The 288,358-nt window shown below is 42.2% G+C and overlaps 1 protein-coding gene and 3 long non-coding RNA genes across 4 annotated transcripts; 2 read left to right on the top strand and 2 right to left on the bottom strand.

Annotated features, from left to right (window-relative positions):
- Positions 1–129,929: 129,929 nt before the first annotated feature.
- LOC309348956 lies at positions 129,930–275,143 on the top strand. Its single transcript, XR_014159595.1, has 3 exons — positions 129,930–130,024; positions 240,973–241,023; positions 274,840–275,143. It is a non-coding gene; the product is annotated as an uncharacterized lncRNA (long non-coding RNA).
- Positions 139,184–175,903, bottom strand: LOC309337505. The gene is made up of 3 exons (XR_014154370.1): positions 175,704–175,903; positions 175,458–175,624; positions 139,184–139,240 (listed from the first exon to the last, which is right to left on the bottom strand). It is a non-coding gene; the product is annotated as an uncharacterized lncRNA (long non-coding RNA).
- LOC309331382 lies at positions 202,056–204,973 on the bottom strand. The gene is made up of 2 exons (XR_014151835.1): positions 204,907–204,973; positions 202,056–202,275 (listed from the first exon to the last, which is right to left on the bottom strand). It is a non-coding gene; the product is annotated as an uncharacterized lncRNA (long non-coding RNA).
- On the top strand, positions 261,070–262,289 carry LOC309337458 (putative CENPB DNA-binding domain-containing protein 1). Its single transcript, XM_081854110.1, has 2 exons — positions 261,070–261,777; positions 261,853–262,289. Exons 1-2 carry the CDS (start codon positions 261,295–261,297, stop codon positions 262,144–262,146), a joined length of 777 nt encoding a protein of 258 aa, XP_081710236.1. The 5' UTR covers positions 261,070–261,294; the 3' UTR covers positions 262,147–262,289.
- Positions 275,144–288,358: the final 13,215 nt, after the last annotated feature.

Below are 288,358 nucleotides of genomic sequence, written 5' to 3'. Positions count from 1 at the left end.
TTGGTGTCACATAATGACTTGAAATCTAACAGGCATTTACATGTGTCCCTTGAAGTGCAACCTGAAGAGCTGTTGGGGACTTTTCTATAGCTCATATGGCTGATGCTGTATTTTTATTTTTTTTATTTTTGCAAAATTGATGCCTTTTCTGAAATGTTAAAAATGACTAATCATAGTCATAGCAACACTATAATGGCACTAAATAAAATTCACTTTTTAGTAAGCTCTGTACTGCAAAAAAAAAAAAAACCCCATGGTGATGCTTTTGCAGCGGAAAGAACAAAATCTTTGCTTTATTTACCAATAAAAATGACTCTGTTTTCAATTAACAGAATGCTGTAAGTTCTTTAACAAGCCTAAACACATTTCCCCTCAAAATACAGAACGTATGAAATCCACAGCCCTGACCCTTTTCTTGAATCAGAAAATGCCTGGATCTCAGAAAAGTGAATAATTGAGTATACCTGTGGTCCGGGTATACTCTATGTCTAATCAGTCGTCTGTATTGCCTGGTAGTGTCAAGGGCCATTCATCTGGTTCCCCTGAGATCTGTGGAAGCAAGAAGGAGGGGCAGAGCTGGGACAAAGATATATAACCGTGTTGACCACTGAAGTACATGGTTAACGGCTTAATTATCTGGGTTCAGCTATCAGTCAGCAGCCAACTGGCACCATTTAGACATTCTTTATAATTTGCTACAGAAATGGCATAATGATAAGGCCCGTGTTGCTGGAATTAGAATCTACATTAAGCCTGCTTTAATTTTTCTAATTATATTTCTAATAGATTAAATATGTGCACTGATAAAATGGTTAGCTACCTGAATTTTAAATGGCAGCTGATGCGTTTTATTTGGGAAAGCTTGAAAATTGCTGTGCTTGGAGCTGGGCTTCCTCTGAACCAATCCTTAGCAACTGTGTATTCAGATGATTACTCTGAGCTATCGAGCTAGAAACTCTGTGAAGGAGTTGGTGTGATATTTATTTATTTATTTACTTACTTACTTACTTACTTACTTACTTACTTACTTGGAATCTTCCTCAGAAATCTCTTGCTGGCTTTTGTTTTTTACTCAAAGCTAAACAACAATCCAACCAAAGCTAAGCACTTTTAACTCCATTTTTGGGGGGGGGGGGAGGGGGGAAGAGATAGTAGAACTGAAATTTGCTCCTAAGGTTGGGATTCTGATACCAATTTATCTGGGAGTAAGCCCAGTAGGGCTTACTTTTGAGCAAGAAAGTGGAGGACTGCAGGCTTCGGTGCGGTAGTGCCGCTTCCCACGTTTGTTAACGTTATAATAACAATTATTTGGAACGTCTCCTCATTTTTATTTGGCGTGTTTATTCCTTTTATTATTGAGATAGTTTACTTCAGTATTAATAGTGCTTTAGCAATATAACTAAAAGTCTCTGCCAATGAGCAGCTTTTTAAAAGCTGATTAAAATACATGCATAAAAGCTTTTTGAGCGACATAGCTATGCATCACCTCACAGTCTATGAAGAAGTCTGCATTCTTCTACCAGTTGTTCAGTTCAGCATGCTTTTAGTTCAAGGGGCATCAGCCATACTGGGCCAGTGTGGATATTTGAAATGTCGAGAAAGTGTTGTGGCCTGTAGTCCCAAATGCCAGAATTTGGCAGAGTCAGAACCAAAAGTGAGTAGGGCCAGAGTCACTCCTTTTCTTTTGCTAGCCCACCTTTCTGTTTCTCTCTCTTTCCACCGCTGCTCTCTCTCTCTCTCTAAGGAAAAGAGGGACATTTTGGGATCAAATCAGAAACTGGGATGGCTTCTGTATATCTGGGACTGTGTCGCTGGAAAATAGGAACACTTGGAAGGGTCTTCAGGGACTGAATGGTTTTTTCTTTTTGTTTTAATGTAAAGCATAGATAGGCTTCTCCTGAAGGATGAAAATGGCTTGGCAGGAGCACCTGAATTAATGTGAGGGATTTCCTTCCCCTCCCCTGGTGAATTGTTAGAAACTGCATGCAAATTCCAACGAGAGTGTGGATGTGAAGCTGAAGTTTAGATTAAAAACAAAACAAAACAAAACAAAAGCATGATTTCCCATTCCTGTGCATCGTTGGCTCATTGCCCATTTCTGGTTCCAAAGGGAATATATATCGTATGTAAAGCTTTTTGGCTGAAGTGCAGGTGGAGGTGTGGCCTTTGCTCCCTCCAGTCCACTTTGCTCAGATCCTTAACAATACGCTGCGGACACTTTAGTCACACTCTGCAGTCCTTTGGAAATGCTGTCACTGGCCTGCTTGTTAGGCTGGCCTATCGCTGCACTTCCGTGACAAACACTTTTATAATGCTTCATTATAATAGGCATCTCAAAGACAAGTGAGACGTGTGAAGAGAACAAGAAAATGGAATCAGTCTTTAATTACAAAATAGTCTACCTCTAAAATAGGAAAGGGAAAAAAAAAACCTTAAATAATTCAGTTTGATTTGGTCTAATTAGCCTGATTTCCTAGTATTTAGCCCTAATTATGTGATACATAAGCCCTAATTATGTGGTACGTATACAGTGCGCTCTCTAAAGTTAAAGATCAGAACGGATACTGACTTAAACGATAAAATATGTTAAATTATTAATTATAATTAATCTTACAAAATAGGCATAATTAGATTAAGCACTTTGGATATTGTACTTAACAGTGTCACACTTCCACCCTCCCCCCCCCTGCAAGCATCAAAGAGAGAAGTAGAAATACCAAAGGGAGAGGTGGGAGGTGGGGGGCAGAGGGAGACTATTGCTAGATGCTTCAGTTTCACCAACCAGGGCTTACCCAGGGCTTCAGTGTTGTCAAAGCATCTCTTCCCTCCAGTGACAAAAGGCATGTTTTCTTTAACTCATTAAATCCTGCGCTGCAAGGCAGAATGAGGTGATGCCTTTTTAAAACAGCCTTCTCTACTGTATAGTCTCTCGACTCTGTTATAGTGTACAACACAACAGAGACATGCGAATGCCCCCACCCCTTTTTAGATTAAGCATACCAATACGATAACTTGTTTACACGTTTCGGCTTAGAAGGCACCCACCTGCCCTCAGTGGTGGAGCTGTTTTGTTTACGTTTTTTAAAGATTAGATCTCCTGCCATCCTGAGACAGTGGAGCATCTTGAAATCAATGGAATCGAAATATATGGTCCTGTGCTCCAGTCCCACGTAATTCAAAGAGCTGCACATGATTTTCCCTTGCCTGTGGCGTAAATAAAAAGTCCTGTGTTTAGGAAATTCTGAATTTACCCAGGACAGATAATTTTTGCTTAATACTACTTTAGTCATTTTGTATGGGCCATTTTTAACAAATTTCAAATCCGTTTGTTTATTTTGGAATAATATTTTGTGTAAGCATTCACCAGGATGAATGAAATGTGTCAGCAACCCACAAAAAGGAGCTTATCGGGCTATGGGGAATTTTACAAGGCATGTGGACAGTTAGCAGACCGAGGGGGTGCAGGATTACCAGTGGTTGCTATCTGGTGATTATCCACAGCCTGCAAATTGTGTCGATGGAAATGGTCAGGTGTGTGCCTGTCGCATGTAACACTGTATGGGTTTTCCCCACCACTTCGAGATGCCCATGCTCATGTGTACCACTGACCTTTGGTATTAGGGATTTTCATAATTACTGAATCTTTACTTTGTTCTCAGATGTGAAGAGAAAGGTGCTTAGAATCATGCAAACTGTTGAAAGGCATGTTCATGGTTTTCTTCCAAGTTTCTTCAGAATTTGGAGCACCTAGGAAACCTGGTTTCTGCTCCATTTCTAGACTGACTATCTATCATCTATCTATCTATCTCTCTCTCTCTCTCTCTCTCTCTCTCTCTCTCTCTATCTATCTATCTATCTATCATCTCTCTCTCTCTCTCTCTCTCTCTCTCTCATCTATCTATCTATCTATCTATCTATCTATCTATCTATCTATCATCTATCTATCTATCTATCATCTCTCTCTCTCTCTCTCTCTCTCTCTCTCTCTCTCTCTCTCTCTCTCTCTATCTATCTATCTATCTATAATCTACCTACCTACCTACCTACCTATCTCTATCATCTATATCTATCATCTATCTATCAATCATTTTGCTATCTTGCTAGCTAACAAGCTAACTAGCTATCTATTTTCATTTTTAAAAACCCCTCAAAGTGGTTTACAAAAGATAAAACAGCAAAATCAAGAAGAATTCACATACAATAATTAAAAGAGATTAAAAGAGAGATTGCTAAAAGAGATTAAAATTAAAGTACTGGTTTTTCTCTTTAAAGCCCTGTGCTTCTGGGGACCTGGGTATCTGAAGGAGTGCCTACTCTGGTTTTTTTTTCTTTTTCTGGAGGTACTCAAGGTTATGCAACACCGGCACCTTTTTTTCTAGAAGAAAAGCACTGGCCTGTTCCTTGTGCAAAGGATGTTGCCATCTGAAGAGAGGTGGGTAGGATCATGCCTTTATGGTTGCATGAAATTTTTCAAATGCCTTCTGCTGAATAGCTATAGTGCTCAGTGTACATGGTCTCTGTTCGTGGAGGGGTGTAAGACTGTGTATGAACCCCTCCAACCCCAGACCTTCATGCGCTGAGTGGAGAGGTGTGAAGGGGCATTTGAAGTATATTTGACTGCTTTCTCCTCACAGTCAGAAGCCCTGCCCAGTTGACTGAAAGCCTACTCAGCCAGGCACACTTAAATTCCTCCTTGCAAACTTCACCCACCTGTCGTCCCCCCCCCCCCAGGTAGAATTTAAGGGTGGCAGCAGAGGGTTTCAGTTGTTTGAACTAGATCTCACCTCAGCCTTAGCCCACCTGGAAAGTGGTCAAAACTGGTGGAAGTTGTTGTTCAGAAACATCTGGAGGGTCAAATTTTTATTTGCAAGGTCACCCCCCCTCCAGAAAGGTTCCTCCCAGGACAAGGGCAGAGAGAGGGAGGAGGGAGACAGGATGCTGTGCCTAAGTTAAGGGAGAGTGCATAGTTAACCGTTTTTGCCTGAAACTAAAGGGTTTTGCAGTGTTGTGCCCTCAGTATTTCTGTAGCTTAGCAAGAAAGAACTCAGGCCAGGTTGCAAACATAACAAACAAATCCCTAAGCATTGTTCTGTATACTAAGGAAACAGAAATACCAAGGATTAAACACACAGAGGAAACTCTGGCAATACTTATTTGTAATATTTATAAATCACTTTTTTAAAAAACAAAACACCTCCACTTTATATAATTAAAGATACTTGTGGGGGTTTTTTTTAGTGCCAAACTGAAAGATTGTTGTGCTGTTCTATATTCCGTGTAATCACTTCAAAGACAGAAAATGCATTCCATTGTCCGTGCTACATTTTCTCTCTTTGTAGTGATTATGCGCTTGAATAATGGAAGAGACACCTTAAATGATAATGTCTTCAAATATTATGTAAACCAATGGGATTTGCCATACCAGATTAGACTGCTAGTCCATCTAATCCCATGTTCTGCCTCCAGCAGTAGCCACTAACTGATACTACAGACTAGGGCTTTTCCTTTTCAGCTACTTTTAGCACTGTAACACTGCTTCATAAAGCAATATTTGAAGATTATTACCTTGGGGTTGGATACATAACGGTGTGTGAGAGAATGTATATCTGTATCTATATACACCTTTACAGAAGTATGTATTAAGATATATAACGGTTTAGTCATGCTGGCCACATGACCCAGAAAGCTGTCTGTGGACAAACGCCAGCTTCCTCGGACTGAAGCGAGATAAGCACTGCACCCGATAGTCACCTTTGGCTGGACTTAACCATCCAGGGGTCCTTTACCTATATCACATATAGCATATTGCATAATATAGAGCACATATGCACAGTGTGTGTATACGTACATGCAATACATGCAATTATCTCTCTCTCTGTGTGTGTAGATCTGTCTATAGTATTATGAGAAGTCTATAGTAGATCTGTCTATAGTATTATGAGAAGCAGGGCTTTGTTACTGCCGGAACTCACTGGAGCTCAGTTCCGGCACCTCTCAGGTGGGCGCCATTGCCATTATAAGAGAACAAGGGAGGTGTTGATGGTGAATTCTGGCCCTTCTTTTTCTCAAAAAATAGCACTGATGAGAAACCATATAACACACATTTGCAAATATGTGAACACACCTCACAAAGTAGCATATACTCTTCCTGCTCCCCTTCTATTATTTATGTATTTAAAGGATTTTTATCTCACTTTTTTGACCAAAAGGTTTTTCCAGAGTTACTTACGGATGTCACTGATGTGACAGTCCCTGCCCTCAGGCTTACAACCTAAAGACATGACACATAAGGAAAAGGGACTGGGAGGGGGAAGGAAAAAAGAAAGCTTAGGCACAGTTTCTTATTTTCCTTTTTACCCTGACATAATGATCAATAGAGCCTGTGCTATCAAGCCATTTTTTGGCTTCCTATTAAATAAAGCTGACTAAGTTAGTCAAAAGGTACCATGTTACTTTTGTTACACTTATATTACACTGGGTTTCTTAAATTACTTGGAACAGGAAAGAATACTTTCCCAGTTTTCTAATTGATATAAAAGCTTGTATAAGTTTATTTGTGTATGTTGTTTCCAGGCAAGAATAAAATGTTTTTGGATCTCCCAGTATTAACTGATAAGTAGTGAAGAGTAAATCTCAAAGTATTTGCAAGTTCACCTCCATTCTACTTACATCAACTGTCTTACTCTAAATAACATGACAACCCAAGCCCAGTTTGCAAACCAGAGGATCTCCAGCCATCCAGAAATTATCTACTGAAATCAGAAAGTGCTGTCTTCAATGTGGAAAATTAGCAGCCAATATTTTACAGGATTATCTGCTTGTGCAGGCCTAAAAACTGCAAAGTGATTCATCATTTATTATTTCTAGAGCACTTAACATGTACTTAACATGTACATGATGAAAGGCAATTATTCTTAGGGCTTTCTAATTCCAAAACATTTCTGTGCAAATAGATGAATAGTCCCTGGCTTTACAAGATGCAAAATTCTGGATGTTTTCTAGGCATAAAATGGCTCCTAATCAGGGTGTTCAAAAATTGAGTGCCACTGCACCTAAGCGAGAAAACTACTATTCATACCAGTGTTGTGCAGTGACTTCTTTCCTTAAGGGAACAGTTTGTGCCAGAGGACCAGCTTGCAAGGGTGGCGGGGCAAGGGGAGAGATTGCACACATGTTGTCTTGATGCATGTGCATCATGTCTCCCTCCTTAAGCTGGGCAGAAGCTTCCTGGGCTTTGGGAAGGAGACACCAGGCTTTAATACTCTGATTTACCAGGAACATGTAAGGGACTAGCCCCGTCCCCCTAGTCCACTAGAAAAATTTCACTGCACACCACTGCCTTCTGCATTATTGGGTGTGCATGTTGTGCGCTTTGTTGCCTGTATTTATTTATTTAACACAATATATGTGTTGTGTTTGACTACGTCAGGGATGGGAAACGTGTGGCCCTCCAGTTCTTGTTTGACTACAACTCCCATCAGCCCCAGCCAGCATGGCCCAATGGTCAGTGATGATGGGAATTGTGTTTCAAAAACATATGGAGGTACACAGGTTCCCCATTCCTGAATCAGCAGGTGAAATCAGCAAGGGAGCCACATCTATTGATTTCAGGGAGTCCACTCTGAAACTGCCTTGGTTGGATACTCCCCTGGATGCTTAACAAAGTCCAGCTAAGCATATCTTCTTTGTTCGGGGAATGCACAACCAAAAGGACTTCAGTAAATGCACAAAGGACTTTGAAAATCATCTTTTAAAAAAATCTACATTGCACTGCTAAAAAATAAATAAATTTCTCCCTCTGTCTGACTAATGTTGGTTTGATGATTATCTTGATATTAACTGCTTTACTTGAGTAAGCAAAGAAGAAGTAAAATACCAGTCAGACCAGCTGTTAATTCACAGAGTGTTGTACTATGGTTATTAAAAACACCCAAAAGATATACCTTTGTGGTTCAGTCTTTTGAATTGGAATCAGAATATTAATTTAGGCCCGAAGCATGATTAAACATTGAAAGGCCCCTTAAGAATTTTCACCAAATTTTCTTGGATTTCTCTTTATTGGGTCTTCCCGGACTCTGTTTAGCACTATAATTGCTTTGTTCCATTGTTGATAGGTTAAACCACAATGTGATTTTCTCCATGTCATAATATTAAGAGGACGGCTCAATGTTCCATTCATGATGTGCAGCTGAGATGTGGGGGAACATAAAGGAAAAAATTCTTTTTCTATAGCTTGGAGAAAAATAGGGATTTTTATACTCTGTTTAGTTTGATAGCATTATTCTTCATCTGTATGCCTGCAACAAAATGAACTTAGAACCAAAATTAGGTTATACCAATTAATGTAATTATAATATCTAGCATATCACGAGATGTTCACTATACACCAGAAATATGCACAAATCATGTTAAAAGCTTAGTCGCTGAATAGCTGAAGGATGCTGTTTAGGAGTCCTGCATAAGAAAGTTGTTTGTAGGTGTGAGATCCGGGAATACAAATTTAGGTTGTTGGGTAGGATGCTGAAAGCCAGAACCTCCAAGGTAGCTTTCTTTGAGATGATATTGGTTCTACCCACAGGGCCAGCTAGACAGGCACAGATTTCTAGTATCAATGAATGAGACAATGGTGTCATCAGGAAGGGTTTTGAATTTATTCAGCACAGGGGAACAATCTGGGGCAAGCTGGGTCTGTATAAAAGGAAGGGGCTCCACTTGAACCAGGATGGAACAAGACTGCTTAGAATAAAAAAGATGGCAGAGCAGCTTTTAAATTGATTGACGGGGGAAGGCTGACAGGAATTGAGGAGGCTCTGGTTCAGGGTGAATGTCTTCCCAGGATGACAATGATAAAAATGATGAATGCCTCTTGCCACAGTGGATGCCGCGCTCTGCATTTACTGCTGGAGTGGAGGTGGCATTGCCAAAGTAGAACCTAGCATTTCTGATTTCCTAGAGAGAGGCAGGGACTCACTAAACCAGGAATAGCCAATGTCAGGCATAGGCAAACTTGGCCCTCCAGATGTTTTGGGACTACAGTCCCCATCATCCCTGACCACTGGTCCTGTTAAATAGGGATGATGGGAGTTGTAGTCCCAAAACAGCTGGATGGCAGAGTTTGCCTATACCTGGCCAATGTGGTGCTCTCCAGAAGTGACTGGGCTACAGCTCCCATCAGCTCCAGCCATTATGGCCCATGGTCTGGGATAATCTGAGCTGTAGTTCAGCAATATTTAGAGGACTACAAGTTAGCCATTGATGGACAATGTGTGTCACCCTCAGTTGGTGCTCTTGTTTTTGCAGCAAGACTAAGACACTACACCACTGGAACATAGTGGGTACGGTTTTAAGCTGTCTCTTTTATTGCTGTTATTTTAATGGTTTTTTTGTGATGAGAGAATTGCGATTGTAGTTGTGCTATAGTTTATGAAGGTTATTAGCCATCCTGGCTGGGCTCCCTTGGAAGAAATGGTAGGGTGCAAGAAAAATAAATAAATATTTTTGCCTGGAACAGTTTTTTTTAAAAAAAACCTGAAATCTAGATAATAGTGAAAATCAGAATGATCTTTATGTCCAACTTCTGTTACTTTCCAAATATCTTGACAGTGCCACCATGCAACCCTAAATGCCAGTTCTGCCTTTACTGTCAGCAGCTTTCAGACTATTATTATCATTATTATTATTTGTATACCGCCGTATACCGGTGGATTTCAGGGTTGTTCACAATATAAAATTGCAATACTGTTGACAGAGTGGAAATCTTGTGGTGTGGTGTGTATCTGGGTCTGCCAATGGCTATTGTGACCTTAGACTGTCAGAGGAATTTGCTGCTAATTTAACGGCATTCTTTAATTTGAATTTTAATTGGTATAGACTGTAATTCCATAATGATCACACAAGCTCACACTTCATACCTTCTGTTCTATTATCGCTCATTTCATTAAAGACCAAGAGAGTGACAGAGAAGATAGTAAAAGGCCCTGCATATACAGTATATAAAAAAAATCTAAATGCAACAATATTGTTATACAGTATTTTAATGCATGGGTGCCATTATTTATTTAACTAGCCACATTAATTATCAAACACTTGATCCCGTGGAGCGCTTGCAATTATGTGCCGAAGCGAAGATGGTCCTCGAAGATAGAGGAAATGGAGAGCGCCAAATCTTCTTGGAAACCAACAACTTGAGGACTTTTGCCAACTGCAAAATTAACGTTGAACGTTGTGAATATGTTATTAATACAAATGATTCGGGAGGCTCACTATTTTCTCCTTCCCTATGTTATCATTTCCCCATATGTGAACTGGAAAATTGTTGTGAATGTGTCGGAGCAGATAAATACGCCGAGCCCGGGTATCTTCTTGAGATTATTTGCAAAATGCGCAGATTTTCATCTCTAGGATCTAATTGACTCGCAACAGTATGCGGCATCAGTATGATTATTTGGCGAGTTATCTGTATGAGGCTTCCTGCAAAGAAGACAGGAGGCTATAGATTGATGGTGATGTCCCTGCCACTTCAATTATGACCCAATGGCTTACTTAGGATGTATCTGCACTTTCATATTCTTATTTGAACGGGCGCCAGCACAGCATGGCAGTGGTCAAATAAGACAGAGAAACTCCAAGCAGGGCCTACTCAGCAGGGGAAAGTCCTACAAGCCCAGTGGCACAGGTCTCCTGCTGGTAAAGGTGTCAGGGTGAGGTTCACTCAGAGCACCTGAGCTGTCACTCAGAAACCTTTCCAAAGGTGGCAACACTTAGTTGTGGTGCAAACCGAAGCAGAGCCATTCCATTATCATCACTATTATTTTTAAGGATAAGAGTTTTAAATTAATTAAGAGAGAGAGAGAGAGAGAGAGAGAGAAATCTGGGACACATGATCTTTAAGTTGCTCTCATGTTGTGCTTCCGATCCAGAGATACCACACTGAGATGGGCTTTTAAGCAGCAGCTCAATAGGGATGTGCTTAAAATGTGGCCAGAGTTAAGCAGAAGCCTAGGAGCTTTGCTGAAGACATTGATCCAATCAATATCTGTAAACCAAACGCCGTGTCTGCTGCGCTGACTGCCCATTTCTTGGTTCTCTGAGTTGCTGTGCTCTGTGTACAGCAAAATGTTTGATCACTTTAAAGGTACAACGATGCAATAGCGAACAAGATTATATTTAAATATATCTGTATCCAATGCACACATCAAAATTTTCTTGCTAAAATGGAGAGAAGGGGATGAAAAAGTCCTCTTAGTCAAGCGCCCTTCTGTCTGTGTTACTTGGGGTCCAAGCCTCTGGCCTGCTTGTCATATGACTCCAAACCATGGTTTATTAAACTATGGTTTATTAAATCATAGCTTAGCATTATGTGTGAACCTTGCCCAGCAACTTAACTATGGTTAGTTTACTGCCAACAAACCACAATCTAAAGTCATGGTTTGTTGTTGACTTGCAAACCTTGGTTTGCATTAACTGTGGCTTGGTGTTATGTGCTAATGCAGTACCTGCATCTAAAGCTAGCCCTCTGAAGACAGATTCATTGATTGAGCCCTTGAATCGAGGGCCAGCTCTACCATTGGGCAGAGTGAGGTGTCTGCCTCAAGTGGCAGATGCAGAGCAGAAAGCAATGGCTAGGTGCACATAATTGAGTGCCACTTGTTCTTTGACTTTTAAATTACACTGCTGCCCTGGGTAAGATGGAGGTTTCTGTCCCATTGATAGTATTAAAGTTAGATTCAGCAGCCAGTCTAGTCAGCTCCTGAACATGAAACGGGGTGGATACCATTTTGTATTTTACCTCAGGCCGAAAAATGTCTATGATCAGCCCTGCCTGAATCCCTGATCACACTCTATTATTTATCAACACGGCCACTGGAATCTCCCAAATAATTACACCACAGCAGACTTCCCTGTCCGGACAGTTCCTTACATTGTGCCATAGCTCACTTTCTTAATCTGGCTTCCGAGGTTGAAGCCCAATAAACTAAGAATTCAAATGCATAAATATTTACCCACTCGACATTAGTTATACAGGTAGGAACACTAAATACAGATTCCTTTATGCCAAAGTGATAAGATTCTTGTAAGTGTTGAATAATGTACCTTATTACTATAGATATCTCCTTTTGGAGAAAACAAATTAAATCAGATTTTAGATATATATTTATTTAGACTAATTGCAGTCTGGGAAATAAAGTTTATCCTTTGCCTTCTTCACACTGTTCAAATTGCTTTTTGTATCTCTGGTATAAACACAGATTTAAGAAATTCGTGAGTGGAATTTACTAGGTATGCTCTGGACTCAAGAGCAACATATAGTTGACACTTATTCCGTGTTACCCATGGGCTCCAGTTTTGATTGGAGACTTTGTAGATTTTATTTCTGTCAGCACTCATGTCACAGGTAAAGTTTATCTTTCTTCCTGCATTCTTCATCTGCATTTGAAATACAAATGAATTCAGTTATTGGGTAGGAGTTCTAGCAGGTGGGACTGGTCAAAGTTGTCTTCAGAAGTGTGAGGGTGTTTAAATCAGTGCAAAGCACTGGCATGATTCTCCACTGGAAGAAGACTTACTAGGTTGCCATGCTGCTCACTTAAGAGAAAAATCTCCAATGGGCACTGGGAAGACAATGGAGGCAGTGCCAGTTTTGTACACCTTTTTGCAAGAAACCTCCCTTAATATAACACATTTTATATGCTATTTTCACTAATATGTGCACTTTAATACATGCTTTCTCCTAATATATGTGCTTTTGTACACATTTTGGGGGGGTGGGGGTGGGAAACCGTATTGCATAATTCAGAGAAGTTTGAATTTCAAATGATAGCTGTGTTTCATTCACCTGCAAATTAGATGATTTCTTGTTAAAATGCAATCAGATTTATCCCCCACCTCGATGTGCCTTCCCAGCACTTAGCAAGAGCCCTCTGGCTCAGGGCTTCAACCTCACACCAACACGGAACACCTTGTAGTGCCTGTGCATGCAGAAACCATTGTAGTATAGTTGGGTAGTCTCATTTCCCTTCCAGACTGATAGGCACGGACTTCCAAAATTCAGTATTTAGGGACATGACAACAGGCTCGAGCCCTGAACCATAGCTTAGTCGATAGAGCACGAGTCTCTTAACCTCAGGGTTGTGGATAAGGCTAACCAGAGTTCTGCTTGAAATCTGGAGCCAGGCTTGTCGTGCAGATAGCCTGACACGGTAACATCCCGGAAGAAAAGTAGATGGGGGAAAGCGTGATTTTGAACAACTGAATGGTGGGAGCTGAAATAGTTAAGCAGGCCCTCTCTGTTGCTGCTCTGCAATTTCAAAGCACAGCCTCCCAAGGCTGATTTTCACTTAAAGCAAAAAAACCCTTAAGGAGAAAGAGAATTTTGGCATCTAGTTTGGCCCCAGTTAATCAACCCGGGTTTGCTGTTGACTTGCGCCATCTCTCAATGGTCCTTAGTGTTGATGACCTGATCCAGTTCTTTTGCTGTTGTTGTTGTTGTTTGGTCATTTAGTTGTGTCCGACTCTTCGTGACCCCATGGACCAGAGCACGCCAGGCATTCCTGTCTTCCACTGCCTCCCGCAGTTTGGTCAAACTCATGCTGGTAGCTTTGAGAAAACTGTCCAACCATCTCGTCCTCTGTCGTCCCCTTCTCCTTGTGTCCTCCATCTTTCCCAGCATCAGGGTCTTTTCCAGGGAGTCTTCTCTTCTCATGAGGTGGCCAAAGTATTGGAGCCTCAGCTTCATGATCTGTCCTTCCAGTGAGCACTCAGTGAGCACTTTTGCTGTTAGCATGTGCTAAAAGAATATCCCATAGCCTCTTTCATGTTTTAAAGACTTTTAAAACTCCCAGAGCTCTTTGGGTGCCAGTTGTCCTGGCTTTGAATTTTACAGTAAAAGTGTATTCTGATCGTAAATTCTCAAGAAGGTTAAACATAAATTAGTCATAAAGCTGGCGAAACTGGAAGGTTGTGAGATGATCTCAAATTTCCCAACGGTTTTTTTTTTTTAAAAAATCCTTTCCGTGTTTGTTTAATTAAAGAAGGTAGAGGGTGGGGGTAGGGGGGAAGGAAAAGAGCTAATTTCTTTTAGAAAAATGTGCCTCTTACTTATAACCTCAAACTTTCATGTGCAGAGCACTATGGAACGCTGCAGATCTGAGCTCCATTTAAGACAACAAAGTGGTATTTGATAGTCTGGCTCTTCTGTAGAACAGCTCTCCTTCCTGTCTTTGATGTGAGGATGGTTTATTTAATCAATTATTAATCAAAGTTATGGCATTCTTCTTATATATTTAGGTAAAACTAAAAGATGCTAGCTTCTCCTTGCTTTCTTGTTTAAATAAATGTTTAATCAGATTTTAGAAATACTGGTTTTTGATTTTATATATATATATATATATATATATATATATATATATATATATCGGCATAAGAATTTCAGAACTCCCCCCTCTCTCAATATTTTTTTTAAAGTTTGGAATGTGTATGCTTTAGAATAAAAATGTTCCATTAATTGTACGATGAGGTGCTGAATTGAGCTTTTTCTTTTCTTTTTTAAAACTTTATCGAAAACTGTAATGAAAATAGAAGACCGGTTGTTTTATTAGTAACTCCTTTGCACAGGTGTTTGGGTTTGGAGGCAGCCACTTGAATGGCAACACTGTAGAACAGATTGATCTTTCGTGCAGGGAGATTTTTGATTAGTTGGTAACATTTGCCAATTTAATCCTGGGTGGTGGGGGTGTGGCATGACTGCAAGAAAAAAACCTCAACTGCAGCTAATTAGTAGCAATGAACTGTGGGTAAGGACAGTCCATTTTAACGTGAGAAGAAATTTTACAGTAACCACCATTTGAGGGGGGGGGAGTGTATAGAAGGAAATGCTCCCTAGCTGACCCTTGTGGCAATCTCTGTTTCATGTTGCAATAATCCTGTAAATTACTATGCTTTCTTATACAGTAACTTGGAGTTAATTAGTAATTTAACATGCCTCTACACTACTAAATGTCTTCCTTGCATTATATTATGTTGTTTCATGGTCCTACCTTAACACTAATGGGGTTTTGTTATATTTCCTCAAAACACTAACAGTAAAACAAAAGTGAGCGGGAAAATTAATTAGTTTCCCTTTTACCTTTGATTTACCTGTTATTAACAATTAAAGTGGTGGCGCGCTTCTCCCCCCCCCACCTGCCTGCCCCGAGTGCCGTACGAGGCTACGGAGGAGATTTCAAAGCTATAAATGATGTGGGTGGGTGCAGCTGTGATTCAGAGAAAGGGGCAGAAAGATGACTGGAGAGGCAGCCTCTGGAATCGATGCTGCAACCATGAGATTGGACACACAAATACCGTACCAAGCTGAATTGATGGGGGACAGCCAAGCCTGCTTTCACAATGCTGCAGTTTTGTTTACTTTCAAAACTTTCAAGTGCCTTCTCATCTATGCCCAGTTTCCTAAAGAAGGGATGGAAGGTACTACGAACGTTGTGATATTGTGTCGGACTGGTAGTGCAATCAATTCTGTTCTGCCTACCTGGACAGGAAGAGGTCTCTATCAAACATCTGCATGAGCTTCTTCAGCAGGAGAGGTCTGGGAATAGACTGGGGACTTTCTGCATATGTATTGAAGCTGGACTATTTTTCAGGTGGACTCTGATCTTTTGCAGCTAGAATAAACATTAATACACACACACACACACACACACACACACACACACAGTGGTACCTCAGGTTAAGTACTTAATTCGTTCCAGTGGTCCGTTCTTAACCTGAAACTGTACTTAACCTGAAGCATCACTTTAGCTAATGGGATCTCCTGCTGCCGCTGCACTGCCGGAACACAATTTCTGTTCTCATTCTGAAGCAAAGTTCTTAACCTGAAGCACTATTTCTGGGTTAGCCGAGTCTGTAACCTGAAGCGTATGTAACCTGAGGTACCAATATATATATATGGTTGAGGAATCAATTGGAAGACAGGTTCTAGGCTAATCCAAAATAAATAAAGCATTGGCAATTCCCTCACCAATAATCTTCTCCTTGCCAGTGATAGATTTTATTTTTGCAATGTCAAAGTTAAGGTTGACTCAAATGGTTCTATCATACAATGGGCTTTTGCCATTGTAAGAATCTTTCTTTCTTTCTTTCTTTCTTTCTTTCTTTCTTTCTTTCTCTCTCTCTCTCTCTCTCTCTCTCTCTCTCTCTCTCTCTCTCTCTGCTTATTTCTTCTTCTTTTTATATAAAAGAAACATAGCACTTTAATTCTCTGCCCTAAAAGATCAGTTGTATACAATGGAGCAGGCTTCATAAAAAAAACGAGAGAAAAAATGGAGCCTTTCCCAGGAAAGGACGTATTCGAAGCGGCCCTGTGAATCCAACACAAAACATTTCCCGAAGATTTTGTCTCTGGGGGCTTCGGCTAAAAGAAGTGTTGCTACCATTTAAAACCCCTATTCTTTGCAGCGGGATTTGAACATTCCATAAAAAATTCATCCTTGCTTTAAGAGATTTCTGCCTCTCTGTCCTCTCTATTGTTAGACAAATTGAAGTGTGCACTCTGAAGGAGTGTGGCAGTGAACTGAGAATTTATTTACTCATTCGATTCTAATATTGAGAGAATCTACTCTCTCCGCTCAAAGGGTAGAGCAACAATACAAGTGACACCGGGTCATCCGGCACTTCATAGCTACCTGTGAGATAGAATTGTTCTCGTGGCAGATAGGAAGTGACTGAAACCTCTTTTTCTCATCAATGTCTATTATGATTGATGGCTCTATGGTCACATTGAATATGCCCTTTTTAAATAATTCACAATGTCATCATCATAGTACTAGTTTATAACTAGCCTGTTATTTTTACCTTTGTTCATTCACTATCAGAAGGTTTGATAAATTAAATACTGTGGGCTTTTAGTGGTATTATAACACACTGAAGCGTAGGCCTTTTTTTTTTTTTAAGGAGATCCCCCCCTTCCTTTTAAACAAAATTCTAACTGAGTGCAGCAGTTCCCTCTCAAGAACTTAAAAGCAACAACACACCAGTAGTTTGCAATAAAATAATTTGCTGAAGAAGCATTTCCCAAATGGAAGGGTTTCCTTGTTGAACTACGATAAATATAAAGGAAATGCAATATGCGGGATTTTTCTAGATTATGAAACATTTAGCTGTCACGTGTTGTAAATGTAACAAGTGTCTGCTGGTGGTGAGAAGTAATACTTTCCTTCCTAATGCCAACTGCATGTTTTAATTATTCACATCTGTGGAATCTTTAAATTCCCTGTGGAGCAGGAGGACAGTTATTTAGATCTAAGCCATTTTTAACAATGAGCTATGCCAAAATATTTAACCAAGAGAAATGGATAACTATTTATTTTAATTAATTGCATAAGAAGCATATGAGGTGACATCTTATCTCTTTAATTTCATTTGATTGCAAAAATGATGCCAATTACTTGATGGGGAGGGGGGAGAGAATCCTGCTAAACTGTTGCTTTGTGTCACCCATACATGTAGCTGCAGTATCAATGGAACACATTGCACTGCTAGCACCTCTTAAAAAAACACAACCCAACCAGATCTACACTGTATTTTATTATCTTCTGAACCAGCTCTCCTGGACTCTTGACTCTTAATTTTTACTTTTGTTTTGTAAGCTGCTCAATTTTATTTGTGATATATAGCTGACTTGTTCCCTTTCGTTTAGTTTTTAGGACATTTTATGGATGTTGTTTGTATTTCTGTTGTTTTTCTGTATACTGCTTAGAGGGGTTTGCTACATTAAGTGGTATTAAAGATTTTTAAATGAATGAATGAAAAATTCTCCACATTATTATTATTTTATGTATTGATTGATTTACTGCAATATATAACAGATTTCAGTTTCACCTTCACAAATTCACCTGGATTTACTGGATTTCTATCCCACCTTTTCCTCTAAGGAGCTCAAGGTGCATGGTTCTCCACTTCTCCTCAATTCATGAGTTTCATGGCCAAGTGGGGATTTGAACCCTGGTTTCCCAGGTCCTAGTCTGACACTCTCACCACTACACCATACTGGCTCTCAGTTTTCTATGTGATCGTATAGTTTGGCAGGCAAGCATATGTCATGGAAGTAGCTTATGCCATGGGAAACAGTGGCAGCTGAGGCACTGAGTTTAGAGGACTAGACTGGAGACCTGTGTAACCTGTTTTTTTTGGGGGGGGGCACAAGTGTCACTGTCCCCATTTGTTGGTTAACCTGTTGTGACAGTAACAAACAGGCAGATGAGGCTCCCTCTCAGGGCTGCATCTTGGGTTTCTTACAATAAGAGTGTACTACTTGCTTTTATCACATTGTTGTTTTGGTTTTTCTCTACAGCTCTACACATGTCTTACCTACAGCCAGGTATGGAAGGGCTATCTGCTACTCCTGAGACATTCTACCAAAAATGAATGTCCTGGGCATTTACTGATCTGCATGACGTGGGTGGCACTGTGGTCTAAATCACAGACCCTAGGGCTTGCCAATCAGAAGGTTGGCGGTTCGAATCCCCGCGATGAGCTCTGGTTGCTCGGTCCCTGCTCTTGCCAACCTAGCAATTCAAAAGCACGTCAAAGTGCAAGTAGATAAATAGGTACCGCTCCGGTGGGAAGGTAAACTGCATTTCTGTGCGCTGCTCTGGTTCGCCAGAAGCGGCTTAGTCATGCTGGCCACATGACCCAGAAGCTGTCTGCGGACAAACGCCGGCTCCCTTGGCCTATAGAGCGATATGAGCACGCAACCCCAGAGTCGTCTGCAACTGAACCTAACGGTCAGAGGTACCTTTACCTTTATGATGTCATCACCCAAACATCCTTCTGTGTTTTCCCCATTTTTCTTTCAGGGCTCAGAATCCCCTTTCCCCCTCTTTTCTCCTTTAAGCAATGGAACAGTTGTGCCATCTCCCGAGTGTCAATCAACCATAGCACAGTTGGTCCGCATTAGCCACTCTGTTCACTTTGTATCTCTTTGGTCTGTCCCTCCTCTCTAGGAATGGACGTTCTCATATGACCCTCCACTCCACTCATTTTACCCTCTAAATGGCATTCATTGCCTATGAGGCATTCTCCCTCCTGCCCAAAATGGGTGCTATGGGGGCCCTTGATCAGAATTGGGACCAATGACAAGGGGGCTGTTAACTCTCCTCCTCCAGTCTAGCCTGGTCCCATGCACACATCCCAACTTCAGATGTGCATACATTTTGCTATTTTGCTTACTTTGTAATAGGAAGGCTCTGGATAAAAATGGGCAAACTTCATCAGCTCAGTTTGGAGAAGTGTCACCAGATGCGAACATTTTTGGAGGATTTTCAGAAAAATCCAAACTTATGCAGGAACTCCTTTCTATTCCAACCCAAAAGGAAGAACAACTCTTGGGACCATACTGCTTACCTTGCATTTGAAGGTAGCATTGCAAGCCGCAGGTGTTTGTATTTCTGAGCCCAGAAATGTGGGATGTCACGGCATATTGAAACATGCCCACTAGGCCCACTGAACCATGCCTGCTTGGGACAGCATTTGTAGAGGGCCAGGGTTTTTCTGCTACAAATATTTCCGCTTAGGAATGAGCTGGGGAAATGAAGTACCCTACAGCAAGCCAGTAACCTAGTGTTTCAAGGCTGGTGCCAGGCGAAACTGACTGGAGGGTGACTGGCAACAAACACTCTATTAGGCCAAGATTCACTGAGAACTACGTTGGAAAGGCAATTCACTTCAAATACAGTGGTACCTCGGGTTACATACGCTTCAGGTTACATACGCTGCAGGTTACAGACTCTGCTACCCCAGAAATAGTACCTTGGGTTAAGAACTTTGCTTCAGGATGAGAACAGAAATTGTGCTCCAGCGGCGTGGCAGCAGCAGGAGGCCCCATTAGCTAAAGTGGTACCTCAGGTTATGAACAGTTTCAGGTTAAGAACGGACCTCCAGAACGAATTAAGTTCTTAACCTGCGGTACCACTGTATTGGCATTAGGAATGGATGAATATGTCAGTTTGGGTTTCTCATTTTTTCCATCTTAAATTCAGTCTTTCACATTTCCACATCAATTTCTCTCTCTCTCTCTCTATGTGCATTTTTAAAAAATATCCTCACGAAAATTCGCCAGCATTTTAGTGCAAATTTCTCCCAATAAAGCTGTGCATCTAAATGTGAATGGATGAAACATATTGCTTTGGCTGCAGCCTTAGTAAAACTATTCAGTCTTTATGAAAAGAAAAATCCCATTATGTAATGAACTGTAAGCACTGTGAGGCCATTTAAATGCTAATTACCTGTGAGTGTTTATGTTCAGCCGCTTCTGCACCATATGTAGATTGCAGCAAGCAAGGCTCAGTTCTATATTCCATAGGATAGGATGTGTGACACAGAGAGTTTTTATAGGATGTGGCTGGCTGCCCATATACTTCCTTGCAGCCCAATGTACCTGCATAGACAGAAGGTGCTATGTGAAGAATTATTACATGCAAGTTGTGATTTAGCTAGTAACCTGGGCCACTTCCTAACCTTTGTTCACCTGTACCAGCATATACTAGAAATACTTAAGGCAGCTCATACAGTATGTTCTGCTCATGCCCATTGCAGACATCTCTTTAAAATGTCTTTATAAGGCTCATCACTGTTTTGGAACCGTTCCCTATTCATAAGCATAGCAGGGCATTATTTGGCTCTAGCTGCTGTACTGGGGATGGAATTACATTACTGATGAGTCATCTCTTCTCAATTCAGAACTGGGCTTAGTTAATAGGAGCTGTTTTCCAAAACAATTTGAAATTGATCTGTTTCCTAGGCTAAATTCAGAGACTTCATTCTGCTTGATAGGACACCAGTGTGTGCGTGCGTGCGCGCGCACGCACACACATTCAAATTACCCTTCTCTCCCATGGCCACCCATGAACCCTGAGCTCTGTTCTGCTGTTTCCTTCTTCTGTATGTGGAAGCAGCTGTGATGATCTAGGTCTCTGCTTCTCCCTGGTTCTAAGAATGCTGAAACAGCAGTGTGCCAGGTGAAAGGGACTCTGGGAAACACGTTGCTTGTACATCAGGAGCTCAGGGTTCCCTGTGCTTGGAACACTGCTGAGCATGCTCACAATAATATCCCAGGTGGCAAGAGCAAATACTGACCATCCTGCTGACTGAACTCAGCTGCCCTGAATGCAGTCTATTCCCAGCGCTCTTTGCTAATCTGTACATGCCTAGAAGATGGGTTTACATTCTGAACCAGTAAATAGTGATTGATTGGGCAGTGGAGTATGAGTAGAGAGAAATTACATATCCCAAATGAAGTAACTACAAACCCACTGATGAAGCAGGGTGAGGCGCCTACCTTGCCTCTGCCACTGCCCCGCCGTCTCCGCTGGAAGTGGAGAAGTAGGGCTGGCAGTTGTTTCTGGTGAGATCTTGCGAGATCTCACAGAACACACGAGATTTTGCGAGACTTCACTGAAATCTTGGCGGCAACCGCTGCTGGTACTTTGTGGGTGCCACTGCTGCACAGTGGTGTGGCGGCACAAGGGAGTGGGGTGGCAGAGGGGCAGTGCCAAACTGACTCTGAGGGGTTGCAAAAAAATCCCCAGAGAAGCGTGCAAGGGGTGGAAGGGGAGATTGTTTCATCCAGCAAGCAGAAATGTTTGCACTTATGGAGCAAATCATCCTAGCGCTACTTTGAATCCTACCCTTTATTTACAGGCAACAACCATTTGGGGGATGTCCAATTGGGGGCGTAAAGTGCCATAACGGGCTAACACGTGCTCCACACTGGGTTAAGAGCGGTAGATTCGTAATCTGGTGAACTGGGTTCGCTTCGCCGCTCCTCCACATGCAGCTGCTTGGTGACCTTGGGCTAGTTACACTTCTTTGAAGTCTCTCAGCCCCACTCACCTCACAGAGTGTTTGTTGTGGGGGACGAAGGGAAAGGAGAATGTTAGCCGCTTTGAGACTCCTTCGGGTAGTGATAAAGCAGGGTATCAAATCCAAACTCTTCTTTTTCTTCTTCTTCTTCTTCCACCGATGCGCTGGGTTATGTTCCTGGATTTATTATTACATTTATATCCTATCTTTTTCTCCAAGGAGCCCAGGGTTGTGTACATGGTTCTTTCCCTCTCCATTTATCCTCATAAAAACGCTGTGTGGTAGGCAGGTTAGATTGACAGGCTGTGATGGGCCCTAGTGAGTTTCATGGCAGAGTGAGGATTTGAGCCTGCCTGGGTCTCCCAGGTTGTGTTCCAGCACCCAGACCACTATGCCGTATGCTGTAGTCTGGAGATCTCCAAGAACACACCTGTGTGCTCAGCAGGTGTGTTTCAGCTACTCATTTGCCTTTGGTCATCTGTTCCCTTGGCCTTCCAGAAAGTCACTTGTGTGATAGCATATTGCATGGCATGATTGGCTGAAGACATGGCGGCTGACTTTGTGTCATTTCACACAACAGTATTTTGAGTCTTTCCTGTTTGTTTGTTTGTTTTTGCTGTGCCATGTTGTTGATTTCTGTTAGAGCAAAAACATCAGGTACGTTGTGTCTCTAAGAAACACAGACATTCCCCATCCAGGCATTTTAAATATATATGAATCAAATGCATCAGGCCAGTTTGTGGTGTCTGAATGGAAGTCTTTAGTTTATGAAAATTATAATTATTTAGATTTAAAAATTTTTTTTTGGTCCGCAGTCAGCTTGAAACGTTGCAAAAACTCTGCAGGTGCACACTGGTATAACAAAACCATTGAACAGATGGTGGAAGGTACCAGGCCAACTCAAGGGATTAAATGCAAGGCTTTTGAAATTTAAAATTAAAGCTGGGTGATCTTGGGGAAGAAAACGTGCTTGCCAAACATGCCTGCTCAAAGGAGGGGGGGGGGGAGTTCTTCAAGTTCTCAAGACAAGCTGACTTTGATTCAAGTAAGGCCCCAACGCCTATGCATTTAAGGTACTTGACAGAGCTGGAAACAAATGGAATGAAGCAAAAATAAGATATATCAAATGATTTGGTTTGTCCTTATCTTCAGTAACATTTAATGCTTCATTTTTTGCATGGCTTGGACAGTCATAGTGCCTTAAGTGTCTATACAACGTTTCCTTGGTTCTTGAACTTAATCCGTTCCGGGAGTCCGTTCGACTTCCGAAATGGCTCAAAAACCAAGACGCGGCTTCTGATTGGCTGCAGGAGCTTCCTGCACTCAATCAGAAGCTGTGGAAGCCATGTTGGACATTCAGCTTCTGCAAAACGTTCGCAAACCGGAACACTCACTTCTGGGTTTGTGGCGTTTGGGAGTCAATTTGTTTAGGAGCCAAGCCGTTTGAGTACCAAGGTACCACTGTACTAGTAGAATAATTCAAGGATTTGCTATTCAATAGCATTCCTGACCTGCTAGCTATGGGACAGCCACTGTGGCACTCTCCAGATGTTGTGGTGTTGAACTCTCATCAGGCCCAGCTTGTATTGCCAATGGTCTGAGAGATATTGGACTGAATTGTAGTCCACAATAGGGAGGGGGGCATACGTTGGCTACTGCTGTGTAGTTGTTCACAGGCCCTTTCATGGATACAGATTCCAGATGCTGAAAACTCAGGTGCTAAAAACTTAGTTTAGCCTTAGTCATTTGTATCAGTGATCTGTAAGTGACCCAGAGTGAGAAAACTCACCTAGGGCAGTTTGGTTATCTATATGGGACAACATATGTGTGATATGAAACTCCTAGTTATCTCCTTCTAGATAAATTTGCAGCCAGATACTTACCATTCCAGCTTACTCCCAGTACCTATTCCACATACCTAATCCATGAGTTAAGCAGGCTCGCCTGGCACCTTCATTGTACACCTTTAGATGCCAGGTGAAAATGTTCCTCTTCAACTAGACCTTTGGCTGATTAAGACCCTATATCCTTTTAAATGTGTTTGTGGGAAGGGGAGGGGTGTTATTGGTTTGGTTTGTTCTTGCCAGTGTGGTGTAGTGGGTAAGAACAGTGGACTCATAATCTAGTGAACCGGGTTCGCTTCCCCGCTCCTCCACATGCAGCTGCTGGGTGACCTTGGGCTAATCTCTCAGCCTCACTCACCTCACAGAGTGTTTGTTGTGGGGAAGGAAGGGAAAAGGAGATTGTTAGCCGCTTTGAGACTCCTTAAGGGGAGTGAAAGCCCGGATATCAAGTCTAAACTCCTCCCCTTCCTCCCTCTCCCTCCCCCTCCCCCTCCTCCGCCTCCTCCTCTTCTTCTTCTTCTGTATTCTTCTTTTTCTGTATTTTGTGTTTTTATCTTGTATTTTTAATAAATATAATAAATAACAACAGCAACCCAATGCATACATACTTTCTTGGGAGCAAGTCCCACTGAACTTAATAGGACTTACTTTTCGGTAGGCGTGAAGTGGTGCTTCACTTCTTTTGTCAATAAATATTCACATTTGTCCAGAATTCTAATTACCTGAATCTTTTGGACATCCAGTCCATTTAAGTAAATGGCACTGAGTTGCAGGGTGCCCCGCATCCCCCCCCAAAAAGTGTGATTTCTTGGTACTTCTCTTCTTGCCTTAAATGAATATTCAGTTTCTGATTTAATTCTTGATTTCTCAATTGGAGCTGCTGCGCAAATCTCCGTTCTTTGAGATGCATCCATTCTCTCATTCGGAAACAGAATGGTTTTCTCTCTCGGTCTTTCTTTCCAAACAGTAAAGGAAATTAGTTTTGGAATAACCATCATAACCCAGGGACTTTCTGTTCTAAATGTCACCTTTATGTCAGGAGCATTGTGGCCTGCTCATAGAGCTATTTCAATTTCTCTCCGAAGCTGGGCATTGTTTTCTGCAGTCCCCCCCTTCTATATTATTTTTATGGTCATTCTTAATTGGGAGCCTGATGGGAGCATTTAAGCTTACAATGAAGAAAAAAAAAAGCCTACTGGGTAGAAAGCAGCAATCTCAGAAGCTTTGATGGCCTTGTTGGCCAGAATTTGTAACTCCGGTGACCTGTTTGCTTACAGCTCTATTTGAAATAGAAATGGCTGGTAATATTGTGCTGTGTTTGCTAGAGCCCTTGTTAATACATTAGATAACCTATTAATCAGAACTTTATAGTCCTATGCAAAATGTGCCTGGAGGACAATTTAATCACTTATTACAGCTGGTTTATATATTTACTTTCCCTTCCCCCCCTTCCCATCATAAGCAGCATGTTCTTTAACAAAAAAATAAAATAAAAATGAAGTTGTAGGGGGAAATGTAGGTTGAACATGGCAAATTCATTGTTCCACTGAAGGCTGAGACCTTCAGCTAGTTCAGAATGCAGGTGTTGCCCGGGAAAAAATACAACCTCGGCTATTGTTAATAGGTTTGGAAATAAATGAGTGAGGCTGCCATCCACAGAAACCTTTAGTAAAAGAAAACATAATTTGATTATTGCTTGAGGGTGGGGGAAAGGGGGAAAAAAGGCACTATAACTGAATGACTGCCTTTCATTTTGCTTTCTTACACCTGCCGGATGATTTTTTTGAGGGGAGCCAAGTCATTGCTTAAAGACTTCAATTAGCAATATCAGTTATGGAGGGAAACTTCAGCGAATGTCTGCCTTCCTCCATCCAAAGCTGAAACCTTTCAATGCAAGACAGCTGATTTGGGATGCTTTAGTTGGCAGCCACAGGCTGGCAAGCTGAACAGATATAAATTAACAAGAAAAGGTTAAATCAGAGTAAACTGAGTTTGCATCAACATCTACAGGCTAAAGCAAATTCTGAACCGAGGCCTTCGCTTTGCCCTTTCTTTTTGCTTCTGGAAAATCCAGCTATGTGCTGCTGGGGCAAACCCTCAGTAGTTTTATAGATTCTTCTCTCCCTTCCAGATCTTTTTCTCTCAAATATTAGATGCCACCCTAACATAATTGGGGATTTCCAATCCTGTTGTTGTATCAATAGAATTCGATCTTCAATTCTCAAATTGGCTGTCATGGCTTTTCTTCTCTTGTGTACGACTGGAGCAGGAGTTTTCAATTCCATGGTGTTTCTAACCCATTCACAAGGAGGTATCTGTCATGTGAGCAAGTTTGGCAGAGTCATGGACAAGCTCAATCCATTCAGCATTTCCTGGGATGATGCCCATATCGGTACCACATTCAACTCAAGGGCTGGTAGCAGCATAGATCCCTCACATGGCCTGTATAGAATGATAGTTACTCCCTTAGGGGAACCATCTCCTTCCCACAGGAAAAGAAAAAAAACATATTTATGCTACTATTCCATGAAGATGAAGTTAAAGACTGGGCAAACTGGGGGAGCATTTACTTGTAACATTTATGGGTGCAGTACTCAAACCCAGTCTTGGTGGGACATCGTGAACTATCTGAAGATAATATATAAGACATTTCCAGACTCTTCTCTTGCTCTGGGTATCCCTCTCAATATCCTTGTGGCATCTTATTCCTTTTATAAACTGACAGAGGACTTTACACCTACAAAGGTCTTTAAGCAGTTTACAAATAGAAAAACCCAAATACAGAAGCATTAGAATATAAACATTCAATATTAAAATGCACAGTACAACAATCCCATTAAATATAAAATGCTCTGCCTTCATCTCCCTCTATCCCTGTAGTTACACTGTGGCTGAAGATCCCCATTTCCCCCTCAGTCTTTGCTCCCTGATCCCTCTCAATTCCTTTACCCTTCATCACACTTTTGTCTCTCTTACATTGTGGTCATACTTATCCCCTCCCCCCCAGTCTATTACAGTGGTACCTCGGGTTAAGAACTTAATTCGTTCTGGAGGTCCGTTCTTAACCTGAAACTGTTCTTAACCTGAGGTACCACTTTAGCTAATGGGACCTCCCACTGCCGTGCGATTTCTGTTCTCATCCTGAAGTAAAGTTCTTAACCCAAGGTACTATTTCTGGGTTAGTGGAGTCTGTAACCTGAAGTGTCTGTAACCTGAGGTACCACTGTACTATTAGCAGTAGTAGTAGTCATCATAATATTTCTATGTGCACAAATATAGCAGTGTAATTTAAAATGTTGTTTTTGTCTCTAGGCATTCTGATATACTTTTGTTTTACGCATTTGGGTCCACAAAGTTATAAATGCTAACCACCACAAGATAATGGAAGCTTCCTAAAAATCTCTATAGGACAAAGAACTGCAAGGCATTGTGGATTTATATTTTACCTTGCTAACCTGAAAACCTAGAGTTTTTACTTTCAACACCACAATTATTATTTTTGCTTCTTCTTTTTTTCTCTGGGATTGTTAGGGTTAATGGAAGAAAGGTTATTTCCTCATTTCTCCCATATTTGACATTACTGTATATATTATGTACACAGTGCATAAGACCTACAGCATATGAGACTATCTCATCGCATATAACAGAGAAATTGTGTTTACCATCTCGATGGGAATTTCTGATGGAAAACCGACAATATTTGCAAAATCCAAATCTCATAAATTTTGCTATGATTTGTGTATTGGTGTAATTTGCATTGCTGTGATGGAGTGTACTTGTGAAATCTCCAAGAAGTCAGAAACCTCGATAAGGTGTCAAAGTGCCATATCACAGAACTAAAGAAGTTCAGGTCTGGCAAAATGTTTTTAATTTGTTTTTATTAATCTTTAATATATTCCCAGCTCCACAGTGGTTAATGCTGAATGTTTTTTCTTCTTCCAAGGGCGTTCTGTTTGCTGTAATGTTTTATCCCATTTCAAAGATAATATTGCATGTAATCCTATGAAACGATACAGTCACTAATTTGAAAATTGCTAGGGAGTTAGTGTTTAAGACCGTAATTACTTACTACTGTTAATACCTTGCTTTCGACTTTAGTTCATCCGATTCTTACAATAGCTTTGCAAGAGGAGTGAGAGTGGAGATAATAAGAGCCTTTTAGTGTAATGCAGCAGAATATTAATATCTGGGTCTTACTTGTGTGGTTTTTTTTTTTTTTTTTAAAGATTTACAAAGTCTGAGACTGTGAAACTAAATTATGGACTAACACGCAAAGAGGCCTAATTTGCCGGGAAGAATACTCACATGCAAGGAACCTGTTCTTTAAAGCTCTAGAGGAATACAGTACATTTATCAGCTTTGAGTGGGTATCATTGTGTTTATAACAGAGTGGAGGCACCATGCAATTTTGCTCTTGAAATTGGTTTATATAGATGACTGGTTGCTGTGAAGTGTATGTCAGAGTTCCATGCAGCTGTTATAAAGTAGTACAATTGTCATCGCTTCTTACATGGTTGTTGAGAAGAGCCTGAGAGCCCAGCTCAGTCAGCTGTTGAATAGATAACCCAACACAGTTAACGTGGCATACATTGTAAAGAATTACATGCCTGCTACAATGAGCTTTGGGCTTTTGGTCTAGATAATAATCCTGGTGGGTGTACCACGTGTAGTGGCTGTCTGATCACTCAGATACGACTGATGAAACATAAAGAAAAATGTCAGTCGACTCAAAGAAAAATGCTGCGGCAAGTTTGTTTAAGGTTCATGGTAAACGGCGGTGGGTTTTTAAATTTAACCCTGAGTCTACTGAAGGCTGAGCTGTCAGGCTCAATGCATAGCTGGAAGTAAGCTGGGGATGGAATCCCCTCGCAGATTACATTGGCAGTTTTGTCAGCGGTGACAAAAAGCATTGGCCATCTCTTCTGATCACAGTGGCCTTGTCGCCTCCTCTCACCGCAAACCGAGGCCTCGTGTCAGGTTACGTTTGCAATGCGTGAACCTAACAGCCCTACGAGGGATAAGTGTTTGTGACTTCTTAAGTGCCAATGGCACCTCTCATTTCACCAGATGGCAACACACTGGAATAATCAGAGTGGCGATATGGACTGAATTCGAGAAGCAGTAATTAACAGACTTGTCACAGCTTAATAAATGGCACCATGCGGTGATCCACTCAAAGAGGCCGCAAGAACTTGAAAGTTTAGCGCGCAAGAATAAAAACATATTTTGAAGTTATTTTCCACTGGAGCCTTTTATCACAAATATTTTTAACCTAGTTCCCTGTGCTTAAGGATGTAAGATGACTATGTTGCATGTGGAACTGCTTCTTTTCCTCTGCAGTTCATCTTCTGGCAAAAATGAAGATTCATCTGCTATGGAGAAATTACATTGTTGTTACGTTATTCCACCACGTTCATTTCAATGCAAAAGAAACACAGTGAATATGAGGGGAAATTGCTTATTGTTTGTGGACTGAAAGCAGCGGTAAGAGTGAATATCGATTGCATTCGCTGGATTGATTTCAGTTCCAGGCATGGGATGAATAAGCAAACATCCTCAACTTCTGCTCTTGTTTCTGTTTTTACTGGAATTCTCCTGCATCCCTACTTGCAACAAGAGCTGAGCTTAAACAATAAGTGTGTGAAAGTATATATTAGTTTCTTACAGTTTTTGGTTGTGTTTGGACCATTCTTTTCATTCTTACCTCCATTCCTGCTGACATCAGTTCATCAGCTGACAGCTGTCAGATCATAACAGATAACTGTGAAGTGTGTTCGGATGCATAATGACTGGACGTGCACACCCCATCCTTTTCCTGCAATAGACTGGGAACAGTAGTAGGTTGAGTCCAGATTATCAGTGTTCTGCATACCAGAAATTTAGGTTTGCACAGTTAAAGTGGATCATAAGGCTCTGACACTTTAGTACAGCAAATCTACTTCTCCACTGAAAAATGGACCACTTGCCGTTAGAAAAGTGACAGGGAATTGAGCAGCACGAGGTGAAAGGATAATAAACAGGAAGATATTTAAACACCATGCAAACAACTCAAAAGATAGGCAAGAGAAATGTTCATTATTGTGTAACCTCCCTGAAAACAAATCAGAACAAATGCTGGACATGGTTTAAACTCTGTGTAAGCAAATAAGGATGAATGTTCAATTAACAGGTCATCTGGAGCAGAGGCCATAGTAGAGCAACAGAGTAGGCAACTCTTGAGCTTCTGAGGGTGTGCTTGATATTCTTGGAAGGTCAACATCTTGCACCTTATGTTGCAGTGAGCTCTCTAGCCATGTCCTGTGGCACAGCTGTTTTTGGAAGGGGTGGGGAAGCGGTCATCCCAAGTTCATGGCATCAGAGGTGTTACTGGGAATGAAATACAAATGCAATAACACCCACTCTTCTATATTGTAACCTACAGGGCAGCCTCGGGGAACATCTAACTAATTTAAACGATTCTCCATCCCCAACGGCTAGCTTTTATTCATTATTTTTAGACTGTGCTTTTAATATTGTCACATCACAGCCACTAATAGATCCCCAAAGTATATGTATGCTGTGGGAAGCAGTGTCTACTTGAATTTAGGCTGCAGATCGCATCTCTAATGCCAGGCTTAGCTCAGCTAATGTAAGTGGAGGTCTTTTTATATCATATTTCAAGCTGTTAATGAATATTGGGGAAATGAGGCTTTGCAGTTATGTGGACTCACACTCTGAAGGCTTTAATTTTGAAAAGAATGGAATGGTTCATAGGACTAGTAGTTTGGAGCTGAACTTTGGAGGACAGTTTGTCTGAAAGGCCACGAGGTCAAATCTATTCAATGCAACTTCTGTCATGCAGTTGTAGTCCAACACCATATGAAAGTACACGTAGAACCTATTTTCTACAAGGGATGGATGGATAGATGAACAAATCTGTTAATTTCATTTCTGCTTCATTTCTCATTTTTCCAGTCTTCAGTTTGCCCCATTTCTGCTTCAGTTTGCATTAAAAATTTAAAAAACACACGAAAACCACATTTTCATGCACATTTGTTCCAGTATACACATATTTGCAAGCTTTCCCTTTAACAAAGTACATTTCTGTGCATTGTTTTCACTGAAATATACATTTTCCCGAACCCTTTTCCACAACATATGCATTTTTATATGTAGTTTTCCGTTGGAGAACTGCATCACAGCCTTTGGAGAAATTTGTATTTTGAAGGATAGTTGCATTTTGCTTCACATTTTCATTCAGGCAGTGCTCATTAGGTGGGTTTGCATTAAAATACCAACCTACTGCTGTACATTGCTTTATAAAATTCAATTGATTTTCCCAAAAAAAACCACCCTTAATTTTAAGCTAAAGATAGACAACTCACATTTTTTCCAGTCAGTGTCACTTTCTTATGAATTCACCCATAAATTTCTTCCATCCTGTTTCCACATTACTTATTATCATTTTTAATACAAGAGATCCATGCAACAATTCACATTTTAAATGCACATTTGAATTTGTGTTTTCATATGTTTTCTGTGAGAACTCACATCTTTGGGTGGTAGTGGGATATGGCATTTGCTTTTGACTGAGGGCCCACCTAGATGCAAAAAGCCTAAGAAAGAATGGGGAGCGTAACTCTTTCTCTTCTTGCCAATTGAGAATTCCTTTGAAATGCAAATAGCAGCTTATACATACCCTCCAACATTTCCCTGATGAAAATAGAAATGTCCTATTTAACGACAACACCAACAACACCCTGCCCATCTGACTGGGTTGTCCCAGCCACTCTGGGCAGCTTGCAACATATATAAAAACATAATAAAACATTACACATTAAACAACTTCCCTATACATGGCTGCCTTCAGATGTTTTCTAAAGGTTGTATAGTTACTTATCTCCTTGGCTTGGGGGTTTCATAACTCCATACCCTCCAACATTTCTCCAATGAAAATAGGAATGTCCTAAGGAAAAGCGGGACATTCTGGGATCAACTCGGAAACCAGGACAGCTCCTGTAAATCAGGGACTGTCTCTGGAAAACAGGGACACTTTGAAGGTCTGCTTTTAAGAAGGGATGCTTGTCAGGAGCATGTCAGGGAGAGTAAGAGATAAAATTCCTGCTCCCTGGGATTCTGAATCTGTCCAGGCTCCCTGCTCAGCTGCTATTTTACACAACTGTGCTTGTATCCATGCCATTACCATCCTGTCTCATCTGATCCTGAGTCTTGTGGGCAGAGCTGGTTAACAAAACTATATCTGGAGAACGAGGCGTCGAAACAATGAACGCTGCAAAGGCAAGGTATTGTTTTAAGGGAATAAATCCACTAAGATGCCATATTTGTGTCTTTAATGCAAGAGATGTTTCTATACAACTTCAGATCCCAGCAAGAGTGGGAAAATGCTAAACACTGGTGATAGTTATGAGGCATCCTTTTAGCCGTGTATGGATTTTACAGTTCGCTGGGCAAATGTGCGGCATTATTTATCAGCCTTTTAACATATGGAGGATACTAGATAAATTTTAGCTGCTATGAAAATAATAATCCCTCACATCTGTGCAGTATGCTGCCTTCAAATAGGTTGTTGCCTTCAAATATGGATAGCAAGCAATCCTTTGGTAGATTCAGTCTGTTTCTCAGGGATCAGTTAGACAATTCAGTGCTCAGCTTTTGGAACCCACAAGATTAGGCCTCATGGTCCCATCTCTACTCTTGCTCATCAGTTTTCCCAGGTACCTAATGACTGTCCCTGAATTCCCCACCCCACACTTTCTACTACTTAGCTCTACTCATTTCTAAAAGACCAGGTTTTGGATTCTGCTGCTGTTGGTCATATAAACCTAAATTAAAATTTTCAGGTAGATAGCCTCTTCTTTGGTGAACACCTTGGACCTCCCTTCCCAGAAATGTGATACCAACAGGAATTTAGTTAAGGTTTGGATGCCCATTCCAAAGGATTTCATTTTCTCATGCTTTGAACTGATCAGTGATTTTATTTATTTATTATTTCTTTACGGCTGCTTTCAAGTTTCATAGAAGCTGTTCATATTATATGCTATCTTCTACTGATTACCGTATTGTCTGTATTCATTTTTTAAACAATAGTGTGGTGGTGGTGGTGGTGGTGGTGGTGGTGGTGGTGATAATAATAATAATTATTATTATTTGTCATCTGCTTTGGATGTATTCTCAAACTTAAGAGCAGGATACAACCTAAATAAATAAGTAAATAATATACAGCCACCAGTTGTCTAGCAGTAGAAAGAAAAACGACAATTATAATGATATGAAACTTTATCCATGTTAGCATCTGGAATTCTTCATTTCCCGTGAATATAAATGGAAAGAATCCCATTGATTTCAAAAAGCATAATCTGATCAGGCTGTTCATCGCCTTGGCAATTTCTCTAATTCATTTCTTTTGTAGGTACAGATTCCAGGCGGCAAAGCCAATTTGTTTCTGCAGTAATCCCATTAGATACAGAACTGATCAGCACAACTGTTTGCACTCTGCATCTGTACTGGAATTGTTTTTAAAATGCTTTAAAGATACTTTTATTGCTTTGTTACATGTTGTTTCCTGCTCTGGGCTGCCCTGGGAGGAAAGGCGGGATACAAACAAACAAACAAACATTTAAACACTTTACAGTCAGCGAGACACTGTGGATCATACCAAGCACTGAGCGGCTATTGTTCCTCATCTTATTTATTTTGTATTTATACTTATAGCCACTCTTCACCAATCCCCAGGTTGTGGTTGTTTTTACAAAAATATCACAAGTAAAACAAGCACATTTGCATTAATATAAAATGAAAGCACAAGCCAACCAACATAAAGTGTCCCTATTTTCCAGGGACACTCCCAGATTTACAGAAACCATCCCGGTGTCTGATTTGAACCTGGAATGTCCCGCTTTTCCTTAGGACACCCCTGTTTTCATCGGAGAAACGGAGGGTATGAAACAACAAAACAGCAGCGCAGAACCCCAGAGCACAGCAGTGCAGGAGGAAGCAAGCCATCCACTCAGCCAAAGGCCTGGATAAAGGGGTGTGGCTTGATCACTCATAGAACAACACAGAGTGATGGTGCAGGGAGGGAGGGAGGTAGTTCTACAACTGTAGGGTCACCACAGAGAAGGCCCTGTCGTGCATCTCCAGCCCCTGAACCACAGAGGGCGGTGGCACTGCCCAACAGGAACTCCCCTACACCTGGGCAGGTTATTGGTGAAGGAAGTGCTCCTTCAGCCCCAAGTTATTTAGTGCTTTATATGCCATTGTCAACACTGTTGTAACATGACTCCGGCCAGAAAGGCGTTCAAAATAATTGATTGGATCCAGACTGTTAATAGAAGGAACTTAGTTCAATTGGACTAACTTGTCCAATTAATTTCAATCTTACACGAGTTCCATTCACTTTATCTGACTCCAACCAAATGCATTTTATTGCGTTAGTGGTGATTTAATACTCTGTTATTCTGGTTCATTTTTCTTGGTAACATTTAGTTGTTGTTGTTGGAGCCACAAAATTTCCCTCAAAATAGTTGTCTTCCCCCTCCTTCCCACCTTTAAGATTCTGAAACTGTGGTGCATCTTCCTAATAATACCATTAATATATCAAGAGTAAATAAAATGTTTCGCGGTAGGCACATTAATTATCGCCTCCATCTACTGGTCTTTAAAACAGAGAAATAATTAAATGCACTTTTTAATAAGATATGGTTCTGGGAAAGCTGGATCATTTATGAATTGCTAGAGGTGCACCGAGCCGCCTTTTACCTAGAGAGACAGAATTTATGCCAAACACCCCGCTGATTGTTCAGGAGGTAAAGAACCAATAGCTGCATGTACAGAGGTTTAATTTAAAGTGTGTTTCTCACTAGGCTGCTCACAACACTTAATTAAACTCTGCTGTTTTGGCAATGACAAATGCTATAGTGCACAAGGAACCAGAGCTGCAGTGACTGAGAAGCTATTGTAATTTCTTTCATGTGCACTGGCAGCCGGTCTCAGGTCAGGAAAGAAAAGAAAAGAAAGGAAGAAAGGAAGAAAGAAGATTTATTTGAGGCGCTTGATGGAAGTTGCCACTTTTAAGCATCTGCTTTGTGAGTGTCGCAGAATGCTTCCTGGCTTGGGGCAATAAGCAGGGCTTTTCCTCAGCCTGAACTTGCCAGAACTCAGTCCGGCGCCTCTCAGTTGGGCTCCATTGCCATTCTAAGAGAACAAGGTGAGTTCTGGCACCTTTTTTTCTGGAAAAGTAACACTGGATATGAGGAATGCAGGTGGCGCTGTGGGTTAAACCACAGAGCCTAGGACTTGCCGATCAGAAGGTCGGCAGTTCGAATCCCTGCGATGGGGTGAGCTCCCGTTGCTCGTTCCCTGCTTCTGCCAACCTAGCAGTTCGAAAGCATGTCAAAGTGCAAGTAGATAAATAGGTATCACTTCAGCGGGAAGGTAAACAGCGTTTCCGTGCACTGCTCTGGTTCGCCAGAAGCAGCTTAGTCATGCTGGCCACATGACCTGTACGCCGGCTCCCTCGGCCAATAAAGCGAGATGAGCGCCGCAACCCCAGAATCAGTCACGACTGGACCTAATGGTCAGGGCTCCCTTTACCTTTACCTAACACTGGATATGAGGACATATGAAGCTCTCTGCTGGACCAGACCAAGGGCTACCTAGTACAGTGACCAGTGAGATGCCTATGGGAAGCTGGCAAGCAGGGCATGAGTACAACAGCACTTACCACTGTGTGATTCCCACAAACTAGCATTCAAAGGCATAGTGTCCCTGACAGGAGAGGCTGAACATAGTCCTTGTGGCTAGTAGCCACTGACAGCATTATTCACTATGAATTTGTCTAATCCCTTTTACATCCACCCAAGCTGGTGGCCATCACAACTACTCATGGGGGCAAATTCCATAGTTTAACCATGTGCTGTGAGAAGAAGCACCTCTTTTTTCCTCTGTTCTCAATCTAAAATCCAGGTTCACTGGATATAAGCAGGGACTGTTTGTGGCCACTGCACTCTCCACCCATGGGAAAGTGAGCAGTCAGATTCTCTTGCCTTTGCTTTGGAGGGAGATAGGTGTTTCCTTGATATTGGTTGCTGCTGTTTATTTTTAAGCAGTAAAGGTCTGGCTCTGTGATAAAGTCAGTGCCCCTTCCACATACAGCTATTCTTTTTCTAGCTCATATCTATCTACAGTGGAACCTCGGTTTTCGAGTGTCTCAGAAGCCGAACGTTTCGGTTTTCAAACGCCGAAAACCTGGAAGTAATTGCTTCCGTTTTCGAACGTGCCTCGGAAGTCGAACGGCTTCCAAGGCGTATTTCTCAATTTTCTCAGTTGAAATTGCTGACTGCCCATTGCGCCTCGGCTGTCGAACATTTCGGTCTTCTGGAACGGATTACGTTTGACAACCAAGGTTCCACTTTATTAGTAACTGGTCAAATGCTTGTTCTGCCCTGGCATAAAATTTATCCTTTGGTTCTGCAGCATCTACTCTTTTGAACTCCCTGTGAATGGCATGACTTGACCAGTACCCACCAACATGGAAGGGGCCCACCCGTCAGATCTGGAGCTGGCCTTAGCCAAAGAGAACAATAACATCCAGAACTCTTTTGGCTTCTCTAAGAAGTTGCTCAGTCAATGCCATGTCAGACCACTGGTCCATCTTGCTCTGTATTGCCCATAGCAACTTGGCAGCGGCTCTTCAGAGTGTCACATGAAAGTCTTTCCCTGCCTTAGCAGGAGATGCCAGGGATCGAACCCAGAAAATTCTGGGTGCAAAGCTAAAATGGCACCACTGAACACCCCCACCCCCGAACCTGGCAGTTTCCTTATAGTCTCTTTTTGAGTTTTCAGCTGGCACAAGCTGAACTTTAGTCCACTGAAACTAATGGAGTTTTCAGAGTAGGCTTTCAATTCTTCCCGTACATCCCTAGGATAATTTAATGCACTAACCATAAAGGTGGTATCTGATGAAGTTTAGGGGATACTTTGCTGCTTTTTACACCGACGTACAGGCAGTCAAAGGGATTGTAATAGTGAGAGCTCAGGAATGGTGGTTGTGTTGTTGTTGTTTTTAATAAAATAAACCAGACCATTTTCTTTAGAATCACAATTAAAATGGCCAGCGTGCTGTCCTGTAAGAGTAAAAGAAAACACTGTGGAAAGATAGGATATTAAGGATGCTTGTGTTTCTCTATCAGTAAATAATACATCAAGGTGAAAGAGGAAGAGAGGCGAAGAAGAATTCTTCTATCAGTTTCATTCCAGTTGCTCATGTAGAGAGAGAGAAAGAAGATTTTGGCCACCCTGTTCTGGTCTTCAGAAAAAGCTACCTATGGGGCTAAAGTTAAGCAGGGCTGGGGCCTAAGATGATAATCCCTTTTATTTATATGGGGATTGGTAAAGAGACTGCTCAGATGAAATAGTGGTATTGATTTCCTGCGTTCTTCATGTGACGCTCCTGCTGGGCGCCTGCTATCAAGCATTTGAGCAGGGCAGAAAAGCTCATTTCTCAAATGTTGGTGTAAATCCCTTTAGAACTTCTCCAAAAGACTGTTGATCTTTCTGTAAACAGCACACCAGTTTGGGATGTTTTCTTCCCCAAGTCCAGCAGACATTGCACTTAATCTAATTTACAGTTTCCTTAACTAATTAGTTGAATCCCATTATTTCTTTATTGCACGTGCTGGCACAGATGAATTACCATAGGTTCTGCCCACCCCCCACTCCTTCCAGGGAGTTGCATAGAGGATGGGTGTGCTGTGTTGTGATGTGATGTGATGTAGGAAGGCAAAGCTTTCTATATTTTGCCTGCCTCCTTTTTGGCTGCATAGAGACTTTTGAAACTCATTGCACCTACTAACGGCATCCTTTGATCAGTTTTAAGAGCCCCTCTTGCCTCCTGGGTCTCTATCTATTTATCCCTAGTGCAACTCCATTCATAAAAGCACATTGGAATGCCCTCATTTATGTTGGCTCTATCTAAGACATCTTTCTGGCTGCAGAAACTGATAAGAATCCAGCTTATCTGCTGGGATTGTGCATGTGCAGCCTCTACAGAAGGTTCTTCTGTGGTTGGAGCTGCATGAGGTCTACATACAGAAACATCTCATGCATAGCAATCCCAGTTACACCTACAACTGCTTCCCTATGTGTGTGCAAAAGCCCCAATGTATATCACACCTCCTCAGATGCTGCTTTTAACCAAAGAAGATGCCACATCTAATTTGGCCTTATACCATACAGTGCAATAGATGAATTACAGGTCTGTATGTAGATGTGCAATGAAATTACAGTGGTACCTCGGGTTAAGAACTTAATTCGTTCTGGAGGTCCGTTCTTAACCTGAAACTGTTCTTAACCTGAGGTACCACTTTTGCTAATGGGGCTTCCTGCTGCTGCTGTGCCGCCACCGCTGCCGCATGATTTCTGTTCTCATCCTGAAGCAAAGTTCTTAACCCAAGATACTATTTCTGGGTTAGTGGAGTCTGTAACCTGAAGCGTCTGTAACCCGAGGTACCACTGTAGACAAGTTTTAAGCTTTGCCCATCCTGCAGTTCTTAAAAGCAAATTAAGCGGTTGCAGGGGTTTTCTTTCTTAAACTATCTGGCTATATTCTCTTTCAAGCGGCTTCGTTCATTTCTTCCTATTCTGCATTAAAGTGCAATTATGATTTTTTTTTATTAAAAAAGCAGCCCAAACTTGTTTATGAGAAGGATGCTCAAGAACAAGGAGACATGCCAACATTTAGTCCAGTCTTTCACCACCCTTTTTGCATAGCATCCTGTATTTTTCCTTCTCATTGTTTCACTTCCTAGTCCTTCCGCTGAGCATTCTGGGAAGTGGAGTCCTTCCTGCGAAACTACAGAGAAGTCCATACCTATTTGCTTATCCAAGGGGGAGTAGGCAATGTCCAGCTTTCAGAATCCAGTGTGAATCCAACTGGTGGCTAGACTGGAAGAGGTGGTTGATGGGCAGCTTAATCCTAAGCATTTAGGAAATGCTCCCAAATAAATGTGCATAGGACAAAGGCAGCTTCAGCTTCTTTGTCTTTGAAGACTGCAATGGTTGTACTCTGTTGCGTGTATACACACACACACACACACACACAGAGGGGGGAGCCCTCCTTTCTCTCCCCTCCTCCGAGATCTTCTTTCTCTGCTAGCAACCAGCTGACTGATTCTGAAGCCAATTGGCTGTCAACGGGGCTGCACATCTTCCTATTTCCGAGAAGCACATAAACGACAGGAAAGCCAGTTTTTAAACCCCTGATGCTCAGTCATGTGTATGTTCAACGTCTCATTGAAACGCTTGCTGCTTATCTACAGTGATTACGAGGAACATTTTTTGGAACGATTAAAATAAAACTTTCATATAGTGCCTTTTGCTGGCTATATATCTGTATAGATGGAGGGGGAAAGAGAGAGAGAAAGAAAGAAAGAAAAAGTGAGTGAGTGAGTGTAATTCAGCCAGGGCCTATTTACCCTACACATTTCTTTTAAAACTCCAACAATAAAACCAGCCCATTTTAAACGGTAGATTAAAAAAAGCAGTGAAATTGATGAATGCCTTTTGGCAAGTACAGTTGAGCTGACATGGGGTTTTATACATTACTGACACTGTCAGTGATTTCTGTGATTGTGGCTACAGCTGGGGTATTATTATTGCCACGTTACAGTGCTACTGTTGGGAGGCTATTGCATAGTCACAGTGGGAAGTGTTAGTGGCATTTCATGTTCGTGACCTGTAGTAATTGTACTGTTTTATAGCAGGACTTTGGGAAATCCACGGCGAGGAAGGCAACAGAACCCAGCCAGCTGGTTTCAAGTTAGTTGGTGTGTGAGGGTGTGATCTGCCAAGTACCGGTTGTCATTTGCTGGCTGGCGCCAACAGTTGAGTCAGGTGGGAAGATGAAATCGCAACTGCCCTGTTAAAAAAGTGTGCCCTTGCCTGGGCATCCCTTGTTTACAGTTTGTGTTTGATCTGGATACCTGCAGACGCATGATAATAATGTTAGCTGTCCAGCCGACACTCCTGCTTTTCCTTGGTATTTACTGAATTACTTCCTTCTTCAGCCGAATGTTGCATAGGTTGCATGGCATGACTTGTACTTCTTCCAGTTGGTACTAAGCAGAGAAAGATGAGCAAGAACAACAGAGTTCCAGATTATTGAAATACTAACAAATAAAATGCAGGAGAAAGTGTTTTTGTTGGGTTGTGGTGTTCTGTTTTTTAGTATTGTGTAGTGATTGTATTATTGTACAGTGGTATCTTGGTTCAAGAACAGCTTAGTTTATGAACAACTTGGATTAAAAACGCTGCCAACCCGGAAGTATGTGTTTTGGTTTGTGAACTTTGTCTTGGAATAAGAACATGTTTCACTTTCTGTTGAGTGTGTAAATTGAGTCCCTTGCTGCTATGGGAAAGCACACCTTGGTTTAAGAACTCTTTGGTTTAAGAATGGACTTCCGGAACGGATTAAGTTCATAAACCAAGGTACCACTGTATATTGTTGCACTGATGCGTGCTGTTGCTGTGAGGAACAGAAATATGCTGACCCTGGATAGCATGTGATTTAGACTGAATAGGTCATACTAGAATTAAAACAAAAACAGAAATATTCTATTTCGATTCACAAGTGCTCTGTGTGCATATAGGTGTTCCCCGACATGATTTCTTGGTTGTAAAAGTGGCTAGGAATTTAGAGCCAATTCCGAAGCCACCTTCTTCACATAATGAGCAATTGTGTGCATGTTCTTCTTTTGAAAATGAACAAGGGACTCCTTACCTTGATAGGTGGAGTGAAAAGGGCTAGGCGTTCGCCCCCACTGCAGGCCAGATCTCGGTCCTAACTATGCAATGCCTATTTGCATTGGGAGAATTGTTCCAGTGGCTGTATAAGGATTTATTCTGCCAACGTCAGAAGCAGTAGCAGCGAAGCGATGGGAGAATTATCTAAACTGGGACTAAGACATGTAGTGGGATAACAGCCCATAATCTTAATTCAAGCAAAAAGATGATAGAACTGAATTTCCTGATAAATGATGAGTCAGTAGTTCCACACTACATTTACCATTTCTGTTTACTTTCTTCTATATTGGCTACTTTAAGGTCAATTGTAGATTGTCTTGTTGACCTTCAGCCATTCTGCAACAAAGAAACTTCAAAGGAAATTTCTGGCATGGAACTCTCAGTTTGCACTTGCCTTTTTACTCAAATCAAGATTGTGGGCTGCTAGCTCACTGCGGTATTCGGTTTTATGGTAATTTTTATTGTTTTATAGTCTGATTTTCTGTGGATTGTTTTTATGTACACCACTTAGAAATGTGAATAATTAAGTGGTAAATAAATGTTTAAAATACAATAATAAAAAGTGTTAATTAGCTCAACAGTGCCAAGATATTTGTGTTACCACCAAGACTGCCTTGTTAATCGTCACTGTGTTTTTATAAAATTATCATTGTCAGTCCATTTAATTACGTTTTAACCTTACTCTTCGTGTGTGTGTGTGTGTGTGTGTGTGTGTGTGTGTAATGGAAGAGAGTCCAGGCTGCAAATTCTTGTTCAGCATTTGTTGTCATTTCACACCTCTCTCTCTCTCTCTCTCTCTCTCTCTCTCTCTCTCTGTGTGTGTGTGTGTGTATGTGTGTTTATTGTGCATATGTATGGCAGTTTAGGATTGTCTCCTGGATCCTTGCCCATCCTGGCTTATAAAAGCTAGCCGGGAAGGACTGGGCGATGGGCTTCGTGGGGTGGTGAATGCTTCCCTCCGTGAGGGAGCCTTCCCAGACCCGCTGAAAGAGGCGGTTATTAAACCGCTTCTTAAAAAACCATCTTTAGATGCGGCCACGATGGCCAACTATCGCCCAGTCTCAAATCTTCCATTCTTGGGCAAGGTGATTGAGCGAGTGGTTGCCGAACAACTCCAGGCACGCCTGGAAGAAGCGGACCATTTGGATCCCTTCCAGTCGGGATTCAGGCCTCATCATGGGACTGAAACTGCCTTGGTCGCACTGGTTGATGATCTCCGGCGGGCTAGGGACAAAGGTGACAGCTGTTTCCTAGTTCTGCTAGGTCTCTCAGTGGCGTTTGATACCATCAACCATAACATCCTTCTGGACTGTCTTGAGGGGCTGGGAGCTGGGGGCACTGTCATACAGTGGTTCCGCTCCTTCCTCCTGGGCCGTGTTCAGAAAGTGGTGGTGGGGGATGAGTGTTCAGACCCCTGGGCTCTCACTTGTGGGGTGCCTCAGGGTTCTGTCCTCTCCCCCATGCTTTTCAACATTTACATGCAGCCGCTGGGAGAGATCATCAGGAGGTTTGGGCTGGGTGTTCATCAGTATGCGGATGATACCCAGCTCTACCTCTCTTTTAATTCAGAACCAGTGAAGGCGGTGAAGGTCCTGTGTGAGTGTCTGGAGGCGGTTGGAGGATGGATGGCGGCTAACAGATTGAATCCTGACAAGACAGGTTGAATCCTGACAAGACAGAAGTACGGTTTTGGGGGACAGGAGGCGGGCAGGTGTGGAGGATTCCCTGGTCCTGAATGGGGTAACTGTGCCCCTGAAGGACCAGGTGCGCAGCCTGAGAGTCATTTTGGACTCACAGCTGTCCATGGAGGCACAGGTCAAATCTGTGTCCAGGGCAGCTGTTTACCAGCTCCATCTGGTACGTAGGCTGAGACCCTATCTGCCTGCGGACTGTCTCGCCAGAGTGGTGCATGCTCTGGTTATCTCCCGCTTGGACTACTGCAATGCGCTCTACGTGGGGCTACCTTTGAAGGTGACTCAGAAACTACAACTAATCCAGAATGTGGCAGCTAGACTGGTGACTGGGGGCGGCCGCCGAGACCATATAACACCGGTCTTGAAAGACCTACATTGGCTCCCAGTACGTTTCCGAGTACAATTCAAAGTGTTGGTGCTGACCTTTAAAGCCCTAAACGGCCTCGGTCCAGTATACCTGAAGGAGCGTCTCCACCCCCATCATTCTGCCCGGACGCTGAGGTCCAGCGCTGAGGGCCTTCTGGCGGTTCCCTCATTGCGAGAAGCAAAGCTACAGGGAACCAGGCAGAGGGCCTTCTCAGTAGTGGCGCCCGCCCTGTGGAACGCCCTTCCAGCAGATGTCAAAGCAATAAACAACTACCTGACATTCAGAAGACATCTTAAGGCAGCCCTGTTCAGGGAAGTTTTTAACGTGTGATATTTTACTGTATTTTTGGTTTCTATGGAAGCCGCCCAGAGTGGCTGGGGAGGCCCAGCCAGATGGGCGGGGTATAAATAATAAATTATTATTATTATTATTATTATTATTATTATTATTATTATTATTATACTTCTTGCATCCAATGCAGTGAATTCTTCTCCACAAAACAATATGCCACAATTAATTTAGTAGTCTTTAAAGTTGCACAAAACTGTTGTTTTCATTTCACATGCATACAGATGGGATCTGAGCTGAATATTGGGATCATGGCAAGTAGCTCAACAAAAAGGTGCACATAGTGTGCGGCAGTGGTGAAAAAGATGAATTTCATGGTGGAGGTAACTGGGCAAGGGATCAAAAACAAAACTGCCCGTATTGTAATGCCTTTCTGCAAATATTTCACTGGGGGAGGCGTCTGGTGGTGGAGAGGATGCTGCCACAGACATGGCCTTGCAGCAGTGGTGAGGTGCTATGTGGTTGTGGCTGTATTGGAGGGCACTGAGGTGTTGGGACTGCCAGCTGAGCTTCACCAGAGCACCGCCCTCAACCTTTTCTGCCATGGTATGTGGCAGCAGTGCCGCCCCTGGGAGGCCTGGTTTTTGACTCCGCCTGTCCTTGTTGCCTGTTTCTGTTGTTTCTAGTCTCTGCATCTCAAACAGGATGCTGTAGAGCTGAAAAGGGGCACTGAAAATGGTCAGGGGTCTGGAGTAACACCCCTCTGGTTGCAGCTCCTGAGACTTTCCAGTTTAGGAAGAAGGCAGATACCTGGAGGACGAGGTTTGCGTGTCAAGACCCCGAGGTCTCTCCCTTATGTTGAATAATAACACATGGACACAGTATATTAGGCTAATGGGCAAATTTGGGCCACAACTTTATTGGTTACAGAATGTGAGCGGTATTGGCTTAGGCATTGGAATGGAACCGACTAAATCTGACTCCTGCCCGCCATGCAGTCCAGGAAAGGTCAACCACCAATAGGGGGAGCCCTGTTGATGTACGTCAACTAAGAGCTCCCTCAGGGTCCCTGATGGGAACAAGAAGGCCGGAATAAGAGGGAGATCCCCTGCCACACGGCTGCTTAAATGTGCTAAGCCACGCCCCCTGGTCAACCGGATTGGCTGGCCGGGGGCTGTGACGCAACTGGGGACTCCCTGATGATGCGAGGGCTTGGCCCAGCCGCCACTGTGTGCGGGAGGCCACATGGCCTTCCCACAAGACTGCCCCACAAGGAAGTGGAGCAGCCTTATAGAATTATGCTAAGTTGCTAAGGAGAAGTTTTCCTCCCTGCCTCATAATTCTAGATCCCAGGATCATCCTCATGCTGCTGAAGAATTGGAGGCAGAGAAAAGGAAGCACTTCTTTTTACAAGACATAGTTGAACTTTGCTACCACAAGGAGCATTGATGGCCACCAACTCAGATTCTTAAAATGGAGATTAAATTCAGGGAGGATAAGTCCATCCATGGCTACTAGTTATGATGGTCATATGCTCCAAGTTCAGAGGCACCATGCCTCTGAATTCTAGTCGCTGGAATCATGAGCAGAAGAGGGCTGTTGCCGTCATGTTCTGCTGGTAGACTTCCCAAAGTGGGAAACGGGATGCTAGACTACATGGGCCTTTGGATGTGATCCAGCAGAGCTTGTGTTTTGCTTGCTGCAGACTGATGTGTTTGCATACCATATCATTCACTGGCTGTGTACAGTTAGAGTTGATGGTGATGATTTAACAATATAAGTATATTAAATATAAATATATAAACAATATAAATCACGATGGTAATATTTATGAAAAAAATTACTAAACCAGCATCCTATTTTTTGTTCCACTTCCCAGATGCAGAAAGGTAGTAAGACCATTTTCAGCTACAAACCTACTCTTTCCTTATCACTGATAATCAATCTGACAAGACATTTAATCTGAAATAACCATACTGTGTTTTGCAAAAAGAAAACATTTCTGGGAGAGTGAGACTTAAGAAAAAATAATTTTGCAAGGCTTTTGAAGCACTCGCTCTTCTAGTTTTTAAAGCTTCGTAAATGGATTTTAAAGGATAATCTTGGGGTTTTTTTATGGCTAAACACTCTTTTCCATATTAAGAGCAATACCCAGAAAGCAATGTTATGTTTCCCCTCCCCAGTAGGTATTGCTTTTGATGAGAAAATAAGTCTAGATCTATTTACATATTGGCAAAACTAAAACCACCTGATCCGGAGGAATATAGTAGTGCTCTGGAAAATGTGAATGATAATAATAAATAGAGCCTCCTGAGCAATATTTTGAAGGTGCTCCCCAGTATAGCCAAAGAAGTTAATAAAGTAGTCAAAAATCATTCTGCCACTTTTTCCCCCCAAAGAGGATCCTACTTAATGCTCCATTTAATTTGCTCAAATGTCAAGACACATCAAACAGGGGAAATTTATTGTATTAGTCACTGAAAGAGATATAGTTGGGGCATCATGATATCTAAAGATGATTAATAAAAATAGCTATTGATTTTGCAAAGACAATAAATCCAGCTGATTACCTTATTCCATAGAGGGACACTCTTAGTTCATTTTGTATTCTGAAAATATTTCTATGCGTTTTGTTGTTAGGATTTCAGAAAACTGAGAACTGCAAAGTAGGAAGATGACAATTTAGCCCCCAGTACAAGCTACTTTTACACCGTTAGTTTGTTCGTAGTTTTACTCCAGTGAAAAAGTGAATTGACTTCACAGTATTTCATGAGACTAAACCCTTCATAAGCTTTGAAAATCTGCTCCCCTCCAAATGTTTAAAAATATAAAGCTTGGTGTCTATCAGCATTCGTTAAAAATTGTTTCACAGTTCTTGGCATTATTTTTGGCATTAAGTCACTTCCATTTTGTCTGAAAGCTTAAGAATGACCTAGAGACAAGGAAAGCCTCTCAAATAATCAGCATCCAAAGTGCCTTTCAATAGGTTTCCCTTTTTGGAGAGGCAGGAGTAATCCTTTTCTTTCATGTGTAGGCAACAGAGTTGGGCAAATATCTCAGCACACTTGTCTGATTCACTGAAAGGTCCGTAACACCTGGAATTCCAATTGGAGTCTGAAGCACAAAGGTCTGCAAAGTTGTCACGCCTAAGTATTCCAAATTAAAGATGGTGGATCAATTGAAAAACTGTGCAGTCAATACAGTACTTGCCTGGTTTCAGGCAGGTTGATATTCTGGGCAGAGAAGCAGGTTTTCGCATACAGATTCCCTTGGATCTCAACATGTGGTACACATAATATAATAATAACAACATGACTTCCTTTGAATAATAAGGACCACAACGCAATGCACTGAAGGTATGCTGCATCAGTCACTGCAGACCACAGCCATGATAATCACTTTGGAGGGGAGGAGGTTTCTATGAGGCCTCCGTATACAGTGGCACCTCTGGTTATGAACTTAATTCGTTCTGGTGGTCCGTTCTTAAGCTGAAATGTCGCAACCCCAGAGTCGTCCACGGCTGGACCTAATGGTCAGGGGTCCCTTTACCTTTACTAGACAGTGATACAAAACTAGGGTCAATATAATTGTTGTTTATAGTGTGTCCCTTATGCTGCCTGGTAATTCCTTGTACTAACCAGGGCTTTCTGAAGATATTAGCCATATTCAAGGGTTCAGGGAGGGCATGAGAGCAGACACAGTACTCAGCATCGCATAACACACTGCATGTTCAGCAGAAAGGTTCAAAGGGAGATTCGAATTGCAGTCAAGGTTGGAAGGACTGCAGTGGAGCCAGGGCATTCTTAGATGCTGCTTGCCTATTTGAAATTAATGATGTAATCATTTTCTATTAGTGGTGCATGTCTCTCTCTCTCTCTCTCTCTCTCTCTCTCTCTCTCTCTCTCTTTCCTAAAGTTCCTTTGGTTTGGGCATCTGGAGATATATTCATAAAACATACGCTATTGCCATGTTCTGGCTTCTTTATTTCAATTGTGTCAGGGGAATGTCTAGCCCTCAGGCTCAGATTATAGAATGTCTCTTGTGACATGATCATGCCAATATAAGAACAGCGATAATGTTCCATTGCAATTTCATGAATTGTATGTATAGCCTCAGGCTATACATACAAGAAATGTATCTAAAAGAAATTTCTCTGAGACAATGCACACACACACACACACACACACACACACACGGTTAGAAAGGGGATGGGAAAAAACAGGATTTGTAGAGCTAATGCAAGTAATTCCAAGAAGGGAGGTATTCTTGTCCTTCCTATTTCCGTGGCAGATTCGCCCCTCCCCACAGAAGTGATTCTCTCTATTCCGCTTTCCCCAATCTACAGTATATAAAACTCCCTTAAGGTGTCTTTTAAATGCAAATGCATGAAATATTGTGCAATAACATTGTTGTTGGTCTTTATTTCCTTTATTACAATTTAAGGCTGGAAATATCTAGCATTCGGTTCTGCAGTAGGCCTGAGGTGGATGTTTTTAGATCCCACCTTATTTTTATGGTTCAAAGTTGTTTTAAATTGTTTTTAATGCCCTGGGACATTACGGGGGAAGGGTGGGCAATAGATAAATAGATAATTGTAACCAGTACCTAATTACCATACACATATGCAATTTTTCCAGCATTTTGCATTCATCTTATTTCCTTCATGTACATGATTTAAGGGGAATGTAAATTGAGTGGTAAGTGTGCATAACAACCAGCCATTGTGCACATTCCCCAGGCCTCATGCAGAATGTGTACATAGCCCATCAATAATGACGGAAGTGTGCCTATTTCCAGCCTAAAGAGATAATCCCTGTTGGGGAATATTTAGCTCCATTTTGTACATTCTTTGGCCATTGTGCATAATTCCCAGCAGGCTTTCGGGAATGTGCATATCTCACCTGAATTTTGTGCATTCTCTGGTCATTATGCATGATTTGGTCAGTATGCATAGTATCCAACCCCCCCCCATTAGTGGAGAAGAAGTGTACATGCAATCTGCACTCCCAAACACCCCTTCAGAAGCTTGCAGCCTGCAGCATAATCTTACATGGCCCACAACATAACCTCCCACTGATCCGCAGAAGGAAGGGATGGGGCTCCGGAAAAGGATTAACTTCTGCAGTTCAGTCACCTTTCCACCACTCTCAGCTGAAGGTCCCCCCAGAAATGGTAGTTGATGTTAGAATTCCTGCTCCATGATTGCAGTCATGGGATGTTTGTCTATCACATGACGGTATATGTTTTAACTCCACAGAGTGGGAAGTGACAGAGACAGGATGTTTGTATTACCATGTTCCGTGAAGTGGGACTATTGTCCTTTGTTCTTTCTCTTTGCTGTCTGATGCTAGAGAGAGAGGGAGCCATGCTGCAGTGCTCCGTGTGTGTTTATATGTAAATAAAGTAGATTAGCCAAAATGCTGAGTTGCTGAGGTCTTTTACGCAAGCTGCAAAGACTCTGCGGATCCCTAAGTGTGCCGGTGTCAGTTGGCATTGGTCACTGTGCTGTTCAGGCTGAAGGAAGCTTTTGAAGCTCCCGAACGAAAGACCAGGAGGGAGAGAACATGCCAGTTGGGCATGTGTCTCTGCCAGGGTCTTACTCGAGAGTACTCTGACAGTTGAGTGGGACTAGAGGTACTTCAGTCTCTCCCTTTTCTCTGCTGGGTAACCCTCAGATGGTTAACTCACCCCTCCCCAACGATTCTAATGATGATTAGCCCCTCCATACTGCTATTTAGCTTCCCTCCAAAATTAAGGAAGAGGAAGTGAAATTTTAAAACTTCCATTTTTCCTGTGATCCACCTTGTGCCGGTCAGCTGACTCAAATACAACTCTTAGCGTCCTTCACCGGTGGCCTTGCCAGCTAGTGCTGATAGGAGTTGGAATGCAACAATATTTGAAAGGTCATAGGCTTCCCATCTCTGACTTACAGTAGCTTTTTTTTACTCTGTAGATGACACACCCACCCACCCACCCCCCCCACCTTCATTCACACAACTTGCATTCTTTTAATTTCACTTCTTTGCATTTCCAGCTTCTTCCAGAATAAGCTTCAGCACCTAATTATATCACTGTCTGTACAATCTCTTCCTTCAACATATTTATTAGTTGTTCCAAGGCAGCAGTTTTCTAAGGTTTGCTTTTCCATTTCTCCCAGATCTGGAGCAGTTCTCAGATCATCTTGGATTTTATACCCACCCCCTTTTAATGGTACTTGAGCTGAAAAAGAAATCATCCCTCTTGGCCACAGCCTTCTTATTTCAATAAGAGATTAAGATCTCGTTAAAATCACAGAGAGTATTAGTCACTGAAAGACAAGCTCATTTAATGAGATTATTGCATGTCACCAACTATTATTATTATTATTATTATTATTATTATTATTATTATTAAATTTCTACACTGCCCTTCAACAGAGGATCACAATATAAAAACACAATAATACATAGCAACAAACAAAAACAATACAGTACCCCCTCCCCAGTTTAAAAGGCCACAGATTGTTTAATTAGCCAAAGGTCTGGGAGAAGATGACTGTTTTAGCCTTCTGTCTATCAACCATTTGAACTGATTGTGGAACATACACATATACACATACAAACATGGCAGGTCAAGTGGGTTTAACCTTGGGAACTGTAGTTTTCTTAGGGAGAAAAAGCACTTTTATCTGAGGGAAATTGTGCTGTGAAATCAAAACCAAAATGGCCACCATTCTCTCGTGATAAAATAAATGGGAGACTTGCAGGGTATGAGCCACTGTATGATAGCATAAGATAAAATTTGCCATGTTGGTGCAGTAGGAGAAAGAGTCCCCACCTATTCTATGGCTCTCCTCAGAAGAAAACAGCAAGGAAAATGCAGCTCCAATTATGATTGCACATGGTTATTCCTTAGAGTGAAATTTCTGAAAAGAGAAATTAAAAGGGTATTCATCAAAAACCATTTGAATAGTGAATAAATGCAAGGAGATTTAAGTCTGCTTGTGGTTACACAACAAGCAGAAAGGAAAGCTAAATTCATGGAATGAATTATCCACTCAGCTGTACAAACATGCGCATTTCCTTCAAGGCATGTGGGCACCGAGGAAATAATGTCATATCACTTTTAGAAATGTTTCTGGAATGGTTTGCTGGATGATCAAACTCATACCCAAAAGCTTCAGATTATCTAAGAGCTCTTCTTCATTGGTTCCATACAGATTAGAGTCATGAGTATGCAATGCCTGCTCCTAAGGGCCTCGGAATGTGAGAAAGGCAAAGGGGCAGGGCAGGCAACAGGGAGGGAAGAGAGAAGGCTGTTGGAGCAGGGATGAGAGATGGAAATATCTGGGAGGAGAGACAAGAGGGAGCAGCTGAGGAGACAGGCCTGAGGAGGAAGAGAAGGGAGGAAAGAGGGCCGATCAGAGAGCAGCACACTCTGGTAGACCAAAACACTCATGGTGGAGGGACCAGTGGTGGAATCTGCCATTCAGCTGGCAGCAGAACTGGCATTCAGGTTTTTTTAGTGTCCTCTTTTTCTAATCTTAAATTCAGTTCTCCACATTTAGGGTTCTTAAGGAAAAAAAATCCTCGAAAAATTTTCAGCCTTTTTAGCCCGAATTAGTCCTAATAAACACATTTTGCATATTTGTTGTTGTTTAGTTATTTAGTCGTGTCCGACTCTTTGTGACCCCATGGACAAGAGCACACCAGGCACTCCTGACTTCCACTGCCTCCCGCAGTTTGGTCAAACTCATGTTTGTATCTTCGAGAACACTGTCCAACCATCTCGTCCTCTGACTTCCCTTTCTCCTTCTGCCCTCAATCTTTCCCAACATCAGGGTCTTTTCCAGGGAGTCTTCTCTTCTCATGAGGTGGCCAAAGTACTGGAGTCTCAGCTTCACAATGTGTCCTTCCAGTGAGCACTCAGGGCTGATTTCCTTCAGAATGGATAGGTTTGATCTTCTTGCATTCCATGGGACTCTCAAGAGTCTCCTCCAGCACCGTAATTCAGAAGCATCAATTCTTCGGCGATCATTTGATTTTTGATTTTGATCTTTGATCTTGCATATAGTTTTGACTAACATACACACTATTGTTTCATTTCCATGAATATATGCATTTTAACGCATATTTCCTCATAAAAGATGCATTCTTGTATCTGTTGCTCTTTGAATCTCTTGGTATATACGCTGGCTTAATGTATGAATATCTTATAGAATGAATGTATATTCACTGACTGTAAAAAAGGGGGAAAATGGCACATGGTCTTTTCCATTTGGCTCCATCTTGACTTTATTCAAACTGCATGTTCACTTCCTGCTTTAAAATGTTTTCCTGTTCTTTCACATTCACAGAAATAATTAAACTCACTAATTGGGCACATGAAACTAACCACAATTACCTTGAATTTCTGCTTAACCCTCAAGAAAGAAGGGCATTTTCGCTGGCCAGGTTTAATTCAAATCCACCAAACCTCCTTTGGGGAAGGTTGTCAGGCGGGGTAGAAGGAGAAAGAACTTGCCCATGTGAAGACCACCTGGTGGAAACCCTCACACACATGGTTCTTAATTGTAAACTATATGCTGTTCTCCATCAGCAATTTCTAGATCAACTCTACATCCCCAAATGGAAACCAGAGTTGGAGGTCATACGTTTTCTATTACTGGGGAATGATCAGGAGCTCACCAAGTTAGTGGCTAAATATCTCGTCGAAATACACTGCAGATGCCTAATCTTCCTGGAGACCTAGAGATGTGACGACAGACTGCTTTGCCTCCTTTCTTTTAGCAAATGTTTTGTGCCACTGGGGAAGTGGTAATTCTGTATTGATCTGTTTTGGATGTTTGGATGTGATGCCAATAAAAGGTTTGATGATGATGATGAGGTTCATTTTATTGGCTCTAGTCCAGTCCATTAGTGAGGTAAGACAATAGTCCAACACATCCACTTCCACACTTGTGGACGTAAAGGAGAAGCAGAGTTGTGTGTCATTGGCATGTTACTGACAGCGTGCTCCAAAACTCTTCCCTCTGTGTGTGCTTGCATCTGTCATGGCCCTGGAGTCAGAATACTCTTCTTCAGGGGAAGAGGTCATGGATTCTGAATCAGAAGGTGAATGGCAGGCCGGCCAAGCGCCAGAAGCACTCTTTTGCTTGCTTTTCTGAACAGTCTCCTCTGAAGAGACTTGACCTAGTAAAAGGCTGCCGCCCTTGAATGGAAGTAGGGAGAAGGGATGGAGGAGAGGCTCTCGTAGCCGACAGACTTGACCCCTGAACTTGCACAGCGATCGGAACTTGTTGCTCTCAGTCAGATGATGCAGCTGCCTGGATTTCACAATGTGGCTTCTGTGCACGAAATATGTATATCGGTGTACAGTTTCTATGCACAAAATGTGTACACAAGAACACATATTTTGTTATTTAGAATGCATACAAATGCATGCAAAATGTGTACTTATGGAAAATGTGCTGGAAAGTATGTGTTTTGCATGGAAAGGTACATCTAAAATGAACATTTTAAATGTCGACAAACTGGGGTGGAATAGACTTACAATGGAGTTCCAGTGAAACTGAAAGGGGGTGGAATTAGATGGCTCGGTCCCTCCCTAATGGAGAGTATGGCTTACAATCCAGGAGTTAGAAGTAGTTGCTACTGAGTGAATATACACAAATAAGGAACCCCATAGTGCTTCTTTTGCTAGCTGTCATGGATCGTTCACAAATCGTAGGAATTAACATAGGAAACTGCCTCATGCCAAGTCAGACTGTTGAGCCATGTAGCTCAGTATTGTCTGCTTTGACTGTCAGTGGCTGTCCAGTGGCTGTCTGTCTTGGAGTTGCCAAGAATTGGACCTGGGGCATTCTGCATGCAAAGCAGCTGTTTTGGCACTGAGATGTGAATCTCCCTTCTCCTTCCCAGCTAAGAATCTCCAGTTAAGATCAAAGTACTTCTGAGCTGGCTTACCTGGGTGAATAGGCTCAACTTGTTCCCTCCCAATCATCTCTGGAAATAGGGATAAGATGGGATATATTGCATGAACTGATGTCTACGAATGTATTTTTAATATTTTCCTATTCACAGAAATTGTACTGGAAGTCTACTTGTACAATACTGAGTCAATATAATAGAGCAAACAAGGAGAAGTGAAGAGACCAGCTGCACCCCTCCCAATGTACACATCGTCAACTGTCACCTAGTGGCAGCCACTAGATGGGCGGGGAATAATAATAATAATAATAATAATAATAATAATAATAATAATAACAACAACAACAATAATTTAATGAGGCTACATGAATTCTTTTCATCCCAGCTGATTATTATAAGAGCTGTAATTGTATTAACTAGTCCCTGAGCTTGCTTCTCTCTTCTTCCCTCCCCATCCCTCTTTCCTTGTGTGTGATATGTTTTAGATTATAAGATTCAGAACAGGGACATTTTTACTACTGATTTTTGTAAGCTACTCCAGAAGCCTATTCAGCCAAAAAGCAGGATCAAAATGCTTTAAATACGTACATATAATCCATTTCTGCAACCAATCATTCCACTCAGGGATAACTGGAAGAGATGGTGCTATACACCGGGGGGGGGGGGGCGGGGGGGCGGGGAAAGTATTTTAGCATTTAGGTGTTGAAAAGTCCACTCTGTTCTCAGTTTGGTTCTTCATTCATGAGCCTATGCAGCAATGTTGTTGATGATGTCATGATACTATGTCTGATGTGATAAAGTCACAGACGCTTTTCAAACAATCAGATATCCCACATCCAGTGTGATGAAATGTCAGTGTGGCAAATGAGGTCAAGGATAGTGAGGGCAAAGAGGAAGTTAAATGGTACCAAGAAGAAAGAGGAGCCCGAGCAACTGATGGTTCTGGGACTGTATTGAAACAATGCAAAGTTTCAGCAAGCTATTTGTTGCTATTGTGGTGAAACTGAAATTGGAGAATATTTGGTACAGCCTTTCTCTGAGGGAAAGATAAGTGTATAAAAAGGTCCTGATCTTGACAGGGATGATTGACTTGGAAGTGTGAAAAATCAGGAAAAAACACCCCATCCTGAATTCAAGGAATGTTATCCCACAATAATTGAGCATGCAAACAGCCTGAAGTCTACCCGCTATTGTGTTTGTGTACATGAGAAAAAGAGAGAGAGATGAGAAGGGTGGAGTGCAGGCAGGGAGTAAAGTGGAAGGTTAGAAATAGTGAGCTATTATCCCATAAAGCAGATAATGTTTCCTGAATCTTTATTACTTTGAGTGGGTGCTGAACCATGGAAGCTTCTGAGGCAGGCACCCAGGGAGACCTAATTTGGTGGTTGACAGAGACATTAGTGAACATGTTTCTTTAGAAAGGTGCTCTTATCTTAGACCTTGCATATGTACTATGGGTTTCTGCAATCCCCGTGATAAGTGGTGCTTCCTGTTTCATTGAATAGCGCAATAAATAGTCACATAAAACCCATATCATTTGGTGGCCTGTAAGTAAATGCCCAAGGCTGTCTTATGCCTGGTTTCTTACACTTCTTACACTTTTTTCTTCTTCTTATACACTGTCTATCAAATTGATGGATGCCCAGTGTACATTTTAACCTCTGAATGTGGTCACTTGCGCATCCTCAATGTGTTCCATTCTTCTCCCCTACCACACACCAACATTAATGCATCCTTACTAACCCAAATCCCTGTTCCCCTTTGTAGGACCAAACATATTATGAACTGCAATCTCGCTGCCACCAGGAACCATTCATTTTATGGGAGACTGAAGAAAAGAAAGCCGTGTTTGACTAACTTTAAAAGTAAAAGTGTTAATTATTCAGTGGCAGTACCTTAATGTTGCTGTTTAGGCAGATACCATATTTATCTTAAAGTACCCCAGAGCAAAAAGAACCCGGGAAGAAGACAGGTACCTCTGGAACCATATTTATCATGTAAATAGCTCAGAAAAGGATACTGCCAGTTACATCTTTTAAATACAAAAATGCATGCATTTCACTATTTTGTAAATGCCAGAGAGATGCAGCATCCGTTAGAGTTAACAGTGCGGCACTTTTGTGTTCAGTAGCATGAATCATTAATCATGAGACAGGCCATATTCTTGTACTGCTTCTGCTTTCATTACTTGGCCTAATTAAACAGTTCTCTGAACTGGAATCTCAGATTCCTCTGTTACAGATTATCATTAATTATGGTGAAAGTGCTCAGAGATGTTGGACTCAATTATATTCTGCTCAACCTTGGCACGGTGTGATTCATTGCACAGCCTGCTTTGCAGATGTACTCTTTTCTTATCTTGCAGTCCCACTTTTGTAAATTGGGCTCCGCCAGCCAACAAACTAAGAGTTATGTGCTGCGTTTTCATTAAAAACATGTTGGAGAAGCACAGACCAATTAAGGATTCTGTATTTTATATGGAGTGATGAAGTGAACACTGGATTCTGGGAGAATTAGCTTTGCAAAGTAAAAAAAAAAAAAAAAAAAGGCTCCAAAATACTATGGATGTTTCGCTAAATGTGTGCATGCCCCTTCTAGGAAATTTGGTCTTCACGGTTCTGGAAGTTGGTTTGGTCATCTCTTGCACATGTGCTTAATCAAACTTTTTGCAAGAGGATTTTCCTTTCCTGTTTGTTAAAATACATATAGTGGCATCAAGGATTTAATTGTTTGTGTGAGAATGGCAGCACACACCCAAACCTCTTCCCAGACTGTCCAAGTGTCTGGATTTTCCAGGGACAGTCCCAGAATTACAGAAGCTGTCCCAGTTTCTTATTTGATCCTAGAATGTCCTGCTTTTCCTTCACTGGAAAAATATTGGAGGGGATGGAATAGGATGTCCATATTTTCTTTGGAGAAATGATAGAGGGTCTCTCTCTCTCTCTGTCTCTCTCTCTCTCTGTCTCTCTGTCTCTCTTTCTCTCACACACACACAAAACACAACTCACTGGGAAAGACTGGGCCTGAAGCTCTCAGACTGGAAGGGGAGGAGTACTGTTTAACAGAAACTTGGTTTTGACTATTAGTCTATGTAGGTACAATGAGATGATTATTGGACACAACCACTCATACAAGGCTCTCGTGTGGAAGTGAAACTGTTTACCTCTGTATACACATCTGGCCTGATCCCATTGAGTTCTTCTGGCTTGAAGAGGTTGTTCACAACAGATTCCATGCAAAGTTAAGGAAAGTTGAATTAATGCCATTCAAGGTCCAGTGGTTTTCAGAATACCTTCAGGACATAGTTTTCTTATATGTCCACCAAGCAGTTCTTGAGTCTGGCTGACCACTGTGAGAACAAAATGTTGGACTAGGTGGGCCTTTGGTCTGATCCAGCAGGTCTCTTCTTGCGTTCTTATGAGTCATTTCATCAGTGCTGAAACTGCGCACAAACTAAGTACAGTGGTATCTCGGGTTAAGAACTAAATTCATTCTGTAGGTCCGTTCTTAACCTGAAACTGTTCTTAACCTGAAGCACCACTTTAGCTAATTGTGTCTTCTGCTGCCGCTGCGCCACCACTGCATTATTTCTGTTCTCATCTTGAAGCAAAGTTCTTAACCCGAGGTAATATTTCTGGGTTAGCGGAGTCTGTAACCTGAAGCTTATGTAACCCGAGGTACCACTGTACACTGCAAGTAAAATTCAAGTTTTATGGGATGGGTTTTTTAAAAAATAAAGGAAACAGGAAAACAGGCTCAGAAAGGGCATCATTGCTCTGACATGACAAAATATACTTAATAGTTACACAGTTCTATGTCATATTGTGTTTATAAATGTGTGCAGAAATTACTGTAACATATCGAAATTTCATTAGGCCAGGTGTCCATAAGTTGTCAAACAGCTTTTGTGGTAGGTGAGGTCTGGTTCAGGTTGACCACACCAGGCTTACTGCAACTTAAGTATGGAATTGAATAGTATGCTATTACAACCATTTCATCTGTGAAAGAGTATCAGCTTGCCAGACAGAACGATTCCCCGCTCTCTTCCTCCTGTTTGTGTTCTGGGGTTCTCTCAAATGACCACCACTCTGGAGGCAATTTCAGGGAAAGCGAGCGAAGTACAGTGAGAGGACGGGGGGCGGGAAGGCCATTGTGCACAAGGGTAAACTGTTGCACTAGGGCTTCCGCTGAGGGAGTTATTTAAGTGAATCCCTCCCAATATGTTTTGTATAGACTATTAGATTTTAGTTGCTTCCTGTCCTATGTACAAGCAATAGAAAATAATTTTCATTTTTGTTGTCTTTTCTGTTAGAATAATACACTTCTTCTCCCCCCCCCCTTTTTTTCTTGGGCAGTGCTATGGGGCCTCTTATATTTGTCATAGCTGAGGGCCTCAGCAACCCCAACCCTGCACTTCATCACTACCCTGGCATGTCAGAGCATTGACACTGTGTGTTTGTTTTAGATGGGTGTCATGTTCAGGGCTGGTAGAAGACATTTTGTTGCTTGAGGCAAAAGACAAGTTGGTGTGCTTCCCCTCCCGCATTCACATGTGAATAAGATGACTGGACTGCTGATCTTATTTCACATCCTTCAGTGCACCTGAGGTTGCAGCAGGCTGGTTTAGGGGGTGTACAACAAGCCTGCGGCACCCCAGAGGGGAGCAGCTAGGAAACCGAGACGGATAGATGAGGGTACTGCTGACCCCTCAGCATCTGCTGCCTTAGGTGATTGCCTCATTCCACCTAATGGTAGAATTGGCCCCAGAGGTGCTAGGTTGCCCCCCCATTTTTGGGGGGGAGGAGATGCTCGTTGCACATGTGTGACAATGCAGGAGCCCGAGGGCTCTGGAGGAGCTGGCCACTGGACCTGTGCCACGCATGTAATGTTTGAGGAGGCCTGGCCCCCTTTAAAATAAATATGGGGGGGGGCCTGAGGTGCCTTTGGCCCCATGGAATTGGCACACATGTCAGGCCCTGATGACTTTAATAACTATCACACATTTGCATATAGTCCATATTCTTTCTTTTAGTTATAAGCATCGGCCCCTTCATTTTTTGAAAAAGGTAAAAGGTTTGTACTGTAAAAGTCTTTCACCAAGGAAAAAGAAGCCAATCTGCCATTTTGCAGTGCTTGTTTACTCGGAAGTATGTTTGCTTGTGTTCCCTGGAGCTCACTTCCTGGTATGTGTGTTTTGTTCTGGGTTTGTACACATACAGATTTCACCAGCGATGCCAATGAAAGCCTCCCCCCCCAACAAAAGTTACCTTGCTTTCAAACTGTTCTTCAATAATTGAGATTAAGGGGCACAGCATTCAAGACTGTAGGGTCAAACACAGAGACGAAATAAATATTCAGGAAAAATGTCAAGTTCTACAAATTTCAAAAATCTGCATGACATACATTTTAATGAAGGGTTTTAAAAAAAGAAACTGCAGGTAGTAAATTACATGATATTTATGACCTACACATTCATTTCTTGGAGGCCATTCACAGAAGCAGATTGGTGTTTTAAAATCACATATCTGTGGGTTTGTGCATGGGGACCAGCTAGTATCTAATGTAGGCAAGTGAAATGGTGCCTTGATAGTGGCCTCTTTGGATCTCACAGAGCTCCTGGTAATGATCAAAAGCAATTAAATTGATACTTGGGTCAATCAGAACTGGCTACATGGACAAGGATAAGGTAGAACTGTAACCAGCAGCTTTGTGGGGCCTGAAGTCATTGTTAGAATGTAAATATAGGTAATCAGCTTGTATTTCTCCTTAGTTAGCCATTGGGTAGAACATAGCCTTATGTTTCCTTATAACTCCAGGAATAAAAGGGCTAAAATGGAAAGGTGGTCAAGAATTAAGTAGTGTCCAGACCAAGGGAAGTAGTAGTATTGCTCTGTTCTGCCTTGGGCAGACCACACCTGGTAGACTGTCTCAAGTGCTGGGTACCACAGTTTCAGAAGGATATTGACAAGTCTGAACATGTGTGGAGGAGGGCAACCAAGATGATCAAAGGTATGGAAACCAAACCTTGCGAGGAACAGTTAAGGTAGTTGGGTATGCTTAGCCTGAATAAGAAATAAGAGGAGGCTGAGAGGAGTTAGGATCTTCAAATATCCAAAGGGGTGTCACATGGAGGATGGAGCAAGCTGGTTTTACCTGCTCTGGAGGCTAGGACCCGAATCAATGGCTTCAAGTTACAAGAAAGGAGATTCTGACTAAACATCAATGAGAACTTTCTGATGATAAGAGCTGTCTGACAGTGGAATGGGCTCCCTTGGAAGTTGGTAGACTCTCCTTCCTTGGAGGTTTTTAAGCAGAGATTGGATGGCCATCTCTCCTGGATGCTTGAGTTGAGATTCCTGCATTGCATAGGATTGGGCAAGATGAGCCCTGGGGTCGCTTCCAACTCTACAAGTCTATGATTCTAAGAATGGAGTCCAGAAGGCAGTCTGGAATGTCCCCAAAGAAAGTGTAAGTCTCAAGGCCATGACCGAAAAGACCCTGCTGTTTTCAACAACAACAGTTTAACTCTTCCTAGCTAACAAAATTCTTGGAGAAATGTGTGAAGGGGGGCTTATATAGGGATAGGTAGTCTCTAAAATATGCAGGTCTTTATACATGTAGGTCTTTAAAACCCAGAGGATCTGCATTGCAGGCTGCCCAATGACAAAAGAAAACAGTTGCAGCTGCACATGAGTGCTGGGGATTTTCCTCGAACTAGAAAATTCTAGTTATAGATAGGTAGCCGTGTTGGTCTTCCATAGTCAAAACAAAATAAAAAAATTCCTTCCAGTAGCACCTTAAAGACCAACTAAGTTAGTTCTAGGTATGAGCTTTCGTGTGCATGCACACTTCTTCAGATACACTGAAGCAAGACTGGAAAGAGAAGCTGCTGAATTGCAACTTATTACCAAACTTAAAACCATGGAGAGACCTGGTCTTAACAAAGACATTGGATTCTTATCTCATTATACATGACAGAGCCATTTTTCACCTTCTCACCCCTTGCTTTTTCCTGTAAGACCTATTGCAGTCGTTAAGAGTCGTCAACAGGCTCATCACAGCTATCTGCCAATCACCCATTCCCACCACCCTTCGGAGTAATACCCCTCCCCACCTTCCCACTATATAGAAGGGGCTGGTGACTTCTGTTTCAGTGTATCTGAAGAAGTGTGCATGCACACGAAAGCTCATACCTAGAACTAACTTAGTTGGTCTTTAAGGTGCTACTGGAAGGAATTTTTTTATTTTGTTTAGAAAATTCTAGTGTGATGAGTGTGGTTTGTTCAAGCATGGGATGTTAATTTGTGTTTATATGTGCAATATGTGTTTTACTGCGGGCACCACCTAGATGCAGCCAAGTTGCTTTCATATAAGTATCCCATGATACTTGAGAGCATGACGCTCTGTCTCTTTTTTACGTAATGCTGTGCTTGTTTCTCCTGCGACTTGGTTATATAATCCTCAGGGACTCTGTTAGATGTTGCCGTCTGTGACGCCCTCAATGTGTATTCTTCCTACAACTTCCCTGTTGACCCACCTCTGCAGTGCATACCACACATCCATTAGCGCATGGGAATGTTACCACTTCACTGATGCACAACACTCCATACAAAAGCGTGATGAAGTCCTTTGTGTGCATTGAATATTAATGCCTTTAATGTAGCCAGCCTTATTTCCAATGCAAAGCATGCATTATTATAATTTTTTGCTTATCATTTTTCTCGTATTAATGTGTTATTTTGGCAATATCCTTAAATAAATTGAATGTTTATATATGTATATGCCACACAAAATACCTGCAATTTTGTGCATGTGCTTGTGTGTCAGAAGCAGAGCTGAATTAGAGCAATACTCCCAAAAGTTTGAAATGTAAGCCTTTTGGCTTAACAGTTTGCCAGCTTTCATATCCTGCAGTAGTTGCAGATTTTAATATATATGAAAATCAGTAGTCTTGTATCTCTGCATATGTGCCTTTTGTAATATAATTTTGACAGATGGCAAGCTGGATAAATCTAGCTCGTCACTATAGAAAATTCTTGGCTTGGCTTTCACTCTACCAAAACTTGTTTTAAAAGGGTCTTTACCTTCTTTTTTTTACTTTTTACTTTGGTTAAGCCTGTTATAATTTTTTTGCCTGCTTCTTTATTATTATTATTATTATTTTCCACCTTAATGTATTTGAGCCCCTGATGCATTTTTATACCGGAGTTATGCATTAAACAAAACAGAGGGAGGGAGGGAGAGAGAGAGAGAGGCTTGTGCCTCTGCATAATACCTTTGACTATACTATTCTACATCTCCCCTTATTAAAAATAAATATGTTACCCAAGCCCTGTTTGCTCCATCTAAAATTCTGAGAACAATATCTTACTATTGGGTGTTGGAAGCAGGTCCCTTCCCTTCCCTGCTCCAGATAGACTGCTCATTGAAAATGTAATACACTGCTGCCATGTCACAGGTCAGCTGGCAAATGGCAATCTGAATTTTAAAAGGAATATGAATAAAATTCTGTTTTATTTTGAAAATGAACTTTGTGCCCTCCATCATGAATCCAATATATGTCTTAATCTTCTCTGCTCTTGAAGCCTGCGGCTCCTGGCGGAGTCCTTTGACTCCTGAACCTAATAAGGAAATAGGTTGTTTTCTCATCCTAGTCTCATTTTTAGAAGGGCTGAAACAAACAGTCCCTATTTCAAATGTAATTGACAAAGCATAAAAACATGTGTGTTATATAATTTTTGGGTTCACGACGGAGCTCAGGGCTTGAGATATTTTATTTTAAAATTTGATTAAGATGTTATACCTCTGGAAATAACGCTGTCAGGATTCGGAATCCAAATTTGCCAACTGTTCAGTTTCATGTTTACCTTGGAACTGTACATGGCAAGCAGATAAGGAGATGAAACAGATAATAGTACACCTCAATTGGGACCAGTTTCATTTAACCTGAATATTATTCATAGCAGGATATGGACAGCTTTGTCATTCTGCAGAAGAAATAAAACTGGCCAAATCCTATATCGTTTGTAAATTCAGTGCATCCTATATTATCCTATGTTTGGTTTATCCTATATTATCTGTAAATTATAAATAGCATATTCTCCAATTTATTTAAAATGGTTTCATCTTGATTTTCTGGACGTTTGAGGAGAAATGTTCAGGCAATTGTTGGTTTTTAATGATACATTTTAGGTTTAGGTTTTGTGGATTTCTTGCAATTTGGGCAGGTGATTTTATTCTTCCCAAATCAGGAATTTTTGTCTTGATTGGTGTAATATTACAGATGGTAATGAGGAATGCCTGTACTTGTAATGCCACTGATTTTCATATTGAGGAAAATACTATTAGCTATGCATTTGATCATTTGACTTCATTTTCTATTGGCACAATACAGCCACAATTAAGCACTTTTAAGTCATATTGATTTCCTGCCCTGCTTATGAGCTTCCCATAGTCATCTGGTTGCCCACTGTCAGTAGCAGAATGCTGGGCTAGATGGACCTTTGACCAGATCCAGTGGAGCTGTTCTTCTATTCTCATGATTTCAATGGAAGAGAGTTTAAGCAAATACCAACAATCCCTTTGAAAACAATGCGTCTTAACAGTGCTCATTTTGAGTTGCATTGTGCCCTAGGGCTTCTGCAATAGACGTAGAAACACCTGGGTGAATGCTTCTTCTTGAAGGCCTATGCTACGTATGTCTTTTCAGAAAATATTGTTGAGTGCAATGGGACATACTCCCATGTAACTATGTTTGCAACTTTCATTTTCTTGAGGAACATTTGTAGCTGATGGTTGGGTGTGTACTAAATTACTTTATTGGCCCTACATTGGTTAAAGTATTGCAATTCTTCTCTAGGGTCAATTGCTTTTATTCAAAGGATAATTCTGAGATAATATACAAAATTACATTAGTTATTCTTGGAATGGTCAAGCCAGTTGCATCTGAAGGAGCATTGCAAGACTTTAAACATATTGGACCAATAGACTGCCCTCAATGCATCTTTAAGACGCCTTCACCTTTCATTCTTTCCTTCCTTTTCTGAAGACTTAAAAATCTCAAGGCAGGTGTTGCTTAAAAATTTGTCCTGGTCCAATCATGTTCACTTGGGGGAAGAAGTATGAAGCTGATTTCACCCAAAGTGAGTTTGTGTGTGATCTACACTCACCAATTAGACTGATAGTGGTTGAGAACCGAGATTGAAATAAGCCCAAGTCAGATGTACTTGAAGCCTAAGGTTCATCTATAAGTATAAGCCCTGTGAAAACCAACTATAGGGATTTCATTTCACAAAACATACTTGTTTGCAATCAGAATTCATGGACATGATGCAGTAAGAAATTAGAAACATGTTCCCCACACAGCGTTGAGTGACTTGAACCTCAAAGAGTTGGCAGATGGTTCACAGTTGGCCTCCATATGCTTCAGAGGCCCATCTCTCATGATTGGTTTGACAAGCCTCCAGACCACATAGGAAACTTCAGATGAGGCTGCCCCAAGTTCTTCTTCATAGGTGCAATTACGTGCTCTCCAACACTTCAGTTAGCTCAGTCAGGGAAACTTTTGGGCAGCAGGATGGGTGATACACCAGCAGCATCCCTTTGTGGCTCAAGCCCTCTAGTCCTCCTCCAACGTTTATAGGTTTCCTAGTGGTAAGGACCCTTGACGCTGTGCTGGTGCGGCACTGAATACCCAGCTGAGCAAAGATGGGTCAGATACAGTCAGGTCTCAGTTATACACGCCAACTCACCCAACTCAACCACAAATATGTCCTGTATGAGTGTGGATTCATGATGGGCTGACCTGGCATTCCAACAACAACACTACCAGACTGTTGGGGGCAACAGATTGGCCCCCAGCCATGTCAAAACAGGTGTGTGGTTCAGAAAGGGGCAGAGCACAAACACCTGTGGTTCCTTTCCTAATCACCCCCCCCCCATGTCATTCCCGATCCCTAGTCACTGGAATGGCCAGATCTGGTGAGCTCCCTTCATTCTGTCTCCTTTCTGAACACATTCTCCCTTCTTGCTCATACATAGCACTCTAAAAAAATAAGTAGAGATTTCATAATTATGCTTTTTCGTGTATGTGTGGTGTGTGTGTGTGTGTAAATGATAATTCTCTAGAATACATATTATTTTAAATATATAAATATTGTAAATATTATTTTTTAAAAACATCCTTCTTCCATCTATTAGGATGGAAGAAGGATGTTGGACATGGTGATAATGCCCACAAAAGCAGCAGAGAATGAAATTCGGAGACCTTTGGAGTTAGAGGCTTCTTGCAATTGGTCTGGCTATCCCTCCTTCCCTGCCTCTCTTTCCAGGGCTGTTCCTTAGGGAGCTCTGTTACCATTGGCATAATTGCCCTGCAGCTGCTCCATATTTGTCACAGAGGGTACAGACTGGGAGCGAAAGCTGTTGTGTTTTTCAGAGTCCTCTGTGTTTCTAATTAACTGGCCCAAAAGGAGCAATCGTAGTCCAAGACGACAGCAATGAAGGTTTGTGCGTGGGGATTTTTTTTTCTCCCCCCCCCCTTCAGAGTTCCCAAACTATTTCCCCATAAATGTTAAGCAAACATGGTAAGAGCTGAAACTGTGAAGTTAAAAATGGAAAGTATATCCATGGGCAGAACAATGAAAGACAAAGCATGCCGAAGGGTGGGGTGGGCGGTTGCCGCGGAAAATAAAAGCGAGACCTAATAACGGCAGCTTCCATTAATAAGGAACTGAAGAGAATAAGTATGTTTATTAAAAGTGGGGAATTTGGAGAACAGCGATGAGATATTTCTGCCAAACACTTATCGGTAATGATTATTTGATTTTAAAAAGAAGTCTAGTGTGATAGTGGCACCTAAATATAGACAATGAGAGCGCGATGAATTAATGAAGCGAAGAAATAATGATTTAAATCATGCTGCAATTAAGATAAGGTGTGAATGTGGAGTTTAAAACTTGAACTCCTTCTTGTTCTGTAGGCAAGTCTGAGGTTTGCATGCTTGTGCCCATTCAGACCAGGGTTTAATGCTTATATTCAACTATGCCATGCTCAGAGCAGACCTGTTGAAAGCAGTGGTCACGTCCACTGATCTCACAGAGTCTACAGAGTTTCTACAAGTGTTTGAGTATATAGCTGGTCTGGATCAAGAGATTGCTTGATCTCCTGAGAGCAGAATGTGGAGAACTCATTGCACCACACAGTGCACAACCTGCCATTTCACACACATTTTGAACTGTTGGTGACCAAATGGAGGACAATCCTCTTTTCCTAGCATGCCTTTAATCTAAAGAACCACCACCCTCTTGGCTTTTAAATTGGTGGGTGATTGCAGAGTCAAGGAATACAGCATTGAGAAGGTGGGATAGAGTCTTCAGCAATGTGTAGCGGGGGTCAAGCAGTGATCCTTGGTATGAGCATTAGAGTGCTACAAACATGTCCCTATTTTTGTCTATTAAATGTTGGAAGACATGGCTATCACTAATAGAGGATACTTTTATTCAAGCACGCAAATATTCATGAGCATGTGTTTTTCCTACGTCTTACATTGTGCATCAGCTGATGAATTGGTTAGGCTGAAGACAGAACTACAAAAAGCACCAGGCAGCCATTGAAAACAGCAGCTCCCTCTCCATTCTCAGATACTTGTAGTTTCCTTTCCTGATCCTTACATGCTAGCTTGGAGCTAGCTTGAATGAGGGGGTAATTCAATTCTCTTTGCATTTGTATGTGAAACTGCCCAGTTTGCACTTTCGGAAACAATACCCAAACTGAAACTCAGCCATTCATTTAAATTTGCACTTCTGATTTTTCAGTGCACTTCTCCAGCCTTGTAATTAAATGTGTACAAAACTGCATATACTAAAGTGTGAATAAAAATGCACATATTAGGAAACAGCGTGCCAAATGCATTATATAAAGGGAGATCGCTTTGCAAAAATGTGTCCATATGACAAAGTTGCATACAAACTTGTGTATATGAAGAGAAATTTGCACCGCAGTACAGTGCGACGGGATTTTTCACGAGGACTTGTTTCTCACAAACTCACAAGCTGATGTGGAAATATGGAGAACTGAACTTAATAGGAAATTAGAAACTGGGAGCAACTGAAATTGACGGATTCATGCCCCTCATCCCCTCAGCTGAGAGTTATCACAGCTTCCCATACCTCTCTGGGCAGTGTTGGGTCCCCAAGTCTGGATGAAAAATAGAGGAACGCACTTGCTTCTTGTGTGACTTGCATACCTCTTCAGCTGAAGATCCCCCTTTGTTGCAAATGTAAAGCCCGATGGCACAGAAATTCAGTGTTTGCAACAAAGGCAAGGGAAGGAAAGAAGGAAGGTATATGGAGACATTCCTGGACTAAAGCTGAGATGGAGGCAATGGAGGCAGTAGCCATTAGGCAACTGGGAGGCCGAGTGAGTTGCTAAGAAAGCCATGCCTTACAACTTGGAGTGGAAGGCGGAGGAGAGGGAAGCAGCTCCAGTGTGTCTGGGAGGGCAATTTTTATTTGTCTTGCTGCTTCTGCTGAAGGAAACAATTAACATTTTGCTTTTTATGATATTGGTTGGCTGAGTAAAACAGCATGGGCAGAAGGGAAGTTTGAAGGGTATTGTATAGTTGAGGAATTGTGCCTAGAAACAGTATGACGTTACACCTTCGGGATTTTAATATATTAGGAACAGGGCCATAAAAGTGGGTTTGAGGCCCTGCTGGCTTATTCCTTGTATTTTTCCTTGAAATCTTTTACCACCTCTAGATGAGCAAAAGTAAAGAAGTTTTTGTTCTTTGTTTCAGAGTCTAATGAATTCCAGTGTCTCAACACATATAAACATATGAAATTCACCCTGGTTTATATCAGTATGGATTCGCAGCAGCTAGAGGATGCCATGTGAGCCTTCTTCCCAACACACCGTCATGGCATTTGTAGTGGAAGAACAGTAGCTTGGTGGTAAAGCACTTGCTTTGCAAACAGAAAGTTCTAGATTCAATCCTCAGCATCTCCAGGTAAAGACTGTAAGCTATACAAAGTTCCTCCAAACCTTTGGCTGTTTAATTTTTTTAAATAATACTGGCAGCTGTCATAAGACCTTTGCCATGACACTGTTCTGTCAAAGTTTTGGGGGGGTGGCTTTTCAAGTCTGCCCAAACCATTTAAAATAGTGCTATTATATTTTATGGATGGCTCTTATTAGTACAGTGGTACCTCTAGTTACGAACTTAATTTGTTCTGGAGGTCCGTTCTTAACCTGAGGTACCACTTTAGCTAATGAGGCCTCCTGTTGCCACCGTGCCGCCAGCGCACGATTTCTGTTCACATCCTGAGGTAAAGTTCTTAACCTGAGGTACTACTTCCGGGTTAGCAGAGGTGTTTGTAACCTGAGGTACCACTGTACCCCACTGTGAAGCCAAGAGCTTTTTTTTCTTAACCGCAAGCCTCTCCCATTTATTTTCCGAAAATTAAAAAAAAAATCTTTATTTTTACCGACTGTGGGTCCTTGGCTCTGATTCTATGATGCCCAATGATTTTTGTGATCCCACAAGACTTTGCACAACTCAGAGAAGTCTGACTTTTGAAGGATGGCTGAGTAGCAGCTCTCATATTGTTTCAGAATGTGTGAATGTGTGAATTTGGGAGATTTGCCTTTGATTGCGAACTGAATAGGCTGCCTTCTCCTTCCCCCCTGTTTAGCAGGAAACATAGCACCTTGGTTTAGGCCAGGGGTACCAGCTCTCCAGTGGGCTGAGTCCTTTTCAGACCCCTCAGTATTTTGGAGGTAGGGGCCACCCCGCAATGTCCCATAAGCATGGAGTCCTGCGCTACTTGACTCCAGTGGTTGGCTCTTCCTCCTGCTGCTGCTGTGGAGGGGAAGGAGGGTAGCAGCAGCCTCCTGCCAGTGGCGACCAGCCATTGAAGCTGTGTGGCTGCTGCGTTTGCCCCCAGCTCCTCCTGACGTCCTGACGTCACACATATGTGATGTCACACGTGCAACGTTGCCTCCCCCCAACTGCACTCACAAGCTGGTGCCTCTGGCTTAGTCTAACCTTCTTCATTTTGTTGCAACTCTCTTTTGCAGTAAGAAAGAGCCTTGCCCCAGAGGCAGAGCTTAGATCCTTCAAAGACTGGCATTGAGAGTGGGGTGGGCAGCAGGGCGGATGCACTGGTCTGTGGCATAAAATTTACTTAGCATTTGCAGGTGCTAATTTATATGTATAGATGCAAATTCAGGCCACCTTTAAGAGGGAAAGCTTCTCTATAAGCAGAGTAATTTATATTATTTTTTATTTTTACAAAAGGGTGCAAAAGGCCTCAGGTCTCAGGCTCCCCTGCCCCCACTGCCACTGCCTTAGAACCCACAAAGCCTGTTGTGCAAAGATTGTCATATTCCAGACCTATTGCCAAACTTCACGATCAGTAATTAAGACTTCATCTGCCTCCTTACTGGGGATAAACATTTGTTGCTAAATACTGAGTCTTCTGGGAAACTGTTCTCTTAAGACAAAAGCTAACTGCTTGAACAATCTGCTCTAGGAGTTTGCCTCTGATCTGAGGAAAGCAGTAAATATTTAATCTGTTTAAATAATCTGTATCTGCCATTGCAATAACACTATAAACTGGTTTATTGTCTTTTGGGGGGGTTGTTGTTTATTCCCACCATTTACTATCAAATTTAGATAGCGGAGGTGAAGCAGAGGAAGGAAGTATGGGACTTGCCAAAAAGCAAATTCTGCATTCTTAGGTGGAAGATTAGGCTGTACACTACTCTTATCAATAAGTGGTAAACATCTGAGGTTTCCTTTCCAGCAATAACTGGAATAACAAATCCAGAAATAACCTCACAAAACTACAGTTCCCAGACCTTAAACTTCAGCTCCCACAATTGGCACACACACACACATCATAAATGTATAGTGTGTATGCACTCTGAAACTGGGCCAGACTTGCTACTTTTAGCTGACCTTTTAAGTCCTCCACTTCCAAAAATTCCCTCCCTTGCCCTCTGCAATTTTAATCCCTGCCTTCCCTCCCCAACCGCCTTCTCACTCCATTTCTTTTCAGAATAAAAAACACTCTCCTTGTGATTCAAGAAAGGTTTTAGGATAACTAATTAAGAACCATGCAATTGCATTAATAAAATATCCAGTAAAATCAAATCACTATTTAGTCTGGCTTCATCAAATGTTTGCCTGTTTTGGTTTCTGGGCTGAGAAGTGTGTGTGTGTGTATGAGTGTGTGTGAGAGTGTGTTTTGGGAGGAAACAAAATAGTTTCTCTCATACCTGTAAATGTTCAAATATTCCCAATCCTGTTGGTTATTATTAATTTCTGTTTACGCTGCTGCACTAGAACCTTATTTCTTAGTTAGGCTTTCTTTTTACCTTCCTAGAGTGATGCTGGTCCATCAGGGACCATGTAGTGAATATACAGTGGTGCCTCGCATGACGAAAAGAATCCGTTCCACGATTCTCTTCGTCTAGCGGTTTTTTTGTCTTGCGAAGCAACCCTATTAGCGGCTTAGCAGATTAGCGCTATTAGCGGCTTAGCAGCTATTAGCGGCTTAGCAGCTAAGCGGCTATTAGCGGCTTAGCGGCTTAGAAAAAGGGAGAAAAAAGCAAAAAAAATCGCAAGACTCGCAAGACGTTTTCGTCTTGCAAAGCAAGCCCATAGGGAAATTCGTCTTGCGAAGCACCTCGAAAAACGGAAAACCCTTTCGTCTAGCAAGATGTAGCCAATCAGATTGACCATGTGATGACATCACAGAGGGGAGATGAAGCGTGTGTGCGCGCAACTTATCTTGCATCAGTTGCGTGGGTGATCCTAGCCCATCAGATCACCAGTTGCCCTCATCCTACATGGACAAACACATTCAGCCACCTATTGACGCAACTCCCTGTCCCAAATTGCTGAAAACAGTTGTGCTTTCTGATGTTGCCAAAATAAATAAATTAATAAAAGCGTATGAAGAGGAGCGCTGGGCCAGTCTCAGCTCTACCATTTATCCCTTTGCAAATGAAAGTAAACAAATTATGCTCTCAAATTACCTTGGTAAAGCATTATTGTTGTAGTTAAGTAACCGTTCCCAACTTAAAACACAGCTGTGGCTGCGTGGCAAGCTATAAACAGGCAAAAGCTGCATTTCATGATTCTGCTATTTATCTTTTTAAACCACTCCCCCGCCCACCTTTGTCCATACGCTAAAGTTTGACTGACACTAATTTCCCGAACAAGATACCCTAGAAACTGCAGTTTATCTCATAAAATCATAACAGACAGGGTTTGTGATGTCCCCTCTGCAAGATTCTTTATTCTGTCAGTTTATAGCATTTGAAATGACGGAAGGAGATGCGTTCCTTTCATATGCCAGCCAGGAGAACAGAACCTGTCACCAACAGTGTAATGTGCTGTGTATTATCACTCTGACTGATCCAGAGGCCCAGAGACTGTCATCTTTTTAGACTGTACAAGTCAACACAAATAAAACTGAGGAGGCAAATGATAATGTCTGAGATAGATCCAGGCTCATTCTGGCCATTACTTTTTATTCAAACCTTGGAGATGACATGATGTGAAAAATGAGCCTGTGTCTAGTTCAGTGCCCATTAGTGTGTGAGCACATTATCTTCCACTTTTCACATTGAATCTCTCTGTACACACTGTGGCAGTTAGAGCCATGCTGCCCGTCACTGTGAGAGAGGGTTTCTTTTCCTTTTTTTAGTGCCTCCCACTTTCCCCTTCACATATGGCAAATATTGCCCCTAAAAATGATATATAGGATGGGTAACAGTTAAATACTTTTTTAAAAAGAAAGTGTGGCTTTTCATGCCAAATTTCCTTATTATTTCTTGTTTTTTAGACACCTCTATAGCACTTTCCCCCCAATCATCATAAATGTGTTTTTTCTTTTTGTCATAGGCTACACATACTAAATGCTGAACGCCAACCAACATGACACCCCCAAAATGCCTTTTGAATGTAGTTTCACTTTTGTTTCTGGAAATTAGAGGATATGCTTTCCTGTATCTAAATTAAAAATAAGCATTGTTACGTATACTCTGTGTGTCTACGTACACGCATGCACACACACACACACATGTGCATGTGCACACAGAGCTTTCCCCCTATTAATAATTAGTTTTAAAATAGGATAATGGTTCTTACTGTCAGATGATGGGAGGCTTGTACTCTGCAGAATCATAAAGCAAGCATCTTTGTTGCCTACTGATGTGGAGAAATCAATTAATTTCTCATCTCATTCCTTAAGTGTCATATTACTTTGGCCTGGGATAGCAAATGTCACTGTAAAATTTTGCTTTTCAGCAACTCTATCGAAGGCAAAAAGTGACAGACCTCCCTCCCAGTGCATAGTTTGCTGCCTTTAAAAACAACAGGAGGGGGAGAAGGCATGAGGAGTTTTTTAAGCACAGTTGCTAACAATATCAATACACAAGTATTTTTCCTATTACTCTCCGGTATAACCTTTAATTACCCTCACCACCCCCAAAATATCCCTCAATTACCTTGCAGGCAGAATTATATGCATATTTTAAAAGTTCTCCCAGGGATATAACACTAAGCGTTGGGTTGTTATGGTTCACTGGTTTAAATTACAGTGTATTTAATTAAAACAACGTAAAAAGCTGTCAGCATTCCATCTAATTTGATAGACTTTGATTAGTTGGTTTTTAGAAAAATAACATTGCAGTGTACTTAGTTTTGCCATTAGGTTGTTGTCCTATAGCACCGGATGAGAGATTTGTTCCCAGCATTGAAAGTGTAAACAAGAGGGATTTCTGACTAAAAAGCATTCTGGTGAATGCATTTTATTTATTTATATATTGTTTATCAAATTTCTATACCACCCTCCATCTTCAGGTCACAGGGCGATTTACAATATAAAAACACAAAAATACATACCAAGTAACAAACAAAAACAAGAATGACCGCTCCCTGCTTAAAAACGGGGGGCGCCCTTTGTGTGGACGCGCGCAGCCCCTAGATCTGGAGCGGCCCCATCAGCATAGGCTTGGCTTTGCCTTCCCTCAGGTGGGATACCTGGAGGTCTCTGCCTACCTCAGTCAGTTGTCCAATCCCACTTGGGGGAAGCGTTGGCAAGGAGACCAGGCCAGGTAGGGGAGGGATTACCTGCCCACACAATAGAGGGAGGATCTTACCTGGGAATCCTCACTTGGCTCCAGAGCTTCTCCCACCCTACCCACCCTCAGTTAATGTCTTATTTTACAGGTTAATTTTTCTTCACGGGTTTTGCAGGTTAACTTTTCTTCACAGGTATGCGGGCGCTGCTACGTTTCCCTGCATTGGCAGGTTTCGCCTTTCCCGTAGCAAAACGTCACAACTTTGGCGGTATCAGGCCTTGGGCGGAATCCTTTAGTCCATCTTCCTCTTTGCGGCGGCGATACCAGGGTTCCCCGTTAAAGGGGTTTCTGAAGGGAGGCTTTGACCGTACGCCGAAAGGTCGTTATTGCTCTCCCCTGCGGCGGCGGCGTAACGGGGGCGGCTATCTCTGCTTGAACATATGTTCTCCAAAGCCGGCCCACCCCCCACCCCCCGGATAACCCTGATGCTCCCTAGGTCCCCGGCTGGGGACTGGGGAGGGAGAACGCCCAATGCCTGAGCCAAGGTCTACCCACATTTGAAATTTAATAAAGTTGTGGCCAATTTAATCCCATAGCACGTTGTCTTGAGTCGTTATTCCGCATAATGGGAGGGACCGCTTGGGATCTGGGGACTCCGCCTGTCTACGCAATGCCCCCCCCCAATAGTATGAAAGGCCACAGATGGTTTAATTAGCCAAAGGTCTCGGAGAAGAGGAATGCTTTCCCTTGAAACCCAAAGGTATGTAATGAGGGTACCAGGTGAGCCTCCATGAGAAGAGCATTCTACAAGTGAGGAGCCACCTCAGAAAAGCCCGTTCTTGTACTACCGCCCTCCGGACCTCTCACAGAGGAGGCAGTCAGATGGTGACTGCAGGGTCTAGGTGGGTTCATATGGAGAGAGGTGGTCCTTGAGGAATTGCGGTCCTGAGCCATTTAAGGCTTTATAGGTCAAAACCTTTCTTGTAACTTGAAGCCATTGGTGTGAGTCCTACCCCCCAGAGCAGGAGAAAACAAGAAACCAGAAGACAGATTTGGGCACGGTGGTAGACTGGGACAGTCTTTATCCCAGACTGTACCTGTATTGGTTTTGTAAATATATATATATAACTGGTTTTAAGTGTTTGTATATAGTGTGTTTTTAAAATTACACATGGAATTGTTTTTATACATGGATTTTTTTGCATATCAAATTGTTTTTATGCTTGGAATTAATTTTCGTGGTTTTGCAAGCAAAATGGCAGCTGCAGTGAGCAATTCTACCAGTGGGCTGGGACTGATAGCAGAGGCTTTGAGCTGTTGAAAGGAATTAAAAGTCCTAATGGGCTTCTGCTGTCAGGATGGAAGTGAGGATGGGAGTGGTCACTTCAATTCTTCTACGCTTTCTGGGTTTTAGTTTTACTTTGAACTTTGGAAATAGTTTCCCTCCCATTGTTTGCAATAGCATGGAATCCATGTGCCCCAGCACTGGGGTTGGGCTACATTTTCCCTTGTTTTGGGGACTAGGAAGGCACTGGATCCTTCAAATTAATGCTTCCTCCAGATCTGGTCTCGATATGCTCCCTTTGTGCCTCTATCAATATCAGATATCCAACATCGGTGATGCAAGAGACAGAGATTTCTGTGCTGGTGAAGAAGTGTTGTCTAAGGTCAGATCTTCTGCTTTGAGGTTGGACCTCTCCCTCTGCCCTTGGAGGGGGGTATCCAAAGCCTTTTAATGGCTCTTGGGAGACCCTCTCAGAGTCCATAGAAGAGCAGAGCCCATTTGATGAAAATATATCTCTGTTACAGATGTATTCTTTGAAACAGTATTTTTTGACCGGTGTTGTACATCATTCGCAATAATAACATTCTTTTTCTTGAAGAATATTATGCTTCTGTGGAGGTCTGTATGATGAAACCCACTGACTGCAAGGTGAGAGAGAGCTTTTCCACTCCCCCCCCCCTCTCTGCACTCCACTCTGAAGTATACAGGAACATCTACCACAGATGCGCTAGTGAATCTTAATTAGGCATATGCAGATAGTTTGAAATCTATTCAAGATGGATTATCTGAATGAATGCTAGTAAATTATCTTTTTTATTATCCTTTTAGTGTCTGCTGGGGAGATTCAGTAGGGTACCAACCACATCAGATCATTTCCCTGCAGTGGATTAAAGCAGAAAAGCAGCAAAATGATAAGGGAATACAAGAGACACTACCAAGTATTACTATATTCTTACAGAGTGCAGTCATTGTGTTCTATCGGTCAGGATCAAAGGGCTCAAACTCTGATAATACCAGTGCAGCCTCAATATCCTTAGATGATCCTGATTGGTCTAGGCTGGTTGCAATATGATTTACTGGAATGCTCCAGTTGGATTATATTCTACCTGTATACTCAAAAGTTATTTCCACCCTTTATATAAGGACCTATAAAACAGGGCTTAGCTGAACTACAACCCGAAGAGAGAGAAGAAAGAATGAAAGAAATAGTGGGTGGATGGATGGATGGATCTTTTAGCTGTGGCCTTGCCTATTGCTGGTGTGTAGCCTTTGACCTCTTTCCCCTAAGGGAATGTAGCCCTTGACCCTGAAAAGATTGCCCACACTAAAAGAGAGGAAACAGATTCCCCTTCCTTCCTTTAACCCATTCATTTCTCATTCATATATTCCAGAAAAAAGGGAAGAGACATAGGATTTTGTCAGGATGTGCATGTGTGTGTGCCATTGTGCCAGAGTGGACATCACTATATATGTCTGACAAAGTGTTGTGTGCATGCATGTGCATATGTGGCTGTATATGTAAACAGTACAAATGTCCATGTGCATATATTTCCAAGGTGAGCTTGGGAATAGAAAGGAGGACAGGAAAATGGCAGGATGGTGGAGGTAGTCATTGCAACTTTTGTTGGGTACTTAAAATCTTTAAGTATGAGAATCACTGTTTGGATCAGATGCTATGGTTTATGGCCTTTGGCTTATTCTTCCAATTTCTGCTGAACGGGTTGCCACACATTCAGATGTTGGCATGTGACTTTTTGTTTTGTTTTGCTGCTCATAGAACTTGAGCTTTGACAGCATCATGGAGACCTCTGTTCCATCTTTATCAGTTTACTTAGGCCCATGAACTTGGCACTATCACTAGTGCAACTGTTAGAACTCAGCTATATAATGTCCAGCACAAGAGAGGCAGAAATCATTCCATTGCTGACTATCCAGATTGTTAATTCCCTGCACAGATGGCTCTGCATAAGACAGTGTGGGAGAAGAGTGTCTTCTTAAAGCCAATTAAACAGAATCCTTGTCCAAGAAGGATTTTCAGAATGCCTATGCATGCAAATTCATGACGTGTTACACAGACAGGGCTACGTTTCTCTGCTACCTTTACCAATGGTAAGATGCAGCATGATTTCCTACTTTGTGAAAGTTTTCAGTGTGTGTGTTTGTGGGTGTGGGTGAGAGATTTCGAATGCCTTGCAGTTTGCTAATGCTTGAAGAAACTAGGAGAGCTGGTGCAGAAGGTGGAGGGAGGGCAGCAAGAGAAGAATAAACAAAACAGAGTGTTCTACTTTAAGGGATCCATAGAATCTAGCAGAGAGAGTCCAACAGAATACAGTTGCTTTTAAAAGCAAGAGTTATTAAAGCTGTGCGTTTCCTTTGGGTTTTACCCAACGTAGCACTAAGTAATATGCCCTGTCAACGTTTCCCATTTCCTCCCTCCACACACCCACTAAATCTGTTCTAGGAGTTCCCTGAACCCTCCAGAGCAGATCTGGGGAGAAGGGGGTGCCTGGGGAGGCGAGGGAGGGATGTTCTGTTGCACAAGTAGAAATCTTTGTGCCGGTGGGACACATTTGTTGGACACTGCCCATTGTATTCACATTAGTTAGGCTCACAGTCCACAAGAAAATGGAATAGCAATTCGTTTTGCAATATATCCAGTGAAAAACTTTAAGTACTGCTGCTGTCAATACTTTAGCTGTGCCTCTGTCATACAGTGGAAATGGGGATTGTACTGAAGGTTGAAGAATGAAGTGCCCCAAACTTTGATTACGTGTCACAGTCTAAATAAGAGACATGTGACCAATACACCTTTGCTAGGTGGTGGTACATAAAACTGAAGAGTAGAACTGGATTTATGTGTGAGTTGGCTTAATTGCACCAGCCCCCACCCCTTTTTAAAAAATGTATGCCAAAAATGAACTCGACGTAGAATCAGACAAACCTGATACCTTTCTGCTTTGCAGTCACCGTTAGGTTCATCTGCTTGCCTAAATCTAAGGCTACAATCCCATACCCACTGAAGTCAACGGAACATATTTCAATGTGGTCGCATAACAGTTAGTTGTTAATTGTGTGATTCGTATGAGTTTCATCTGAGCTTGGCCTTCCTCACAGAGCCTAATTCCATACAGGTCACATGGTGACTATAAAAGTCAAAACTTGATGATAAAAACCATATAGTGGAATTCAGTGTTGTTTCCCCTCCCACTTGTTATATCTGTGCAAGCGTTTCAGCTTGTCAGATGGAATGATCTTCCTCTCCACCCCCTGCATACTGTTCTGGGGGTTCTCCTGACTCCCCTGAGCTAATTTTTCTGGAGAGGGATGTGCACAGGAGAAGGAGAGGTGGGAAAGTGCTGTGGTGCAAGCTGGTTAGGTGAATCCTACCCACAAGGAAGAAACAGGAGCAGAAAGATTTGTAATCCCCCCTCCCGAACTTGTACTGCTAGCTTTCGATGTTGTACTTTGAAAAAAAGCTTTGTAATAATTGAGCTGAAAATACAAACGTGGTCAACTAAGATTAACAGGATATTTGCCATTGCAATTGGTAGAAATGGCCGTACGCCCCAGAATTCTTTGTAAGCATAAAGTGATGAGCAGGAAGGTGGATCTAGAAAACTCAACCACTCTAGATTCTCTAGCTCAAATTCTCTAGCTCAGCCTTGTAATGGTTGCTACTATGAAGTACTGAAACAGCATACATTCACATGCATGCAGCATACGTTCATTTATAGATGCAAAAGGAAAGAGCGAGAGAGAACAAAATACGATGAGCCTTTTCAGATGAGCGCAGCACATAGCAAATACAAAAGAAAAAGAAAAACACTTGGGAATTAGGCAAACACTGAATGTAAGAAGTAGGAATGAGACAAATATTGGATTAAGGCAAGCACTGCTTGAGATTCCAGTGTCAATTCTAACAGTGAAAGCGAGACCTGGAATGTGTTGACAGTTGAAAATAAAGGCAGAAGACACAAATAAGATTTCCTAAACTTTAGGCTTTGGCCATTTGCGTTATTTAAATCAGATTACACAAATTGCCGAGGCAGAAAATAAATGTAATTTACGTGACTGCGGTAAACATTTGTAGAGTAGCGCCATGATAAAGTATTTTGGTAACTTCACAGCTCTGGCAATTTTTTGGCATGGTATCTCAAAACCACGACAGACTCCCCTACATTTGGCTTTTAAATTGACTAGTCTCAGAAGTTACTCCCTCGTCTCAGATAATAATTGTTGAAACGTGTAACATGTCAACATTTGTTTGTGTTTTCTTGTTAGCTTCCTAAGTAATAGCACCACAGAGATGCCTGTAATACACAGTGATTGCCACACAAATTAAACTTGCCTGGCCTTGCTTCTGTGAATTTGGGTCTTGAAAAATAATCAAATTGAGTATCATTTGCTTATGCTCCACCATTCCCAAATAAAACCAAAAAGTTACAAAATATAGACTATGTAAGATTGTTAAAAGATATGGGGGATTTAAAAAATCATATCTTGTCTAAGTAAAAATACTATAATGAGGAATTTTCTAGCTTGTTCTGTAGTTAAAAAATTGGATCCCTCCAATAAAATGATGAATAAGGATATGGAAGTCCTGTGTGATCAAAGTTTCTCTAGCTCTCTGGTAAACACTGCACTTAAAAAGAATGGGTAAAATTGTCTCTGCCTCTTCATCATGACAAGGAATAATGTGTGTGGTAAGGAAAAAAAGATTTCCTCTATGAACAGCCAGTTCAAAGAAAGCACCCCATTCTCATAAAAACGGCATGGCAAACCCAGTGACTGGGCGAAGCTAAGGCTCCTGGAGGTCAATATCTGTTAATCTCTGTTTAATATATATATTTGGTGTGCTCACAGTTTATCAGTAACATAAGAGAAGCTGATAGCTCAACAGCAACAATTTTTTGCAGGAATGCATTCACCTTTGCCTCACCTGGAATACAAAGGAATTGGGAGTAAGCAAAAGACAGAGAGACAAAAGTGAATGGGATACATCCAAGCCAGGCTCTTCAGACCTGTTTCCAGATTAAGGGCAGCACTAGCAACCCAGCTGAACCAAGAGCCACTTGCCTGGTGGGGCAGAGCTGAAGCAATAGCCTCCTGGAAGCAGCATTGCTGTTGCTCACTCGGAGGAGGCAGCAAGGTTGCAGGTCCAGTTGGTTCCACTGTTGTGTCTGTGCAGCTCTGCCCTCGATACCTTCTCACCTGTCTCACCCACTTCCAAGAAAGCACCAGCAATGGTGCTGCTAGGAGCAAATGTCCCACCAGGCAAGCCACTCCTGGTCTGGGCATGCCCAATTTTAGATCTGAGCAAATAGGATTGAAGTCGTTTTTAGAGAGGCATGGAAACCAAACAGGTGCTTTGAAAAGAACCTGGGATACTCTTTGAAAACCCAAATGGACATTGGGGGAAGTAACCTTGTTACAATATGAGAACATTGCAGCTGCAGACAGCCAGCTTGTTGACATCATGTGATACGGCTAGCTGTGGGAAAGTAAATTCCCGGAAGTTCACAGGCTTTGGGAGTCTGTGTCCAGTGTGTAATTTGAGACCTTCCTGTTGCGTTTGTAAAGGAAGTCTTTGTCACTTGCTTGCTGAAGTCTGAACTGATCGGACATGTTTTGTGTAGTGCTGTAGAGTCAGAAATAAAGCGATGTAAATAGATTTCTGGCTATCTCCTTTCCCTGCTGGGAAGCAAGGAGGGAGGGGGTGTGCATTTTTCCACGCTGGAAGATGTCGCCTATTGAGACCTATCCTGGACTCGTGGGGATTGCAGCCAGGGAGGTCACCGGTAAACAAGCCGGGAGCCTGGGAGAGGGGCCAGACTCTCCCGAAGAGGCTTGTTTTCCAACAAACCTTACATCAGGGTTATTATCACGATGCTCTTCAGATGCTGCTGAGCTCCAACTTCCATCAGTTCCAACCAGCATGGTCAGTGGGGTGGTTGACCATGCTGGTTGGAAGGATGAAAAGAGGAACTGTAGTTGAAGAATATATGGAGGACACCCTGTTGGCTTTTAGCATTGTATCCTAAGCTTAATGAAATCGCACACCCCTCCCCATTAATATATAGTACGTGTTGGTTGTTGGTACACCTAGCATGGGATAAGTGCTTTTTAAGATTCCAGTTAATTAATGTCCACAATCTACATAATACCGTGCAGTTGCATCTTAAGTAGTCTGTATGGATGGCACAATTCTACACATTGGGAAGGGTCATAGCTCAGTGTTAAGTGTATCTGCTTTGCTTACAAAATGCCCCAGGCATCTCCAGGTTAGATTGGAAGAGAGCTTTGCCTGAAGTCCTGGAGAGCCACTGCTAGTCAATGTAGACGATCCTGAGCTATATGATCTAATAGTCTGATTCAGTGAAAGGTGGCTTCCTGTGTTTTCTTGGAAGTGCATCCTGTTGTGTTCAATGGGGTTTATTTTCAAGTAAGTATTTGCGTGTCGAGGTCCCCAAGCCACCCCAATAAAAACACAATTCACACCGAATTTTTGTTTAAGGTTTTTGGCATAATTTTGGCCACAACTTTTATTAAAATACAAAATATGTGAGTGGTTGCTTAGGCATTGGTTGCGACTATCTGACCCCGCATGGGGACAGCCTGACATTTGCCCGTCCGCGAAGTCAGAAAGGGGAAACATTTTGGGGAGAAAGATGGAGCTGGGTACCATGCCTCACCTCTCCCCAGATGCTCCCAGGGGCTCTTGTGTGGCCCTAGCCCACTGATAGGGTTCAGACAAAAGCATGGCGAGCCCCTGGATTCCTTTAACGGAATACCCTTGCAGCAGCAGCATCAAAGGGGCAAGCACAGCCAATCCATGCCCCTCCACCAACCAATTCATAAAACCAATGCCTAACCACAACCTTACAAGTTGTGACGATTTGCTACGCAGTAGGCAAAAACCAAATGGCACCAGCCAATCAGCCAAATGGACAAAATTCCTACCAGGCTCCTGCCCCAAAAGCAGATGACCCCATAGCAAGGTCAATGCAAACAACCCTAAATATAGGGTGGGTGGGTGATCCGATGCTCGCAGTGAAAAGAGGAAGCTCAACGCTGCACGCAGGGAGTAAAAGCTGTCAGTCACAAAATGGCAACTTCAAATTCTCCCCAATGACAAGAGGAGCCGAATCGCAATGGTGACCAGCTACCTTTACCCACCCAGCAACAGTGGGATGTCTTGCCAGACCCCACCGCAACACATGCTCTCCATGAAGGAGAACACGCTGTTTAGGACTGCAGCCTGAAATTTCTTGTACTGTGCTTACGGACCAATTGCAAATGTACACAGGCACAGGGAAACTTAACATTTTTGAGCACTCTTTTTCTTTTCTTTCTTTTTCCTTTTTTAACCACTTCTTTAGCAATTCACCCAAATGTGTTGGCAAGCCTGGATTGCAATGCCATAGTCTCCCGTTAGGTACAGCTGAATGTGCCAATATCTTAGTTCTTGCCCACCAGCTACCCCATCTGGAATAATCTGTACTGCTGATTAGGCAGTAAGGGATGGGGGATTTAGCAGCCTCCTCCCAAGAAAGCACCATCCAATTCTCTGCAACTGAATGGATGGATGGTATTACATTACATCCGTTTTATGGATGGATGAGATTACATTTTGGAGAAATTGGTGAACTCTTTGGATGCCGTCAGGCTTATGAAGGATTCCCATGTGGAAAAAGAAATAATTTTGCTGGTCTGATATTTGTGTACAAAGACTAGAGGTTGATTTATATGCTGTATATACATAAGTGTTTAAAACAAAGGATGAGTATGTACATCTGGCTGCACTTGAGTAACCTTAATTATGCTGAAAATAAACACCATGGTGTAAAAATAATAATAATCCTCAAAGCCATATATTTTGTCTTCTGGTTATTATTATTCTCTTATTTTCAAATAATCTGTTAATAGCACAATAAGTGTAAGTTGAAAATTTTACTATTTACCATTAATAGAATAGCTTACATCCCTCTCTCTATCTCTCTCTCTCCATAAAGGATCCTCTTTTGAACCACTGTATATATAAGATCTTCTGCACAGTTTGATAAATGCTCACCCTGCATATGAGTTTCCTTCACAGGGAAAGGCATTAATTCACTTTAGCACCAGGATGGAGATATATACAACTCATATTAAGTCAGATTCTTTATCTTTCCATTTCCAAAAGGCAACTATATTAGCTTTCATAGTTTGTGTCGAAACTGGTGGTGTCAGGAGTGATTCTGCCGAGGTTTGGAAAAAAGCATTCTCCAAACGCAAATTTAACCAGGCTGTTGTATACAAATGTATTTGGAGGCGAGTTTCTTTGCCCTTGCAAATAGTCTTCTGCTGATATTTCAAACTCTTAAAATGGCAAGCTTATGGGGCTATTGCACCTACATAGTCAGCATTGCTCAGACAAGGAGCTGAAAAAAAAGTCAGCAGCTAGGTTGGCACATGTTCGCGGATTGCTGGAACAGAAATCTTTTAAATGTGCATGTCGTTTCCGGAAGTGTACCTCTGGCTCCTAAGTCTTGACACCAGCCAATTTAGCTGAGGATTTCCAAGTTTAAAAAATCTCATGTATGGCCCAAGGGCAGGGCATGCATCATGTAAATGGAACCTTTGAAATGAGAGAGAGAGAGAGAGAGAGAGAGAGAGAGAGAGAGAGAGTGTGTGTGTCTGGCTGTTGGAGGGGAGAAACACCCCCGTGTCTGACCATTTGCAAAAACAAAAGCAAAAAATAAAAGTGAAACCCTTGTTTCGTGAATAACAAGCCAACCAGTCAATTGAAACATTTGGCACATCAACAAAGGCACCCTGGTAGAAGTGGCTTGCATGTGGGAGGAATCACAACAAAACGTAAACCTGGCAATTTTATTAATCCCAGTATTGGCATAGGCAATGTGCAGCATGGCAGTTCCAGGTGGCATTGGGGGAACCCATCCTGCAAATCAATCATGCTTGTACAGCAATCATGAGCCAATTTAGAACTCTTTTAGAATCTCCCCCCCCACCATGCATCTCTAATGTTAGCCCATTTCTGAATTGAGCCAATCATCCCTCAGTGTAAGATATATGTATTCTTCAGGTACTCCAAAATTTTATCTTTGGTTTGACCTGCCTTGCTTATTATAAGCATCCAGAATTCATAGCCTGATTTCCTTGTTTCCTTTCTGTGTCCCATTTCTTATTTATTTGACCACGACCCTATTTCCCACCTACCTATATAAACATTGAGATCTATATCTAACTATTAGCTATGCACTTATCAGAACGTGCTTTTACAAAGTTGATTCAGGGAATACAGATTTTGGACATTATCTGCCCTGCCTTTGAAATCTTGATTGGCTCCCTGAGTGCTCACGGCATCACTTTGGTCTTTGCTCTGACTGTTTTCATTCCTGGGACCAGAGCAGGTCTGCCAGCTTATGATCTGCAGATTTATCAGACATGTACATGTGTCCTGCCAGTACATGTCTGTTTTCCCCCCTCTTTGCCTTGGATGCATGCCTGGCCAACTGCATTCCAGTTCATTGAGTCTCCAGTTTTGCTAGACAAAATCCAGAGCCGTTTGTGGGTGATAAACAGTTTTCTTGACTTCAGGAGGTTCTGAGAAGCTTTATTTGGAAAAGGCGCCACTGGAGAAAATGTCCCCTAGCCCCTTTCTGATCTACAAGTCCAAGGCTGAGCCAGCCTTTTTTTTTATAGTGCAGAAAACATATTTAATAGTTCGCACAAATTACCAAAAGAAATGCAGCAACAATATTGAGAGAAGCCTACATGAAGTAGTGAACCTGAATGAGAAATTGATGCCTTATTTATTAGATAGCAATCACCTCCATAATATGCTGGAAGATAAATGACTAGCCATTCTTTCAGGATCTCAAGGCATAGGAGGGATGTTGCACTTGACATAGTGATTATTGATAGCCATGATAAAGTTCTAAACACTGAACAATGAAAAACCCAAAAGCAATACTAAAAAAAATGGCGGAGTGGAAGTGGAAAATTATGGGAAATGTTAGGGATGTTTCATCTCAGTACCTCTGCCTCATTATGCTATCAGAAAAATGTAAAATACATAGACTAGATAAATGTCTTATTAAGCCTTTCACTGCTTTTCTCTTGGAGCTTGGAGATGTGCTTGAATAATGAAAAATGTAGAGGCCGTTTCATCATATGGTGCAGGCGGCAGTAGGTAACACTGACAAACTGTTTTGTTACCTACTATAATAGACTAGTATGGGGTAGAAAAGTTACATGCAAGACAGTACTATATCTGCCTCAACTGAAACAGTTTGTAAATTTCTAAAATAACTCCACAGTAACTCTGTGTCACTGGCTTTTGCCGCAATAAAACTAACTTTGAACTTTGAGTAAGAAGTGTTTCGTTGCTGCAATTTCCAAAAACGGCTTAGATTTTTCCGTCCTTAGCCAAGTCAAATACAAATCTGAAGAGGGATTTTATGGCTTATTTTCAACAGTGCACTGCAGGCCCAAGGGCTGGCATAGAGTTGGCATCCCTGAACAGGCGATACTGCCCAAGCACTCCAGCAAGGTCCATGCCTGCTCCTGTTTAAAAACAAACAAGCTGGAGCAGTTTCCACCTTAGATTTTGACAACTGGAGTTGACCTCTGGAGGATTGTGATGAAAAAACATGGCCGCTCACTGGAGCCACTGCCCTCATTTCAGGAGCTGATCGATCTTGGTGTGCCTGCCAGCATAGTGAACTACCAAACTGCAGCAAGCAGCCTTCTCAGTCCTGGGCTGACTCCACCCACCCAAGCTGACCATTGGATCCTTCTGGGCAGGAAGGAGTATCACGGGCTTCCTGTTTCATCTGAACCCTATTGAGACAACATGGTCTTCTTAAGCATTTGGTGTATTCCTATATCCTTGGTCCAGCCTCCTGGTTAGTCCTCCTCTTCTGACTCACTCTTTGTTCTTGACGTCTATCCTGCTCTTTCACCATGCCCAGGACTTCTTTTCAGCCAGAACTTGCCAGAACTCAGTTCTGGCACCTCTCAGGTGAGCTCCATTGCCATTCTAAGAGAAGGGCGGAGGTGTTCATGGTGAGTCCTGGCACCTCTTTTTCTAGAAAAATAACACTGACCTTGCCTCTGACTCATTTTTTTCTTTAGATTTGACACCTGGTTTGTTCTGCTGCCTCTGGTTCCAAGCTAATGGTTTATCTCAGACTGGTACTCACAGCTTAGCCCTGATATACCTTGTAGGGAAGCTCCTCTCCCAAATCACCTGAGAACCCCAGGAGCGCATGGTTAGAGGAGGGGCCCTACTTTACAGAAAGTCCTCTCAACTCTGGAAACTCTAATCAAGTACCTTTGGGTAGGCAGGCAGGTGGCTGGTAAAGAGATGGACATCAGGCAATGAGGAGGCCAAAGTGCAATAGTCTGGCAGCACAAAGGAATCACTTGTGTCTTCTCTCAGCAACATTGTGCCCAGACTGAGGAAGTAGCGCAGATGCTGGACTACTGCGCAAGACTTCCAGCTGCAGCTGCCTCAGCCCTAGTGGTAGAGGTACAGTAGTTGGGAACTCATACCTGTTTCTCTGAGTTCCTAGTTCTACTCCACAGATCCTTATAGAATGGTTAGACAGTTACAGTTAGTCCATACAGTATTTACAGAAAGGCCCTATGCGAAATGATGGTGCCTAAGGACTCTGTGGAGACGTGGGTGGCGCTGTGGTCTAAACCACTGAGCCTCTTGGGCTTGCTGATCAAAAAGTAGGTGGTTCGAATCCCCATGACAGGGTGAGCTCCCAGCTCCTTCCAACCTAGAAGTTTGAAAGCACCCCCAAAAGTGCAAATAGATAAATAGGTACTGCTCCAGCGGGAAGGTAAATGGCGTTTCCGTGTGCTGCTCTGGTTTCGGTGTTCCATTGCACCAGAAGTGGCTTAGTCATGCTGGCCACGTGACCTGGAAAAACTGTTTGTGGACAAACACCAGCTCCCTTGGCTTGTAAAGCGAGATGAGCACTGGACTTAACTGTCAGGGGTCCTTTACCTTTAAGGACTCTATGGGAGTTAATGAAATGCAGGCACCATAAGGGAAGAGTTCCTGGGATGCATGATGCACTGCTCCCGAGGGAGTGAACCTGGCATCTTCTGCCTGTGTTCTTCTGCAGAGCTATAAGCCGTCATCAAAAACTTTGATATATGAACCAGTTTTTGCAATAAGAGCATAACCCACACACAGGTCTACCATCTCTCTCCAGTGCCAGCATCAAAATCCTTCCAATGCTGTGTAACTTCTGAGATGAACTGCAGACATCAAGAAGATTACTAGGTCTTTTCAAAGAAGATTATTATGCCATCAACAAATAATATAAGACTAGACTGAATGGTTTGTCTAGTGTGTGGATAGCAGACGTGAATACAAAGGGTGGAATTCAACATAGTGCGAAGTGGGGTATGCACATGGTTAACCAGGTCTGCCAATTCCCCTGAACCTGTTCCGGGGTTCCCCCACAATCCTACAGAGCAGATTTAGGGAGTGCTGGGGGGAAGTCCCATTGCATGAGAGGCCCTCATTCCACGCATGCAACAACTTAGTTGAATCTCGCCCAAATATTCCCATTCTTGGACGTTATCCTGAAGTCTTCCTTTGTCAGGTTCTGCTGGATTCTGAAGTGTTCAGTGAAGTTTCAGACTTTATGTTATAGGAAAAGCTGGAACATTTACAGATTCAACCTTTGTCTAAGGTTGAAGCTGACTCCAGAGAATGGTAAATTCAGAACATATTGGCCATATGCTAGAATGAGGAAAGTGGGGGATAAAGAATACTGGGTGAAAGAATTATAGATAATTAGGAATTGATCTTTCACACATGTTCAAAAGATGTGACATGGCTATTTTAAGAATACAATAATGATCGGAAATAAACTTTTAATGGTGTTAGTCCAAATGCCAAATTTTTCAGAGTTGGAAATTTTAGCTCTGCATGCCACAAGAACATTTTCTACGGCGATCAAACATAATTGCTAAAAATACATGGTTCTTACAAAAATGGAAATGAACACAAGGTTTGCTTGTCCCAAATTAGTACAACAGATTGAACAAGCTAATCTAGTCTGGAAGAATCTGTACTTTAAGCTATAGCTCAGAATAAATTCCTAGAAGTATGTTAGGTGTTTACAGAAATTTGCACATTGACTCTAATGTGTTTCAAAAAGCTAAGCCCATATGTAGATGTAGAGATCTTGTTATATTGTCTCTTGATTTAAGCAAAGGTTGTATTCATAAAGGAATTTTCTTTATGATAGGAGTGTTTAATGAAAACAGGCTTACCTGGCGTCCATGACTGAAGCTGTAGCAGGGCAAGGAACTCAGGTGAAGAAGCTTTTTCAGCCCAAGCCACATGCCAGTGGTAGGGCCAGAGACAAAGTAGGTGGAGCAATGACTCTGATTTTTGCCTTTTTTTACAGTAGGTTAGTTTTGACATGTTTTGAGAGAGAAGTTTGGAAGAGAGATTCTTACTCTCCCGTAGCAGAGTTCAGCACAATAGCAATTGCTCCAAGCACATTAAAATGGCCCCCAAAATGCCCTTACACATTCCCCTAATATTTAAACTAGCATTTCACTACTGCAGCTTAATCTCAGTCTCATTAACCTGCAGGAACAGGACAGGGGGGCACCCTGATATAATACCCACCCTATTGAAACAGTTCTTTAAGTTTTTATAGGCAGAAATCATATCTTCCTTTGCACTTCATTCTTTTGTAGTATGCGCAGGTATTGTGCTCTTAAGTCATCTCCACTGTGTTTCTCCACACCCCCAACCCCCCAAAAACCCTTGCAAAGTGTTCTCCCCTCCCCCAAGCTGTCCTTTGATCTTTCCCGGGTTTGTCTACACTGCATTAAAAAATGTGTCACCACCCTTGTACATATTTGATGTGTGCATGGCACATTACTTCAAAACCATACCCTCAGGTATTATGCTGCTGTATCTGATCTTCATGTTTAGAGGGTACATGTGTGATTGTTTATTGCTTTCAGTCTTCATCCGACCGCACTTTTCACTGGCTATTGTTTTCTGCTTCCCTAACACCCTCAGCAATTTTATTAAGGGCTTATTTACAGGAGTATTGACAAATGCATAATGGCGTGAATTGAAGTGGATCCAAAGTTTATTTCTTTCTATTTTATTTGACCTTGTTAAAGTGAGGAAACAATTATTCTCCCTCAAATACCTATATGTGAATGCTTTCCCTTTTTGCATTTATATGTTAATAACTCAGAATTATATGGCCCTTATTTAGCTCTTTACATGGATAAAGCAATTCTCAGCACTTTTAAATAATTCATTGAAGGCTTTGCTGCAGGGCTGCTGTGTTCTGAAAATTATACAAATTATATGATTGAAAGGAATGATGCAGGAGTTTACCAACTTCTTTTTAGAAAGGAAATTGATACGCACGTCATGTTGCATAAAGGTTGGATTAGAGTAGGAACAACATTTTATTGAATAAGTTGTTAAATCAGGAAAAGGCGGGGAAATGCAGCATTTGCTTTTGTTCTGGATGCAAATTCTCTTCAAGCCCAACAGGAAAAACTTAAAGAATCCCAGTTTTGCAACCAGGAAATAAAAAGTGTTGTGGGTTTGGTTTGCAGGCATTCTTCCTCCTTTCTTGCTTTCCTGCTCCCAAAATCAGTTACACGCAGGTCCCCACTATCAAAATGCTCGCTATCCAAAATTTCAGTTAACAAAACACAAAGAATTACACCCAAACCTTGCTATGTGAACAGCTGATTCAAATGTCTGAAAAGCTGGGATTTGGCCACTTCCTTACTTGTTTGTCAAAACAAAACAAATTCCTTCCAGTAGCACCTTAAAGACCAACTAAGTCAGTTCTTGGTATGAGCTTTCGTGTGCATGCACACTTCTTCAGATACACTGAAACAGAAGTTTCCAGACCCTTCTATATAGTGAGAAGGTGGGGAGGGGTATTACTCAGAAGGGTGGTGGGAATGGGTGATTGGCAGATCACCCATTCCCACCACCCTTCTGAGTAATACCCCTCCCCACCTTCTCACTATATAGAAGGGTCTGGAAACTTCTGTTTCAGTGTATCTGAAGAAGTGTGCATGCACACGAAAGCTCATACCAAGAACTGACTTAGTTGGTCTTTAAGGTGCTACTGGAAGGAATTTGTTTTGTTTTGACTATGGCAGACCAACACGGCTACCTATCTGTTACTTGTTTGTGTTTTGCTGGCAACCATTTCCAGTGGAAAGCATGAAGGGGAGGGAGGGAAGAGAATAGACAAATCACAAATTAGAAATGTTCCCATATGAAACAATGGAAACCACCAGCTTGTTATGTGAACGCTCGTCTAATGAACCATTTCCTGGGAAAGCCTTGTGTTCGGAACAGTGGCGCCAACTTGTGCCTAAGACTGAGGGGGCCCAGCATGGTGTGTGACATCACCACCCTGCTCAACTCTACCCTCTCGCCACCCCAGTATGTGGCAGCTACACTGCAGTCAGGAAGGTAGCGGCACCCTAGCGTACCACTTGCATTTTTTAGCCTCTGTATTACTGATCACTCAAGTTTAGTTAGTGGTCCACTTAACACCCAGTTCCTTGTCATTACAGCGTTCTTTCTAAATGCTCACAGACAAATTGCTCAATGATCTCTTCCTGAACCTTTCCAGGTAGCCACTTCAGTTGGATCAATTGGATCTTCTTCCCCTCCCTGTCTTTGAAGATCAGGAAAACATTTGCCCCCTTCCAATTTGTTGTATGGGAAACCACATGGCAGGAGGCAGCCCCTGTCCAAACTAGCTCTTGATGGCTGGAAACTCAAAGCAAAGCTCAAACGTCCTGTCCCCTGGCTCAATCCATTTGCTATTGCAGTTTGTGCAGCAGCGGCTAAAACCAATTTATCAGGCTGGTCTGCCAGACAGCAATAAAACATAAATATATATATATTTAAGTCTGGAGCTCATAGAGAGATGAAACTGTTTTACATGATTTTTAATTAGTCTAAGATATATTAAGGCTGCTTTATTCAATTGGATTTGCTGATCTTGTTTAACAAACTTGCAGCCAGGATTTAGCCAACGTGAAGCATTCTCAGGTTCCATTTATTTCAATGGGAGAGATCCGATTGCATGCATAAGCCTCCCATTGAAGTCAAATTGGCTAAAAAGTACTTAACTTCAGATGAAATGCACCCATTAGGATTAAGTTCCTTTAAAGGAAATGGTCATTTTAAAAGAGAGAGAGAGCAGTATATCACCTAATTAAACTTGACAGCTTATTCACAATGGGTTCTTGCCTGGTGGCAGCTTGGACATGTTACATTTAAGAAGACAGCATAATAAAGCCTATAACAAGCTGAATTAGACAGTGGAGTTTTGTTTCCTGCTCGGTGTGTTCCTTTCTTTGTTTGAGATTGCCAGGCTTTGCCCTTGGTTAAGACACAATATAGCTGAGTGTATCACATTGAAGGGCATGAAAGCGCCTAGCAGAGTATTTTGAAAGATTGTTTGGCTCCATCCCCATCTGTCTTTGTTTGCTATAGCAGAGATTCCCACCCATGAACCTCCCTTATTACTTCAACACTAAGCACACAGTCCCTATCTACTTAAGGGCATACATATATAAAATGGAGGGTGCCATCACCTACCTTACAGGCAGATTCATGAAGAAGAAGGTGATCTCTTAGGTCAGCCTTCCTCAACCTCAGCCCTCCAGATACTTTGGGACTACCACTCCCATGATCCCTAGCTAGCAGGACCAGTGGTCAGGGATGATGGGAATTGTAGTCTCAACACATCTGGAGGGCTGAGGTTGAGGAAGCCTGTCTTAAATCGCTGGTCCCCAAGTCACAAAGGAATTTAAAGCCAGGTGTGTGGCAGGTAAAAATTTGGCTAATTTAGAAGAGGGTTTGCAGGCATCACCAATCAATTGATTGGTTCTGCTCCCCGTGAAAAACCCTGTGCTCAGGGCTTCAAAAGACACAATGATCAGCTTATTGTCAGGTGTTGAAAAACCCCTTTGCAAAGTCCTCTGCATTACTAGGGTGGATGGTTGGTTGGGTCTTGTGAAGCATATTAAAGGGAGGCTTTGTAGTGCCAATAATCAGCTGATCACCATGTCTTGTGGAAAATCTTCCAAGGGGATTTGCAACACCGTTGACACTTCACAGACCATGCTTTTGCCCATTTGGTTTAGCTTCAAATCACTCGGGCAAAAAAGAATTGCCTGGTGCCATTGTAGACCACAGGCGATGAGGAAGAAAACAATCTGGACCACCAGTCAGATATAGTTCCCCACCCATTTACGCATTGGGGAGATGCGTTCTCATCTCCTGGTCCCAGTTAGCACCTAATCAGCCATATTTTGCATTACTGGCAGTTCCAAGTGTTTTCTCCCAAAGAAACTTGCTACAGAACAGCCCCAGGCAGAACATTAGAATTCCTAACAAATCCCAAATTCGAAAATTTCATTGAAGATTCCTCTCCAAATTCAGCACAGCTCTCCTCGGTGAGGGTCAAACGCAAGTCTCGCTCTTTATGAAGCATTACCATGGAAACGGGGAGGCTCACACAAAGCTAATACTATCCTGTCATTTTTATTCTTTTTAACCACCTACTGTGGGCTTCATGCCCCCTGCCCGACTTCCTCATTGGTCTTTCGAGGTCTTATTTTTGTAAGTAAAGATTACCATTATCTTCCTAATGTTGAGTGTTCTACTTGTAGATTGTGCTTCCATTCCCATGGGTAACCTACATACTCCTTCAGGCCCCAATCAGGTTTCATAATCAATTAAGCAAATTAATCCGTTTCTCAAATTATGATTAGTCTGCAATAATTATTATAAATCCATGATTGGAAGAAAGCTCTCAAACAAAGTGTTTTTTAAAAGAAATTCTTAAAGGCTAACATGATCAAGAGGAGTTGGAAAACAAATGCGGAGTCTGTGAGTAAGTGGAGGTTCCAGTCTAGCATCTAAGACTCTTTGGGGGAAGTGGGGCCTTTTTAAATTTTATATACATAGTAAAATATATTTGTCTTTGCAATCTATGTATTAAAATTAAGCCTTCTTTTTTTTAAAAAAAGCACAGTATTTATCATGTTTGCCATGGCCATCCAAAAGCTCTTTACAAACCTGCAAGGAAGGAGAGTCCACCACCTTCGGAGGCAGTCTGTTCCACTGTCAAACAGCTCTTACCATCAGAAAGCTCTTTGTAGTGTTTAGTCAGACTCTCCCTCCTTGTAATTTGAATCCATTGGTTTGGGTTCTACTCTCTGGAACAGCAGAAAACAAGCTTGCGCCATCTTCTGTGTGACAGCCATTCGGTTATTTGGAGATTATTGCAATGACCGCTCCCCACTTAAAACGGGGGGCGCCTTTTGCGTGGACGCGTGCAGCCCTGGATCTGGAGTGGCCCCATCAGCATAGGCTTTGCCTTCCCTCAGGTGGGATACCTGGAGGTCCCCGCCTACCCCAGCGAGTTGTCCAATCCCACCTGGGGGAAGTGTTGCCAGGGAAACCAGGCCAGGTAAGGGGAGGGATTACCTGCCCACACAATAGAGGGTGGATCTTAATTGTTAATCCTCACTTGGCTCCAGAGCTTCTCCCACCCTACCCACCCTCAGTTAATGTCTTCTTTTGCAGGTTAACTTTTCTTCATAGGTTTTGCAGGTTAACCTGTCTCCACAGGTATGCGGGCGCTGCTACGATAAGGTCGCTGTTAAAGGGCCGGAAAGGAATTTCCCTGCATTGGCAGTTTTCGCCTTTCCCGTAGCAAAACGTCACAACTTTGGCGGTATCAGGCCTTGGGCGGAATCCTTTAGTCCATCTTCCTCTTTGCGGCGGCGATACCAGGGTTCCCCGTTAAAGGGGTTTTGAAGGGAGGCTTTGGCCGTACGCCGAAAGGTCGTCATTGCTCTCCCCTGCGGCGGCGTAACGGGGGCGGCTATCTCTGCTTGAACATATGTTCTCCAGAGCCGGCCCATCCCCCCCCCACACACTGGATAACCCTGATGCTCCCTAGGTCCCCGGCTGGGGACTAGGGAGGGAGAACGCCCAATGCCTGAGCCAAGGTCTACCCACATTTGAAATTTAATAAAGTTGTGGCCAATTTAATCCCATAGCACGTTGTCTAGAGTCGTTATTCCACATGACGGGGGGACCACTCGGGATCTGGGGACTCCGCCTGTCCACGCAAACCTGCAAATCACCAATAGATTGGATTGTGGTCCTCGTTCCATTTTGAGGACCCACCATAACTAACGCATACGGTGAGATAATCTAGACTCGGTGCTGTTTAGGGTTAGGGGAAGTGATGCCTAAAAACAGCACAAAGCAGCAATGGGATTATAATGCAGAATCCATAATGGAGGTGAACACCAGAAGACATGAACAATGAATCCCTATTTAATCTTGCTGAATGACAAAAGGGAGGCAGTTGCCGTTTTTAAATGTAAAGCAGTGGTGGAAAATGCTGCTCTATTTGCTGGAAAATAGACATGATAAAACACTTTTATCTAGTGAACCTGTTTTGTAATGTCTTAGTGCAACACTCAATAATGGATTGTAATCTAATTTATATTGCACTATTGGGAAGCCCTTCAGAGACAGTCTGTCTTCAAGAGTGTTCTAATGACATTGCTATTATTGACCTTATCATCAAATTTACATGCCACAATACTGGGGAAGTTCTTAAAATTCATTTTATCAGAGTTATGCAAATAGCAGATAACTTCTCTTTCTGTTGAGGATTTTATTGGCCTTCCCCAATGGGCTGAGGCCCTTTAATAAAAAACAAAATCAAGTCCCCTCAAAAAGCCACAACATCAGATTGATAGTTTTGCCAATTTCCAAAATGAGCTTCATTGCTTTGTGGGAGGGTGAAAAGAACAGGGATAATTATTTACTAAGATGTCAGAAGAGCAAGGGGATTTTGTTACACTTTGGGAAGATACTGAAATAACCCATTCGGCAGGTAGTAAACAAGCCATGTTGCATGCCAGTTATTTTGTCCACCTATCATGTGAACATATGAACTGGGATTTTCCCTTTCAGGTTCTGCTAATTACAACTCTCATTATCCCTAGCTAGCAGGATCAGTGGTCAGGGATGATGGGAACTGTTGTCCAAAAACAGCAGGAGACCCAAGTTTGGGAAACCCTGTGCCAGCTCAAGGTAATCGAGAAAGGGCTGTAACTCAATGGTCGAGCATCTGTATTGCATGTAGTGTCATGGCTTAAAAATTAGCCACTGTTTCTTTAATACAAAAGAAACCGAGCCAGCAGCCTACAATGAATTGGCAAAGCCTGCATGACCCATGCAACCGTTCACCTACATATGCCTGTATATATAGAGTGGTCATTGATTGTGTGTGGTGTGGGTTGGTTGGAAGTTGACTGAGGTTGGTGTGTGTAAAAGCTGTTGGTTTTGGTTAGATAAGAAGACTTTTTAAGAATAAAAGCTGCATTCTGCAAAGTACTCTTTCTCAAGGACTCTTTGTGTTATGTACTGAAGTTCTCACCCTGGACCAGCAGGGGGATACTGTAGATAGTTTTTAGTCAGGTCCACATATGCAAATAAGGGATCGAAAGTGACGTTCAGTGATTGGATAGTTACAGAAAGTTGTTACAGTTACGTTGTACTGGAGCTCTATATAAGCAGGCTGGCTGAGCCCTTCAGTTCAGTTCTGTTCTGGCCTGTGAATAAACAAGAGCTGTTTGAAGAATCGCTGTGTCGTCTGCTATGTTCACCCACAACTTAACACTTTGTGCCAACTTGGGTCTGAGGACCAGGCAAAGGAGGTCAGATCCTTTTCTTTTTCAAACACTGACAGGTAGAATTCCCCCAAGTTCAACCCCCAGACTTTCCAGGTAGGATCAGGAGAGTTCCCCATCTGAAACCCTAGAGAGCTGCTACCAGTCAATGTAGACAACAGTGAACTAGAGTTTGCCAGTGGTCTGCTGCTATATAAGACAGCTTATTAGGTTCCCATCACATTAATGTGTCCACCATCAATGCCTGCCCCCACCCTGCTGATTGTATACTCAGCAGCAGGATGAAATGGATCATCACATGGGTCTCCTGAGCCAATCAGGATTCCTTCTCTTGATATATATTGCTTGTGTATACCACTTTTGCAAAAGTAAACTGACTGGTGCAGACTTGCACTTTCTCCCTCTTGTAAAAGACCACACAAGGCTGGGATTTGGCCACTTCCTTACTTGTTTGTCAAAACAAAACAAATTCCTTCCAGTAGCTGATTATCCTATGGCCCCCAAACCCGGGAAAGATCAAAGGACAGCTTGGGGGAGGGGAGAACACTTTGCAAGGGTTTTGGGGGGGTTGGGGGTGTGGAGAAACACAGTGGAGATGACTTAAGAGCACAATACCTGCGCATACTACAAAAGAATGAAGTGCAAAGGAAGATATGATTTCTGCCTATAAAAACTTAAAGAACTGTTTCAATAGGGTGGGTATTATATCAGGGTGCCCCCCTGTCCTGTTCCTGCAGGTTAATGAGACTGAGATTAAGCTGCAGTAGTGAAATGCTAGTTTAAATATTAGGGGAATGTGTAAGGGCATTTTGGGGGCCATAGGATAATCAGCCATAAATTGCTGTGGTGTCGTTGCAATTAGCGCTACCTCCACAAATGATAAGGATAGGTTAGAATTAATTAAATTAAGCCTGCTGTGATACAGGAAGTTGGGCAAATCTAACCAAATAGCAGGCCTTGCTGATTTACTGCTTTCGGAAAATGAAATTCCATATTTCAACAATACTCCCACTAGGTACTATTTAGAAGAGACTTTCATCAGTGCATAATTGCGCATTACAGGTCTTTCATGGTGTCAAAAGGCGGCAATTAGGTGTAGAGAATATATTGACTTTGAAAGGTATCTAGCAAGCTCCCCCTGGCCATTTCGTGAAAGTATATTGCGTAAAGGAAACAAGTGAATTGAAGATGGCATGAGAGAAGACAATAGAAAAACCAGAAGAGTCCTTCAGGATCACCAAATCCAGTCCTCTGCAATGTTGCAAGCTGCGCTGTCCTTTTATAACTTGGACAATCGTTATTATGAATCTTACCTATAGCAGTGTTTTGTCTTTGACAGAGCATTTGTTTGCTTGCTTGGTTGGCAGCTGATAGGAGAGGATTTCATGGAGCCATTTTTCTCCACCTGCAGCTCTTGTGTAAGAAACTAAGGAAGGGTGGATGTCTCAACTCAATGGGGAGATGAGGTTGGGCCAAGCATGATATTCCAGTAGCAAGAAAAGGGAAATCTGAGAGTGGGATAATGTCCTCTTGGCCTGTGGTCAATTTAGAGATATGAGTGGAGCAGCAATAGTGACTTGTCAGAACACGAAGACTGAAGCCCATTGAGAAAATGTGTCGGGAAGCTGCAGTCACCAGTGGGATACATTCTAAGGACCATAGGATTACTTATAACTGATGATCTCCAGCTTGAGCTAAATGCAGAGGGGTAATGACTGAGATGAGGACTTCTTTGCAATGCATTGCCTAGCATCTGGTGTCTTTCCAACTATAGGGTTCTGCAACGAGCAGTGCTATGCATTCCTGTATCCAGATGCACTGGGGAGAAAACTCTGTGATATGCTTAGACAGTTTTTCTCCTCCTTGACCAAGTGATTAGGAGAGTCTTAACTTCTGCAGCGAAACTACAACTGTGCCACTTCCCCCACAGTATGGTGTACTTCCTTCAGCAGCAGTAGATAGCATTTGTTATTTATTGTAATGCCATTAAAGTGCTTGGAAACTGTGATCCAGCTTCCCCAGGGAGCACTTTTATAATAATTATTTCAGTGCAGAATTGAAACACACACACCAGAGTATTATCATTTGGCTCCATTCCTTCAAAAGAACCCATAACCGTACAGTAATTATATGGGTTTGCTCTCCCTTAAATAATATGGCTGATCATATCTTTTGATAGCAAGCATCACTATATATATATATATACACCGTATTTTTTGCTCTATAACACGCACCCGACCATAACGCGCACGTAGTTTTTAGAGGAGGAAAATCCGTAGGCATGCCACCCGTAGGCATTCCCTCCATAACACGCACAGACATTTCCCCTTACTTTCTAGGAGGAAAAAAGTGAGTGTTATGGTGCAAAAAATACGGTATATATATATATATATGAATGAGAGATACAGGCAGAGGTCCAAGGCGGGAATTTTTTTGGGGGGGAGGGATTTAGGAAAAATCTGCAAGTCAATTAATGATAGCTGCAAAATATTGTGTTCTGTTCTGAGGTGAGACCTTTGTCATTGTGAGTCATCACTGGGGTCATCAAGGAGCAATCCTGATCTAAAAGAACCTTCCTACTTGTTCAAAGCATTTGAAATCTGTCAGGCATAAAAAACGAGTGCATCAGAAATAAATAAATGCCTTTTGCCTCTCTAAAGCAAGCATTGCCTACTGTGAGGTGGGTGCATTTATGAAGTAACAGAAATAGTCTGGAGAGGCAGGTAGGATACAAACAATTTGCATCCAGATTTCTTTTATGAGAAAGTTGCTACTTCTGTCAAGCTCTATAACACTCAGAGACAAATGCCCACTTAATAGACACCCTTCCTCGTTCTCTCAAATAGATCTGTAGTCTTTGAAATTTCTGTGTGAGGGAAATCAAAGGCCAGAACAAACAGTGTTTTGATATGACTTTGAAGATGCTAACAGCTTCTAATGGAGAAAAGAGAAGCTTAGGGGCCGTAAGAAAGCGATGATTGACACAAGGCTCAACCCAAGAAAAGTTTACCTTTTAAATGAGTAAGCAGTAAGAACCTCTGGAATAATGCTTCAAAATGAAGCATTTTAGCTTAGTCCACTCTTGAGTGCATGACACCCATTCCTTGAATTTAATGAAATCTTTAGAACAAAAAGGAGCATGTTTGAGCAATCAAATCCTAAGAGAAGAAGGGATGTTTGGTTGTCTTAGAATGATAACTTGAATCCTTTGGACAAAAGTTTTGAATGAGTTTTCTGCAGGTAAAGCCTTTACCTGTGGATCTCAGCCAGCTGGGAGAGGGAAGAGAAGCAGAATTACATTTCAGGAATGGTGTAAGATTACACAGATAAAGTGGTTTAGGAACAAAGAAGGTTTGTTTGCTTTTTAAACATTTTATTGTACAGAAAAACACACGTAATAGAAAAAAATGTGTACCATAGTCGTTCAAGGGGAAAATATAACAGATGGAAACTGAGGACCAAAAAATCCACTTGTAAGAAGACATCAATATGCCAAATACAAGTTACAGCCATATTGTGTGCTAGTAGTCGCTTTGTGTAATTCAATAAGAACTTGTGTTCAAAATATTTGCATTCCGTGAGTTGGAGACAAGTTTAAGCATGTTTGCATCCCATTGATTTCAGTGGGAAAGTTAAGTATATGCTTAACTCCCACTTGCTGAAATGAATTGGATTTAATGGTGCTTAATGTTTTCTGGACTGCACCCTATTTTGAGACTATCTGCATTCAGTTCCAGTAGACATAAAGAGACCCCTGCTGGATCATACCAAAGGCCCATCTTGTTTCCCATTGCAGCTAACCAAATGCCCATGGGAAGCCCATGAGCAAGACAAGAATGCAATAGCCCTCTCCTGTTCTTGCTCCTGAAGGTATATGACCATCATGATAAGTAGCCATTTATAGCCTTGAATTTATTTAAAGCATTTGAAGTTGGTAGCAATCACCATATGTTTCGGTAGCAAATTCCATAGATTCATTGTGTGATGTGAATAACTACTTTTAAAACTCTGTCCTGAAACTTCTACTGCTTCACTGGATTACCCCAGTTCTGGTATAATAAGAGAAACTGAACAAATACAAGTTTTTCTCTCTATCTGCATTATTTTATACTCCTCTGTCATGTTTCCACTTATTCAACTTGTTTTGAAACTAAACAGCCCCAAATATTTAACTTCGAGGAAAGTTGCTACAGCCCTTGGATCATTTTGGGTGCCCTTTTCAGCAATTTTCCAGTTCTCCAATATCATTTATGAAATGCATTGGCTAGGACTGCACACAGTATTCCAAGTGTGATTACTCCATCGATTTGTACACTTATGATGTTGGCAGTCTTTATTTTCGATCCCTTTCCTAATAAAATGGAGGTCCGGCCCAATACGTTTTGGCACCTGAGGCAAACCACAAAATGGCGCCCCAGCCCTCCGGCCAGGGAAGAAGGGTAAGTGAAGTGTTAGGATATTTCCGTTCCACCTTAAAAAAGGGAGCAGGTTGTTGTGTCACAGCCTGCGTATTTCCTGTTCACAGGATGTTTCTGTTTTGTATAGAGCTTTTGTTTTCTCTCTCTGTGCCTGGACATCGAAGCAGGCAGTCATGTTTTTCCTTTATTCTGACCAACGCTGAATAAAGTTGTAAATAATGCTCTCCTGAGTGCATCTTTCGTTGTACGAACTCTGCTGAAAGAGCGTGCACAAGCCCTGGAATGTGGGAGCTGTTTCTGAGGCTTGTGTCGCTAATTGACTGATACTGCGTTTCTACGGGAGATCAGTGGATCGTCTGGAGACGGCGTGGGGGCATGTTGGCCTTTGTCTCCCTGGTAGTATCCCAACATGAAGAGCTACAACAGGAACAAGCAAGGAATGCATATCTATGCTATGAACAAGGGTAGGAGACCAGCAGGGGAGGATAAGAGCTACAGTTCACCAAGAGGCCACTGTAGAGGCACAGTGGGGGGGGGGGGCACTGAGGAGGAGGCAGATCTGGCCTCCAAGAAATGCCCCACATTTTTCTCTGTCCCCAATGGCAGTGGCAGCAGCAGTGTGTGAGGTGTTTTTTGGAGGCTGGGTCTGCTGCCCCCGTGGATGGTGCTGCCTGAGGCAGTTGCCTCACCTTGGTTGGCCAGCCCTGCTAACATGGAATTTACCTTTTTCATAGCTGATGTAGATCGCGTCAATATTTTCATTGATTTGTCCACTACCCCACTGCCTCCTTTCTACTCAGCTATTGCTAGCTCAGGTCCAGTATGTGAGATTAGGACATTTTGCCCCAGTGTACACACTATTTCAGCTGCATTGAACCACATTTACCTGTTATTAATATTTTACCCTGTTTGGAGATGCGTAGAGCTCTGCGCAACCTCTTTTTTATTTTCAGCACATTGAGTAATTTGATGCCATCAGGAAAATTACAAAAAAAAGGACAATTAAGCTATTACAAAAGAGCAAGAAATGCCCATATATTTTAACTGTATCTTCACAGCTGCCCAATGTTCAAAGCAGACTTCAAAGATAAAAGAAGTTGCATTTTTTTTTACTAATGCCAAAGTAACATTGCTGTAGATTATTTGCTCTGTTGCTACTGCAACACAGATTCTAGTGGCCAGTTCTAGTGTTAGTTTGAGCTCTTTGTATGTAGCCAGCTTTTTCATTGACAATTTGTGTTTGTTTGTTAAACCAGCAGCAAACTGAAATAAGTTATTGATTTGGCTCCCTGTGACTTCAATGAAGCTTGCTTTTAACTCTCTGTGATATATTTGAATTCTTGATCATTTTGGCTGTCAAATTAGGCTAAGGGTGATTCCATAATGGATAAGGAAATGCACAAGCCCCTTCATTTCCCACCTTTTTTTAACTTCACTTGTTACACAGTGCTGCATTTTGGAGAGAGTTGCATTCTCTGAAATGTTGCCTACAAATTTCACCCTCCATTCTGGAAGTGCTTGTATGAAAAGCTTCCTGTTTAAAATATTTTATAAATTTATTTCTTTTTGTTTCCTGTCACACTTCTGGGTAATGTAATATTTTCAGTGACTTGGTACCTAAAAGAAATTAAACTAAAGGAGTTCAAGGAAGAAAAACTTCTGCCCCTCCTCTTTTTTTGCAGCTACCTGCACCACCCCCTAAAAAAGCTTCTCTAGAAGATTGAAGGGTTTTCTGAGCATGTTGGATGGGGCCTGGGGGAGTAGTATTGAACCCGATTCATTGTGCATTCAAGGCAGGTGGTTCTCCAGTTCAAGTTCAATAAGGAAGCTGGATCCAAATGAGGACAGGACTCCTACTGCTTGAATAGTTGTGTGGAGGAGGGGATTCAGCAGGTATGGCTTGCCATGCAAGCAACACCTGATGCAGTTTCCTCTTCTGTGCGCCTGTCCTCTTGTGCATTTTGGCCACCTAAAATTTCACTCGAGATGTGGCATGGTGGAAAATGTGCTGAACTCCTTTCTCCCATAATCTCAATCCAATTAGGCTTTCCTGCTCCCATGGCTGTTTTTAAGAGACGCCTGGAGATTCATGGTCTAATCATATGTAGTTTAGCTCTTTGTGATGGTTTGCATCTGACTTGGAAGTCAAAATCTGTTCTCTCTCTCTAACTTTTCCCCTTGACATCAAGTGTTATCATTAGACTATGCTTTCATATGGACAATTTCCCCCCCTCTTCAGATGAGTTTGGGAACCGGTGTGATACAATTGGTGGAAGATGATTGGGGGGTTAATGCCTGTCTATTTAAATTCTAAGGGAGAAGCAAGTTTGTTGCCTATCTTGATAAATCATACGGCACTTTTCTTGGGGGTGTCTTAGAGTGGAGACATTCATTAAGTATTTCTCCTACCGCCCAGCACCCAGCAGCATCTCAACTCGTGATGCAAAGTGTCAAAGATATTGTGAATTTCCTCTGCAGCGTTTCTCACCTTTGGACAATATATGAGGATGACTGAAATACTTTAACTACCAGTGCCTCTGAATATTTAAAGGGAAATAAATGAAATGTGTGGGTTTCCCAGACATTTGTGCCCCAATCGCCCAATGTAAATACTGTGGGGTGTGTGTATATTACTCAGTATGGCATGTAAGTCCTTTAAGTCCAGAGTCTAAAATTACCCAAGTACACCACTGGCCATAGCATGCAAGCCCTCTCTGTGTGGGCCTAAGTAGATTGCACTATCTGCTTTGGACTTTTGCAAGCTGGAATGAGCAATGCTGGCTTCAGCTTTCAAAGGGACCTTGAGCAAGACATATTCTGTGGGCCTACCCTCCTTTCTCAATGAGTTTCTCTCCTCACCACCATTATCACCAGTTGCTCCTGCTGCTCTCTTCTTCTTCATTGTTGCTACTACTTGCTTTCTTGGTAGGCAGACAACCAGTGAATAAGCAGGCAGTGGTCTCTGCTGCTTCTCACTTGCACTCTGTTATCTAGGTGGGTGAACAAGCAAGTTGCAATGGTGGAGTGGAGTAACAGGTCTAGGGATATTCTGATTTATATTTGTGTGAGAATAAATTTTGATTCAAGGCACTGAATAATGAAAAGCACAATAATAACATAACTAAAATTTGTTTCTTCCAACACATACTTTGACTCTCTTTCCTTATAAGCCTCTCTATCAGTCTGCATACATGTACCTCTCAGCATGCCCCGAAGTCAAAGCAATGTATTTGTAAGTGAAAACATTCTAGATTGATCAATGAGTCAGGTCTTTATCAGCCATCTGCCTGCATATCCCCAATAACTTACCTGCTCATTTAGAACTTCATATTAGAACTTGATTGATTTTCTAGGCGTCAAACCCCAAACCCGACAATGCACACATCCAGTTGTTTTGTTACTAGATTTTGTAAATATTTAAAAGAGGAGGAGGTTTTGCCTCCCCTGAGCTTGTCAGTCCCAGTGTGGACTTTTAAAAGAAGCTGTTTGTTACTGAGATTAATGGATAAGGAACAAAATTTCATATTATTCATTTTGCAATTACCGTACTTTTCCATGTACTTTTCCATGTATCACATCAATTTAGAAAATGGAGGGGGGAGAGAGATTCCCTAAAGTTGTTAAGCTTTTTTTTGGGGGGGATTGCCCACAGTTGTTGAGCTTTTTTTAGGGGGAAATGCCAAAAATCGCTCACCCACAAAACCAACAATGCCGCTCGCATGTGACAACAAAGCAACCGATCCTCTGTTCCACCGTCGAAAAAGCAGCAAATTGCCCACCCAATTGCCGCAGCGACAGCCACCAATAACAATCTCCAACTCACAGCAGCAACCAATCCAATGACCCCACAATGCACTACCCATGTATAAGATGACCTCAAATTCTGAACATGATATTTGAATAAAAAATATAGTCTTATACATGGAAAATCCAGGGATCCATGGGTGGATTCAGTGAAACATTTGTGGAGGGGGAATGCTGCACTCGCATTCTCACAGGACATTTTATTATAGAAAGCAGAAGTCTGTTAAGATAGCAACCAAATGTCACATGGTATGGTGGCCACTGTTGAGGGTAGCCTTGTTCTGCCACTGAGGTGAGCTTCAATTGATGTCCTCCTGCTTATTTAAATAACTCAACAAGTGCTCTCTAATGTTCATATTTGGATTTGTGAAGGAGGAGCACGAGCTGCTCCAGTTCACACAGAGTATGCTTGTCTATATGGAAGGCATTGGGCGAATGCTGGACTACAAATGTACTAAAGAAATGGGTATATTTCTGCACTGTAATGTATCAGAAAGCCCACATGTAGTTGGTGAAATGTGAGCTTACCCTACCATCAGGCAGGATGCAGTGGCCCACATCAGGCAGTAGATTTGGGGGAGAACATTGAAGAGCAAATAAGAAGTGATAACAAAATAATTGGCCATGCACTACTCTTTAATTGTGTGTAAAAACAAAAACAAAACATGTTTTCCTACTGTGGTGGAGCCATTTGGATTTTCTGCATCCATCACTGAGAGGACATGGGCTATCTTTCTCCACCGGTAGATTTCCCCACAACTACCACAATTGCTTGTATCTCTCAGTGCACATCTGTTGGGAAACCACAACCAATTGCAGCTGGTCAGTATTGTGCACACAAATGAAAAATCCACACAGACGGACCATCCTTCAGTAGCAGACTGAATGCTGAAGGATCAAAATTCAATCTGCAGCATCCCCAGTAAAAAGGAATAGGGAGCAGGTGATTAGAGCCCCAGAAGAGTTACTGCTGGTGAGAGTAGACCATCCTTCCCCAACCTGTGCCCTCCAGCTGTTTTGGACTAGAACTACCATCCACTTCATCCATCGTGGCCAGGGCTAACAGGACTTGAACATCTGGAGGGCAGCAGGTTGGGGAAGGCCGGAGTTTACAACTCTCAGCTAGATGGAGGAATAATATTGTACGTTCCATTTTGTGCAGCTGTGTAGCATGTACTGTACTCCTCCCCTCCCGTTACTAATCAGGAGTACCTTCCAGGTAGCTTTTAGGAATTTTGTAGCAGCCACAAGTTTTACTGTGTTGGGAACTTTGAATTCTGTAAAAGCTGAAATATTGTTTCGGGGCAAGCTTGCTGGGCACCGTGTTGTTTAAATACAAGATAAAAGCAGATTAGGTCATTATATTGCAGCGCATTCACAACAAATTAACATTCAGAAGTTTCCTTCCCACAGGTAAAACTGTAATTTGGAGTGCAATTTGTTTTGGTTTCCCACTGACTCGAACCCAGGTGATGGACAACAGCGAGGCTATACAAAAGTAACCCCAGGCATCCTGTCTTGAGTTTAGACAGCCAATACATGAAAGATACTTTAGCAAGTTCATAAATCTTGGCAGAAACCCAAAACTAACATAAGTAGCAACATTCAAGGAAAAAGACCTGAAATGTTATGCCAGATCAAGGCATGCTATTTTGCTTGCAGTAAATAATATTTTGTTTGCTCATACCGCATACAGAGAATCTAGTACTGTGTGCTAAAATCAGAAATGATAGACAAACACAACTTGACCTTATTCATGCATAAAAGAAGCAACAATGTAAGGAACTCATTAGTTTATTTGTGAAAATATGTGCACTCAGCATAGGTTTAAAGCAGGACAAAATGTAGGTTGGTGTTCCTCAGAGTTTCCCAAGAGCAATACCATTTGTGGAGTCCATCAGGAGACCGGCTGCATGGTTTGGTGTTGGTGAGGTGAACTGTCATGGCAGGAGTCGGGAGCAATAACTCACAAGGTGTTGGTGTAGTTAATTCTTTATTCAAAGAAGCGAACAGCTCAGGCCTAGTGATCACAGCAACTCTTCCCTGTAGGTCTTGCCCCAATGAGGCAGTTGTGAGGACTGAAGGTCCCTAACTTCCACTACTCTCTCAGGCTCCTCCCCATGGTCCTTCTCTAGCAGCTTAAGAGTCCTGCATCTTGTCTCTTTGCTCCACTCTCTTCATTCCTCTTCATGTTCTTTTCTTTTTGGCAGAATGACACTAGCCTGAGGGCATTGCGGAAGATGTAGAATTTTGGACAGGGAGCCAACACAGTTGTTTTCCAGTACCAATCTACATGGAATGGTTATTCGATATTTCAGTGAAACACACTAAGTACAAAATTTTCTCTTTTTTTGCAGAATGACACTAGGCTGAGGCCATTGTGGAAGATGTAGAATTTTGGTCAGGTAGCCAACACAGAATATGTGAGAAAATTCTGAAAAATAGTCTTTTTTCCTTAAAAGGTGTGTGAGAGAGAGGGAGGGGTAGGGAGAGAAAGAAAATAATAGCAGTTTAGGCAATTTTATCAGAAAAAAAGGCTTCTGAGAAATTTCAGCTCATCTCTAGTGAAAACCGATAAAAATATGGAAGGTGCTGTCTGAGGCCAGCCGAAAGTGACTGCATGTACAAGGAAAACTAACGAGGGGAATGGATGATGGTATGTGCAATGAATTTTCATAATAAGAACACAATAAAGAATTGTGCAAGTTTCCGGAAAGACTAGTTCCCTCCTTCAGTCACCTCACACTTTGGATAAGTTACCGCACATTGTACAGCATCAGCCTGTTTGCCCCTTTTTCTTTCTGTCTGATGTGATTCCATGTGTGAGATCCAGCATCCCCCATTCTCTGTGTCTGTTTTCGCCCCTCACTGTCTGATGACTCTCGAGCCTGCTATGCTGCCATGGGAACGTGCATGAGACAGTAGGCTTCCATTACATTTATTCCCTTTCATCCTTTTTGAAAGAGAAGTAAATTTGTGCTGTGGAGGTTGGCATGAAAATGTGTCCAATTTATAAATTTTGTTCCGATATTAATTTCCGAGCCAAGGAACACGAGCCATGATGGTTGAGTGCCAGAAGAGAAGTATGCATTCTGAACTTCCACATTCATTTATATATATATACATGCTTACACAACTTTTCTCCTCTTATATTTTTTAAGAACTTAAGAGACTTTGGGAGGAGAAAAGCTACACACATAAGTTAATGCACAGAGCAAAAATAAATAAATAAAAATAAAAAGCTACTGCCATTGCATACTGTATATTTGCTGTGTTGCTAATGAAAATTATACAAGCCTTGATCTGGAAATAATGAATCCAGGACAATACAAAATAAAATGATCAACATTTCATTTCCATTGAGTACCAAGGAAAGGAAAGGATCAGATCAGGCTATTCTTCAGGCTATAGATCTGCTCGGCTTGGTCATATTGCCATTGAGCTACACACAGTTGTGATATGATTTATTTTGTATAATCTTCCATCGGACCCAACACATGGATGAAGTATATTGCTCATGTTGATCTCAAGTGCAAACTGAAATCTGCACATGATAAAGCAGCACAGGGGTCACTTTGAATATAGAGATTGTGGGGTGTTGTATGTTTATCTGGAAATGATCTTGATTGCCATTTGTTGACTGGTCCAGGCATGAAATATTTGTTCACAAGGCTGACTGCACAACTGTGTGAAGGTGGAGTTGGGCTGCAGTTCCTGACCTTGGCCCAGACGTGACATGCCAGACATACACATGGGCACATCAACTATCCATGCATTAGGGAATCCTGCATGATCAGGATTCCCAATTGTATGAAGAACCTATTGTCAGGGCTGGAGTCAGATGCTGGTGTCAAGCAAGGCTCTGTTGTCAGTGAAGCTAACTCTTGGTTCAAGGAAATAGCAGACAACTCAGCAACACTTCCCAGTAGGTCTTGCCCCTGTGGAGCAGTTGCCAGGACTGAAGGACCTTACCTTCCACCATTTCTAAGGCTCCTCCTCTCCCAGATGGTTCCTAAGCAGCCTCAAATTTCCATCTGTGCACCTCTGGTCGCTGTTATGCCCTCCTCATTACTTGTGTGTTCTTGGAGTTCAGGGGGAAGGGAAGCTTGTCAGAGCAGGAGAAGGAGAGTCTTTGCATTCTTTAGAAGCCTCTTGACCCACCCCCTCCTCTGCTTCAGCCTCTGAGTCTGAACTGCTTCCTGCCACAGGCTCTTCCTGCTCACTAAACCCTGTTGCTGCTTTGGCATCCAGCCCTTTCTCCCAGTCTTCTCCCTCTGACTTCTCCTCAGTGTGCCACCACCAATCCCCTGGCTCTAAGCCTTGCTCCTCTGGGGTTTCCCTTGGGGGTTCCCCGGCTGATGTCTCCCATCACTCCTCTTCATCCAGCCAGTCCCTGACACCTATGCATGTTCAGTTGTGCATGCATACATTCCCCTTCACAGACATCTCATTGTAAGTAAAGATGTTGAGAATGTGGGACTGGCAGGCTGAACAATATGGGCCAAATGACCAGTCGGCTTCCTTATGCTTTGCCTTCACATGTTTGGTCTATATGTGGCATCAACCATTTGCAGAAGGCTGTAGGCTCTCCTGGCCTATTTTTGCAAAACATGAAAGGTGTAGAGGTCACCTTTTTAGCTAATGGACTCCAATGGGAGACCAGCTCTCCAGATTTTCCTGCCTACTCCATGGGCAGGACTGCATGTTTCTCCTTCTCTGTGCATCCATCCCGGGGCTCAGTTCCCTTGCTGAGTCCAGAGATCCTAGCAAATTTGCTGGGCATGCAGCCAGCAAGAATCATCTGCAGCTTGTGAAACTAACCTTCTGTTGTCAGCAAGAGTCTCATCCTAGGAGGCATCCTGGCTTGCTCTGTGTCTATCTTTTCGATGAGAGGAGACAGTCAGATCTGCTGTTGTATTGCTGCAATTTCCGGTCCTGAAGTGCAAGCTTGAGTGACGGAAGGCAGAGCTCTTCTATAACGTTCCAGAGGGGGTGTCTGCACTTCCCTAGCCACATCTCAGCACACATTTATTTATTCATTATTTAAGGCCTTTATTATACTGCCTTTCTCGTGGCCGTCTCCCTCTTTCACTCGCTACCTGTCAGTTGTCCAGCATGCAGCTGGTTAATGATATTTGATGATGTTAGAATTACATAACTACATTTTGACTACTGTTGAATAGTTCTGTTCCAGAAATGGGGAACCTTGGGCATGGAGGTGGAATGTGGCCCTCCAGAGCCCTTTACCTGGCCCTTGGAACGCTATCCAGGCCACACACGCTCCCCAGCTGCAACCACTCTTCCCAGGTCACACCCTTAACTAGTTCTGCTTTATATCCTTCACGGGGCTGTTTGCCCACCTAGATTGTGTCCTTGAAGTCTGTTTCATGTTCACCTGGATGGAGGATAGAGAGGGGTATCTGTGGAAGCCAGCCTACTTGTATAAAATTTACATTCATTGCTCTTCCCACTTTTGCTTCTAGCCCACCCACCACTAACATGTGGCCCCGGCAAGGATGTCCATAAGGGAATGCAGACCTTGAACAAAAAAGGTTGCCCACCCCTGTTTTACTCTCAAGTTATGGCAAGATCTCATTTCTTCCACTTATGCACATGGTACATAGGTGAATAAGACTGGGTGCTGACAAGTCATGGGACTAGGAAATGAAAATAGGATATACAGGCAGCAGCAGAGGAAGCCTCTTGGGCACCTGAGGTGGCGTGCCCAGGGGTGGGGTGATGTGCCCATAGGGGCGGGGCATGCCATGCCCTTAGGGAGGAATGGGGTGCCCATAGGGGCAGGGTGCACCACGAGGCCTCAGCCGCCCTACAGCTGGGAGGGAGGCAGCAGGCAGACAGCGTGGAGCCTGCGGGTGTGGGAGACGTGTGGCTTGGGTGCACAGCAGGCCCTACAGTGAGTGCCGCCTGCCATTTTGTCACCCCCTCAGTGGGGACACCCGGGGCGGGCCGCACCTACTAACTGCCCTTGTTACGCCCCTGTCTCCAGGAGCTCTATCTATTCAATCAATAAAGATTACTGCCGGTGGAAGATATTGGTCCTTGTGCCAATGTATCATTGGGATTCAGTAACGTGTACAGATGACCACCAGTGGACTGTTAATGTCTTGGGGGTGGGTGGAGTTTGTTTACTTTCCCATATGGCGCATATTTGAATATTTTTCACAAATAAATACTCTGATGGTTCTTTTTCTTTTGCCCCACTCTTCCACCTGGGCCACACGGCGCACAGAAACGCCATTTTCCTTCCCGCTGGAGTGGTACCTATTTATCTACTTGCACTTCATGCTTTCGAACTGCGAGGTTGGCAAGAGCTGGGACAGAGCAACGGGAGCTCACCCCGTCACAGGGATTCGAACCACCAACCTTCTGATCGGCAAGCCCTAGGCTCTGTTGAGACAATAAAGAGAATGTTTTCAAGCTGTTGTAGTTGAAGGACAGGCATATCTAGTTGGATTCTTCTCGTTGCCATTTTACAGCTGCTACGTCTGCTGTGTCTAGTGATGCAGTGTAACCCCGTATAACCCCACTTGACATTATGCTGGCAAAAGTGTTGTTCCACGCCAGTTGCAAACGAGAACCATGCTGTAGTATGTAAATAGGCTTTTGAACCTGGAAACAGCTCCTTCACATAGCATCTCTTGCCCCTCCGCACACACACAAAATTATTCCATTCTAAAAATAGCAGCCTTTATAAATAGAAAAAGCAATGTTGTAGAATACCGTGCTTCCTTGAAAGCATGTCTGTCTGTTTCTTTTACAACCCTCTGGAGGATTTATTTATTCCTCTTTTTAAAGGCGGAAAGAGGCCCAACTATGGAATAAGCTATCAAGATACCCTTCCTTGGTCTTCGTCTTGTTTTTGTTTGAAAATGTGGTCCAGGTTTAAAACAGAAGAGAATGGTGTGCTTTCTTAAGGCTGACCACCAACTTTCTGAATGAAAATCTCCTCAAGCAAACGGGAATGAAATAGTCAGGAGAGCTGTGGCTCGTCACAGGCACTTTGCAAAGGACAGAAGCAAAAGCCAGGCAAATTATTAAAGGATTTGGCTGCCATCCTAAACACACTTGCTAGGAAATAAGCCCCACTGAACACAGAGGGACTTACTTCTGAGTAAACATGCATAGGATTGCAATGTCAGTTAGACGAAAAACATGTGGACAGACCCAAATCTGTACACAGTTTTAGAGCAAAGGCAAGTGCACCACACTTACCCATTGATGCTCAGTATGGGTTTCCACCCCCTACTGAGCACCCCCTTTCCCACATTGAGGGAGGGGGATGAATCCAGGAGGGCTGTGTGTTTGTGCACCCAGGTGCTGAGGGAGATATTTTTTTTTTGACTCTCACTGATTTGAATAGGATTGACTTTCATGTAATATGTTTACAGTAGGGGCACAAGCAACATATGTAGAGAGACATTTGAAAGTGCTGTAGCATCACTTCACTGAGGATTAGTCAATCTGTCATTACTGAGATTTTCCTTACTGATATGCGCTGTGACAAGCCTCCCCCCCCCCCAAAAAAAAGGAAAAGAAGGAAAAATTACAGAAACACACACACACACCCCTCCAAACAAAACAGAAGGAGGAAGAGTGCACAAAAGCAGGGCTTATAAGCAGCTATGTTAAGATTAACAAAAGTGACACTAAAATATGTTGTTGTGCCTTTGACTCAAGCGATGAAAACTTTGATTTGCGGTATGTAGTATTTAATGGAGCAAGTCTGATGAGTCTCCAGTAAGAGCTGCAGCTTGGTTACGTTGGCAGTATCAGAGGTGATTAATTTGTGCTATAGACATGAACAGCCATAAATAAATAATGCACAGATCCTCCTCACTCCCCCCCCCCCGGCCACACGCCTCCTCCATTTACAGAATTGAGCATGCTGTTTCGGGGAATCTTAATCTGAACCCAAAGCATGTACAAATCAAAAGCACTGTCATACAAACTGTCCACCTGCTTTATCCAAACTGGGAGGGTTATTTGTTAGTTAGTTATTTGCCCCACTGTATCGCCCGAAATTTAACTTTGCCAATCCTCTTGTTTTCCTGTAAGGATTGAGCAAATGGGGAGTGGGGAGAGAATACATTGGGGAGAATGAAGAATGATTTCGCCGAATGAAAACTCTGGCGAAAATCCTGAATAAAGTTTGCAGGCAACGCTGTGAAGGTTTTGGTATACATAAAAAATGCTTAATAGAATGAAAACTGGGAAGTAAATAACATGAACAGGCATTGTTGTTTCAAATACTAAACTCTAAGAAGTATCGATTGGTTGATATTCCTAAACTGTACATTGAGAAGCAGCTTCCATCTATGTGTGTATATATTCTGTATATATATGTGCACACATATATATAGAGAGAGAGAATACATGCATACATATGTATTCATTGCATATATCTGGAGGCTGCTTCACAATGTACACTTCAAAGGAGAGAAATTAGCCGATGCTTCTTAAGAGTTTAGCAGATTAATAAAAACTATTTATGTTGCTTATTTACTGTTCAGTTCTAATTTGTGAGTGTACAGAGAGGGAGACTGAAAACTACCTTTTAATACAGTTTGACTACTGTGAGGCATATTTTTTTTTAAGTACATCAATAGTAAATTTTGATTTTCTGCATTCTTGATGCCCTTGATTAAAAACCCCAAACAAACACGTGGACTCCCCCATCCTGCTATAATACTATAAAACAATCCAAATTGGCAATATCCAAACACATCTGGGAAATTAGTCATCTTTAATTTTGGGTTTTGTGTGCCTCTCTTATGCAAAAACAAAACAAAATAATGAAGGTAGCTAAAATGTTAAAAGTTATCTGGCCACAAATTCTCACCTGCTGATTGATATTATATATGCTATTTATTTCCACTCAAAATCTGAGGCATGCTGACGGAAATGATGATGTACAAACTGATTTCAGCTGATTATTTTTTCCACTGATTGTTTTTAAATGGGACTCATTCCTTTGCAATGATAAGCTTTTGTGTGACTACATTGGTCTGTTTTTCTGCTCAATGTGATAAAAAATAAATAAAAATAAAAAATAAAAAATAAACAAATCACTGAAATTTATAATTCACCTGTGTCTCCACAACTTCCCTAAACAATGGTAATCTTTGCCAGGAGTTTGTAAATCTTATTTTAGTCATCTGCTTTGGTGTAACATGGAAACTAACATTCCATCTCAAAAGGGTGTCTGTGTGTTTATATATGAGTTTCAAGGATTACTAAACATTAGAAGTATCTGTGGTTGCCTTTTCTCTCTCCTTCTAATCACTCTCCTCCCCCATTTCAAACTGTGTCTAGAAATTCTTGCCTCAGAAAATATCTATATATCTGTATATCTACACACACACACACACACATCCCATATGCTGACATAGCTAGTGTAAGTGAAGCTGAAATTGCTGCTGAATTTTGTCCTCGTGACGTACATTTAAGACTGCAGTGAACGAAGCATGAAGTCACATTTGTAACCTGTTTGCCTTTGTGTAAGGAACAAGATGTATCTACAGCACCTCATCGGTGGAAAGTTTATTCAAAAGGATTAACTCTTTGAGCATCTCACCTTCTTACACCTCAGATCCAACATAATTTATGGTACCTCCCCTCTCCTCAGTTTTTTCCCCCCATTCTAAAATATGGATTTAAACTTAAGTTGAGAGGAAAGCTTCATATGGTGAGGTCTAAAGAAATCAAAGTGAGAAGCTTCCAAATGAGGTGGAAAGAGAAGAAGTGTCAGGGGGGGGGAGAGAATAAAGCTGGGGGGGGGGGAGAAATAAAAGCAGGCGATCTTGCCAGAAGATTGTACTGTAGCTGCAATATTCATTCGTGTGCCAAAATAACGGGCTTTGAAATCTCACTAAATGCAAAACATTGTACAGTGATAATTTGTAATTATTGAAAGTATGTTTGCCACCTGTGTCTGTCTACATAAGCAATGTGTGCACACAATTGTTCCCCTCCCCCTAATATATATATATATACACACACACACACACACACACACACACACACACATATATCTGAGCGGTGGGGGACGACAAGCCACAAACCTATGTTCCTGAGTGGAGTATAGAAATATCAACACACTTTTCTGCAACCAACATACTTCAAACTTCCTGCATTTAAAAGCAGGTTCCCCGCTCCCTGCACTCACCTTGCAAAACAAATATATGTGTTTGGGTTTCTTCAAGAGAGGGGGGAAATGGTTAAAGTGAAAAAACAAAATAAGGGCACTCTATTTAATTCCTGCAAGAAAGGGAATTATTCAATTGACCATGTAGCTCTTTAAAAATAATCCCGTGGAAGAGCCTTTTAAATTATAGAAATGCCTTTTATATTCCAGTCCTAAACACTCTATTTGGGAGTACATCTTTCTGAAATAAATGGGAAGCTTCCAAGTAATGTGTTTAGGATTGGGGTGTCAACCTGATTTGTACTGTGAAGTGTTAATGGAAAGCAAGTCATAAAAATATTATGCATTAATTATGGCCTCCCTAAGGTTTAAATTATGGGGACTATGTACATTTCTAACAAGAGGAAATGAGATTAGCTTTATCTAGCGTATTCTAAAAAGTTTGGATGTCAGAAGGCCTCTGATATATGGAGAGAAAAGAACGCTCTGTTTCTGGGGTTCCGTTGCTTCTCCCCCAATCCGGCCTTTCAGGCTGATGATCACCAGAATCTAGCAAGCAATGTTTTAAGGGAGGAAAAAAATTCTGGCTGTAAATGTGCACAATATTCCACATTATATACATGTCATTTCTGAGTACTGTTGGAACGATGCAGTGTCAAATCTGTATGACAGATTGAGGTGAAATCTGGGAAGGGAGAGCCTGTGAAGATATAGCCTTGACTGAGTCAGGCACCCTATAGAATTTATCCTGCAGGCTATAAGTAACCAGTTTCATCACATGAAAGGAGGAGCGGAACAAGGATAATTGTCTGCTAATTTAACTATCTCATTTGGCTGCACTGTTACTCACATTATATTTCAGAGTAACAATGCCATCTAGTGATTGCAATCTAAAAGAAAGTCAGGCAGAAGGGAAAATATTATTATTATTATTATTATTTAATTCCATCAGCTTGGAGGTGGGTGCTAAGGTGCTTCACGGCTTATAAAGCTCTTCTCCTTTTTTAAAAAATATTTTTTTATGATTAATCAGCTGTAGCATCTAGAATGCAAAGCAAACAAACGTGAAAAAAACGAACCGGTTTTCTGACAGAAAGGAAAACCTTTTGTATGCATAAGATAAAACACCCACTGAGAGTCTCCATTAGCCTCAGAGCTAAGATTACAGAAGAGACGTCTAAGATCTGTTTATTCAGTATAGCTTTCAAAACAGTTCCACCTCAGATGGGTTCTTATTTGCGTGATTATTTCTTGACCAAAAAAAGAAGAAGAAGAAGAAGAAGAAGAAGAAGAAGAAGGGAGAGAGGACACACTGCACAGGTCTCTCTAGGAAAACACGGCCTTCGGTTCTGCCCTTCTGTGTTTTCAATTTTCACAGTGTGGCTAACAATTCCGTGCCATGAAAAAGGAAGCAGGTCGTTTTAGTCACAGTGGCCGTTGCCCCCATGTAGCTGTTCCTCATCACTGTGTGTTCGGCAGAGCAACTTTGCAAGCAAACAGCCTTGCGTTGTAAAGAGCAGGCTTTTGCGATTGCTGAGTAGTCTGGACACACAGGCTGAGAAACTTCCCATACATTTGCTTGGGATTATTACTTGAGGATTATAATTCGACTTGATAATGATAATTCAGTTTCCTTTGAAAAGCAGGGAGCCTGAACTTTGTTCTTAATGAAACATGGATCTTTAAAGGGCCTATCCAGCTACCTTTTGTATATTTATCCCTCACACAACCAAAATGTGATTTAGGCTGAACTCCACTTCCCTGGGAGTAAGCCTCACTGAATTCAACAGGGTTTGCCTGCGAGCAGACATGATGGGAATTGCACTGTTATGTTACAGTCCTGCACACTTGCCAGCAATCAAGTTTCAGTGAACTTGGTGGGAGTTACTTCTGAGGAGAAATGTGTGAGATGGGAGCACTGTCAAGAACTTTCCCTCCGTTTTATGTCTGGGCGATGAACCTGGAAAAGCATAAAAGGAAAGAGTAGATCACAAACTTGCATTCTGGAACTTGCATTCGGTGGGTGAGGGGGGATGCTTTCTGGAAGGCAAAAGCACAGCATATTGTGGAACAGATTATGGGGAAAGAAAGCACAGTTCACTCAAGAAAGAACTGATTTGCTGGATCAGGCTAAAGTCCACTGAAACAATACTTTTTCCCAACCTCCAGAAATGTCCAGCCACGTAGCCCTTGAATGATCTCAAGCAGGTAATGATCATGGTAGCGATTCCCTGGTGTTGACCCTAACATTTAGTAATTGGCCTCTAAACTTTTTGTAGGCATCTGAAGGCATCCCTGTTTCAGACAGCTTTTAATGTTTGATGTTGTTTTTAATTTTAACTACCTGAAAGTGGCTAAGGGCTGTGGTTAGCCTTAGAGTTCTTAAAAAAAATAATCCAACAACTTTGCTGCCACTTACATTTATTTAAAATTCCTTTTCTTACATTTTATTTTTTTTTAAAAAAAAATATAATATTTCATCCATAATCGCTAGTTCTCTTGCCATGTTAATGGGAGTGTCACTGGGACACCATGATTGGGATGCTTATTTCACCGGGTTAGTTAATTCCTGCTATTAAAAGCACTGCATTGCAGGGTACCTGCATATTCTTGGCATTTGTGTTGATTGTTAAATCCTGCAAGGGAATAGTGCCCCTGCATTGCACTTTGCTGGACCTGGCCTGAAACCTGAACATGCGGGACTTGAGAGAAGCTGGGGGGGGGGGGGGATAGCCTCCTCTCAGAATATTTGCCAAGAATTCTCTGTTAGTGATAGATAGGCCTTTGAGCAGGTAAAGGGGTCCTTTACCTTTTCCCTTTTAGGCCTTTGAGCATTCAGACAATTCCTGAAGGACCAGTGGGGGGACAGCAGCTGAAGGAAGAGCACCAGGGGCAACTCAGCACATTTCCCAGGCCCTACTCTCATTTGAAAGATCTCCCCAGGTTCCTGTTCCTCCTCCCTCCTTTAAGTTGGCCTAGCTATTAGCCATTTTCTAAGCCATAAATAACACTTGGGAACAGTTGCATTGAGCTTGGGGAGAAGTGGGAGACCAATGCAGGTTCAAGCAATGGGATATCCTCCCATATCCTCTCCTACCATGTTGGGCATGTACGGTAGACACCTGACTCCTTGGGGTTTGGGGAAAGGACCACCTTTTATTTGACAAAGAGGGCCTAGTAGTCAAGTAAGATGTGAGATCCAGCATGGTGTGGTGGTTAAGGTGGCAGTTTAGGACATGGGAGACCCAAGTTTGAATCCCCATTCAGTCAAGACTGTGGGCCTCAGCTGTATAGCATTGTTTTGAGGATAAAATTGGGGAGTGTGTGAGAAGAACACATCTAATCATCATGAGATTCACAGAGGAAATGTGGGATAGAAATGTAATTTATAATGAGATGTGGATTTATAGTTAGGAACTGGAAACTCTTATTTCTGCCCACCCAAAGGTTTAGGAGTTTTGTAGAAACAACAGAGGAGGAAACCTTTCTGTTGTTAATCTGCAGTATCTACTATTCCCTAACTTCTTCAGGCATTACAAAGAGGGCTCTGTAAACGTGTGTGTGTGTGTGTGTGTGTGTGTGTGAGAGAGAGAGAGAGAGAGAGAGAGAGAGAGAGAGAGAGGGAGGGAGAGGCAGCAGGGACAACCACCTTAATTCTGGCTTTCCCTGTTGCTGTTTATTTTCCCCGCCTTCCCACTTGTGGAAAGCAACTGTCTGTAGGGGGGAACCATTTATATTCATGGAAGCTCCCTGTGCCTTTCGAACCCCACAGAATCTAGGTTCTAAAAGGCACAGGGAGCCTCTACAAATATAAAAGGCTCCCAGCTGTGGACAGCTGCTTCCCACGAATTAGAAGTTGAGAAGTACAGTGACTGGGGGTGGGGTGGGAGGCAGAGCTAGTGTGCCATTTGTAATGGGCTCCTATTCTTAAAAACCACCAGTTTTCCAGTATTTACAAAGCATTGTCCTTTGCATATTGTGAAGCAAAGCTATCCGTTGTAATTTTGAACGTGCGTCAATAAAGGAACCTGAACAAAAGCAAGTTTGTGCAGAAGAATGGCCTTGTTTTTCAAAGTGCATTTAAGGGGAGAAAATGATTGCGGTGGGCTCTCTTTGTACAGCTTTGAAAGCTTCATGCAATGTCAAAATTAGTCTATCTTTTGCATAATGACATGTTTCTGGGCCGTTGTCTTGTTTCCTGAGAATATATTGGTTAAATCCAAATTTTGACCATGAAGGGTGGGGGCAGATGTTTATACATAATCTCAGTTCTGAAGATATCCCGACTAAAGACGGAATGAATTGTGCATTACGGTACCAGATCATGGAGCCATATGATCTTGGCCTTTCCCTGTTTATAGCACTGCAAACCTTTTACCTTTCCTCCTGTCAGATTATAGTCCTGGAACCTGCTTTCAACATCTATGCCTCTGAGTATATTCTGGACTTGAGTTCTGTTGAGGAAGAAAAGGGCTGCACCATTGGCTCTTATCATCCTGTAGATGTGCCTTCAACTCCACTAAACCATGGATGATGTGGCGTGGTGAGCAGGAAGGTGGAATGACTGTTGGATTTGCAGCCTTTTAAATGTATCCAACATCGTATTAAAATAAACACTTTAAATTTGGACATTGTTTCAGTTACAACAACAAAAAAATTGAAAGCTGTTATTTCTGGTGACAGCATCCGGCATCTTAGTAAGGTGTCAGCATTATTTACGAAGTACAGATATATAAATGTGAAGTGCTTCGACTTGAATGTTATTGCACTTGTATCTTTAATGAAACAGAACAGGATTTAGGAGACACATTAATGTGCATAAATATATTTAAAAGGCAATTAACAATTAAATTGTTTTTCTTTAAATGCATACCAATTGCAAATGGGAAATATTCCCTGCTTCTTTTTGTGGTTTATGTGCTTTGCCTTTGGCAGCAAGAATGCTTCTTTCTTCCTGGGAAGCTGCTGAGAAGGTCAAGGGCCTACCTTCCCAGTTAAAATGACTTGGATTGACTCGATACAGGCTCTTCCAGATGACCTGTTTATGGAGAAGTTGTCTTGATTTGATTGCACAAAGCTTACATAGGTGCTAGACTATGTCCTGTCTTTCTTGAGCACTCATTCTGATTGGTTTATGGTGAGGTTGTATGGCAATGACTGTTCATCAGGATTTGCTCATGTGGTGGTTATACATCTTCCCTTTTGTTCATCTACATTTTTCAATGCATTTCCATGTCACTTTACTAACTGCAAAAAGTAAATTTAAAATGAAGGAATAAACAAATAAGAGATTTGTCGTGCCAGGTTGACAGAGCGCTTTAATCTGCTAAATTTCCAGTACACACTTGATCCCTCCTGCAGAATATTTATTATGCTTTTATATTTGTCGGAAGCCACACAGAGTGGCTGAGGCAATCCCAGTCAGATGGGCAGGGTTGTTGTTGTTGTTGAAAAATACTGACAAGTCTAGATGCAACCTCATTCTGGTAATAGATGGACATTTCTGGGATCCATTCAGAATAGGCTCACATCAAGTGACTTAATTTGAACTTGATTTGCCCTGGGTCCAAATTGAGATTGGATCAGAGTGGCCATTTTGCAAGTCAAGGCCCAGTAGCTTCCCCTATTGTTGGGACTATGATTTGGAAACATCTGTTTGACTAGATTCGACCCCTATCGCTTACCCATTTACAAAGGACTTCAGAAGGGCCTGCTTGGCAAGGCCAGTGGCCCATCTAGTCCAGCCTACTGTTCTCTCAGTGGCCAAACAGAAGCCTCTGAGAAGCCTGCAGGGAGGACTTGAGCACATGAACACAACTCCCTTCCTGTATTTTTTGGCATTCATAAGCATACTTCCTCCAACAGAATATAACCATCATGGTTAGTAGCCACTAATAGCTTCTTTCCTGAAGGGTTTCAATTTTGGGTTGTAGTCAAGTAGTCAAGATGGCCTTTCCCATTAGCACAGTGAGGACACACCCATTTTGAATAGGGGCAGGGTGCGCTGCGACAATACAGTGGTACCTCTGGTTGCGAACGGGATCCGTTCTGGAGGTCTGGCTGGATCCCGAGGTTTTCGCAACCCGAGGAGAAGCGGTAGACCGCTTCTGTGCATGTGCGCGCGGCGGTAGACCACTTCTGTGCATGTGCGTGTGGCAAAACACTTCCGGGTTGGCCGCTTTCACAACCTGAAGTTTATGTTACCTGAGGGTAACGTAACCTGAGGTGCAACTGTATAAAATACAATATTAAAATGAGTTGACAAAATTAGAATCAGAAGAAGAGGGAAGGTGTATAGATAGTTAGATATAGATATATCTTCCTCCTGTGGTGCAATGGGTCAGTGCCTCTGGCTCTTAACCAGAAGGTTGTTGGTTCGAGCCTACCCAGGTTAGGATTCCTACATTGCAGGGAGTTGGACTAGATGGATGACCCTCTGGGTACCTTCCAACTCTACAGTTCTATGATTCTACATATAATCAAGCGTCAAAGGCCAGGATCAAGAGTATATGATGAAAGTCATACCATGAAGGTGAGGAGGGAATTCCAAAGCTTCGGGGTGTCACAGGGAATGCAATCTCCAAAGCCAACAAATCCAACACATGCCAGAAGTGGGAAGACAGCAGCTCAATGCATTTGGGTATGATATCAGACTTATTAGTTTTGCAGGGGGCTGAGCAAAAGACAGGAACTAAATTTGAAGTGAATTAGACAAATATTTAGTTTGATCTTGAGCAAACTTTTCATCATGCTGATCTGGTTTTCTGGGTTCTGCCTGCAGTTCTAGTTTGTGTTGGATAACTGTAGTCATTTTATTAGACTTCTGAGCTTCAGCTGTGCTCCTTTAACTCAGCTGGCTGGATCACAATTGGGGGCAAATTAACAGAAACATCCCCCCCCCCGGGGTTTGAACATGTGGGGAGATGCCTTTGCTCATCTAAGGCTGTTTTTGGTTCTTTTGAAGAATGATGATCAGGTGTCAAAGCCCAGCAACTCTTTGGATGTTGTCCCCTTCATATCTTCATGGCTTGTGGGTTGATGACTTGGCTAGGCCAGCACATTTTGAGGCTGCATGGGCTCTGAAGAACACAGGAGTGGCACTTGCCATTGGTCCAGGACTTGGAACTAAGGTGGCATCTGTCAGAGCTGGAAATGAGGCAGATTTCTTTTATTTGCTTCTTTTATTTATTAAATTAGTATACTGCCCTATACCCACAGATCCCAGGGAGGTTATAACATAAAATCACAATATAAAATCACAAAATACATAACAAAAGCAGAAGCAACCCAGTAACCACCCCTTCCCCAGTTGTGACTGAGACATCATCATCTCATCCCAAGAACCAGAAGCACCTACAGGTGGGAGATAGGCAATTCATTAGAATAGGGGTGAACCTCCTTGTAGAACTTTTAAGTTGTTGTGAAAGTTCTGGCTCTTGTTTGATTGGAGAAATGGTCTTCTCTCTTCTTTCTACTGCTCTGCATCAGCTTTATCAGTTCTATATTTCAGAAGATGCGGGACATAGAACTACATCGGGAGAGGAGACAGTATGTCATTTGTCATTTATTACACTAGAACAATGGGCTAGTATCACAATATTTTGAGTGATTCTTGCCACAGCTCCAGATCTTGTAGCCAAGGTGGAACCCACCTTTCAACCTTTGTTACCTTCTTCTTTTCAGAGTGAGTTCAATGCAGTCCTTTTTAAGCAAACAATTCTGTGAATGGTACCTGGTCACTAACTTTGCAAACAATATCATGGAGTTCCATGGGCAAAGGTGTTTGGATCACAGCAATATAGTTATGTTATTCACTGTTCTTCAAACTCTCACCCCTGCTACATAGTTACCATGTAAGATGTTCTTACTTTAATTCTCTCATTAAAACTCTTTCCATACTTCTGGCCTCTGGGTTTTTATTCCCCAGGGGTATTTCCAAACTCTCACAGCTCATCCTCTAAATAGTTGTACAGTAATCATGCCAAATTAATTGCATGCTTCTTAAGCCAAGAACCTACTCTTAACATTGCATTGCAAAGCGGTATATGCCCAGTAGTGTTGTTGCCTAAGAAGTAATGGGAATAAACTGGATCATAAAACTTTCATTCGGTGTTTAATAATTTCTTCACATCCCTTCCATTTGTTTTGATAAAAATCCTTATAGACAGCTTTAGATGAAAGTGGAGACGGCAATTCTGTAAAATAATTTTCCATTTCCTTCTTTTTTAAAAAAGAGAGAGAAGTCTGTCTCAGTCCATATTTTTTATGCTGCAGCTCCATCTAGCAATGATCACCGGAAATTCAGAGTTTGGTTCAAATGTATATATGTAACTACAGGCCTGTGTGAAAGGACAGTGAAACATTAATCACATTCTAGATGGATATGACAGAAGGTGGATATGGAGGGGCAGGCATCTAAGATTATTAACAGTGTGAAAAAAGGGGCTGCTGATTATATATATATATATATATATATATATATATATATATATATATATGCAGGTTTTGGTGTCCTCGGGTGTCTTCCCGTGTAAAAGTTGGGGTGTCTAGGCGACGTTTCGACGAGGTCTCACTCGTCATCTTCAGGCTGGTGCTTTCGGCTTCTTGTTACTGGAACAGAGCTGGATCTCAGTGTTTGAGTTCCTATAAATACTGTAGAGGGGGTGTGGTGTATAGCCTCCAATGTTCTGGGCAGAGAGGAAGTTCCCAGGCTAGTGTGCCTTTTCTTCTTTTGTTCCTTAATTACTTGAGAGATATCTTGAGTGATTTCTTGAGTGATATCCTGAGTACCACTTAGGTGGGTCATTAGGTGTGGATTAGTTGTTAAAGTCTTTGTGTCTTGACCTCTTGAACTTTGTGAAGAGTTTTCCTGAGAAGATGGCTGTACTGTACTTTGTTGTGCTCTGGCTTGGCTTCGTGTATAGGGGCGAGCTGTGGTTTTGTGGCTTGTGTCAGCCAGGTCTGTGTAGGGATTGCAGGGGGGTGCAGCATCCGGAGGTGCCACCATGGATTGGCTACTGGATGGTGTCTGTAATTCATCTGTGGAGAGGGTCTGGGTTTGGGTCTGGTGTGGTTGATTGGTGTTGGCGTTCTGTGTGCCTCTGGATCTGGTGTCAGTTTTTGTGGGGAGGGCTAATTTCCAGATGTCTGGCAAGCGGGATGTGTCGTCACGCTTGTTCATGTTGTGAGGGTGTTTCTCTATCTCGATGGCTTCCATGATTATTCTCTTGTGGTGATGTTCCGTGTTAAAGAGCAATTTGGAATCTGCAAAATTAATTTCGTGTCCTGTTTCTTTCATGTGTTGGAAAAGAGAGGAAGTTTTTTCTTCTTTTTTGACGGCATTCTTGTGTTCTGCGATACGTGCATTTATTCGTCTGTTTGTTTGTCCAATGTACGTGGCTGGGCAGACTTTGCAGGGTATTTCATAGATCCCTTGGTTTTCCAACTGGATTTTATCCTTGGGGTTTCTGAGGATATTGGCTATTTTTTGGTTGGTGCAAAAGGCTGTTTTGATATTGTGTTTATGGAGGATTTTGCTAATTTTATCTGTAGTGCCCTTGATATAAGGAAGGAGGGCCATGCCATTGTTTTCTTCTGTGTCTTGGTTTTTGGGGGGTGTTTCCTTTTGGATTAGCTTCGTAATCCTGTTTTGCTGGTATCCATTGGCAATTAACACGTTTGAGAGATTCTGTAACTCAGTTGTCAAGTGGTCTTTGTCCGCCAGGCGTTTGGTTCTGGAGATGAGAGTCTTGGCTACGGAGTTTATTTGTGCAGGGTGGTGGTGTGATTGTGCATGTAAGTAGCGGTTGGTGTGTGTTTTTTTCCGGTAGATAGTGTGTCCTAGGGAGCCATCAGGTTTTTTGTAGATTAGGACGTCAAGGAAGGGAAGTTGGTTGTTGGCTTCTATTTCCATAGTGAATTGTATTTTGGGGTGTAAGTTGTTGAGATGTGTGAGGAAGCTATCCAGTTTTTCCTTCCCGTGTGGCCAAATTACAAAGGTGTCGTCAACATATCTGAGCCAAAGTCGTCAACATATCTGAACCAAAGTTTGGATATCGTCAACATATCTGAGCCAAAGTTTGGATCTATGAAATACCCTGCAAAGTCTGCCCAGCCACGTACATTGGACAAACAAACAGACGAATAAATGCACGTATCGCAGAACACAAGAATGCCGTCAAAAAAGAAGAAAAAACTTCCTCTCTTTTCCAACACATGAAAGAAACAGGACACGAAATTAATTTTGCAGATTCCAAATTGCTCTTTAACACGGAACATCACCACAAGAGAATAATCATGGAAGCCATCGAGATAGAGAAACACCCTCACAACATGAACAAGCGTGACGACACATCCCGCTTGCCAGACATCTGGAAATTAGCCCTCCCCACAAAAACTGACACCAGATCCAGAGGCACACAGAACGCCAACACCAATCAACCACACCAGACCCAAACCCAGACCCTCTCCACAGATGAATTACAGACACCATCCAGTAGCCAATCCATGGTGGCACCTCCGGATGCTGCACCCCCCTGCAATCCCTACACAGACCTGGCTGACACAAGCCACAAAACCACAGCTCGCCCCTATACACGAAGCCAAGCCAGAGCACAACAAAGTACAGTACAGCCATCTTCTCAGGAAAACTCTTCACAAAGTTCAAGAGGTCAAGACACAAAGACTTTAACAACTAATCCACACCTAATGACCCACCTAAGTGGTACTCAGGATATCACTCAAGAAATCACTCAAGATATCTCTCAAGTAATTAAGGAACAAAAGAAGAAAAGGCACACTAGCCTGGGAACTTCCTCTCTGCCCAGAACATTGGAGGCTATACACCACACCCCCTCTACAGTATTTATAGGAACTCAAACACTGAGATCCAGCTCTGTTCCAGTAACAAGAAGCCGAAAGCACCAGCCTGAAGATGACGAGTGAGACCTCGTCGAAACGTCGCCTAGACACCCCAACTTTTACACAGGAAGACACCCGAGGACACCAAAACCTGCATTCCTGTACCCGTGAAAATCTACGAAAGCATATATATATATATATATATATATATATATATATATATATATATATAAAATCAACAGCCCACTGAAATTAGTGGAAAGAGAGTTTAAGAACTACAGAAAAGGCAGCAGAAGAGTACCTTATGGAGTGATTACCCTAGGGATTCCTGCAGTAACCTGAGTCTGAAAAAGATTGACCTGTGTCTGTTACTTGAGGTAATCAGTGGATCACACAATACATGCCTCTGGTTATCCCTAAATATCCAAATGCAGAAGTGTGGGTGGAGGCAGAGAATGGATTCCAGCACAATACTCCACCAGGCCTTTCTACATTCTGCCCTCCTTAAAAAAAAAGTTGTTTCAAACAAGGCAAATCTGTCATTTTCCCTCAGTTTCTAATTTTTCCAGTGTTAAATCCAGTTCTCCACATTTCCACATCAGCTTGTGTGTTTTTCTTTTAAAAGTCCTCATGATAATTCATCAGCATTTTAATATGACCTTCCCCTAACATACATAGGTTTGATTGCAGTTTCCCCTAATGCAAACACTTATATTTTGCCAAGCAGTTTTCCCTAATACGTCTTTTGTATGTATGTGTTTTAATGGACACTTTGCCCAAGTATATGTGTTTTTGTACACATCACATTGCAGGAGACATGCGTTGCAAAAATTCAGAGAAGTGCGAATGTTGAGAGTTGGCCCAAAAGGGTTTCAGAACATGTGAAAAGTTCACCTATAGATGTGAACTGGATCCATTCCCCCTCCATCCCTGTTTCAAACTTTACAAGCCATTCTGTTCAGTGTAAATGTAGACATCTGTAAGCGTAAGCGATGGAAGTCAATCAATGAAATTTTATTAATATTTTCATATTGAGATATTTGTAGAATAAATTTGGAAGAAATTCTTCCAACTTTTCTTCTTCTTTTCTCTCTCTATCTTTTCTTCTTCTTTTTTCTTTTCTTCTTCTTTTCTCTTTTGTTCTTTTTTATATATGTGTGATCTGAAATATATATGTATGTGTGTATTTGCTATATTTTGCTTATATTTTGTGATCATTATGTTAAATAAATTAATTTTAAAAAGTAAACATAGACATCTGAATGTCTGTCTTGTCCAAGTGTCCAGTGCCGGATGACATCTAGATGAAAGTTCTTAGGCAAGATTAAAACTTTCCTTCAGCACCCCAAAGGTGTGTGCTGCTGTAACCCAAATGGCTCTGATTACCTGCATGTAGCACAGTGTGTGCAGTACCTTCACATCCTCTTCCAGGAAGAGGAGAAGACTAAAGGGGTTGCAGTGCAAGTTCTTCAGGGGCTTAGGGATGCTTAGTAAAGAAGGCCACACTTTTAAATTGGGCTTCTTGCAGGTTGGCCAATATTTCCAGGATGCTTGACTAGACAGGCTTGATCTGGTAGGCTCTCCTTATGTCTCTCTCTGTGTGTGGATTTCAATAATGACAGGCAGGTACAGAAAAATAAATAAAATAAAAACGAGGGGTTTGAAAAATAAAATTAATAATTAGTTGATAACAATTGTTAATAAAGAACTATAGGCTGCAGCTATGTGATTGACTAAGTCCATGATAAAACATACTAAGAGGAAAAGGATATGTATATAATTGCAAAGGGTTGCATGGTCTAAATAAAAACAATTACTAATTTTCTTGTTTCAAAAAAAGAATATAAAAAGTAACCTTGAACTGTAGTAAATCCAGACACTTACATAGACCTGTGGTAGCTGACACTCTTGAGCCACTGTGATTGTGTATAAAATAAAGTAAGGCCAGGTGGCAAAGAAGCAGAAACCTCAAGCATATTGGACCCCTGGACATTTTTAGCTTATGTGAGTTTATTGCAAGAAGGGTGGTTTGCCTTATGTTATGTTTTTATGTCCTTAAAGCCTTTTGTTTTAACCAGTAGCAGATCCACCCCTCTTATCGCCTCACTACACTGCTGCAGCCCTTTTAATGCAAGAATGGGGAACCTTTCAGCCTCTAGATGTTGTTGGACTACAGCTCCTATTATCCCATGTGGCTTGAGACTGATGGGAGTTGGAGTACAGCATTTTGAGGGCCATGGGTTGCTTGATCGGTGACATATTTTATAGGGTGCTCCTCCTAAGTAGAAAAATGAAATGGTTAGGAAGGGCGTTGTTGTTCGGAAGCAAGAGGATTGCCTATTGCTTGAAAATACCACATAAAGACAGAAATAAAAATGTCATATTATATATAGCAAAGCAGGAGATATAGTTTTTACTTGATAGGTGGCATATAACTAGGAGTGGTATTATGAACAGAGAGGTTATATAACAGTAAAATGGAAGACTCAAGCAATGCTTTTGTTAGCTTTAGCTGAACATGAGCAGTACAAGTGATGGATCTGAAAACAAACAAAAACGAAATGTTAACATTTTCTAATTTAATTTTGAAATTCATAAATTCTTTTTTTTTTTTTAGTTATGGTTTATCTTATTAAAAAGTTGTCTTCTAAACTCCCCCAGCCGGCTATAATACAATATCTTTGTAGTAATTTAATGTGATATTTGCAAAGCATCTGATGCATGAGGTGAATGTACAATGGAAGAGATTTGAAACAGCATGAACTCAGCCTCAGATTCGATACATAATGGCTTGGTGGCAACTGCAGGAGCCAAGCTGTTCTTACGCTTTTGAAATTTCTGCCCCACCAACAGAATGGCTCCACATAGCATGTAGTGGCATTTGACTTAGGGTTAGAGCAGCGGTTCTCAACCTGTGGGTCCCCAGATGTTGTTGGACTACAACTCCCATCTTCCCTGACCACTGGTCATGCTGGCTAGGAATGATAGGACTTGTAGTCCAACAAATCTGGAGACCCACAGGCTGAGAAACACTGGGTTAGAGCAAAGGGACCCGATGTGGTGACCTCCAAATGTTGTAGACCACATTGGGACTAACAGTCTTAGCTAGTGTGTCCAATGGTCCTGAATGATGGGAGTTTTAGTCTGCAACATCTGGAAGGTACCATGTTGGCTACCACTGGTTTATTTGGGGAAGGAGTTCTTACAAAAATGTGCTAATGCCCAGCATCCTGATTGGATACATAAGGTCCCCTCCCCACTAAGCAAATTGATGATTTGTTGAGTGAGAAGGGGGTGATAACCCTCCTCCTTAGATAATCTGCACAAATCACCTGTGTGTCCTATATATGTGCACAAGGGAGGCTGTGTCCTCTGTATGTGTGTGCAGGAATATACTTGAGAGTATGGCTGGAATGTGGGCATCAGATTTATTGAGGGTGTCAGATTTATTGAGAAACTGTCTAGGCCATAGGTAGGCAAACTAAGGCTCGGCGGCTGGATCTGGCCCAATCACCTTCTCAATCCGGCCCACAGATGGTCCGGGAATCAGTGTGTTTTTACATGAGTAGAATGTGTCCTTTTATTTAAAATGCATCTCTGGGTTATTTGTGGGGCCTGCCTGGTGTTTTTACATGAGTAGAATGTGTCCTTTTATTTAAAATGCATCTCTGGGTTATTTGTGGGGCCTGCCTGGTGTTTTTACATGAGTAGAATGTGTGCTTTTATTTAAAATGCATCTCTGGGTTATTTGTGGGGCATAGGAATTTGCTTTTTCTCTCTTTTTTCCAAAATATAGTCCGCCCCCTCACAAGGTCTGAGGGACAGTGGACTGTCCCCCTGCTGAAAAAGTTTGCTGACCCCTGGTCTAGGCTATAATCCATTATAGAGCTGAGTACCCTTGTGCTTGACTGTGGTCCTAGATCAAGTGTGGAGAACCAATGGCCATGGATGTTGGGAGTCCAGCAACATCTGGAGGGCGAAAGCTTCCCCTATCCTTGCCCTAGATTATATTTTGCTTCTGTTAGGGACCTTGTGGGACAAAAATGTGGTTTTATGGAACATAATTCCCTAAATGGTTTGGAAAAGTACACTTTTGCAGCTTCTGCAGGAGCAATCTATGCCTGGAATAACCTATGTCTGGAGACACAGCCATAGGTTATTCCGACTTCAAGGCTCAGAGATTCACATACAGACGTGCTGAAGATGCATCACTTTCAGGAGTAAGAAATAGGGCGACGAGGATGAATGCAATGCTGATGGTTGGTTTTGCAAAATAGGCATCTTTGAGCGCAGCAGAAATTGTGTATCCTCAGATTGTGCACATGGGAATTTGTGTGTAGGGAGCCACACTTTGGAAATCCAAAGGTGCCCCAGACAGGAAGCATCCTTGGCATCCTCTCTCCATTAATTTAACTTCTGAATACCTTATTTTGTGTGCATTTGCATCCAATTTTGTGACTTTGACACCTGGCTTTTATGGGTCATACAATATGATAATCTGCATAGTAGGATCTGCAAATGCAAATTTTGCGCCACGTGAGCTGTTAGTGCTGTTGGTTTCAGTTGTGGAGTTGATCATTGACTCGATAGCCCATGCACCTGAGACTGGTGCCCTTGAAGCTCAGTGCCCCATGCTATTGCACAAGTTGTCTGCCCCTGCTCTGAGGCTTACTAGTTGTAGCTTCCACAGTTCTCCCCATCTAATGGAAAGATAGAATGAAGATTGAGCTCTCTTAAGCTTTGCAACCTCATTAGAACCTACCATGTGCCAGGTGGCCCAGGGAGGTCAATGTGGGACCTCTCTATGACCATTCCTTTTTCAAAAGAGAAGAAACTGGCAATGGGGTGTCTTGGATTATTATTTATCAAACCATGCAGTGACATCTGCAGAGCTACCTACATGGAGAAATCCGCCAAGTTTACCACCTCAAGTACACAATCCCTTCTGCTGCATATATTAGTCATATACAAACCGTGTGTGGTCTAGAGTAACCTGTGATCATAATTCAGTTTATTATCTATTAGCATCCTGTGCTGTGGGAACAGGTCAGAGCTGAATGTGAGCACAGAAAGTTCCATAGCATGCCAGTGTTATATTGCAAAATGAATTTTTTCTTATTAATAACAAAGCCTGGGTGAAAGCTGAGCTGCAGATTCCCTCTAGCTCAGATTTTGCTTTTTAGAGCAGCACTGCTTAACGTTTGAATAATATGTGAAGAACATCTCCCTCTAGTGTCTACTGTGTTGCATTTCTCACCCTCAAGTGGAGTGTAATGAATTGGCTATTCAGAACTTGTAAAAAGTTTGTTTTAGCCTAGAAACACTGAGGTTTGGTTTTATTTTAAAGGATGGTTCCTACTACTCAGAGTTGTGAGGTGTGCGAATTCTTCCCATTCTGTTCACCTGTACACCAGACATTCTTAGTTTGCATCATGAACTGGCAGGATGATGGGGAGGAGGAAGAAGAGCCCAGCGAGGCATGTAGCCAGGACTGGGACACACCGGGGGCAAGCTGGGGATGGGGAAGGAAGTACTCCCAGGGTGAGTACTTGATGGAGATCAGTGCACAGGAGCCAGAGCAGCAAGACGCATCATCAGAGTCAGAGGGGCCCCTGTCTCCACGAACACGACAGGCTCTGAGGCATAGGGAGCAGCAAGAGGCTAGAAGGCTGAGGCAGGCAAGGCCCCACAGCCCAGCTCCCTAGCTGGCCAGGTGGAGCTCGCCAGCTCTGGGAGGAGATTACTCAGCTGGAGTAGGCTTGAAACAGGTGGAGGTCACCTGCCTCATCAAGCCCAGGTGCTGCAATCAGCAGGCAAAGTACAAAAGGGAAGGAGAGCTGAGGTGCTGTGTCTGCTCAACTGCCCATGTTGATAGGCCTCGGCTTGGGTGGCCTGGACCTCTGTGGGACTGTGCTTTGGGTTTGACCGTGGATTGTATCCAGACTTGGCTTGACCTGGGACTGCATTTTGTGGACATTGCTGGTGTGACTTGACTCCCAGACCTTGGATTTTGGGCTTGACGTACTGACTTGTCATCAGGTAGGCCAGGGTTTTAGGACAGTTTAAACCCATTTAAATAGGCATACATAATTTGAATCTCAGTTTCTGCCTGATCCTTGTTTAAGCAACAGCTCTCTCTCTCTTCATGCCCAGCATCTCTCGACATTATTTGTTGCCACTTGCTTATCTACTGTTTGTTCATGCCTCTGTGGTGCCACACACTTTACATGGTCTTGGACCCTGGTATGAGGAATTTCCACTCTTGACTGAATAATTCCCATTAATCCAAGTTATGTGTGTTTACTCACAGGTCCAACTGATTTCAGTCGGAGCAACTCCAAGCAATTGTTCAGAGGACTGGACTGCACTCATTTGTGTAAAAATGGGAACAACACTTTTGCTTCACTTTAATTATCACATTGCCATGCCAGAGCACAGGAAGGCCAGTGAGCTAATAATTCCATGAACTGAGATATCAGTGGAAGAAAGGAAACTCTGTAGACTGAAATTTGGCCAAGGTGTAATGGGAATCTGTGCAAAAGTCCCAGCAAGACAAATTACAGCTATGATCTGTTTGGAAGAAGCAATGCACAAATGACATGAAGAGGAGGAGGAGTTTGGACTTGATAGCCCACCTTTCACTCCCCTTAAGGAGTCTCAAAGCGACTAACAATCTCCTTTCCCTTCCTTCCCCCACAACAAACACTCTGTGACGTGAGTGAGACGAGAGACTTCAGAGAAGTGTGACTAGCCCAAGGTCACCCAGCAGCCGCATGTGGAGGAGCGGGGAAGTGAACCCAGTTCACCAGATTATGAGTCCACCGCTCTTAACCACTACACCACACTGGCTTTCCAGCATGAGCCAGCAAAAGGTAAGCACATTAATATCCCATTTAATTCAATAGGAGAAAATGAGGGACAAGCCTTGGGTCAATGAGAGAGAGTCTGCATAGCATGTTATGAGGTCCCATCCCTGAAAGGGGGTGATCAAATGCTCCAAGGCTCAAGCACCCTTCACCTTGCCTCTGTCCCACAAGAGCCCAGATGCTTCCTTGGGGCATGGCAGAGGGAATGTGGTATTGGCACAGGAGGCTAGGGCTATTCCTCAAGCTATTCCTTTCACTCCAGGGATTCTAGAGTGCAGAGGGCAGTGTGCATTGTGTGAGCACCACTGCTCACAACATCCCTTGCTAGGAAAGATCTCTCCAGGAGACCACAGGGAGCCATTGTGAGACAATGATTGTCTACGTATAACAAGGGTCTGACTCAGCATTAGGCAGTGTCTTATGTCCTAATGAAGCATATGCATCTGTCCTTGAAATCAATGGCACATATATGTGGTTAATGTGGGCTGCATAGCATCCAGCACATATAGGAAAACAGCATGACTAGTCTTAAACAACATGCAATATACTAGGCAACTTCCTAATGAAGTGCACACCTCTATGGAGATGGAAGGGGGAAAACTGGAATGTTAGAAACACATCATGTTGCAGCATGCCCTTTGAGGGTTTTTTTTGGGGGGGGGTGGAGGGTGGGAGAGATGGCCTTGCAAATGTATCTTATTTCCTCTTTCCTAACTGGTGTAACCTATGTTAGAATCATTTCCTCCAACTGCAACAGTTCCTTGTAGCATGTGCCGAGCTCCCACTGGCAACAAGGATTTCTCCATTCATTACCATGGATTGCTCCATGTGCCCAAAGTGATGAATACGTAGGCTTCCCTTCCTGTGGAAACTCAAGTTGGAACTGTATTTCAGCACAGAAGGCCAGATTCCATAGTCATTTGCTGATCTGTGAATGAGAATTCTGGCAGATGAATGAAAATATGCCTGGGACTAGGAGGAACTATAAATGGCATGGCTAAAAGGCTTCTGACTGCCATTAATTCCAATGACTTCTCTTATCTGCGTGAGAATGTTTGGCATTTTAACACTTTAAGTTAAGTGCCTCCAATGTGCATTTAATTTAGATTTAATAACACCATTTTTTTCCCTTATGGAAACTCAGTCAATTATTGAAAGCATTTCTTGAGGTTTAGCAATTATTTAAGAGGTGAATTTACAGTAATGTAATTAGCTCAAATAGCATGTTCATAGAAGTAGCATATTTAAAACAACTTTAAATATTTGTTAGTGAAAAGGAAATATTTTATACCACTCTAATTTGGTAATATTGTCTAATAAAAATTTCAGTAACATTTAACAAGGCAGTTTATTCATATTACCAAGGGCATTCTGTGGTGGGGGGGGGGGGAGAGAGAGAGACACAAAAACTATAGCAAATGCAGTACCTCTAGTGGGAATGTAGCTAATTTAAAAACTGCACAAGCAATAACTTATTTGGATCTTGCTAAAATGAACCAGACAAAATTTAAATGTAGTGTTACATAGTTCAGAAAGGCTAATGCATGCTGCAATTGAAACATGTCACTCTGTAGTCATTGTTTACTGCGATAAAATTTAGGGTTCTGATAGCTTGTGGGATTTGTACCAGATTTCCATGTAGGACTAAGGCTGTGTACACACCATATATTTAAATTACACCCCCCCCAAACTATAGTTAAGGATGCTAGGAATACTAGCTCTGTGGGGGATAAACTACAGTCCCTATGGTTCTTTTTGAGGAATATGCAATAAAATGTTATGTCGTGGAACATTCAGAGTCCGTATTCCAGTCAGCCATGCCTTATTTCAGGATAATGGATTCTGTTGCTCCTCCTTCTGGTTCCTCCCCCACCCACTCACTCTCAGTATTCTGAGCCAACAGAGCGTGTTCAATATTCATTGGGTTGGGTTTTCCTGCCCTTCAGTTGTTGTTGTTCTTTTTAAAAGGATTTTGTACTTGTGCAAACTTGCTCCATGTGACAGCCCTTTAGATAGCTGAAGATGGCTGTCATTTCTCCTCTTTGTCTCCTCTTATTCAGGCTAAACATGCCCATCTCCCTCAACCGTTCCCCTTGATAATCTTGGTTGCCCTCCATTGCACATGTTCCGGCTTGTCAGTACCCTTAAATTGTGGTGTCCAGAAGTGGACACAGTAGGTGTGGCCTGACAAAGGCAGAATCGAGCAGTACTACTACTTCCCTTTATCTGGGCACTATACTTTTGTTGGTACTTCCTTTAAAAAACTTAAACTGTTGAGTAAGAGAGGAAAATTGAAAGGAATTTGAGGATCCTGTCACTAAATATATTTTAAAGATTTCTTAAAATAGATCTGGAACAGGATGCTAGTGAGGTAGGCAGCAGGACTTTCTGATGACCAATGGTGAAAAAGTTACTGACAGGTTGACATGGTGGGCTGCAGATGAATTCTTTGTGTTGGTCCTCCCTGTGGAAGTTGTCAGACACTTGTGCTTGAATCATGTTTTCCCCCGGGGGTGGTATTGAAAATAGGTTCTTAAATTTCACTCCGTTGAGCTTCTTCCAGTGAAGTAGTGGTTGTAATCAGAAAGGGGCCAGAGTTAGACCTCAGGTAAAATAATTGGGAAATATTTATTTCAATCAAAGCATAGAAATGCTGACAATATACAAACTCAACAATACAGTGGTACCGCAGGTTAAGTACTTAATTCGTTCCGGAGGTCCGTACTTAACCTGAAACTGTTCTTAACCTGAAGCACCACTTTAGCTAATGGGGCCTCCTGCTGCTGCCGCGCCGCTGCCGCACGATTTCTGTTCTCATCTTGAAGCAAAGTTCTTAACCCGAGGTACTATTTCTGGGTTAGTGGAGTCTGTAACCTGAAGCGTATGTAACTCAAGGTACCACTGTAATGAAAATATAAGAATAAAAAAGCATGTATGGATGAGAGTGCAAGTTATAAATGGCAAATGTGATTGGCATGTAAAAACAATTTAACAAAATTGCTACAAATAAAGCATGCATATTAACAAGCTCTAAGCTGCATTGTCCTAAAACTTGCACCATCCAAACTAGTTAGAAGCTTACTAGTATAGGGAGGTGGGGTAGGATTATAGCCACCAGTCCAAGCAGAGATCCAAGGAAATGGTTTGTGTGGACTAAGAGGGACTGTTGAGAAAAATGAATCGGGATCCTGGATAATACAAATGTGAAATAAGTTCGGATAAAAATAGAGGGGAAATGTTTAAAATTGACATAGTGAAGTATGAGAGCATTACAAGGGAATAAAGAAAGTAAAATAAAAATGGGAAATACTGAAAATAAAAACTGCATCTATTGAAGACTGTTCATGAACCAAATATCCATCCCGCACAATGGCTTAGAGAAAACAGCCAAGCACAGCTTTGAGGAAAAGGAGGAGGGGGAGGAGTCTAAGGCAAGGGAAATCTCTATTAGAAAAAGTTGGAGCTAAGCAAAAATAAACAAAGGAAGAGGAGGACGATTAAGACAGCACTAACGCTGAAGTTCAGTCTGTTTTTGATCCTGCTACACTTCCATGTTTTCCTGTCTTCTGATTCACTGTTCTCTTATCCAGTTGATTCTCTGACTAAAATGATGAATCAGTGGTAGACTCCTGTAAGAACAGGGGTTCTACTTTATGTTTTAATAATTATTGTTCAGGGATCAATACACTCTTGAAACAAGGAGTCTTGTGAACGTTGCTCAAAGTTGCTATGGAGTCTTGGTCTCTTTTTCACCCTGGTACATAGATCTCAGCTTGACCAAAGCCATGCCAAGCATCCTGTTTCTCACATGGGAGCAGTAGGCTCCAGGCAGACTGACACATTCCTGCTCTTAATGCATACATCCAGGTCTGCTTAAACCACAAGCCAGAGTTTTGATCGACCAAAATCGATATTCATTCCATTCTATTGCTTTATGGGATAATCAACCTCATCATGTGTGCAGATTTGTTGTCGATACTGAGCTGAGTGACAGGGGTCCCTTCTGAGCACCTTGATGATGTCTCAGTTGTAAGTGTCATCATGGAGCACTTGCTCTCGGGCAGTTGGAGCTGACCAGGTGTCATGACCCTTTCCCAGAGACCATGCACTCTGACTGGTTCAGAGGACAATGAGGCTCCATTTCTATCCTTGGGGAAGAGGTACCAGGTCTGTCTTCACAACTCTCGTCAGACAGAGGACAAGTCTTGCCTCTGATTCAGAGGAGTTGTCTCGGACAGTACTGTTGTCTCCCAGTCCTACCAAAGACTGGCGAATAAGGTGGGGGCCCTTTAACAACCCGAAAGCTTCTCTAGGGAGGTGGGGCTAGCTTGCTCAGATAGTGAGGCTCAGTGATTGGAGGCATAGCAGCTCACAAAGCCTACATAGCATAACCTTGGGAACTCTCCAAGGCCTGGAGACACTCTGGTGCCTTAAAGTCCTGCTGAGATACTGCTGGACTTTCCCTACGAGTTCTGAGCTTTCCAAACAGGAGTGGGGAGGCAGTGTCTGAGAATGTCATCTTAAAATAGTATTTATGGTAGGTACCCAGATGGGGGGGGGACGCGGGTGGCGCTGTGGGTAAAACCTCAGCGCCTAGGACTTGCCGATCCCATGGTCGGCGGTTCGAATCCCCACGGCGGGGTGCGCTCCTGCTGCTCGGTCCCAGCGCCTGCCAACCTAGCAGTTCGAAAGCACCCCCGGGTGCAAGTAGATAAATAGGGACCGCTTACTAGCAGGAAGGTAAACGGCGTTCCGTGTGCTGCACTGGCTTGCCAGAGCAGCTTTGTCACGCTGGCCACGTGACCCGGAAGTGTCTGCGGACAGCGCTGGCTCCCGGCCTCTAGAGTGAGATGAGCGCACAACCCTAGAGTCTGTCAAGACTGGCCCATACGGGCAGGGGTACCTTTACCTTTACCTTTACCCAGATGGGAGCCGAGGGTGGAGGGAGCTGGAATTGTCCATCCAACTTAGTGTTGTTGACACCAACAGGCAATGACTCTCCAGGGTTTCAGGTGGGACTATCCCCCAGCCCGACCAGAAGACAGCAAGGGTTGAATCTGGGACGTTTTGCATGCAAAGCCTGCGGTTTATAATTGAGCTACTGTGAAGCTGTAGATAGAAAAGGGACTGAATACAAGATGGCCAGTATCTTAATGTCTTTATACAATCAAAGCTCGTTCTGCGTCCACCTCTGCTTGCGTCTGCTTTGGTGAACATCCGCGGCAAACCCGGAAGTACCAGAATGGGTTACTTCCGGGTTCGCCGCTCGCACATGCACAGAAGTGCTAAATTGTGCTAGGTGCAGACGCGGTACTTCTGGGTTGCGTCATTTCTGGGTTGCGGTGGGGCCTCCAGAACGGATCCCTGCTGTAACCGAAGTTCCACTGTATAAAAAATAATATATGTTTCAGTAAAACGTCTATCTACATTGTACATCTTGTGATAGTACAAGTCTATGTGCACAGTCCTGGTCACCCCATATTATAAAGGAGATCCTAGAAATGCCAAAGGTACAGATCTCCAGGAGTTACTACACATGAGGAGAGGCCAGGATTCCCCATCTTATAGAGGAGCTCAACATGTGTACAGAGGAACTTACATAGAACCTCTTCTCATGTGTACCCAAAGTGTAGATGGCAGAGGGTGAATCTACCCTCTATGGCATCATGACTACCTTCATGTATTTTGGGGGCACCCCCCCCTTTTGTGGGCACTGATTGGCTAGGCTTGTACATGTGATTAAACCAGGAATTAAATAAGAAGCAGTAACTTGAAAGGAAAACAATGCAACAACAGAAATAGCAGTGGATAGGATTGAAAAAACGGTGAATATTCTCAGTTAAAGAACTTTACAGGAGATGGCATCTTCTGCTTCCCACTGCCTCCAATTTTTGTTTCTATTTTTGCCTGGACATCAAATATGGGAACATTCAGCTCACTCCTAATAAAAAAATTTCTTTGAAACATTTTCCTCTTACAATGCAATAAGAATTCTCTGAAGCACTTAACCTGGGCCCTTGGCACCACAAGGTTCTTCACTTGCTGCTTTCATGTGTTTTCCCCCTGAAGCCTCTTTATATTGAATTTGGAGGACAGCTGCCTGTCAGAAGTTTAACACTTTTCAAAAATATGTCCTCCCAATGTGATTTGACATCCTTGAATAGAATCAGGATTGCTTGTTGAAACAACAGTATGATGGAATATAAATACAAATTGGAAACATACTTGATCAAAATTCCCCTTGAGGAAACACTTTACTATGTTCAGATTTCACTTAATGACTACTCATGTCCTAGAAGGCAACTGTCATAATGTTCCATATAACTTGTAGTGTGGATACAATGGAGGGTCTTTTAAATTATTTGTGCAATTGCTATCTGTATCGGTGCATAAATGGAATAAATACCTCTGGAGGGTTGTTTTCTTTGTTCAGATCATGGACCATGCTCAAATCAGCAAGCAAGATGGGCTTCTTTCTTGCCAATAGAGCAGAATCTCTTTGGCTTTGGTCAAGGCCTAATTGGACTAAGCATGCCCAAGGAATTTCATGGCCTCTGCATTCGCAAGGGAACTCGTGACATGCAAACTACTGTGAGGCCCTAAATATTGCAGCAAGCTGTATGAGATAACCTGAGGTGGGCTTTTAAAACTTACTTTCTTTTTAAAGCAGCTGATAGTCACTGCAGGTGGCTAGTAAGTGCTGCTGCTGCTGCTGCTGCTGCTGCACACGTTTAAAATAAGGCCACAAGTTCCCCAGGGAGCAATAGGAGATTGGCATCCCATATCTCCTGGGTCGCAGCAACACCGTCATTTGGCCCTTGTTCCTGTAGCCTGTCCCTGATGAAACAGTAATGCTGAGCTTTCTTCCCTGTGCTTGGCCTCAGAATGGCAACTATTTGCAACTACAACATTTCAAAAGTGATATCCAACTGGGCGGGGAGAGTGATGGGTCCAAAATGTTGCGCCATTAGTGCAAGGACTTCCTCTTTTGCAATGGGACTTACTGTTCCTCACCTCACCCTGAGCCTCCTCAAATTTGCGCTGGGATTTCTACCCTGAGAAGCAGATGAGTGTGTGCATGCATGTTGACTGCGTTAGAAACAGCCCCCTTGTCTGACCACGATTTCCCTCAACTGAAAAACAACAACTGGAATATTAATTGATTTTGTACTACACATGAATAATGTGGTGCAACCTAGCAGTGGCAAACAGACACTTTTTTTGTCTTCTCCAGGGCCCAACCTTTAATTCCCATTCTGTGAAATGAGAATTCTCTGTGCACACTTATGTGGAAGTAAGGCTCATCGAATTTAACGGGATTCATTTCTAATTGACATATATAGGATAATAATTGATGCTTTTGAATTATGGTGCAGGAGGAGACTCTTGAGAGTCCCATGGACTGCAAGAAGATCAAACCTATCCATTCTTCAGGAAATCAGTCCTGAGTGCTCACTGGAAGGACAGATCCTGAAGCTGAGGCTCCAATACTTTGGCCACCTCATGAGAAGAGAAGACACTCTGGAAAAGACCCTGATGTTGGGAAAGATGGAGGGCACAAGGAGAAGAGGAAGACAGAGGACGAGATGGTTAAATAGTGTTCTTGAAGCTACCAGCATGAGTTTGACCAAACTCGGGAGGCAGTGGAAGACAGGAGTGCCTGGCGTGCTCTGGTCCATGGGGTCACGAAGAGTCGGACACGACTAAATGACTAAACAACAACAACAAGGATTACACTGTAAATAATCTTTGATCCATGTAATTTTTACCCTGCCACAGTCCCATTCTGTTGGGTGGTTTGCTTCCTGTTTGCTATGGCTTATACAAGCACTTTTCTTTTTGCACTGTTTCTCTTATCTTATAAACTATAACAAGCTTTCTATGAGCTAACTAAAGACTGTCAGAGGAAATGACAGCCAAATCTGCGTATTATTACTGTCCCTTGTTCATGCGGCCATGAATTTATTATTAGTTATAACATTAATTATGGTCAGGCATGGAGTCTGAGAGGGGAAACCAGAATCCACATCAGGCCACTGAGAGGAGCTCTTGTCCAAATGATGGCAAAAACCCCCAAAAAACGAGCTAGATGATTTGCATTTTCCCTTTGACTGAAATGAAGCACATACTAAAAAATTATAGTTCTTTTTTTCTGCTATAAAATTGTCAAGGAAAAACAGATCTCCACTATTAAAGAATTTCTCATACTCCTGATATTATATGTATTATTGGGTTGGGAAGAAATGATAGCATTTGGCTCTGTGCTAAAGTTATCTGAGGCTGTGCTTTTTTTATTATTTTAGAAATCATTGTTGAATATCTTAGGGGTGAGCTATGCTGCTCTCATGCATGGAAAAGGGACTCTTTGGAATATAGGATCATATCAAACATTTCTGACGAGGCAGCTGCACAGAAACCATGAATTACTTGCTTGATCAGTGTATACTCCCAAGTGTGGGGAACCACTGGCCCTCCAGGTGTTGCTACAACTCCTGCCATCCCTGGTCATTGGCCATCCATGCCTGCTGAGGCTGATGGGAGTTGTAGTTCTATAACATAGGGAGGGTCAAAGGTTACCCACATCTGATTTAAACAGATGATAGACAGCCATTAACTGGCCATGCTGTACAGTGGTACCTTGGGTTACATACACTTCAGGTTACATACGCTTCAGGTTACAGACTCTGCTAACCCAGAAATAGTGCTTCAGGTTAAGAACTTTGCTTCAGGATGAGAACAGAAATTTTGCTCCGGCAGCGCGGTGACAGCAGGAGGCCCCATTAGCTAAAGTGGTCTTCAGGTTAAGAACAGTTTCAGGTTAAGTACGGACCTCCGGAACGAATTAAGTACTTAACCTGAGGTACCACTATAGTTGAATCCTGCATGGTAGATTCTGCACTGAGCGCAGGGAGTTGGATCATTTGACCTCCAAGATCCCCCTCAATTCTATAATTTAATGTTTCTTCTTCCTATGCCTAGATTCTTGGTGATGCCTAAAAGAATCCAGATATATATTTTCAATGGGATGGGACATATTGAGGGAGACGCACATATTGGGATGTGTGTCTCCCCCAAAATACATGGCCCAGAGAGGAAGCAGGAATCAATGCTGTCAGGGCTCCCTCTAGGTCCCAGCTCACAGAGGACCAACGCCAGGCTGATATTATGTACAAAAGTCTTTATTGAAGTATAATTTCCATTTTAAAGCCAGAGCGTGCAACCCTACGTCTAGACTCTAGACAGGCGAAGTCCCCTCTGAGTCACTCCCCCTTCCGCACCAGTTTAAGATCCTAGCCCGGCTCCACCTCCTGCGCTGTTCCTTCCTCCTCTGGGTCCTTCTGCCCCCTGGGGTTTCCTCCCTCCTGGACTCTTCTGACGCTGATCCCCCTGGGTCTTGCCCTTCCTTCCGGCGGGCTTTAGGACCTGGCTCCCTATCCGGGCTACCTGCTGTGCCGCTTGCCTGTACATTTGAACTTGGCGCGCGCGCCCAGCCGGTGACTTTCCTCCTGACCGTTTCCCCGCTCTCCGATGGAGGCGTGGCCAATCCTGACTCATCTCCTCCCTCTGGTGGTGGGAAGACTGGTCCCGATGCCTGGGATTCCTCCCCCCCACTACCCTCTGGTGGGGACGCTGGTCCTGATTTCCAACTGCTGCTCAGGGAGTCCCCGCTGGCCCCTTCCTTCTGGGGTTTCCCCCTTGCCCTGGCCATCGGCGCTCCTCTCTTTGAATCTTCCGATTCGCTGGAGAGACTCGTGGACTCTCTCTGACCACTGTCACTGCCTACACCCCCCTCGTATTCCTCCTCCTCACTCTCCATTTGCTCCTTCTCCTGTGTCTCTGCTCCTGAACCCCTGACAAATGCAAATATGGTTTCTATTAAGTCCGTACTTTTAGGTGATGCCTAAAAGAATCCAGGTATATATTTTCAATGGGATGGGACATATTGGGATGTGTGTGTCCCCCAAAATACATGGCCCAGAGAGGAAGCAGGAATCAATGCAAATATGGTTTCTATTAAGTCCGTACTACCAGTAGCATCTTTTTCTTCTTCCACATTTCCTGCCCTTTTGTTGTTCTTTGGTTGATTAATATTGAGCCCAAAGAAGAATTCTCTGAACCCCAAGAGCTTCATCCTTTTTACTTGGTGTTTATAAAAGCACTGCTATGGCTACGCTCTGCCTTCATGGTTGGAGAACGTAATGCTTCTGAATACCAGAATGCTGGAAACTGCAGGAGGGAAGACTGCTCTTGCACTCAGAACTTGCTTGTGAGTTTCCCAAAGGCATCTGATTGGCCACTGTGAGAACAGGAAGCTGGCCTTGATGGGCCATAAGCCAATACCCTCCAACATTTCTCCAATGAAAATAGGGACATCCTAAGGAAAAGTGGGACATTGCGGATCAAATCAGAAACCGGGACGGCTGCTCTAAATCAGGAACGTCCTTGGAAAAGTGGGACACTTGGAGGGTCTGTAAGCTTGATCCAGTAGAATCTTATGTTCTTATGTTACACTACTGCTCCTGCTTGGATGTTCTTCTAATGTACTCCTGTAGTTGCCTGCCTTTATGTCAGAGCACACCAGTTGTACCTCCAGAAAGAAAACACTAGAACTGGAGGAAGATGATATTCTACCACGTTGTGATACTTAATGGCACAGGTACTTCAGCCACTAGGTAATACCACACAATTTGGCTTCTATGAATTCCAGGCCTAATTCATAATCTAAAATTAATCTTCAGCATTGTCACATATTTATTTCTACTACTTTCTGCCCTGCATGGGATCAAAAAGTTCCAATAGGTTTAACAATCGATTCTTTTTATGGGTGACATCCAGCTAAGTCATACTTAGAGTAGGTCCATTGAAATCAATGGGCTTAACTCCACTGGTTTAAATGAATCCACTCTTGGGTATGTCTATATTACACACACATATTTTCCAAGGAAGAGTAACCATTGCTTCTTTGTCCCAGTCGGCCTTGGTACAACGTATGGTCTTTCCTAATGGATAAAATTTAGCCTGGCGAGTTTATAAACAACCACCAGTATCCCCATCTTAAACCCCCCCCTTTTTTTTTTGCAGATGGGTCTCCTACCATGTCCTCTGCTGGTGCACTCTCAATTTCTCACACATAGGACATGATTTCATGAGCTTTTGCTGTAACTTTGGGAATGAAATGGTTTTATCTTTTTATTCATTTCCTGCTTCTTCTAGCTTGTTTTTATATTAATTGCAGAAATTTTTAAAAAGGAAAGCCCCCCCCTCAAAATAATAAAGCAATGTGATGTTTGAAATTGCTCAAAACTTACAGTGTGATACCAACCTCATGTCTACTCAAATCTAAGTCATGTTGAATTCAGTGGTCTTCACCTCCTAGTTAAGTGGGGTTAGGATTACAACCTTAGCCTGAATTCTCACCTGCCTTTATTCTGCAAGCCACATTTTGACAATAGATTTGTATGTCCCATGTAGTAAGTCACCAGTGCATTGATCTATATTAAGATCTCTAATAGATGGCATGAGACTCTGCATGCTTTTAATTTTCCTTTTAGAATCTTAATATTTGATCTCTGAGAGCTATCTTGGCTACTGGGTCTCACTATTCTTGAATCCTGCTGTTGACACAGCATACACAGTTAAATGCAACAGAATAAAAAGTCAGCATAGACTTTTCTGCATTTCTGTGCTTCTACCATGGGGTGCCACTGTAACCACAGACTCTCCCTGTTAAAGAAAAAGAAAAAAACTACACATGGTTATCTCTTTCAGATGACTGGATTTTTCAAGTGACATGGGATCATTATCTAACATTTTTTAAGAATATATATTGTTTTTTTAATATTATTTGGGTTGGGAGAAGATTACCCTGTGCTATGGAGGCAGGATATAAAAAATAAATTCTATTAAAAGGAAAAATAAAGATTTGGCTTTATTTTTATTCTCTCTCAGTGAGTGATTAGGGATGGAACAACAAGTCCAGAATACATAAGAATGGACCTCCCAATTGCAAACATTTATTAAGCTCTTAAAAAATTGTACAATGAGAAGCCTTCCTGAGGTCTGGACCAGCAGGCTTGTGGCTGTTTTCAATTCATTAAAAAAAAGGGGGTGGAGGGGTCTCAGCTTATATATTTTTGTACAAGTGGAATGCTATTTTCAGCTTATTTATCTTTTACATGTTCTCTTGCTGCTGCCCTCATATTTCATTGATTCAAAGGGAGAGAGTCACGCAAAACACTGGTGCTGGTATAGTTCCATGAAGTGCAATCTTGCACACTGGCTTAACGTGTGTGCTTACTGCCAGAAAGTTGTATTAAGGTCTACTCAATTTACTTCCAGGGAAGGACATATAAGCACATGTGACAATCCTTCGGTGCATCCAGTGATGTAATTGGGAGTGCAATCAGGTATCAAATCTCCCCTGTGTGAACTTCCAGTCTCCCTCTTTCTGCACTCCATTCTTTCTCTTTCTGCCATTCCCTTCCCCCATTCTTCTTTCCTTGCCACCTTCATTAAATATGATCAATGGCTGCCTGGGTATCTAGGGCCACAGGGTGCCCACCCTGACTTTAGATCCACAAAGGAGATTTAATTTACACATCAGAGGGACATACCCAGAATCACTTAACATGCAAGGCATGACACCTCTTCTGTCAAAGAGCGAGAGGGCAGTAAATCACACCATTCAAAGTTGGAGTTAACTCTTTCTTAGCAAAAAACACAATCTTCATGGACTTGACTGAGCGTCAGGCCAAATGAGCAGCACCACTCATCCCTGGTAGGTCTAACCCCATGGATCCTGCCTTCTCACAGCCATCTAAGCCCCCTCCTTTCCACGGCTTTCCCCAAGCAATCGGAGACTGCATCTGTGTGCGGCCTGCCACTGCTCTGCCTTTTTGAGCTCTCTTCTGGTTCTCGGAGGCAAGGTGGGAGAGGGGAGCTTGTCAGAGCAAGAGGAGGAGATGCCCATGACTCTCCACAAGCCTGACTCATCTCTGCCTCTTGGCCTCCCTCCTTTCACCTGCTTCATCTTCAGCTTCTGTCTCTGGTTCTTGACTTCTCTCTGCCACTGACTCTCGCAGCTCACTAAGCCTGGTTACCATTTCCCTGTCTTCTCCTCCCTCTGCCCACTCATCGTTCCTCCACCACCACCCGTCAGGCTCTGAGCCTTCTTCCCTTGGTGGTTCCCCAGCTGTTTCCTCCTCCCATTCCTCTGCGTCTAACTAGTCCACAATGTCCTTGTTCACTGATCCTTCCAAACAGCCTTGCTGGATCATCCAGGTGTTCATCTAGGGCAGCATTCTATGCAAAAACAAACAAACCCCAAAACCACCTCCCAGTAGCATTAAGCAGCCCACCAGTAACTGCTAACCCCTGCTTTGTAGCGTTTGCAAACAGCAATGGTTTCAACCCCTCTCTCTTTAATCTATATTTCAGCTGCACTTAGTGGGAACTGTGACAAATGCTTCTACATAATCTACTTGTCCCGTTCATTATTTATGGTTATCTTCTATAGACAACTGGCTGTCTCCTGACTCTTGCGCTAAACCTATTGTTGAAGAGCTAACAGATGGGGAAAGAGGCACTCCCTAGCTAATTACAGAGGTTAGAGAGGAATCTGCAGTTGCCAAAAATAAATGGGAGGACAGCAGTTTGATAACATGAAAAATGTTTTCTTCCCAGCTTTCCACTAATCTGATGGAAGCGTCAAGTGGAAGAAGGTTTTGTTCTCCCTTCCATTAAATGATGACATTGGCCCACTGGCTTACAGCAAAAAATAAAAACAAAAATGGAGCATTCAGGACCCAAAAGGAGATTATTTTGTCCTCTTTCTCACAGCCTTCCACATGTGCAGGTGCCTAATTGTATGGAGTTTACCATTATGATTGAAGCCACCACGTGTTCAAAGAGATAACACAGTCCTCAGTCCTGAAACCACTCTTTCTGATAGTCCTCACTTGAGAACAGCAGTGAACACAGCTCTGAAGACACATGTGAACTAACTTTTTAAAGACCAAGCACTTTCTCTCATTCTGCTACCGCAAAACCCTATTACTTCCATCTCAACCTGACAAATGTAATCTGTGCACTGTAGTCATCGGGAGAGGTTTTTTTTCTCTGCAGGAGGGGGCAAAACCAACCAACCAATCTGTAACCAAATACACACCTATCATTTCTGGTAGATCTGGTGACTGACGCAGTGGTGAAGCGTAGAAAGACCTGGCTTCTGAGAAACTCCCATTGTTTCTCTACTCCTTCTACAGATGGACCTTGCATCCAGATGCTTTCTCACTCCCTGCTGCCTGAATCTGATTCTTTCCCTAGATATCTTGACCCTCTCCAGTCCTCAAACAATTGCACTAGGGCTATGATTAACTTCCTCCATCCCCACTGCTTTTTCTTTTTTAAACAAACATGTCAGGATAGTATCACTGGACTACAGGGTTGCTATTCATTCCCCCCCCCCTCGGTGGATACATCAGTACTGGATCACAGCGGCACCTCCTGCAAAATGGACCTAAATAATGATGGACTGTATCTGTGTTGAGATCAGTGAAGTATTTTTAATAGCTTTTTTGTCTAGAATAAGACCTGGACTGCCCAGTCACACTAAAACTCTGGACACCAGGATTGTTTTCTATGGGGCACCAATCACTTCTCCACCAGGAAAAACCAGGGGGAAAGGCTTTAAAACAAAGCAAGAATCTGGGTGCTTCAATATTCTTCTCTTTGATTGGCTAGCTCTGCTTTCCTAAATGTCAGTTATTGACTAAAAAACTGATAGGCTGGCTTTCAGGGAAGTGTCCACAGGATTTTGCTGTTAATAGTTCTTAACCGTGGCTGCATCAGGGCCTAATGTTTGCAGTTGCCCAGATGACAATCCCGTGAGTACTTAATTGGAAATAAGTCACACTGAACTCAGTAGGCTAACTGTTGATTGATTGCATTTGTATCTCATCTTTCTCCTCCAAAAACTTTATTTATACCCCACCTTTTTCTCCAAGAAGCTCAAGGTTGTGTGTACATGATTCTCCTGCTTCTCATTTAGTCTCCACAACAACCTTGTGCTATAGGTTAGACTGAGAAGATGAGACTGGCCCAAGACCATTCAGTGAGCTTCATGGCCGAGGGGGGATTTGAACCCTGGTCTCTCAGGCCCTAATCCAGGCATAGGCAAACTTGGCCCTCCAGATGTTTTGGGACTACAATTCCCATCATCCCTGACCACTGGTCCTGTTAGCTAGGGAACATGGGAGTTGTCCCAAAACATCTGGAGGGCCAAGTTTGCCTATGCCCGCCCTAATCTGACACACTAACCACTACAACACACTGACTCTCATAGGATGGAGTCCCATGATTCTGTAGATTTGTGTTGTTTCCCTAAAAGTTAACTGTGACCTTTGAAAGACCTAATTCACTTTCTAATTGCATACTTTCGAAGCTTATTTTCCACTGCTCTGTGTGTGCAATCCAATACACTTGTTAATTGCTTCTAACAAACTCCTACAATTTATTAGGGAGAATTGCTCTGCTGGATAAGTTTTCCTTTCAACAATCACTATCCTAGTTCCATTTTAAAAAACATTTCCTTTCATTTTCTTTATTAACACCCATAGGCTCCCATGGACCGCTAATTAAGTTTCCATATGATATTTCTTCACCGGGCAAGGATTTTTGAGTAGCTCAGTATGAATCCAGAAGCATATCCAGAAAGCACTTCTTTGTGCCTTTCAAGTTATGCAGGGACTCTGGACCCTGCCGTGTTACCAGATGTTCTTTTTTCATCGGCTGATAATGGTGCAATGGTTTGCCACTGCTAAGCTATCAGGCATCATTTTAGTATTATTATTATTACAACAAAGGCTACCTCCGAGGCAGTATCAACCTATGTGTTAATGGAGATAGATGTGTTGTTGTTTTTTTACATTGCCGTAAATGTCAGAAACTTGGTGAATGTTGACATTTATTGGTAGCGCTTCATGTTTGCGACTTACGGGAAATGGCAGAAATGGTTGACATTTAGCAGTGCATCTCATGATTCTTCAGCATCCACATTCGCACGATATATTTAAAGCACTATTATACCACTTTAAGAGTCCTGGCTTCCCCCCAAAGAATCCTGGAGGCTGGAGTTTATTAAAGCTGAGAATTGACAGGAGACCCCTGTTCCCCTCACAGAACTGAAATGCCCAGATTGGTTGAGCAGTCAATCCATTTTCTCAGTGAACTCTGGGAATGTAGCTCTGTGGGGAGAACACAGGTCTCCTGACAACTCTCAGCACTTTAATAAACTCCAGCTCTCAGGATACTTTGGAGGAAGTTGCAGCTGTTAATGTGCTATTATAATGCTTTCCATGAACAGCGTGGATGTGGCAAAGATCTCAGGGTCCCTCAGTATTTTTCCCAAGGCTGGATTAAGGTGGTGGTGGGGACTTTGGTGCAGCTTATCAAAAGGGGCTTGCATGGAATTTAAAATAGCCATTATGGAATCAATATTCATTTTATTATATGTATTTGTATACTGCAGCAAATGTATACACTTTGATCTAATTCCAACGTAAAGGCATCAATTTTTCTCATGGTCTACATTGTCACTGGAGCAAGAAATGACTGCAGTTTCAGACCCACTTTTGAAATAAGTTAGTTCTTTTTTGAATTTGTATTTTTCAGTTTTTAAATTTTACAACATACAAACATCCAATACAGGTACCCCATTAGACTCCCCCACCCTTTTGTGGTTCCCTCAGTTATAATTTTCATAATTAATCTCCTCCCTTATTCCAATTATTATTTACTCCCTCGGTCTTTCTTAGTTAATACTTTTAACTATGAGTTTTAAGATAATCCTGCTAATTAATTGTTTACAACAAATTTTCGAATCGTTTACATAATTCCTCCATTCTTTATTAAAGATTGTTTCTTCTTGGTTTCTGATTTTGCCATGGTAAGTTTTGCCGTTTCAGCATAGTTCATTCATTTTATCTGCCACTCTTCCTGGTTGACAGGAGCTGAATCTTCCTTCAAATTCAGGGCCAGCAACATCCAGGCGGCTGTGGTTGCATGCATAAATATTTTTTTCGGGTCCTTACATATCTCCGCACCTAATATTACTAAAACAAAAGCGAAGCCATGTTCAGAAAGTGTCACCACTTTCATGAAGATTAAATAATTTGAATCCCACTTCTGAACAGGGGGAGTGTGTCAGCTCAAAGTTTGCTTCAGATCTCACCCATGATATAACCCAGGCGTCAAGTATTGGCTGAATAAGCTAATATTTTGATAGTTTGCTTGTTTTGGATTTTGGATTCAAAAGCATTTCTCTACCAGCTATGCACACCCTAAACTTGCAGCATATTGGATATGATGAATAAAAGCCCATCGCCTCCAATATGAAAGAAATGTTTCCAAATATACCGCTCAATTTCCCACTGAGACCAATTATCTTAAATATTTAAATCTCTCTGTGATTTTTTTTTTAAAGTTGTAAGATTTAATTTATTGGATGGAACTGCTATTCATTCTCTAAGGATTTAATTATAGGTTGAGCTTTCTGTAGAGGGCAGAGGGTGTGCCACATGCATTCATCTATATGAACTTGATTAGATAATGTTTGTGAAACACAGTTTCACATTGCTGTGTTTGAAAATTACTTTACTGCTGCCCATGTGGCAGAATTAACACAGGGTGATAAGACCTGTTCACATCAACAGAACCCTAATAATACTACGAGGAAATTGAAACGACAGTTTCTGATAGGATTGAGAATTTTCTTCAAATGCAGCTCCTTTATACTTACCCTTTTTATTATTTTACAAAGAAATAAGATAGGATCTTGCTAAGCCTATTTAGTCAGGAACATAGGAAAATGCTGGTTCACAGACTGTCAATATTGTCTACTCCAAGGATGGGGAACTTCTGGCCTTTTGGATGCTGTTGGAGTACAACTCCCATCATTCCTGGGCCTTGGCCATGCTGGTGGGAGGAGTACATGGGAGCTGGATTCAATGAGCTCTGGAGGTCGACAAGTTCCCCACCTGTGACCACTTCCGACTGGTAGTGGGTCTCCCAGCTCTCAGGCAGAGAGGTTTTTCACATCAACTGCTCTTTTTGATTGGAGGTACCAGGGATTAGATGTGGGACCCTGTGCATGTAAAACATGTCCTGCCACTCAGCCGTGACCCCTCTCCAACCATTAAGTCCCATGGGACTTGCTCCTTAGTTTAAAATGTTTAGGGTTGCAACCAGAATTGGCATTTTGGTAGTGGCGCCTGTTACGTACTGAAGTTCTCACCCTGGGCCAGCAGGAGAATACTGTAGATAGTTTCCACTCAGGTCCACATATGCAAATAAGGAATTGAAAGTGACATTCTGTGATTGGATAGTTGCAGAAAGTTGTTACTGTTGCTTTTGTAGTTGAGCTCTATATAAGCAGGTTGGCTGAACCCTTCAGCCCTGTTCTGTTCTGGCCTTTGAATAAACAAGAGTGGTTTGAAGAATCGCTGTGTCATCTGTTACGTTCACCCACAACTTAACAGTGCCCTTCTTGTGGAATGCCTTCCCATCAGATGTCAAGAAAATACACAGCTATCCTACTTTTAAAAGAGGCAGCCCTGTTTAGTGAAGTTTTTAATGTTTAGTGAAGTTTTTAATGTTTAATTCTGTATTGTGTTTTTAATATTCGATTGGGAGCTGCCCAGAGTGGCTGCGGAAACCCAGCCAGATGTGCGGGGTATAAATAATATATCAATAATAATGATGATATTTCATTCTTTGTAATGAATGGCTAAAGCCACTGCCCAGGCTCTGATGCCTTCTGCAAATAAATGCTAAACGGAAGTGAAATAGTTAGCATTTGACAATCTGACATCAGCTTTCCGGATCTGAAAGCACAGTGTGTATCCAACTGAATTAAATCTGGGAGCATACATAGGCTGAAAAGATGGAAATAAGTCATAAGGGGTCTAAAATGTGCAGTGGACAACTATTTCCAGTGTTCTAATTTTGCTTTGCTTTCAGTCTGTGTTAAAAACCATCTACTTGGATAGAGCGAAGAGCTGTAATTATGAGAGACAAGCGTCAAAACAATATCTTAGACTTTCCGTAGGGACATCACAAACAATAACCTCAGTTTATCGTGAAGTAGCTTGACTCAGCACAAAAAAACGAGTTCTCTAATCTTAGATGGGGGGAGGGGAACTGATTGATAAGAATCAGAGGGGGCTGTGGCTTAATGGTAGAGCACATACTTTGCATGGAAACGGTCCCAAATGTAATTCCCAAGATATCCAGATAGGTCTGGGAGAGGTCTCATCTAAATCCCAGAGAGCTGCTGCCAGCCAGTGTAAACCAGGCTGGAAGGAAGAGGGCTGAATGCGGACCTCCAAGGCTCTCTTTCATGCCACCAGGACTCTTTTCAGTCCACACACCTCGCTGCCCCTGCTTCACACACTCGTCGAATGGTTTTGTTTCTGGCCTAGCTGGAATATGTCTTGGACTCTGAGAATGTTATCTTGCTTCCTTAGATGGATGATAGTGCACGCTCTCTCTCTCGCTCTCTCTGTGTGTGTGTGTGTGTGTGTGTGTGTGTGTGTGTGTTTGTGTGTGTGTGTAGAACAGGGATCAGCAAGCCTTTTCAGCAGGGGGCCGGTCCACTGTCCCTCAGACCTTGTGGGGGGGCAGACTATATTCTGAGGGGGGGGAATGAACGAATTCCTATGCCCCACAAATAACCCAGAGATGCATTTTAAATAAAAAGACACATTCTACTCAGGTAAAACACGCTGATTCCCGGACCGTCCGCAGGCCATATTTAGAAGGCGATTGGGCCAGATCTGGCCCTCGGGCCTTAGTTTGCCTACCCATGGTGTAGAAACTAGCCTATGAAGATGAAACTCAACATTTTTCTTTATTAGAAGGTAAAATCCACATTTCATTGTTCCATCCACATTTGCCTCTGGCTCTGCCCACCACTAACAAGTCCCCCGATCTGCCACTGCCACCATGGGTGTCTCTCTTTATTGTTTTTCCATTTAATTTTCTATGATGTTTTAAACTTTATTATTTATTATATTGTGTACATCAATTTGAGACATATATGTGAAAGTTGGTAACAGCAGCAGCAACAGCATGGTATGTTGAAGAACAGCCTACAGACCAGACTTACAGGTTATAGTTTCCCTGCGGAAGTTGATTTTAACTTCCAACAGAATAGGAACAGGTAGAAATATCGGGCAGGGGTGCGGGAAGAGAGGAGAAATCTAATTATCCCAGATGATTGGTACCTAACAAAAACTGTCAGGAAACTGTGCAGAGAACTTTTAGCCCAAGGCTAAAAGTCAAACTAGTTGCTAACTATATCCACTGAGAAAAAAGTAGTTCCCAAGTGGAATAAAAAATAACTTGGAGCATATTTTTCTTGTTGATCTGATGGTGTGCTGTACAATGAAGAATTGATATAGGAAACATTTTACTGGGGTGGCTAAAGCTACAGTCTTTCATAGTAAAGATCCTTTTGAAACAATGAGTTAAGACAAAGATGGGGAAAAATATGTATAGGAAACCACATACATAAATGCCAAAAAATGGATGGCATTGTAAAAATAATTGCCCCACTTTCCTTGAACTGATCTTTTGCAAAAGGAGAGGGTTCCTTTTCCTTATATCCTCTTCCAACCTGCCATCTCAAACATGGGCAGTCACTTTCTTGTCTTGCTGGCACTTTCAGCAATATCCCATGATTTCCATTTCTTTTTATAGTAGCGCATTATTCCTGTGATGCTGATCCTCATCAAACATGACCTTTCTGAAGGTTTGCATTGCTCTGCTATAAATTAAATGTGAGGAACTTGGTTTGAGATTAGCAGTGGTGTCAATCAGAAATCTCTTCTATCACATCTGCTCCATTGCAGCCACAGATTGGACATTTAAGGAGCTCAGCAGATGGTGAAAAACATCTCAAGTCAACTGACTTGCAAAGAACTTCCATTTGCAGCACTCTTAATGACCCTTTTCCCTTTTTCAGTAGGAGAAATTAGCTAAATTAAAAGACCAACAAACCCCATCTGTTCTCCAGGATACATGTCATTGGCTTACAAGTCCCAAAAATGGAATCATGTTTGTGAGCACATAAATTTTAACAGAGATAATGCTCCTGAGATCAAATTTAATCAATATAGTAAAGTGAGAAAGAATATTAAAATGAATACAAATCTCTCTTTATGCCCATTTGGCTCCATTTTATTTACTTTCAGAGGTTTTTTTTTATAAAAAAAAATATTAATTAATTTTCTATCCCACCCAGAGTGACAAACAAGAAAGTTGTAAAATGAGACAATAAAAAACCAAATGCAAAACATTAAAAAAATATTGAAATGTTTACACTGGAAGATCTATATGCTGCCTTTCAAATAATTTTCAAGGCAGCTTACATTATTTTCAAATGATTCTCAAGACGACCTCATGTTTTTAGTAATAAGAATTTTTAAAAGCTCACATACCATGCGAACACAACCCAGCAGCCCTTAGTCTTCCCACTGATGGGTAAGTAGCGATGGATGATTTTGATTTAGGTTTCTCTCAATTTCACTTCTCTCCCTGCCCCGCCCCCTAACTTCCATTGCTTGCCATTTCTGCAGATCAGCATTTTAGGGTGAATTTCTCCCAATAAAACTGATATGCTGTTTGACCAATTAAAAGCAATTTCTCATGATACAATTCATCCCCCCCATATGCATTTTAAAGGCACACTTTCCACTAATATATGAATTTTTGTATACAATGGAGCTAGGAGGCTTAGTTTGCGGTTCAGAATCAAGTAGAGTTGTACCTCAGGTTAAGAACTGAATTTGTTCTGGAGGTCTGTTCTTAACCTGAAACTGTTCTTAACCTGAAGCACCACTTTAGCCAATGGGGGCCTCCTGCTGCTGTGCGATTTCTGTTCTCATCCTGAAGCAAAGTTCTTAACCCGAGGTGCTATTTCTGGGTTAGCGGAGTCTGTAACCTGAAGTGTCTGTAACCCGAGGTACCGCTGTATCCGCTTCCAGAGTTAATGCTAAATACAATGCTTCTGGCAAATCAGCCACCACAGCTGCTCAAGGGCTGTGAAAATTTCTGCCCTGGGCTTTTTAGACTCGTCTTTCCATGTACTATCTGAAACCATTCACTAAGGCAGGGATGGCGGATCTGTGTCTCTGGATATTATTGGCTTACCATGCTGTTTGCCCTGCTGGCTGGGACTGATGAGAGTTGGAGCCTAACAAGCTGTGGATAGCCACAGGCTCCTCATCCTTGCCAGACTCCAGAGTCTGCCTGCCTCCTCCCACTCAGCCGCCCTACAGCTGGGGGGGGGGAGGCAGCGGGCGGACCGTTTGGGCAACAAGGAGAGACGTGTGGCTTGGACGTGCTGCAGGCCCGGCGGTGAGTGCCTCAGGGCATTTTGTCACCCCCCTCAGTGGTGACACCCGGGGCGGCCCTCACCCACCGCACCCCCCTTCCTCTGCCCCTGCCCCTTGCACAAAGGAAACAGTTAAGGAAGCATATTTCCCTTTGTGGCTGTTGAGCTTGGTTGAACTGAATGGGGCAGTTTGGTTTAGTGAGGTGACATTCAAGGGCAGAGAGGAAGGCATGTGGGAAAGGGTTTACTCATTACTGTGATGTAATCTTGACTCGGGTCCCCTAAAACTGTTCTGTTTCCCCCCCCCTCCCCCAGAGCAGATCATGTAATCCTAAACACAGTATTTGAAGCTGTAGTTTAAAAAGTTGTGTCTAGTTTGACCTTGTGTCTCACTTTGAAACTCTGCACTTTTATCTTTTGAGTCTGGAGAGCAAACCCGTAGTGTAGTATTTTCCCTTCAAAGCCCAGTCTTGTTTGAAGATTCTCACATGCTCAGCTGCCATACTAGCTACTTGGAACAATTTCATCCCTCCTTATGCCCTCAAATTACCAGTTGCCACTGAAATATTATTTTAAAGCCAATAAGAAAGCAAAATGGCTACAATTGCCTTTGGTCTTCTCCAAGACTGTGGCAGCCTTATAATAGGGTTGCCCTGTTCCAGCGGTTCTCAACCTTTGGGTCCCCAGATGTTGTTGGACTACAACTCCCATCATCCCTGAGCTCTGGCCTTGCTAACTAGGGGTGATGGGAGTTGTAGTTCAACAACATCTGGGGACCCACAGGTTGAGAAAGGCTGCCCTATTCGGAAGGGCAAAAAAAGAGGACAGCGGGGGGGGGGGGGAGCACTGGGGCTGGCTCAGCTGCGGATCGGGAGCCTTCCTCCTCCCCAGCTGAGCTACACAAAGATACTCCCCTTGCTCGCCTGCTACCAAACAAAAAAACCCCTGAACATTTCACCAAGTTTTTAAAATCTCTCCCCCCACCCCGGGCCCAGATTTTACCCCCACCCCCAAAAAAGAAGAGGACATGTCCAGGAAAATCACAATGTATGACAACCCTACCCTATGATCACATGTCTTGCCTGATGGAATGACAAGATCTATATGAGTCCTAGATGTCGTGCTGCAATTGCTTGCAGGTGGGAAACCAAACAGAAGACAAAAGCTTCCTTGTCAGCTAAACCAGGGATTGCGGGGGGGGGGGAGGTGACAACCTGTGGACCTCCAGTGAGAAATGCTGTCTTTGAAGAAAGAGGTCATCATCTGCCTTTCCACCTCCTTAGGGCACAATGAAATTTAGGATATTGCTTCAGGATATCAGGTTCATTTTTGCATTCCTAACTATAAAGTTTCTTTTTTAAAAGGTGGATTTTACTGAAGGCTTCAGTAGGAACGTAATTTTTTTAAGGAATGTCCTTAGGATTAAGTCACACCTCATAGAGTTTCTGCTTATGATGCAGAAGACAAACTAATAATGCAAGCATCTGATATAGGGCTCAATTATAGGGCGCCTTGGGGGGATACTCTAACCTTAAAAATAAAAAAGCCCCCCCCCCCCATGATACGAAATCTCTTTCTTTTTCTTAGAATACCTACATATGCTTTTGTCTCATGACAGAAGATGCAAATAATGGCTATTCTTCAGATATAATTAAACAATTTACTGCTGGAGGCCTAGAATAGGATGCTGCCTGACTGGCAGACTGCAGTTGTGTGTAGGGAATATTCTCACTGAGCTCAGTAGGGCTTACTTCTGAGTAAACATGCTGAAGAGTGAGCTGCAAGACTGCTATAATTTCCACAGTTCCTTGGGGAGAGGGATCAAGACCAGCCCACCCATGAGGCAAGGTGAGGCAACCGCCTCAGGTGGCATAATCTACAGGGGCAGCAGATCCAGCCTCCACTGAATGCACTGCCTGCTGCTTCCGCTGTGGCAACAATGGCTTTAGTGCACTCCACAGCAGCCTCTTGGGGAATAGGAGGTGCTGATTGTGTCCTCCTACCCTTAGGGAGGAAATGATAGGGGTTGCCCTCTGGGGTTTCCTGGTGTGATTCAGAGCCGGGCCCCTTTCTCCCCCATGATGGTCTTTGATTCCCACTTCAGCCGTTGTTCCTATCTTAGATCTTCTCTCACTCCCTTGTTCCCAATGTACAGTGGTACCTCGGGTTACATACGCTTCAGGTTACAGACTCCGCTAACCCAGAAATCGTACCTCGGGTTAAGAACTTTGCTTCAGGATGAGAACAGAAATCATGCTCCGGCGGCGCGGCAGCAGCGGGAGTCCCCATTAGGTAAAGTGGTGCTTCAGGTTAAGAACAGTTTCAGGTTAAGAAAGGACCTCCGGAACGAATTAAGTATGTAACCAGAGGTACCACTGTATATCTTTATTCCCCCTTTGTGCCCAATGCAGATCTTCACTCAACCCTTCTCCCCTGGTGGGCATAGCACCATTTTGTAGTTCGCCTTAGATGCCAGAATGTCTAGGGCCAGCCCTGAGAGGGATTATATACGCCAGTCTGGGAACTGTAGGGAGACAAACAGTCTGGGAGACAAACGGGCCTCGTAACAACTCTCAGCACCCTCAACAAACTACAACTCCCAGAAATCGGGGGCGGGGGGGAGGCTATGGCTGTTTAAAGTGGTATAACAGTGCTCTAAATGTAAATGTATGGTGTGAATATGGCCTGGATAACAACACTAGACTACATTGCCATACACTACTCATTGCCAGACACCTTGCTGTGCTATAGAATGTCGATAGACTACAAAATATCTTCTGTTAGGTTTTGTAAAGTCATGGGATGATCTTGGACCCAGAGGAGCCTCTCTTACAGCATAATAAATGGACATCTCTGTCCCCACTAAACCCATTGGGATACCATTAATTAACCAGCAGTGGTTATGTAGGTGCCATTCATATAATATATACAGTTTCTTGTATTTGTGCATTGATGATTACTTTCCCCTCCCTCCCTCTGAACACACACACACACACACACACACCCTTCCATGCATCACTAAAACATACCAAGTAAGCATAAAAGAATCCATTTCAGTCTGACTTTTGTCTAAATTAACCTGCTCATTGAACCAGAGACTCTGGGTAATTTGGATGCAGAACGAGTTTACACTTGCAAATACCTGGGGATATATCTATTATCATGAACATATAGCAAAAAGTGAAAGGAGGAGTATTACACCACTTTGCTGGCTGCTTAGTGTAGGTCAATCCTTTTATTTTCTCTTAAAACTGGTTATGAAGCAACTGTGATGAATTCCTGTAGATAAGATCTTTCTCTCCTCCTGCTTGAGCCCTTTGGAATTTTCTTACTTAACATCTGAGCCAGTGAGGTTCTGGGGGGAGGTTGCTAAAAGCTGAACCACACCAGCAGAATGACAAATGAGCCCATTGCTGGAAACCAACCAATGTGCATCATTAGTGTGTTTCTGAAAATCTGAATAGCAATAAATATGTCTTAATGAAATAAAATTTCCCCTTTTAAATAGATGCATCTGTACATGTAGACTCGTGGAATTGTAACCCTGCATTTTAAAAAGAGGAAATTTGCATTGCTGTTGGGCTATCAACAAAACAGAACAACAGGACTTTTCTTAGGCATGTTTTGGAAATGACGGATAAGGGCCTTCTCTGCAAATAAATGATGAGCACTCATTTTGGGGACATTCCGACTTGGAGAGCTTCATTAATTGTGGTCATCAGAGGTGAACTTCCCTCCAAAAGGAAGAGTTCTGGGTTCAAATAGTCAATAGGATAAAATGCATGGTCAGTGTCCTTTAACCTCTCGCACTGGACTAGAAGTATTGGGACATAAGAGGTATGTGTCCTTTTACACCATGCAGCCTTTACATTTCCCTGCGCAGAGTTTCCAGATCAGGGGATTCTTTGCCACACACTGTTCACCTTGAATGCCATCCCTTTTCTAAGCATCTGTAGCTTGAGTACCAAAGATTCTGGCTACATACCTATTTAGTAATATCCTCTTTAAGGCAAGAGCACTCCATCTTTGTTCTCTGCAGTCATAATTCCCGCTTGCATAGAAGAGGAAGAAAGGAAAGGAGAGAAATGATTCTCAGTTTCTTCTGGAAAGCACTTAAACTGTGGTGACCTAGTTCAGTTCCATTTATCTGCTCCTCTTTGGAAACATTCTTTCTCAGAAGTGTGAAGACAGTGATAAAATGATGAAAAATGACTCAGGGGTGGGGGTGAGGAATGCAGAAATGCTGTAAATACAACTTTTAATGGCTTTATTTTGTATCTTGTCACAATACAAATACAGGCACAGAGGCAAACACACAGTGTTCATCAGAGTAGACAACCTGATGCTCTCTGTTCTGCTGCCTCTATCTGTATAGCAGGAGAAACCAAGGTGGTTGCTGGACTACAACTCCCATCATGACTGTCCATTGGCTGTGCTGGCTGGGGCTGATGGGAATTGTAGTCTTTGATGTTACCGCCACTATTATTATTTCTTCTTCTTCTTCTTCTTCTTCTTCTTCTTCTTCTTCTTCTTCTTCTTCTTCTTCTTGCATTTATCACCTTTTCCTCCATGGAGCTTAAGGAGTGGTATACATGGTGCTCCCTCATTTTCTCCTCACAAGAATTCTGTGAGGTAGTTTAGGCTGAGAGGCAGTGACTGGGCCCACGGTCACTTAGTGAGTTTCATGGCTGAGTGGAGATTTGAATCCTGGCTTCCTATGCCTGAGTCCAGCTCTCTAACTGTTCTACCACACTGGCTTTCAGTTGACAGTTTGTAATTTCATTGAGTTGGGGACCTCTCCCATTTGTTTCCATAACTCTTATGCACCGGTTGTGGTACTAGATAGCTCACCCCGCCATGCGGAATTGAACTGCCAATCAGCAAGCTCAAGAGGCTTAGTGGTTTAAACCACAGCGCCACCCTAGGTTCTGCTGCAGTGGGAAAATAAGCAGACTTTCATGTGCTCTGGCACCAGTCATTGTTTTCCGTGCTCGAAAAGCGGTTTATTCATGCTGGCCACATGACCCGGAAAAGCTGTCTGTGGACAAACGCCATTTACCTCGGCCTGAAAGTGGAGATGAGCACTGCACCCCATAGTCAAATCCGACTGGACTTAACCATCCAGGGGTCCTTTACCTTTCTTTTACCTTTACCTTTACCTTTACTGTTACTAGAAAGCCCATAACAACTCTGATAATACAAAACTGAGATACAATGCTAATGACAGCACACCACAAGCTACTATTAAGAAGCTCTATTCAAGTGATGTGATCTTTCTAAAGTGAGCTCCTTTCTAAAGTCCCCTCAACCACTTCTGCCATTGTGATAGCGACTGGCAACATGGCAACGAGAACCTGCTGATCTTCCAGAGCGTTCCGTGTTTGCATTCAGCCAGCAGCTGAACCTTTGCTGGCTTTTCTTTTTAATTGGCAGCTCAAGCATAACAAATGAAACAAAAGTTATATTTAGAGCCATGAGCAAGTCTGCATTATGAGGGAAAGAACATACAGTACAAGGAGAAATTCATTATTTATTTCTCAAGGCTCTTCCCTACCTGGGTATTGCCTTTCCATTTGGAAATATGCCAGTGGATTTTTGGTCGTTGCTGTTGCAAGGAGTTCAACGGAGCTCTAAAAGCGTTTCTTTCCCTTTTCTGCTTTTTTGTTCCTTGTGGTCTTCTTTCACAGCAGAAATATAAAGCCAGGTGAATCTGTAAGTGTTTTCCCCCTCTCATTTTATTATTATAATGTGCAGGATTTGACCCTGTCAGCAGAAGCTGTTTCCCACCTCTCCTACCCCCCACCCCCAAAAAATATTGGCTTGGGGAGGAAGGACCCCAAAAGAGCATGCAGGGAAGCGGGCATGGTTTCATCTGGCAATCTAGAACATTTGTAATTAAATGAAGTTGAATTCTACCCTATGTCTTTTCACTGCCTGTCTACCTATCCTATCCAGCCTGGGACCTCATGGTGAAGGGCAGGTAAGAAAATAATAATAACAACAACACTAACCGTAGTAATATCTACCTGCATACCCACCTGGAACCAATGAGTAGGACAGTATTTTGCAACCTGGTGCCCTCCAGATGTTTTGGACTACAACTCCCATCAGCCCCAGCCAGCACATCTGGAGGGCAGCAGGTTGGTGAAGGCTGGGGTGGAAATCACAAGGAAGTAGATTCTGGCTAAACATCAGGAGAAACTTCCTAACAGTGGACAGAGTGCCCAGGAAGTGGTGGGCTTTCTTTTGTTGGGTGGATACTGAAGAGGTTGGCTGGATACTGTAGTTTGTCACATCCTGGATTGAAGTTCCAGGGAGCAGATGGGGAGAGGGGACATTGTCATGGAACTGCTTACCCAAATCATGTTGGGAGTGAGGCAGGAGAGCAGTGAGATTAGGTCTGCTTTGGGTGCACAAGCACAGCCAAGCTGGTGCTCCTACTGGTGTTACCCACAGCACCCTGACTTTAATGCTGTCATGCTCCACTCCTGCACAGTCCAGGTACCTGGCAGTGACACTGGTGCTGGGAGGATGACTCTGTAGCAGCACCCACCATGTTGACCGCTCCTGCCTCCATTATCCCTTCCATCTTTATGGTTCTATCTAGTTTGGTATCTACAGTTCCCAACATTCTGTCATACTTCAAAGTGACCAAACAATACCCAATATTGAGTTATACCAATGAAGAAGAATGGCCATGCAGATGAGCATCATTTGGTTTCTCCATGACTACTGTAGGATTACTGAAGGCAGACAAGACATTTAAATCCACTCACCAATGTTCTCCTCAAGTGCACCCATTTACCAGTACTTTTGCGCATCTAGGTTAGTATTTGCCATCCACTCTTATAGAGAAAGGCGAAATGCTGCAATTGCGGTTGGGACTTCATTTCCAGAGTGCTGTTTCGCTCCTGATACTAGGTTGCTCAGCCTTTATGGACAACACCTCTTAATGAGATTTATTTCCACATATGAGTGCTGAACAGGTGTGAACTGCAACCTGATCTTCTGTTAAAGGCCTCATTCTGGACTGCTCCACTTAGTTTAGCATAGTTAAGCTCTCCTATATACAAAACTGCATGTATACAAATCCAACACACAGAGAAACCAACATCCTCCCAAGATGCAATGATGACCACCAGCTTGAATGCCAGGAGGAAGAAGAAGGAGAAGGAGAAGGAGAAGGAGAAGGAGAAGGAGAAGGAGAAGGAGAAGAGTAGTAGTAGTAGTAGTAGTAGTTTGGATTTGATATCCCACTTTATCACTACCCTAAGGAGTCTCAAAGTGGCTAACAATCTCCTTTTCCCTTCCTTCCCCACAACAAACACTCTGTGAGGTGAGTGAGGCTGAGAGACTTCAAAGAAGTGTGACTGGCCCAAGGTCACCCAGCAGCTGCATGTGGAGGAGCGGGGAAGCAAACCCGGTTCACCGGATTACAAGTCCATTTAATTAAGACCGTCTTCCACAAACTCAGGGACGCAGGTGGCCCTGTGGGTTAAACCACAGGGCCTAGGACTTGCCGATCAAAAGGTTGGCGGTTCGAATCCCCACGGTGGGGTGAGCTCCCATTGCTCGGTCTCTGCTCCTGCCAACCTAGCAGTTCAAAAGCACGTCAAAGTGCAAGTAGATAAATAGGTACTGCTCCGGTGGGAAGGTAAACGGCGTTTCCGTGCGCTGCTCTGGTTCGCCAGAAGCGGCTTAGGCATGCTGGCCACATGACCCGGAGAGCTGTACGCTGGCTCCCTCGGCCAGTAAAGCGAGATGAGCGCTGCAACCCCAGAGTCGGTCACGACTGGACCTAATGGTCAGGGGTCCCTTTACCTTTACCTCCACAAACTCATGCCACCCAGATGTGGTGGACCATAACTTTGATCATCCCTGACCATTCTGCCATGCTGTCTGTAGCTGATGGCTATTGCCAGTCATCGAGATATGGATGAAACCAGGCTCAGCAACTCTTCAGGGATTCAGAGAGGAGTCTTATGAAGTATCACTCACAGATGCCACGGTTCAAAGCCGGGGCCTTCTAAGTTCAATGATCTACCACTGAGCTTACAACCCTTCCACTCGCTTAGCCTTCTCTCTAATAAGGCCGGTTTGTTTTCCATTGGTAGCATTATTTATTTATTTACAGGAAAGTTGAGTCACGTAATTTTCTATCCCATGGCACACTCTGGAAATAGCCTAAGGCTAGTGATCCAGTACACATATACAATAGATTAAGTCCTATTGAACAGAGTAAGGATTACAGTGGTGCCTCAGGTTAAGTACTTAATTCGTTTTGGAGGTCCGTACTTAATCTGAAACTGTTCTTAACCTGAAGCACCACTTTAGCTAATGGGGCCTCCTGCTGCTGCCGCACCGCCGGAGCACGATTTCTGTTCTCATCCTGAAACAAAGTTCTTAACCTGAAGCACTATTTCTGGGTTAGCGGAGTCTGTAACCTGAAGCGTATGTAACCTGAAGCGTATGTAACCTGAGGTACCACTGTACTTCTTAGTAAAATAGGCATAGAATCGCTCTGTCTGTGACTTAGAACTGTGAAGAAAAGTAGTCAGACTTTGTGATTTTTATGCTCTCTCGAATTTGTGACCAATTTTTTTTAAAAAAAACACGCCTGAGTGTATCCTACCCAATTACTTGCCCGTATTTAGAGCAAACTGAGTAGGCGAGGGAAGAGTGTGCCCTTCTGTTTCATCTTTCAGCATCATACTTCACTTAATAACAGGCAATTCTCACTTTTCAAAAGTTGGAGTTTCTTAGCAGTGAGAGGATTAGCAAAACAATTTACTTGCTTTTAGCCTGTGCAAACTTATCCCTTTCAAGTTAATTGCTAACTAATTTTGCAACTTTGTAACTTTTCTTTATCAGGCAATTAACCTTTTCAAGCAAAACCATCAAAGCCCTTTTCTGAAGTCCCAGGTTAGCCTTTGATAGCTGACCTGCTTCAGGAAGCAACTTTCATTCTGTCCCCCAGCACCGTATATTTCCTGTACATCCCTTCTAGTGGATGAGCATGCACAGAATTGTCCACTGCGACGTACTTGGTGACACTTTACCTCTTTGTAATTAATTATAAAAGTCTAAAGGATACTGTCCCGGAAAAACCACTTATTTCCTTATTTAAATGAGTGAAGATAGCACAGGCACCATGTTCAGCAAATTGCATCCAGCCTCAAAATAAGCCAGTAGAAGTGCAAAGTCCATTATCAACAGTATTTATTATTTTTTCCACCCTCTGCATTCATGTCTGTCAATTTGCTGATCCAGCAACTGATTTCAAGACACTGCATTTTTATCTTCCCTGGCTCACTTTTTGCAGAACTGCTGACTTAGCAGAGATCTTTCTACAAAATAATTTAAACTTCACTAACAAAGTGAATGGTCTACTCCTTTAAAGGAGTAACTATGTTGGTCTTGGATAACAAAATGTTCGGTGCATACTCTAAGAATCTCGTAAGCTGATCTATTTGCAGACAACAACATTTCATCAGAAGCAGATTGTATTAAAATGACTTTCTGGTATTTTAATCAACACTGAAACCATTGATCGAAATGGTTTAATATTAGAGAAAACGACTGATTCGTGCCTGCCATCCACAGTTGTAACACAATTAGCACTTGTTTTCTTCCATTCATCTTGCAAACCAGTTTATTGTTATTTAGGGTTGCCATATTTCAAAAAGTGAAAATACAGACAGAAAAGTTCTTGAGCTTCTTTTTGCAAAATCTTGAGCTTTAAGGGAAACCACCCAAAACGCCACTGCTGACATGGGTTGCCATACATCCAGATTTTTCCAGGTGTTCCAGCGATTTTCATCTGGACACTGTTTCCGACACCCAATCCGGGAAATTCCAAACATATGGCAACCTTATTGTTGTTATTTCAAGTATTTATATGCTGTTTTTATTTTTCAAAAAATTGCAGTGTGGTTTACAAGGAATTCAAACAACAAAATTTAATATAGTCTTATTTTCATCATTGTTATTAATTCAGTTTCTTAACTGCCCTTCACCATAAGGACTCGGGTCAAATTACAGTGATTTAAAATTACAATGTTAAAATCAGTTTAAAACAAATTAGACTCAGGAGAATAGAGGGGTCCATTCAGGTGTCGAAGGCCAGGGCAAATAAAATCTATATTTAGCAAACAGTGGAAACTACCTAATGATGGTGCCATATGCACTTCTGTGAGTTGAGAATTCCACAATTTTGGGACCGTCACAGAAAATGACCTCTCCTAGGCTGCCACCATTTTACTATTAAAACAGATAAAACATCAAAAACCATAACATAGGATTCCACTCACTCAATACATTTCCACTTGTTCAGTGCCCAGACAAATTCAGCTCCCGCTCACACACCTGTACCTTAGTCAGCTTGCACAAACATACTCTCCCTCATTCTCAACAAGTATCAGACATTGCAGGTCCGTATGCAGAAAATCCATATATAAACTTGGGCAGCGTAACACTCTGAGGCAAACACCAAATCTATTCTGTGACTCCACCAACCCTCAACAAACACCTCACGTCATTCATTATAAACACTCATTCACAAGAGGTTATCATTCATGGCTGAGGAACAAAGCTCACACCCTAGTGCTATAGCAGACACCAATTCTCAGCTTCTACCTGCTCCGTAGTCAGATTCCAACCATGCTCTGAGCTGTCCTAGTCTTTGACCCTTGGACAGCACCACACATCCCTACACTCAGCCCTGAAGCTGTGGTGACCAATAGACCAATTAGCAATATTCAATAATGGCACATCCCAAAGTAGCCCCAAAGCTGAAAACATAAAGTTCTGCTGGTGCCACCCCACCGAAATCTTTACATCGAAATCTAGAAAGGACTTTCTGCTGAAGGCAGCTCCATTTGAAAGCTCCTTGGGCTGGAGGGTGAAATCCATCCCTTAATGGCAAGCTGTCACAGGAGCACGTTGATCAGTAAACTCACAGTTCAAATTACAGATAGGTAGCCGTGTAGGTCTGCCATAGTCAAAACAAAATAAAAAAATTTCTTCCAGTAGCACCTTAAAGACCAACTAAGTTTGAATCACAGTTCAAAGTTGGAGTAAACTCTTTATTAGCAAAAACACAATCTCTGCAGACCTGGCTGAGTGTCAGGCCTAAGGAGCATTAGTAGTTCATTTCCAGTGGTCTCACTTGACGAAAACCAGTTGCTGAGACTGAAAGTCCCTGCCTCTTCACAGCAGTTTAAGTCCCCTCCTCTCTAGGGCTTTCCCCAAGCAATCAGAGACTGCATCCCCGTGTAACCAATCTCTCCTCTGCCCTTTTCATGCCTCTTCTGGTTCCGAAAGACAAGGGGGGTGGGAGCTTGTTGAAGCAGGAGAAGGGAGACACCTATGACTCTTCACCAGCCTGACTCATCTCTGCCTCTTGACCTCCCTCCTCCCACTCACCTGCTTCAGCTTCTGCCTCTGAATCTGGACTTCTCTCTGCCACAGACTCTCTCAGCTCACTAAGCCCTGTTAACTCTATATCATTGTCCCACCACCATTCCCTGGGCTCTGAACCTTCTTCGCTCAGTTGTTCTCCAACTGGTTCTTCCCACCATTCCTCTGCATCCAATCAGTCTGTAACACAAACACAGTTTTGCCTTTTCTCTCCTTGCAGTTCTTTTACAGGAAGTAGTGCTCCATTTTGAATGCTCCTGTTGAAGCGATTTGAGGCCCAGTTCCATGTGCTCCACATTACTGCTGCACATATCAGTTGGGTGCACAGAGCCCTGGTGCTGAAGTCCAAACAGGGCCTTCCAGCACAAGGTATTTTAGTGCACGTCACAAGTTGTGCAGTAAAGGACAACATACTGAAATTGGCAAGAGGCAACGAACCACTCATTGGAAGGGGACATGCCACTCTCTGTTAGAACTCTGACTCCAAACTATGGGTCTGTCCATAACTGTATGGATATCATCAGTCAGATTTAGCAGAGACATATATTGGCTAATGGTGAACAGGCCGGTTTGCCTTAAAGTAGGATGGGGATGGTTTGTTTTCCCAACCTCATTATCATCTGCCCTAGTTCCCTTTCTGCATAAGAGGGTTGTTTTTTATATATAAAAAAATGCCACAAGCATCGATTAAATTTGTACTGCTTCTTCTCTGTAATCTTTGCTATTGTAATGAGAATGTGCAGTAAGAAGGAACATGAAACAACCATTTTAAGCGATGAGAAAATAATTTTCAAGAAGTATGTTTTGAATGATAATGAGAAAATTCTCAAAATGTAATCCATAATTGGTCTGCTTTGCATTTCTGCCAAGAGCATTACAACAAGGCTCTTGCTTTTGGACTAAGTCCACTCTGTTACCACAGAAGGGGATGCTAGGAATTTGCATCTTCCTAAATTCACATCTCCTGACCCAATACGCAAAGTGAAATGCAGCCAAGCTTCAAAACCAGAACTCATTTTGCAATGTAGTTCTCCAACAAAACAAAACAAAACAAAAGTGTACAAAGAGCACACATTGCCTCTTTCTTCAAGTTGTAGGGTCTTTTCTTACATTTGATGTGAGACATTAGTGCTGTTTACAGAATAAGGTTGGGGAAGAAGAGGGGAGAGGGGGGGAAGGGGGTTGGGGTGGTGTATTTTCTGCCAGTGTCACTTGCTTATGATATTTTTCCTTGGTGGTAAGAGAGGTTGGAGGTGCCCAGAGCATGGCTGGTTGTCTTTAGTTGACTGCAGTGAGATTTGCTTGCATGTGAGGGGGGAATATTGGGTCAAGTTAGCCATATTGATTCATATGCTCTAGGTGGGTTCTTGTCTTGTTGGGGTATGTATGTGATAAAGGGGACCCATACTAGTGTGAAGGCGTCCTCGTGTTAGTCTTAGTCTATTGATTAACTTTTCTAGTAAGGCTGTTTCCCATACAATTTGGTACCAGTGGTCCATGTTCACTCCAGTCAGGTCTCTCCAGAGTCAGGCTATAATGATTCTGGCTGCTGAGAGTGGGTGGGTTATAAGCTCTTTGTAATGTGAGCGGGCATTATTATCCTGAAGTATGTTTAATAGGGCCATTTCTGGGGTGACTTCTAATACCCGTTTAGTTATTTTGCTTATTTCTTGTAGGACTGTTGTTCAAAAGGGCTGGATTTGGGGGCATTCCCACCACATGTGAAGGCATATGCCTATAGAGGTACAGCCTCTCCAGCATTTTGGTGGGGTTCATGGGCATATTAGCATATATTGGTGAAAATAATGTACAAAAATACACCATATTAGGCAAAACTCCTAGCCAAAAAATGTGTATATTAAGTAAAATTGTGTACCAAAATATTTATATTAGGAGAAATGTGCGTGAAACCTTCATGCAGCCTTTCCTTTTTTAAGACATACTGATGTGGAAATTAGCACTTAAGGCCAGACAAATGATAAACCAAGAGAAACTGAAGGAGATGGATTGGTCCATCTTTTCATGTACTGTACTAAAAATGACACTGTTTAATAGGGTCAAGAAGACCTGTCTTTTGCACACTAGTTGATGCCTGTGCACTACATTTCAAGTGAATTTATGTTCAGTATAGTAGACTCTGAACTTTGTAATGTGGCCAGTAAGTAATGAATTATGAAATTATGAAAGCTGTAGAATTTGTGTGACAATAAGAATAAGAAGTGTGTGTAGACAAAAATGTGAAAATGCTGTTTGTGAGCATTTATATTTGTTGCTCATGATTCAAAACAAAATTGGGAGGGCATGGTAGTCAGGTGAAAAGGACCCAGGGTTATACCACAAGCTTAATGTGAATCAACTGCAATTAAATGATGCATCAACAGAAGTACAGTGAGGGTCAAGGGAATAGTCTTGTCCCCATGTGGAGTACTGTTTCTAGAGCTAGGCACTACAGTTTATTGACAGGATATTGACAAACTGAAATGTCTGCAGACAAGAGTGACCGACTTGATAAATGTGATTCTGACTAAACGTTAGGAAGAACTTTCTGATTATAAGAACTGTTTGACAGTGCAACAGACTACCTTGGAAGGTGGTAGACTGTCCTTCACTTGAGGTTTTCAAACAGAGTTCAGATGGCCATCTGTCAGAGATTCTTTAGCTGTGAATCCTGTATTGCCAAGGGGTTGCATTAGGCAATGCTTTGGTTCCAACTCTACCATTCTGTGATTCTGCCATTCTACATCTTTGTAAGTCACTGTCTGGGACTGATAGGATTTGGAATCAAACATCTGGAAAGTTGCAGCTTCCCTGTCCTTGTTCTAGGGAATAAATGGGTGAATGGCACATTTATAATTTTACTTCCAGCTGATTGCAATAGAGCAATGCTCAGATGCAGTTCAAGGACCCTAGTGTCCAAAAGCCCACTGTATGGATGAAGCAACCTTTTTCTACACCACTGCCAACTTTCTTTCTTTAAAGTTCTGCAATGGCACAGATACAATCCTACAGATCATGTGACGACGTGGTTGAGTTGCACCACAAACAGTCTTAACAGGGAAGAATCAGAAGTGGCCTCTGCATGTTGGACTTAATATGTGCTCTGTTCTGAACTATAATAGTTAAGTGATGCCGTATGCTTCTCTAATTAAGACAGAAACAGCAACTGTTGCTCCTTAACTATCTCGTCCTTCGTCAGTCTATTTAGACAGATTTAGCTAATTTGGGCAACTGGTGTTGCTAAGCAACCAAACTACTCTTGTTTTTCCTAGCACCCGACAACACTATTCTTGAGGCAGATGTTGAAATCCTCCATCTCTTCCCATCCACCTCCAATTAAATCGCTGAAATCTCCCTGTCCAATGAAATTGTCTAGTGATTACCAAAAACTATATTAGACTGATTCCTGATTGAGGAATATGCAAAAATCAAGAATGAAAGCCTCTGCAGGACAGCAGGTGCAGCAGGTTTTAGTTTCCTTTTTAATGAAACATGTTCACTTTTTGCTATGCAACAACAGGTGACAATTTCCCATCTCTGATGGTTATACATACCCCCCATACACTGGAATTCAGTCCCCCCCCCCCACTTACTCCTGCTTCAATCTCATACTTTTGTTTTCTGAATTTATTCGTTAAACAGTCTATATATATATATTAAAAATCACGCAGAGCATTTCTGCTGCTGTTGTTAACATCAGCTTTGTTGGGAGGTATGCATTTTAACAGGGTCACTCAATACATTACTGTTTATGCCTTCTATGAACTAGTACAGGGGTAGCAAAGCACTAGCCTCTGGGACTGATTTGCCCCTGCCAAGCAATTGTATTCCCTATCCCAGTTTGGTTGCAGTACCTCCATATGATGGGGGTGGCACTGTGGTCTAAACCACTGAGCCTCTTCGGCTTGCCAGTCAGAAGATTGGCGGTTCGAATCCCCACAGCGGAGTAAGCTCCCGTTGCTCTGTCCCAGGTCCTGTCAACCTAGCAGTCCAAAAGCACAGCAGTGCAAGTAGATATATAGGTCCCACTGTGGCAGGAAGGTAAATGGTGTTTCCGTGCCATTTCTGTCAGGGTGTTTCATTGCGCCAGAAGCAGTTTAGTCATCCACATGACCCGGAAATCTGTTTGTTGACAAACGCTGGCTCCCTCGGCCTGAAAGCGAGATGAGCACCACAACCCTTTGGGGCCAGGGGTCCTTTACCGTTTACCTTTACAGTGGTACCTTGGGTTAAGAACTTAATTCATTCTGGAGGTCCATTCTTAACCTGAAACTGTTCTTAACCTGAAGCACCACTTTCGCTAATGGGGCCTCACGTTGCCACCGCACAATTTCTGTTCTCAGACTGAAGTGTACTATTTCTGGGTTAGCGGAGTCTGAAGCATCTGCAACCTAAAGTGTCTGTAACCTGAGGTACTACTGTACATGTATGCAACATGGTTTGTATTACAATGGCAAGCCTTTTCCAGACCCTACGAGGGATAATGGAGTAGTAGTAGTAGTAGTAGTAGTAGTAGTAGCAGCAGTAGTAATAATGTTGGACTAGGGATGGTGAGATACAAGTTCATATCTTCCCTCAGCCATAAACCCTGCTAGGTGACCTTGGGCCAGTCAATATCTCTCAGCCTACCATACCTACATATGTGAGAAGAAACTGTGGAAGGGGAGTGAGAACCATGTAAACAGTCTTGACCACATTGGAGGAAAGTTGAGGATTGAAATATAGTAAAACCAGTAACAAATCATGGTTACACAACTGCTCTTGGGCCTGACTGTCTTATCTTTGTACCATTTATTGTACCCATACACCATCTTCTACATTTTATATTTGATTTACTGCAACAGATCAGTACAGCCTTGGACTTTTATTTATTTCCAGGACATATTTACCTGTTTGTCAGAGAGTGCTCTTCCACCATCACTCTGTGTATCCCTTCAAAAACACTTTGACTCAGAAGGCTGCATTTTGTTTGGCTGGTAAGGATCTTGCAAATTAGGACAAAGCGCACTTGAGAATCTCCTGACAAAGCCTCTCATTGACGTAGACAAGAGTGTTTCATATTCTTCAACGCCTGATGTGAGACCTCCAGAAATCATTAAATGCTCTTATCTTCCTCTGGTTCCTAATCTAATCAAAGCAACATTGTATCCCCTGTTGAATGGCTAGAGAGAACCTTGAGATTTTTTTGGGGGGGGTCTTTATGAGTAGTTTAAACTCTCATTAAACACCCAAAGTTTGTTTGGGTACAGTTTAAACTACCCTCACCCCTGCTTGTTAGGTTGGAAAAGACAATAGCCTTTCTTTTGTTCACTAAAACCAACATTCCAGGACCACCTTTCTCATTTGTGACTCTCGCCATCCTATGATTGGTGCTGGATTCCTGAACTCATTGGATCCTTTGCATTTCCATTTCCCTGAATTCCTCCTGTGCATACTTTATGAGTTTTGCCCTCGCACACTCTGCCTAAGTTCTGGAGCTCCTGGTTCATCCTTGCACCTCCAAACTCCTGGGGATTCTGGAAGAGACCTTGATGGAATAAACTAAGCCTGACTGAACCTTTTCTGTACTCTCACTTGCAGTTGACTCCTCCTAGTAAAGATTTGTTGTGGCCTAGGAAGGCATTTTTTAATACTTTTTAAATTTTATTTTACCCTGATGCTAAGTGCAAACATGCACAAACACACAGACCACCTGTGTCTCAGACAGAGCATAAGGAACGAAAGGTATAATTCTCTTTTTCTCTCATCTGCCAACTTTCCAGTTCTTATTGGGATTCCTCTCATTTCCCACTGGTTGCCTAAGCAAGCCCAGTATTGCTTCCTTGGCAGCATCACTTATCACTGCCTCCTTTGTGACAACTTCAGCCATTAGCTATGAAGTTACCATTTGGCTGCACTTTGTCAACAAAGCTCCATTATCATTGCTGCAAAACTCTGGAAAAGCTTGACCATGTCTCAGTTGCTCTCCAAGTACTTTATGTGGTCACTCCACTATCTTGACTGAACAATCTCAAATTATTTATTGTTTCATAAAAATTATATAGAGCTTGGTTATTTTTTTAAAGCACACTCTCAGAGTTGCTTAAAAACCTCAAATTATGCATTCTGTGCTCCTGTATATTTGGAAAATGTGCTAATTTCTGGGCAGTCTCTACCAGTCAAGTAGCAGCCTGCTCTCCAGCAGAACAGGGCTAGGATCATATTGGGAAACAATTCAGCGAAGATGTATTTGAACTAAATTCTCCTCAGTCATGTTCTTGACATGCTTCCCAAGGAAGCGAAGTAGCACCCGCCCAAAAAAGCCAGTATTATACTAATTAATGTTTTCAAGACAAAAAGTAACTGATCTGAAGTCATTTGTGGCAAGGGCAAATGATGATTCAGTAACTGTATCATTGGCAGATTCCCTCAATGTAGATGTATTTTATATTATGATTTTTAATAGCAAATCTAGGGTTGCCGTATTTCAAAAAGTAAAAACCAGGACACCCTGAAAGTTGTTGAGGGAAAATCCGGACGTATGGCAGCTCTAAGCAAATCTTCATATATATGACCATTGGAATATTCCACCAGTCTGATTTTAATAAAAATATTCTTTTTCTTTTTTTCTTTTGCTACTAAGCAGAGAAAATGTCTGAGAGATAACATTAATAATCTATTACTTTTCAGCTAGCAAAGACACTATCTTTCCAGAAGACTTTTATCTTTTATCTAAGCACACCTTTAATATCCGATACACCAAATAGCTCTCTGCAATGCAGATAACAAAGCATTTGTATGCAAAGTTGAAATGTTATTATCTCCATCTTCCTTCATAGGAGGGTTTTTTTGATGTTATCTTCTCACCTACTGAGCTATAGTCGAAAATTATTTTAGCAAAGCCACAAGGCAGAAAGATAAATTTCAGGGAAATGGTACTTACGCTGTAGAGGTATCATGAGACTCCCCTTCTAAATTGGCCAAAAGAGTCTTAAATCCTTTTAGTGCAAGTCTACACATTTTAGTGCAAGTCTACTCAGAGGTGTCTCCCAGGAATAGCCCTAAGCAGTTTGGCTCTGCTGCATTTTTGACCAGACTGCTTGTTTCACATAGGTCTGTTTTCCAGTTTGGCATAAGACTTTGTCTTAGCAATAACACCAGGTCCATCTCCTGCCATAGGGAGTGACAGGAATACAAAACCAACAGAACAGAATCTTTGACAACAGCAGCTAAACTAACTGGGGCAACAGAGATGTGCTATATTGTGACATCATTTGGCCTTGCCATATATCTGACTAGAGAAGGCCAGAATGTGTGTGTTTAGGCCTCAAAATCCTCTTCAGGTGAAGAAGGATGTTGACCAGGCTGTATGAATTCTGTGGAGATACACTGTAAATATGAGGAACCTAGCTTCTTAGATTTGCTTGGTCAACAGTGCCAGACTTTCTGCTCCTTCTACTTCAGAGCCCAGTTTTTAGGTTTCAGCAGGACATTGCACCCATACTAGCCGCTCATATGTAGCTTCAACCTGACACTGGAAGCTGCTTCTGGATTTACCCTCTGATGACTATCAAAGATGAGAGGTAAAAGCAGTTCTGGTGGCTACTGCAAATACAGAAGGAGGACAAAGGAGCCGGATTGTCAATACTCCAAATCCTTCTATACATCAGAGTGGAAGCAGGAAGCCCAGAGCCTTCTAAATTCTTTGACATGCCTCCCCAGAAGGGAGATTCAACCAATCCAAGGATGCTGTGCCTCTTGCACCATGGCATGAACAGGTGACCTTTGCTGGCTCGTTTATGCTCCAGACCAAGGATTGTGGAGAACCATCAATGCCACCATCAATGTATCTCCTCCCCAAGGCAGTCCAAGAAGAAGACAAGACCTTTTTGTCAGGTTAGCTTTATGCCCAGTTATAGAAAAGGTGAAAGTTAAAGGGGGGGGGGAGATGGTTTTGAGTCAGGGAGAAAGTCCTGCTACAGATCTCTGTGACCTCCAGGGTCACAGTTATTTGAGTCTGTTGATAAAAGTCAGCGGAAGTCCTCTTGGACTTGGTGGTATATTTCCTGATCTATGGTATGCAATCTAGCTGAGCTGCTTTTATTGTGGGGTTGAATTATCCCCAAGCATTACGGAGAGACATGACCTACTTGACTTTGCCTTTCAAATTGCTTTTCACCAGTCTCCTCATCTTTAAGAAGTTTCCCCTTTTGAAGTCCAATGTGACTGTGCTGGACTTCCTTGGCCATTGTTCACTTACATATACGTTGCATCTGAGAGTGCTATGGTCATTTTTTCCAACTGGTTCAACAACAGTTTCATTTCACAGAAGGTGCCGGCGTCCCTGTAGGACTTAAGTCTAGAATCACCTCCCCTCTCATCAGTACTATGACAAACTGCTCTACAGCAGAGTCATTTAGGGCATCTAGAAAATTTGCACACATTTACCTAGTCTTCACAAGGGTATTCCATTGTGTATTGATAATATGAATGATTTGGCTTGGTTATTTTAATTTTATTTTAATTTGCCAATCAAGATGGAATGCTGTGTCTCATTTAGTTAATTGCTTGTGTATGCTTGTAGGTGATGCATGCTTGTAACATTATTTCATCTGTAATGTAATGCTGTACTCATTAACGTACCAAAAGCTAAGGTTTCCTAGCAACACACTCTGGATAAACTGTACTGCTCTAGGGTCCTTAAGACAATCTGCAAAGCTCTCTCAGTACAAAGGTAAAATTCTCCGCTGCTATTCTACACTTAAAAATATGACTTCGGGGGGGGGGGACAAAAAACGATTTAGATTGATATATCTATCATGCTACATTTCTCAAACTGATTTGGTTCCCAAAGCATGCATGAGTTATTTATATTCTTGCGGATTAATCTCAGTATCTTTCTCAAAGTGTAGAGCACTTTCTGATTTGCAGAGTTTGTTTTGCTTTTTTAAAAAATTGAGTATTTTTTGTGGAATGCATAGCATTTGTTGGGAACTGAAAGAAAGACAGCTGCAAGGAGGTCAGACTTCATATCTACATTTAGCCATGAAGCTCCCTGGGTGACATTGCACCAGTCACTGGTTCTCAGCCTAACCTACCTCACAGGGTTGTGAGATTCTATGAGGAGGAGGAGGAGGAGATCTATGCCACCTTGAGCTGAAATATGTCCTTGAGCTCCAAGAATGCCTCTTTCCTGCCTGCCTGGAAGATAGAGGGGAATAGGTATGTGAGAACTAATCTACACTACAAAGCTAAAATTCACATTTGTTGCTCTGTCCACTTTTGCCCTGCCCACCATGTTAATGTGGTCCCCAGATGGTTGCCAAGAAAGAATGTGCCTCCTGGACCAAAGAACTTTCCATACCACACCGCTGATGTGGGGAGGATTTCTTTTCCCCCTCTAGCACAGCCTACTGTGACACCCGAAAAGCTTTGTGGCAAGTTCAGGGAAGATGTTGACTCAGTGTGTGGCAGCTGTGGAAATGGCATATTCCATGCTAGGGATCAGTAGGAAAGAAACTGTGAAGGAAAAATGCAAATATCATAATGCTGTTACACAAATATGTGCTGCAACTGCACTTAGAATTCTATGTACCGTTCTGGTTGCTTGACACCCCCCACCCCCCCCAAAAAATGATATTGGTGAGTTGGAAGAGTCAGAAATGGGCAACCAACTATTTACAAAAAAGACAGGACTCAGTTTTTGTACCTACGTACCCACCCACCACTTTTAATTGTTCTCTGAGATGTGAAAGAGGGGAGGAAAACTTGGATATTCCGGGATCAAATCAGGAACCGGAACACGACTTTTGTAATTCTGGGACTGTCTCTGGAAAAACTGGGACACTTGGAGTATATTCTCTCGCTTCTGGTTTGAAAAGTTGTGTACACATAGTGATAGGCACAATCTGTTGTTTATGAATTTCTGCGTTTTGATGTGTTGTCCCCCAAACCAGCCTTGAATAGAAGTTGAGAAAAATAATGATCTAGCTGTGTTTTATGCAGGTAATGTGTACACTGTTTTTCAATATTGTAAGGGGAAGCAATGAAATTTAATCCATGGTTGTTGTTTTTAAAGGAAACACACAAACACAAAAGATACCTCAAGGAGGCGGGCAAATGCCTCAAAGGAATAGGAAGCCCATGGGGGTACAGAGGTTACTTCATAAAACTGAAGAGATGAGAAGGAATTTAATGACACATTCAAGTGGGACAGAGGGAGGCCACAGAGAGCCCTGGAGACAAGATCAAGCTAATGATTAGTGGTAGGCACACAAAAACTTCCAACTTGACTTCAAAAGTGGCATATAGATATATGGGGGGGGGACTCTTGCTGCTTCAAGCTTATTTGGCCATCAAACAACTGCTGTGCCTCTGTTTGATGCCAGCCAATTCATGCATTAAAAGATCTGTGCAAAGCCAAATTATGCAGCATTACCGATGAACGTAAATCTCCGTCAAAATTATCCCAGAATTAATTTGGTAACCTACTTTCTTGCCTTTGCAGCAACATCATTTTTTTCCCCAGTAAAAATTACCCATGCCCTAATTACTATATCTTCTAATAGTGTTGTGATTTCTTTTGGAGGAGGGATTTTTTTAATTAGGAGTATGGCAAGGGTTGGTCAAGGATGGGGCAAAAGGTGAATAGTTATAAATACCAGTTGCTAAGGGGGCAGGGCCGTCTTAAGCATATCCGGTGCCATGGTGCAGAGATCCCTCCACCCCGCCCCCATTTCCCAGAGTTGTCAACCTTTTTTAAGGGGGAGACACCCCAAAATTGTTGACCTTTTTAAGGAAAGGTTCCCCAGAGTTGTTGACTTTTTTTTTAGGGAGCTGACACCATGTTTACACATTATCTCTGCTTGGGAAAAGAAAACAGGAAACAAACAAACTTTTTTTAGTTGCTCATTTATTAACAATGCACCTATATACTCTACACTTATATAGTCTCTCATGCATGTGGGCCAGCCAAAATCTGACAAGTCACTCCTGGTCTCAAATTGTCCAAGCAAAATGGCATAGCTTAAACTGCCAAACCTTAATTGACTCTGTGTGAGTAGCTGCACGTACACAGTTTCCCAACACCTGTCTGGTGTTTTTACATGAGTAGAATGTGTGCTTTTATTTAAAATGCATCTCTAGGTTATTTGCGGGGCATAGGAATTTGTTCTTCTTTTCTCTCCCGCACCCCAAAATATATATAGTCTGGCCCCCCACAAGGTCTGAGGGACAGTGGACCTGCCCCCTGCTGAAATAGTTTGCTGACCCCTGCCCTAAGAGAGCAATTGGTTGGATTTCTATAGCTTATACCTCTTGACATTGTACTGCAATGGCCTGGCTGCACTAATTGCAGCAACAGTGTGTTCCTTGATTGCTACATTCACCACTTCCATTTACAGAGCTGAAGTAAGCTACCTTTTTGAGCTTCAGTTTCATTAACAATCACATTAATCAGAAGGAACTAAGACAGAGAGAATATTTTCAAATTGTGAAGCAGTACTCGAAGTCTTCATTTTGATCCTCAAATGAGATACATGTTGTCAGAGTTGCCTCCAGGTCCCAGCTCACAGAGGACCAACGCTAGCCAGTAATAACGTATAAAAGTCTTTATTGAAGATTAGTTTCCATTTCCAAATCGCAGCGTGCAACTCTACGTCTTAGAGCTTAGACCGGCGAAGCTCCATCTGAGTCTCCGCCTCCTAGACACCAGTTTAAGACTCTAGCCTTACTCCACCTCTTCCGTTGTTCTTTCCTCCTCTGGGTCCTTCTGCCCCCTGGGGTTTCCTCCTTTCTGGACTCTTCTGACGCTGACCCCCCTGAGTCTTGCCCCTCCTTCCGGCGGGCTTTAGGACCTGGCTCCCTATCCGGGCTACCTGCTGTGCCGCTCGCCTGTACATTTGAACTTGGCGTGCGCGCCCAGCCGGTAACCTTCCTCTTGACCATTTCCCCGCTCTCCGATGGAGGCGTGGTCAATCCTGACTCATCTCCTCTCGCTGGTGGTGAGAACACTGGTCCCGATTCCTGGGACTCCTCCCCCCCACTGCGCTCTGGTGGGGAAGCTGGTCCTGATTTCCAACTGCTGCTCTGGGAGTCCCCGCTGGCCCCTTCCTTCTGGGGTTTCCCCCTTGGCACCCCCCTTGCCCTGGTCATCGGCGCTCCCTTCTGTGAATCTTCCGATTCGCTGGAGAGGCTCGTGGAATCCCTCTGACCACTGTCACCGCCTACGCTCCCCTCGGATTCCTCCCCCTCGCTCTCCATTTCCTCCCTCTCCTGTGCCTCTGCTCCTGAGCCCCTGACACATGTGATTAGTTTCTTTGTGCCTTAACATTTTTACTTAATACAGGGGGTCTTACAAAAGGAAGAGAAAGAAAAAATTATCCCCCACACCCCAGACTGCTGTGTGTATGAGAGAGAGCACTATTCTTTTATTCTGCAACACTGCAAGCCCCAGGCAAAAATATTCTCAAGCATACCTTTCACCTTCTTTTGTGAGCAATGTCTATAGTAACCGGCAGTTACCTGTTTGTTATTTTTAATCAGCGTGATCTATCATTCCTTCCCCAAACTACTCTCCCTAAAGGATGGCATGGTTAGGGGCAAGAAGGAACTCTAAACTCTACGTGGTGGCCTTCTCATCCTCAAAATTATCATCATCATCTGGAGAAAACAGGCAGCTGCACTTATCTTGAAAAGGCTTTTGTAAATCTAATGCTTGGAGAGTGCCTTTTTGATGAAAACCATTCATATATATGGTAAAGGTAAAGGTAAAGGGACCCCTGACCGTTAGGTCCAGTCGTGGCCGACTCTGGGGTTGTGGCACTCATCTCGCTTTATTGGCTGAGGGAGCCAGCGTACAGCTTCTGGGTCATGTGGCCAGCTTCTGGTGAACCAGAGCAGCACACGGAAACGCCGTTTACCATCCCGCTGGAGCGGTACGTATTTATCTACTTGCACTTTGATGTGCTTTCGAACTGCTAGGTTGGCAGGAGCAGGGATCGAGCAGCGGAAGCTCACCCCATCGCAGGGATTCGAACCGCACTGCTGGGGCTATATAAAAGGCTATTACTGCCCCACAATTTCCAAAGCCATTACAGCTCATGAACTTCTTCCACCTGTAGTTAGCAGCACATCCCAAGATGATTGTAGGTACTTTGGTCTGGGACAAATGCACCTTACCCATTAATCAAGCAGAGCACTGAACACAATGTTGTTGTTTAGTCGTTTAGTCGTGTCTGACTCTTCGTGACCCCATGGACCAGAGCACGCCAGGCACTTCTGTCTTCCACTGCCTCCCACAGTTTGGTCAAACTCATGCTGGTAGCTTCGAGAACACTATCCAACCATCTCGTCCTCTGTCGTCCCCTTCTCCTTGTGCCCTCCATCTTTCCCAACATCAGGGTCTTTTCCAGAGTGTCTTCTCTTCTCATGAGGTGGCCAGAGTATTGGAGCCTCAGCTTCAGTATCTGTTCTTCCATTGAGCACTCAGGGCTGATTTCCTTAAGAATGGATAGGTTTGTTCTTCTTGCAGTCCATGGGACTCTCAAGAGTCTCCTCCAGCACCATAATTCATTCTTCGGTGATCAGCCTTCTTTATGGTCCAGCTCTCACTTCCATACATCACTACTAGGAAAACCATAGCTTTTACTATACGGACCTTTGTTGGCAAGGTGATGTCTCTACTTTTTAAGATGCTGTCTAGGTTTGTCATTGCTTTTCTCCCAAGAAGCAGGCGTCTTTTAATTTTGTGACTGCTGTCACCATCTGCAGTGATCATGGAGCCCAAGAAAGTAAAATCTCTCACTGCCTCCATTTCTTCCCCTTCTATTTGCCAGAACACAATAAATAAATAAATAAATACATACATACATACATACATACATACATACATACATACTATCTGAACACAATAAATAAAGCCAATTCATGTTCAATGAGTCTTATTCCCAGGTAAGTATAGAATTGCACTGTACTGTTAAGTGATAATAGGGACTATTAGTAATAGACTGTGTTAAACTGACAAGGGGAAGTTTGCATTCTTGTTCACTATTATTTTTTAAATTTATACATTACCCTTCATCCAAGGATCACAGGGCAGTTTACAATACCCCCCCCCCCAAATATAGGTGCTGATGTTGGGGGAGCGATTTGCCACATGGTGTGGGTGGGGGTAGGGCTATTCTGCATGTCCCCAATTTTTGCTCCCATGTTGTTGCGCATGGGAGGCATTAACACCCATGTGCTAATATGGCTGTCTGATTTAGAAAAAGGCTGCAACCATCTACCTTTGAAAGACTGACTATCCAATTATATGAGGGCATTGCAGTACCTGGCAATACTGCATCCCTTAAAAGCTTGAATGTTCCCAGCAACTGTGAGTTAACAGTTCATTCTCAAGAAACATAACCATTTTGACAAGGTATAATTTGTCAGGTCTACAACTGGAGACTAGATTAGTTTTATAGCTCCTCTGCAGCAAATCATATTACCGCTTACAGGCTGGCTAGTTATTGATGATACCAATTATCTGGCAATGGAATAAGTCTCATGGTACAGGAAGAGGTGAAATCAGAAGTTTTTGTTTTGGGATTTTGTTCAGGGTTTAGCTTGGAGGAACACCTTTTTCTGTGCATCAGTGAACTGCACTTTCCCACAAGTACAAGAGAGGTCCAAACATGACCCACCCTCTCAGTTGAGTCCTGGTGGTAACTGGTTCTACCTGCATGAACCATCATCCCTGAGAATGGCTGAAATGCAGATTATTATTTTCTGCAGATTCACATGAAGAGCTGCTGCCCCCACTCCCAGTGTTGCACAACACACTATCTGCACTTCCAGAGTGTGGGTGTCTACACAGTGGAGTCCTCCAGGCACGGGCTTCCTCCCAATCTGAAATCCTATGCAATTGTGGTTTCAGATCATGTGGAAGCCTACACATACAGAACGTGATGTGTATATAGGCTGTATTCAGTGGTCTGTGTTTGCCTGAGTTTGAGTCTGGACTAAAGATTCTGAGCCCCCGTGTTCTGATTCAGTACATGATATCCAATCACAGAACATTTTAGGATTTGCCATTGGTCCTTAAACTCTGAGTCATGATTCGCAGCTTGGATGTTTAGACAGCCAATAACGTTTGGGAGTGGGAGTGGCCCAGGCCTTCAGAAATGTATATAAGCAGTTGCTTTGCCCCTGTTAATAATTTATTATTTATACCCCGCCCATCTGGCTAAGTTTTCCCAGCCACTCTGGGGGCTTCCAATCAAGTGTTAAAAACAATACAGCATTAAATATTAAAAACTTCCCTAAACAGGGCTGCCTTCAGATGCCTTTTAAAGAGAAGATAGCTGCTTATTTCCTTCACATCTGAAGGGAGGGTGTTCCACAGGGCGGGCGCCACTACCGAGAAGGCCATCTATCTGGTTCCCTGTAACCTCACTTCTCACAATGAGGGAACCGCCAGAAGGCCCTCGGCGCTGGATCTCAGTGTCCGGGCTGAACGATGAGGGTGGAGATGCTCCTTCAGGTATACAGGACTGAGGCCGTTCTCGAGTTCTGTTAGTTCAATAAAGGTTCTTGCTGTTATCGGTGTGTCTTGCCTTGTGGGAACCCACCTACACTTCATAGGCCATCCCCCTATGCAGATGACCACTCTCAGCACACAGACCCTGGGCAACAGAACTGGGAAGCCATGCAATCCTGGGTTGCAGGATCAGTGGTATGGCACTGCTGCCTCTTCTGAACCTTGACTCCATCTTGCTCATCGTAACATAGTTTGCTCAAACTGCAGATCAAGTGGTGAAACTGTTCCTGGATTGAACCACTTTATACTGCATGTAGCAGACAGCATGATCCAATGAACCAGCATAGCAAACATATTGACACCTGGAAAACTCAGATGTCAGGGCAAAAAGTCCTTGCCAGCTCTCACCCTGATATGCTGATTCCCCTACTGGGAAGCTATTTGATCATGCAGAACCTCCTCTCTCTCCCCCCATTGCCCTTTGAAGTGGTCCAGCCTATGTGCATTTGTATCAGCTCATCAGCGTGGTTTGGGATTGGAGTGCTTTGCAAAATTCATGCAGACAGAATACAAGTGCATGCATATGGACTATATAAGATGCTTGCATAAGACATTGGATAATTATAGACTTCTGAACTCGTCTCTTCCCGTAGGATATCACAAGACATGATATTAAAGAGAACCAAGTTTGCGAGTTTCTAAAATTGGAATGAATTTATGTGTGAGTGAGTTTTTTCTCTTTACTGATAACAACAGGTAACCTTGGAGACCACAATTTTTAAATTTGGATTATCAGAAGAGCAAGCTTATTTCTGTTCAGTGTTTTATAAGGGCCCACTTTATTAAGTTATCCATCAATATTCTTCTCTCCCCTCTTCCAAATGCTGTTACATTTCAAACAAATTTCACCCTTTCTCACCCTGGATTGGTTTTTAAAAGCCCTTGTGGCTCTTGTAGCTTAATTGGATTCTTGCCTCATGCTAGACAGCTGCTTATTAAAATTTGAACTATTTATAAATAAGTAATAGCTTGCTAATAATAACCACTTTCCCCATTAATTAAAGGTTTTCTCTTTGAATAACTGCTGAGGACTTTTGTGTGACATCTTGAATTGTATTTTTAAGTGGGTTTTTGTTTTGTTTTTTTGCATTAATGATGTTTGAAGTTGAATACCTAGGTTTGTGGGAGAGGATTGTGTACCAGCTCTATTATTTCTATTTCTGTTTTGTTCCTAAAACATAAGCTCTTATTTTTATTCTATCATTTCAGAATAGAAAAATGTGGTTTAAGAGAATATTCAGAGTGCAACGCTGGCTTAGTAAGTATGTAGAAAATGCAATCTACTGCTGGGGGAAAAATAGGTACTGAACTGAGGGGATTATGGGCACAGCAATTCAGACTCTCCTTACAAGGTTGGTGTGTCTGTCTCCTGCTTATCGCCAAACGTGCAGGCAGGGAGGCAGGCTGGCAGCTTCCCTGTTGGTGGAGCCTGAAATTAGGCATCCTGAGGATGGGGAGGGGACAGGGGTGAGGAAATCCACAATCCACTGGAGATGCCGGTCTTACTGCCAGCATTTGCCAGCATCAGGCCCAATGGCTGTGCCAGCCTGGAACTGGTGCAAGGATTGGGCCCGATCTTCCGCCCTCTTCACCTTCCACAGCAGCATCTGTGAGTGGTTGGGTTGTAGGTGTGATGGTGATTTAGCTGTTCCAGAAACTCCACCATCATAGGACTGGAGGTGTGTGTTTAGATTGCACCCTAAGGGTGATTTCATGTTTTATGCAGGAGGAATATTGGCATGCCACTGAATGATGCATGCATGCTGGGGTTGTTGGTTTTTTTGCACCCACCCTTTGCAATTGCAAGTGTATTGTCAGGAATGAGCCAGCTCCCAGCAAAGGTTTGCAGCCAACTGCAGAAAGCAGCCAGGAACAGAGAGGCTTAGATGTTAGGCAGGGGAGAGCCGGCAGCTGCAGACTTCAGCTCTTCCTGACTTTGATGGGCAGGCTGATAAGGCAGTAGCTGAGAGCAGGCTAGCACACAGCCAAAGCTCAGAGGAAGCACAAAGAGAGAGCCTCTCAGAACAGGAAGAGGTTGGAGCTGATCCACTAAGTCTGAAGAGTCGGCGAATGGGAGGGCTGCTAGATAGGAAGCAAGACAAGAGACATAAGGGTCGTAAGTTCAATATGTTCTGTCAACACTGGAAGGAGTCTTTAGTAATGACGCCAGAAGCCTTGTTGGAGCCTTCCAGAGCTATCTGTTTGCTTTTGCAATAAATTCTCCTTTTTAATTACCTACGCTTACTGTGTTATCAAGCTGGGAACCTGGGCTCCTGACATGTATGCACTTGAAATGTTAGTTAGATAAATGTAGCAATATGTGTCTCAGTGTGTATGTGTGTCTGTCTATCTGGTTTTCATCCTGTAATTTTTCAGTGGAATTCCTGGTCACATATCTGTTATCCTCACAACATAGGAATATGATTCTGTCAAAAAAAAAAAAAGGTACTTAGGATCTTTAATTTGTTCACACTCAGGAATGGTTCATGATATAGAATCAGCTGCCGTTGGGATGCAACTGAGATAGTGAGTCATGAATGAACCATTGGGGTACTAGCGGGAAAATGCAGCTTATAATGGTTCACTAATGTAAAGAAGAAGTGTGTTCCTCCATGCTGAACCCTGAACAAAATCATAAAAATAACACTTCTAAAGATATCCATGGTCAACCATCTATCCTCACAACAACCCTCTGAGGTACATTTGTTTGAAAGCTAATGACTAGCCAGTGGTGCAGCAATAAAACTGCTAGCACATTTGCAAAGCTAAGCAGGGTATGGTATGGTTTCAAACTGGATGGGGGACTGTGTGTTAAGATTCCTGCATTGGGGGGGGGGTGTGTGCTTGGACTAGATAACATCTGGAGTCCCTTCCAACTCTACAATGACTGGCCCATTTTCAATGAATGAGCTTCATAGCTGAGAAGAGAATAAGGTTTTATATCTCTTCCAGTTTGATTTCCATGTCTATGTTCTAAAACATACATAATCTGCAGACATAATTTTATTTGTATGCCACCTTTCCACAGTCCAAACCATGCTCAAGGTGGCTTACGACATGAAAAATATACATCACAGCAACGTAACAAAAGTAGTCATAAACAAACACTGAAAATGTGCAAACAAATCAAACCATTTCCACATAAATCACAACAATATCTGAAATAAAGAGACAAAAACACAACAGCAGCAACCCCTGCACAACAATAAAAAACCACAAACAATGCCCCAAGTCTGTTCAGCAACCTCAGCTTTTGTAGCTAGAGTCAGTCAGGGTCCTGCCTTCCCAGGCCACATAGAAAAAGTACTGCAAAGCTGGGTTGACAGCTAAAACAGTGGAAATATGCTTCCCAGGGTCCCATTTTCTCCCAGTCACTCAGTCAGCATAGCTGGAATTAATTCACTTCCTAGCATCACAGGTACTCTACAGCAAATAAACAACAGACACCTCCTCAGACAACAGATAGGCAACTCAGGAGGGAGCCTTGGCTCAACTTTCAGCATCAAAAGCAAATGCGGGTGTTTGCTGAGGACTCCACTACCACATCAAAACCCCTGAAGCTACTTAGCCATCCCCTTCACACATCTGAGCCTCTTGGGATGTGAAATCCTATCTGAAGCTGCATGCAGCAACTTGAGTACAAAACATATATTCCATAAATTCTCTCAGATGCATTTCTGAAAATGCATTCAAACCCTCCAAAGTGATATTTGCACACCAGCATGGAGTTTAGATAGAAGCCCAGGTATTAAAGCTGCTTGGATGGTGAAGTCCTGAGTTTCACCTCCTCATCAGCCTCCAGATTTCATTCTACAACAACGTTTCCATGGCCATGCATACTGTTTTTGCGCTGTTCCAAGAAATAGAATTAAACCACTCCAATAGCATTGAACCACCATCCTATCCCAGCGAATACACAAGCCTTTGAAGTATATATGGATTGGCATGAAGTTGTGTTGTCAGGGTACAATTCAAATGTTCTTTTTGCTCAAGTAAGACCTCTGCTATAAAAAGAATGACACTGATTCTCATGGGAAGACTAATATCTGATGTTCAAATATGCGACATGTCGGCTTTAAATCTCTCTTCCATCAAATGAAGCACTTTGTGGCATAAGAGTGACTCGGCAGTCTGCTTTAACAAAGAACTCTGTGGCGGTTCACCGAGATGTCTTGTAGCTGCCATATTTGCTGAGGCTCTTTTTCAAGTCTTTGTATAAAGCTTTCTCCATATATTTCCCCCTCAGCTAGGGTCCTCAAAGCATTGCAAACTAAAATAAAGATACCTACAAATATTAATTTCCTTATGTATTTATTATGTTTATATACAGTGGTACCTCGGGTTAAGAACTTAATTCGTTCTGGAGGTCCGTTCTTAAGCTGAAACTGTTCTTAACCTGAGGTACCACTTTAGCTAATGGGGCCTCCCACTGCCGCCGCACCGCCAGAGCACGATTTCTGGTCTCATCCTGAAGCAAAGTTCTTAACCCAAGGTACTATTTCTGGGTTAGTGGAGTCTGTAACCTGAAGCGTCTGTAACCTGAAGCGTCTGTAACCTGAGGTACCACTGTACTATCTTTCTTCCCAGGAGCTCAATACATGGTTCTCCCTTCACTTTATCCTCACAATCAGCCTAAGAGATAGTGACTGGCCCAGTATCACCCAGAAAGCTCCATGGCTGAGCGAAGGGACATTTAGCAAAGGGGCTCCTGAACAAACCTTCTTACCTGCTTCATGGAAGGCAAGATTGTTCCCCCTCCTCTCTCCTGCAACCACTTGTGCTTCCTGGAAGGACTCTCCAAAGGGACAGCTGTCCCCTCCTGAACAGTCTGGAATGGGAAGCTGCCTTACACTGAGTCAGATCACTGGTCTCTCTAGTTCAGATAGGCTCTGTGCCCAGTGCAACTGAACCTGCCACACTCCCATAAATCTGCCTCTGCCCTTAGTTAAGTCCTTTCCTTGCTCTAACTTTCCACTCCATGTTATCACAAGTTGCTTGAACTAAGCTTTTAACTATGCTTGTCTTTGATCTTTGAAATTCCTCAATGTGTTTTGTCATGATCTCTCAGCAGGCTTTCATTATGCTCAGGTGCTCGCATTTCTCCTCCAACTAATTAACTAATAAGAGACTATTTAAATAACATAGACTCCCTGCTGTGTTTTATAGACCCTTCAACATAACTTAGCTTCTTTGGAACTTATACATTCTTCATAGTGATTAACCAGGCCCAGAGGATTACTTACTTAAAATCGATAATTTCTGGTTGGGGAAGGAACGTACTATAAGTTCATGCCTTCTGCAGTTCGTCAAGGCAGGTTAGCAAAGATGCCACAAAACCTACATTTCTGCCACTATGGCTCAGATGCAGCTGTGGAGCTCCTCCACTGTTTGTCTAGATGTTTGCAGGCACAAGACATTTTAAAATGGTACCAATTGGTCAATGTGTCAAAAGTGTCTTAGGAATGTTGTACATTGTGGGTTTTTTTCTGGCCTTTGATCGAATATATCAGTTTTTAATTGATCTTGTTAAGCTGGTTTTAGACTTGGTATTTTGTTTAATTTTATTATTATTATTGCATAAAATGGCCAACCAGTATATAGGATGTTAAGATACTGAGAAGACTGGTTACCGCTTGGATGGTATTAGCCAAATTTTGCAAGTTAAACATAAAAGATGTTGCTGGAGAAGCTTGATTGTTTCAAATGTATGATTTCTCTCCTGCCCACACCTCAAGGGTAGTCATGGCAGTCTTTTTTTAATTTTTTATTACGGGGGGAAACCTAACGCATTACCTTAACAACTAACACATTGATTGTGGCACAGGCTTTTGTGGGCTAGAGTACACAAAATTATATTATCTTTCATTATGGCCAACAGTTGCCTAATATTAATATTATTAATAATAATATATTTATACCCCACTCCTCAGCCACTCTGTGCGGCTCCCAACAGAATATTAATAACAAGATAAAACACCAAACATTTAAAACTTCCCTAAGCATGGCTGCCTTCAGATGTCTTCTAAAAGTCATATCTGATGGGCGGGCATTCCACAGGGCAGGCGCCACTGCCGAGAAGGCCCTCTGCCTGTAAATGAAAACTAAAAAATGGTATGATGGAATGCTAAACAGTGGCAAGTTTCTGGTTGAACTTTCTAATTATAATACTACTTGAAGGGACAGCTACCTCATCTTATTAAAATTATTTTTAATTCTGTTCAATTGTTCCCTACATTTGTCGTACTATGTCTATGTCCCCTCCCCCATTTTATTGTTTTATACTATGATAACTTCTAGCTTTTGTTGCATTTATTCCCATCACAACTGATTTATTTTCTATTGTAATGATATTGGGGAGAAATACAACCAGATTTACAAATACATGTGAAATACCATGTATATAAAATAATAATAAAAATTGACCAGCTCATCCTGGAAAAAGTTCAAACAACTTAATAGACCTGTCAGGGGGTTGTTTGAACATCCCTTTTGTTAGGGCTTTACTTGGTTTGGGCTCTACTTGGATGTAAATTCTCCTGAAATCAGCCATTCTAAATACCAAGTTGATTTAGGACTGAGTTTCTCTACTCTCATTCAAAAATTCCACTTCTTCATACAGTGGTACCTTGGTTCTCAAACACTGAAAACCCAGAAGTAAGTGTTCTGGTTTGTGAACTTTTTTCAGAAGCTGAACGTGCTCTGTTTTGAGTGTTATGTTTCTGATTTGAGTGCCACACTTCCGTTTTGAGTGTTACGCTGAGTTCTGTCTGTTTTTGCTATTTATGTTGCGTTTTTGTTTTTGTGGCTTTTTTCTTGTTTTTGTGACTGTGTGGAACCCAGTTCAGCTACTGATTGATTGATTGATTGATTGTGTGACTGCAGTACATTGTTTATCGCTTTCATTTTATGGATCTATAGCCTCATTAGATAGTAAAATTCATGTTAAATTGCTGTTTTAGGGGTTGTTTTTAAAAGTCTGTAACGGATTAATCCATTTTGCATTACTTTCTATGGGAAAGTGTAACTTGGTTTTGGAGCGCTTTGGTTTTGGAACGGACTGCAGAGTGTTTTAGCATAAAGAGTATATGCAGAGAATGCATCATAAATCTAGTGAATGGGTTAAATACAGCTAGCATTTACCATCTGCTTTATCATTTACCACTAATACTCTGTTTGGAGTAGAAATGAAAAATAAGTCCTCTAATTATCATGTCCTTAAGATAGTGCTGAGCTTAATGAACTTTGGTTTACAAATGAAATGTCATTTGAAGGTTATGTGTGTTCAGGTTTGTTTATCACTGCCACCTGCCACCTTCATTGCAAAATGGATGTGTTTTTTAAAACCCTGGGAGTCTAGCAGGGTTAAATCTGTGACAGTACAAACCTACGTCGCTCAAAGTTGTATTCTGATGTCATTAAATGCATAGGTGACTGCAAATGAATTAGTTAGGCTGACAGCAAATCCAAACTTTTATTGGCAAATTTTATCCATCAAAAATGTAATAGAAAAAAATAGTAATAGATTTTGATCATCTTGGTGATGACGCCAAGGTTGCAGGTTCAATCTCTGTAAGCGACAGCTGCATATTTCTGCCTTGCAGAGGGTCAGACTAGATGATCCTCAGGGTCCCTTCCAACTCTACAGTAAGGGCCTGGATAGCTCAGTAGGTTCTATGATCTCTAAAGAGCTCATTTAACTCCCTAAGTACACTTTTTGAAATATGTGCAGCTCTAGATGTAATATTTGAAATATTTGCAGCTCTAAATGTAAAATTTGAAACTCCGCACAGCCTTTTGTAAATCCCACTTCCCAACCTCTTGAGGTAGCTTAGGATGAACTGTGACTTGCTGTGGGCTGCCCTGCAATTTTTGCGGCTGAATGGATACTTCAAATAATATATACTGCAACACACAGTACTTTAATTTTAATTTTGTTATATTTTTGTTTCCATTGAATTTGATTTGAAAAGAAAAGACATTATCTAATTTTGATAATTTTATGAAATCGATTGTTTCCAAAGTCTGGGGCTTTTCTTGCTATTTTTTTAAATAAACGTTTTATATGGTTTCATGTAAATATTGTTTTTGTAAAATTTTTTATAAAACTTGCTAAACATATATAAACATATATAAACCCATGATATGCATGGGTTGTTTACAACCATCAGCATTAGACATTCTTTCTGATTACGCTTTCTATGGGAAAGCGCGTCTTGGTTTTGGAACGCTTTGGTTTTGGAACGGACTTCCAGAATGGATTAAGTTTGAGAACCAAGGTACCACTGTACAGGAAAACTTTGGCTTTGTTTAAACAGGTGGGTTCAGAAATTAGCCACCCGATAATCCAAATGCTGATGGGGACAGTTTGCCCATATCACACACACACACACACACACACACACACATCAGTGCCTTCCTTTCAGCTTAAAACTTGTACATGCCATTATATCAGACACAGTGTCTCCTCTGCCTAATCTAGCCTGTATAGGTTTCCTTCCCCAGCTTGAAAAGTATGGCTGTTTTTCTACATACAGTAATTGTTAATGATATTCTGATGCCTCCCCAGCAGAAGAAATCTGTTGTAAAATCTTCATAAACATATGAGTCATTTCCAAAGCCATTCCACTTTTAAACCTGCTAATTAATGTTAGCATTAATTTAGATAGACTTCTTGAGCAAGTTATACACTCACATCCTGCTTCTGGGCTTTCCATAGGCATCTGGTTGGTCATTTTGAGAACAGGATCCTGGATGAGAGACAGCTTTTGATTTTAGCCAGCAGAGCTCTTCTTAGGTTCTTAGAAAAACATCCAGTATAAACATAAGCTGTATTATTATTATTATTATTAGCTTTTTTAAAAAAAGAAGAATACACCAAAACAATGTACATCTACACAGAAAGCAATTTCCATACATTGTTTTGGCAAAGCTGAATAGTTTCTGACCCACGATCATATTAATTAAGGGACTAGTTATCTCAGGTGAACTAATTCACTAAATTAATTCACAAATCTCTGAACTTGAAAGTAGCTCCTATAACTTCCTAGTGAACTGAATGTGAAACGAGTAGCTCTTTTTCAGTGAAACTTTGTGCATTTCACCCCCAAATCAATTTTATTTTTAATTCACATGGTTGCATTGCACTGAAATCTTCATTTGATTACGGCTTCAAGGCCACAACTGTGGGAAAATTAAAACATTTGTTTATATTACACTGTGCATGTTTTGATGTTTCTTAGTCTTCTAAAGTATATTATGTATTTTAGCAGAACACATTCTAAAATTCTGGTGGCTGGGGAAGGGGAAATGCCATGAATTAATTGTAAAATGAACTGGAATGGAACTAATTCTTTTAAAAAGTGAACTGTCCAAACACTGATAAGGACTAGCAACTGGAAACCTCATGGGGAGAATCTAGTCCCCTGAAAGATTCCCACATGATAGATGCTCCTGGCATTCCCCTCGCACCCCTTTAAAATTAAGGTACAATATTTTATTTGTCGAAAGAAACATTTCTATACTTCCATATCAGAAAATGTCAGGGAGGTGTCTCACCCCACTTTTTCCTGATGTTCCCCTGGCACTGTGTGTTTATAACACAGAAAACTGGTGTGCCTCCTTGCAAGTAAGTCTACTTATGTTCATAGAATCATAGAAGTGTAGAATTGGAAGTGAACCCAAGGATCATCTAGTCCAACCCCTGCAATGCAGGAATACGCAGCTGTCCCATATGGGGATCGAACCTGCAATCTTGGCATTATCAGCATCATGCTCTAACCAGCTGAGCTATGTTGCAGTGCACCAGCTTGTCCCTTGAAATGAATGCTTTTCTCATAGATTCTGAAGATTGCCATTATAAGTAAAGGAGGCAGTGCTCTGTTTATTCAGACACTGAAAGGAACAGTGGATGAAATATGAACTTTACAGGAAATAACAAAGCAGTGGCGTACTAATATGCCCATGCACTTGTTGCTTCCAGTATATCTTGGGACACACCCAGTGGAAAAAATAATTGGCACAGGCGAGTGTGTGCGTGCTGAGTTATTAGTGTAGGATGTGTGAGGTAGAGAAGATGGTTGTCTATGGCATCCTTAGTATCATACAACCATATGCCTGAAAGAACAATTATCTAGGCTTATTCGGCAAAGCAATCTCTTGGTTTCATAACATTCAGTCATTGCCTAGGACTTGGGGACTAGCAGTAATTGGTACATGTGTGGCCAACTCCAGAAGGATTCACATTAATTAAAGCTTTAAGTTTAGCAAAAACAATCTTGCTGGAGAACATACCAACAAATATACTCTTGGAAATCCTATCGGAAATTTCCACATAAACAGAAGTCATAACTGGATGCTTTCGATGGCAGTTAAGGGCAGTCTGTAACTCCTTGAACTATCAAGTCTTAGCTGAAAGCATCTTCAGTACATTGATGGCTGCATTACAGGCAAAAGATACAGAACAGAAAATCCTCTTACATCTTCAAGAACAACTTATGCATGCTGAGGGAATCTGGATTCTTACACACAAGGGCAGGCTGCATGCTTGCTATGTGTATACCACTTTATTTTTTTTCCTGTTGCGTGCTTGTCAAAGCAATCCACATACACAATGGTGCTGTTTAAGCTAATGGATCTCTTTCATCATAATAGAGATGAATTCAGGACCAGGTATAGCAACTGGTATTAAAGCAAAATGGGACACCATTCACATGAGTTCTATGACCACTCTATTCTTACTGACCCAGTGAAGATCCATGCTTCCATTAAGTGTAATTGCTTTAAAGTAAAAGTAAAGGGACCCCTGACCATTAGGTCCAGTCGTGACCAACTCTGGGGTTGCGGCGCTCATCTCGCTTTATTGGCCAAGGGAACCGGTGTACAGCTTCTAGGTCATGTGTCCAGCATGACTAAGCCGCTTCTGAACCAGAGCAGTGCACGGAAATGCTGTTTACCTTCCCGCCGGAGCGGTACCTATTCATCTACTTGCACTTTGATGTGCTTTCAAACTGCTAGGTTGGCAGGAGCAGGGACTGAGCAATGGGAGCTCACCCTGTCATGGGGATTCGAACCATCGACCTTCTGATCGGCAAGTCCTAGGCTCTGTGGTTTAACCCACAGTGCCACCCGCGTCCCTAATTGCTTTAGTTCACACTGAAATGGGAATGCCTGTGTGTTGGTGAAAGAATGGGGAGATGCCTATGCCAATGAAGCTAAAAAACAAACCAACCAAGAAGAGCTCTCTGGAGCTTTAACTAGTTGATAATTAACTGATTGTTGTTCTCTAGCAGCTAACATGTGAGTGTTTTAACCTTAGATCACAGGACATAGCTACATAGCTACGGAATTGCAAATTGCCATTTTGAAGGGAGTTGCCTTTGTTTTCTTTGCTCCAAAACTCTGTGGAAGGAGGATGCAAATGAAGCTCTCCAGGTAAACAGCCTAAGACAGAATGCAGGCTGTGGAGAGAGAGACATACTGTACCTCAGTTTATAGGTCTGTTTGGATTATTCTATATTTTGTAATATGCTAAGCCTATGGTTGGATAAGCATATGCCTTATGGAACTGTTTTAGAAATTACTACGTGCCATTTATTTCATTAAGTGAGTGGGTTTTTTTGTTTTGTTTTTTAAAAAAGATAGCTGTAATGGCAGGAGCAACTAAATCTTAATTGGTTTTAAGATGGTTCTCTATATCTATCCTACTGTTCTTGATTGAAATATTATTATTCATGCTCAGTAATGAAGGTGGATATTTTCTCAACCCCAAGGGAAGAAAAAAATGCTAGTTATTGTTGAACATTCTCAAAAGATAATACAACAGTTTTGTTGATAGCAGAAGAGAAAGAGGAGGAATATTTTTACAGATTATCAGCTGTAATTTGTTCACATTCTATATTTTTTAAGCAAATCAGTAGTAGAATGGGGGAGGGGGGATTAAGTTCAAAATGTATTGTGATGATAAAGCTTGTGCACCACAGTTTTTGTTCTCTAATTTGCCCAGCATCTCCAATGGAGACAACGGGCTAAAAAATAACTTTGACAAAATTTCATCACCACATTTTTTGGAGAGAGGCTGGCTGTACACAGCTTATGTATTTTGTGGTATATTACAGAGATAACACAAGTCTCTAGTGCTTTCTGATCTCATGAAGGCTTATAGCACCACTCAGGAAATGGAGAGTGCACAGCAGTATTTATCCAATACACAGCACTTATTTCTGGGTATATTTGATAGTCATTTTGTCTAAATGAGCAATGTCCTTGTCTATGGAATTATTTGTCCAAAGCTGAAACTTGTAATGGCAAGATACACTGGCCAGTTTCCAGCCAAAACTTCATGCATGCTACCTTAAAGGTAAAGGGACCCCTGACCATTAGGTCCAATCGTGGCCGACTCTGGGGTTGCGGTGCTCATCTCGCTTTATTGGCCGAGGGAGCCGGCGTACAGCTTCCGGGTCATGTGGCCAGCATGACTAAGCCGCTTCTGGCGAACCAGAGCAGTGCACGGAAATGCCATTTACCTTCCCACGGGAGCGGTGCCTATTTATCTACTTGCACTTTGACGTGCTTTCAAACTGCTAGGTTGGCAGGAGCAGGGACTGAGCAACGGGAGCTCACTCCGTGGTGGGGATTCGAACCACTGACCTTCTGATCGGCAAGTCCTAGGCTCTGTGGTTTAACCCACAGCACCACCCGCATCCCAACATGCTACCTTAAGCTCTTCCCTTATTACCGGTTCTGCAGTGTAAAATTTTACCTAACTATACACTGACACAAGTGCCATGCGCTCTTATGTAAACCCCTTGCTTCAAAATGAGAAGTCAGACAGACCCAGGCTCCTCAAATTTCCATTTCACTGATAGACCCAAAGAACAGATGCTCGTAGTTGGCCAGACGGCTTTCATTCCCCATTTCTGGTCATAAAAAACAACAACCTCACCATCTCTATCTTTTCTGATGTATGTGCATCATTTGCAAGGTGAGAGATAAACACAGTGGGAACACGGATGTAATAGCCACTGTGAAATCTTGCCTTCTTGCTGTTGCCAACTTTTGGCTCTCTTCGATATACCCAGTGAAATGTTATGACACAGATCTGAATATATTTCATGCTGTACACATCTCCCCATCACTATATCCATAGAGAACAGGTGGCATGAAAAAACACAGTGCACAGACATAGAAATCTACCAGCACTGGTCTAATGTAGGGATGGCACAATAACCCACCAGATTTGATCACTGACAGGGATATTGTCATTTCACCAGTGCAGGCAAGTAGCCCAGACCTTCATTTCTCTTCCTATACAGTTTAATTTCTGTCAGGAAAATTAACTATTGGCAGCTGGGTGTGAAAACACCTGTGTATGCTTCTACTACTTATAAAAATAGATGCATTTGAAATGCAATAACTTGCAGGAGCTCAGATGTTTTGTGTGCAAAGGCTGCCAAAACCAGCAATGAAACTGACAGACTTCTCTGGATCACCCTCTACAAAATATCTGGAGAAACTCCTTCAGGGTAGAGGTGGGACTGAGGATTCACATCTGTTGTTAGTTTTGTCCTCTGTTGTGCAAGGACTTCTCCAAATTACTATACAGGTGTGTGTGTGTGAAAGAGGGGAAGCTTGTGGTTTTCAGCCTTGCTCTTTGCAGCCTTGCACACAATTAGTTTATGAGATGAACTGCAAGGTATCCAGTTCCCTTCTGCAAAAGCTGAAAGAGCAACAGGGGAAACTGACCAAGGGCTTGCCAGTTTCATCTCAATAATGAAGGGACCTTTCTGACTCCATTCAGAGGTGGGAGAAAGCTTGACAGTTTCACCACCACTCTTTGCACTTGGACTAGAGACAAGGCACAGTTGGTGCCAAGCTTTCCAGGTCAGTCTGAAGCACTCTGTAGATTATATGATACTACAGTGGTACCTCTGGTTATGTACTTAATTCGTTCCGGAGGTCCATTCTTAACCTGAAACTGTTCTTAACCTGAAGCACCACTTTAGCTAATGGGGCCTCCCGCTGCTGCTGTGCTGCCGCCGCACAATTTCTGTTCTCATCTTGAGGTAAAGATCTTAACCCGAGGTAATATTTCTGGGTTAGCGGAGTCTGTAACCTGAAGTGTATGTAACCTGAAGCATATGTAACCCGAGGTACCACTGTATATCCATAGCTCTGCTTTCTACAGCCTCACAGTCTCTGTACCTCTTTTTGATTCCACAAGCTAGTTTAACGATTTTATTCTAGACAGCAAGCAGCTTTTCATTGGGGTGCTATCAATATTAAACAAAAGAGCTGAAGGTTAAGGACTATTCAAAAGAAGCAGCTGAGAACATAATATAAAAATAATCATTTTCTGGGTCAGCGGAGTCTGTAACCTGAAGTGTCTGTAACCTGAAGCGTATGTAACCCGAGGTACCACTGTATGCTACTTGCCGAAGGATGTGTTTGTTGAGCCCTGGCTTTGATTTCTGTGCAAAAACTAGTGGGGAGTTTGGATGATAATTGACTATTTACTGCACGTTCCCTCTGATTTCTCAACTGAGAGGTTATATAGCATTGCATCAAGCATCCCACTATTATTTCCAGCACATTTTCCCGTCGCTTTCCTTATTGCAAAAGTCCGGATTTTGAGGGAAGCAGGTTTGTTGTGCAAGACTATAATTGCGTTATCAGAACTGGTTGCAGTGTGACTGAATCCCAGTCAAAGAAATCTGGGAACTCCCTATCTGATGGAATAGTGGAAAACTCCATAGGAAATCCAAAGGAATTTAAAAAGTATAATCCAGAAATGCTTACATTATCCACCCATATATCTTGCCATGTCTATATATCTCACCTGTGGTGAGTCCATCCAGGCTTTCATATAAGAGCAATAATTAGGGTAAGGAGATTATTATACAGGCATAGATATCACATCCATCTTCCTTTTGTGTGAATCATGCTATAATCTCTGGTATGGGTTTTGAGACAGCTAATACTGCCCTATCTTTTGTCTGTGTGTTTGGGGTGTGTGTGTGTCAAATCAGACTTATTTGATTTAAATGACATTCATGCTGTCACGCCTGAGTGATGCCAAGGTTGGCATTCAATGGCCTGGATTCAAAGGAAGAGGCAACTAATTCTGTAAACCCAAGGAAGCTTTAACCTTGCATTTCACAAACAGCAGTGCTCCCCTTTCCCTATGCAACATGATGGCAACCTGCATGTGCAAAAGATAGAGCAATTCTATGCATGTTTACTTAGAAGTAAGCACCATTGAACTCAATGGGATTGCTGTTTCCAAGTCAAGGGAATTTAGGATTGCAGCCTTCATTTTCTGGTTTCATCAGTGCCTTTTGCATTTCCAACCCTTTTTTTATCCTTTATCTTTCTATGAGAATGCAAATATTAATTATATTCTTTCTGTTGTTCTAATATTTTTACTTTCTCTTCGTTTCATTCACCACCAGCCTCTGTCAGTATTAATTTCCATTCTAAATAAATAACAATTTAACTTAATCTTTTCATTGAAAACCTTGGCTGGAACCTTGGTGTAATTTCTCTTTCCCCTCCATTTTAAGTGTAATTGTTTTCCTTCCCTACCAAGGCAATTAAGATAAGTACCCTTCTTTATTATTTTTAACCTTGCTTTTAAAATTTATACACTTACAGAAATGCTGTTCTTCATGTTTTGTTTGCCTGCACTGAACCTTCCTTTATTTTTCCTCATTCCATTTTATTTTTTAGTTTGCTCCAATTATGTTGTCATGTCTGTATTTTTCCTCTTTCAGAAATTCAGTTTCTCTTATAATATTCCAATTCCGATTTCCATGTTGTGCCGATAAACACAAAGCAATATTGTAGAGTCCGCTGGGAGCCTCAGTGGACTAAAATTATCACTTCTAATGGATGGCTGGTGCTCACAAACAGTAGATAAACGGGTAAATTTGTACCTAGATTCTACCATTCCAGCTTGTGGGTTGGTGCTAACCTGACAGAAGAAGTTCCTGTGCGCTCTGGCACTTGTCACAGTGTCCTGTTGTGCCAGAAAGGGTTTAGTCATGCTGGCCACGTGATCTGGAAAGCTGTCTGCAGACAAACATCAGCTCCCTCAGTCTGAAACGAGTTACGTTTGACTGGACTTAACTGTCCAGTCCAGTCCTTTTTTTTACTTCTCATGGGGTGGGGTGCATTCCTATAAATAGAGCACATGCATGTCAGGGAAAAGGCTAGGCTGAAACCTTTCTCTTTGACTTCTAGCATTCTACATGCAAGGGTTTGTTTTGGGTATGGAAGAGCATCAAAGCAAGTGATCCCCATCTGTAGTCTACAGTGACCAGTCCAGACACAGGCAGTCTGTTGTCTGTGAGAACTACCCCAGAAGCTATCTTTCATTGCCAAAGTCATGAATGTTATTGTATTCCAGACCCTGAAACACTTCCTAAAACTTTCCACCCTGTTAGAAAATGTCGGGGACAGCCATACAGTCAAGAGGGGATGCACTGGTAATGGAGGATTTGATCCTGCACATTGGAGCTTCTTCACAAATGTCTTCCCTCCACATAAGTGAAGTTGCCAGCCAACCCAACCGGTAGTGTTTCTGAGCTTTCTCAGCCTGCCTTGAAACAAGGCTCAGATCCCTCTGAATAGGCCTGATTTGGCTCAGGATTTGGGCCTCATATGATTGCAGTGCACAGCCCTAGCAGCAAGAGAGGGAAAGGTTAAATTCACTCTTACTTGGTATGATCCCAGTAATCATCAACCCCATAGCCGATGTAATATTTTTTTATTGCAAAGATGAAAAACAACAACACCCTGTATGTTAGATCCAAAGGTACATTTAACATCATGTGCAGTTCGGCTCTTACTCACAAGCAAACATGTATAGGAGTGGGTGGCACCTTGGAAATAATTGGTACTTCAAAGCATTTCACTTTGACTGGATCGTGTCCACAGTAATTTATAGAACCACGATAACCACATGCAGAGCATTCTGAAATGCCCATTGATTTACATTTGTGTTCCTATCTCTGTACTCTTATGAAACACTTAATATTTCCCAGTAGGCCTGTTAAATTATATCGGGCATAGGCATTTAATATTTGCAAAATGATGTGAAGTTCCAAACCACTACAGAGACACTCGGAATTATTGTTAAATGAGTTTATTAAATGCTCTTTTGAGGAATCGATTTCTGACCTTAGATTCATTAAGAGCTCCTGAGAAGCCTTTAATAGGCATTGATTTTTTTAATGTATTTTAAAAAAAAAAACCTCTTAAGAAACAGCATGCCATCCTCCTTTTAATTATTGTTTATAAGAACTGACTATGAGCAGAATGTGGGATGTGGAGATACTTCTAAAGGAAAAGAAACTCTACAGTGGTTGAGACAGACAGACTAACAACCAGTTGCATCACAACATTGATTTTATACATATGGATAGACTTCAATAAAAAGCTTTTCATTTCATCAACAGGGGCCTTGAAAACAGGCTATTATATAGAATTAGACATTTAGAAGGCTTGTAATGCTTCTAATAATTATATTTTTAACCTTGTGGTCTTGGACTACGTTCTCAGCCTCATTTGCCTTCAGTAACAACAAAATAACAACTGCCAACCTAGCAGTTTGAAAGCATATCAGTGCAAGTAGATAAATAGGTAATGCTGTGGTGGGAAGGTAGATGGTTTTTCCGTACACTCTGGCTTCCGTCACGGTGTTCCGTTGAGCCAGAAGCGGTTTAGCCATGCTGGCCACATGACCCGGAAAGTTGTCTGTGGACAAAGGCCAGCTCCCTCGGCCTCAAAGCAGAGATGAGTCCCACAACCCCACAGTCGCCTTTGACTGGACTTAACCGTCCAGGGGTCCTTTACCTTTACCTTTCTCTCTTTTTTTACTCAGTTAAGGATATAAGACAATATCTTTTCTGCCAAAGTTATGACAGTTGCTGTGAGGTGAAAACCTGCAGACCAGCCAAGTTATCTGAAGGAAAAAATCCTCCCTGGCCCTAAATATGGTGATCAAATACAACCATAGCAAGGTCCTCATGCCTTCTTGGCCATTCCTCTCCATGCAAGCCCACAAGTCTGGTTGGGTGGTGAATCCTGTGCTGACCTCCAGCAGTGCAACCTACACAAGGCTGCCCTCTTAAATTCTGTGGGGTGGGCTTGCCTTTCCCTGTGAGCTGATTGGCCTGCTGGACAGGTCCTTCCCACTGTTCCGGCATGGCTAGGAAGAAAGTGCCAGACATCTCTTTCCATCCCTTCCTACAACCATGTGGGAAAATGGCTGATTCCTACTTCTCCAGAGCCCACAGGTGAATGGATAATCTCACTCAGTCACAATTGGCTAATGGCTGGCTAAAACCTCAGAGCAGATTTAGGGGGCATGTAGGGGATATACGGGGAGAGGAGACGGGTGGGGAAGTTACATTGCACAGCTAAAATTCATTGTGATAGCTTAACTGTTTAGCTACATGCTACCCAGAATTAGATATTTTGTGATTATTTAGTACACACAAATGTAGAATCTTCTTGTTGCGGCCTGTGCCTTAGTTTTGTAATGTTTCCTTAAGTTACAGAAACTAAACCAAAAAAAGGAAAGGGGGAAATATCCAAGCCACCCCTATTGGAAAAAATAATGGAGGATATATGTGGGCAGACTTCGTGGTAAATAATGACTGCCTGGCCTGTTCTCAGACATGCAACCGGAACCATGCCAATACAGTCTCTTTACTTTTTCCTTCTTCCTTCTTCTTCTTTATGACTCATGCCTATAATTGGAGCTACATACAGGATACCGATAAATGGATCCAACAACACTTGCAACAACCAGCTTCTCTGATATTTTGATCTCAACGATAAATGTAAAAGCAAACGAATACGCCCAGCGGCGGCTCAGCTTTACAAGGATGTGTGATTTCCTTCCCTTAATGAAAGAGAGGAAAGATTTTGATCCAGAAGCTTGTGGATGTTTAAATCATGACAGAATTATGAGAGTGTGCTGAACGGTTGCTTTTTCTGCTGGTGAAAATCTTGCATAAAAACTTAGTCAGTCATTTAAGGCAAAGGATGAAAGTTAAGTGATTGGGGTCTTTGAGCCTCAAAGTTCCACAGAGAGGGACTTCAGATTGTTCTAATTCTTGGGGCAGAGCAGCTGTTTGCCTCGCTACTGGCTATATATTAGCAGTTTTCAGGTGTTCCTCTGAAGTAAACAAACAAGAGGGTGACAGCACAGATGAGCAGGCCGGACCCACCCGGCCAATGTTTTCATCGCCTTCCATGAGTTGAACGGAAAATGTCTGAGGAGGGTGGTCTCCCCAAACATTTCAGAACCCCCATTTTCCAGGCTTCAAAAAGATGCAAGGAGTATCAACAACCAGACTAGTGTGGTGCCATCAGCTTGTGAATTAGCATAAATACACATCTCAAATTCAGAACATTGGTTAGTATTCCTGTTTACAAAGGAGACAGAGGGAGAGATTACCCAATGGCACACTGTTCTATATTACAGCTACTACAAATCAGGACAGTTGTCATGGCGGCGGCGGCGGCCTTGTTGTGGCCGTGATGGAGGTGAAGTGAGAGCCCAGTCAGCAAAGTTAAGGCTGTGGGTGGGTGGCAGTGGTGGTGATTATGAGCCAAAGTGGCCTGAGCTAGTGAGGGCGAGGTTGGGGTGTGTGTGTGGCAGTGGCAATGGCAGCCCTGAGCTGGAGGGCAGTGACATGGCGGAGTAGGGGCGCCCCAGATTTAGGTTAAAAGAAGTTGGAGGGTATGCAGAGGCAGCAGCAGAGGAAGCGGGACATCACAAATTGACATGAGAAGCCAGAGCGGCTTCTGTCAATCAGTGATGTCCCAGTCAAATCGGGACAATTGGTGGGTGTGCTATTACAGTTACTCCTATTTATAATTTCATTGCATTCGTTAGTTGCGTTATACAAAAAAAGTGTCTCACAGTGACTTAACAACCAATTATTTATTGTTTATTATTACATTTCTATCCTGCCCTTCCTCCCAAACGAGCCAAGGTTGGCAAACACAAACTGGTAAAATAATGTAAAAGCCAAATTAGAAAGCAGCGCACAGTACAAAATTCCTAAAATGCTAATTCATCAGTACAATAAGAATACTTCTCAGAAATTCTGAAAGAGTTGGCTGCATTCAGGCAGTGTTCATATACAACAACAAAACCCAGAAGGTTCAGCATTTTTAAATGAGGGTTTGATGGGGAAGGGAAGAAATCTTTTAAGCCCCCAAACATTCGCAAAGGCTTGCAGTTGGCATTGGGAAAGCAGGAGCTCCCCCATTAACGATGTTCTTTATAATGCAAATAAGCTGCTCCAAAGTTTGGTTCACACATCCATGCTGATCACTTGAGATCTCATCACTCAGCAGCTCATACCTGTAGAATCAAAATGCCACCATTGCATATGACTGCATTGGAGCCAGTGGTGCTAAGCAATATGAAGTCGGTGTCTATACAGTGTTTGATCTATGGCGGCTGTTTCATGAGCACAGGCAATTACTGTTACTAGGTTCTAACAGTAGTTGTTTTAATTTTTAAATTAAAATGTTAAAATTCATTTAAATTCAAACCTCTTCTTTAATTTTTAAATTAAAATGTTAAAATTCATTTAAATTCAAACCTCTTCTTGATTTTAAATTTCTCTTTATCCCACCATTTAGTCCTTTGAAGCCATCTGGGAATCAAGGCACTTAAATATAACATATGGAATAGAGATTCAGCACCACTATCAAACTATAACAGCAACAGGTATAAGATATGCATCTTCACAAACTAAAATCGCAAAATTCTGTCGCGCACACAAACATAATGAAAGGAAATGCAAATGTAAACATAAAAACGCAAACTTCTGCCATGTACTTAATAATAGCAGCACGTAAAACATTGTCCTTTATATATATAAGGTAGTTTCTATAGCAACAGCAAATAATTGCTTGTATCAGGCATTTTCATCTTCACTCACTTGCACAGAGCAAGATGCATCACTTTATCCATACTTCTGTAACCCATACCCTGAATCATATATATAAATTACGATCCACTCTAGTATGTGTGCAGACATGTGTGAAATATATATATATATCTCATGTGCGCACACAAGTATTCAACTTGAAGTTCTCATTTTGTGCTTTTGGAAATGTTAATGCCAAAGCTACCTGACCTACCATGATATACGTGGCCATTTGTGTTTTCCTGGGCAACTACTTGAACAATTGTATTTTCTTGCTCAAAGCTAAGAGAACTTCCTGGATGCCAAATGCAACTGTCTATTTTCCCTTTGAGAGTGAATAAAGGAAGAACAGAAACGACAAATTGGCAGAGCATGGTCAGTGGGAGCACGTCTTAATAAAATGTGCATATGTGAGAAGCTCATTTTAAAAAATACATTGGAAATTATCCATCTTTCTAGCCATGAGCCTGGGGAACATACAAAACTGCCACAGTGGATCCCCGGGCTGCCAGATGCATAGAAGAAGTGCATCTGGTCCTCCAGTAGAGGGTAATAAATATAGCTGGAGAGCTGCACCATGCATGTTTGCGTGGCCCAAGGGCTTATAGGGAAGGAGAGGGAAAAGGCCTCCCATGGAAACAGAATTCTATGCCCATGTGTAGAAAGATAGATCATGTCATATTTCCACCCCAGCAAAGATAAAGGAGGAGGTTAATTGCATAGGCCTTACATCAGGCCCTCCAAGTGTCCCTTTTTTCCCAGGGATGTCCCTGATTTAGAGAAGCCCTCCCAGTTTCTGATTTGATCCCAGAATGTCTTGCTTTCCCTTAGGGCGTCCCCATTTTTATTGGAGATATGTTGGACCCCTGAGCCGTCTGAAGGCAATTCTTTATAGGGTAGGTTTTGTTTTGTTAAAAAATGTTCTGTTATGTTTTTATATACAGTGGTACCTCGGGTTACAGGCGCTTCAGGTTACAGACGCTTCAGGGTCAGACTCCGCTAACCCAGAAGTAGTACCTCGGGTTTAGAACTGTGCTTCAGGATGAGAACAGAAATTGCGAGGCGACAGCGGGAGACCCCATTAGCTAAAGTGGTACCTCAGGTTAAGAACAGGTTCAGGTTCAGGTTCAGAACAGACCTCCGGAATGAATTAAGTTCTTAACCTGAGGTACCACTGTATGATGGAAGCTGCCCAGAGTGGCTGGGGCAACCCAGCAAGATGTGTGGGGTATAAATAGTAAAATATATCATTATGGAATGGGACGTCCCTATTTTCATCAAAGAAATGTTGAGGCTGGAGGGTATGTTCACACCACTCCATGAATAATAGAATTGTAGAGTTGGAAGGGATCTTGAGTATAATCTAGTCCAACCCTCTGCAACGCAGGAATGTGCAGCTGTCCCGTATGGGGATTGAGCCTGCAACCTTGGTGTTATCAGCACCATGCTCTAACAAACTGAGCTAACAAGAGGATGTGTTATGTAAGTCAAAAGTAAGTCTACTTGAAAAAATTGGAATGTTCGGCTTCTTGTGGAAACTAGTGATGACAGTGTTGGATTTTGATACCCGGCTTTCAATGCAGATTTGCCCAGCTCCCTGTTTGTAAATATATTTCCGAGATGAGCTCCTTTGCCCTGAAAATGGTATTCTGCTTGCTATTTAAATAGAGGGTATTATGAGCTAATGTGCCTATTTTGCACCTGCATGGACGATATTCCTCATGGCCAAACCAGACATTACTTTAATTGCTAATGTGATTAGCAAGCAACCACATCTGTTTGTTTCTTTTTTAAAAAAATAATAATGCAGCAGGCACAGGGAAGGGTAGAATTTTCATCAGGACTACAGCATGCTGATGGGTGGGTGAGAGAGGTTTATCACTTCCTTATTCAGCCGTAATCCAGATTTTTAAAAAGCACCTTCCATCAGCAATTAGCACTAGGGTAAAAAACAAAAAACAAAAACTCACATCAATATCAAGTTAGATGGATGAGGGCAATGCCAGGCCCATCATGAAAAAAGACAACTGCAAAAATAACAATTTTGACAAATATATATATATATAAAATTAGAAATATACATAAAATTACTTCATTGCAAAATTATATGCTCTAACAAGACATCAACCAAGTTAATAGACTGTATATAAAGGGTAAAGGGACCCCTGACCATTAGGTCCAGTCGTGGACGACTCTGGGGTTGCTGCGCTCATCTTGCTTTATTGGCCGAGGGAGCCGGCGTACAGCTTCCAGGTCATGTGGCCAGCATGACTAAGCCGCTTCTGGCGAACCAGAGCAGCACACAGAAACGCCGTTTACCTTCCCACCAGAGTGGTACCTATTTATCTACTTGCACTTTGATGTGCTTTTGAACTGCTAGGTTGGCAGGAGCAGGGACCGAGCAACGGGAGCTCACCCCTTCGTGGGGATTTGAACTGCAGACCTTCTGATCGGCAAGCCCTAGGCTCTGTGGTTTAACCCACAGCGCCACCCTCATCCCTTAAACTGCATATATCTTCACATAAAAATATGATTCATAAACCTTAAAAAATGAATGTCATAAGTCAAAGTTATATTTTCTTTCAGGGGCATCCTTAGAACCCATCTTTTGATCTGTGATGAAACTGAGAACTTACTTCAGTTTCAATGCTTCTTAACACAACTGCTTGGGACAACAACTCTCTCAGTTTACTCACCCAAGCAGACTAAAATGTAATCATCTGAACTGTGTGTGTGTATGATTGTCCTCTAATCCAGCAGTTTTTTTTACTAAGCTGTGTGTCATGATATTTGGTTTCCGCTTCAATGACAGAATGTCAGAGCCTCCAAAACCAGACTGCGCAGAGGATGGCTAGTGGTACCCATCTGATGGGGGTGACACTGCTGTTACTGCTGCCTCTTTCTCCTTATCCCATGTGCAAAGAAAGAAAGAAAGCAAAACAGAAGGTAACACAGAACTGAAAAAGAAGATATTTCAAAAAAATAATTCACAAGCACACTCGCAATCGCAACCCAATGACAAATTGAGTGAAGAGGAGAGATTAGACTATCACTAACTGAAATTCCGAGAGACCATGTGCATGTAAATTAAAACCCCAAGAAATATCAGGCTATGGTTGCTCGTTTTTGTTGTTTTATAGATAAGGTCTGTTTACAGTTAAAAAGCACCCTCCATCACAGAACTATAGAGTCACACATGTTGCATACCAACTCTGGATTTGCCTCTTTAATCATCCCACAAGCACAGGGTGGCAGCACTGCTTAACACAGAACTGACAGGCAGTCTTCTTCCTTTCTTTCTCAATCCACACACACAAACACACTTATGCAAACCTCTTCCTTGGGTTTGCGTGTAGGTTGGAGCAATGTGCTTAGAGCAAATGACGGTTGCAGAGCCAAACTTGCAACCCTAAGCATTAGGAATTCACTTTAAAAGTAGATTGTGGGATTCTCGAAATCCCAACAAGATCACATGGGCAGTACAAAGGAACTCCAGGAGGGTCACGTCAAGCTTTCAGTTTATGCGCTGTGCCCTGTGCTGCCAGATACTGCAAAAATATATCGTTGTGCCTAGCCAACTCTGTGGATTGAAAATTATTCGAAAGGCCAACAGAGCTAAATTTAGGATAATCGTAACTGAGCGTGTGCCCTTCAAAGGCCATAATAACGAAAAAAAGAATTATTATTTGTAATAGCTGTTTGTGATGTCTAATGTTTTCCAAATGCCATGACTAAATCTTTTGGAGCACCCTACTAGTTATTCAAATGACAGGTGTTGAGTGGGTAGTTGGTTTACAGAATCAGAAGCGGCAATAATGGGAAAAAGTGTGACAAGGAGCGAAATTAAAAATAATCCATTTTTTTTATAACTGCAAATCCACTAGTGACTTTTTTCAAATATACATACGTCTTGGGGAGGTAATACTATAACTTGGCCAGAATGCAAGAGGAGCCCTTCCTTGCACATGCTAGAACACCATTAGCAATACATATCAAAGAAAAATATCACAATGCAAAAGGTTCATGGTGCAGTTCATGTAAGAAATCCTTGGGTATGAGAGACACAGACCCTTATGCCTTTCAGAAAGCTGGTAAGCATGTTTGTGTGTTATATAAAAAGTCTGATCCTTGCTTGTATACTGCTATTTCCAAGGAGAAATCCCCATGAATGTCATGGGATTGCTGTCACCTCACCTATGATCACCTGTTGATGAGCAGGAGGAAATTAGATTGCCCTCGCTCCCCCCACCAAAAAAAAAAAAAAAAAAGGTTTCTGGAATTGTAAAAGCTCTGACATGAAAAAATCTGGACGCTGATGAAGGATTTATTTATTTATTTATTTATTTACTCAAACAGCATCCCTTTGTGTACATGGGAATTGACCCAGAAGAACCACCCACCCACCCACCCACCCAATGATTGCCTTGCTTGCTTGATCTTCTAGAATGTCTCTGATGGTTGAATCGTGCCCTAAGTCAATCTGAAGGCTGAGGTGTTTAAGGTCTAATGGTGTGTGTGTGTGTGTGTGTGTGTAGCCATCTAAAGGTACTTAAAAGAACTATAGTCGCACCTCGGAAGTCGAACACCTTGGGAGTCGAACATTTTGGCTGCTGAACGCTGCAAACCCAGAAGTGAGTGTTCCGGTTTACAAATGTTCTTTGGAACCCGGAGGTCTGATGTGGGTTCTGCGGCTTCCGATTGGTTGTAGGAGCTTACTGCAGCCAATCGGAAGCTGCTCCTTGTTTTCTGAACGTTCTGGAAGTTGAACAGACTCCGTTCGACTTCTGAGGTATGACTCTAGTAGGATTTATGCTAAATTTGCAAGCATGGAGGAAGGTGATGTCCCTTATGGCTGAGCCCTGTTCTAATTCAGTCTGCAGGCTGGGTGGGTGTAGCCATCTAAAGTTACTTAGAACTTCTAGGACTCCTGTTCAATTTGCAGGCGTGGAGGAAGGTGGCGTGTGGTGGCTCTACCCATCCATCCAATAGCTTTGCCATCATTCATCCCATTTCAAGTACAATGAAAAGACAGTGTGCCCTTAATATGTCAAATAATGCTTACGCCCCATGCTTTAAGTGCCACCTCACTTTTATAGTTTTAGACATTGAAGCAATAGCGGAGATAAATCCAAGATGATGTTCCAGACTCATGCCACCCATTTTGTCTGAGAGACTGGGTGCTGCTGTGTTGCACCTCCATCGGGAAGGGCATGCCCAAAGCTTCAGCACCCACGTCTAATGGTTTAGTGGTCCCAGAGAGAAACACTGAAGAAAAGAATTGCTGGAGGAAGTAACAGTTTATCTCTCAACTGCAGGCGCACTGAGTAGTGGGGGCTGAGGGGTCTTCACACACCCCCAATTTTCAAGGAGAGGGCTGCCCCTCAAATTCTGTGGCTCCTTTCTACCTGATATTGCACTGGCAGAAGGAGACCAAGCGTTGAGCCCAGCTCCCCATTCAGCACCCAGCACATGAGCACTGGCATCATGGGCCCAGCACACAAGGGGAGGGGTAGGATGTGTCACATGACATGTCACATGATACAGCAGGTGATGCACCCCCCAATGTATGTGGGGGTCAAGTCGGCGCCCCTGCTCAATTGAGTATCTCTTCACTCCAACTTGACTCCAAATAGTTACTTCAACTTACGCAAAAGCTCTTGTTCAAGGTTAGAGTTACATTTGTTTCTCCACCTGCTTTTGCCTCTGGCTGCAGCTGCTGTTGGCATGGAGCTCCGTGAGGCATGAAGGCTCACGAGGGCTTCTGGCCTTCCTACTGAAAGATGTTCCCCTCAAACAATGCATGAATGCACCCAGGGACCATACACTCACTGAGCATGCCCAGGCTGGAGCAGGGGCTGTCAGCCTGATCCCATTTCCCTCTTCATGCTCATTCGCCCTATATTTGTCTTCTGACAAATTATTTCACATTTTGGAAGAAACTGACCACCTCCTCTTGTCCTTAAGCTTGACTGAAAAAAAAATGGTGGGTAAAAAGGAAGCCTATTATTAACAAGCTAATAATTAACAAGCTTTATCTTTTTCTTTCCAAGTAAAAGTTTCAGTTTTGACTTATTGTTCAACGAGGCTTATTTTCAGTGACCTGGAATAAAAGAAAGGAGATGGCAATCACCCTGTGCATTGCTAATTCTGTTATTTTTAAATGCCTGCATTACTTGAATGAAATTTCCTCCTCCTATGTTCAAATTTATATACCTTTTTTTACATTTCAGTTCACTGATGCTCTCTTCCATTTGGATGGGTTACGTAGAGGCAATATTTTCCATTCTACTTAAATGATTAGTCACGGCTTATTAGTCTGAACAATTTAAGATGAAAGGCCCCTTTCATTTACTCAACTTGTTTTAATGAAAACAAGTCTTCAACTTCTTCAGTTTTGTGCTCTGGAAAATATTGTTCATATATGTTCTAATGGTTGGCCACCATGCCCATTGTCCTGTTTGTTTAAGAACCTAAGGAGAGCATTCGTGGATCAGGCCAAAGTCTTATCCGGTCCAGCATCCATTCCTGCTCTTGCAGTGGCCAACCAGATGCCTAAGGGAAACCTGCAGGCAGGACTTCAGTGCCACAATACTCTCCCCACAATCCATTTCCATGGATATTTTGGGACTAATTCAGATTGTTTTCAACATATCACATTTCTACTTTCTGCTTTCTCTGTGGAACTCAGAGCAATGTGCATTTTGGCCTGGCATCTCTCTCCCTTTCTTTCTCTCTCTCTCTGTCTGGCAGGGGCCATAAGTTAGGCTGAGAGCTAGAGAGATAAATCCACAACCTAAGCTGCTGAGTAACGTTTCATACTTGGGTCTCCCAAGGCTGTGTATAAAATATCCACTATCTGTCATTTCATACTTGTGGTGAAGGATGAAGACCATGGACATATTTAAATTCTAAACTGCTTCTAGAGAAGGTAAAAAAGCACAACTTTTTTTCCTGATCATAGTTATACCTCTGAATAGCAATGGGGGAAAGTTTTCAAAATCCTGTGAATGTTAATGGAGAGGTGGAGAAACCCGGAACACTGCTGTCTTTTTCAGTAAGTTATACTGCTGGTCCACAGCTCCACTACTGAAAAAATGGACCCAGCTGGGTTTTGGCCAGTTGATTTTCTGGCCAAACTTGATTTGCTAATGACTTATTGGTGCTGACTTTCTATTGCCAGTTAATCATTGGCATCCAATCCCTTGAGTGAGCTGCAATGGGGACATTATTTATGGATTTCATTCTCGGCTAATTAATTTTGGACTCAGCTAGACTGATAAAGAAAAAGCGATTTATATGCGTTGCATGTGCAATATAATATTTTGCCACCACATGGCGACATGGAGCCCCATTTTTCTGTACTGTTTTCCCTGTTTAAATTTATAAATTTTTAAACCGAAACGCTTCTTTGATGTGTCTAGATCCTGCTTTTGTTCCCTGTCCCTACTCTGCGTTTATCAAACACCGCTGAATGTGTTGCAGTGTTTGCAGCAGAGGTTTTCTTTTTTTATATAAAGTTTTTTATTTATACAACAAGAAAAAAGAAAGAAAAACCAAATACCAAATTACACACAAATTACAAAAATAACCATAGACACATAATTTTCTTAGCAAACAATAAAACATCTATTGGTCTTAACACTAAAGACCCAACCTCCCATCTATTCCATATTTCAAATTCATATTACTTATTGCCAATACACACTTTTATCATAATTAAACTTATTCTCAATAAATCTAATTTCTTATATCTATCTTGCAACTATTACTGAAGTTCCTCGAATGCTGCAACAGAATTTAAAACTACTATATTTATTTTTCAGATATTCTTTGAAAACCTCCCATTTTGAAACAAATTCCTGCAGCAGAGGTTTTCTAATGGAGTGAAGGCTCTGGCAATGCAATGTGAAAATCTTCATGAATTGATTGGCAGCAAGATGTCCGGACAATGTCTTCACTGCAACTCACAACAAAGTTTGGCTGCCAGAGGTTACTTCAGGAGTGAAGATTAGACCTTTTGCTGGTACTGAACTTCAATCTTCAATTAAGCTTTGGCATCCATCTCTTTGAGAGAGCTGCAGCAGGAGACATAGTGTGGACATCTTGCTGTCAGTCGAGTCTTCGGGATTCTCACATTGCATTGCCAGACGTAGACAGAAACCAGCTGCTCTTCATCATCTGCACTTCAACACCAAACACACACACACACACACTGATATTGTGCTACAGAATGCATTGCACTTCAGTTCCAGAATGATACGATAGGAATGTGATGGGTGTCTCCTACCATGTCAGATAAATAAAAGTCGCTACATAGCAAATAAGTGAATACAGAGCTTTAAGAAAACTAAGCTGGAACATGAAGTTGACATATTAGCCCGTATTAATCATCATCATTGTCCAATGACACTTGTTAGCTAATGGAAGGAATCCATCAGTGGAACAGGAAAGGGAGGCAATTTTTGGAAGCCCCCTTCCTCCTTTGCCCACCGAAATATGCTGCGCAGCCCCTAGTGAAACTATAGAGCTGGTGCAGGACACTACCATGGGGAGGAAGAAATCACCCAAATGTTTCCTGCCTCTCTCATTTCACTAGGTGGACTTTACTGGATACCACCCAATCATCCTCATTATCACCATCATCACTGTGTGTACTTTGTAGGGAAGAGGGGGCGGGGAGTCTATTGGCTCTGCTGATCAGCAGTTTCCTTCCTATTGTTCCCATTCACATTTGTGATAGCCTTCCCAGCACCTTTTGATCACTTGGGGGTGTTCATGGGAATCCACGTAATTCCCTGGTAAACACCCTGTCTCCTGGCTTCTTGGATACCAAGCCTCCTCCCATAGTTCATTAGGGCATCTGCTTTAGGGAGCTTACCTGATGCATACTAGTCATCAGATATGGAATAACGCTGGCTCAGTTCTGTTGCTTGTGCTACTGGAACTTGTTAAAACGGTTTGGATTCTGGAAGCTGCTAATTTATTAACTAGAATGCATACTGTGGGACTTTGCGGTTTGCATCTGTTATAAATAATTAAAGCAGATGCAACCCTTTCCGTTTATTTATTCTTATCCACCCTTTGCTGTTAGGCCCCACGGTGGGTTACAACAGTATAATCAAGCAATTATAAACACAAGTAAAACAGTTTATACCGTTATTATTGTTTGCTAGCCTTCTGGACTCTCCTTGGTGAAAGAGGCAGCATGGAGAATGCCAAAATAACTAAAAGACAGTAAAGTAACTAAAATGATCACTTCTTTTTGAAGTGTCAGGAGTCTGGAACAGGGGTCCGCAAACCTTTTCAGCAGGGGGCTGGTCCACTGTCCCTCAGACCTTGTGGGGGGCCGGACTATATTTTGAAGAAGAAGAAGAAGAAAATGAATGAATTCCTATGCCCCGCAAATAACCCAGAGATGCATTTTAAAGAAAAGGACACATTCTACTCATGTAAAAACACCAGGCAGGCCCCACACATAATTGAGAGATGCATTTTAAAATAAAGGTGTTTTTACATTCTACTCATTTTAAATAAAAGGACACATTCTAATCATGTAAAAACATGCTGATTCCCGGACCGTCCGCGTGCCGGATTTAGAAGGCGATTGGGCTGGATCTGACCCCCAGGCCTTAGTTTGCCTACCCTTGGTTTGGAATGTCCAACCCTTTTCAGGCATCTCTTCACTCCAACTAGGCTAGAACAATTGACTTTTGCTCAGTCCTGCATATTCTGGCTCTGCTGGCACAAGCAGTGTACTTCTGAATACCCGTTACTGAGAATCCTAGGTGGGGAGAGTCCTGTGATCTTAGAGGCCATCTGGTTGGCCTTTGGTGTTATCCAGCATGGATCTTCTTACCTTACCAGTCTCCATGGCCTGCAAGGCAATGGGGGGGATTTGTTGACCCTTACATTCTTGGCAGAGTTTGAGTTCCAACAGATATTGAGATAGTTGAAAGTATCCCATGATTACTATATCTCTCCTTTTTTGGTAACCTGCTCTAGGAAGCCACCATCCAAGTCTTCAGTCATGCTTGGAGGTCTATAGCAACCCTCCATAGTGAGGTCACTGTTGTTTCCCTCTCTTACCATTTTTACCCATATATTTTCAATCTGCTTTCCATGCTCCAGGCCCATAGATCTCTTCACATGTCTTCACACCCTTTAAATATCATGCTACTCTTCCTCCCTTCCCACTTAGTCTATTCCTCTTGAATAGGTTATACCCCTCAATTCCTACCTTCCAAACATGAGTCTCATCCCACAAGGTTTCAGTAATGCCTGTCAGATCATATTTGCAATCCTGCATTAAGAGCTCAAAGAGCTATCATTGCAGGGCACGTGGAAAGAGATTTCTGGAAAGGGGGATAAGGTGTACTTCTTCCTACATTCCTGAATAGAGCAGGGAAAAGACATTTTTAACCTTACAGTCTGCATCCTGCTGACTCTTATCCCCACCACTGCAATGCTTTCTATGAGCTTGAGGAGGCCCATTTCCCTGACTTCCCACTCCCTAGACACCTTCAACATTCTCTGTGGCTCAGCTGCTGTCAACATTCTGTAGATCCTGGAAGCTCACAAGTCCTATTAGGCACTTTTTTGTATTTTAAGTGATTTATTTCCTTTTTCAATTTACAAAGTAATATACTTCTGCATACTGAAAGAATCTCCTGGAAATATAAAAATTGCTACCTTACTTATCCAACCAACTATGGCATTAGAGGGAATGTTACCAATTTACACGTAGCAAAATGACAGATTTTATGAGGAAAACCCCACCACACTCAATGTTTTATATCCATATTGAGAAATCTGATGCTTATATTAAAACAGTGGTTACTGATGCTTCGTACAAATCAAACACTGTCCTACTACACCTGACATGATCTATTGAACATTGAGCAGTGCTAGTACTCATTTCTAACTAAATCACTGTTATTTTAAAGAGCACCCCTAAGTGCACATGAACATTATCTCGTAGTTTCAGGATGATGATGACGGCTGATGATAAAGTTAACACATCAATCAGATAACTGAGGATCATTTTATTCAATTGCAGTAATTTTCTGGAGGCAATCCACCAACACCAGCATAATTTTCTTTAAAATAGAAATTGCAGTAAGATTATCGCACAGAAGCACACAAATCAATCATGGTACGATATGCTTCTTTCTGGGTCACTTTGCTGGGATGGAACTGAGACACTTGTCTTTCTTCTCTTGTCTTTCCTGGAGAGTTGATCACTGATGATAGTTTTGGAGACTTCTGTTCCAATCTGTAGTTTTTGGCCTATAGGATGTCCTAAGGTTCAGTCTTGTCCGTCATGCTTTTTAACATCTGCATGAAACAGCCGGATATGGTCACCCAGAAATGTGGACTGGAATATAATCAGTATACTGATGGCTTGAAAAGACCCAGCCTCTTCCAGATTGAGAAGTTTTGCTTGCCTCTTCTTATAAATATATTTATTCATTCTTTTAACTTACTATTCTTTATACAACCCCCTTTGGAAATTGCTCTAGAACAGGGTTTTCAAAACTCCAGCCGTTTTGGGGCTACGATTACCATCATTCCTGAACACTGGTTCTGCTAGTGTAGCACCCTGCTTGTGGTTAACGCTTAGCTGGAATGAAATATTCAACGCAGCAATAGAGAAATTAAAATAATAATTTATTTGTCAGACAAATAAATAAGAGGCACAGTGGTACATGGTTACCAAGCTCTGGCCTGGCCTCCTGCCATTCTGGCCAGCACTTATATTCCCTTAATCCAGCCCCCTTTGCTCCTCCTGTGGCTGCCTCTGTCCAATCAGCCTGGTTGAAATTCCTATTGGCTGTTTGGTAGAACCAATCACAAAAGATACACCCACAAAAGATACACCCACTTCCTTGCCCTTATAAGGGAGACAAAGAGCTATATATATGACATATAAGTAATAATATATCTTACATGGAATCTTAATTACCAGCTCACCTCTTGCCCTCCTTGCCTTCTAAAACAAATGGTTAATCTTACATTTTTATGTTCAACAGATGTCAAGGATCTTGAGTTTCACATCAACATTGAAAGATTTCCTTCATTTAAGGTTTCTAAACAAATGCCTGACAACTATATATCAAGACTGCTTGGATGGCGTCTTCTGTCTGGCAGGGGGGCTAGGCTCATTTGCCCCTCTGGTCTCCTATTGCAATATGACTCTATGAAATAAGAATCTAGCATTTCTTAAATCCTTTGCATAATTACATTTAAGCCAATATATTTAAGCTAATATATTTCATACATTTATCATAGGTAGCCTCTTAAAAGAATAAAGCTTTTCAAAGTAAAAAGGAAGGAATTCAGTAAAACACAGCTTTTAAAAGAAGCCTCTTCAGTGTACACCTCCCCCTTTCCCCCTCCTTTCCCAGCCAGCTAGATGCTTCTCCATTGCTCTTCTCAACATTTATTGCCTTTTAACTCTCTCAGTTTAAGAAAGAATGGCTTTAGAAAAAGACTTCCCCAAAAATGTTCTCTTTTCTTCTAGCTAAATGTTTTTCCCCATTTGCCTCTGGCCTTAGAAAATTTAGCTCAAGGTTTTAACGTGAGGCTCCATGATATCATTTTACTATTTACCCATTCCTAATGGTGTTTTCTCAGCCTGCAAGGGCAGTGTATGTAATTTCCCCTTTTTATGACTTTGAGAATTGTTTTTCTACTATAAATCAATGGGGCCCCCTTGTCTTAGGAGAATGGCCAAGGTTTTCTCTGCCTGGCATGAAACATTTGAAAATCTAAGCCCATTTAATTTAGGAACCTGATCAAGATATAAGCCAATATAAGTCTTGATTAAAAATGCAGTCTATATTCAGATGCCACATTAGCTTGGGATGATGGGAGTTGTAGTAAAAAAAAAAAAAAGAACAAAACAAAACAGCCAGAGTTTAGGAACCCCTCCTCTAGAGTGAATATCTCTAATAATTTCCAATAGATTTTGTGCCTGTGTCTGTGTTCAGTGTTGGTGGGAGGGGGGAACCTGCTAGTAGCAGGAAAACATATCCTAGTCTTTTCATTGACCAACTCAAGATATGAATGTATGAAAATTAAGACCACAGTCCAACGCAGAATTAATGGGCAAGTCTAAATGTAGTGTTGTATTGTGGTCCAAACACTTAGCTGATTTCAGTAGAACTTAAGAATGCTTAACATCTTCAGGATCATGATTGTACAGAGCTACATACATACAATGTTTAGCATGTTCACAGAGAGACCAATCAAGAAAGGTTCATCTGTGAGTGGTAAGCATTGTGCAAATATTCAGAGCACTAATCTCAGAGCATGGTTCAGTTTATGGTACTCATTTACTATAACAGTAATTCATTGTGCAGGTTCATTTATTTTCCATAAATGTTGAGGCTTTTTGTAGCAGCAGGAGATCATTATCTTACGAGAGGGATTTTTTAATGTGGGTAATAAATCTCAATTGTATTTCGACAAATTCTGTATCACAGGAAATTAGTGGGATTGCACCTTATCATGGTGAGGAGCCATAACAGAGAAGTTGGTCTCATAGAGACATCATTTAAAAGGGTATTGTAGTATCCTGAAACTATTTTGTAGCTTAGGCCCAATTCAACAACCATTTCACTTTCCAGACAACTATTCCACTAAGGCTAAACTATTTCCTAGTAGCATTAAACCACCTACCGTATGTTCAGCATGCTTTTCCACTTTGCAATTTGGGGCACATGGATTTATTACAAGAATTCTGTCTAGGAAGCACTTGCTTTCCCAGACGTCAACTGGGATTTTCCAAGGTAAGGGCCTTTCCAGGGAGCTAGAGCCTACCAAACTCCAGATCTGGTTGGCCTACAGTTGTCTCTAACCTCAGTTGCCTCTGGATCCCTTCAGAGACAATATCTTAGGATGGTACCTTGGAGCTAGCCTAGCTCCTTTTCCTGAATTCTGCCAGTTTCCTGGGTGAGCCTCAACTGCCCACGGATACCATGTTCCATTGCTTTGTGTAGAAAACTGTTAACTGTGCTTATCTGTCCCATTCAAATCAATGGGTCTTAGAAGTGATTGGTGTACCTTAGAACAACAAGGTCTTTTAAAATGCATTAAAGACCAACAAAATTATTATGACATAAATTTCCATAGTATAGTGTCCAGTTAATCAGTTGCATTTAATGAACTGAACTATGGTCCACAAAAGTATATGCCATAATAAATGTGTTAGTCTTTAAGATGCATTGTATCTATGGCTTCTAAGTTTCTTATGTTTTATTGTAAGATCTCATCAATGTGTCCAGACAACTGTTGCAAAATGACTGACATCCTAGAACCTATCAACATAAACAATGAGGGTCAGCTGGAGTGCAAAATTCTATTTAAAAAAAAAAAAAAAGTGAAGAGGAAGAAATGAAACCGTTCCAGTCATTGTATCTGATTATACTCACAGAAGGAAGCAGACCTCTGGTTGACTAATCAGAGAATTAGTGACAGCCTCCTCTGCCCTATAAAAGTCAACAAATTAAAGGCATCTCAAGGATGTACTTGGCTGAGATGTCGAAGCTTGCAATATCACCTTTGTCCAAACCTGCCTGACAACCAACAGCACAATCCTAACCATGTCTACTTGGGAGTAAATTCTATTGAATTCAGTGTGGCTTACTCCCAGGTAAATGGGGTTGACTGCAGTCTAATTTAGCTTCTTGTGCATTTTTGGGTTCACTGTAGCTGAACCAAATAACATTTTTCATAACATGACAGAAAATATAATAATTTTAGCAGAAAAAATGTCACCAGCACAGTAAATTGCCCTGAAGAATAGCTTGCTGTTCCACATACCCATCTGCTTCTCTCTCTCTCTCTCTCTCTCTCTCTCTCTCACACACACACACACACACACACACACACACACACACGGTGTAATAAAGATTTGGATGTTGGACCCCCCCGCCATACTTTTAGATAAATAATATAGTTTCAAAGAAGTAGCAGAATTGTTTTCATTGAGGAAAGACCTGCTAAACTAAGGTGAAATCTGCAGTACTTTCTCATCATTACATGTTCGATTTGCGACAGTTAACATTTTTCTTAATGTATATAAGCTCATAACATTGGGAGAGGGGTAACTATCATTGTTGTGCTGAGATCGTTTCCCAAGACATCTACTGCCGTAACTATTCAAAGACTAAAATGTATAAATGAGCCACATTATCTTTCAAGATCACACACTGCCGTATTTCATAGAATCATAGAGTTGGAAGAGACCACAAGGGCCATCGAGTCCAACCCCCTGCCAAGCAGGAAACACCATCAGAGCACTCCTGACATATGGTTGTCAAGCCTCTGCTTAAAGACCTCCAAAGAAGGAGGTCTAACTGTGCTGCATGGCTGAACATGGCAGAATCACGGTGAATACCAAGCTGCCATTTTATAATTCTGGTTAGTATCAGCGGACAAACTTATAGCAAGGTCCTCGGGTCTTAGGGGCTCACAGTTTCTCAGAGACATTCAAAGGTAAGCATGGTGGAAGGAAGGAACTGGAATAGGGCCCCTGCTCTACACACAAACACTTCCCATGGACGTGTCAGGAGCTCGTCCTACTCTCGAGTAGGACCCTGGCAGAGACACATGCCCGACTGGCATGTTACCTCCCTCCTAGTCAATCGTTTGGGAGCTTCTAAAGCTTACTTCTGCCTGAACATCACAGTGTCTGATGCCAACAGACATCGGCAGACTTAGGTATCCACGGAGACTTTGCAGCTTGCGTGACAGAACTCAGCATTTTGGCTATTCCCACTCCAATTTTTTTAATATGACTCTCTCTTGCTCTGAAAGAGATGTGTAGTCTTTCTATAAGTTAGACTACACATCTCTCTCAGAGCCAAGCCACATAGGTTCAAAGGCTCCCCTTCAATTTCAAAGACGCATTAGGCTGACTACATGCGTTGTTTGATCTCAGAGTTGTGTTTCTTTGTAAAATTGGGTCCTATATTTCAAGCCATGCTGTCTTTTGAAATGTTATATGGAGCGTTAATATGCTATAACTATCCCTGAGTCCTCTGTCCTTTTCATTCTTTATAATAAAAGGGGGACCCTTTTTAAACAAAACATAAAACAAAAACCCTGTTGTATTTGTGTGTGCTTTATTTTTATATTATGTTCTCAGCTGCTTCTTTTGAATAGTCCTTAACCTTCAGCTCTTTTGTTTAATATTGATAGCACCCCAATGAAAAGCTGCTTGCTGTCTAGAATAAAATCGTCAAACTAGCTTGTGGAATCAAAAAGAGGTACAGAGACTGTGAGGCTGTAGAAAGCAGAGCTATGGATATACAGTGGTACCTCGGGTTACATACGCTTCAGGTTACATACACTTCAGGTTACAGACTCCGCTAACCCAGAAATATTACCTCAGGTTAAGAACTTTGCTTCAGGATGAGAACAGAAATCGTGTTCCCACGGCGCGGCGGCAGCAGGAGGCCCCATTAGCTAAAGTGGTGCTTCAGGTTAAGAAGAGTTTCTGGAACGAATTAAGTACTTAACCCGAGGTACCACTGTACTGCTCTGAGTCGTGTTCCATGCGATATTAGTAGGTTTTGGTGGGGCTTGACTTCGGTCAATCTATGCCTTTACAAACTGTAATAGTCTGTTCTCCCGGTTTGTTGATTTCTGTATTTCAAACGGGAATATGAGAGAGAGGGAAAGCTCTTTCATCTTCACACTTTCATCAAATGCATGTAGGGAGAAGGGGGAATTATAGCCAATATCCCCAACTCTGATCTTTGCATATTTAGTGGGCTCTGTGACTAGAACCTACATGCATCATGAAACGAAGAAGTCCTGGTTTTCCATAGATCCCACTTGTAGAGAGAGGATTGCATTCACATCCAGTGGATGTGCGCAAGTCAGGAAAGGTACCTGCTGTTCCAGGAGGAAAAATACACCACACCCCTCTGCCCATCCCTCCTACACCTGAAGGTGATCCTGCCCTCTGCCACATGCTAACATTACCACAGGAACAGGGCTAATGTCCCTTATGGATGCAATGCAGCCAGCGAGTGAGAGCAGAGGAGCATGGCAGGCAGAGGGTTCTAGATGCTGCTTGCTTGGGGGTGGGAAAGGTATCGTGGAGATGAGGCCATGCAGAATATGTATAATAACAACAACTTTAATGTAAAATAGCTGGTGGACAGAACAAACCATGCACCAGGTTGCTGTTTGTAATGCAGAACTGAAATGGAAAAGTATGCTGCCAGAAAGCTTACTCAGCAGCTCATAGTACGGCAAGCCAGGAGGGCCAATACACACAATCTTTTGCAGCTTTACAAGAAATGTCCTCCCTGCTCAATATCTATAGTTGTGAATAAACATATTGTTTAAAAGACATCATAAGTCTCCAGTACTTATGAGCTGCAGTGCACTGATCCCTGACTAAAGTCTGTAGAGTTGTCCTCTTGGGCTTCTGCTCACCAACTGAGGAAGAGTGGAGCATATAATAAACAGATAAGTCAGTGACGTCTTGGTGCCCAGTGATGCCTCTCTCAGTCCTGAGATGCTCTCAAGTAAACTGGGATCAGGGAGAAAAGGATTGCTGCATGTCCCACCAGCCTACATTACTGAACTTTGTATGGTTAAAGGCTTCTGTAAAGATTGTGTGGATTCAGCACCTCCAACCAGTAGATGGTTGCACATTGATTTCCTTTACTGCTTAGTTAACATTCTCTGCAAATCTGACTGTTCTGGGGGAACTGGGTGTTCAACTATGTTCCTGGACCTCTGGAGTAATAATGAATTCAACTGTATTACATTTGACTCACCAACAACATAGTGTTGAGCTGATACAAATGTCACAGAGACAACAGAATTCTCTGTCATGCTTTCCTGATTGTTCCATCAGCACAGCCATTTCTGCTTGCCAAATGGAACGATGCCTCTTCTCACCCCACACTGGTTCTGGCCCTCTAGGGTGGATTTTGAGGTTATATGGAGGGAGTGCAAGGGGAGGCAAGGGGAGATGGCTACATTAGAATGCTGGATTAATTGGATCTTGGACCTATGCTCCTACATCCACTAGTCTTGTATTTGCAAGTAGTTAGCCATTAAATTATTCTTTACCATTCCCTTCCCTGTTTCTGTTTTATTCTTGGTGGTGCATGTCAACAGAAGGAAGGAAATGAGTTTCCGGGTGCTAGTGTTCCTACTGAATTGGAATACATATCTTTAATCCCCTTCCCCCTCTTTGTTACAGTTCTGTTAAAAATGATGTCAAACTATTTCCTTTTGTTTCATCGTTGTGTGCGTCAATGCAAAAATCTGTATCTCTTGAACCTGTGCAAATGTAGTCAAAAATGTGATGCGATTAGGTAGAATGAATGAGCAGCAATTTCCCGTGGTTCATGGATTGTTTCTATGGATTTACTTAATGAAGGAGTCATTTTTAATATTCCTGTTCTGTTAACAGATTTGCAAAACAGACAGATTCCAACTGTGTGTCACTTCATCTCTCGGTATTTTTGTCTGTTACCTATAATGCACCATTTCTGTATATTCTGCAGTCTTTTATGGAACTGGAACAAAAAAAAAAATTGAGTATCTTAATGAGATCATGTGTTGAAAAATCATTATGCAGTGGATGGGCTAATTTCCATACTTTCAACAAACATGCAAATGCTGTATACATTTTAATTCATTATTCCATTTTTGCCCCAGTAGAGCTATGAATTTGCTTCTGTCCAAAATGGAACTCACAAACATAGAATGCTTCAAATCGCATGAGCCAAAAATGGCAATATATATGGGAAGACACTCACAGGGCCTTGATAATTACAACAACATATTCTTCAAGTACATGGATTGCAATTTATTACGGGGAAATTCTGAGGCAAAAGACTGAATGGAAATCACACAGTTTGTAGGAAATTAACTCTCTTGTTTGGAGGGCATGCATAATTCATTGAGTGGTGTGCCGAGCTGCTATTTCTTTAAGTTACAGAATGGATTGTTTCCTAAGATATGAATAAAATAAAAGGCATAAGTGCACAGTACATTTATTGGGTGGGATCCAGTCAATGCCTTTATGATTGCAGGAGGGTTTTATATCCAGTAGAGGGGTCCAGACTCTCAAAGTGTCCCTATTTTCCAGGGACAGTCCCAGATTTATAAAAGCCATCCTGGTTTCTGATTTGATCCCAGAATGTCCCACTTTTCCTTAGGACGTCCCTACTTTCATAGGAGAAATGTTGGCAGGTATAGAATAGGATGTCCCTATTTTCATTGGATAAATATTGGAGGGTGTGGGAGTCCGCTAATGGAAAAAGAGAGGGGGTCATTGTTGTCAGTCCCTCCTTCCTCTGCAGCCCCCCATGCCACCTTCCATTATTTTCTGGGGGTCCCCCCAAGTTTTTGGAGTTGATTCTCAGGAGGTGCCGAGGACTTCAGATGGGGATGGGGAACTGGCCAAAATCTGCTCCCCACGACTTCCATTGGCATTTGCTCTGTTTGTTCTGTGATGAAAGGGTGACAACTGGATCACTGGCAGAGGAAGAGGAGTACCCCACCCCCAGGATGCAGGCCCCGGCCCTCTGGGCGGTACACCCCACCCCTGGGACACATGGCAGCCCCGCCCCTGCCTGCTCTCTGCCTCCTGGTGCCAGAGCATGAAGCTCCGCCACTGAACTGTATCCCACCTCTTCTTTTTATGGAACTCTGTAAATCAGAGGTTCTGGTGGATAGTAACAACCACAAATATTTCTGACAGCAATCTGCTCCTTATTGCCCAGAATGAAGTATTGGGGGAAGGGGGTTGATGGCTGAGTTTTTTGGTGTTGTTTTTTTTAAGGAATAAAAATAGTGGTATATAGAAAACTGTTGGAAACTGCTTCCTGCTGATGTCATTGCACGTGAATGTCATTGAGAGCAACATATCGCAGCAGTGCAGAGCAAGAATGACTGGAATAAAAATAGGTCTCTTTATTTTGACAGTTCATTCTGGAAGCAATGAGGTTCAAGTTTCTCTTTTCTTTCAAAAAAGAACCAGCATATTCAATACATTACAAATTGTGACGATAGCTTAGATTTCTGCTGGTCACATTGAAAACTATAGCTAGAACATTTTGAGAGAATTTCAGTTCACCCAGTTTCCTATGGGACTTGGTAAAACAATTAGACATGTCTATGTGGAAGTAAGTCCCACGGAGCTTCCTGAGGCTTACTCCCAGATAAATGGGTATAGGATTGCAGCCATAGATGATAATTCAGTACAGTATAAAGATTTCAGAAGATTGTGGCTTTAGCTTATCTTCAACCCGGGGACGTATGCAATTTCCATTATAATATTTAATCAGTCTAAGAGCAGTAAATGCTTAAAATTTGGAACCTTTATCGTTATGAGTCAAACTGAATTTAAACAAGAAAAACCAGATGCCTGTGGTTTTGTTCCTGATTTTTCTTCTGTCTCTGATAAATAAATGAAGAAGGGCAAACAAGTACCTGCAGTCTGGAAGGTAGCCGCTATAGTTTGAACTCCTGGTTCTATTTTTAATGTATGTATTGATTTGTATTATTTATATGGTAGAAGCCTGCTGTTGCCTGTCACACACACACACATGCACTGTTATTGGTTGGGATTATGTGACATCATGGAATGTTGAACTCCCCAGGAGTCTTCTTGGCAATGCCTGTACACACACACAGTGTCTTACTAATAAATATTTTCTTCAGGCAATCTTTTGAGGTTGTGACCTGATTTTGTGCCATAGACTGGGATGTTTTCCAATGTGATTTATTACGTTTCCTTCTAGTATCATTTCCCCTCCCCTCCCCCCTTATTCCCTGTTTAAATCTATTCTGTTGTGATCTTACTGCTAGCTGATTCACTACTAGAGTATTTTTCTTTGGGGGTGGGGAATGATATGTAAATTGTATAAACAAATGCAATCAATCCTAAGTGCTTAATTTTTATTCTTTAACAAACACTCCTTGATTTCAGAGGACAGATTTAAAAATATGCATGTGTCATTAGAGGTGACCTGGAAAAATGTTTAGGACTTCAGAATGTGGTGGGCTGAATTTCACACAACTACGGTAATTTTTAACCAACCAATAGGCAACATCTTGAAATTTACCTTATGTTTCTGCCCAGTCTTCATATGTCCCATGCAGTATGAGTCAGATAGGCTAGATATTCCATGAATTTGTGCATCAACAACTCTGATGACAGCAGTTGTGGAACTGTGGCCTCACGATTCGTATTTGCTCACACTGCCTACATTAAATATACATTTAAAGCCCATGAGTTCTACCAAAAAAATCTGGGAGCTGTAGTTTAGGCTTCAGATCAAATTCCCAGCACAAACTACAGTTCCCAGGGTGCTTTTGTGTCTGCTATGTACACACCAAAAAGACCCCTTGATGATAAAGTAGAGGATTCCATTTGACAGCTTTTCTTCTAGACATCCTCAAAATTCTGGAAGACGATATTAGCAAAGATAACCAAAGCAATCCTATTTTGTTGTGCCACTAGATAAATGTGCAAGCTCGGGAACTATAGTAACATTGGTTTCCAACAAAAGATAGACTGCTGTAGCATAATTTTTTTTTAAGAATAAATCCTTGAGGGGAAATCACTTTCTCATAGAACTCTGTGTGAAATGTACAGTGGAAGGACTGAGAAATTATGTAACCTCCCACAGTAATTCAGGGGTTACTAATGTGGCTTCTCCAGCAGTTCTGCTTATTGTTTAAAACCTCTTCGTGGGAGCACATTATACGTTGAGACAGAATGTGCTCTTAACTCCCATTTATACTGGGAGTGATGGCCCTGGGGTCAGTATGGAGCATTGGCATAGGAGGCCTGCTGCTGAAGCGATTTCAAATAACGATGCTTTAACACCTACACATGCCATTCACTGCCACTTGCCTGAACAGTTTGTTGTTTAAATCTAAAATCCATGGGCCAATTCGTTCTGACTCCTGCGAAGCGAGCTCAGCATGAGGGAGTCGGCGAGGTCCAAATGTTTACAACTCTGCCTCTGCAGGAGTTCCTTCGCTGCTCTCCAGTGGGTCCTCATGGGATGGCACGAGTCACAATTGGCGTGAGGAAAACCCAGCTGGAGGGAATCAGATCTTTCAGCTGCAAACCTCCACAGACTATCTGCTCTGAAACAATTTACAACGTAGACAATACGAAATACAAGGAAGCAAATTACGAGGCCCCAACTTTGTAGAGATTCCATGTTTTATACAGGAGAGCAGAGTCTCTAGGGTCTGGTTTTAAAGCAGTTGCAACATTGTCAGGAAATTCAGAATGAAATCACCCCCCTCCTCAGTACGAACCAGAGGGTATGTCACATAAGCCAAGCACATGGTCAGCTGCCCAATAATGGTGCTGAGCTTCATAATTGGGGTCTTTGGAATATCAGCTCCAAGGCCCATTGTGAGCTAAGCCCCAAATCCTGTCAAAAATGGGCATAACTCAGCTTCAAACAGCTTTTGAGATTCTCCAGAGTGGGAATCACCATTTTGGTGCCTGCAAGTGCCAGTGTGCCCACCAGACCTCTTAAGGCACCCACAGATATTATCAATATATCCTGCCCAAATCCACAATGAATGAGAGGCTGTTTGCTCTTCCTGCTCTTCTTCCTGTTTGCATTGGCTCAGCCTTTCCTATATTGAACATGTCCCCTCAGATATGCCCTACGTTTCATTGGATGTCAGGTAGACACCCACTCTCACTTTTTTCAGAATAGAGGAGAGGCACAAAGAGCTGCTCTCTGTGAATGCAGTGATGGCTGGTTGTTGAAGGGCTAATGGGGGCATGACCACACCTTTTATGCTTGTGTCTCTTTTTCTGCCTTTTCTGATGCGGCAGCCATTTTGTGTTACACCACACCCATGCCACCATTTTGTGTTTGGCACCCGCAGCACTTTCTCAAAATACTAAATGTGCTCACTGGCCCAAAAGGGGTGGCATCCCCTGCCCCAGAGCCAGATCTCTTTTCTCAAGCTTTCCCTTGCAATAGGTGCAGAGTAATATATGGGAGGCATTTCCACAGCAAAGATCTCAGTCTTCAGACATCCATTGTTGTCAAATGCATCTTTCTGTGAATGGAACATGTTTATGTTCGAACAACGAGACTCACCCTTGATGCCCCCTGCTGCCACCCAGTGACAGGGGACTGTTTGGAACAGATGGGGGGCGGCTTGCAGTTTGGAGAAAAAGTGGAATTCTTGTTGCACAAGCAGGCTATTCCACCTGGATCAACTGAGATCTATATAAAAAAACTAGTTGTTTTACAAAAGTATAGACTATCTGAATAAACATGTGAAAAGAAGGTCGAAGTATTTTTTAAGTTAAGTTAGTTTGTAAATAATTTGCAATTTATCGGGACAGAAAAAGAAAAAATCTGGTTATTGACTGACAATAGCAGTCTTTCTTTCTTTCTTTCTTTCTTTTTTTTATAAATATTTATTAGAGTTTTTGAATACAAATGCACAAATAATAAACAATCTTACTTCTATCACAACGTGGTTTCATCACTTCTTTGGACTCCCTCACGTCTCCCGCTCCCATTTACATCGTTAAAAGGTTTTTCCAAGCAAATTATCAACTTGTTTACGATCTTATATCCACTCATTTAAATATAATCTAGCAATTCTCCAAAAAATTTATGTTTTCTTTAATCTCACTTATCATCAAATTTAAATCTAATTTAGTGGTGGCCAATTTTTTATAATCTAGCATCCTTCTTAACATTCAGCCAAATTACAATGTTTTTGTAAATACATCTTAAATTTCTTCCAGTCTTCCTCAATCCTCTCTTCTCCCAGGTCTCGGATTCTGCCAGTCATCTCGGCCAGTTGCATATAGTCCATCAGTTGCATCTGCCACTCTTCCAGTGTGGGTAGATCTTGAGTTTTCCAGTTTTTTGCGATGAGTATCCTTGCTGCCGTTGTTGCATACATAAAGAATGTTCGGTCCTTCTTTAGCACCTTCTGGCCGACAATACCCAAAAGGAAGGCCTCTGGTTTCTTAGTGAAGGTATACTTAAATACCTTTTTCAGCTCATTATATATCATTTCCCAGAAGGCCTTCACCTTAGGGCATGTCCACCAGAGGTGAAAGAATGTTCCTTCACCTTCTTTACATTTCCAACATTTATTATCAGACGAATGGTATATTTTGGCAAGTTTAACTGGGGTCATGTACCATCTATATATCATTTTCATTACATTTTCCTTCAGAGCATTACATGCAGTGAAGTTCAACCCAGTGGTCCATAACCTTTCCCAGTCCTCGAACATAATGTTATGCCCAATATCCTGTGCCCACTTTATCATAGCCGATTTAACCATTTCGTCTTGTGTGTTCCATTTTAACAGCAGGTTATACATTCTAGATAGTACCTTAGTCTTTGGATCTAACAATTCTGTTTCTAACTTCGATTACTCCACCTGGAACCCTAACTTTTTGTCATTTTTAAAAACTTCTTTAATCTGAGCGTAATGTAACCAGTCTCGCACTTTATCCTTCATTTTCTCCAAACTCTGCAATTTCCAATTGTCTCCATCTTTTTCTAATATTTCCCAATATTTTGGCCATTTGGCCTCCATATTGGGTCTTTTTCGGGCCTTAGCTTCCAGAGGTGAAAGCCACCTTGGAGTTTTTTTTTCCAATAAGTCTTTGTATTTTGTCCAGACATTAAACACTGCTTTCCTGACAATATGGTTCTTAAAGGCCTTATTGATCTTAACCTTGTCATACCATAAGTATGCATGCCAACCAAAAGCATTGTTAAAACCTTCCAGGTCCAGTACGTCAGTGTCTTCGAGAAGTAGCCAGTCTTTTAGCCAGCAGAAAGCTGCGGCTTCATAGTACAACTTTAAGTCTGGCAGGGCAAAGCCTCCTCTTTCTTTCGCATCTGTTAATATCTTAAACTTAATTCTGGGCTTTTTGCCCTGCCAGACAAATTTAGATATATCTTTCTGCCACTTCCGGAAGCACTCCGTCTTGTCCACAATCTGTAGTGTTTGAAACAAAAACAACATTTTTGGCAATACATTCATCTTAATAGCAGCAATTCGGCCTAACAAAGAAAGCTTCAATTTTGTCCAACTGTCCAAGTCTCTCTTAATTTCAGACCAACATTTTTCATAGTTATCCTTAAATAGACTCAGATTTTTTGCTGTTATGTTTACCCCTAGGTACTTTACTTTTTTAACCACAGTTAGTTCTGTTTCTCTCTGAAACCGTTCTGACTCTGTATCTGTCAATTTTTTCCCCAACACCTTAGTTTTCTGTTTGTTTAATTTAAATCCCGCCACCCGACCAAAATCCTGAATCAATTGTAATACTCTTTTCGTACTAGATTCTGGCTCCTGCAGGGTCAAAACTAGGTCATCTGCAAAAGCTTTAAGTTTGTATTGTTTCGCTCCAACCTGAACTTTCTTTCTTTCTTTCTTTCTTTCTTTCTTTCTTTCTTTCTTTCATCTTCTGTACCTTACATTCATTTGTTGGACTAATCGCATGAAATTTCTTTTATCTACAAAACACTGTTATTCTCTCCCTCTCCCTCTCTTTCTCTCCCCCATCCACCCCTTAAAGCTCAGATGTTTATTCAACTTCTCCTCCTCATGAATATCATGAATGACTCTGAAAACATATGGACTGTAAATGCGTCTTAGGTAAGAATTAACCATCTAATTCATTCTGGGATTCCAAATGTGTGGTATGCCAAGCCAACAACATCTGTTCCACTAAAATAATAAGTGGTATAAATAAAACAATGGATAGCAGGCGGTGATTAGACCACAGGGCTATATTGAGAAAGACGTGGGGAGTTAATAACAGGTAGGTTGAAGTTCTTGCAGTTTTCGAAAGGGAGAGGGGAGGGGGAAAAGCTTTGGAATTATTTGAAGAGAAAAATATTTTACCTTTGTCCCAAATAATGCATCATAACATCGAGGACTCAGCTACATTGGCAAAGAAAAAACGCTTTGTATGTGTTGTTTAAAGGACGCGGATTGCACTGTGGGTTAAACCACAGACCCTAGGACTTGCCGATCAAAAGGTCGGTGGTTCAAATCCCCGTGACGGGGTGAGCTCCCGTTGCTTGGTCCCTGCTCCTGCCAACCTAGCAGTTCGAAAGCACATCAAAGTGCAAGTAGATAAATAGGTACCGCTCCAGCAGGAAGGTAAACAGCATTTCCGTGTGCTCCTCTGGTTCGCCAGAAGGGGTTTAGTCATGCTGGCCACATGACCTGGAAGCTGTACGCCGGCTCCCTCAGCCAATAAAGCGAGATGAGCGTCGCAACCCCAGAGTCGGTCACAACTGGACCTAATGGTCAGGGGTCCCCTTACCTTTACCTTATGTGTTGTTTATGCATTATAACACTGTAACACCAGATGGCGCTGGCAAGTTTCTTTTTTGCCAACCCGATTTTTCATACAAAATTTACAACACATTTAACTAAAGTACTTCTTTGATGTGTCTAGATCTAGCCCGAGTCTCTGGCAGTGGGGCCAGAAAGTCTTATTAGCTGGAAGAACAAATCCTCTTTCCTTCTGACTGTCTGGACCCCCCTAGAACTTCCTTCACTGGGCAAGTGAAGCATATAACATCATTCAGAACTTCATTTTCATGTCAACTGTAGCCCATGAGTTAGATCCCTACTCCCATCATTCAGGGCTAATTGCCATGCTGGCTAGGGTCATAGCAAATCAGACTCCAACAACATCTGGAAAGACAGAAACTCCCCATCCCTGTCTCAGACCAATCATGTCATCTTCCCATCCTCCGCAGAAAACACTTTCCAGTGTATTGTCTCATTGGGAGGATACAGCAACAAACCAGAGCGACGCCATCAGCCTCCACTCGTTTGTCTTCAGCTTCCCCCTCCAGCTTCAGGCTCACCCCTGATGCTGGATGAATCACTGAGCATCTCATTTCATCCTTGTTTATCCACGAGGTTTGCCCGTGGCACACAAAATCCCACTGTCGAATTTTATTTGCAGCATATTGTTGTCATATCGGTTTCACCCTCCCCCGGTTAAATCTATGACCTTTTGTACGCCAGAAACATTTTGCTGCATCTGTGGGAGTCTGCTGCAGAGAGCAATGACAGTACAGGTGACAATCAACAGAGAAGAAGAAGAAGAAGAAGAAGAAGAAGAAGAAGAAGAAGAAGAAGGAGAAGGAGAAGAATAGTAGTAGTAGTAGTAGTTTGGATTTGATATCCCGCTTTATCACTACCTGAAGGAGTCTCAAAGCAGCTCACATTCTCCTTTCCCTTCCTCCCCCACAAGAAACACTCTGTGAGGTGAGTGGGGCTGAGAGACTTCAAAGAAGTGTGACTGGCCCAAGGTCACCCAACAGCTGCATGTGGAGGAGCAGAGACGTGAACCCGGTTCACCAGATCACGAGACTACCGCTCTTAACCACTACACCACACTGGCCCAATATACCACTACACCATACTGGCACAGAGAAAGGGGGTACCAAGATTTATTTATTTATTGGAGGGTGGACTATAGAACTAATTACAAAGCGATGATTTGAGGACCAAAGCCAACAGTGGTAAGCCAGCTTTGTTGTTCATTGCTGCATGGTACTCACAACCATACTGTTTCCTCCTAGCAGCTTTTTCTTGCGCATGGGGAACTTTGGAAAGTGTTCAGACCCATGACTAGGCGTTGATGTTATTTACAGGGTGGAGAAACAGATCACTGGATAGTGCATGGGTGCTGCTTTATGTAAGCATCTTTCCCAGTGCCTCCAAGCTGTTCACCTGTAGATCTTGGCCCCGTGGTCACTGAAGTGTTTCTCTAGCCTTCTTTAGCTATTCAGTCTATACATGCAAGGGCAAAATAGTACAGAGGCATGGGTGGGTGTGTTCTGGCTCCTCCCCAAGGCCTCTGGCAATCCCTGTTCAACTCCAGCCTTTGTGGGTTTAACAAAAAGGTCTAAACAGAGCAGGTGTGTTGGATGATGCTGTCCAATCACCTTCACTGCCAATTGTTGTTGTTGTTGTTTAGTCGTTTAGTTGTGTCCGACTCTTCGTGACCCCATGGACCAGAGCCTCCCGCAGTTTGGTCTAACTCATGCTGGTAGCTTCGAGAACACTGTCCAACCATCTCATCCTCTGTCGTCCCCTTCTCCTTGTGCCCTCCATCTTTCCCAACATCAGGGTCTTTTCCAGGGAGTCTTCTCTTCTCATGAGTTGGTCAAAGTATTGAAGCCTCAGCTTCACGATCTGTCCCTGAGCACTCAGGGCTGATTTCCTTAAGAATGGATAGGTTTGATCTTCTTGCAGTCCATGGGACTCTCAAGAGTCTCCTCCAGCACCATAATTCAAAAGCATCAATTCTTCGGCGATCACCCTTCTTTAAGGTCCAGCTCTCACTTCCATACATCACTACTGGGAAAACCATAGCTTTTACTATACGGACCTTTGTTGGCAAGGTGATGTCTCTGCTTTTTAAGATGCTGCCTAGGTTTGTCATTGCTTTTCTCCCAAGAAGCAGGCATCTTTTAATTTCATGGCTGCTGTCACCATCTGCAGTGATCATGGAGCCCAAGAAAGTAAAATCTCTCACTGCCTCCATTTCTTCGCTTTTGTACATTGAATGGGAGAGGCACAATCATGTCCGTTGCCTCAGGCAGTAAAATGATTAGGTAGTGCATATTGGGAAAACTTTGTGGTATGGGCTTGAAGTTTTGGGTAGCATTTATTTGGTGGGCTCGAGGTTTTGGCGCCCTGCCCTCAAGGCAATAAGCATGGCAGGGGTAAATGTTGACTTCAATACCTTCTCCAAGTTTCATAGGCACTGCCGTTTCCCAACCATATAAAAAAGTCTAGAGTCACTCTCTGAAACCACAAGAATAACTTTCAAACCTGAGAACTGAAGGAAACTTTATATTTCGGACTTCAGAAAAATCAGCCTTAAAAAGCACAACAGGGATGCTTTGCAGTCCTTGAAAGTTTTTCCTGCTTAGATCAGGAGTCTTAGGTCTGTATTGTTCAAAGCAAGGGGCAGGCTGCTCAAGTCTGGAATGTTTTCTTTTTTAACTTGTTTATCCAAAGTCTGCTGTGAGTTATTATGACAACTGTGGAAAGTTCTAGTCCTCAAGCCATCACACCCTTTATAAATAGCACTATCTAATTCTGAAGATGAGTGCAGGCACCTCTTATCTGTAAAGCATGAATGTGCTTAATGAACAAAGTTCCCAGTTGTCAAAAGACCTACTAGAATGGTTCTGTTGTAGTTTTATTCAATGCTGATGTAGGAAAGTAGGAAACTGTCCAAAACAGGCTCTGCAGATAAGTCAAATCCTTTCTGAAGATAGACTATTTGCAAATAAAAACATTTATGCGTGTAGGTGATGGTGGCATTTAGCTATCTTCTCTTGGGGAACAGGGCTGGATTTATTTACTGGGCTTGAGGGAATATTTTAGTTCAGAAAGACAAATGTGTTCCCCAGAAGCTTCCGAAAATAATACAGAGGAGTGAAAAAGTATGAGTATGTTTGAGACAAGAGATTTTTAAAAGCCCATTTCATAAAGGGAGATATAAGGTCTAACGCTAATCTGGCATGATCCAACAAATGTTAAGCACTTTTAGCTCCCAATTATTTGGTTGGTTTTAACTCTTATTAGTCCTCTTCTGTTGAAATCATTTAACTTTAAAATGCTTAACTTTGGCTAGATTATTGATACCGTCGGTACCTTGAAGAGTCTTCAATGTGGGAAATATTGGGTTGTTCTTATTTTTATTATGTATTTTGTGTTTTTATATTGTGATTTTATGTTGTAAACTGCCCTGAGACCTGTGGATATAGGGCAGGAGGCTACTACTACTACTAATAGCTACAGTGTTAAGAAAGAATTGGAGTGGAGTGGATGAAGCTCTCACAAGAGACAGTGGTGGCCAACAACTTGGATGGCTTTAAAAGAGGATTAGATAAATTAATGGAGGAGAAGGCGATCAGTGGTTACTAACCATGATGGTTACTAACCTTCTACCTCCACTGTTGCAGTACGCCTCTGAATGTCAGTTGCTGGGAACCACAACTGCTGTTTGCTCAGGTCCTGCTTTTGGGATTCCCATGGACATATACTGGCTTTACAGAGTTCTCAGTTGTGCTTAGAACCCTGACGGTCCAGGGTTCCAAACTGGGCTTAGAACTCTGATCTTCCAGAGTTCTAAATTGTGTAGGCAGCTTACACAAGTAGAGTATTAGTATTAGTAGTACAGTGGGACCTTGGTTTAAGAACAGCTTAGTTTATGAACAACTTGGATTAAGAACGCTGCAAACCCAGAAGTAGGTGTTTTGGTTTGTGAACCTTGCCTTGGAATAAGAACATGTTCCGCTTCCTGTTGGGCGTGTTCCATTTGTAAACTGAGTCCCCCACTGCTATGGGAAAGCACGCCTTGGTTTAAGAACATTTTGGTTTAAGAACTGACTTCCGGAACAGATTAAGTTTGTAAACCAAGGTACCACTGTAGTAGTAGTATACTAGCCTGTACCTGCAGGTCTCAGGGCTGTTACAACATAACATCACAATACAAAAACACAAAATACATAATAATAATAATAATAATAATAATAATAATAATAATAATAATACAACAACGCAATAATCGCCTCAATCCCCAGCATTTTAAAAGGGCTTGGATGACAATCGGACAAAGGCCTGGTTAAAGAGGAACATTTTTCCCTGGTGCCTACAAGTGTATAATGAAGGCACCAGGTGAACCTTCCTGGGGAGCCACCACAGAAAAGGCCCATTCTCGTGTTGTCGCTCTCCAGACCCCTCTCATGGTGGAGGCACATGAAGAAGGGCCTCAGAAGATGATCTCAGCATCCGGGGAGGTTCATTTGGAAAGTGGCAGTCCTTGGTATTGTGGTGCTGAGTTCTTTAAGGCTTTGTAGAGTAGGCATCCTGTTGCAGATTTTCATCTCCCAATGTCCAGATAGCTGAAGGAAGGTTGGCAATAATGCTAGGGAACAAACCGTACTCTCACCCTTGCACAATGTTAATCACATGGGAAGAAGTATTCCTGAGCCGGGCAATCTTGACCAGAGTATGCGCACACAACCCTTGCCTCTTGAGTCTGTTAATCTATTTTATTTTTTAAAAAACATCTTTATTACATTTTCAACATTTACAAAACAAACATACAGAAACTGAATAGTAATAAAATAAAAAAAATGAAAAAGAACAAAAAGGAAAGAAAGAAAGAAAGAAAGAAAGAAAGAAAAGAAAGAAAGAAAGAAAGAAAATATTTGTCAAGTATAACATTTTTTAAGGAGTACAAACCATAACTTGAATACAGTGGTACCTCGGGTTATGTACTTAATTCATTCCGGAGGTCCGTTCTTAACCAGAAACTGTTCTTAACCTGAAGCACCACTTTAGCTAATGGGGCCTCCTGCTGCCGCCGTGCCACCAGAGCACGATTTCTGTTCTCATCCTGAAGCAAAGTTCTTAACCTGAAGCACTATTTCTGGGTTAGCGGAGTGTGTAACCTGAAGCGTATGTAATCTGAAGCGTATGTAACCTGAGGTACCACTGTATTCTATACACAAATTTCCTAGAAAGAAGGTACCTTAATAATAATTCTTTTTCCAATCCCCCCCCCCCCAATTTCCGTACAGCAACTTCCTTTCTTTTTCATTTTACTGGTTTGAGTCCCTTATAAATTTGTTGACTTCCTTCTATCTCTTTGCGGGTCTGATAAATCTAACAAGGAAGGAAAACTCCTCCATCAGCCACTGTCACTGATTGTTATTTGCTATCGTACTTTTTCCACCCTTCTGATACGGTATCAGCCTACTAGGAAGAGTGGTAATGAGTTACCACTACATGCCATTGCCGGGCTAATAAGCAAAGAGAGGTAATTTGGCAAGTTGTCGAGACAACAGCTGTTACTAACTTACAATGGTCCCACTAAGGGAACGTAACAAACATAGATTGCCTCTGCTGGTTTTCTGCCAGGAGCTTTGGGGTCAAATTAATGAATGCCCCACTCGATTCCCATCAGTAAATCTCTTATGCTCCCCAATTAAGTGGCCCTTTGTGTTTCCCCAGCAATAAGACTTGGTTGCTGACACGCTTTAGCATATATTTTAATAGCATATTGTGTAGATCACAAGCCCCCACATTCTTCCTCTTTAGTAATGAATAATAAAAAGGAGGCAATTTCAGAAAGGCTTTCCTGCTACACTCTCATCAAGTGCTGTCATTAATATTGTCCTCGCAGAGAGAAGAATAAAAATGGCTATTATGCAAAGTGAGTAGCAGGATTACTTACTCTAGTGAGTTATTACTTCAACAACCTAAAGACGTGTCCTATAGGTTCTATAAAAATACCATGACCCCAAAATGTACCTGAAAGGCAGGTTTTGCGGTGGTTAACAAAATGCTTTCCTATTCAGTTACACACTAACAGCCAAAAGATATATTCCACGGGAGATAAAACCAGCCTAGCAGAACATGAGGTATAAAATTTAAATGAGGGTCATGCAACAAATGTAGCCATCGTCAGGAAAAGCTAATGCAACATCATTTGCCTGGTAGTAAGTACAGCACAGGAGCTAAACGTAATGGAAGAAATGGGCTTAAACATTTAAAGGGGCTCAAAACTGCAAAATGCCATTTCGGATTTCAGCAGGGTCAGGGGAGAGATTCTCCACAACATCAAAAGGCTCATGGCTATATTCAAGATGAAATGAAATTACCCACTCTCTTTGTTTTGACTATATATATATTTGTTCTTAAGGACAGTAACATTATGAACACGGTCAAATAATCTTCCTTTCTTTTATAGAAAAGGGGTATCTGCCTTTGTGGTGCATACCTACTACCTGGGCCCAGTCACCTTTGTTTGGAGCAATAATCTGCAGGAGATGGGATGGTGGGGTGGCGACACTCACCTGACCTCCTGATAACAGAGTCGCTGCTGCTTACAGGGGAGGAGAAGGGGAGGTCAGCAAGGCAGTGGGGGGTCAACATGATGCAAAAGAACTGGCAGAGCCAATCCGGTGCGCCTGCTGGTGACCCCACCAGGCAGCAGAGGCTCAGCTGCCAGGAAGTCAGGTGACCACTGCTGCCCACTGTGCTGTCCACAACTGTCTATAGTCCCTCCATGTATATAACAAGTGCATTGGTCAGTGTGAAGAAGCACACTAACAAGGATCTTCTTATGGTCCTGACATGCTGGTCTGGTTTCTCCTATAAACAAAGGATCATTCATTGCACAGCTAATGCCAGTCTCCTCGTTGTTCACACAGCAAGCAGAGACGAATTAGGACTGTGGCTCAATTGACCTATGGAGAATTTGTGCAAACCCCAATGTGTTCTTGATTCTAGGGTGGGTTGAGGGCCCTTGCTTCCAGTGCTTGTTGCTTCACACTAAGCCTGCCCAGACATGCCCTCGAGGGACCACTTTTGTCTCCCTGCACTGTATATTGTTATTTTCTGTCTATTCTTGTTCTTCTCTGGGGAAACCTCCAGTCACTCTCAATCATTCCCCTTCCTATCAACCAAGCAGATTATTCTGAGTGTGCAGAAAACGTATGAGGGAAACTTATCACTTGTCAGGCGGCGTACTCCAGGGAAGCCAGCTCTTTGGGGTGAGGCACGACCAGTTCTTCATAAGTGAAGAAAGAAAAGTACGATCTCCTACCTAACTGCTTTCAATACAGTGAATCTGAAAGGAAGGGGGGAAATAAGGGTGAGAAAGGTGGGGCGTGGGGAGAATTGTAATCTCAGAAGAAAGTTACATGTGGTAAGAGACATGGAGAGGGGTGGAGAGGTGAGAAATAATTTCATTCAGTCCTGTTTTTAAAGTGCCCGAATTATGGGTTTGATTGGCATTGATATGAGTGTCCCAGGATTTCAGGTGGTTCTAGAGTGGATTTAAGACATAGATGGCAAAAGGTGTCTCTTTCTCCATCCTGGTGCCCTGCAGGTACTTCTGGACTCCAATTCCCATCAGCCCCAGCCAGCATAGCCAATGGTCAGGGATGATGGGAGTTGTAATCCAATGAAATATGGAGGCCCCTAGGTTGGGGGGAGGGAGGCTGCTGTAAAGAAATCAACCAAATGTTTTGGTGTAGCCCAGCTGGGATCATCTTCAGTTGGGGGGGTCTGAGTATCAGAATGCAGCCCAACCTAGAGGTAAATCACAACAGTGGCAAGACCCCTATACAAATATATGGTAACAAAAGATAATTGAGAACTGGGTCCGTAAAATGCATGCATGGGCTCAAGATGGGTCCTGGGTCTTAAGAGGTTGCAGAAGGTGACTCTAGCAAGGTGTTCACTGTGCAGTGAAAGTATTGCAGACAAGGAGCTTCACAATAAAAGTTATTCCATTTTTTCTCAAGGTCTTCACAATTCCTAATTCCACCAATTTGACTTCTTGCTTTGCATGCAGTGCATTTCTTAACCCCTTCATTTAAAACACACATTGATGTTCAAAACCACTGCAGAAAATCAAAGTACACATTTAGGATTATTTAGTTATTATTTAAAACATTAAGAGTATTGAACCATAAATTGTCAGATTAAGACAATCACTAGCAAAATTAAGGTAACCTCTCCCTCACCCCCTGTGAATGTAGATGTGTTGTGGGTTATATGGACCAAAGGAAATCTGGGTGCAGATTGGGAAGATCAAGCATGTATTTCAAAAACCATGCAAAGTTTTCATCTGGGAAATCTGACCTTGTATATTCAAAACCGAAACTCTGCACAACTGCCTCCAAAGAAGATTTAATTCGTTTCTTCCTCACTTAAAAGGTTATCTCATATTTTCTTAAAGGCTTGCATTGTGAAAACAGGTTTGTGCAGGAGTTCTCCTTTTCCATTTTCCATGTAACACGTTCTCATTAGTGAAGCTTTGTTGTGGTAGGAGATCAGATCAAACCAATCCTTTGCAAAAGATGAATTATTTCTATCAATACTTTGTCCCATTTTGCTCTGGATACATGAAATGTTTCTCAGCAGAAATTATGTGTTGGGCATGCCTGGTCCTGTTGCGCTCATCTGTGTATTTGATTATAGCTTCTTTAGAAAATATCTCAGCCTGGAAACAACTTTGTGTTTATTATAGTCATTTTTGTTTATTGAAAAGAGATTTTCACACCCTGTTGTCAGTGTGTGGCAGGAGAGTCAAACATTAAAGCTGATAATAGGATTTATGGAAAAGTTATTTAGTCTTGGCAGACTGTTTTAAAACCAAGTCAGTCCAATATTCTTTATCCTTAGTTCTGGGTTGATGAGTTACACAATTCATATACAGCTTGTCATTGCTGGCCTGCATTTGTATGCCTAATCAGTCAACCGGCTTGGCTAGTAGCTCATGGTGATCTTTTCAAAATGAGTGTTCAGAGTAAGGAAAACAAAGAAGAATGATTTGCAGGGATTTTCACAGGCTCACCAAAAACCTGACTTTCATCTGCATCACTTAGAAATAGCCTGGAATGGCAAAGTTTCACAAAATGAAGTATTATGTTTATGTGGATTTAGGTACAAGATAAATAAGAAAGATGAAAGATAAAGCTGGAGAGAGATAAGGAGAAGTTCAATAAGATGGAGAAGGAGAAGAGAACCAGCCAATAATAAGAATAACTATCTGCCAGGGCAGGATGCTGGGGGGGGGGGTGTTGTTTCTTTTCTTTTTTTAGGAAGTTGATGCAATAACAAAGAAAGGTGCACAGACTTTGGAAGGTTAAGGGTAAGAAAAAGTACCATTTTGACCTAGAGAACTCAGGTAATGAAGGAATAAAATACCATTTCCTGAACCTCTTATATTGGAACCATATTGACACCTATAAGAGTGCAATACAGTGGTATCTCGGGTCACATACGCTTCAGGATAAGAACAGAAATCGGGTTCTGGCAGCGCGGCGGCAGCAGGAGGCCCCATTAGCTAAAGTAGTGCCCACCTGTCAATCACCTGGTGGCATAATGACCTCAGGTGACAACAATGCCTTTGAAATGCATCTTTAGTGGAAACGGACTGGGAATGCATTTGCAAAGGCTGTGTCTCAGTGCTCACCAACGGACAGATGTCACCTTTCAAAGCACATTTTGAAGCAGTTTCACAAGAATCTGATGGGCATTGCTCGGGCCAACAGAAACTGATCTTGGCTGTTGGGCACCATTGAAGTGCATTTCCAAGTGGTTTTAATAGAACCAGTGATGGGCACTATATGACGTTTCCTTTGAAATGCTTTTCCAAGTGGTTTCTCATTTCAAAAACACTTCAAATTGAAGGCCGCACCTCTACCTGCCTCCCATCTACCCTCACATATGACATCAGGAGTGGGGCAGGTAGGTACGGTTTGGGGGAAATGGCTTCATGGTCAAATTTGGACCCCTGCCAGGCCTCATTAGAGCCTATACTTTGTGCGTCTGGAGCTGACTCAAAGGGAAGTTGCTAGGCCTCATGAACTTGGATTTCTTTTGATGCCTAGGCCCTTATACTCGCAAGCCAACCCTGAATGCCAGCATAGAGCTGTGTTTGTAAACAGCTATACCCAAGAATATGCATCTTCTTAAAAAACTTACCTCTCTCTCTCTTTTAGCCATGATTAGGAGGACAAATCTGATGCATTTTCCTCCTGTGTTCTGCTTTGTAACTGCTGTATGGTCCGTTAGACTGTTATGCTCAAAATTATTATATCTATTGACCTTAACTAGCTAGGTTTCTCTCTCAGGTTGCTGGGGTTAATTAGAGTTCTGTTTGCTGAGCTGTAAATAATGCCTGCTGTTCAGAGAGTTCTTTCCCTGTAAAATGGATGAACATTTCAGCATGTTAATGTCTTTTGATTATGAAGATGTTGCTGTGGATTAGCAGGGAGGCAGAAAGAACAGCAGGGCCACGCTCGCCACAGGTGTGTGACTCCATTGCAGTCAACAGCAGTGAACTGGGAATGAACTGCAACTTCAGATAGATTGGCCCAGAAAGGAAAATATACTCAGTAACGTGTTTATTTCAGTAACATGGCAATAAAACGAAAGGACTTCAGAGGTGGGGACACAACATGAGTTGTAATGTACAGAGCCCTAGCACTAAACTGAAAGCTTGTGCTGTTTTATTTAAGAGCATAAATGGTTGTTGCAGTCTAGAGATAAACAACTACCTGACATTCAGAAGACATCTTACAGCAGCCCTGTTCAGGGAAGTTTTTAATGTGTGACATCTTAGTTTATTTTTGGTCTTTGTGGAAGCCGCCCAGAGTGGCTGGGGAAACCCAGCCAGATGGGTGGGGTACAAATAATAAATTATTATTATTATTATTATTATTATTATTATTATTATTATTATACCTGTGCCACTGCCAAATCCTTCATAGCTGTAGGTTTGAAAAGTGTGATGAGCAAAACAATCCAAAGTATAGGAAGGCAGTGCAATTTATGCCAGAATAAATTATGCCGTTCAAATGGGTGGGTTACAAGTAATCAGTTATTATCATTATTATTCCTATTCCAAACTCCAGATGGGCAGGGTATAAATAATAACTTCTTCTTCTTCTTCTTCTTCTTCTTCTTCTTCTTCTTCTTCTTCTTCTTCTTCTTCAGGACTAGGCTTTGTGCCAGCTTAGCTGGCCCAAGCCTGGCAGAAGGAAAACAAGCCTTTAAAATAGGTGTTTGACATACAGCACCCCTGTTTTCCAGAGTAAACACAGTGTTGAGACATGTAACCAAACTTAATGGAGTCTGGAAAAGGAGTAAGTCTCCCCTTCCATGCCATGCCCACCTCACACACCTGGAACAACTCATTTCTGCCCACCGCCTTAATAAACCTTAATGCAAGCGGCTGGACCATTGGACAACGCTGCCTAATTTATTCTGTGGAGACAACATGGCAGGGGGTGAAATTTTTAATTAATGGTGGGATGGACAGAAGAGGGAAGTGGGAGCTGTAGTTAGCAACTGAAGGGCATCTTGCATGGAGGAATATTAGTTATTTCCTGAAACGGCACACTTGTCATATCAAGGCCAGCAGATGACCAAAGATCATGTGTCTGACTGGCTTTATTAAATTGCTGCTGGTCTGCTAAGGATGTGAAATTTCCTGCTCAGTGGAAACGAAAGCCAGTTCCCCCATCTTTTACTGTGATCAGTACAGCCAATTTTTGATCTACTGCTGTTTCATAATTACCACGAATGCTTTGTGAGTCTTCCATTGTCTGCTGGAAATTAAGCAGTTTGTGTCTGCGACGCTAACAATGTAATACAGGTGTAATGAGAAATGTGTTCAAAACAGAGGCTGTGGATAACACTTTCTTATAGGCTGTGAGTTCTGGAATAGCAGTGTTTCACTGAGAAGGAACTAAGAGAGCCCTAGTTTGGTGCAATACTTGGAGTGTTAAACTACGACTTGGGAGACCAGGGTTCAAATCCCCACTCAACCTTGAAACTGAGTCACAGCCCCTCAGTCTAACCTACCTCAGAGAGTTGATGTGAGGATGAACTGTTGAGGGTGGAGGGAGAATACGAAAACCTAAATATCCCAGTGTTGCCCAGGCACCCCAAACTCGGCCCTCCATATGTTTTGGGACTACAACTCCCATCATCCCTAGCTAACAGTACCAGTGGTCAAGGATGATGGAAATTGTAGTTCCAAAACATCTGGAGGGCCGAGTTTGGGGATGCCTGCTCTATACAGACGTTACTGCCACTGTGCAAGTTTCAAACGGGGGGGAGAGAGATTCCCTATAACATGGGTCGAACGCCGTGTGATTATGTATACAGAAAACATAATATGCTTAGAACTTTCACAAAGTAAATAAATACAGCCATTTTCAATAACATGTGACATTTCTCAGATTTGTTGGCATGTCTGTGATCATGCAGTGACAACCACCTGACCCTTTGACTCAAAACACATTTCCTTGGTTTTACAGCAGGTACAGTTCCCTGATTTTCCTGCTAGCTACAAAGGAGTATTGAAAGCTAAGGCACATGGGCTTCAATGGTTCATCCTAATACAGTTTACTTGGCATTCAAGTTCCACTGAAATCACAATGCCCTTCTTCAAAATAAATGCCTGGGTGTGGTGTTAACTGTACATAAGAGTGTGATCTGTGGCCAAAGCTGTCATGCAGCCTTTTCTGCAAAACCGCATTTAACTTTTTGAGTTTAATTAGTTTGTCAGATTTTTCACTTTGTGGTGGTGTATATACAGTTTTTGTCTGTAACGCTTTACTGTTCTTTATCACCATTTCCTAAAAAGTGCAGGTTAGTTGCTTTCCTTTTCAGAACCAGTGACAGGCCATTCATTGTGTGACACCAATTTTTCAATGAGAAATGTTCCTTCTTCTGTTCATGCTGTTCAAAGTGCTTTGGAGGGCATTGGAGACATCTGTGAAGTGGCTTGTGGGACTCTTTTCTAATGAGCAGCTTCCCTTCTCTTTCTCTTTTTCTTCTCCCTCCCCCCCTTCCTTTGCCAGTTCTTTGGTGTCATAGAACAGGAGTTGCTAATTACAAGTGTATCCCTGTGTCAGATATGTGATCTTCCCAGAGTTGTCATGTCGTCTGTGGCTTGTCTGAGAGCGGCTCTTAAAGGATGTGGAGCTTTGATTGTTGGCTTCAAGCGCTTCTTGTTTTCGTTATACATAGGCATGAGTGACAGACATTAGCATTTATTTTAAAGAAAAAGAAAACACAACCCCTGTTTGAATTAATTATCTATTTTACATAGGCCAGGTCCAAAAACCTTGTGAACCTGCCAAACTAGCATACACAGCCTACCAACCATGCCGTGTGGCTTTTTAGGGGCTTGGCAGCATGCTTGTCCCGTATGGGTAGCAAAACCAGTGGTCTTTATTCCCTCCAGGTCCTTGGCAGGCCACTAGACATGGTGGATGGGATAGTGTTTCATGTGTTGGTCAGAACCTCATTTGCACAGGCCTTATGCAACCGTTACATTCATCTGTTGTGTAATTTGCAAGGGGAAAGGCCAAAGCAGCTACAAAACAAATGGTAACAGTTATTGCATGGAAGAGAAAAAGTAGCACTTTGGTCCTGTACAACAGGGCTGATGGATCTGAAGAGCAGAAGTTTGCAGTGTTCCTTCCCGTCGTGGCATGGGACTTTTACCTCCCCATCTAACCAGGGAGGGAACAAGGGAGGAAATGTTGCCCTTCCTCTCTCTGGACAATCCATTTTAGCAACCCCAGTTTGGCTGCTGTCACAGATTCTGGCACCAGTGGTGGTCCAGGAGAAAAGGTAATCAACATTGTGCCCTCCAGGTGGTGTTGAACTCCATCTCCCATCAGTCCTAGCCAACATGGCCAATGGCCAGGGATGATGATAATTGTAGCCTAACAACATCCAAAGGATGCCATGTTGGTTTGTGCGACTGCAGCCAAAGTGGCAAAGTGAGATTGACTAGAGTAAGACATTCTACTCCTCAATAATGTATCCTCTTACTAACATTAATTCACCTTATTGGTCTCTTACAACAAGGAAATATATTTTCAGGACTACAAAGCTGACCTCGTGCTGAGCGCAAATGAATGCACGCTTTATTTCTCAGCTCCAAATCTGATCAATAGATTCATCCTATATGTACAAAAGACATTTATTGGACTCAATTTAATTATGACTAATTGTGTTTTTGTTTTTTGTTTGCTTTTAGATTTCTCAAGACCGGGATGGTGGTGTGATGTTCTGCTCAGCACTTGGCATGGTATGTTTAAATGGTGTAAGATACATCTAAAAGTCTGGACATTTTCCTATTAAGGTTGCTAAAAGTTATTTCAAAACTTGGTGTGGCTGACGTCTCGTTCCTTACCCCTCTGCGATGTCAGCTTAGTGCAATATTTTGCTAATTGGTCTCCTTTATCTGTCTTCAAAGGCTTAAGTCCCGAAAAACTGATAACAATGTACCTTTCTCAAGGGCATGTTTGTGTGGTTTCTAGGAAGAGGAATTCCTGAGTTTATCACCAATTAGTTCATCAAACACCAGTCAGAACCTGCTAGGCACCTAGGGAAAAGGGGGTGTTAATTGAAATAGCCTGTAATTACCCTAATTCAGAAGTGAGATGTTCCCCATCAGCTTAAGCTTTTCGTTCCTGCTTTGTTCTGCACCTGTGTGAGTTCCCTTCTGCTGCTTTCTTCTAGCTACTTAAAGCTGGAGTGGAGTGAGGTGTCTTTTAATTTTATCTACTGAAGTTAAATAGCCAGTGGGGGCGGGGGATAAATACTTTGGTAACTTTGCAATATTTCCACTGTCACAAGTGTGGCTTGTATCTCAGTAATTCATACTCAGTGTAGGCCCACTGAAATGTGGTCACTTGTCCAATAATAAAGTTACATTGTGCCCCACACAAAGAGGCAAGACATGGGTAAATTGGGGCAATGACTCCATTGGATGCTATACAAGAACTATGAAGAAAGCCTACTGTACGGAAACTACCTACCTGGGTCAGTTGACCCAGTTTTTAATACAGGCCACGTTTGGAGCTGGTGAGGGAACTTTAGCCCCATATCTTCAGGAGTGTAGGGTAGGTGGGTAAAGAGGGCTCCTACCCCAGCACTCCTGGCCCCATAGCCCTAAGGAGTGGTTCTCAGGAATCAACATAAAGGTGCCTCGGAGTACTGCACAATGAACATGGTCTTACTGATTCCACTATTCCACTAATAGCCACAGCCATGTGGGCACCTCCAAAGTCAAAAGAACCAATTGCTAAGCTCCACATGTAGGATAGAGTTGGCAAAATGATGAAGGCCATGGGCATAAGAGACAAGCCAACAAGCCACTTTGTTGTTGTTTAGTCATTTAGTCATGTCCGACTCTTTGTGACCCCCTGGACCAGAGCACACCAGGCACTCCCGTCTTCCACTGCCTGCCGCAGTTTGGTCAAACTCATGCTGGTAGCTTCGAGAACACTATCCAATCATCTTGTCCTCTGTCTTTCCCAACATCAGGGTCTTTTCCAGGGAGTCTTCTCTTCTCATGAGGTGGCCAAAGTATTGGAGCCTCAGCTTCACGACCTGTCCTTCCAGTGAGCACTCAGGACTGATTTCCTTAAGAATGGAGAGGTTTGATCTTCTTGCAGTCCATGGGACTCTCAAGAGTCTCCTCCAGCACCATAATTCAAAAGCATCAATTCTTCGGCGATCAGCCTTCCTTATAGTCCAGCTCTCACTTCCATACATCACTACTGGGAAAACCATAGCTTTAACTATACGTACCTTTGTTGGCAAGGTGATGTCTCTGCTTTTTAAGATGCTGTCTAGGTTAGTCATTGCTTTTCTCCCAAGAAGCAGGTGTCTTTTAATTTTGTGACTGCTGTCACCATCTGCAGTGATCATGGAGCCCAAGAAATTAAAATCACTCACTGCCTCCATTTCTTCCCCTTCTATTTGCCAGGAGGTGATGGGCCCAGTGGCCATGATCTTCGTTTTTTTTGATGTTGAGCTTCAGACCATATTTTGCGCTCTCCTCTTTCACCCTCATTAAAAGGTTCTTTAATTCCTCCTCACTTTCTGCCATCAAGGTTGTGTCATCTGCATATCTGAGGTTGTTGATATTACTTCTGGCAATCTTAATTCCGGCTTGGGATTCATCCAGCCCAGCCTTTCAAACCACTACTTGGTCACAAAGTGGGCAGAATACTGCCACCTATAGGGTGGGTGCTGCATTGCACTTCTAAAGCCAGGCCAGATCTCACACTTTTTGTGGACGCATGCACAGTCTCTCATGCCTTGCCAGGCTCTGGGACCAGGTGGAAAGCCACCCCCTGTCCAGGTATGCTTCTGTGACACTGAACTATAGGACTGGGCTTTTGTTTTCATTTGCATGTTGTAATGGTGCTATTAGCATTCTAAACCTAATTTCTGTTAAGTTTTGCCATCAGTCATTCTTTTGCTTAGTGGTCTTATAGGACAAACATTTTAATTTAAACCCTATGTTGTTGGTTCTCGCCGGTATTTTAGTTTAATAAGCTATAACGGGTCTCCAAACTGGGATGCTCGGTAATTGCTCTGGGTTTACGTGGCATCCATTGTTCTCTTAGCTGTGCTGCTCTTTCATCTGAGAATGATAGATTTCTTTAAATAAATGGAAAAGCATGCCTTGCAACACACACGTTCCCCGAGCTGCTTCTCTTTCCTCAGAGGAAATTATTCATCCCTCGCCACAGGTGGAAGAGCAGCTGGGGAGGTGATTTTGAGAAGGAAAGGGTTACGCAGCTTTCCCTCCTCCCTTCTGCTCCAGATCACCACCTCCCGTACACTTTTCCTTTAAAAAAATAAGATGAAAAGACATCGTTTGCACACCATCTAGCCCCACAATTACTGTATGGTGGATAACTGGGATGTTCATACTTGAATTTGTCCTGCTTGCTAATGTGGCCAAGAAAAGTGTTGTCTGAAAGCTAAATGCTAAGGAAAAGTGGCAATTAAATGTACATCACTGCAATGTCCCTAACAGTATTGCCCAACATACCTTGAAAGCATGTGTGCTATGTTGCAGGTGGCAATGCACACATGTGCACTTCATGGACTTTTGTTCTTCTGGGTAGCCTGTGAATTAGCAGGAGTGTAAGGATGTGCACAGATGCTAGGAGAGGATATATTTATTAGATATTATCCTTCCTTCCTTCCTCATGTTTGTGAGTTCAGCAGAGTGCATCACTTTGCAGCTTAAAAGGAAGCTTAGATAGGCTAGTTTGGACCTTTTAGTTTAAGTAATCCAGGATACTTTAAGGCAGGCTGGATTCTCCTGGTATTTCCCCCTTTTCTCCCCCTTAAAACAATATTCACACAGTCTTGTAAAAGGCAAAAAGTAACATTTACTCAGTTTCTTTTGCAGAGTCATAGATTCAGCAGCTTTGTTCAGGCAGACTTAAAATGGTAATTCATGCTTAAGTCTAGTTTAAGGTGGGGTCTGAGCAATGGAGCTCAGACATGCAGATAGTTCTTACATTTCTGGCTTTGTGATGAGAAAAAGAGTTGAGAGTGAAGTGAGGTAAAAGAGGGGCGTGCCCAGGCAGTTAAGGAGACTATAAATGGCTATGGGCTCCCCCCTGTCAGGGCACAGTGGGTGTTTCTCTCAGAGTTCTCTCTAGCAAACTAACAGGAAAACTTTGTGAGCTTCAGCTCTTATCATGTGCCAATCTAGCAAACATGCATTGTTGGTTTGACCGCATTGTAAATATCCCGCTGTGGCTCATTAGTAAGCCATCTGCTCTAGGATATGGTAGTCATATTTGAAGGGCTGTCAGTCCTCTCTTTGAATGTGTCCTCTCTCTAACAGCTGTCCAGTCCAAGATAAGGAACCATAACAAACCTGTGGGGAAAATCTATTGGAAACTTCATTGGACTACTTTTGTTAACAGATTCAGGAAATCTCTTAATGCTCACAGAAACGAATAATATATAGAAGGTACAAACGGAAACACTTTGCAAGGGAGAGGAGTAAGCCAGAACTTCTGAATTTATTCTTACCAGCCTTTTCTGACATTCAAAGTCTTTCTGAATGAAAAATGAAGATGTCTACTTGATTGTCCCAAATCTTTGCAGCATACGTGTTGAGACTGAACTCTGCATTACTTCATGGGCAGCTCTCACATTTTGGTTTTCAGGTGCAACTGTGAAGGCAACGTCACTAGCAAGTCTTATCCTAGATAAAACAAGTATATTCTGAACAAAAGGGAGACAAAAGGAAGGGTTTCCTTAGCAACAGGAACTGTAGAATAGATCTCACATAGCTACATAGGTTTAAAGTTCACATTTGTTCTTATCCAGTTCTGAGGATAAGCATGAACCTAGACATAAAAAATGTTATAATTATTTTCTCCAAAATACTTGCCCTACCTATGACATGAACTTTTAAAAATATATCCAGGTGACTAACATTTTTTGGCCTAAGGACCACATTCACCCTTAGCTAACCCACTTGGACCCATGTGCCACGGATGGATGTAATTATCTCACACACTTATGAACACACGAGCACAGACAGCACCCTATCTGCTGAACCATGCAGTCCAATCAGTTTCCTTACAGGAGCAATAGCCCTCTTTAAGTGTGTATGGACACAGAGATAAAATCGTTAAAACGTAATATACAAAATTCGTCGCAATGCTAGCTGCACACAAATAAAACACTGTGGCTTAAAGACCTTCAGTTAATTTCTGCAGAGCTGTTTCTGTGATATCAAAACTTTATGTTTAATAGTACAGAGAGTTCCCACATTTAACTTTCTGGAGTCAAACCTCTGTGGAGTTTTTCATCCCTCTGAACCAGACAGGTGGTAATTTTGTTAAGAAATATTAATGTTATTCAGACACACACACACTTTAGATTTTAAAATAAAGAGAATTATTTAAATAAGGATTAAATTTCCTCACAATCCATCATGATACTGAAGAAGACAATAGGCAATTTTAGGAAATATAATCAGAATTATAATATTAAGAATTAATATGTCAGATCCATCTTTCTTGCTGAGCTTTCTGGTGAACCACATCTTCCTAAAAAGTACATTACAGTAATGCAAAGTGTGCAATGATTGCATTAGATGGACAAATTTGTCAACTTCAGTTTCTCATTTTTACTAATTTTGCCACATTGCCACATCAGTTTGCAATTCCTTTTAAAACCATCATAAATAGTCACCAACATTTTAACATGCATTTTTCAAAATATACACACTTTGTATGCAATATTTGCTTAGTAGGCTCTACTTTGCAAGCATTTTCCCCCAGTGTAATGTATTTTTGTATGTTATTTTCACAAGTACATGCACTGTTATGCATGCTTTCCTCTAATATACAGTTGTTTGTTGGACAACTGTATCACAAAATTCAGAGGACTTAAAATTTCAAAGGATAGCAGCCTTTTGGGTCACAGACTGTACTGGGAAGGGTGAGTCAAACCAATTTTCTGCCTCATCCATAGCTGACTCCTTTCAGCTATGTATATGTTTGGAGAGGAACCTCAATATATGTAAAATGAATCCCCAACTACATGTAAAGACATAAGTTAAAAATAGCTAAATGACTAAAAATAAAAGAAAGAGAACACCGAAAGAGGGGGGGGGGCATAAAAGAAAGAGAATACCGAAAGGGGGGGGGGGGCAAAATCAATCCAAACATTTGGTTGTCTACAAGCAGAAGAGGTTGATGACAGTGATTTTCAAAACCAACAAAATTAGTCAAACCTCAAAGTGATGCTAAAAACCCTTTTCTAGGAAGTTTGCTATGCCTGGCAAGTGTAATAAGAACCAATGGTCATTTCACATCTAGTTTTGAAATGGCATCTTAAATTAATTCGCTCAGGGAACAAATTAAAGCCTGTTCAATGCAGTGACTATTCTATATGTACCAGTCCTCAGCAGAGAACACGAGGCGGCTAGGATCTAGAAACGCACAGTCTGTTCCACGCACATGGAATTATGAGCATTTCCCCAGAGTTACCTTTCATAATAAAGAGCTTTGCCAAGACTCTGCATCATCTTTAAATCCCATGGATTTCAGGGGCTCCTGCATGGGCTTTGTTTCTATGGAATGAAGGTCACTAGAGGCTGATGGCATTTCTAGGACATTAAGTTTTATTTACAGATATATACAGGCCGAGCTTAAGAATGGAGTTCACAGCATTGCAGCGCCAAAAGATCCTGCTCCTTATGTTTTGAAGAAGGCCCTCAGTGCCACAAAGCACTGAATTGTCACAGAGAGCAAAATCAGGCCTCTGTGCCTCCTTCAAACCCAGCTGCAGGACTTCGAGTCTATTGTCGTCTTTCACGCACGTACACATTTTGGTGGCATCACCTGCCGCAGAAGCAGGGTTGAGAGAGGCTAAGCCTTTATTCCTGAATGGATCTCTCCTTTGAGAAAAGTCCACCCATTGAGAAATGTTTCCTTACAGAAGCAGGATAGTCGATCACTCTGACAGAGGCAATAAGACAGTGTCCAGCAGTCCTGACCACACTTCATTCTTAAACCAAGAATTGCACAGCTATGATTTTAAGGGACTCTTCAGATGACATCCAGACTACCCCCCCCCCCAATTTGCAACAGTACACACTTTGAGGCACCATCTCTTTGGTTTTTGTTGCTCCCTTCCTTCCTTCCCTCAGCAGGAGCATCTCTAGTTGCTGAGCACCATGGCTGCCCAACAAGATCTCATGGACCTGGGTTATGCTATTTGTGTTCAGGTCACACTTGGCCTCATGGCAGCCCCATTGAGTTCTGAGACTCTATTCGCCGGCCTGTAGCTATGATTAGCTCTTTTTGCACCCCTAACTCCACCTGCATAGTCTTTTTGCCACAACTTCCTAGGTCTAAAACAATGCAGATAAGATGAACTGCCCAATAGGCTTCCCTTATTATCTACAAAACAAGACTGAACCCAGGGCTGACAACAGATAAAGGAATTGTTGTTCTCATTAATGTCAAGGTTAAAAAAGAAGTCCGTAATTGTATTTGGATTAAGAACATTCAGAGTCCACATCAGACTTCTTTTTGCAGTGGTGTTCATTTTTTTCTGAGGGGGCAAATACTCTATGCCTTTCTTAAGCTGTATTTTTCCATCCTTCTAATATAGCCCTTTTAATACATTCCTGGTTTCTAGTTTGGAGAATGGTTTACAAGGCCATCAAAGGAGGTTGATAAATTCTCGATCCATTTATTTTCTTAATTCCTGGCAGGGTGTGCTGCAAAACTATAATTGCTGTTAATATAATGAAACAGCCACCGTTCCCCCATGCAGCTTTGCTAGTGTGATCCTTTGCATGCCATGGCTTGTAGAGCTCTCATTAGTAACTCTCAGTTTATGATACTTGAGAAATAATGTGCCGCACTTCTTGTGATGGCAATGAATACCTTGGCTAAAAAGCAAAGGAGCTGAAGAGAGTAGATGCGCTCCTGTTTGTTCTATCTGGTATCCATAGAGACAGGAAGGATTCCACAAGTGGGACAACTTCTGAAATCATTTCACAAGGTTATTTCATCACTGGGCCATCGGCAGAGCTGGGCAGCAGGCAGCAGGCTGTGGTAAGCCACAAGACATATTGGAAATTGCAGGACCAAGACCATAGTCAGGACTGAAGTCAGGGCCAAAGGACAAGCCAGGAAGCAGAATAAGAACATAAGCATCTGCTGGATCAGGTCAGTGGTCCACCTAGCTCAGCGTCCTGTTCTCATAGTGTCCAACCAGATGCCCTTGAGAAACCCTCAAGTAGGACTCCGTAGTTTCCAGCCTCTGACTGGAGACAGAGCATAGCCACCATAGCTAGTAGGACTGAGAGTAAGCTAATAGTCAGGACCAAAGGACACAGGGAAACACAAGAACTCAGGAAGAGCTTGTTGCTCAAGCAAGGCTTAACTGGAACAGGAAACTTTCTTATTACAGGCTCATCTCCCCCTCTTCCATCTTGCTCAAGCAAGGCTTAACTGGAACAGGAAACTCTCTTATCCATGGCAAAGCTATCCCTGTTCAGTCATAGCTGATGAACCCACCACAGTTGGTAATGCACAATTTAAGTCACTGTGGTTACCTGGGTCTCTAGTGATGAATTCAGGAACAGCCCCCAAATTGTGCACCTGCCCGTTCAGAGGGAGTTCAAATCCATCAAGGACATGTACACATTTCAACTCCCAGATCTGGGAACTGCCTATCTATAGGGTCTTTATCTTGTCAGGATTCAATCACAGTACATTAGCCCTCAACCAGACCCTGGTTGAGGACATGTGTGGCTTCTCTTGATTCATGTGTGTGTCACTAATATATTGGTGATGTTTTGCTCCAGATCTCCTAATGACCATCCCAAGTGACTTCATATAGAAGTTAAATAGCACTGGGGACAAAACTGTGCTGTCTGGCATCCCAGATATCAGCTGAGTGAAGAAAGCACCCAATACTATTCTCTGGAAGCAAATGAAACCGCTATGGCACATTCCCCAAAACTCACTGGAACAGTCCAGGAGGTCAGCGGTTTCAATAACTGCTAAGATATCATGGAGAATCAGTAGGGTCAGTCTCCTTAGAAAGGTCAGAATGGCCAAGACCAATTCTGTTCCAAAACTATGCCTCAACCCAGACTGAAAAAGCTCAGGAAGAGTAGGTTCATCCAAGACTGTCAGCAGCTGAACTGCCACCACATTCTTCTTGCTCAAAAAATGGTGTATAGGTGACTGTGTGTTAGGTAACATAGACCCATGAGTCGTAGGCGGGTAGGTGTGTTTTCAGGAAAGGCTGCACTATGGCTGCTTCAAGGCAGTTGGGACCACTCCTTGCATCTATCCAGTCAACCTGCAACAGCTGGTACGAAGCCAGGAAGGGAAAAGGTGGTAGGTTGGGCAACTGCAAGTGCCTTATCCACATTCTTAGGTGTCAATAACTGAGATGGATCCCACAGAATAGGACAGAATGATGCATTAGACACCTCCGTTGATACTGTATCAACAGCAGCATTCAGATCTGCATGAAGATGGGTGAATTTCTCCTTAAAATGCTTCACAAAACTCCTGCAGTGATTTTGATCCAGCCCTGGATAATATATGGATGGTGAAATAATATTTGGCTTGCTGGGTCACATCTGGCAAACCTGACTTCTACATAGAATTATAGAAGGAACCCAACGGCTGTTTAGTCCTAACACTAAAGCACTCCAGACAATTCCTTGACAATATACTGGGGGGGGGGGGGACAAACTACTGAGAAAGAGATTTGCACATGAATCAGCTAATATACATGTGCATAAATGAGCTGCAGTGCAGTCTCTAGCTCACAAATTGTTACAGAAAGGGGAATTTTGTTATAAAGCTGCTTCTTCCACGATCCACAATGGAGCATGCATATACTGGCCAGAGAGTGATCAAGAAGATGCCGTAGGCAAAAATATCCATGTTTGTGCAATGTTAAGAATCAGTGTTCTGAGCTGAACCACACACATACACTCAACACATGATGGCATAATTTTTGTTTAGTGAAGTGTCAGCCATGGATTTCTTGCAACGGGATAAATCAGGCATAGGCAAACTCAGCCCTCCAGATATTTTGGGACAACAACTCCCATCATCCCTGACCACTGGTCCTGATAGCTAGGGATAATGGGACTTGTAGTCCCAAAACATCCGGAGGGCTGACTTTGCCTATGCCTGGTATAAATTAAGAGTCTGTGTCACTAGGGGATACAATGTTCAGAACTGGATGAACACTTGCATTTTGCTATGTGGGGAAAAATGGGTAACTAACTAATAAGAAGTAAAGAAAAGAGGAAAGGAGATAAACCATAATATCTTTCAGATAGACCTGTTTGGGATTCTTTAAGGTGGATCACTGTTTCATCTGGAAAAGGAGCAGCAAAGGGTAGCCACTTTTGCTCATTTTCTCCAAGCAACAGTTCTCACTGGTTTATGTAAGAGGAAAGTTGTTAGGAGAAAGCATTAAATTTGGAAACCCTAGATCAGAACTTTCTAAACTTCCATGTTGGTGACACACTTTTTCGACATGCACCATTTCACAACATGTTAATTCAGTTCTCCTAGCAAACCAGAGGTTTAATTAACCTGTTATAAGAGATATGGACACATATCATGCGACACACCTAAACACTGCAGTCAACCTACTAACCAGTCATGACACACAGTTTGGAAAGCTCTGCCCTAGATTAAGACACACCCACACCCAAAAATGGGAGGTACTGAGAAGCCTGTGAACTTGGGATTCGGCTGGCACCTTTTGTGCCTCCCCTACTCGCGGGGAAACCCTGTTTTGGGGATCCGGAGCGACGTGGGGTGAGTGGCGCGATGCTTTGAATCGACTGCTTCTTTCACGGAGTGAAGCCGCATTGCTGCTGGACAACTGGACTTTAAACAACAACCCGTGAGTAGTACGGAAAAGTGGATCTTTAAATATCTTAATTTGACATCGAACGGGGAAGGTTCAAAACAGGAAGTCCGCCTTCCCCTTTTGTAAATAGACTGAAGCAAAGAGCTTACAAGTTAAGGTCTTGGAAAGACTTTTGTAAAGGATTAAACTTCCATTGATTGAAATTATTAGACCCCCCTTGGAAGCAGGAGAAGAGGGGGGGAATTTTGGACCGTGTATCCTGCAGGAGAGAGTGATTAGAATTAAATTGCCACTGCTCTGAACCTGGGAACGGACTGACAGTGATTGACGTTTTGGGAGAGTTCATTGACAGCGAAGAGAACGGATGTAGACAGTCGGTTGAATAAGAGAAATATATTGTTTCCATTGTCCGCTTCTGCGTTTAAAAGGGAGGAAAAGTAACTGAAAATTGAAACCAACTTTACTTTTTGAAATTTCTTTGAAAGGATTGATACAAGTGGAGACTGTTCCCCTCTAGAGGGAGCTTTTGAAACTGTTACAAGAGTGGAGCTGGGAAATCTCCAGCTGCTTGATAAGAATTGTGGGAACTAGAGACATTGGACATTTGAGAATGTCGACAGGAGAAGCCTTGGTAACTGCATTTTGCAAGATAAAATATTTGTTGGAACAGCTTCATAAAAAAATGGATGTTATGACTACTAAAACTGACATTTTGGGACCAAAAGTGAGCACCAATACAGAAATTATTCAGGATTTGGCACAGGAATCTATTTTAACAGGACAAATTGTTGAAAAGGAGAAGGAGAAAGTTGCTGTTGTTGAACCTAAAGCAATACAAGGGGGACCCTTAGTTTTACAGAGGCAAATTGAAGACTACAATTTGAGGCCCTTTATGATTGAAACTAGAAAAAGTCAGACTCCGAAGATCGGAGCCCGGCCTGGACTGGAAAAGGAAAGTTGGAAAGATCCCTCTATGCAGGGATTAACTGACTTTTGGAATATGGACTTGGGTTAGGAGGAGATTGGAGCTCGGGGGGCCTTTGGAGTTGGAGGAATTTTGAAATATGCCCTGAAATACTTTATGGATCCTAGCTTTAATTATGGAAATTTGGCTGACCTATCAAGAAGGAATAGAAGTATCGTTGGATTGGAGTTTCCCCGAGATCTGCTCTTTAGCATCAAAGAATATGAAGAAGACCTGCAGAAGGGACGTGGAAAAGAGTTAAGAGCCTCGGACATAAGATCTCCAGGTTGATGGACTGTATGGAGTGGACGGAAGTGTCTGGCAGAGTCCGAGACCGGGGAGAGAAGATGGTGGAAGAAGATTGGAAGATTTAAAGTCTATATATAGAAATATATTTAAATTAATGAGTGACAGGAAAATTTTATGGCCTTAGTAGAAATGCTATAAGGAGTTAAGCTTAAATAAGTATACTAATTTTAATGGAAATAAGATTAAAAATACAGTATGTTAAGACATTTATATGATAGAAAATGGAGAAAGATGGAAAGGAATTGCTGAAACAATTAATGGAAGTGGAATACAATGAGGGAGGTGAGAGGAGGTTGGTGATATAAGGGAATGAAAGAAAAAATATGGAAAAGGTATGATGTATGTTTTTAAATTGTTTTTGTTTTGTTTTGTTTAGTTCATTGTGTTAGATAATATGTTAAGGTTGTGTTTTGTATGGTTTACATATTGTATTGTATTGTTCTATTTTTTCTTGTTCTTCTTGTTCTTTTTTTCTCTCTTGTCTCTTTTTCCTTTTTAAAAAGTAATAAATATTATTTTTTTTAAAATGGGAGGTTCTGCCTGCCTTCTGAAGCATCAAAGCTATGCACCTTGGAAACAGGATGTTATGATGCTCAATGTTTTTATTTTAGGGATTCAGTGGGTAGGTTTATCATGGGCCCAGGATTCAACATGAAGTTGACTCCGTCATGACTCAGCAACTGAAGTTGAAAAGATAGTTTCTCCCTTATCAGATGGAATCAGGACACTGGACATCACCCAGACTTTACAAACTCCCTGGCCAGTTCCCCCACAGCAAGTGACTTTCCTCTCTGATAAGGGGACAGTAGCAGAAGATATAGTAAGTGGACTCTGCAATGGAAGACCACTCTTGTGAAGGTGGACATCCAGTGACTTCCAGTGATGGTCTCTCCATTTTTTTCCAAGGCATTAGGATTTTGCTTGAATTCGGGAAGGGAAGAGTCATGTTCAGTAAGTTGTAAGGTGTTGGGAGCTTGTTACTCCATGGAGGATTCATTGTGGAAGATTTATTCTACTGGGGCAGTGTAGAAAGAGGAGCAGAAAGAGCCTGGGCCCGAAACATTTTGAGCTGCAGTAGAGGGTTGAATTGCTTCAGGAATTTCTGGTAATACTAATCTTGTGGGGCGGGGGGCATAACGATAGAGTTTGGGGTTACTGTGGGACTGCATGGCATTTTCTCTAGCAAGGGGTCATGACCTAAGTTATTATTTTCTGCTGTAGTAAAAATGACTCCCATTATTGCTGCAACAATTTGCTCTGATTTCTTCATGGCATTCCAGAAAGTCTTAACAGTTTATCTCTCACAGTGTGCCAAGCAATAATGTGACATACGGCTCTTTTTCTTTTTTTAACCCTCCAGAGATACAAGAAGTGCTTGTGAAGGTCCATTTTATCGAAGAGCTTTTAATAGATTTGTGGTGGGTGGAGAGAAATAGAGAGGCAGGGGGAGGAAGAGGTCTCTAGACATTCTGGTTAGGAGCAGCTAAGTGCTTGATAGAGGGGATAGGAAGAACAGGATTCAAAGAAAGAAGGAAGACTTTGGTAAAGTCACAAAATAACATACTGCCTTTCATATAAAGAAAATGCATGATATAGAGAAAGCATGCAGCCTTCTGTTTTTTGAGGTGGTAAAAGAGCTTCCCGCCAGTAAGCAAAAGTATTTATTTTAAAATTAATTTTATTTACTTATTTTTCCCCCTTCTTGGCCCCCACTGCCAAAATCAGTGGGCTCTTGGAAAGTTAGAAACAATTACTGGGGGGTACATTAGCTCTTGGGCTTTTTGCTAGCCACAAATAGGTTTATGAGATCTTATCATAAGATTTAAGACCTTCCCCTGCTTCTGATACTCTTCCAATGGGAAACTAGAATTTCCTTACATATACAAATATCTCCTCCCAGTTAAGTTATCCATGCTGTGACACAAAAGTGAGAGCAATTGTTTCTTTATTTTTTGAAGATGAATGAATGAATGAATGAATCGATTTTTTCCAGTCACTGACCAGAGTGACTTTTTGAAGTTGTCAGTACACACATCAAACGTCAACTGCCCTACATGAGGTAATATGTAGCTTACATGCTGCAGGCTCATAGCTGTGTGGTTGGAATTGCAATTTCAGCACCAGGAGCTTCCCATAAACACGTAGTCAGAGTTTATTTGTCGTTACAACCATCCTGGTCATTTCAACCAAATAGTTAATAGAAGTATTCTATGCATACTGTGCAGAATAGGCATAGATACACTGTTAAAATACAGTGACAACCAATTTATACAGTTATACATTAAAATGCAGACCCAAACAAATAAGTTTCTCTATTACATTACCGACCAGACTTTGCAGTCCATCATATTGTCCTTGATGAACGTACTTCACGCTCCATAAACACATAACACATGGCTTATAAGGCAGTTTTCTCTAGGAATCTGCTTCTTTGCATCTACTGTCCATTTAACAACTGGTACCAAGCAAGATAAGCAGAATGGAATTCTGATCTTGAGATGCAAGAAAGCCTCTAAATTACTCATCAAAAGGGGGCAGAAATGATGATGCAAATCTAAACTGAATCCTTCCAGCACAATATGTTAATTTTTTTATATAATAGTTATTAAGACTTAAAATCTATGAGTAATATCCTGTGTTCTAGAAGCCTATTACATGATTTATAAGGAAGCTGAACATTCTAGCTCACTTATAATGTCAGGGAACAGTGGTAAGGTCTCAGAGACTGCTCTTTAAAAAAGAAAAGAAAAGAAAAACTTTATTGGTTTTTGTAAGACCAATTGTCTAGAGCACAAATTGTCTAGAGCACAACTCAGTGACACGCGATATAATCATGAAGTACTGGTGGTTAGTGATGTATGGAAGTGAGAGCTGGACCATAAAGAAGGCTGATCACCGAAGAATTGATGCTTTTGAATTATGGTGCTGGAGGAGACTCTTGAGAGTCCCATGGACTACAAGAAGATCAAACCTACCTATTCTTAAGGAAATCAGCCCTGAGTGCTCACTGGAAGGACAGATCGTGAAGCTGAGGCTCCAGTACTTTGGCCACCTCATGAGAAGAGAAGACTCCCTGGAAAAGACCCTGAGGTTGGGAAAGATGGAGGGCACAAGGAGAAGGGGACGACAGAGGACGAGATGGTTGGATAGTGTTCTCAAAGCTACCAACATGAGTCTGACCAAACTGCGGGAGGCAGCAGAAGACAGGAGTGCCTGGCGTGCTCTGGTCCATGGGGTCACGAAGAGCTGGACATGACTAAACGACTAAACAACAACACTGGTGGCTAAACAGCTTGGCACTACAAACGTACAAGAGAGACAAGCAATAAAAAGTTGCAGTGTAGAGAATTCTTCTTCAGTGTTCCAGCTAGCCACGTCTTCTTTCAGAATAGTCCACTCCCATCTTCCCTGCAGAAGACATGAATTGAGCATCCACGCCATATTTAAAGCACATGGTTCCCTCAACATAGAATACTGGGAGCTGGAGTTGACTCCTCAGAGAGCTGCAATTTCCAGTATCCTTAACAAACTCCACTTCTCTGGGGGAACCATGTGCTTTAAAGGTATGGTGTGGGTGTAGCCTTTGTATTCTGTGCCCCGTGGGCATGCCCAGTCCTCGTCCGGCTGGTGTGGGTGTGCTTCTCTTAGGCTTTCCCCCCAAAATGTTTATTTCTTCTGTGAAACCTTCGAGTTCCCCTATGTTGACAGCTCACACTTGTTTCTCAGCAGCCATATTTTGGCTATATTCCCATGATAACTTGGGGGAAGGGCTGTAGCTAAGTGGTAGAACTTCTTCTTTGCATGCATCCCATGGCATCTCCAGGTAAGGATGGAACACTGGAGAGCTGCTGCCAGTCTGCAGGGACAATACTGGACTTGATGGTCTGACTGAGAATAAGGCAGGCTCCTGTGGTCCAGTAACAGGTCATGTTGTCCATATATGTAAGTGGAGTTGCAACAAAATGAGAGCCAGTGTGATGTAATGCTTAGACTGTCAGACTAGGACCCGGGAGACCAAGGTTCAGGTCTTCACTTGGCCATAAAGGTGACCTTGGGCCAGACATTGCGCATAAAATTGAATTATTTGGGTTCTGGGTGGTGGGGAGTATGTTTGCAAAGGTGAAACTTCATTTCCCATGTATGTAAGATTGCAAACTTCAGACAAATGAAAGAAATGACTTCAGCTCTGAGAAACAGCCCAGATAGACTTGGGATGGAAGAGTCATTTCTCAGGTCCCCTTCCAACAAGTTTATTTGTTTTCAAAGACATCTCCAGACAGAGGAGGACATCAACAATTCATCAGAAGAAAATCTATTCTTTTCAAGTCTCCTCCTTGATTTTCAGCACTGATGTTACTAGTAAGGAACACAGAATGATCGGTATTCGCCAGTTGATGTTTTCAACATGGGTTAGACTTCCTACCCCCACCTCCAGTCAAAGTGGCTTACTCTAAGTAATGAACAGCCTGGAGAAATTTCCTTTCCTTTGCCAGTAGGTATTTGATCCCAGCCTCACCCAACACTGCTCAAGTGGGTTCCTTGACCCTTTGGAGAACATTTGTTGTTGCGGCAGTGCAGATATTTGCCGTAGTGAGAGATGGGAAAGTCCCCTTTTGCAAGCATCCTTCTGCCAACACATCTTTTGCTTTGGTAATGGACTGAATGAGAGCCATGAAACTGAAGCTCAATCCAGATAAGACTGAAGCACTGCTAGTGGGTGGTTCCCTAGACAAGATGGATGCACGTTTGCCTGCTCTTGATGGGGTTACACTCCCTCTGAAGGAGTGGGCATGCAGTTTGGGAGTATGTCTGGATCCATTATTGTCGTTTGAGGCTCAGGTAGCCTCAGTGGCGCAGAGTGCCTTCCATCAGGTTTGTATGGTGGCCCAGCTATGCCCCTATCTGTCACATATGCTTTGGTAACCTCTAGGTTAGATTAGGTAAAGGTAAAGGTACCCCTGCCCGTACGGGCCAGTCTTGACAGACTCTGGGGTTGTGCGCCCATCTCACTCAAGAGGCCAGGGGCCAGCGCTGTCTGGAGACACTTCCGGGTCACGTGGCCAGCGTGACATCGCTGCTCTGGCGAGCCAGAGCCGCACACGGAAACGCCGTTTACCTTCCCGCTGGTAAGCGGTCCCTATTTATCTACTTGCACCCGGAGGTGCTTTCGAACTGCTAGGTTGGCAGGCGCTGCGACCGAGCAGCGGGAGCGCACCCCGCCGCAGGGATTCGAACCGCCGACCTTTCGATCGCCAAGTCCTAGGCGCTGAGGCTTTAACCCACAGCGCCACCTGCGTCCTCTAGGTTAGATTACTGCAATGCATTATACATGGGACTACTTCTGAAGAAGGTTCAGAAACTTCAGCTGGTGCAGAACTCAGTGGCCGGGTTGCTCACCAGTTTGAGCATATAACACCAATCCTGGTCCAACTGTGTCGGCTGCCAATTAGTTTCCGGGCCCAATTTAAAGTGCTATTTTTTACCTTTAAAGCCTTAAACAGCACAGGACTGCGATACCTAAAGGACCACCTCTCCCCATATGAACTGACCTAGACCCCATGATGCTCATCTGAGGTCTATCTTCACGTGCCTCCTCCATGAGAGTTCTTGAGGGCATCAAAACGAGAATGGGCCTTTTCTGTGGTAGTTCCCCGTTTGTGCAATGCTCTCCCCAGCGAGGTTCACCTGGTGCCTTCATTGCATATCTTTAGGTGAAAACATTCCTCTTCTCCTAGGCCTTTGGCTAATTAAACAATGTATGGCCTTTTAAGCTGGGGTGGGGTATTGTTTTTGTTTGTTACTATGCTATACATTCTGATGTGTTTTTATTGTAAACTGCCCTGTGATCCTCGGATGAAGGGTGGAACAGAAATTTAATAAATCATCAACATCATCTCTGCATTTCAATAAAAAAATATTGTGGTAGTGGGAATAATAAGTACAGATGGACCAGTACAATGTTTCTGTGCTTCCCTTGTTCAATTAATCTGGCATCGCTTTTGTTGCTACTCCACTGTAGGATCTGGCATTCAGAAGGGTTGGTTTTAAATGGTCCCATTAGTGTTCCAGAGGTAAATTAGCTTGAAGGGGATCATTGAGAACCAAGGTTGAGTGCTTTTGAGGCTGCTGCCCATCACTTACGTGTAACACAGGTAGAAAATTGTATGGCAGAAGAGGTTTGTGAGTGTAGTACTACTGTGCTTTTGCTGGGCCTCCGTGTATTTCAATGGCATATGGGCAGGAGAACTTCCCACTAGATTCTGTGCCTACACTCCTTACAGACAAAAGCCACTTCATCTGCAGGGGATGAGAGACCCACTTCTCTGAGGACACTATCGCTAGCAGACAGCTCATAAAAACAAGATCACGGGGATTGATAAGCAAACAAAAAGGCCTTTAGAGCTGCAGGATAACCATTTTCTGAGCTCATTAGAAGCTGCTCTACTGTTAAATATTTCATCATTCCTTGATTCAAGAGTTTAAAAATATTTACCCACAGAATATTGCATGGCGAGATTGTTAGACACCGACTTGCTATCAGATTGCAGGAGACACAATTCTGGCAGGAAAAAAATGCTAAGCTCTAGCAATTGTGGGTGCTTGTATATATGGCTCATGCTGTCAAAGGGAGGCCACTGAAAGCAGCATGTGGCCCTTCCCAGAGCTTTTACATTTGGACATACCAAATGGTAGCCAATTCAGAGATAACCCATTGAAATTAATGGACCTAAGTGAGTCATGCCTAATTATTTCAATGGGTCTGCTCTGAATAAAGCTTAGCTGCATGCAACCAACTGTGTGGATTGCTGCCAGTGCATTGTAAATCTCCATGCCCTCAGATCATGTTACTGGATGGTCCTGGGTGACCAGATGATGATCCATTCACTCCAATTGCAGGTTGCTACCTTCTCCATTGAAAGGGAGGAGAAGCTCTTGAAGGCTGGCATATATTCTGTTGGAAGTCACACAGAGTGGTTGGGGCAACCCAATAAGATGGGAGGGGTACAAAAACACCTATATTATTATTATTGTTATTATTCTTCCCATCAATAACCTCAACCCCTGCAAATGATTACTTAACACTTTTGGGTTGGAGTAATCTGATAGAGGCTGCATGCCAGCAGTAGGTGAGGCTGGAGCCAGTGATGGATGAAGGCAGAGACAAACCTGGACAGGCTGCCCATTCCTGATTCAGCCAATAGCAATAGAATCATAGAATTGTGGAGTTGGAAGGGATCCTGAGGGTCATCTAGTTCAACCCTCTGCAATGCAGGAATACACAGCTGTCCCATTCAGGGATTGAACCTGCAACATTGGCATTACCAGAACCACGCTCTAACCAACTGAGCTATAGAATCCCTCTTTTCCTTTAGCCCACCGGGTGAGCTGTCCTTTATCTACCTCAGAGCTAATCTTCACAAAGAGAAGTAATGTGTGTCCCGGCATTGGTTGTCTGGTCTGAAACCAAACAGAGAATTTATTTTAGTGTTTTATATATATTTGGAAACTGCTTGATGCTGTTGGTGGGTTTTTTTTATGACATGTGATGAGGCGCATGGAAACAATTAATATAATGCAGGATAATAAAACAGTTTCATTGGTTGCCCATTACCTCTGTTACCTCTGTTTTAACAAGTTGTTATTTGTTACCTCTGTTTTAACAAGTTGTTATTAATAGTGGTCTATTAATAACAACTTGTTAAAACAGAGGTGGCCAGCAGTACACTGTCTGGATGTTGTTGAACTAGGACTTCCATCATTCTGGAGCAATGGCAACGCAGGCTAGAACTGATGGGAGTTGGAATTGAATAGCATCAGGGGCAGGGGGACCCACGTAAAAAGCTGGTTCATCATTATTATACACATTCTTTATATACAGTAGTGCCCCGCAAGACGAATGCCTCGCAAGACAAAAAACTCGCTAGACGAAAGGTTTTTTCGCCCACGATTTGCCTCGCAAGACGAATTCCCCTATGGGCTTGCTTCGCAAAACGAAAACGTCTCGCGACTTTGTTTCCTTTGTGTAAAAACCGTTAAAACCAAGGGTGCTTAGCTTGAGCAGCTGCAGTTGCGACTTGACTTCGAGGAGCAACTGTTAGCACGTGGTTTGGTAGCCTTTTCTCAGACTTTGCTCACTTTTGAAGATTTTCCAAAACTTTTCCAGAACTTTTCCAGAACTTCTCTTTCATCCATTTGGTAAGTTAAACTTTTAAAACTTTTTTGGGGGGTTTTGGATTTTGGGTTGGGGTGTTTGGGATTCAAGGACTTGGTGTTGGGAAGGGGTTTGCGATAATCTGGGGGCTTGTGGGCCTTTTTTGGGAATTTTTATGATTTTCTGTGACCACTGGGCCAGGTTGATTTTTTTTGAAAAATTTTCTGAGTTTGAATTTCTGAGTGCTGGCCATGTTGTTATTTTTTGAATTTTTTTTTTGTCTGGGTGGGGAAGCAGTTGGGGAGGGGTTTGCAGCAGTTGGGGAGGGGCTGGGGGAGCAGTTGGGGAGGGGTTTGCAATTTCTGTGTTGTGGGTGGGTTGGTGCGTGTCTGTGGGAGCAGTTGAGGTTTTTGAAGACATTGGTGATTTTTGAAGCTTTTCCTAAACTTATTTTGCAGCCATTTGAGGTTTCTGAGGACGTCGGTGGTTGATTGTTGAAGCTTTTCCAGAACTTCTCTTTCATCCATTTGGTAAGCTAAACTTTTAAAACTTTTTTGGGGGTTTTTGGATTTTGGATTTGGGGTTGGGGTGCTTGGGATTCAAGGCCTTGGTTCTGGGTTTTAATTTCTGTGTGGTGGGTGGCTGGCTGCTTTTGTATTTTTTGGGTTTGAAGCACATCACTGATTTTTTTTTTCTGTTTCTGAGTTTACGAAGGTAGGAGCTGTGCTGCCATGGGACCCAAGAAGACTGCTGCTGCGGTGGCCGGCGAGAGGAAGAAGGAGAAGGTGACGCTGGAAATGAAGAAGGAGATCATCTGGAAGCACGACGGCGGAATGCGTGTGACGGACATCGCCAGGGAGTACGGCAGGAACCCATCGACCATCGGGACCATCCTGAAGATGAGGGAGAAGATCCTGGCGACTGATGCAGCCAAGGGAGTCACCAGGATCGTGAAGAACCGCCCAGCTGTCCTGGAGGAGGTCGAGAAGTTGCTGCTCATCTGGATAGAAGAGAAGCAGCGTGCAGGGGACACAGTGTCTGAGGCCGTCATTTGTGAGAAGGCCAAGGCCTTGCACGCTGACCTCATCCGGGAACAGCCAGGAACCTCAGCCGAGCCAGAAGTCTTCAAGGCTAGCAGAGGTTGGTTTGACCGGTTCAAGACAAGATCTGGCATCCACAGTGTGGTCAGGCATGGAGAGGCTGCCAGTTCTGATGTTCCTGCGGCTGAAGACTTTGCAGCGGAGTTCCTGGAGGTTGTGACGACGGAGGGCTACGTTCTGCAGGCAGAGGCTGCGCAGGAGCAGGCCTCACTGGAAGAGGAGGAAGCAACTGAGGAATGGCTGTCCTCCGAAAGACTGAGGGACATTTGCCAGAAGTGGAAGGAGGTGCAGACTTTTGCAGATCTACACCACCATGAGAAGCACGTGGCACATGACGCTGGGAACTTTTATGATACGAGGGTCATGTCGTCTTTCAGGGAGCTGCTGAAAAGGCGGATAAAGCAGCAGACTATGGACAGGTTCTTGACCAAGAAGCAAAGAGTGGAAGAGGAGCCTTCTTCGAGTGGTCCCCCAGAGTCTTAGAAAATGTACTGTACACTTTGTTGATTTTTAAATGTTTTTCTGTCATGTTTATAAAGTTAATTTATTTTCCCTTCAATTTTTGAACTGCTCTTTACAGTATGTGTGACTTTAAAGAGCAGTTAATAAACTGTTGTTGTACCAAATTTGGCTTTGTTTGGACTTTTTTTGACCATAGGAACGCATTAATTGATTTTCAATGCATTCCTATGGGATTTCGTGCTTCGCAAGACGAAAAATTCGCTAGACGACAAAAATTGCGGAACGAATTAATTTCGTCTTGTGGGGCACCACTGTACTTTTAATTTGGCATAAACCTTAGAACTGAGCTATAAAGCTCATCTGAAAAGTGTAGTCTAAAGTTTCCCTTCTCCTTTATCTCATTTTCTAGGAGGTAATCCATTATTTTGTACAAGTGAAAGAAGAAAACATCTTCAGAATTGAGCACATAGCTATATAATTAGATCGAAAAACATTGTTTCATGGAAAAAAACAGTTCGCCAATTTGTTCTATGCCAATGGTTATTAATGCTATGCTTGGTAACATGCAGAGATCAGGTAGGCCCCAGCTTCAAGCACAGCAACCACAGGACTTTGGGATACTTGAAACAAACTAAAGCAGATTGCTATACTTTTCAGTGTTTGTTCAAGAGCTTCCGCTTAGAGAATGGAACTCTTCTCTCCCTTTGTCCACCCACCAAATGTGTTCTGGGAGTTCCCCCAATCCATTGGAGCAGGTTTGGGCGTGGAGGGGGTACATTATGGAAGAAATGGAGGGGAAGTTCCTCCTGTTCATATGAAAGACACCAAAGAAGAAATGGAAGGGGTTTGACAGCTAGAACATATTTTTACCTATCAGAAAATAAACTAGATACGGTAGATATTGATTAGTGGGTTAGACACAGAAACACACGTGGGTAGCAGGGGACCATCATGCAAATTTGTTTTTGATATCTTAAGAGGTGTCCAAATAGATAGTGAAAAGACAACTTCCCAAAACATACAGTAGATTACTTTAAATATTAGGCATCACCATAAATCTGTGACATTTGGTTGTTTCCCTTACAAATATTTTTCCTGACAGTATTTAATGGTGAAGTTCTATCCTTGGTGTCTAAGAATTTGTCCTCTTGCAGTCTCTGAATTTTTGGACTGAAATTTGATCCCAGATACTCCTAGCAGGAGAGGGAAATGAGCTAGAAGCCGACCTGTTTCCACTCCCCCCAGATGGATGATTAAACAATATCTTGAAGAAGATGGGTGAAGCTTAGATGAGGTGAGGCATAGATGAGGTGGTCATCGTGCAGACTTCAGCCTAAGCTCCTTGCAAATACCGAGTGACTATTCTATAGCATCAACTTTTGCAAGACGTAGGGTTCCAAAAGCTGAAGCACTGGGTTTTAAAAGTAGTTATTTATATGATCTACTGTAAGAGAACAGCACAAAGGCAATAATCACTTTAGGGGCAACAACAAGAGCACAATTATTGGCACCAATTCAGTAGTGGGGTTTACAAAGAAATTTTGAAGATTTGTAACATCTTTCCCAACTTTCTGATTTATGTTTTCCTTGCTGTTCTTTTGGAATATAATCTAGTTTAGCTTCTTGTTTTGTTACTCTGTGCTGTGCTAAAGTTTCCCAGACCCATTTATCACCATTTTAGAAGACTCTTAGAACAGCTTTCCAACCTACTCAAGAAAATATCCAAGACCTTACTACTGTAAGGTCCCTCCAAGCACCACACAATAGAATTATCTGTGATTACTGTTAGAAAATTGCATTTTAAAATGACATGCTACTTTTCCATAATTATTCCCCATCAAATCTTTTTTCTGTTTATAGTCAGAAGGCTTTTTTTTTTTGTTTAAATTCCCAGTACAGAACAAGAATGCAAAACATCAGTCAATTGCACACCTTCTTCTCCTACTCAGACAATTAGACCTTAGGTAATCATTTGCATCAAATGGATGTCTGTGGATTTATCCTGTTTGTTGAATAAAATTAAACCTTTGCCCATCTCTCCTGGTGGCGAAACATAAACATCTTACTTTGCCACTTTAAAGGGTGAAAGATGCTTACTTTATACAGTCAATAACCAGAGTTTTTATTTTACAGATTAAATTGTAATAATGTTATTTTATAAAACTGTAGGAGGTATTTTTACATTTCAAATCTGTTTGATTTGTACATAAGTGGAACCTCCCTCAAGTGAGATATAAAGATATGCAATTGGAAAATGGGATTCTTGAAGTTCATGAATGGCATTTTAAACAGCAGGGACCGTGATTCCATTCCCGTTTTTCATCGAAGCAGAAATTGCAGGTAGCACTTATTAATGCATGCTATTCATCATTAGTCTCTCGCTTGCATGCTGTACGAGAAGGGTATGATTTAACACTTTGGGGAGATTTCAGAATATGGCTGCCTAAATCTTTCTGCAGACATGTTTATGGCCAGACCCTTTGAAAGCTCCAAAGAACCACTTCCAGCTTTTTGAAGCCTCTAGCCATAATTGCATGGCACCAAAAATAGAGTGGTAGATAATTTGATGTTTTTATATGTAACAAACGCTTTTGTAGCCTGAGAAGACTGTTTCACAGTTTGGTCTTGTGTGCATAAAAATGAGTTGTGAAACTCATCAGAGGCCACAAAATGAAAAGGGGAGAAAGAGTCTAAATTTGAGGCCTGCTTTGAGTTGGAGGCCCCAGGCCTAATGGCCCTCCTGACCCCATGCCCCAATTGGCTCCATTGATGGTATCAGTACAAGCTATGCATACATTTTTTGGATGTTCTGATTCAGAAAATGCCATTCCTGGAAGCTGTGTGACATCTATTCTAACAGAGCAAACTTGGGGACTTATGAGATGAACACAGAAGGCTCATGCCATCCAAATTGGAGCAGATTCCTTGTCGGCCAGAAGGTGCTAAAGAAGGACCGAACATTTTTTATGTATGCAACAACGGCAGCAAGGATACACATCGCAAAAAACTGGAAAACTCAAGATCTACCCACACTGGAAGAGTGGCAGATGCAGCTGATGGACTATATGCAACTGGCCGAGATGACTGGCAGAATCCGAGACCTGGGAGAAGAGAGGATTGAGGAAGACTGGAAGAAATTTAAGATGTATTTACAAAAACATTGTAATTTGGTTGAATGTTAAGAAGGATGCTAGATTATAAAAAATTGGCCACCACTAAATTAGATTTGAATTTGATGATAAGTGAGATTAAAGAAAACATAAATTTTATGGAGAATTGCTAGATTATACTTAAATGAGTGGATATAAGATCGTAAACAAGTTGATAATTTGCTTGGAAAAACCTTTTAACGATGTAAATGGGAGCGGGAGACGCGAGGGAGTCCAAAGAAGTGATGAAACTACGTTGTGATAGAAGTAAGATTGTTTATTATTGGTGCATTTGTATTTAAAAACTCTAATAAATATTTATTTAAAAAAAACAAAACAAAAAAAACACACAAATTGGAGCAGATTCCAGAGTTTAACTATGCACTGTGTGGAGAAGCACTTTTTGCCTGTCCTCAATGCTCCAACATTTGCTGAACAAATTCTAGTGTTTTGAGAGAAAAGCTTTTCTCTACCCGGTTTCTTCATGCCATGCATAATTTGTAAACACTTTTATCAACTTGTCTCTTACCGTTTCTCGAGTTTCCCACATAAGGGAGCTACTCCACCCTCCTTGATAATTTTTGTTGCCCTTTTCTGAACTTTTCCCAACTCTGCAATATCCTTTTTGAGGGGAGGCTACCGGAACAGTAGGCGATATTCCAAATGCACCCAACTAACACTGATGACAGAAACAAAATATTTCAATAAATGTACTGTTGGGCTAGCATGCAGACAGACCACTGGTTCTGCCCATAAGATGATGATGAAATAAGTGAAAGCTTGCTGCATATCTACAACACAAAGTGAGGAATTCAACTAGCGTTTACTCAGAGTAGACCCATTAAAATTAATGAACCTGACTAAGTTAGGTCCATTACTTTCTGTGGGTTTACGATGAGCAAACATTAACTGAATAACACCCAGACAGACCAAACTGGGAACCATGTGTCTAACCCAATGTTTTCCATATCTAGGCAGAGGAACTATTTCGATACCACCACTAGCAAACATAGAATTCTGCTACTCTGAAGATCGTGCTCACTGTTTCAATGTGACCAGCTGGTTCACTCCTCCCATAGGAAATTAACCAAGAAGTAAAAAAGAAGAACTTTCTGCAGAGATAGCTTTTTTATTGCTGGAAAATGAGTTTCCCAGATATCAAAGCAGACATGGAATTCATAAAAGTCTCCACCAAAACTCCTCTAGAGAGCTATTGTTGTTTCCTTTATTGCCACAGAAGATCTGGTGTAAGTCACTGAGCAAACACACATTGCAATTATTGATGAAAAGCCTGCGCTGCTTTCAGAGGTCCAAGGTTTGGGCATTAAAGTCTAATCAAATGCCTAGAGTCTCATAACACAGAAGAGCATGGAAATAGCTGCACCAAGTGAAGCATCAAGTGCTCTAGGTGTCATGCCTTCTTCACGTAGGCCCTAGAAGACAAGGCCAAAGCCCTTTTTCTGGGACAGACCTAGTTGTGTTTTATATTTTCAGTAGTTGAGTTATCCAGTCTCCCTTTTATGGTTGCCACTATATCACATCAATGAAGTCACTTATTTATTTTACATCATTTGTATTTCACTTTACAGTTTTTGGAAGGAAAACAACCCAAACGCCTCAAGCGGTTTACAGCATATTTTGAAATACAACATTCCAAAATCCCAGAAGAAAAAGTTACCCAGACAAATCATTTGTTCAAAATTATATTTAAAAAATCCTCATTAATGCAGCATAATTAGCAGCAAAACAAGACATCCTCTTAAATGTCAGAAAACATTGCAAGTAAAAACCAAATAAAAACCCCATGCATTAATGCATTGTTAGCAGCTAAACCAAATAACTCAAATAGAAGCTGCACCCGTACTTTCTGGCACAGTAACATTTCCCAAGCACATCCTTATTACTCTTCCACACACGGATCTCATTCTCAGGCATTTCCACCAACCATACCCATAATACAGTTGATCCCAGAAGCAGCTCAGGTGGGGGCTATGCTAGCTTCCTGGCAGGTGGCTCACTGTTGCTCACCAGGACAAAGACAGAAAGAGGAGAGGTGGCAGGGAGGTCAGCATAGTGCAAATGCAGCGGCAGAGCCAATCTCATGCTATTTGGTGGTGTGCTTGCCCACCTTACTGCCATCTCATCCCTCTCCCTTTTTGTAAGCAACAGCTACCCAACTGCTGGGAAGCTAATATGGGCTCCAACCCAGCCATACAATTACGTTGCTAAGGCTTAGCATTTGGGGAGAGGTGTTATCATCCATCCGCAGAAATGTCTGTCTTTAGCAAAGGCTCACAGAATCAACAACTGGGGTTTCTCTCTCCATCCAGTCTTACATTTTAGCCAAAGTCACACAAACTTGAACGCTCATTATCTTTGCTCTTTGCTCCTGCTATTAGCATGTCCCTGTGATATTTTTTGAAAGGCGTCACATTAAAAACACAGGTTACTCAGTAGGAATTTAAGAAAGGTCATTCTGCTTATTAGAGGGGAACAATGACATACTGTTTTGTGCAGAAGGCTTTAGCTGCTGAGTGTCAAAAGACTCCTTTCATGTAAAACTGAACTTCAAAGTAGCATAATAATATGGTAAACAGCACAGTACAGTGGTTCCTCGGGTTACAGATGCTTCAGGTTACAGATGCTTCAGGTTACAGACTCCGCTAACCCAGAAATAGTACCTCGGGTTAAGAACTTTGCTTCAGGATGAGAACAGAAATTGTGCGGCGGCAACAGAAGGCCCCATTAGCTAAAGTGGTACCTCAGGTTAAGAGCAGTTTCAGGTTAAGAACGGACCTCCAGAATGAATTAAGTTCTTAACCCGAGGTACCACTGTAACATTGCGCTTATCTCCAAGCATTGCAGCATGGTACTCTAATGCAAAGTTAAACCACCAGGGCTACAATTATTCAATGAGGTAACCTTTAAGTAGGGTGGTATCTGTACATAATATACTATGGGTATGTGCCAATTTTTAAAGAATAATTAAATCTATTTCAAAACCAGAATTACAGTGGTACCTCAGGTTAGATATGCTTCAGGTTACATAAGCTTCAGGTTACAGACTCCGTTAACCCAGAAATAGTGCTTCAGGTTAAGAACTTTGCTTCAGGATAAGTACAGAAATCGGGCTCTGGCGGCGCGGCAGCAGCGGGAGGCCCCATTAGCTAAAGTGGTGCTTCAGGTTAAGAAAAGTTTCAGGTTAAGAATGGACCTCCGGAACGAATTAAGTATGTAACCAGAGGTACCACTGTATTTGAAGTTACAACCTTAACTAGGAATGTGCCAAGTATTATCTGGCTTTGATTTTCAGGCCAAAATTTGTGATTTTGCCCCCTCTCCCAATACCCTTGTGTTAATATTAATTAGGGCTGTGCATCAGATTGTGATGAATTGTGAGGTGAAACTGGATGCCCCAGGGAATTTGGCCTTGCCAATGGTGAATCAGATCTCTGTCGGGAGGCACAGATTGAGGCAAGGAGACCTAAAGTGCTTTGTAGCACCTTGTTGATCCAGGCATCAAAATAATGCTGCAGGCAGGCGTCTGCTGAAAGCAAAAGCAATGTATCTAAGCTTACCATAACATTAGGGTAGGGTGATGGGAGAGCAAACACTGAAGGAGAGAGTGGGTGCAGAGGCAGAGCCTTATTGTTATTGACACTCCAGCTTGCAGTTAGAGAATTACTCCAGTACTTGAGAGAGCTTTGCAAGAGTGAAACCTATGTCTCTACTGTAAAGAAAGATGGGGAGGTGAGAGAGTACCAACAGAACTCTGAATAAGTAATCAGAAGCAATCATTTTCCCTGGAAATTGAATTCTTTCGACTCCAAAATCATATTGTCTGCAGTTTAGCATATTTCTTAAAAGGTAAAGGTAAAGGTACCCCTGCCCATACGGGCCAGTCTTGACAGACTCTAGGGTTGTGCGCTCATCTCACTTAAGAGGCCGGGGGCCAGCGCTGTCCGGAGACACTTCCGAGTCACGTGGCCAGCGTGACGAAGCTGCTCTGGCGAGCCAGCACCAGTGCAGCACACGGAAACGCCATTTACCTTCCCGCTATAAAGCGGTACCTATTTATCTACTTGAACTTAGGGGTGCTTTTGAACTGCTAGGTGGGCAGGAGCTGGGACTGAAAGATGGGAGCGCACCCCGCCGCAGGGATTTGAACCACCCACCATGCGATCGGCAAGTCCTAGGCGCTGAGGTTTTACCCACAGCGCCACCCGCGTCCCTGTGCACATTTCTTAATTAAGGGTACTTCTCCAGTCAAATAAAGGAGCCTCCTAATTGGTCCAAGTTGAATCAGTCTGTTTTATCAGCACCAAACCGAATATTAAACTTTTCTTCTTTTTTATTGGTTCCATTGTTGTCCCTGCTGTTTGGGTTTCCACTGGTTGCGGTGTCTTTCTTCCCCTTTTCTTAGTCATATGGGTGGTGCCTGCCAATCAGCGATCATAGAAATACATAGCCAATCAGATTTGGCCCTGTGGTGACATCACTGAGAGCAAACGAAGTCAGTTTGAGAAAGTACGCAAGAGAGGGCAATATAAACAAATGGAAATATTTTCACTAGTAGTGCCAAAGATCATTAACAGAGAAATCATTTTAAATGCTGCCAACAATGTTCTGGAAAACTAATCCCTAACCTTAATGTTTCCAAGAAATCTAACATATAGAAACGACGCAAATGCTTCAAAATGCTTCATTCATTTATTTAAAAATATTTTAAATGCTTCATGAATGAATAACTTCCTTTCCAAGTAAACTTGGCAACATATTTAATTAATGCATTTTCTCCTCTTGAGGTCACCAGAGTAGCAGTTTAAAATTGCAGTGTCACAGCGTTCCATAATTCACTGGCAGTGAGTTAGTAGAAAGAGGCAAAGAGGCATGAACTGAGGAAGCTTTTAATTTGGTTAATGGAAACCAGATTCTCAAGGGAGACATTTTTTAAAAAATCACATAATCTTAACAGACAAAAGCAACACAAAGGGAAGTGTTTGTGTGTTTGACCATGGGATTGTTTCACGCAATCCATTTGGCTACAGTGGAACCTCGGTTTTTGAGTGTCTTGGAAGCCAAACGTTTTGGTTTTTGAACGCTGAAAACCCCACTGAGGTCCCCCACCACCACCACCAATTTTCTCCATTGAATTTGCAGACTGCCCTTTCCACCTCAGTTTTTGAATGTTTCAGAAGCTGAACGGTCTTCCAGAATGGATTATGTTTGAAAACCGTGGTAAAGTCATTTTACCAGAAGGGTTCTTTACAGTTCCACCCAACGATAAGTCCATTGGTTCAGGCCTTTGCTTCTCCGGAGTAATTAATGTGTGAACGCATGGAATATCTGCACCCTCAGGATACGGACATGCATGCTGACCACGCCCCTGAGTTGACAGGAGCAGGTTGGGGAGGATGGGCAGCACTGTGTACCTTGCCTCCAGGAAGTCAAGTTGCTGCCACTTACTGGGAAGGCGCTGGGAGCAATGGATTGGCCTCTCTGCTACCTTTCCCTCCCATTAAATGGCAGGGCCTCCACTGCTGGGAGGCCAGATGCGTGGTGGTGCCCTTCCTCATCTCTGTCAGTCTGAAGGTGCAAATGAGGGCCTGTCTCCATGACAGACCAGGGTTGACATCCCCATGGAAGGAGTCCTATGCATGCACAGCCATACTCATGTAGAGCATATCCAGGTAGATCACACATCTGTCTTGGGAGAACAGCTGGCATGCATTGGCAAGGGGACTTAAATTATTTGACTAGGTCTCAAGTTAATTGAAGTGCAATAATTTGAGATTGCTACATAATGCTGCAGCAGAACTCCCAAAAAGATAAAATATAAAACTGTATTAAGAAAATGCACTCAAATTCAACTTCCTATCTCTAACTGACCAAGGTGCTTGAGAGAACTTTGCTGGCTAAACTTTCTTTTTCATTGGGTTGCTTATTGAAAGTACCTGTGCACCTCTAGAAGTGGTCAAAGAAGTTAAGGAAATAATATTAAAACACAAAATAACTAAATATTTTGATTAAAACATTTTAAAAGGTGAAAGCTAAACAAAACTACCTAACAATGAGTGAAAGGGCATCAATAATAAACCAGATGGTTTAACAACATGGCAATGAATTCGAATGTGACAAAAGTCACATCTTTGTTGATAGCTCTAAAGGAAAAAGAGAATTATTACTCAACAAGGAACTATTTTATACACTGTTTCCAGAGAAGCCTGTGGCTGCCAGTTATTTTTGTGCCATAAAACTGAATGAAGTCACTTCAAATTTGCCCACTGTGTTTCTTGAATTGTTTCTGTCTTTTGTGTGTGTGTGTGTAAGTTTTTGCTTTAATGCGGTAGGCCATAGCTGTTGATACCACACTGATTTTAAATTATCACCTAATTTCTTCATTCTTCTAGCAATTGTCATTCTTGCTGCTGCTAATTGATTATTCCCCCCCCCTCAAATATCATTCCCCCACCTCATCAAATACAGAAATAAGTGCCATTCTAGGATCCAGGCACAAGGACAGCCCAGTTTGTAACTCTTCCCAAATTATTTCATTTTTGCATGGTACTGCAAGTACAAGTGGGAAAAGGTACCAATCTTCCCACATACCTCTCCCCTGCAATGGGCTGTTAATTACTTGGAAATCTGCTGAGGCTGTGGGGAATCACACCTGGGAGTTAATTTAAAGGAACTCTGTGGCCAATATGTAGAATGAATGTGTACTACTTCTAGTACCAGAGGTAAAGTAGGTCTGAATACCAGCTGCCAGCAGAGCAGGGTGATTCCCCCCCCCCCCATTTCGGTAAGCCACTAAGGGGGCAGAAGGCTGCACTAGATACTATCGATAATTTTGTAAGTTGTGAGTCTTTGTTTCTTAATTTGACCCTTTTACATGGTTTTGTATGCATTGTTGTATTTTATGTCTTTGTAACTTGCCATTATTTTTACTGTTTATAGTTTAGTAGTTATTTGTTGTAATGGCTAAGAGCGAATTTCTGGGTGTGTTTTTTAATTTGCTGATATTAGGAGAGTTAATTTTTACTGTACTTTTCTAATGGGTTGTTGAATATTATTTGATATAAGTTGGTTGTTTTAAAGCTATGTTTTTATTATGACTTTTTACATTGGATCAGATTATTATAAGGTATATGATCTTTGTTATTTTGTTGTTGTAAAGCGTCTTGTGTTCAGTAATATAGAAAGGCGGTATACAAAGTGAAATATGAAATATGCAGACTGATAATGAGCTGAATGGTATAGCATCCTAAATTTTACTCGATTTTGCTGGATCTGCAGTTTACACCTGAATCATTTCCCCAGTTATCTGTAAGAGAATCTAAGGAGCCCATAGTTGCTTGTAAGAGTATTTTGCAAATTTCAGATAAATTTTGCTTCTCGGTGAAGGACCTTTCTCTCATTAGGTATCCAAAAGATGTCATTGGTCTGGTATATATGTTTCCTTTCCCACAGTGCTTTGTGTCATATGAGAATAGTAAAGCTGTTGGATAATTAGTACAATTTGGAGGAAGTTGTCTGAGACAGTATATGCCATACAAGCCTACAAAGTGTGGCACAAAATTCTGGCTGTGTTGCAATTCCAAAAAGCCATGTGTTTCTGATGCAGACATATATGAGGAGGGGGAAGAAGGCATATTGGTAGCAAGAAACCTTGTCCTGTGTGGCTGGGTGGAGAAAACAATACATTTACAGGGTTCTAGAGCAAATATAACAACTGATAGCTGATAACTTTTTTTTAGCAGTGTTAGCCAGGGAATTACCTCTGGTTGGTACACTGAAATCAACCAACCAGAAATTTTATTTATTACATTTATATACCTTTATCTTCCAATGATCTCATGGTGGTGTATATGATTCTCCACCTCCCCATTTCACCCTCACAACAACCCTGTGAGGTAGGTTAGACTAACAGATGGAGACGGGCCCAAGGTATCCCGGTCATCTGCAAGGCTGAGTGGAGATTCGAACCCTGCTCTCCCAGCTCCTAGTTGAACAATCTAACCATTACACCACACTGGCTCTCTAGAGCCAGGTACCAACTAATCTAAAAGTTTCAATGGTAGCATTTGCCAAAGGAAAGGAAGCACAGTTGTTATTCTGTAGTGGTTAAGAGCAGTGGACTTGTAATCTGGTGAACCGGGTTCGCGTTTCTGCTCCTCCACATGCAGCTGCTGGGTGACCTTGGGCCAGTCACACTTTTCTGAAGTCTCTCAGCCCCACTCACCTCACAGTGTTTGTTGTGGGGGAGGAAGGGAAAGGAGAATGTTAGCCGCTTTGAGACTCCTTCAGGTAGTGATAAAGCGGGATATCAAATCCAAACTCTTCTTCAGTGTGTAATAATGCAGCAATCTCAGACCAGAATTGCAAACCTGACACATTTATTATAATCAAACCAAAGGTGGCATAGGCCAGATGGCTTCCATATACACTTGTATAAGCGCATGATCAAATGGTGGCCAACTGTGGTTTTATTTTTGTGTGTGATATAACTGCAGAGCTGGATTTCTTGTCTTTTTTTTAATATCTTACATTTCCTGGAAGCTTTTGTTGCTTTATATGAACATATGCAAAACTGGGTGATAATGATGCAAAGTTTTCTTTAACTTGGAAATTTAAGAAAGCTGATGAAAGGGCTCTGTTTAGCTTTGATGCTCTATGCTTGCTTCAGAAATTGGTGGTGATTAAATGGAAGCAGATCGTTTTTTAAATAAGGGAAATGCACCCAGACATTGCACTGCAAGCCTCTCTCAGTACTTAGCATCTACAGTGCTTCAGACGTATCATACTAAATAGTGGAAAGTTCATCATATCTCTACAGAATATTTTTGGTGCGTATTTTATTATTCTTATTTTGTGGAAAGGAGATGGCACTGAGCTCAGGCAGTATACATCAAGCAGAGCTGAGGAAAGCAGACAACCAAAAAATAAAAAAGCAATATTTCAGCCTTTGGATATTGCAGGTGTATAGCTGAGCTACAATGAAGAATGTGAATTCACTCCCTACCCACCTCAGTGCATAGCATGAAATGATGAGATCTCCCAGTCTCATAGCAGCCCTGGAGACATGCTGATGGCAATGAAAACATCTTATCATTCACATAAATCCTTTGACGACTAGGAAAACACGTTGCTACCAATCCAAGCTGGGGGGCTGAGGGGAATAAATTTTCAGCGCTGGGGTTCAAATTCAGAAAGCAGACACATTTCTCTCTTATCTCCCTTCTGTTTAAAATCATTAGCAGTCACACGCTCCTGGATGCTGCTGGTTAGATCTCTGTCAAATTGACTGCTTAGGCTGACTGCTCTCTACACAGCTGTCCTAAAAAAATAAAATAAAATAAAAAGTATGTTCCAGCACATTCCTGCCTCATTATCACCATCCAACTAGATGGCACAAGTTCTGATGTGGTTCAGGTTTAAAATGCCCTGCTTTCTTCTTCTTCATTTTGTCTCCTTGCCTGGCCTGTGGTTATCAAACTAGAAAGGATGGCTGCTCTCCATGGAAGTCCATTTCAAATCAGCAAATTTTGTTGTCCCTTCTCCCCAGAACCCGAAGTGCCTCATTCCAGGCAGTTTTAGGAATCAAACTGATCTGCTGCAGCTGGATCTCCCTGAATATTCATTTCGTTGAAGGCTGAAAAGGGGGTAAGCAGCATCAAGCTTCAATTTAATATTGATTTAAATATGCATTTTTAGACATGCTTTATCTCAAATTGTGCATTTCTTCTCTCAAAATAGACGCCTTTAAATGTGTTTTAGTATCTGCTTAGAACCAAGAGCTGCATGGTAACATCACCGAATTGTGAAAGCCAATGGATAAATCACAGCACACATCCCTGACTTCTGTTGTACATACATTAGCCCTAAAGGTGCATACCGGATGTCAGGGGCTCAGGAGCTAAGGCACAGGGAAGATGGGAGATGGAGAGAGAGGGGGAGGAATCCGAAGGGAGCGTAGGAGGGGACAGTGGTCCGAGGGATTCCATGAGCCTCTCCAGCGAATCGGAAGATTCACAGAAGGGAGCGCCAGTGGCCAGGGGCAGGGGGGTCCCAAGGGGAACGCCCCAGGAGCAAGGGGGCAGCAGGGACTCCCAGAGCAGTAGTTGGAAATCAGGACCAGCTTCCCCACCAGAGCAGAGTGGGGGGGAAGAGTCCCAGGCATCGGGGCCAGTGCTTTCCCCACCAGGGAGAGGAGACGAGGCAGAGTCTACCACGCCTCCCTCGGAGAGTCGGACAACGGAAGGGAGGTCAGATCCGGCCAGTGTCACGGAAGAGGGAAGCAGTGATAGAAGTAGTGTAACGGTTAGGAGAAAGGTCACTGGGTTGGCACGAGAAGCAAGTTCAAATGTACAGGAGCGCGGGACAGCAGAGAGTGAGGATTGGGAACCAGGTCCTAAAGCACGCCGGAGGCAGGGGGAGGAACTAAGCGACTCAGCGTCGGAAGAGTCCAGAAAGGGCAATGCCCCAGAGGGCAGGAGGACCCAGAGGAGAAGAGAGCAGCGCAGGAGGTGGAGCAGGGCTAGGATCTTAAACTGGTGTGGAAGGGGCGGAGACTCAGACGGGACTTCGCCGATCTAGAGTCTAGACGTAGGGCTGCACGCTCTGGCTTTGAAATGGAAATTAAACTTCAATAAAGACTTTTGTACATAACATCAGCCTGGCGTTGGTCCTCTGTGAGCTGGGACCTAGAGGCAGCTCTGACACCAGGTCACTTCATACTGGAATACTCAAAAGACTGAATTCTCAAGCAACTCTACTCCTGCTTTAGGCACTGAAATGTCTTAGATACTGTAGGTCTTCCATTGACAACACATACCTACAGTGCTGCTTTGGTTCTCAAACACCTTGGTATTTGAACAACTTGGAACCCAAACACTGCAAACCCAGAAGTAAGTGTTCCGGTTTGTGAACATTTTTTGGAAGCCGAATGTGCTCCGTTTTGAGTGTTACACTGAGGTCTGTCTGTTTTTGCTATTCATTTTGCGTTTTGGTTTCTGCGGCTTATGTGTGTGTTTGTGTGTGACTGTGTGGAAGCCAGTTCAGCTGCTGATTGATTGTATGACTGCAGTACATTGTCTATTGCTTTCATTTTATGGATCAATGGTCTCATTAGATAGTTAAATTCATGTTAAACTGCTGTTTTAGGGGTTATTTTTGAAATTCTGGAACACATTAATCCATTACTTTCTATGGGAAAGCGCGCCTTGATTTTGGAACGGACTTCCAGAATGGATTAAGTTTGAGAACCGAGGTACCATCGTATCAAGTTTATAATATGCTCTTCACCACCCACAAGGCAGGAGTCTGGGCTTGGGGAAGAGGAAGAGTCAGGGATGTCAGAGGCTGGAAGTGTTGCAGGAAGGGGAGGAAGAAGCAGACCCTGAGAGAGTCTGGCTGTTTAGGATCTCCTCCGTCCCATCCGCTGTCTCCAAGGACAAGGAGGGGCTTAAGCGCCAGAAGAAGCAGCAACTACTGTGCAGGAGAAGTCTCAGGTTGTTTGTACACACCCTGGCAGGCGAGGTGATTTAAGTTCGGGACCCAATCTGATTTGGACCCTGAATCTGAATCAAAATTCAAAAATCTGAATCTTCAGTCCTCCCATTGAATTACATTAGGAAATCAAAACAGCCATAGCTCTATTGTATTTTTCACATAGGTGAATGAAATTTTGAGACGTGGCAGCCCCTCAAGAATGTATTAACTCTGCAAAATTTCAGGTAAAGCAAAAAGTTAGCTTTTAAAAATAAATAAATAAATATTTTTTAAAAAGTAAAATGGCCATCACGTTCTTGTTCTATCACATCACCACCACCATCATAATTTTTTATTTATAGCCTGCCCATCAGGCTGGGTTTCCCCAGCCACTCTGGGAGACTTCCAATAGAATATTAAAAAATGCCTGAAAAGGGTACCACACTCCTGGTATTTAGGAAGATTTCATACACAGACATAAACACGCACCCATAAGGGACATGTGTAGCATCTCAGTGGGGACGGAATATTTGGCAATAGGGAAGAGACCCATTAAAATGCTGAGGCAAATATAGTTACAATGACATTGTCGGAAATTTAAGCTTTTCTTAATTATCGAATTGCAAAGGACATTTAAATTAGTGCTTACTTTAAATCAACTTCAGGCCATTTAACTTTCCTGAAGAAACAGTAATGTATTACAGGTGAGTACCACTGAGCCTTGGACTTGCCAATCAGAAGGTCGGCGGTTTGAATCCTTGTGACGGGGTGAGCTCCTGTTGCTCGGTCCCTGCTCCTGCCAACCTAGCAGTTCGAAAGCACGTAAAAGTGCAAGTAGATAAATAGGTACTGTACTGCTCTGCTGGGAAGGTAAACGGCTTTTCCGTGCACTGCTCTGGTTTCAGTGTTGCGTTGCGCCGGAAGCAGCTTAGTCATGCTGGCCACATGACCTGGAAAAACTATCTGCGGACAAACACCGGCTCCCTCGGCCTGTAAAGTGAGATGAGTGCCACAACCCCAGAGTCATTCGCAACTGGACTTAACTGTCAGTGGTCCCTTTACCTTTATTTTACATGCACTGCACTTCAGCTCATGAGGGGATTCTTTGGCAATTTACAATGATGCAAGGAAACTGGTTTTAGCCAGCCCTGTCAGTCCATAAGAGGAGGTCTTATGTTCAACACAAAGTGCCTCTGTAGCTGCTAAAGAAAGAAGCATAATAGAAGGTGGATGATGTGTGTAGTGTAATACAGTATTTCTCCAGTAATAGGTTTTGAGCATGTGAACAAAGGCCCAGCTTCTAAAATTCATTAATCCAGCCTACCTAGGCCAGTCCTATGCCCCACTGGGGATGAAACAATTGGATGTAGCTTAAAACCAACCAAGTACAAACCAACGAATTCTGTTCTTTGTGCATAATTAAGAGATTATCACAGATGTTTCTGCAATAATGTGATAATGGGAAATGGCACAGTGTTCAAACACTCTGGCTTTTTACACAGCCCTTTTTGATGTTGCTATCTTAGTTTTAATCAGTATCAATGCAATTTTACTTCAAGGCATTCCTGTCCTTTGTTTTCTCTTTCTGTGTTTTTTTTAAAAAAACTGAATTCTCTGGTTATTCATTCCTTTCTCCCCCCACAAGGGGGGAAAAACGGTTCCGAAATTCCTGATATGATTACAAATTGAAGGTCAAATCTTAGGGTGCAAAATATGGAGATTTTTTTTTTTAGAAAAGTAAAACACAGATTAAGTAGAGTCAAACCCAAACTGAGAATAGTAAAATCAACTTATTTATGCAATAGCTGTGATAGGTGATGTGTTCAGTAATGGGGAAATGTGGCTTGATACAGGGGACCCAAACCTTTTGGTCTTATGGGCACATTCAGAATTTGGGGAGAACATAGTGCGTGTGATCACAAAATACCTGCAATGTGGAAATGTCCATTTGCAAAATGGCTGCTGTGGTAGGTGCATTCAGTCAAAGAACACCCATTTCTATAAATCTTCTCCAAAAAACAACCACCATCACCCACCTCTAAGTACTAGGCAGAGGTGCTATGTAGGCCCCCAAACACAAAGCCATTTTTTTTTGGGGGGGGGAGAAACAAAAACTCCCAAAATAATTTTTGTTCCACTTTCCCAGAATGCAAAACACCAGTTTTGGAGACAGAGAAAAGTTTCTCTCTGTCTTCCAGGCAAACTATACACAGAAGGCAGTTCCCAGCCCCAATTTCTCTCCATGTCAGACAAAACACCCATTTTATAGATGACAAATCTCTCTCTCTCTCTCTCTCTGCCAGCCAACGTACACCATTCCCATATTTCTTCCCACCCATATCACTCATACATACCTGTCCGAAACAGGCCCTGGTTGGTACATCTTTTTTCTCTCTCCAGACTGCAGCTGTTACATTTTCTAATTCCCCCCCCCCACACCATTACTTACCTTTCCTCCTAACACTGAAGCACAGGCACAGCCTCTTCTTGCCTCAGCTGGTGGTGTCCAATTAAAACTGCACCCTGTCTTCTGATGCAATGGCACCAGCCACTGGCAGAGAGGACCATTCTCTCTCCTCGTTTCCAAGTCTGCCAGCCAATCAAAATTGCACGAGGGCCTAAACAGGCAACATGGCAGGACTTTGTGGCCATTATAATTTTTGAACCGGGCCGGGGAGGATTAAAGAGGTTGGTAGGCAGCCTGGTAAGTCTCTGTGGGTACAATAGTGCCCTCAGGCACTAGGTTGGGGACCACAGCTTACTAGCTGGATTATTGTTAAATACAGGTGTTTGCTTATATTTTGGGTGTCATGGACTGGTTGGACACAGAATGGTGGAAGCAGCTGGGGAACAACCAAGGGGGAAAGGCTCACAGCCTGGGAAGTGGTGTTGGGACTGCAATGAGTGGTTACATGGTGAAGAGGGAGAAGCCCCTGAAGGACCAGGTGCGCAGCCTGGGAGTCATTTTGGACTCCCAGTTGTCCATGGAGGCGGAGGTTAATTCTGTGTCCAGGGTGGCTGTCTATCAGCTCCACTTGGTACACAAGCTGAGACCCTACCTGCCTGCGGATTGTCTTGCCAGAGTGGTGCATGCTCTAGTTATCTCCCGCTTGGACTACTGCAATGCGCTCTATGTGGGGCTACCTTTGAAGGTGACCCGGAAACTGCAATTAATCCAGAATGTGGCAGCTAGACTGGTGACTGGGAGTGGCCACCAGGACCACATAACACCGGTCCTGAGAGATCTGCATTGGCTCCCAGTACGTTTCCGAGCACAATTCAAAGTGTTGGTACTGACCTTTAAAGTCCTAAATGGCCTCGGTCCTGTACATAGCTGTCAACTTTCAGATTTGAAAATAAGGGACCAGCAGCCTCACCTGTCCTGGGGACAGTCTATGGGATATCTAACAATCCGGGATAGCAGTGGGAAATGGGGCTGAAATAAGGGAATTTCCCACAAAAAAGGGAAGGTTGACAGCTATGGTCCTGTATACCTGAAGGAGCGTCTCCACCCCTATTGTTCAGCCTGGACACTGAGATCCAGCGTCAAGGGCCTTCTGGCCGCTCCCTCATTGCGAGGTTACAGGGAACCAGACAAGAGGGCCTTCTCGGTAGTGGAGCCCGCCCTGTGGAACGCCCTCCCTTCAGATGTGAAGGAAATAAGTAGCTATCTTATCTTTAAAAGACACCTGAAGGCAGCCCTGTTTAGGGAAGTTTTTAATATTTAATGCTGTATTGTTTTTAACACTCAATTGGAAGCCGCCCAGAGTGGCTGGGGAAACTCAGCCATATGGGCGGGGTATAAATAATAAATTACTATTATTATTAATATAAGTCAGGGAAGAGGTGTTGGAAGCTGAAGATGTAACAGGGCTCAGTGAGCAGGGAGAGTCTGTGGCAGAGAATCAGAGACAGAAGCCGAAGCAGGAGGTAGGAGGAGGGAGACAAAGAGGCAAATATGGTTCAGACTGGTGAAAAGTTATGGGGTGTCTCCTGCTGCTGCTATGAAAAGCTCCCATCCACCGCTGTCTCCCAGAACCAGAAGAGGCATGAAAAGGGCAGAGAGTTAGCAGGCAGTGTCTCCAATTGCTTGAGGACAAGCCCTGGAGAGGAGGGGACAAGCAGCTGTGATGATAGGGGGACCTTCAGTCTCAACAACTGCTTCATGGGGGCAAGACCTACCAGAGACGAGTTTCTGTGCTTACTGGGCCTGACACTCCTGTGCAGACTGTGTTCTTGCTAAGAGTCATGGTGTGATTTACTGCTGGCTCGCTCCTGGCAATGGGTTTATAAGAATCTTGTGTACCATAGGGAGTTAGTTGCCTTATTCAGAGTCAGACCCTTGGTCTACTGAGCAAATGTGAGGTTGTGTAGTGCTGGCTGCTTTCTGCCTCCTATTTCACCTCCCAGCACTAGAAGCTAAGGGCAGAAATGCCCTTGTCCTGTATCATCTCACCATGGTGGCTGGTACCCTTCTGAGGCCACGGCCGCTGGATTTAATTGCTTCATTTTGACACCAGCTATTTTGTAGACCATTTTCTCTAAAAGGGAGATCGAAATATTTTAATCAACAAAACATGTAAATGTGATCCTTACCACATGTAAATGAATACATAACAGTGTGATCCTTACTCATAAGTAAGTCCTACTGGATTCATAGAATCATAGAGTTGGAAGAGACCACAAGGACCATCGAGTCCAACCCCCTGCCAAGCAGGAAACACCATCAGAGCACTCCAGACATATGGTTGTCAAGCCTCTGCTTAAAGACCTCCAAAGAAGGAGACTCCACCACAACTCCATGGCAGCAAATTCCACTGTCGAACAGCTCTTACTGTCAGGAAGTTCTTCCTAATGTTTAGGTGGAATCTTCTTTCTTGTAGTTTGGATCCATTGCTCCGTGTCCGCTTCTCTGGAGCAGCAGAAAACCACCTTTCTCCCTCCTCTATGCGACATCCTTTTATATATTTGAACATGGCTATCATATCACCCCTTAACCTCCTCTTCTCCAGGCTAAACATGCCCAGCTCCCTTAGCCATTCCTCATAAGGCATCGTTTCCAGGCCTTTGACCGTTTTGGTTGCCCTCCTCTGGACACGTTCCAGTTTGTCAGTGTCCTTCTTGAACTGGACACAGCACTCCAGGTGAGGTCTGACCAGAGCAAAATACAGTGGCACTATTACTTCCCTTGATCTAGATGCTATACTCCTATTGATGCAGCCCAGAATTGCATTGGCTTTTTTAGCTGCCGCGTCACACTGTTGGCTCATGTCAAGTTTGTGGTCAACCAAGACTCCTAGATCCTTTTCACATGTACTGCTCTCAAGCCAGGTGTCACCCATCTTGTATTTGTGCCTCTCATTTTTTTTGCCCAAGTGCAATACTTTACATTTCTCCCTGTTAAAATTCATCTTGTTTGTTTTGGCCCAGTTCTCTAATCTGTCAAGGTCGTTTTGAAGTGTGATCCTGTCCTCAGGGGTGTTAGCCACCCCTCCCAGTTTGGTGTCAATGGGGTTTACTCCTAAACAAGTGGGATTAGCCTGGCAGCCTTAATCATTTCATGCTGTTCTGAAAAGTCTCACTTTGCCACACAAATGGGCAAGAGGAATTAATTCTGTAAGTCTTTGGATCATCTATCTATCTATCTAATCTATCTACAATAATATAGATTCATACATCTGACATTTTCACTTTGAGAGAAATTAAAATGATAACATGGTGAACCACTTACAAGAAGCCTAATTTTGAGCCTAAGTACTATTTAAAATGAGTGCAGTGCTGGTTTTGTTAATCTGTTTACAGCATTTCCAAGTACAGGATGATTGCTATGAAAAGCACTTGAAATATTACTCCAAAGATATGTGCATAATCTCCTAGATGAAACGCATAAGACTGCTGTATCACAGTCTGGTGTTGTTTTTAAAAATAATCATCAGGGTGACTTCATGGAAATAAATCAAATGTTTTTTCATCTTAATTATCAGTTTCCCAGAAGAGTTTGCTTGTTAATACAATCCACAATTGCAGTTTAAATTACCGGTATGTTCCAGGCTAAATTTTATTTTAAAAAATGCTCTTGAGCAATCCATTTTCTGAAGGAAGCCATTTTCTATGTATGGCTCCCCTTCTAAATCGGATCTCAGCCCCACTTCCTGCCACACATACAACACAGGTTTTAGAGAGGAAAATGATTTCTCATTCAACCTCTATATATTTAGGACAACAACTAAATTCATAGTCATCCCTATGAAAATGGTAGTCTTTATTTATTATGAAAACTGATAATTTCCTGATTATATAATATTTGATTAAACTAATATTTTATTAGTTTTCATAGTATCATCAGTAGCGGTTTTTTTACAAGCACACCCTAGAATAAGTCATGGCTTAGCATTTTATAGAACACGTACCCTAGAAAAGTGCCAAATCATAAGAATGACACTAGATTGTTACATATTTTTATCATCTCAATCAGCTTTTAAAAGCAATAAGTTCCAGATTCTTCATCTGTCATTGCTGCTGGAATCCTGTCTAAATTAACTTTTAACATCTGCTGGCACATTACAGTCATTATCACTGAGACTGGCAGAAAGCAGTGAACCAGTCATTATCCAATTATTCTTAGCAAGAAATCCTAGGGTTAAAATTCTACTGTATGTCTCTTTAGCCCAACAGTGGAACTCACAATGCAGTCGAACTCTTCAGCCAGGCATCCAGGAAATGGATGCAATTAAATGCAGATGAATTCTTGTTCCAAACCTAGTTTGGTTGCTTTTAAAATTGATGCTTTGCCCTTGCTGTCTGCAGTGTCCATTTCTTTTGAAATCAACTATGTAATCCATTTTCCCCCCGTAATGAAAGTTCATAATTCTGCTTTTTGTGCAGATCCTATTACCTACAGACAACAGCCATTCCTTTCAATTAAAGGTTTCAATACAGTGCGTTTAGGGGAGAGCCCTCACAGGAGAAAATATGCTCTCAACCAGCAGTTAAAATCAAGCTTAATACTATTTAAATCTTGCATTGCCCAAACTGACCTAAGCAAATAATTAATTGTACTGATCAGAGGAGGAAAAGAAATGGATTCGGATGTTCATGATACACCAATTTATTACACACACACACACACACACACACACACACACACATTCTTGATGTTTTACCACTTTAAAACACTATACAAAGTTCAAAATCTAAGGATTTTGTGGTAAACAGAAGTTGCTAGTGACACAACTTGTGGCAGGGAGAAACTCTGGAAGCTTGAAGTACAGCAACACCTGGTACATTAAACCCGGCAGAACTCGCTGGAACTCAGTTCCACACCTCTCAATTGCTCTCCCTTGCCATTATAAGAGAACAAGGGAGGTGTTCATGGTGAGTTCTGGCACTTCTTTATATATAAAAATAGCACTATATGCAATGTTGTAAAGCTGGAAAAGGTGCAGAAAAGGGCAACGGAAATTACCCAGGGGGTGCAGCAAATCCCTGATGAGGCAAGGATACAGCTTTGCAGTTCTGAGAAAAGGCTAGTAAGATGCGATGTGATAAGAGGTGTATAAAATTGTGTGTGGCACCCAGAGAGCAGACAGTGAAACGCTTTTCTCCCACTCTCGTAAATACTACAACTCGGGGACATTCAATGAAGCTGAATGTTGGAAGATGTGGACCAGACCAACTAGCACATGGTTCGGCTATGGAGTTTGCTCCCACAAAAGGTAGTGACGTTCACCAATGGCTTTAAGACTGGACAAATTCATGGAGGATAAAGCTTGCAGTGGCTTCTAGCCATGATGGCTATATTCTTAGTTCTGCTGTTGAAGGCAGCATGGCTCCGAATGCCTAGTTGCTGGGAACTGCAGTTGGAGAGAGCTCTGTTGTGCTTCGGTCCTCATTGTGGGCTCAGGGGCCTCTGGTTGGCCACAATGAGAACAGGATGCTGGCGGAGACGAAACTTTGGCTCTTATGTTTTCGCATAGGAGCTGTTTCCAGCTGTGCTATTCCATGTGGCTGCCGTGAGCGCTTCTTCATTACACATCACACCTGCCTAAAGGCTTTTTGCTTGCATTCATACAGAATGGCAACATCTGATGTGACAACTCTTTTATCAAGAGCACAGATGTGTTTCGTTGTGGCAATGATCTTTGTCAGTTGGCCCATGCCTAAGTTTTGGCATTCTGTGGTATCCAGCAGGTCATGGGGGAGAGGCAGAGAGGAGGAAGGCTGGGCAGGCAGGTGGGCCTGCCTCATAGGAGGCTGAATAAGATCCAAATGTGAAATGGTATCTGTTTGAACAAAGTATTTGCACAGCAAATATCCATTATACTTATTAAGCTCACGATAAACAAACTTTTCTTTTATTTATAGCTGTCCTTCATAGTGTAGAGGACATTTATTTATATATTCAGGTCATTGGCACTGGACTCGTATTTTCAAAAGACTTGAATGAGTTTTATAGGACACATTTAATTTCATTTGCAGTTGATAAATTGGCATGTTTATTTTGAGATGTGTGCTGTGAAAGTGCAGTGGAGTAAGGAATAGAATTCTTTAGTGTGCTCCTCTATTCAGTCTTGTTACATATTTATCAAATGAACAAGATGCATGTGCAGTCGTACCTTGGAAGTCGAACGGAATCCGTTCCGGAAGTCTGTTTGACTTCCAAAATGTTCTGAAACCAAAGCGTGGCTTCTGATTGGCTGCAGGAAGCTGCGGAAGCTCCGTCAGATGTTCGGCTTCCAAAAAAAGTTAGAAAACGGGAACACTCACTTCTGGTTTTCAATCGTTCGGGAGTCGAAACGTTTGGCAACTAAGCTGTATGAGATCCAAGGTACGACTGTACTGCAAGCTACAGAAGGAAATGTTCAATATAGGTTGGTATAAAGACAGACTATGAACCAGTAGTACGAGCATAAAATAAGCTGCAAGTTTACTTCTTTGACTACTACTTCCATTAAATAGAAGCAATGTGATCAGGACTTGGTACCTAACAGCTGTCCAAGGAACACAGAAGAGGAGCCATGGGTGGTTCTACAAACATTTGAAGTTAATAGAAACTCAGTGGTTTGCAATAAATATAAATATCTTGAATGAGATCAGAGGTTGCTGCAGCCTAGATTACTGTAACGGTCTCTGACCATTAGCTCTTTGGCCAGTCCTGATTATAGATCAACTCCCTTCATCAAAATGAATATGATTGCTACTTGCACAACAGATCAGCCGGCAATGAGTTTGGAAAGTTGCTCAACAAGTTATGTGCTGAGAACCAGGCAGTTCACCACAATTTAAAGCAGAGTTCTTTTCCTGTATTTGCCAAATATATGTAAAACACTTGGACAGAATAAGGAAATATGACTGCTGATCATAAATTTTGAACAGAAAGGTAATGAGGTTAGGGTTCAATATTATTTTGTGCGTATCCTCAATGAATTGGCAGATATGGTCTCTCTTTCCTTTTTGGCTAGTGTCTTAATATTTTTACTTCGGTTTGTTGTAATGCTTGTTTTCCACTACTAGGTGTCACTATAATGCTGATTACTAATCTAAATAGACTCCATCAGTGACAGATAAGAAACATATGCTCACAGAACAGCTTGTACTTGGAAGTAAGCCCCTCATTTATCAAGAATATGGTATTAGCCAAATTCTGAGGCTATTTCCAAAGTCTCTATGCAACTTTTAAAACAAACTGAATATTCTTTTGCTTTTTTTTAAAAAAAGTCCATAATTAGATAAACTAGACAAACACTGGTGTTTAAATCCAATAATTTTCTGAAAGTTTAATATAGTTTTAGATAAAACTGAGCTTGCAGTATTAATGAGTACAAGAGTTTGTTAATTTTTTTATATTATCCAAATAAAGTTGTACATTTATACAGTTATAGAGTGCATGCCAGAAAATGCAATTACTTGATTCTAATTTGAATATGTACAATTTACAATATAATTCAAGCATAAATTCAGCAGTCAAAAACACAGACCTGCTGTGCAGTCAAACAGAATTGTCTTGGTAGCATAAGCACTAGGGCCGGGCGGAAAAGCGAATGATGAAACCAGAGTGGCCGCTTGACTAGTAAAAAAGATTACTAATGAAAAAATATACAATCGCTTAAAAAAAAACTTCCAATTTTTTTTATTATAACCACTCTTTGATGTATTGATTAAAAGCAAATATATTTTAATCTAAGTACACAGTGCATGCTGCAGGGTTGGCTAAACAATCTTAATTCCAGCAGGAGGAAAAACTATTTTAGCTTAATATTTCAGGTCCTTTGAATAAATTGAAGTTAACTTTTTTTTTGAACACCATGAGATATTGTGCATCCTCACAAGTGACTAAAGAACAATCCTGTTTCTGCGTGCTATTTTGCACTGCAGAGATTGCCTTGTGCTGCATAGATGAGTAACTCCTCTTACTCTTATGCAAACTCAGATCCTAACACATGATTAAATAGTAGACTCATTCATTATTAAAGTTTCAATAATGAGGCATGGATAAAGTTAACATTTAACCATGAGACGGGCAAGTAGCACAAAATGTCCAGCCTCCACACTTAAGTACAGAGAAGTGGCGTTTTTTCTTCAAGAAACAATGTGAGTTCTTTAAGATGTGTGTACAGTATGCCACAGAAATCAAATTACATATTGCCAAAGAGGCTCTTAAGAGGTGGGTGTGGAAAAAACTGTATAAGTTATTCACACAGCGGAATTCTGGTCACAAGACGGGTTCTCTATTTTTTGCTGTGTTTCTTCGCATGGAATTACAGACACAGTGAAATGAATTGACAGTTTGAGCTAAAGGTCGAACAGCATGCATTTCAATTCACACATTTTAAACTAGTAAACGAAGTTGGAAGAAAATGCAAAGCTTGTACAAATACAGCATGATAGACACATCTCCCTGTGTTATCTGGGTTTCACCCCTTGGCTCCACAAGCAATGTGGCATAGTCTCCTTTTCACTGCTTATAGTTTACAAAATGATTGACTATTTTCAGGTTTTGGTAGATCTGCTATTATTTTTGCCATTGAGTTATACAGAGCTATGAATTGGTCACTCATTCATGGTTTTTTTTTCTTTTTTCCAAATGGTTCAGAGCCCTTTTGAGATGCTAATGTATATATGGATTCATATTTAGCTAAATGTACGTCATTTGAATAAAATAACTTTAATTTTCTATTGTCCCACCAACACTCAAAACATACCCCACCCCAACCAACCAATTTTCAGGTAATCAAAAACAAATGGCTTCACACAGAATCCAAAACTTGGACAGATTTAGTGTTCATTGGTTTTAATCAACCCTGTTTTCTTCCACAGAATAACTGCTACATACTATACAAAGAATTGAAAGAACAGCGATGAGGGTGATCTAGAAGATATGCATCAAAATGGCACTGCTACCAGTTATCTTATTATCACTCAGGGTGAGTCCATTTATGCATGTTGAGCACTTGATGGCAAGATCTAGAAATGACTGGTATGTCTGCAACAGACACTCCTGCCTCTTTCATCCTGCCTCAGAGCCAACAGAGGATCCAGTGATTTGGGTCCAATGGGGCATTCACAAGAGGGAGTCCAAATTTCTGCTGATCCCC

This window comes from Podarcis erhardii (assembly GCF_964252035.2).
Source record: "Podarcis erhardii genome assembly, chromosome: 1".
Taxonomy (NCBI): Eukaryota; Metazoa; Chordata; class Lepidosauria; order Squamata; family Lacertidae; genus Podarcis; species Podarcis erhardii.
This window is presented reverse-complemented; position numbering and strand designations above follow the sequence as displayed.

What these genes read in the sequence shown, in the direction of transcription:
- LOC309337458 (XM_081854110.1), top strand. Translation starts at nt 261,295, where the DNA reads ATGGGACCCAAGAAGACTGCTGCTGCGGTGGCCGGCGAGAGGAAGAAG. An exon ending in GAGAGGCTGCCAGTTCTGAT is followed by an intron (nt 261,778 to 261,852) that starts GTTCCTGCGGCT and finishes CTGCAGGCAGAG; the next exon opens with GCTGCGCAGGAGCAGGCCTC.